Consider the following 288358-nt stretch of genomic DNA (forward strand, 5'->3'; position numbering starts at 1 on the left):
ATGGACTAGAGCTATGTGACATAGGTATGTTGATAATACAATGGACAGTGCTATTTTCCTCAGTTATAGCAAATACACATTTGTGAAAGCACAGACTGACTCCAGATTGTTTTGTGATTCAAGGGTGTTTATTTAAGTGCAAATTAGTGGAGGGTGTTGGAAAATGGTCAGGGGTGATGGTGCAGGAATGTCCATGGCAGAGTCCAGTTATTTGTCTCACAGGTGCATTGTCCAAAGGGGCATAGGAAGTGGAGCTAGGGCAGTTTAAGGATGGACAGAGTGACAAAGTGGGACAGAAGGATGACATTCAGGGTGGTCTCATTTCTTGGCGGGGGTCTTGGCATTGTTCTCTGCCTTTGTCCTGGATCTTAGGGACCGTTTGCGGGGTGGTTTTCCATCTGCAGGGGGTGGGGTGCTGGTGTCGTGGTCCTGTGGCGGTGCCTCCTGTCCACTAGCGCTGGCAGAGGTGGTGGGCTGTTCATCATCGAGGCTAGTGTCAGGGGCCCCTTGTTGTGCCACAGTGTCCCTCCTGGTGTTCACAGGATCCTTCAGCACACCTACAATGGTGGCCAGGGTGGTGTTGAGGGATTTGAGTTCCTCCCTGATCCCCAAATACTGTTCCTCCTGCAGCCGCTGGGTCTCCTGAAACTTGTCCAGCACCGTTGCCATCGTCTCCTGGGAATGATGGTACGCTCCCATGATGTTGGAGAGGGCCTCGTGGAGAGGGGGTTCCCTGGGCCTGTCCTTCCCCTGTCGTGCAGCAATCCTCCCAGTTCCCCTGTTTTCCTGTTCCTCTGTCCCCTAAACTGTGTGCCCACTGCCACTGTCCCCAGGTCCCTGATGTTCTTGGATTTGTGGGGTTGCCTGGGTTCCCTGTAGTGGTGGACCACTGCTGCTTGACGTGTCCTGGGGGCAGAGGGATGGGCCCACTGGGTGGGTGCTGTGCTGGTGTTTGCTGAGGGGGGAGGTTCTGTGGTGGCATGTGCCAGTGTGTGAGGAACCGACTGTCCTGATCCAGTTGGGCAGAGCTGCTGTCATCACTGTGGGCCTCTTCTGTGTGTGGAGTGGACATGTCTGGAACCTCCTGTCCGGTGACGTTGGGTAGGGATCCTGCAGGGGTGTAAAGACATGATTATTGCATCTGTGTGTGCCATCGTGTGCAATGGGTGGGCGACCCTGTACCCCAGTGCTTACATTCTTGTCTAGGACCTTGTGTGATATTTTGTTTGGGGTCTGTGTGGGTATCTGTAGTGGACATGCTTTGGTGATGATTGTCCATGCTTTAGTGTTGCATGCAGGGCTTGGTGTTGGGATGTGTGGGTTGGGATAGTGGGGCATATGTGAGGTGTTGGAGTGATGGGGGAGAGGGTGAGGGTGGGGTATGTGATAGCATGCAGGTAGGGTGGGGGATGTAATAGTTAAAATTTGACTTACCAGAGTCCATTCCTCCTGCTACTCCTGCGAGGCCCTCTGGATACATTATAGCCAAGACCTGCTCCTCCCATGTTGTTAGTTGTGGGGGAGGAGGTGGGGGTCCGCCGCCAGTCCTCTGCACTGCAATCTGGTGTCTTGAAACCACGGAACTCACCTTCCCCCGTAGGTCGTTCCACCTCTTCCTGATGTCATCCCTAGTTCTTGGATGCTGTTCCACTGCTTTGACCCTGTCTACGATTCTGCGCCATAGCTCCATCTTCCTAGTAATGGAGGTGTGCTGCACCTGTGATCCCAATAGCTGTGGCTCTACTCGGACGATTTCCTCCACCATGAGCCTGAGCTCCTCCTCAGAGAACCTGGGGTGTCTTTGCGGTGCCATGGTGTGGTGTGGGTGATGTGTGAGGTGGTGTGTGTTGTGATGTGTGAGGGGATGTGTTTGTGTGTGTTGTGTTGGGTGCGTGGATGTTGTGTGAGTGATGGTGTTGTGTGCCTGTGGATGTTAGTTTGTTGATGGTGGTGTCTCTCTCTGTGGTTCGTTGTCAATTTTTGTCGTAGGGGTTTGTGGGTGATGTGGGTGTGTGTTTTATATTGTATTGAGTGTGTGGGTGTGGTGTGTGTATGTGTATCAGGTGTGTCTATTTCGATTTGTCCAATGTGTTTGTGTTTTCTATATGTGTGTGTATTTTGAGCGCGGCGGTGTACCGCCAATGGAATACCGCGATTGAAAGACCGCCACCTGGATTCGTGAGTCGTGATAGTGTGGGCATATTCCTGTTGGCGTGACGGTGTCGGTTTTGTTATCGCCAGTTTATCATTGACCTTTGGTGTGGCGGACTTGTGTGGGTGTCTAGATTTTGGCGGATTCCAGCCTGTGGGTCGTAATAGCTGTAGCGGATATCCGCGGCCGCAGCGGTGTGTTGGCGGTCTTCTGCACGGCGGTAAGCGGCATTTACCACCAATGTTGTAATGAGGGCCATAGTAATGTGTTTTATATGTCCTGACAGTGAAATATTGCTAAATTCGTTTTTCACTGTTGCAAGGCCTGTCCCTCTCATTGGTTGACATGGGGGCTGCCTTTAAATATGATTAAAGTGTAAATTTCCTTTGGGAGCGGATGGGCATGTGGAGTTTGGGTCTCTGAGCTCACAATTTAAAAATACATCTTTTATTAAAGTTAATTTTGAGATTGTGTGTTTGAAAATGCCACTTTTAGGAAGTGAGCATTTTCTTGCATATACCATTTCTGTGACTCTGCCTGTTTGTGGATTTCCTGTCTGGGTCAGTTTGACAGTTGGACTGGTTGCACCTCACACTAGACAGTGATACAAAGGGAGCTGGGGTGTAGTCTGCATTTCCTGATGAGCCATCTATGCTAGGAGGGAGGGGAGGAGTGGTCACTCGCACCTGAAAAGGCTGTGCCTTCCCTCACACAATGAAGTCTCCAACCCCCTGGTGAGTGTCTGGGGCTTGGCCTGGGCAAATCAGGATTTCAGATTCAAGAGAGAGACTTTGCTTTGAAGTAGGCCTACTTCAAAGGAGAAATTGGGTATAAGAAGGGCACCCAAAACCACAGACTTTAGGAGACTTCGGGAAACTTAGAGGAACCTCTACCTAGAGAAGAGCTGAGGAAGAAGGGCTGCCCTGCCTGTGACTGTGCTTTGTGGAGCTATCCGGCAGTTGCTGCTTTTGCCACAGTAAGAGGGCAAAGACTGGACTTTGTGTGCCTTCCATCTTGTGAAGGTCTCCAAGGGCTTGATTTAGAGCTTGCTTCCTGTTGTTTGAAGTCTCAGGGACAACAAAGACTTCTCTCTGCCAGCACCTGGAGTCTCTGGAGAGACTCCTCCCAGTGGTGCCCATTCAGTTCCTGGGACCCTGGAAGGAGAAGCTGGCAGCCTAATAGGAAGAAATCCACGCACAGAACATCGCGCGGGGAAAAGATCAACGTGAATCTGATCTGCGGCTGGGAAATCGACACGCCGGCGGCTTTGCGGCTGAAAATCGTCACTCGCCTGTAACGCGACCGAAGAATCGCTGCACGGAGCTGTAGAAACAACGCGCAGCATCGCTGACGGAGACTAGGGAGATCGCAACCGCACTGCGTGCTTTTCGGATCATCGCGCGGTTGGATTTCCGACGCAGGTACCGCCGGGCGTGTAAAAACAACGCAAGGCCTGCCCGGACCCGACATTGCTGACCGGATCGACGCATTGCTCTCCTTCAGAGAGAAGAAACGATGTGCCCGACCCGATGAAAGGAGAAATGATGCAAGGTCTTGCTCGTGAGTGAAATTGGTGCATCGCAAGCCCTTTTTGATGCACACTCGCCCGTGCGGGGTTATTTTTGATGCACCCAAGGTACATTTTCACGCTAACAGTGTGTGTTTAAAACTACATGAAGACTCTTTTTGCTTTTTAATTGATAACTTGACTTGTGTATTGTGGATTTTTGTTGTTTTGTTTAGATAAATATTTTCTATTTTTCTAAACCTGTGTTGTGTCATTTTGTAGTGTTTTCATTAAGTTACTGTGTGTGTTGGTACAATTACTTTACACCTAGCACTCTGAAGTTAAGCATACTGCTCGTGCCAAGCTACCAAGGGGGTAAGCAGGGGTTAGCTGAGGGTGATTCTCTTTTACCCTGACTAGAGTGAGGGTCCTTGCTTGGACAGGGGGTAACCTGACTGCCAACCAACGACCCCATTTTTAACACCTCCCCCACCCTGTCTGTCCCCCTCCAAGGACCCACAAACGCTCGAACTCAGACCCCTAACAGCCATCCACCTCACACACATACACTGTCCATGCACCTCCACCCAAGTCCAGCATACCTCCTCCTCCTACAACCACTCCCTTTACCTCTACTCCCATCCATCCTCCCACATCCCCTCCTATTGGCCCTAAGACGCTTTTCCTTTCCCGCCTTGACCTCTTCCCTCCCTCATCCCCCCGTCCTGCCCATAAGAGAAGAGTCCCACCCCCCCAGCCCAGTACCTCCACCACCCAGTTCCACCCCAAAAGACTTCAGCTGCCACTAAGGGGCTCAAGAGTGCCTTCCTATTTCCAACATGATGCCCCTGCACAGTGGAGTCCTGATGTTGTCAGGAGTCACATTGGGGCTTGGCCTTTGCCCTCTGGGCATTACAGAGTTTGAACTGGCCAGTGGGCCTGCATGTAAATATGCAATTCTGTATTTTATGGATGTGGGCTATACATCTAACTGGATTACAGTGGTTGGAACAGCGGTATGTGTCTTGACTTTCTTTGCTCCTGGGTCCTGTTACTGTTGATTTACTCTGCAGCTGTTCTGGGTGTGTGGTGTGTGTGTATGGTGTGTGGTGTGTGTGTGTGTGTGTGTGTGTGGGTCACTGTCCCCTCCCTCCCTCCTTACCTCCCTTGTGTGCTAGGTGGCTGTACTCACCGTCATCGTCTTCGTGGGCGTTGGTGCGCCAGGTCGGCCATGGCGTGGTACAGCATCGGGAAGACTTGCAGCTTAGGTTCCATGGCGGCTACTGACTCCTCTGTGTCCCTGGAGGTGAGTGTCTCCTTTTATATGATGTGTTTCCGCCAGGCTTTAGGTGGCGTTGGTACCGCCCCGGAAATCCTGGTGGTGTGCCATGTCATAATATAGTGGGTGGATCCTTGTCTTCCGCCTGCCTGGAGATTGCTACCACTGTGTTCTGTGTTCGTACCGCACTGGCGATTGGTGTGGTACATTGGCTGTCTATGGGAGAGGTCACCGCAATGGTCATTATTTGGCAGTCATTACTGCCGGCCTGGCGACGGTACTACCTCCATCGTCAGTGTGGCAGTCACTCTGAAGATTTAGGGCTATGTGCAAGTGAAATGTATATTTCTACTTAAAGAACTGTGTTTTTAAAAAATTGGGGGGGAGAAGTGTGGGATGACATAGTAAGGGTTCGCAGCTGGAACACCTCACACTGGAGATTCTATCTTAAGGAGAAGAATGTTGGGAAGTTCTAAGAGGAGTCTGTTGAGATTTGGAGATTGATGGCTGAGGTGCATTAATGAGCTTTCCTACATTGACCTTGGTGTGAGTCCTTCTTGTCATCCATAAAACACTGCAGAAAGGATAGGATTTCATGGAAGAAATTTTGAAATTCAATAAGAAAGGGTGAGTTAGACCTGCCAGATATTCAGTTCTGCTTTTGAGTTTTCCAAATGATGCACCTTAGAGCTCTAGCCACACAACCAAATGAGTCATTGGGTGTCAGCTGTCAACTGTCATGCAGAATTATTTCCCAAAGAAAGCTTTCTATATAAATCCCCTGCTCCTAAATATTTTTCAAAAGTTAGCTCAAAGGTATAGAGGAATGCCTCATAATTTGGTAGGAGTTTAGTAATAGCATGGATATCCATCTTATGGCAAAAGACAACCTATATCAGATTCTCCAGTCAAGGAATAGCTACACGGCAATTTACCTCACTAGCTCCACATTCTGGGCAAACATTTCTGGGACGATCTCATCAAAAATGGTCAACCCGGGTTATGAGAGCATTAACTAAAAACACAGCTGGCAAAATATCAAGATATAAATATCTTCAACTGATTTACAGGTCCTTTTCTGAACAAGTGGATCTGAACTTTCAAACCCCAAGAAGATGTATCTGGATGTTGTGAATCTTTTTGCATGACCGCCAAAGCAAGGATGATCATAGTGGAACAAGAATAGGCTGAATACTTACAGTAAGAAATTAAGGGCCAGATGTAGCAAAAGAAAATTTAGCGAGTTGCAAATTGCGAGTCAGACCGATTCGCAATTTGCAACTCGCAAAATTGTATGCAGAAAGGTGACACCTTCTGCGACTCGCTATGGGGTCGCAAAGACCCACCTCATGAATATTAATGAGGTGGGTCGCATTTTGCGACCCCATAGCGAGTCCATGCATTCACAGAGATGGTGGCCTGCTGAAGGCAGCAGACCTCCATGTCTGTGACTGCTTTTTTTAATAAAGCAGTTTTTTTTTTTTTTGCAGCCCGTTTTCCTTAAAGGAAAACGAGTTGCAATACAAAAAAATAATGAAACCATTTGGTTTCATTTTTTCAGAGTAGGCAGTGGTGCCTGCTCTGAAAAATTATTTTTAGCGACATTCACAAAGGGGAAGGGGTCCCATGGGGGCCCCTTCCCGTTTGCGAATGAGTTACCACCCACTTCAAGTGGGTGTTAACTGTGAATTGCTTTCGCGGTCACAAAGCAATTCTGCATTGCGGTGCGAGTCGCAAATAGGAAGGGAACACCCCTTCCTATTTGCGAGTCGGATTCACATTTTGCGAGTCGGTACCGACTCGCAAAATGTGAATCAGCATCGCAATGGCATGCAAACCGGTTCCTACATCTGGCCCTAAGTTGTTGGTTGAGGGGGTTGGTACCCTTCTCATTCACAATCTTTGTCAGAGTGATTCACAAAAGTCATTAAATTAACCTGTGGATAACCCTCTGGTAACTTGGCACAGACGCAGTCAGGTTTAATTTCAAGGTAATGTTTAAAGAACTTACACACCACACCAATAGTAATAAAGTGAAAACACAGACGGGCAACTTCTGGCAGATCCTAAGCTTTTGCCTATACTTGTCAGGTGTGAGATATATTTCCTGGTAAGAGTATCCTTCATAGTGGGATAACTAATCCTGTCCCCTTTACATAGGGCAAACAGTGCGTCTCTCCCTTCCCTTATATTTATCACCCGCCACAACACAATTAGACACCAGATCCATGGTAATGTGGACCCTCTTCTCTCCAGTGGCTCCTGCTTCTTGGAGATTCTGATACTGAAGTCTCCCCTTCCTGCTCAATTCCATAAGCTCAGCCACAGTGCAGCTCTCCAGATTATTGAGCTCAAACTCAATGCCTGCAGGCAGGGTTACAGGTGCACAAAGTCAGGTGGAATAGAAGTAAATTTGTAAAAGGCACAAGAGGCCAATCAAGGAGACTTAAAATAAATGAATTGAAATTAAGTTATTTATAATGGGATTGTTGTATTACACAACTGTCTGTAAGGCACTACACAAACACAGGTACTGACTCCCACCACTGACAATAAATATAGAAATTGGTTGAGGGGTGTGTGAGACCTTCTCAAGCAAAAAAGACAATCCTTGTCAGTGTGAACCACAAAAGTCACTAAATTAACCTGCGCTTAACCCTCTGGTTGCTTGCCTATAAGTTAAGCCTGACTGCTTAACTTAGATGCAATCCATAAAGTATTTATGCTGCAGTAATAAAGTAAAAACACTATACAAGAAAAATCTCACACAAAATAATAAAAATAGAGTAAAATGTAATAAATTATTGGAAACCAAAACAGCAAAAATCCAATCTGTAGAAACAAGTGAAATGCAATTTCAAAGATCTAAGGTAAATATAGCGTCCTTGCAGTTTTCTGGTTCTATGAGACTGTTTGAAAGTCACAAGTTCTGGTTGCCTGCAATGGAGCGCAGGTCAGATAGGGGGACCATCTTAGTCCAACTGAAAAAGTTACTTTGTAAAATCCAGCACAAAGAGTTCTGTTTCCAGTGGACAAGGCCGCGACGAGAAGGGAGAGCATTGTGGGTGGTTGCCACTGTAGCGCAAATGGTTGTAGCTGGAGATTTGCTTTAGCGGTCACTGAGGGCTGTCGATGCTGTAGTGCGAAATGCAGATCTCATGTTGACTGTCATCACTTGTGGTTGTTGTAGAGTGAAGAGTTGGGTTCACTGGAGCTGCAAGTTGACATCAGTGTAGGCGGCAACATCTTTTGCACAAACTAGCCGGTTTCCAGTCACAGCCCAAAACGTCAGGATGTCAGGATGTTTCTTTTTGTTCAAGTAGGAAATCAACTGATGCCACACCAAGGATCCAGGACATGGGAGGCTCCTCTTGGCGATCAGGAACTCTCTCCAGCAGCAGCCAGCTGGGCTCAGGCAGGTTCAGTGCAGCGCTTCAGCTGGGCAGTTGCATGGAGGCCTCTGGACTTTGTTGTGTCCCTGTAGCTAGAACAGGAGGTCAGCCAGTTGACCCTTGGAGTCATTAAAGCCTGTGATAAAGGGTCAAGGTCCAGTCTTCCTTCTCAGTCAGTAGGCCAGGCCTCAGGCAGGTCCAGTTGCAGGTCCAGACAGGTCCACTGCAGCAGGTCAGCTGGGCAGTCCTTCTGTAGTATCCACAGGCCGAAAGGTGTACTGGTACTGAAGCATGTGTCTGAGGATCCCCTTTTTCTGCTTCGTGCCCACTTTGAAGTTGAAGAAACTTCTGGAGTTTTACCCCTACTGATGGGTCTGGAATGTCCTGCCTCCCTGGCTTGGTCCGAGTCTGTCTGTGGACAAAATAGGCTAGTGTGAAGTCCTTTGTGTGTGAGCTGGGCCAGAGCCTTTGAAGTTCCTACGAAGTGCAAAAGTGGTAGGTGAGATGTCTGCCCCTTATCAAGCCAAAATGGCCCATAATGCCAAAAGCCCATACCCTCTAGTGCATTTCTTTGTGGTATGAATACACAAAAGCTGTTAAAACTGTCAGCTGTAGGGTAGTCTTCCCCCAAACTTTTTGTCTGCTTGCCTCCCAATTTTGCTGAAATTGTTTTTGTTGGCCTTAAGACTCAGTACACTTTACCACTGCTAACCAGTGCTAAAGTGCTTGTGCTCACTCCTCTAAACATGGTTTGATTGGTATATACCTAACTGGCATTTTTAATTTACTTACGTATCTAGTAAAAAGCACTACATGTGCCCAGGGCCCATACATTAAATGCTACTAGTAGCCTGCAGCATTGTTTGTGCCACCCACTTAAGTAGCATTTTAAAATTTCCCAAGTCTGCCATTGCAACCCGGATGCAGTGTCACACTGACATGTTGACTCGGCATTTACAACTCCTAGCCATGCCTTAAACTCCCTTTTTCTCACATATATCACTCCTGAGGTAAGCCCTAGGTAGCCCATAGAGAAGGGTGCTATGTAATTAAAATGTAGGACATGTGCCTATTGGTTTTACATGTCCTGGTAGTGAAAAACTCCCTAATTTGTTTTTCACTACTATGAGTCTTCATCTCTCATAGGATAACATTGATAAATCCTTACAACATTTAATAAGCTGCAATTTGTGATTGAGAGGAGCTAGATCTGTCATGTTTAATACCTATGGAATTGTAATGAAAAATCATCTTTAAAGGTAAAGTCGATTTCATTGTTACAGTTTTGAAAATGCCACTTTCAGAAAATTTACATTTTCCTCCTCTTAGCTTTGTGTGCCTGCAGCCTGTCTCTGATCACTTGCCTAGGGTGGGTGACAGCTGGACTTTGAGTATTCCCTCTAGACAGCCACACACAATGGGAGCATAGGTGTGACCTGAAGGTCCATGATAGACCATCTTGGCAGGATGGGAGGGAGGAGCCTGCCAAAGTCTCACACACCTGAGTAGACTGTGTCTTGTCCCCACACAAAGGGCTGCATACCCCCCGTTTGAGCCAGGGAAGAAAGGGAGAACCTCTCCCCGCTTCAAAGGCACCGCTAGGTATAAAAACTGGAACTCAGACCATACCTCTTCAGTGCACTTCTCGACTTGTGGATTTCCTGCCAGGAAGAAGGACTACTGTGCTGCTACAAGGACTGCCACTCTGCTGGACTTCTGTTCTGGAAGAACTGTTACCTGGCTATGCGGACCTGCTGCCCTCCTCACCTGCGTCGGAAGGAGTGGACCTGCATTTCTCCTACCCAGAACCCAGAGAGACTCCAAGGGCCAGACGACTGTTCTCCTGTTTTCAAATCTCAGGGGCATAAAAGACTTACAACCAACCCAGCTGGATGCTGCCAGCTGTGAGCCTGACCTGGAAAATGGTGCCACCCCAGTCCTGTACCGTTGGAGGTAAATCTTTAGGTGCTGCTCAAGTAAAATCACTGCATCTCCGCCGTTGCGTGGACAGACCTGGCTCATCTTTATCATTGTGGTGATAAAACTGGAACATCGCTTTCAGGACCCGTGCTGCTGCATTTCCTTTGGCGCAAGTCTCCTGCTTCCCTGTCGCCGCCGCCAAACTCTGCATTGCTGCCATTCTGCTCATTGATTTCAGTGCATTGCCTCGACGTCAACGCAGCCAGCACCTGCACCCAAACTCCACCACTCCTCGGCTCTGAAGCATCACCACTGCTGCGTGGGTCACATTGACGCATCTCCTCAACTGTGTAGGAAAATTTGGAATCGCTACAACACTCCAGCACCAGGAATTTAAGATACTTTAGTTCAGCGGACCCAGCTGTATCCCTATATCCTGCACACGCTCCATCGCAGTCGGCCTGAACCTTTGACTGTCCCAGTCCAGTGCGTCCAGATAGCCCTGGTTGGCACTCTTTCCTTCTAAGCGCTGTTTTACAGTTTATTCTTTAAAAATTCATAACTCAAGCTCTACTTATTGGATTTTTGGCATTGTGCTCGTGTGTTATTTATTACATTACGTTTTGTTTTTCTAACCAGGAGTGGTATCTTTTTGTGCAGTGTTTTCACTGTGTTACTGTTTGACGTGTTGCACCCATACTTTTAACATAGCCTCTTAAGTTAGGCCTGCCTGCTCTGTGCCAAGTGTAATGACATTAAGTATGTTTGACCACTGACTTTGTGTTTCACCACTGTGGATATTAGTTGTTCAATGTTCACCAGTAGTACATTACATTCTGTATTCGGTTTAGCTGCCTATTGGCTTTAACGTGGCGTTAGACATTACATTCTGTATTCAGTTTAGCTGCCTATTGGCTTTAACGTGGCATTAGACATTTTGTATTCAGTTTAGCTGCCTATTGGGTTTATTGTGGCGTCAGACATTGCAGTTAAGACATTGCAGATGAGCTGTGTTTTTCCGAGACTTCAGTCAGGAGCGGACGTCAGCTGCCTGACCTGTCCCGTAAGGGTGGGAAATCTCTTTCTCGCAGTTGAACAGGAGTCATCAACTTGCAGGCATGAGAAAGATGATGAGCAGTGATAGGCCCTACGGTAATGAATTTGGACTTTTATTCTTTGCTTTGACAGTTATGCTACAATATAATCACATATATTTGCTCTGTACATTGCAATTGAGAATCACTTTGATATATTTTCTTTCATTGCTGTGACTATTCTTAAACGTGTGCCTCCAACCTACTAATCTCCTCTCTCAAGAACCTCGTGGTGAAGTAGTAATAAATGTCTTCTTTAAACTAAGAAGTGCATTCCACAGATTGTTTTCAGCTCGTCATTAGTGAAAGCAAAACAAAAAGTTACCAGAGGGTGAGCACAGGATAATTTAGAGTGTGTTTATGACTTGCTCTGACTAGGATTGTGCCTTCTGCTTGTTCAGGGTGCATACCTCTGGAAACCAGAAACTCAATTTCTAACAAAGACCTACTGCCAACTACACCTTGTCATGTGACCCAGAAACAGGCTGTAGACACCAAATGATTAGGATAAGAAAATGCCAGTTTACTAAAAGTGGCATTTTCAGAATTGTGACTTAAAACCCCACTTTACCATTAAAAAGGGTTTTAAATTACAATTACTCAGACTCCAAACATGGTAATCCCACCTGCTCACATACAAACGTTATCATTATTTAACTTAGTAAGGTAACCTAATGTTATCCTGTAAGAGGGCTAGGCCTTGCAACACTGGCATGTAATTAAACTTAAAAGCACATAATCAAATTTTACAATATGACGCACCCTGCCCTATGGGCTGTTTAGGGCCTACCCTAGTGGTGACTTATTTGTATTAAAAAGGAAGGTTTAGGCCTGGCCAAAGCTGTATTTTGCTAGGTCAAAATGGCAATTCAGTACTGCACATACAGGATGCAAGACAGGCATGACACATGTTCTAAAGAGCTACTTAAGTGGGTGGTACAATAAGTGCTGCAGGCCCACTAGTAGCATTTAATTTACAAGCCTTGGGTTTCTGTAGTACCACTTTACAAGGAACTTATAATTAGATAAAATGTGCCAGCTGGGGTAAGCCAGTTTTACCATGTTTAAAGTAGAGAGCACAAGCCCTTTAGCACTGGTTAGCAGTGGTAAAGTATGCAGAGTCCTAAAGCCAACAAAAATGGAATCAGCAAAACATGAATTAAGGCAAAACGTCTGGGGGTAAACCATTCTAAAGATGTCACCTCTAACACTTACCAATGCTGAATCCACAAAATAACTAGGAACAAATTTGCTTCATGAAGTTGTTACACAGTCCACACTCAGGAAGAATTACTTTTTTACCCTCCACAGGGTATTCTGGATACCCGAGAAGCTCTCCAAATTGCAACATGCCAGCAGGCTTACCAGTATCCCCTCACTTGAATCTGTCTTGAGGACAGCTGAATGCCATTTTCAAAGTTACTATCCAACTCCGAAACATGATTGCCAGTAATACAGAACTCAAACAGCCATTGACAAAATGAGTAGGTTAGACTTTTCTATAATTCATCATTCTTGGCACACAGGTCTGCAAGCACCCAGGTAAATATACAGCTAGACATTTGGTCAACCATTCACACAGCCCAACGGAAGTAATGTCATGTTAGTTTTATAATGCAGAATGCTACTCTATTTATGCCTCAAAGTGCCAATAAAATTGAATTGAAAAGAAGGAAACGAGAGAGATGGGGCATTGTGAATGCAATGATCTTCCAATATGAATTGGGTTAAGTAGCAAACCTTATGAGTCCAGTCAACAGAAAGAAAATAATCTAGAGACGGCAGTAGGGATCGGATATAAAAGGGGCAAATGAAGATTCAGGACTTTACATATATTTTCGAAGCCTTACAGACAGTTGAATAGCTGCCATAGAACTCTAGGGAGAGGCAGGAGTCCATGTACACAGGCCAGCACACAGTGGTCGACACAGGCACACCTAGGGGGATAAACAGAGAAAGATGGCTCGATGAACCTATGGATTGATGGACGGATGGGTGGATAGACTATTTTTTGAAGGCTTCATATCCAGTTAATCTTTAGTTCTTTTTCTTAAAGACTCAAATTTGTGGTGGAGAAATGAGTAGTACCAGCACATACATAGCTCTCTCCTTTTAGGAATCAATTTTACTGGGTGCCAATCACAAGTCTTGTCCATTTCTTCTCTTTGGACTGTTCCTCAGTTTGTAACTGGCATTGCTCTCTGCCTGCTAAGTCCACTGTTGCTGACATTTATTCCCTGTAATGCATCCCAGGAGAGCCATGCCTAAAACTGGATTGAACCGACATGTAACTTACTTGCAATCGAAGCAGTCAGTCTGCGCTTAGAACCCTCAAGACAGACCCTAAGCTATTCTATGCATGTACTGTTGCCAAACTTTTGAGGTGGATCTTGATTATTATATAAGGCGGCAGGCCAAACACTGTGAAATAATCGCTATTTGTTTTAACGATCATTGTCTCACTTTTAGTAAGTAATAAACTGTTGTAAATTGATTTATGATTAGAATCAAGGCGGCAGGAGTAATATTGTGAACTAATTGCTGCTGTTTGTTGTAATGATCATGGCCTCACTTTTTAGCTATTAAGATTTTTTGTAAGGTTGACATGATCGGCATCTGTACATGCTTTATTACTTAGGTTTTTAATTACTGTTCTTCTATTTCTGGGTATTATCTTGCTGCTAGGTATACATGTGTGATCATGCAGAACTTTGTTTTATTTTTTTGTTGTTGTATGTCTTTTGTATACCGCGAGGTTTTATGATGTATAATGATATGGTTAATTGATGTATATCTTTGCTTTATGTGCTTTTGGGCCAGATGTATCAAACAAATTTGCATTCGCAAACGACCCGATTCGCAGAAATCGGCCGTTTGCGAATGCAAAAACTTGGTTTGCGATACATGAAGGCATTCGCAGGCCAAAAAGAAGGAATCACAAAAATTGCGATTTTTTGTGAAGCGACATGGTTTTGCGTGTCGCATTTTGCATATCGCATTTTGCAACATGAAATACCGAATCGCTATTTGCATATCGCATATTGCGAGTCCGAATAGCAACTTTCAAATACAGATTCGGTATTTCGTGTCACAAATTGCGAAACGCACATTGCAACACGCAAAACCATGTCACAATTCGATGCATCAAAAATTAGCAAATTGAGAATTTTCGCAGAATGACCTTTTGCACATGCAAATTACCAAGGATTGAAACCAGGTGGTAAGCAGATGCAACCTATATAGAGAGGCCCAGAATGCCTCAACCTCTTTTCCACAATGGCTGCACTCTAAGTCATGGCGAGAAGAATGAGGATCTTGGCAGGTTTGAGGAGAGGGAGGAGGAGACAGGAGCGCATTTTCAGAGTGCCCATTACCCTTTTTGACCAGACTGAGGAGGAAATATTTGAGAAGTACAGGTTGAGCTCAGCCATGATACTTTACCTGATAGCTGAGCTACAACTCATACTGCAGCGCACAACACACAGGACTAATAGCATACCCACCCATGTGCAGGTATTATGCTGCCTGCACCTACTTGCTTCAGGGAGCTATCAAGGGGTCATAGCAGCAGCTGGAGGGGTATCACAGAGTGCCCTCTCTAGATTTTTCAGTGCATTTCTAAACGCCATGCTGAGCAGGATACACCAGTACATCAGATTCCCCCACACCCCACAGGAATTACAGCAGACAAAAATAGATTTCTACCAGATAGCACAGTTTCCCCACATCCTAGGTGCCATAGATGGGACACATGTTGCAATCTGTCCACCATCGTCCACAGAGTATGTGTACTGCAACCGTAAATACCAACATTCAATGAACATACAGGTGATATGCAATGCCTCCTATATCATAACTGATCTTGTGGCCAGGTACCCAGGGAGCACACATGATTCGTACATCTTTCACCACAGCGGGATTCACACAAGACTGCTAGCTGGGAAATTAGGTGAAGAATATCTACTAGGTATTTTCCCTCTGTACAATGGTGCATTGATGGCAGTGTGATGTCAGATGGCTCAGCTACTCATAATACCCTCTGTTCCTTCCAGGAGACAGTGCCTACGCAGTGCGCACCTATATGATGATGCCCTACCTAAATCATGCAACACCAGCAGAGCGGAGATACAATTCAGCACACAAGGCAACCCGCAATGTTGTGGAGCGCACCTTTGGCCTGCTGAAGAGTCGCTTCAGATGCATCCACAAAAGTGGAGGGGCACTACAGTACAGCCCGGACACGACCTGTAGAATAGTGGCGACATGTGCGATCTTGCACAATATAGCTACCACCAGGGGCATACCTGTGGAAATATCGGAGCCAGACTCAGATGAGGATGATGATCCCATACCACCCCTACAGCCAGCAGACGGAACCAGTGCAGCAGAGGGCAGGCAAAGGCGTGCTGACATCACGCACAACCATTTTAGATGTAAGTTATGACAACACAACCTCACTGACATGTATTCGGGTAGTTAGCACCTTTATTACCTTGACTTCAGGTAACATACGTGTCACTAGGACAAAGCAATACACATGAGTCAGACATGAGCCATTAACAGTGTCGCACTATTGTCATCATAGTTTACTGTAATTCAACATGTGGAGGTAGTCCCCTGTGGCCATCAATGTCACTTTTTACGACCACGCATTCCACTTGAATGCGCAGTGGCCTCGCCGACACCTCTTGTATCAGGCTCACATCACGGGCTCTGCAAGACTGCTGAGGCTAGATGACCCCTCAGTATCCCCGACTCCAAGTTTGCTGGGTGTAGCACTGCGTGTTGTCAGCATAGCATCCAGAACATTGGTAATTTGTACCAATCCCTGGGCAACATCCCGACTGCTATGTGCTGCCTCCACCTGTGCGGCCGCAACACACCGTGATATCAGGGCAGTAGATGTAGCTAGACGATTTACAGATCTGCAAAAGCCACTGAACATTCCCATTAATTGCCTTTTCGCGCCTGCGGTGGCTAACTCGATCATGCCTGATCTCAGTACAGAGTTTCTTTATGGTATTTGTCAGTTCCTTGGTGTTCTCTGCAGCTGTTTGCTGTCCCTCATGCAGCTTGCAGATGTTTGTATTCAGACACTCCAACTGCTTGTGCAGCCCCCCCAGATTGGCATTGTGTGACTGCAACTGCCTGTGCATTGCCCTCATATTTTTGTTTTGCAGGCGCTGCACTTTGAGCATGGATGCTTCCAGGCCACCAAAGAATGATGGGCCCTCACCTACATCTGTGTGCTGTGTGCCTGCATCGTGAGGCCTCCTGCGGGTAGTTGAGTGACGCTGGGGCAGGGACTGCTGCCTTCCGGTGGATCTGGCTTCTGGGGATGGAGTGTGGCCTTCATCCCGCATGTCATCGGAGTCCAGGTTCAAATTGTGGAGAGGTAACACCCTTGCCGTGCGTCTGATTGGTGCTATACACAATGGCTTGCTGGTGTTGGAGTCGGACAGAGGCTGTGTTTCTGCATCCCCCACAATGGCACATTCTGCTGCTGCTGGGCCTGAGCCATCTGCAACGACATTGTGCAGCATGTCATTTATGTATGTATCACCAAATGTGGCACAATGGTAATAAATGTACACTTACATTGTGTCACTATGTAGTGGGTGTTTTGTTCTTCTGGGTGTCGCTCTTCTTAATTGCATTCTATGTGCTAATTTCAGCTCTGGGTTGTGGACTACCACTCCCATAAGGCATTGTTGTGCCGCATGTAAGATGTGGAATGGAGTACTTATCACAATGGTTTGCACTACTTGCTATTTCCTAAGGGGCATTTGTACATGCACATATGGGGTTACATATCATTATTGGACTTACCTTTACTGGTACTGGGTGTGCCGGACGTGTCAATGTCAGTGACCCCACTGACAGCTTCTGGAAGCAGTGTGGACTCCACCAGGTCTTCCATGGGGGTGGAGGGTGTCTGGGTGGATGGTCCACCTCCTGTGCTCCTTGACTCCTTTAGCCTGCTGGCCACCCTCTCCTTGGCACGGGAACGCAGGTCGTACCGCCTCTTGCGTATCTCCTCCACTGAGCGCTGCGCAACCCGAACTGCGCAGATTTTGGTCTGGATGTCAGCCCAGAGTTTTCACTTCTCACTCTCTGGTACCTGGAGTGAGCTCTTCCCAAATAGCCGGTCATGGCTCCTCACCACCTCCTCAGTGAGCACCTCCAATTCTTGTTCACTGAATGTAAGCTTCCTCTTCCTCTCTCCCTTCTCCTTTCCATTAGCAGCATTGGCCATGTTGATGTCAGGTCCTGGCTTGCTCACAAACTTGCTCACTGGGGCTGGTCTGTGACTGTCTGCTGCTCCTGTGGGTGTGGTACCTGGAAACAGCATGGGCTGACTCACTTCCTGCTTGTGATGTCATCAGGCTGAGCCAGGTGACCGTTTTTGCAATTTGCGATTTTCAAATACCGAATCACAAATATTTCTGCGATTTGGTATTTGGACCTCGCAATTTGCATTAGCGATTTTTAAGAAATTTGTTACATAGCATTTTGCGACTCAGAAATAGCGATTTCTTAAAAATCGCTAGTTCCGATTCGCTAAGGTTTTTTTTCATACATCTGGCCCTTTATGACTTAATTTGAGGAATAAAGCAATTGACTGACTGACATCCCAGGAGAGCCATGCTTGATAAGAGGATTTTACTAGAGAATCTAGATAGGGATCACACTGCTACCACAAAAAAAATAGAATTTAACTGAATTAGAATTTGAAAAGGCTAAATTCCGTCCCAAAGACTAGACAGGACCAGACTAGCCAATTTGGGGTCTTGCATGTTATTATTATTGTTATTATGGATTAATTCGAAATGAACGAAACCTAAATATGCAACATCACCAAGATGCCAGTTTTGGCAGTAGAGCACTTTACCAATAAGCTAATTATTCATTTGTTAGTTTTTCTTTACATAGATGAAAAATAGCCAGGTGGGTTGGCTATTGCAAAGGATATGATTGAGAAATGTCCTCACAGAACTCGCCAGAAGCTGACTTAACGCAAAGGTTTACAGGTCACCACCACCTCACTAGTACTCATTGTAGGAAAGTACCCCCACTTTTTGCCTGCTGTCAGTGTGTTTTGACTGTGTTCACTTTGATCCTGCTAACCAGGACCCCAGGGACTGTGTGCTCTCCCTCTAAATTTGGATGAGTCTGACTTAGTGCACCTCACAATTGGCATACTGTTGCCTCCAAGTAAGTCCCTAGTATATGGTACCAAGGTAGCCAGGGCATTGGGGCACCAGGGGTCCCCTATGGGCTGCATGCAAAATTGGTCTGCAGGCCTGCCATTGCAGCCTGCATGAAAAGGTGCATGCATACTTTCACTACAGGTCACTGCACCAGGTCACTGTAAGTCAAGCCTGCGGCAGGCCTTCCAGGCCCAGAGGGCAGGGTGAAAGTGCCAGTGTGAGGGAACACCTGCATGAAAAGAGGTGCCCCTACGAACTCTAGCTCCATTTTCCTGGCCTTTGTGAGCACGGGGAAGCCATTTTACCAGTGTACTGGACACAGGTCACACTACCTGTGTCCAGCTACCTAATGGTAACTCCGAACCTGGGCATGTTTGGTATCAAACATGCAGGAATCATACTGCAATACTGTTGCCAGTATTGGTTGTATGATTCGATGCACTCTGGGGGCCCCTTAGAGGTCCCCCAGCATTGCTCCTACCAGTTTTCTGGGGTTTTCTAGGCAGCCCGCACTGCTGGCACTCCTCAAACAGGTTTCTGCCCTCCTGCTGCTTAGGCTGCTCAAGCAGAGGAAGGCCGAACAAAGGATTTCCTTTGGGAGAGGGTGGCAACAGCATCTCCCTTTGGAAATAGGTGTTACATGGCTTGGAAAGGATAGCCTTCCTAAACCACTGGTATGCTGTAAAGGGCACATTTGGTGCCCTCCTTGCATAAACCGGTTTGCACCAGTCCAGGGACCTCCGGTCCCTGCTCTAGTGCGACACTGGACAATGGAAATGGAAGTATCCACTCCCCTGTCCATCACTACCCCAGGGGTGGTGCCAGAGCTCCTCCAGGTGGCCGCTTGATTCTGCTATCTTGGATTCAAGGTGGGCAGAGGCCCCTGGGAGCATCTGAGTGTCCAGGTCAGACAGGTGATGTTACAGCCCGCTCCTGATAGGTGGTCACCCTGCTAGGTGACCAATCCCCCTTCCTGGGCTATTTAGAGTCTCCAGGGTGGGTCTTCAGATTCGATGTGCAAGATTCCAACAGGGCTCCTCTGCATTGTTTACTTCATCTTCTGACCACTGGGACTGCAATTGGACCCTCCAGGAACCGACAATCTACAACTCCAGTGACGACTCTGCTTTGCAACATTATTTCTCTGGCTCCTTCCAGCAACTGCAACATTTCCCTGGGTGTGCATCCTCTGAGGATGACAAGTCTTCAGCCTGCAGAAGAAGCAAGAAGGAATCTCCCTTGGAGTAAAGGAGACACCCCTCTGCATCGGCAGGCACCAACTGCAATGACGTCCGGCTGCGTGGATCTTCTCTCCTGAAAAACTGTGTGGATACTGCAACACAGGTGGTGGTCTGGAGGGGTCCCCTCAGCCATCTCTACTAGCTGTCCAACTTGAGAGATGGTGAGGTCTTGCCTTTCCCTTGAGGACAGTACCCCTGTGCACCGCGACTCTTGCAGCTACCAAGGCTTGTTGGCTATTTTTCCATGGGATCCTCAGACTCCGTGTAGCCCTTGCCTCCAGCAAACTTTCCTGCAAAGCACAGTCTCCTGCCTGCTGCTCCAGCGACGTGGAACTCCTCTTCACGGATGCTGAGTGGGCCTCTCTTTGACTCCTGTGCCTGCTGCCTGTGAGTTGCCTGTGGGGGTCTGCACCCTCGTCTTCTGACTTTCCTCCATGCTGAGGGTCACCCGGGACTCCCCTCCTTGGATTGAGTCCCCCAGGACCTTCCTGGTCCTCGGCAGTTCTGCATTACCTTTATCTGCGACTCTTGCCTTTGCCAAGGCTTGTTGGTGGCTTTGTCGCACCACTTATTGACTTGAACTCTCCTTCTGACGTGGGACATTTTCTGCATTACTTCTGGAACTCTTCTTCTGCTCCTATGCTACACAGCTGGCTCCCTGTCTTCACCGTCGACCTGGTCCTGCATCTCCAGAAGTGTGGGTAGTGGCTCCTGCTCCAACCAGACACTGAAATTCCAACTGGACTTGGTCCCCTTCATTTGCAGGCCCTCTTCTGTCACGATCCACGTTTGGTTTCTTCCAGTCTTGCTTGGGTCTGAACAGTCCTTTTCCAAAGTTTACCTGTAGGTTTGGGGGAAAAACAGCTACTTACCTCTTCTCTCCTGGTCGCTAGGGGGCACCCTGGTACTTTCCTTTTGGGGTTCCTAGTTCCTCCAGCTCCCCTCTACGGATAACACTTCCTTGGGTGGGGGACTGAATTTCGTATTTCACTTACTTAGTATATGGTTTGGTCTCCCCCAGGGGTCTGCATTTTATTCTGCTATTTCACTGTTTTCTAAGCTAATTCCTGGCTTCTAATGTGTTTTTAATAGTGTGTTTACTCACCAGCTAGTGAGGAATTGCCCATACAGTATTTTAGTAATTGTGTTACTATAATAAAGTACCTTTATTTTTTTTAACACTGTGTGGTTCTTTAATGTGTGTAAGTGCCATTTGACTACAGTGATATTGCATAAGCTTTGCATGTCTCCTAAAGTCTTGGCTGCTCATCCATAGCTACCTCCAGAGTGCCCTGTTTCGTAGACATTGTCTACACTTCACTAATACCGGAAACCTGGACCTGGTAAAAGGTGACACCACTGTAGGAGATCACCACACACCAGGTCAGATTCCTACACTCATTAAATGAATAACCATAAAGTCGTGTTTTTAAATGAGCACCACATGACTAACCTAACGCTTACTTGCCTGTGTCCCCGCCACAGACGCAAGGTTGAGAGTTCCCAGTCACCTGAGAAAGGAAACCCAAGCATTTCACGCCTTTGCCCCGCAAAGCCTGATCTGCTACCTCCTGCTGCTGGGTAGACGTGCAATGAACGGAAATACTTCGAACAAAAAGTCCCATTAACCGAGAATAGTGAGATGTGGGCGAAGGGGGCTAAAAGCAGCTTTCAAAATTTCTACACGAGCTTGTGACGACCAGAAGGTCCATTTGCAATCTAGGTCTTTGGTACTGTACCAAGAGGCAAAGAGATGCTGCGGAATCTAACCAAGCTGGCCATCTTCCTCCTCATCGCCGGATATGTGTGTGTTCAAGGAGACTCGTGTAAGTACACCCTCTAATTATCGGCACCTGAAGGGGACCAGTAATCCAATATTTACATTTTTAATGCACCCCACACAATTGAGGATTACACGTGTACTCATTAATGCAGTTCTTTGGAACAAGTGTTTGTTTTTTATAGTTGTGAAACGGTGTGTCGTGTTAGCCTGTAAACATTCAACCCACTGAGCTATTTGAATGTCTTTCCTGTGCACGACGGCATACTATTTGGAAGTAAGTTAAGAGCCGCGTTTCTCACTATCAGTGATTACATATACATCAGACAGCAATATATTCTTCATAAAAGAATGACATCTTATATTACAGTGTAATTCTGCCATGAGTATTTGTTAATTTGAGTTAGTTTACAGAGTGTCATATGTTTTGTAAGCAGTTTCAAGTCACTATACTTTTTGTGTGTTTGTGTGCCCTACATTTTACCATTTAAATATTCTAACTATCCAATTCGAATTCTTCCTGGTAGCTGTGGGATTCCTAGCTAGATCCACTGATAACATCTTCTTATGCAGCGTGGCTGGGATTTATTACATAGAGGAAATTGTCAGTAAGACCACAAATGCTTATAGCCAAACACAGTGACAGTACCACAGTACCAACCATCCAGATTTTCAACATATTTTTACCCCTAATTTCTATTATAGGTATATACTACCCATTGGTCGTCGTCACTGGATAGTTAGAGTTAGGACTACCTTTTCATGGGAAAAAATCTTTTTTTGGTTTGCTTATAACTTTCCAGCAGTTTGACGAATCTTTACAAAACTTTACCAAAAAAGTCTCATCCACCTCAGCTCCTTCCTGGAAAGCTTTATGGTGATCCGTCAAGTAAGGGTTCAGAAAAAAGGGGGACTTGGGATGTCCCAAAACTTGTATCCCTATTCATTTTTTAATATAAAAATCAGACACATCTACAGCCAAAATGGCTGAACAAAATTACACCTAATTTTCAGAAAGCTAGATCTTGGTTCAGAACGCATGCTTTTTGTGATTTGGTGTAACTCCGTTCAGTAGCTTTTGAGAAATTAAGATTAAAAAACGTTTTACATTTCATATCTTTGAGGATCTGTGGGCCAACATATCTCAAGGTGAGATCTGATTGATTGCCACCTCATCCACAATGATGTGGCAGCAGCCATTTTAGGACTTGAGACTGAGTCCCCTGTCCTAAAACAAAGTACAAAAATAATATAAGGGGACAGGGCATGGATACCATGCCCCTCAGGCCTATTGGGGGTTCCCAGGCGGACCCCCTGGTTCCAAAAACAAATTGTGTATAAAAAATGTACCACAAATTGCGACGGACCCACAAATCTGCGATAAAATGAAAAAAAAAAAAAAAACACAGGCTTCACTGCTTTCGTAAACAAACAACCTCAGGATGGGCCAGAGGGGGTGGTGCAATATATTTTACAGGGTAGGGGCTTGCAGACCCCTCCCAGAGCCTCCTTGAGGCCTCCGAGGCAGCAAGTCCACATCCAATGTATAATTAAAAGTGGGGCGATGGTCGTTCCTCCTCCATGTCCTCCTACAATCTCCAGGGACTCCATCTCCTGGGGCTGATGCATATTTAAAGGGAGGGGGATGCACAACCCCTCTCCCCCAGCCTCATTCAGGCCCAAGGACAACATCCCCAGTGTCATTGCAGTCAAAGTGTCCCAGTGTCACACAAATGTTTCTCCCTGCCTGTGCTTTAATTGCCAGTGAAGCTTGGAATTGCTCCTTCCTGGCGGGAGCAAAAGAAAAACTGCTCCTGGCGGGTGCAGGCAATGCTGCCTCCTGCTATACCCAGGATGAGTGCAGACAGGAGAGGTGGGGAGGCTGCCGGGGACTTTGGGCTCCTCCCACAGTGCCAACGTGACCAGTGCTGTAGGGTGCCCCAGGTATACACCAGATACCACACTATTTTTTTTAAAACAGGAGAAACGTTGCCTGGTTCTGCACAGTCCATGGGGAACTTGCAGGGAGCCAGCAGGGTCACAAGGGCCCGAAGGCTTCCCATGTGGCCTTCAACAAAACTAGAGATGTGGGGTGCCCCAGCTGAGCACCGGGCACTGCAATTTAACATATAACAATGTACGTGACCAGTCAAAGAAGAGGCACATCATGTATAACTTAATTTATTGCACCACACCACAGACCGTATAATCAAAACACAATTTTTGATTGTAGAAGGCCACCGAAATCGTTCACTGGGCGCTATACTACATTAAGAACTATCAGCCTGATGTTTTTACTTGATCTGAAGGTTCTTTCGGGTTTATTTTTCTCAAATTCATCGTTTTAAAGATAGTGGGTCCCTGTTAAACAATGCTGCGAGGGCCAGACGCAAGACGTTACATTTACTATGCTATCTATCCGACAGCCACTTTAGTTTCATCAGTGCGAGAGTGCTTTGGTGTGGCAAACCGTATGTCGCTGGACGGACCTTTTATTCCATTGGTCATTTTCTGGATGGCCTTGAGCCCCTAAAAGCCCAGGGCTACTCTTCTTGCTTCTGCTAATTTCCCCAGCACCCCCAGGTTAACTGCAGCAGGAGCAGGGAGGATTCATGAGAGAGAGAGAGAAATGTAAGGGTGGAAAAAAAAGGATTGGGGGAGGAAATTAAAGGAGGCTAGCTAGTTTGTGCACTTTCGTCAGTCAGGGCTGCTTTTGGGTACCATGAGCTCTAAAGTAAACGAGGAAAATGTGGCACTCTTTCCCCATATGGATGGTAAAAACGGTCATATTTGGGATGCAGTGAGTAACTCACAACCCTGGGCCTCTACTTCACTGGACCTGTAGTAGCTGTGATAGCTAGACCCGTTCTGAAGTGATGCTTCAGGGCAATAATGGACTTGACCATGTTGTTTTAGACTTTTTCTTTAAATAGTTTTACATTTCAAGACACTACTAACTTGTAACATGTTTACACAGTGTATTGATTTTCCAGTAGTTCATACACTTCGTTTAAATTTCATAATACCATCGCAGGGCCACAGTACATAAACCTTACACGTTTCCTAAACTGGGAAGAATTTGCAGAGCTTTTTTTGTAAGTGTGTCTTAGTCTTCTAAATGTATGAGCAATTAACAATTAAATAATGTGTAAGACACAATTTATGGAAAGTATTGTGGGCCAACTTTTTTCTTTTTACTAGCCACTTTCAACAGTCCCAGATAATTGGTTCCTAAATTAAGCAAAAGCCACTCTGTGTCTGTGTGTGTGCGTGTGCATGCGTGTTTGTGTGTGTCCGGGCTTGTGGCTGCAATGATCCATATTTCCATGCAATCACACGTTTGTGTGTGTATGATAGGCATTGCAAGGGAATGTAGGTAAACTAGCAGGCCAGTAACTAACTCTTAAGTGCAGCCCTGTGTTTTTCTGAACCCTTGTTAATAATTTCAGGTGCCTTCAAGATCTATTATCAGTGGGCTACAATACTCCATTCTTCACATTTATTGACAGTCCTCTTCGAGCACAACACAGAGAAAACATTTCATTTTTTGGCTAGAGGATCCAATTGGCTGTTCATAACTGGTTTACTGATACATAGGGTCTGTCTGAAAGTCAATTCACGTAGTTATTTTTGCTTATGTTTTGTATTTCTTTATTGTATAAGTATGTATTGTTTAGAACACAAGACACAGGGCCTTCTACTCTGGAAAAACCTTTAACACTGAGGGATCTCTGTATTTGTAAAGAAGATGACAATGAGGAGCTTATCATTGACAACATTTCCAAAACGCTTTTTTTTACTGTCACACTGGCCATCATGTCGCATCTCTGACGCTCACACTCAGGCCCATATTTATACTTTTTTAGCGCTCATTTGCGCCGCTTTTTAACGCAAAAATGGCACAAACATACAAAATACAATTGTATTTTGCAAGTTTGCACCGCTTTTGCACAAAAAAATGATGCACATGCGGCGCTAAAATAGTATAATATGGGCCTGTATTTTGTAACTTTGCACTGCTTTTGCGTCAAAAAATGACACAAATGTGGCGCTAAAAAAGTATAAATATGGGCCACAATTGTATTTTGTAACTTTGCACCGCTTTTGTGTAAAAAAATGACACAAATGTGGCGCTAAAAAAGTATACATTTGGGCCCCAGTCCACTCCTGCAGCCATGCTGTGGAGCACAGGGCGAATAATGTGAACTTTGGGGCACTCAAAGTTCAGTGCATGCCTGTGAATTGGTGTGAGAAGAAAATAACTGTGCAGGTGGCAGCAAAACGGCTTGGATCAGGGCCTGATACATGCTCCAGAAGCCATAAAAAGAACAATGTCAAGGGGAGATGGGATTGCAAACCCGCACTACACTGACAGCAAAAAATGTATGCAAAACGAATGGACTAACAAAATCCATGTGGCACCAATGCCACACAGCATCACTTACGTTTAACATGATCTGCAGCACTTTCCAACTATTCAATAAACTTGAAACACTGACAACGCCAGCACCGAGGTGGACCTTGTGGATCAGAAGATCACATAACGTTTTTGGAGCCTCTTGTGAGACAGCCACTTTAGTGAAAAGATATCTATTACTCTGCTACGCAAGAGAAGAAAGATTCAAGCTGTTTCAAAATCTTCTAGACACCTTTCATTACAAAAAAGCAATTGAAGTGCTTGAACCCCTCCTTTTAATGCACAAGTCTACCCAGACTACAAATGATTCATACCTCAAGAACGTAGGACACTGGGAAGTTTCCACACAGAACTTATAGAGTTGCCCATTACTTGCACATAAGGCCACCAAAATAATAATAAAAATGGTCAGGCACAAATAAAATAGTAGTGCAAGTTGTCTGTTTTAAGATGGTCTGCTTTGGGTGTAGAACACATGATCCTAGTAGTCAGACTGATGCAACAGGGTGATCATATACACCCTTAACTGCAGACAGATAACAATGTCCTATAATAAAATACTCCAAGACTGTCCACAGAAGTACCCAGTTTGTCTGACTGAATCATCAACAGTATATTTAGCTAGAGGTAGCTTATTGTGCTAGAGCAGCTATACCAAAGCTTTAAGGTGGGAATATCTATATTGGAGCCAATCCTGGTACAAAGAACAAACGATAAGGAAAAACAATTGGTTAAGAATAAGAAGTTATTACAAGATTGGCTTGAGAGTGATCAAGTCCCTAATGGACACCATTTCAAAGCACTTAAGTCTGGAGAGTCCTGCAGAGGAATGGGCGGGCATAAAATAAGGATCACACAGCGGGGCATACCCACCATGTGTAAAAACGTTCTTTGTGCAGATGAATGGGACATTTTGCATACATGTACGGTGACTAATGGCGACAGAAGTTCATGTAAAGGTGCAGCCTCGCCCTGGAAACTCAGAGTGGGCATGGATACCAGTGTGGCCTGGGTGCAAACGACAGATAATCATACAGGCACAGAGTATGCAGACACAGATTTAGAATAGACTTTTGAGATACTACTTGTGAACTGCAGCTAGATCACAGTTCACACACTTGAGGCCACAGCCACAACTCTCAGAAATCAAGACAAGAATGTACGTCTATGAAGGCACTCATTCTCTCTTACTCACTGGAACTTTTATGAGTAAAGTAAAACACTGTGAAGAAAGAATAATGATGAAAATCCTGTAACCAAAGGCGGCACTGGCACCCTTATTACGCCTTCATGTCACTGAAGAGCACCATCTGACACAGCTCACAATAAATGGGAGGGTCTCAGAGAAAGGTAACATGCTCAAAGACGAATAACACTTTTTCTAATAACTGGGGAAATTGTGCATGAAACTAATCAGCCTGTACATCAATCAGTCAAACCCTTGGTATTAAGATACAGAAGAATCCCACACCACATTCAACAACCAGTAAAATATTAGCTTAGAACACTAGAGCCAGATTGGCTCAATTAAAGAGTCGAAGGCCCGTGTTTTTAACTTCCTCAATGGCAATAACAAACTTTAGGACATGGGAGTTTCTAGTTAAAGGGGGTTAAACCCTACTCGAACATCAACCACAATTTTTGTCAGGGTGAAACACAAGAACATTCCAAATTAACCTGGGCTTAACCTTCTGGTAGCTTGACAAAAAAGCTGTCAGGTTTAACTTAGAGGCAATGTTTAAAATATTTCTGAAGCACACAAACAGTAAGTGAAAACACAGCACAAGAAAAATCCCACACCAAGTTAGAAACATTTAATAAAATGTAATAAATTATATGAGCCCCAAAAGACAAAAATCCTGATAGCAGAAATGGAGATTTGCAATTTTTAGTTGAAAAGTGTGATTAGAGGCACAAAGCGCCAACGGTGGTTTCCTGGTTGCACTGTACCGGGACAAAGTCACAAGGTCAGAATGACCATCATGGAGCACGATATGGTTACAGGGACCAAGTTAAGCCTGCTGACCAAAATACCTTAAATCCTGGTAGCGGAGTTTTGCACGATCCAGCGGTTCAGAGAGGCTGCGTGCGGCGATGCGAGGTCCTACGTCGGACATGCCTCACACAGCTGCGGCTCTGATGAGGCCAATGATGAGGTTTGTGATGCGAGATGATGCGATGTCACCAAGGATGCCTTCCGAAAAAGGCTTGTGATGTGAAGTTCTGTGTCAGGGATGTGTTGTACAGCGGATGTTTCGAGAAGCTGCAACACAAGGCCCTGTGCCATGGATGTGTTGTGCTTTGCTGGTTCCGACACAGATCTGTGGGATGATGCTTGCATCACTTCTGGCCAAGAGACCACAACTGGGCTGGCAGAGCACCTTCAGTCCCATTCCAGGGGTCCAGGCACAACTTGGGGAGGGGGAGCAGGGTGACAGTAGCAATGTGCTGGGTCAGGATGGTTGGAGCCTTTTTCTGTCCTTAAGGCTCTGATCAAGAGGCCAGCCAACTAACCCTTAAGTTACTCTGGTGGATTTGGGTTCAAGCTGCATGTCCAGTCCTCACTCAGGAAGAAGGAGAGCAGAGTAGCCGTGTTTCTTGCAGTACATCACAGCAGTTCTTCTGCATCTTCCACAGGTCCACAGATGTACTGAAGAGTTAGGTCTCAGGGTCCAATATTTAAACTTGGTCCTAACTTTCTAGTAGGAGAAGGTTCTGGAGGTTTTCAACCCCACAGGCGTTTGGAAATCCTTGACTCCCTGCCATGGCACCAGCTTGTCTGGGGGCACACAAGACTATTGTCAATCCTTTGTGAGTGTGATCAGGCAGAGGCTTTCTGATGTATAAGTGTGATAGGCGATACTTCACCCCTTCCCTGTCAAGTCAGGAATGGCCCATCCTGCCAACACCTATTCCCCCATTGTCTCACTGACTTTAAGCAAACCATAAAGAACAACTGCCAGCTATACCTAGTGGTGTGACCCTGGATACAGGATGCAGCCACCGAATGGTTGGAACAAGAAAATGCCAACTTTGTAAAAGTGACATTTTCAGAATTGTAACTTAAAATTCACTTTTACCATCAATCAGGATTTTAAATTACAATTATTTAGACACCAAACGTACTTTTCCGGCCTGCTCCTAATTGAAAGTTATCACTTACTAAATGTAATAAGTAAACCCAATGGTATCCTATCAGAGATGCGGGCCTTTCAGTAGTAAAAAACTAATTTAAGAGTTTTTCACTATCAGGACATGAAAAAGTTAAACGTACAGGTCCAATTTTTAAGAACACCACATCCTAGGGTGATTTATATGTATTTAAAGGAAGGGTTTTGCCTGTCAAAAAGATTTATTTTTCTAGATCAAATGATAGTTCAAAACTGCATACAGACTGCTATGACAGGCCTGAGTCATGTTTATAAGGGTACTTAAGTGGGTGGCCTAATCTTACCCACTTCAATCCACACCAGTCCACCCCACCTCACCGACACCAATTCACCCCACTCAATCCAATCCACCCCTGAACAATCTGATCCACACCATTCCAATCCGATCCACTCACCCCAGTCCCTCACACTCCAATCCTCCCAACCCACCCACCTCAAATCTGCCCCTCTCCAATCCAAAACAATCGGCCCCACACCAATCCAAAACAAGCTGCCCCATTCCAATGTAAAACAATCTGCCACACTTCAATCTTCCTCACTTCAATTTAAAACAATCTGCCCCACTCTAATCTAAAACAATTTGTCCCACTCCAATCTGACCCACACCAACCCAAAACAATCTGTCCCACTTCAATTTAAAACAATCAGCCCACTCCAATCCACCCCACTCCAATACAGCACAATCTGCCCCATTCCAATCCAAAGTAGCTTCTCATACCCAATCCAAAGCATTCTGCCTCATTCCAATCCTAAACAACCTGCCCAATCTAATCCACAACATTCTGCCCAACTCCAATCCAAAACAACCAGACCCACTTCAATTCAAAACAATCTGCCAAACTCCAATAAAAAAGAATCTGTACCACTCCAAACCAAAACAATCTACCCCACTCTAATATAAAACATCCTGCTCCACTCAAATCTAAAACAATCTACCCCACTCCAGTCTGGCACACTCCAGTGTAAAACAGTCTGTCTCACTCCAATCAAAAACAATCTGCCCAATTCCGATCCGCCCCATGTTAATCCAAAACAATCTGCCCTACTCCAATCTGAAACAATCTGCCCCACTCCAGTCCATAACTATCTACTCCACTTCAATCTGCCCCACTCCAATCCAAAACAATCTGCCCCAGTCCAATCTGCCACACCCCAGTCCAATACAATCTGCCCCACTTCATTCCAAAAGTATATGCTGCGCTCCAATCTGCCCCATGTCAATCTAAAACAATCTCCCCACTCTAATCTAAAAGAATCTTCCCCAATCCAATCTAAAACAATGAGCACACTCCATTCTGTCCCACTCCAATCCAAAACAATCTGCCCAGCTCCAGTCCAAACCAATCTGCTCCACTCTAATACAAGACAATCTTCTCAAATAAAAACAATATTCACCACTCCAATCTAAAACATCCTGCCCAGTCCAATCCAAAACAATCTGCCAAATGGCCACACTCTAATCTGCCTCACAACAATCTAAAACAATCTGTCTCACTCCAATCCAAAACAATCTGTCCCACTCCAATCTGCCCCATTCCAGTCCAAAACAATCTGACACACTCTGGTCAAAAACAATCTGTCCCACTCTAGTCAGCCCCAGTTCAATCTGCCCCACTCCAGTCAAAAACAATCTGCCCCACTCCAATCTGCCCTGGTCCAATAACAGCAACCTGCCCACCCCAACCCAAAACAATCTGGCCCACTCTAACCCAAAACAATCGGTCCCACTCCAATCTGCCTCAGGTCAAACCATAACATTCTGCCCCACTCCAAACCAAAGCAATCTGCCCTACGCCTCTCCAAAACAGGCTGTCCTACTCAAATGTTCCGCACTGCAATCCAAAACAATCTGCCTCTTTCCAATCTGCCCCACTCCAATCCAAAACAATCTCCCTCACCCCAATCCAAAACAATCTGCATCATTCCAATCTTCCCAACTCTAATCTGACCTACTCCAATCCAAAACAGTCTGCCCCAATGCAGTCTGCCCCATTCCAATCCAAAACAATCTGCCTCACTCCAATCGGCCCTGCTCTGGTCTTCCCCAGTCCAATCCAAAACAATTGGCCCAGTGGCATTAAAACAATCTGCACCACTCCAATCCAAAACAATCTGCCCTCTGCAATTCCAAACAATCTTCCCCACTCCAGTTTGCTGCATTCCAATCCAAAACAATCCGCTACACTCCAATCCATAGCAATCTGCCCCACTCCAATCTGCCCTACTCCATTCCAAAATAATCTGCCCCACTGTAACCCAAAGCAATCTGCCCTAGTACAACTGCCCCACTCCAATCCAAAACAATCTGCCACGTCGCCACATTCCAATATGCCCCACAACAATCTAAAACAATCTGTCCCACTCCAATCCACAGCAATCTTCCCCACTCTAATCTGCTCCACTCTAATCCAAAATAATCTGACCCACTCCAGTTTGTCCCACTCCTATCCAAAACAATTTGCCCCACTCCAATCAAATACAATCTGTCCCACTCTAGTCGGCCCCACTCCAGTCTGCCCACTCCAATCAAAAACAATCTACCCCACTCCAACACAAAGGAATCTGTCCCTCTCCAATCTGCCCACTCCAATCCACAACATTCTGCCCAACTCCAATCTAAAACAACCTGACCCACTCCAATCAAAAACAATCTGTCAAACTCCAATAGAAAAAATCTGTACCACTCCAAAACAAAACAATCTACCCCACTCTAATCTAAAACATTCTGCCCTACTCAAATCTAAGAGAATCTACCCCACTCCAGTCTGCCACACTCCAGTGCAAAACTGTCTACCACACTCCAATCAAAAACAATCGTCCCCATTCCAATCTGCCCCATGTTAATCCAAACAATCTGCCCTACTCCAATCTGAACAATCTGCCTCACTCCAGTCCATAACTATCTACTCCACTTCAATCTGCCCCACTCCAATCCAAAACAATCTGCCCCAGTCCAATCTGCCACACCCACTCCAATACAATCTGCCCCACTTCATTCCAAAAGAATAAGATGCGCTCCAATCTGACCCATGCCAATCCAAAACAACCTCCCCCACTCTAATCTAAAAGAATCTTCCCTACTCCAATCTAAAACAATCTACCCCAGTCCAATCTGCCCCACTCCAAACCCAAACAATCTTTCCGGCTCCAGTCCAAAACAATCTTCTCCACTCAAATCCAAGACAATCATCCCTTCTCAAATAAAAACAATATGCACCATTACAATCTAAAACATCCTGCCCAGAACAATCCAAAATAATCTGCCCCATTGCCACACTCCAATCTGCCCAACAACAATCTAAAACAATCTGTCCCACTCCAGTCCACAACAATCTTCCCCACTCTAATCTGCCCCAATCCACTACAAAACAATCTGCCCCACTCCAGTTTATACCACTCCTGTCCAAAACAAAAAGCCCCGCTCCAATCCAAAACAATCTGCCCCACTCCAATCTGCCCGCTCCAATACAAACAACCTGCCCACTCCAGTCGAAACCAATCTGCCCACTCCAACCCAAAACAATCTGTCCCACTCCAACCTGCGCAAGGTCAATCCCAAATAATTTGTCCCACTCCAAACCAAAACAATCTGCCCTAGATGACTCCAAAACAGTCTGTCCCACTATAGTCTGCCACACTCCAGTCCAAAACAGTCCGCCTTACTCCAATATACCCAACTCCAATTCACAACAATTTGTCCACCCCAGTTCAAAACAATCTGCATCATTCCTATCTGCCCAACTCTAATCTGTCCAATCTAAAACAATCTGCTCCCATCCAGTCTGGCCCATTCCAATCCCAAACAATCTCCCTCACTCCAATCGGCCCTTCTACAATCTGCCCCACTACTCTCCAAAACAATCGGCCCAACTGCAATGAAGACAATCTGCACCACTTCAATCCAAAACAATCTGCCCGTTGCAGTTCCAAACAATCTTCCCCACTCAAGTTTGCTGCATTCCAATCCATAACAATCTGCCTCACTCCAATCTTCCCTACTCCATTCCAAAATATTCTGCCCCATTCTAACCCAAAGCAATCTGCCCTACTCATGTCTGCCCACTCTGATCTGTCCCACTCCAATCCAAAAGAATCTGCCCCACTGCAATATACCCCACTCCTATGCAAAAGAATCTGCCCCACTCCAGCCTGCCCCACTCCAATCCAAAACAATCTGTCCCACTGCAATCTAAAACATTCTGGACCACTATAATCTGCTCCACTCCATTCCAAAATACTTTACCCAACTCCAATCCAAAATAATCTGCCCCACTCCAATGCAAAGCAATCTGCCCAACTCCAATCTGCTGTACGCCAATCTGCCACACTCCAATGTAAAACAATCTACCCAACTACAATCCACTCCTCTCCAATCTGACCCAACGGAATCCAAATAATCTCCCCTACTCCAATCTGCCTCATTCCAGTCTTCCCCATTCCAATATTCCCCACTCCAATCCTACCCACTCCAATCTGCCCACTTCAATCCACCCACTCCAATTCACCCCACTCTAATCCACCAACTCCAATTCACCCCACTCTAATCCACCATGCCCCAATCCACCTCAGTTCTGGACCACTCCACTCCAATCCACCACAATTTATGCCACCCCAATCCAAAACAATATGTCCGACTCCAGTCCAAACAAATTGCCCAACTCCAATCCAAAACAGTCTGCCTCACTCCAATTCAAAGTAAGCTGCCCCCTCCAAAACAATCTGCTCCAGTCCGATCCAAAAAATCTGCAGCATTCAAAAATGTTAGACCTGACAGCCTTAGGGTGGTCACGCCTAACTTTTTGCCTGCCTGCCTCTCTCCACTTTTTGGACACTGTTTTTGCTGGTTTTTAGACTCTGCACACTTTACTACTGCTAACCAGTGTTAAAGTGCATATGCTCTCTCCCTTTAAACATGGTAACGTTGGATCATACTCAAATGGACTATTTAATTGACTTAATAAGTCCCTAGTAGTGTGCACTATATGTGCCCAGGGTCTGTAGATTAAATGCTACTAGTGGGCCTGCAGCACTGGTTGTGCCACCCACTTAAGTAGCCCATTAACCTTGTCTCAGGCCTGCCATTGCAAGGCCTGTGTGTGCAGTTTCACTGCCAATTCGACTTGGCATTTAAAAGTACTTGACAAGCCTAAAACTCCCCTTTTTCTACATATGACACCCCTAAGGTATGCCCTAGGTAACCCATAGAGCAGGGTGCTGTGTAGGCTAAAGGCAGAACCTATGTAGTTTACATCTCCTGGTGGTGTAAAACTCCCAAATTCATTTTTACACTGCTGTGAGGCTGCTCCCTTCATAGGCTAACATTGGGGCTGCCCTCATACATTGTTTGAATGGTAGCTGCTGATCTGAAAGGAGTAGGAAGGTCATATTTATTATGGCAAGAATGGTGATATAAATCCTTCTGACTGATGAAGGTGGATTTAATATTACTATTTTAGAAATGCCACTTTTAGAGAGTGAGCATTTCTCTGCACTTAAATCTTTCTGGGCCTTACAATCCACATCTGGCTGGGTTTAGTTGGCAGGTCCTTGTGCATTCACTCAGACACACCCCAAACACAGGATACTCAGCCTCACTTGCATACATGTGCATTTTGAATGGGCATTCCTGGGCTGGGAGGGTGGAGGGCCTGCTCTCACACAAAAGACTGCCACACCCCCTACTGGGACCCAGACAGACAGGATTGAACTGAAAGGGGACCTGGTGCACTTCTAAGCCACTCTTTGAAGTCTCCCCCACTTAAAAGCACATTTCGATATATAAACAGGGCCTCTGCCCCTTCCAACTCAGACACTTCCTGGAGAAGATAACTGGAACCAGAACCTGCATTCTGCCAAGACGAACTGCCTGGCTGCCCAAAGGACTCACCTGACTGCTTTCTGTTAAGGACTGCTGCCTTGCTGTTGGTATGCTGCCTTGCTGCTCTTTGGCTGTGGTGAAGAAGTGCTCTCCAAGGGCTTGGATAGAGCTTGCCTCCTGTTCGCTGAAGTCTCAGGACCAAAAAGACTTCTCTCTTGCAAATGGACTCCTTGTGCGGTGAAAATTCCACACACAGCTTGCTAAAACCGATGCACAGCCTGCCCAATAGTGAGCAATTCACTGCACGCCGAACCGGAACGATGCAGCGCGACTTTGCAAGGAGAAGATCGACGCATCGCCTGTGTTGGGACCGGAACTTCGACGCATCGCCCACTGGATCGATGCACAGCCGACCTTGGACGACGCAGCCCGACTTCCAGAGGGGAAGTCAACGCAGCGCCTGCCATGCAGAAGAAACTTCCATGCAACGCCCACTTGAACGGCGCAGTGCTTGTGACTTCGCTCCGCAAGCCCACAATTCCATGCACAGACCACAGGGCCTCTGAAAACCCCGCAATCCAAAGAGGATCCAAGACCGAGCGCCAGAAATCTAAACAACACATCGCTGTGTGCGGCTCAAGAAATCGATGCACACCCCTTTGTTTCCACGCTTCCCCTCCTCTGCAGCCCCTTTGCGGAGATTTTTCATTCAAACCAGGTACTTTGTGCTTGAAAGAGACTTTGTTTGCCCTAAAAAGACTTAAGACCCTTTATATCACTTTTAAGTGATATCACTACATTTACTTATTGCATCTTTGATTGTTTTTGACCTGCAAATATCCAGATCAATATTATATATTTTTCTAAACACTGTGTGGTGTATTTTTGTGGTGCTATATTGTGTTATTGTGTGATTTATTGCACAAATACTTTACACATTGCCTTCTAAGTTAAGCCTGACTGCTCAGTGCCAAGCTACCAGAGGGTGGGCACAGGATAATTTGGTTTGTGTGTGACTTACCCTGACTAGAGTGAGGGTCCTTGCTTGGACAGAGGGTAACCTGACTGCCAACCAAAGACCCCATTTCTAACACAAACCAAAACAATCTGCCCCACTCCAATCCAGAGCAATTTGCCCCACTCCTATCTTCCCCACTCCAGTCGAAAACAATATGTGCCCACTCTAATCTGCCCCACTCCAAACCAAAACAGTCTGCACCACTCCAGTTTGCCCACTCCAATCTGGCCTACTTCAATCCAAAACAATCTGTCCCACTCCAATCTGCCCCACTCCAATCCAAAACAATCTACCCCACTCCAGTTTGTCACATTCCATTCCAAAACACTCTGTCCCACTCCAGTCCAAAGCAATCAGCCCCACTCCAATCTGCCACACACCAATCCAAAGCAATCAGCCCTACTCCAATCCGACCCAATTGAATCCAAATCAATCTGCCCCACTCCAGTATGCCCCACTCCAATCTGCCCACTCCATTCACCCCACTCCAATCGGCCCATTCCAATCCACCCCACTCCAATCATCCTAATTTAATCTACCTCACACCAATTCACCCCACTCTAATCCAATCCACCTCATCCCAAACCAATGTGCCCCACTCCACTTCAGTCCACTTCACTCTAAACCACCACAATTTACTCCACCTGAATCCAAAACAATATGTCCCACTCCAATCTGAAACAATCTGCTCCACTCCAATCCACAACAATCTGTTCTACTCCCATCAAAAACAATCTGCCCCTCTCCAGTTTGCTCCACGCTAATCCAAAACAATCTGTCCCACTCCAATCCAGAACAATCTTCCCCACTTCAGTCTTCCCCACTCCAATCCAAAACAATCTGTCCCATTCCAAACTTCACATTCCAATCCACAACAATCTCCCCCACTCAAATCCGACCAACCCCAATCCAAAAATAATTTGCTGCGTTCCAGTCTGCCTAATGCCAATCCAAAACAATCTGCTCCACTCTAATCTAAAACAATCCGCCCCACTCCAATCTAAAACAATGTACCCCACTTCAGTCCAAAGCAGTCTGCTCCACTCCACTCCACGACAGTCTACACCACTCCAATTAAAATAATCTGCACCACTCCAATCCAAAACGTCCTGTCTCAATACAATCCTAAACAATCTAACCCATTGCCACACTCCAATCTGCCCCACAACAAACTAAAACAATCTGTCCCTCTCTAATCCAAAACAATCTGCCCCAATCTAATTTTCCCCCTTCCAGTCCAACACAGTCCCCACTCCAGTCTGTCCCACTCCAGTACAAAACAAACTCCCCACTCCAATCTTCCCCATTCCAATAAAAAACTATCTGCCCCACTCTAGTCAATGCCAATCCAATCCAAAACAATCAGCCCTACTTCAATAAGAACAACTTGCTCACTCCAATGCAAAACAATCTGCTGCACTCCAACCCGAAACAATCTGTCCCACTTCAATCTGCCCCTAGTCAATCCAAAACAATCTGCCCAATTCCAAACTGAAACAATCTGCCCTACTTCAATAAGAACAACTTGCTCACTCCAATGCAAAACAATCTGCTGCACTCCAACCCGAGACAATCTGTCCCACTTCAATCTGCCCCTAGTCAATCCAAAACAATCTGCCCAATTCCAAACTGAAACAATCTGCCCTACTCCATTCCAAAACAATCTGCCCCACTCTAATCTGCTCCACTCCGATCCAAAATAATCTGCCCAACTCCAATCTGCCCACTCCAACCCACCCCACTCAAATCTTTCCATTCTAATCCACCCCACTCCAATCAGCCCCACTCCAATCCTCCCCACACCAATTCACCCCACTCCAATCCAGTCCACCTCACCTCAAACCAATGTGCCCCATTTCACTTGTCAACTCCACACCAAACCACCACAATTTACCCCACCCCAATCCATTACAATCTGCCCCACCCAAATCCAAAACAATCTATCCCACTCCAATTTAAAAAAATCTGCCCCATTCCAATCTGCCACACTACAGTCTACAATAATCTCCCCTACTCCAATCTGCCCCATTCCAATCAAAAACAATCTGCCCCACTCCAATCCAAAAGAATCTATTGCGCTCCAATCTGCCCAATGCCAATCCAAAACAATCTGCTCCACTCTAATCTAAAACAACCTGCCCTACTGGAATGTGAAATAAAGTAATCCACTCCAATCAGCCCCATGCCAATCCAAAGCAATCTGCCACACTCCAATCCAAAACATTTATCTCCACTCCAATCCAAGACAGTTTGCCCCACTCCAATAAAAACAATCTGCACTAATCCAAAACATCCTGCCCCACAACAATCTAAAACAATCTGTCCCACTCCAATCCAAAACAATCTGCCTATCTCTAATTTGCCCTACTACAATCCAACACAATTCTCCCTCACTCCAGTCTGTCCCAATCCATTACAAAACCATCTGCCCACTCCAATCTGCCCCACTCCAATCAAAAACAATCTGGCCTTCTCTAGTCGGCCCCACTCCAATCTAAAACAATCTACCCCAATCCAATAAAAACAACCTGCCTACTCTAATCTAAAACAATCTGCCCACTCCAAACCAAAACAATCTGCCCTACACCACTCCCCAAAACAGTCTGTCTCACTCTAATGTGGCCCACTCCAGTTCAAAATAGGCTGCTTCTCTCCAAAATGCCCCACTCCAATCCAAAGCAATCTGCCCCAATGCAATTTCAAACAATCTTCCCCTCTCCAATTTGCCCCATGCCAATCCAAAACAATCTGCCACACTCCAATCCAAAACAATTTGCCACACTTCAACCTGGCCGACTCCAATCCCAAATAATCTGCCCCACTCTTACCCAAAGCAATCTGCCCTACTTCATCCTGCCCACTCCAATCTCTCACACTCCAATCCCAAATTATCTGCCCCACTGCAATATGTCCCACTCCAATCCAAAACAAACTGTCCCAGTGCAATCCAAAACATTCTGGCCCACTGTAATCTGCCCAACCCCATTCCAAAATATTCTTCCCCACTCCAATCCACACCAATCTACCCCACTCACATCTGCCCTAATCCAATCCAAAACAATCTTCCCCACTCCAGTGCCAAACAATCTGCCCAACTCCAATATGCTCCACTCCAAACTGGCCCACTGGAATCCAAAATAATCTGATCCACTCCAATCTGCCCCATTCCAGTCTTCCCCATTCCAATCTGCCCAACTCCAATCCGCCCCACTCTAATCCGCCCCACTCCAATCTGCCCCACTCCAATCTACTGCACTCCTATTCAACCCGCTCTAATCCAATCCACCACACCCCAATCCACTCTGCCACAATCCACTTTAGTTCCGGACCACTCCACTCCAATCCAGTCCACCACAATCTACCCCACCGTAATCCAAAACAATATGTCCCACTCCAGTCCAAACAATCTGCCCCACTCCAATACAAAACAATCTGCCTCACTCCAATTCGAAATAATCTGCCCCACTCCAAGCTGCTCTAGTCCGATCCAAAACAATCTGCCCCACTCAAATCCAGAGCATTTTGCCCCACTCCAATCTGCCCCATTCCAGCTCAAAACATTCTGCCCCACTCCAGTCTGACCTCTCCAATCCAAAACAATCTGCCCCACTCCAATCCAAAACAGTCTGCCCCACTCCAATCCGCCTCATTCCATTCCAAAACTCTCTGCTCCACTCCAGTCCACTACAATCTGCCATACTCCAATCCAAAACAATCTGCCCAACTCCAATCAGTTCCACTCCAATCTGATCCAATCAAATCAAAAACAATCTGCCCCTCTCTAGTTGGCCCCACTCCAATCTCCCCCACTCCAGTCAAAAATAGGCTGCCTCACTCCAATCTGCCCCACTCCAATCCAAAGCAATCTGCCCCACTGCAATTTCAAACAATGTTCCCCTCTCCAATTTGCCCCATGCCAATCCAAAACAATCTGCCACACTTCAATCCAAAACAATCTGCCACACTTCAACCTGGCCGACTCCAATCCCAAATAATCTGCCCCACTTCAGCCTGCCTACTCCAATCTATCACACTCCAATCCAAAAGTATCTGCCCCACTGCAGTATGTCCCACTCCAGTCCGAAACAATCTGTCCCACTGCAATACAAAACATTCTGGCCCACTATAATCTGCCCCACTCCACTCCAAAATACTCTTCCCCACTCCAATCCACACCAATCTACCCCACTCAAATCCGCCACAATCCAATCCAAAACAATCTTCCCCACTTCAGTGCCAAACAATCTGCCCAACTCCAATACGCTCCACTCCAATCTGACCCACTGGAATCCAAAAGAATCGAATCCCCTCCCTTCTGCCCCATTTCAGTCTTACCCATTCCAGTCTGCCCCAGCTCCAATCTACCCCACTCCAATCAGTCCCACTCCAATCTACCCCACTCCTATTCACCCCACTCTAATCCAATCCACCACACCCCAATCCACTCTGCCACAATCCACCTCCGATCCGGACCACTCCACTCCAATCCAGTCCACCACAATTTACCCCACCATAATCCAAAACAATATGTCCTACTCCAGTCCAAACAATCTGCCCCACTCCAATACAAAACAATCTGCTTCACTCCAATTCAAAATAATTTGCCCCACTCCAAAACAATCTGCTCTAGTCCGATTCAAAACAATCTGCCCCACTCAAAACTAGAGCACTTTACCCCATTCCAATCTGCCCCACTCCAACCCAAAACGTTATGCCCCACTCTAGTCTGCCCACTCCAATCCAAAATAATCTGCACCACTCCAATCCAAAACAATCTGCCCCATTCCATTCCAAAACACTCTGCTCCACTCCAGTCCACTACAATCTGCCATACTCCAATCCAAAACAATCTGCCCAACTCCAATTAGCTCCACTCCAATCAAATCAAAAACAATCAGCCCCTCTCCAGTATGCCCCACTCCATTCCCACCCACTCCAATCGGCCCATTCCAATCCACCCCACTCCAATCACCCCATTTAATCCATCCCAATCTAATTCACCCCATTCTAATCCAATCTACCTCATCCCAAACCAATGTGCCCCACTCCACTTCAGTCCACTCCACTCCAAACCACCAGAATTTACCCCACCCCAATCCAAAACAACATGTCCCACTCCAATGTAAAACAATCTGCCCGACCCCAATCCACAACAATGTGCCCTACTTGAATCAAAAACAATCAGCCCCACGCTAATCCAAACCATCTGCCCCACTCAAATCTGAAACAATCCACCCCACTCCAATCTGCCCCACTCCAATCCAAAACAATCTGTCCCATTCCAATCTGCCACATTCCAATCCACAACAATTGCCCCCACTCCAGTCTGCCCCACCCCAGGTCCAAAGCAGTTCGCCCCACTCCAATCCAAAAGAATCTGCTGCGCTCCAGTCTGCCCCATGCCAATACAAAACAATCTGCCCCACTCTAATCTAAAGCAATCTGCCCCACTCCAATCTAACACAATCTAACAAACTCCAATCTAACACACTCCAATCCAAAACAATCTGCCCCACTTCAATCCGAAACAGTCTGCTCCACTCCAATCCAAGGCAGTTTGCACTACTCCAATAAAAATAATGTGCACCACTCCAATCCAAGACAATTGCCCCACTCCAATACAACAATCTGTACCAATCCAAAACATCCTGCCCCACTCCAAATCATAACAATCTGCCCTACTCCAGTCCAAACAACCTGCCTCACTCCAATCTGCCCCATTCCAATCCAAAACCAATCTTCCCAACTCTAATCTGTCCCATTTGAACCAAAACAATCTACCCCATTCCAATCCAAAACCATCTGCACAGCTGCAATCCAAAACATTCTGCCTCCCTCCAATCTGCAACAATCGGCCCCACTACAGTCTACCCTACTCCAATCCAAAACAATCTGCCCAACTCTAATCCGCCCCACTCCAACGCAAAACAATCTGCCCCACTCACCGGCCTACTCCCATCTGTCCCTCTCCAATCCAAAACAATCTGCTTCAATCCAAAATATTCTGCCCCAATCCACTCTGCTCCACTCCAATCGAAAACAAACTGCCACACTCCATTCCAATAGTTTAGTTTAGTTTAGTTTAAGAATTTATAAAGCGCGTAGTGACCCGAAGGCATCCCAGCGCTAACCTAACCTGACCGGTGCTGTCACTAGGAGAGTTGAGAGCGCTACCTACAGAAAAGAATGGTCTTGAGTTTTTTCCTAAAAAGTAGTTCTGAATGTTCCTGACGTAGATCGGAAGGAAGATCATTCCAAAGACGGGCGGCCTTGGTAAGGAAGGAGTTTGCCCCCCAAGCTCTCTTGGACCTCAAGATGGTCACAAGACGAGAGGAGGAGGACCTCAGACTTCGAGAAGGAACATAAAGACATAGCCGCTTTCTAAAGAACATTGGGCCCTTATGTTGAAGAGCTCTATGAACAATGCATAGGGCCTTAAAATAGGTACGTTGCTTGAAAGGGAGCCAATGAAGCGAGGAAAGAGCAGGTTTAGCGGATACATGTCTGGGAAGATTGACAAGAAGCCGGGCGGCTGCGTTCTGGACTGTTTGTAGCCTTTTTATAACATAAGCCGGGGCGCTGAGAAAAAGTGAGTTCCCATAATCCAACCGGGAGAGGATAAGAGTTTGAACGAGGATTCTTCTGGCCATAGGGGGAAGAAGAATCGAGATTTTCCTAAGAACTCTTAAGATGCCAAAGCATATAGAGGAGACTCTTTTTGCTTGATAATCCATGGTCAGACGAGAATCCACCCAGAAACCAAGGCTTTTTACCTGGTCCTTAGGGGGAGGAAGATTATTGAAAGCCTCAGAGTACAGCGGAAGCGAAAGAGCTGGGGGGGAATTGCCTAGTACGATGACTTCTGACTTTCTGTCATTGAATTTGAGCTTAGACTGGACCATCCAAGCTCCAATGTCTTTCATACAGCACGAGAGGTTAGCTGCCGACGAGTCCCCGGAGCTGGATAGGGACACCACAAGTTGAGTATCGTCGGCGTAGGTGACCAAAGACAAATTGTAGGGAGCGATCACCTTAGCCAGCGGGGATAAATAGACATTAAAAAGAGTTGGGCTCAAAGAAGAGCCCCGAGGAACTCCACAAGTCAAAGGAAAAATGTCAGAGAAGTAGGCTCGATCCAGGACTTGAAAAGATCTGCCTTTGACAAAAGGCCCCACTCCAATCTGTCCCAATCCAAAACAATCTGCCCCACTCCAATATAAAACAATCTGCCAAACTCCAATCCACTCCACTCTAATCTGACCAACTGGAATCAAAAACAATCTGCCCCACTCCAAACAGCACCACTTCCAAACCACCCCACTCCATTTCACCCCACTCGAATCCATTCCACCACACCCCAATCAAATCTGCCCAATCCACCTCAGTTCCGGACCACTCCACTCCAATCCAATCCATCACAATCTACCCCACTCCAATCCAAAACAATATGCCCCACTCCAATCTAAACCATCTGCCCCACTCCAATCCAAACCAATCTGCCCACTCCAATTCTAAATAATCTGCCCCACTCCCAGTCCAATCCCAAAAATGTGCAACATTCCAATCCAAAACAATCTGCCCCACTCCAATCCAGAGCAATTTGTCCCACTCCAATTTGCCCCACTCCAATCCAAAAGAACATGCGCCCACTTCAATCTGCCCCACTCCAACCTGCCCACTCCAATTTATCCTACGCCAATCCAGAACAATCTGGCCGACTCCAATCCAAAACAATCTGCCCCACTCCAATCTGCCCATTCTATTCCAAAACACTCTGCCCCACTCCAATCCTAAACAATCAGCCTCACTCCAATCTGCCACACTCAAATCCAAAACAATCTGCCCAATTTTAATCCGCTCCTCTCCAAACTGATCCAATCGGATCCAAGGCAATCTGCCCCACTCCATTCTGCCCCACTCCAGTCTGCCACACTCCAATCATCCCCGCTCCAATCCACCTCACACCATTTCACCCCACTCTAATCCAATCCAACTCACCCCAACCCAATCTGCCACTCCACTTTAGTCCTCTCCAATTTAAAACAATCTGCCCCACTCCAAACCAAAACATTCTGCCGCACTCCAAACCAAAACATTCTGCCCCACTCCAAAACACTCCATCCCACTCCAAAGCAATCTGTCCCACTCCAATCCAAAATCCCTACCCACCCCAATCCAAAATGTATGCTCTGGTCCAATCCAATACAATCAGTCCTACTCCAAAACAATCTGGTCCACTCCAAAATAATCTGCTCCACTACAATCCCAAAAAAATATGCCCCACTCCATTCCAAAACAGTCTGCTCTACTCCACTACTAAACAATCTGCCCCACTCCAATAAAAAACAACCCAATTTGCCACACTCCAATCTGTCCCACTCTAATCCAACACAATCAGCCCCACTCCAAAACAATATTTCCCACTCCAATCCATGCCGGTCCACCCCACCTCTCCCTCACAACCCACCCCACTCAATCCAATCAACCCCACTCATTTTAATCCATACCAGACTAGTCCAATCCACCCATCTCATCCAAACAACTCTCCCCAATCTATCCCACTTCAATCTGCCCCACTCCAGTCCAAAACAGTCTGCCCTACTCCAATCTGTCCACCCCAATCCAAGACAATCTGCCACACTCCTGTCTGCCCCGCGCCAGTCCAAAACAATCTGCCCCACTACAATCTACCCCCCTCAGTCCAATTCACCCCACTACAATCCACCACAATGCACCCCACTCCAGGCTGATCTACCCCACACTAATACAACTCTCCCCACTCCAGTCCACTCTACTCTAGTCCATTCCACCCCACTCCAGTCCAATCCAACCCACCCACTCAAATCCATTCCACCCCATTCCAATTTAATCTACCTACTCTAAGCCAGTCCACCGCAACCCAGTTCACCCACTCCAATCCACCCACCCCACTCCAATCCAATTCACCTTCATCCACCCCACTCCAGTCCAATCGAGCTCCCTTTAATCCACCCCAATCCAATCCACCCCATGCCAAATTACCTTAATCCACCAACACAATCCACCCCACACCAATCCAATTCAACCCACTCCAGTCGATCCCTCTCCAATCCAATCCACCCCACACCAATCAAATTAACCCCACTCCAATCCATCCCACTGTAGTCCAATCCACTACAGTCCACCCCACTCAAATTCAGTCCACCCACCCCACCCCACTCCAGTCCAATCCACCCCACTTCAATTGACCCACTCCAATCCACTCCACCCCACTCCAATCCAATATACCTCATCTAATCCACCCCACTCAATCCAATTCACCCCACTCCAATTAAATCAGCACCGCCCCACTCAAATTCAATCCACATCACTCCAATCAATCCCACCCCAATCAAGTCTACCCCAATCCACCGCAATCCATCCCACTACAATACAACCCACCCCAATCCAATCCACTCACACCCTCTTTTTCCACCCTACTCCAATCCAATCGCCCCCTCATTTCAGTCCACCACACTCCAATCCACCCAATCCAGTCCACACCCACTCCAATCCAATCCGCCCCCTCATTTCAGTCCACCACACTCCAATACACCCAATCCAGTCCACACCCACTCCAATCCAATCTACTCCAGTTCACCTCACTCTACCCCAATCCAATGCACCCCAGTTTAGTCCACCTCACCCCAGTTCAGTCCACCCCACTCCAATCCAATCCACCCCACCCCACTGCTGTCCAGTCCAACCCACTCCAGTCCATCCAGTTCACCCCACTTTAGTCCAATTCATCCTACCCCAATCCAATAAATCAATCCACCTCACTCAATCCAATAAATCCAATCCACCCTACTCTGGTTCAATCTATTCCACCCCACTCCACCTCATTCCAAATCACCCCACCCCACCCCAAACCACCCCACTCCAATCCAATCCACCCCACCCCAGTCCAGCCCCGCCACATGCCTATCACTCCACTTCAATCAACCCACCCTAATGTAATCCAGTGCATCCCATTCCAGTCCAACCCATTTCAACACATCTCACTCCATTTCATTCCACCCACTCCAATTCACCCCAGTCTAGCCCAATCCAATCCACCCCACTCTACTCCCAATCCATACCAGTATACTATCTCAATCCACTCCAATCCACTCCACCCTATTCCATATCACTCCACTTCACTCTACACCACTCACTCTACTACACTTCACTCTACAACACTCTCTGCCACTAAACCACTGAACTCTACTCAACTCTACAACACTCCACTCCCCCACTCCACTCTACAACACTGTACTCCAACAAATCCACTCTACGACACTACTCCCCCACCCCACTCTATGACACTCGATGCCACTCACTGTCATCCATGATGAGCACCAGCCACACTGATGTACAACATGGCAAAAATACATTGTCAGGTCAAAAACGCTTGAGATGTGTTGTTTTCCCAATGCATGTTTTAGCAGTTGTCGGATAGTTATATGGCCAGATGGGACGGTTTTTATCATTGATTTCTGTGTTATTGTGACCTTTTTTAGCTTTCTACTTCGTCAATGGGAGTTACTTTTACTTTACTGCCCAGCCTATTTTTTCTTCTAGTCTGACCCATGAAAGTGTATACAATTCTAGCTTTCTGATACCCCATCACACACCATGAAAACAGCTCTCATTCTAATTTTCCTATTTCTTCTAAACCCTCCACTAAAATTGATTTGTGTTTTAGCAATAGGAACCTGCATTGTTCATTCCTATTACGAAGTAAGGCAGCGTGCCTCAAGTCTACGTCAGTTTCTGCAGGGCATGTGGGCTAATGGCCAAAATTGCTACTTTTGGAACTGGAGAAGAAGGTTCAAGTTTCGGCGTCAGCTCAACATTCTCTGAGTCTGGTTAAGTCACTTAGGCCCTCATTATGACATTGGTGGTGACTGTTAAAGTGGTGGTAACACCGCAAACAGGCTGGCGGTAATTACCGCCAAATTATGACCATGGCAGTGATAACTCCCATAGACAGCCAATGTACCACACCATCCGCCAGGGCGTGAACACCACTCACCACGGCGGTACCCATCAACAGCCAGGCGGAATACAAGGTACCGCCCACCATATTATGACACTGCAAACCGCCACGATTTCCGGGGAGGTACCAACGCCATCAGAAGCCTTGCGGAAACTCATCACAGAAGACCAAAGACTCACCAACAGACACACAGAGAAGACCAATGCCACCATGGAACCCAAACTGCAAGTCTTCCTGATGCTCTTCTACGCCATGCTCCACCTGGAACACCAACGCCGATGAAGACGACGTCATTGAGTACAGCCGCCCAGGACACAAGGGAGTGAGGGAGGAAAAGGAGAGTGACACACACATGCACAACACACACCAGACACACACACACCATACACACAGCCAGCTACAGACGTAAACCAATGGCACACAACACATAGCATAATAATACAAGGACTACAGGTTGGCAGTATTGAAATTGTAATAGCAAGGCAACACCCACCATATGAACCAATTTTAGAACAAAGATAAATGAACAATTGTCCAGAAAAGGCCAATGCCTAGACCATAGTATATAAGGCCCACATGGCCACAGGGTACAGTCCAAGCCCCAACTGGATCCTGACTAACTCCGCACAACACTGTGTAGGGGCAACATCTTGGAAGTGGATAGGCACCTCAGGGGGAAGGTGGGTGGGGGGCACCTCAGCTGAAGTTGGTAACTTGCCCACTGCTCCTGGAGGGGGCTCCATGCCCATTACACAATGGTGGGGAGTGCAAGGTCACAGTCCCTGAGGTGGGGAATTTGCCCTCTGCTTCTGAAGGGGGCTCCAGGCCCATTTCCCAATGCTGGGGAGTGCAAGGTCACATTCTCTGAGTTGGAAAACGTGCCCACTGCTTCTGGCGGGGCTCCATGCCTATTTCCTAATGCTGGGGAGGGCAATGACACAATCTCTGAGGTGGGGAACTTGCCCACTGCTTCAGGAGGGGGTCCCATGCCCATTCCCAATGTTGGGGAGTGCAAGGTCACAGTCTCTGAGGTGGGGAATTTACCCACTGCTTCTGGAGGGGGCTCCATGCCCATTTCCCAATGCTGGAGAGTGCAAGGTCACAGTCTCTGAGGTGGGGAACTTGCCCACTGCTTCTGTAGGGGGTTCCTTGTACAACAGTCCCTGGAGGATGGCCTACATGCCCACTGCTGGAGGTGAGGGCTACATTGTCTCTGCCGGGGGAGGTGTCTCCTGGGCAGCTTCTGCTGGAGGTGAGGGCTGCTGTGTCTCTGCTGGGGGAGGTGTATCCTTGGCAGCCTCTGATGGAGGTGAGGGCTGCTGTGTCCCAGCTGGAGGTGAGGGCTTCTTGCCTGTCATTGGTGTTGGAGTGGCAACCTTTTCTGACATTGATGGTTGAGTGGGAACCTCTTCAGTCATGGGTGGTTGAGTGGGAACCTCTTCTGTCATGGGTGGTTGAGTGGGAACCTCTTCTGTCATTGGTGATTCTGTGGGAACCTTTTCTGACATTGGTGGTTGAGTGGGAACCTCTTCTGTCATTGGTGGTTGAGTGGGAACCTTTTCTGACATTGGTGGTGGAGTGGGATCCTTCCTTTTCCTGGCTGGTGGAGTGGGATCCTTCCCTTTCTTGGCTGGCAGAGTGGGAACCTTCCCTTTCCTGGCTGGTGGAATGGGATCCTTCCTTTCCTGGCTGGTGGAGTGGGATCGTTCCCTTTCCTGGCTGGTGGAGCCTCCACGAATTTGAGGTTCCTCCACTGTCCCCCGTGGACTGTTTGGCTGAGGTGCTGGGCTGGGTCTTTGGGACCCTGCTCTTACGGGCAGGACGGGGAGGAGGGAAGAGGTCAAGTTTGGGCAAGGAAAAGCTTCTTAGGGACGGTGGGGCGGGACGAGGGAGGAGGGATGGGAGTGGAGGTTGAGGGAGTGGTTGTTGGAAGAGTATGTCTGCTGGACTTGGGTGCAGGTGCATGGGCAGTGTGCTGATGTAAGGTGGATGGCTGTTGGGTGTCTGAGTGCCTGCATTTGTGTCCTTTAGGAAGGGGGGGACAGACAGGGTGGGAGAGGACACAGGGGACGCATGGATGGATGTTGTGGAGGTGTCTGCTAGTGAGGTATGTGTGCTGCTTGGTGTGGTGATACTGGTGGTGGATGTTGAAGCACTGCATGCAGGTGTGAGTGTGGACGTGACTGTGAGGGAGGTGGAGGAGGAGAAGGAGGGGGAGACAGTGGAGGCAGTAGATGTGGATGTGTGTGCAACTGTTGTTTGTGTGAGTGCTTGTGGACTGAAGTGTGGTGCCTGTGTTTGTGCCACTCTAGTGTGATGTCTTGTGTGCATGCTCATCTGTATGTGTGCATGGGATGGGTTGAGGTTGAGGAGACTGGGACTGCAAAGTGGTAGTTGGAGGGGGGACGGTAGGAAGGGGACAATGACTGCTATCAGAGAGGAGGCCAGAGCCTGAATCGATCTCTGTTGGGCCGCAATTCCACTGTGGATGCCATCCAGGAAGGCATTGCATTGCTGCATCTGGGATGCCAGCCCCTGGATGAAATTCACAATGGCTGACTGCCCTACAGAGATGGATCCCAGGAGGTAAATCGCCTCCTCACCAAGGGCAACAGGACTCACTGGGACAGGGCCTAAGGTGCCTGGGGCGAGGCGAGATGCCCACCCTCCCGGGTGAGTGGGCACTGGCAACTCGCTGAAGGGCGGCTGGGAGGGCGGTACTGGTACGGGGGTGGTGGCTGTACTTGCAGTTGGGGTGGTCACAGTGGTGTCCACCACCACCAGGGAGCTTCCATCAGAGGAGGTATCTGAGTCAGTGTTGTCATTTCCTGTCTCTGCTGTGGTCCTCCCCTCGTCCTCCATCCCACTGGTTCCCTTGGCGTCTGTGGACTCTGCCTCCTGGTTCCTGTGGGATGCAGCTCCCTCTGTCGCCGGTGCCCCTGCTCCTCTGCCCGATTATGCTAATGCACACAAGGACAGGATGACAGAAGGAGAAAGAGGGGAGGGAGAGAAAGGGAGCACTAGGTCAATTACAGCACCACACCACAGTTGGCATACATAGCACCGTCACACACAGGGATCAGGATTGAGCATTATGCATTGCACTGGCATTGAATTGGCTAGATCCCACAGCAAGATGAGGGCCAAACACCACCAACTAGACACCTCTTGGGACCAACAAAGCAAACAAGCTAGGTTACTTGCTTTTGCCGCACACCCATTACCCTTGAGCTGGATCACGCTGCAATGTCTGTTCTGGCATTAAGGGGCACCCACTAACTCACAACCACCACCCGGATCCCATGCCACCTACCAATGATTGTAGTAATGCCCACTGTACTCACCCCATTGTGGCTGCTGTGATGCCCTCAAGCGCCCATCCAGCTCTGGGTAGGCCACCACCAGTATGCGGGCCATAAGGGTGGTCAGGTTCTGATGGGCACCCCTTCCTCATTGGAAGGCCATTCCCAGCTGGGCCTCTGTGGTCTTCCGTGTCCAGAGTCTCATGTCTTCCCACTGTTTCCTGCAGTAGGTGCTCTGCCTGCTGTAGACCCACAGGGTCCACACGTCCTTTGCAATGGCACGCCACACTCCCTTCTTTTGATGGGCGCTGACCTGCAGAGGTAATACAGAAAGGAGGACAGTATTACACAAAGAATCCAGCCTATTACAAATATGGCCCCAAATCCCAATTCCTAATCCATTGGCACACACATCACCCGGTGAACACCATGTACCACCCCACATATGACACGATACCTGCACACATATCTACATGCAACCCTCCCCCATGCATCGTGCCCAAGGTGTACCCACCTGTTGGTCTGGAGGCCCATACAGCTGTCCATACTGGGGCAGGACCCCATCCACCAAGCGCTCCAACACCATCGAAGTGAAGGCAGGGGCCCTTTCCCCGGTCACACGGGCCATGGTAGGTTCCAGACATATGTCACAGCAGCACATGCAGTGTAGGTGTTGCCCTGTGGAAAGTCAGGAATCAATTGAGGTTATAGACAGAAAATGGTCACGTCCGCAGCGGTGTACACCTTCACCACCGACGCTGATCCCCATTGGCCACTGTACAAGACCGCCTTCCGCCACGATGCTCAACATTGGCGGAGTTACCTCACTTCCACCTGTCCCTAGATACAGGACAGGCGGTCGCCATTTCAAGGTGGTGGGCTACATACAGATCTTCCAAAACTACGTCATTTATGAAACTTGCACATACTTTGCCATTCCCACTGTCCCATCACATTAATGCTGAATGCACACTGAGGTGGTCGTTCCATTGTCCAAATTGTGACAGCCTACTCACTCTTGTGTCCCTTAGATACCTGCCACTTCGGATGAATAGGAGGAGGAGACAAACCCCTGTGTACAGACTCCTTGTGGACTTGGCTACACTGGAGGACAGGCACAGTATACTCACCCATAGACTGGACAGGGCCACAATCACAGAGCTGTGTGCCCAATTGAAGCTTGACTTGATATCAGCTGTCCGTCATCCCACTGGGATCCCTCGCTTGTGCAGGTTCTATCAGTGCTCCATTTCCTGACAACTGGTTCTTTCCAAGTGAAAATGGGCTTGGCAGCAGGAAGGTCACAGCCAATGTTCTCAATCGTATTGGCATAGGTATTGTCTGCCTTGGTGAAACACATGTGCAGCTACATTGCTTTCCCCCAGGTGGAAGACTTGGCTACTGTGAAAGCGGGATTCTATGCAATGAGATATATTTCCAATATTTTTGGGGCGATTGATGGTACACATATTGCGTTTGTCCCCCCCGCCAGAATGAACAGATGTTCAGGAATCAGAAGAGTTTCCACTCACTCAATGTGTAAATGGTGTGCCTGGCGCACCAGTACATCTCCCACATAACTGCCAACTATCCTGGGTTGGTGCATGACGCCTTCATTCTGAGGAATAGCAGCATCACAAATGTGATGGCCCAACTACAGAGGCACAGGGTTTGGCTAATAGGTGAGCCAGAGTCCCCATCCACTGTATGTCAGTGTAAGCCTTCAAGTGTTATCCCCATAGCATAGTGTGAGGCTAAATTCTGTCCTTCAATACTTGCAGGTGACTCTGGCTACCCAAACCTATCATGGCTCCTGACTCCTGCGAGGAATGCCAGGACAGGGGCTGAGAACCGTTATAATAATGCATATTTGCGAACCAGGAGAATAATCGAGAGGACCTTCAGCCTCCTGAAGGCCAGGTTTGGATGCCTACATCTGACAGGTGGATCCCAGTGCTACTCACCCGAGAAGGTCTGCCAGATAATAGTGGTATGCTGCATGTTGCACAACCTGGCCCTCAGACAACATGTGTCTTTTCTGCAGGATGAGGGGACTGGAGATGACCCTTTGGCAGCAGTGGAACCTGAGGACAGTGAGGATGAGGAGCCAGAGGATGAGGACAACAGAACATCAGTTATACGTCAATACTTCCCATGACACACAGGTGAGACAGTGGAACTGACCATTACTCTGACTATTGATTTATCTGTGTGGCTGTAGCATGAAGGCATCCACTTCCTTTGCATCTCAACTTACTGTCACCTATAGCTTGACCTTTTACAGATGTTGGTGATATGGCAACAGTGTCCTGATGTGTTTACTACAGACAGCTACAGGTCATTATTTGTATGCTATCACAGTGTTCAGATCATTTATACTAGATGTGACTGTTCCCATAAATGTACATTTTCAACACATAAAACAGTGTCACTCAAGTTGTGTTCAAGGGTGTTTATTGTAGTGCAAATAATTGACTGAAAAGTGCAATGGAATGGGGTGATGGTAGAGGAAAGTCCAGGGTATTGTTCCAGTCTGTTTGTAGCACAGGTCCAGTATCCAAGGGGCCATAGGAAGGGGAGCAAAGGCAGTTCAAAGTGGACAAGGTGACAGGGTAGGACACAAGGGGGACAATCAAGAGAGACTCATTTCCTGGCAGTGGTCTTGGTCTTGGCAAATGTCTCTGGCTTCTGTCTGGGTCGCAGGGAACGTTTGTGGGGTGGTTCACCTTCTGCTGGGGGAGGGGTGCTGGTGGCCTATGGGTCCTGTGGCGGGTCCTACTTCCCACTAGCTGCAGTGGAAGTGGAGAGCTGGTCAATAGACTGTCTAGTGGTAGGGGCCCGCTGGTGTGCTGTCAATTCCCTCATGATGTTGGCCATGTCTGCCAGCACCCCTGCTATGGATACCATGGTGATGTTGAGTGCCTGAAAGTCCTCCCTGATCTCCTGATGGTGTTCCTCCTGCAGCCCCTTGTTCTCCTGCATGTTGTTAAGGATCTGGCCCATTGTATCCTGGGATTGTTGGTAGGCCCACGGGATCTTGGTGAGTGCCTCCTGGAGAGTCGATTCCCTGGCCCTGTCCTCCCCATGGCGCACAGTAGTCCTCCTAGTGTCCCTGTTCCCCTGTGCCTCTGTCCCCTGAAGGATGTGCCTACTGTCACTGACCCCAGGTCCCTAATTGTTTTGGAGGTGAGGTGTGGACTGGGGTCCCTGTATAGGCGGGCACACTGCTGATTGACGTGTCCTGGGGACAGAGGTGTGGGGACCCTGGGTGGGTGCCGTGGTGTTGGATACTGAAGGGGGAGGCTTTGTGGTTGACTGGGAGTGGCCTGGGGTGACCGACTGACCAGTGGTCCCTGATGGGCCAGGTAGTTCATCCAGATCCAGAAGTCCAGAGTTACTGTCATCACTGGGGGCATCTTCTGTTTGACTGGTTTGTTGTGGCACCTCCTCTCCGCTGATATTGGCTGGGGCACCTGTGGGGATGTAAGTGATGTATTATGCTTCATGTCTATGACATATTGTACATCCTTATCTTCCCCTCTATCGTTGCTGTTGCCCTACCACCTTTGTTTGTGTATGATGATATATTGTGTGATTGTTAGTTCTCCATGCTGTGCATGCTTTTGTGATGGGCGTCTATGCAGGGCTGGGAGGGCTGACCATGCATTGGTATAGCATGCAGGAGTTAGCATTGGGGTTAGTCATATGTGTAGGTGCAATGGGATGGAGTGGAGTGATGGGAGTGAGGGTGAGGGGGTGAGATGGCATGCAGGTGTGGGGGTTGATAAGTAGTAAATGTTGCCCCTCAGGATTCTCTAATTCCAAGACTTGCTCCTCCCATCCTGTGAGCTCTCGGAGAAGAGGTGGGTGTCCACCGCCAGTCCTCTGTATGGCGAGCTGGTGCTTTTCTGCCACAGAACGTACCTTCCCCCGTAGGTCGTTCCACCTCTTCCTGATCTCGTCCCTTGTTCTTGGATGCTGTCCCACTGCGTTCACCCTGTCCTCAATTCTCCGCCATAGCTCCATCTTCCTGGCAATGGATATTTGCTGTACCTGTGCTCCAAACACCTGTGGCTCTACCCTGACTATTTCCTCCACCATGACCCGCAACTCCACATCAGTGAAATGGGGGTGCCTTTCTGGGGACATGGGTGTTGTGTGGTGTCTGTAAGTATGTGGGTGTTGGGTTCTCTGGGTGTGCGAAGTGCGGTGTGTGAGAGATATATGGGTGTATGTGGTGTCTGTGTCTAGTTCTCCCGATCCCTCCTTTTTGTTGATACTTCTGCACAGTTTTTTACTGTGGGATTAGCCATTAATACTCACCCAGTGTCTCCGACACAATGGACACTTTCCAGGGTTTGAGTTTTGACGATGAAATGGTTGCAGCAATCTTGCAAACACCGTCAATTTTAAACAATGATGGGTCAGCTTCTATGGGCAGTCTTAAAGAAGATTGGGACAAATTGTCTACCTTGAAGCGCGACCTTATTAAAACTGTTATGCACGGGACTATAATGACCGAATACCTGAGAGCTAATATCGCCCCCAATGGCCTTTTAGTGTCCAATATACCCAGGATCTTCCTGCAAGATCTTGCATTTAGGAAAGACTGGGCTCAGATAGCGTGGAAATGCACCAGAGACTGGTTAGTACTTATCATCAATACTTCCAGACGGTTGGCAGACTCCATTACCATCCAGATTAATTCTTTAGAAGGCACATTAAGAACCACCGTGACTCTGGCGGCATTTAAGACTCGGCTAGCCGAGATCAATACAGAACTAAATGAGACAAAAGTCTTTTTGACGAACCAAAAGATTACAAAACTTCAAAAAGACATCACCAGGTTTAGTCGAGAAAAAATCTATCCCTACACTCTTGAGGATTTTGAGACAGACGGACAGTCGCACTCATCAGATGACTCTCAATCTTCTTTCAAAAAACCACGCAAAATCAGTAATAGTTCATCCTCCGATGGATGGAGCACGGATGAGAATTTACCCATTCCACCGTTCTATAACTACTCTCCTTACCCTGTAAATCAACATGTACCATGGCAGCCACCCTATCCCTTCTACCAACCTCGCCCTTTTATGCCATACATGCCTTTTTTAGGCAGAGGCCGGGGCAGAGGCAGAGGCAGAAGAAGAGGCAGAGGCAGACGTGTTCAATGGGCCATGGAAGAACCCCAGATGATCACCAGAAGCCAGGGGAAGAACCAACCCCCGAGAACCTAGTAGTGAATCTTTCCACCAGACAACTCTCTGTGATAGAAACCAGGGTTCTTAATCGAGGTCTGGGCTTTGTGCCCACACCGACTGAAGATCTTTTCAGGTTAAATTGCGAACTTTCACAATTTTTCCGCAAAATTAGATTACAATTCTACTTTTCGGATACACCATCTGACAGTGTCCAGACCGACTCGGGCCTAAATCTACGTTTACTCCGCCACCTCCAACTATTCCATGCGAGGTGTTAGCCTTCGAGAAAGCGGTCTTAACCGACGTAGCGACAATACATCCTAAACGCCCTTTTGTCAATATTTCCACTACTGAAAGGCAGGCCCTTAAGACACTGAATGAAGATACTACTATCGTCATTAAACAGGGTGATAAAGGAGGAGCGATAGTGATAATGAACTCCGGAGATTACCGGGATGAGTGCCTACGGTTACTCAGTGATGATACTTACTATGCTAAAATCAACAGGGATCCTACCCCTAGATTACAATCCAAGATTAAGTCAATGATACTTGAAGCAACTAATAACACTTGGATTTCTCCAAAAGAAGCTGCCTTCTTAGACACACTTCACCCTAAAATTCCATACTTTTACTGCCTTCCCAAGATTCACAAAGGCATTTCACCACCACCGGGACGGCCTATTGTGTCAGGTATTGGTTCCCTCTTGGAACCTTTGTCCATATTTTGCGACCATTTTTTACAACCACTGGTCAAAAAATCGTCCACCTATTTACAAGACACCAAGGATGTACTAAATTTGATCGATCTAATTAATGAGACGGTCGATGTACACGGTCTAATCACTTTGGATGTTGAAGCGCTGTATACAAACATCCCACAGGATGCAACCCTACCGGTAGTTGAAACAACTCTTTTAGAAAATAGTGAGGATCTCACGTCACCGGTTTCCTTCATCATGCAATGTGCGCACCTAGCAATGACTGAAAACTTTTTTCAGTTTGAGGATGATTTCTATCACCAGATAAGGGGGACATGTATGGGCAGCACTTTTGCTCCCAGCCTGGCATGCTTGTACATGTATAATTTTGAGAAACAATTCATTCTACCACCCACAAATCCATATTTTGCCAACATCAAATTATGGCGTCGTTACATCGACGACATTTTGATAGTGTGGCATGGTCCTTTGGATATTGCTTCTACCTTTACCGAATGGATCAATACACTCAACCCCTTTTTGAGATTTAAATCAACAATGACTACCAATGAGATTAGTTTTTTGGATCTAATGATTACCATTCAGAATGGTAAATTAATCACCAGCACATATCACAAACCAACAGACCGCAATAGCCTTCTCACATACGACAGCCATCATCCCAAATCCTTACGCGATAACTTACCGTTTGGCCAATTTTTGAGACTAAGACGCAACTGCAGCTCAACATATACTTACAATACCCAGGCTGATGACCTCCAAACCAAGTTGTTAGCACGCAACTATCCCAGGGAGATTGTCAATCGAGCCCGTAAAAGAGCGAGGAATAATAATCGCGAAGCATTACTCGCACCGAACACTAGGAATAACAGCAAGTCATTGACATGTGTTACCACCTTTACCCCTCTGTCTAATAAGATCAAGAGATTCATCCTGAAAAGATGGTCAATACTTAGCAGCAGCGGCTGTACTATTCCTAGACCTCTATTTGCTTTTAAACGGTCACAGAACATCAAGGACTTGATAATTCATACCCGTCCCAGAAATACTATCCAGACCCAGTCGACACTTTGGAATCTCCCTCCAGTGTCAGGACATTATCCATGTGGACAATGTAACGTTTGTTTTTTGACACAACAGACTAAAACACTCGATTTGGCACCCATCGGCCGATGGAACTTGACCAAACATACCAATTGTAACACAAAGAATTGTGTTTACATGATAACATGTCCATGCGGTCTACGATACATCGGAATGACCTCTAGACCTGTCAAGACACGGATTAATGAACACAGGAGCAACATCAGATGTGGCCGCATAACCACCAAACTATGTGCTCACTTCCTTGAAAAACCCCATAATCCAGATGACTTACGCTGGGTTGTTTTGGAAGCTCCCAAGTTTATTAATGACTCATCTCAATCACTGTTCAGGCTTGAACAACGCTGGGTATTTAAATTACACACTAACACCATTGGGCTGAACGACGATATCCCTTGGGTGGCCTTGTCTCGCTAATAGCCTTATGAGACCAATGACCTATTCACATTAAAGTTAGGACTATCGTCTTACAACCGTCCTAATGCCCTAAACGATGGACTTAGCTGCGAACTTTCTGGTTCTTGGACCTGATATCTATCTCTCTCCATTACGACTCGTAGCCTCATTTGACCACGAGATACTATCTGCAATCATAAGCTTTGATCCTGACAGTGGATCACTTCGTTATGTTTTAATCACGACCTAGTACAATGAAATATATCTAGTGTTTAAGTGTTCCCTCTTTACCTCCTTAAGTTATTTGAGTTGAGCCTTTTTACCCTCTTAAGATGGCCGCCATACTAAGCAGAGAACTACTCGATGTCACTTATTACTTGGAGTCACCCGATTTAGGTTTGAGTTTTTCTCATTTATTACGTGTTATCACTATCCATAATGCTGACATTATATCTCCTTTTCAATACCCATGACGTAGAAGTCTAATTTTTGAGCATTTTTGGCCGCCATTCTAGATGAGTGAAAGCCGATGCGAGCTCACCATCTGGAGTCTCGCGAGTCCGTTTTCCCTTTCAATGAAATCAGTCTCCAGGCAACGCAGAAGCAATTAGCTCCCGCACTGGGCTTTAAATACCCTGACCCAACCACGGCACAGTGTCTCCGGGGAGAGCACGCCGAGGGTAGGTTTCCCGAATCGAGGACGCCTATTTAAAAGTAAGTCTGTTGGGCACATCGCTTTGAGGATTTTTACTGTATTGATCATTTCTCACTGCTACTAATATGTTCATATCGGGTTTGTTTTTCCTCCGACTTTTACTCCAGCTTGATCACGACTGAATGTTTGTACTGAACCAGTAATTAGATCATTCTGGTGATTCAGCTGATTTAACAGATACTTACTGTAGATAAGCAGGAAACTACACGTGGTTACCACTTCCTTTATCTAGTAATTATGTCAATATATTGTAAGTTAACACTGCATTGTATGTTGATGATTGTCAACACTAATACCATCCGTGAGAGGGAATTTTCCACTGCATATAATAACTACATAGATATATTTTTCATTGTGCTGACAACGTTTAACCTCTGCTATAAGTAATAGGCTGGACCGTGCTACTTCCCAAGGGGCCCCCCACACGAAGAGGGCGGGTAAGCATAGTTTTCTTTTGTTTGACATCACTTTGTGCACAGATCCACATTGGGTGTGATTGGTCATTTAACCGTGCTTTCAGTTTTGTTTGTATTTCTATTTTTTATTTTCTCTAGGGCGACCCGTTTTTTGTTTGAGACTTTTGACGGGACAGTTTACTCAAAATGTAAGTGACTGATACCTAATTTTTCTCACATACATAATAGGTTAGTGAGTTCATCTATATATAGCCAGGAGAAGTCTAATTTGATATAGGTCCTGATGAAGCGTTAGAGGATCTTTAATGACCACATTTACGCGAAACATGTTGACCAGACCCTAGGGGTCAGGTGACAATTTCCCAGTACTCCAGGCTTTTTTAAGTGGTTGAGCATTATTCTCATTCTCCACTTAACTATGTTTTTAATCTTGATCGTGACCCCTTTATATTGCCAGTAAACAGACCAGTTGAGGGGTCCCTAATCAATCTTAATATTCTCTCTACTCTCCTGCCATATTGAGTGCCTGACCTTCTTGATTCAACGGCAGCCACCATACATAAAAAGATCTCCGGCAAAGAGCCCCCGAAAGGGGAGCCCGTCAGACATTGCACCTGCCGGTCTGACGAGGAGCTTCCCGATGATGAAGCATGACACCCTTTGGGTGTGTGAGGGCTCTAGCTTCTAAACTTTAATTGTTCACCCTAGAGTTAGGAACAGTGTACTTTTTGTATTGATTTAGTTGTCGCAGTAGTCTTGGTGTCAGTCTGGTGGCAATAATTTGTATTCGTAAAGGGTTGTGGGTTATGTGGGTGTGTGTTTTATAGTGCGGTGGGTGGGTGGGTTTGATGTGTCTATGAGTGTCAGGTGTGTGTTTTTGTTATTGGCCAGGGTTGTGTTGTTTAGTACATGGGTGCCCATTCTGAGCACGCCGGTGTGTACCGCCAGTGGTTTACCGCCATTTAATGTCCGCTGTGGTGATTCATAAGTCATAATGTGGTAGGCGTTGTTTTGTTGGTTTAACGGTATGAGTGTTGGTACCGCCACTTTAGCACTGACCTTTGGGCTGGCAGATTTGTGTATATGGCAGTATTCTGTCAGATTGGTGTGTGTTTGTGTGTCATAATTTGGCAAACAGATGTTCACCTCCGTGGCAGTTTGTGTTGCGACCTTCACTGTGGCGGTAAGTGGAATTTACCGCCAATGGCATAATGAGGGCCTTAATCGCCCCATGCCAAAAACACACACAAGAAAAACAGAATAAGTCCTTGTGTATTTTAACTGGTAGTTTGTGTAAAGGTTGCAATTCCTTTCTGTCAACTTCCTACTATATATAAAGCGGCAAAAATAATTAAATAGAAAAGTGACTCATGGTATGCTGTCCATTCTTTAATTGTGTATGTCTGCACTGATGCCTGTGCAGACCTTCTAGCCTAGGAAGAGAGACTATTCATTACCGATTTCCTCATTTGTAAAATATGATCAAGTGATACACTGTCCTAATTCGCATGCAGACTGACCCATTTTTTATTGCATAGGGCACATTTTTCATTATTATTTGCCCTTGTGGAAGCCTGTTAACATACATTTTTCTTTCTGCTTTTTCAGCATTATATTTTCTTCGGAAACAAACCATCAACTGAAATAAATCAAGGCACCAGCTCTTCTCTAAATTCTACAACTTTTATGGTCTTCAACATTCATGTTTACTCATACCCCTTGTAGAATGGTTTGTCTCTTTGTGAGTCTTTAATGGTTTGGTTCACTTAGCTTGTTCACACCTATAAGTTCACACTTATTATTTTAGTAAAATAAAGCTAGGTAAAAAGAAATAGACTGACACTACTACATTGTAGTATATCTTCTGTAATATCTTCTTTGATGAAACCAGTTTAAAATATTTTCAGTCATTTTAATGGGTCCGTTTAAAACAATGGTACAATATGGTAATGTTACAGTCAACTCTGCAGCCATATTTTGTAGATTTGGGGATAATGTACACACTTTTAGAGTTTCCACATACATTTTGAACCACTGGGACCAATATAAGAAGAAAAAAGATCATGTAGGCAACCATTTGAAGTCACAGCCTAACAGGCAGCTTAGCTGTCTTGTTGCTAAGGACATCTTGGGAACTTTAAAAAAGTTGACCCTGGAATGCATTCGGTTTGTTTATTACCGTTGGCTTTGCGGTTTGTAGCTCCCAGTTTAGGGCTATCCATTGATGGCTTTATTTAGTTTAGGCTCTCCAGGTTCAGTTTGTCCCTCCCTTTGCCCAAAACCTGTTTTCTGTAACTTTCCACAAACTCACTTTCTGTTAACAGCTCTTTAAGTCTTGTTCTTATCTCATGACATTTGCTATGCATTCAAAGTCCGATGTCAAATGTCAGGCGCTGTCTTCCAAGGACACTTGTTGAGAGAATTTATGTGACACTCTTGCTAGATACCGGGGATAGGAAAATGTTTTTTGTAGCACATGACAACATTTAAATGAACTGTGTAGGTATTTCAGAATATATCTGAATTATGAACACACAAATGAAGCTCATTTAAGCCCAGTGTTGCCAGATTTTACAAGCCTTCTATAGCTCAAAGCTGTTGAACAACCAGCCCAAAGTAAGCCCAAATGAACCGGTCCCAGCCCAAAAAGTAGCCCAAACTTTTAACACTGAACTAATGCAATCGTAGGCTGAAGCAAACATTTTAAAGCATAAATCTAATTTCTATTGTAAGCAAATATGTGACTATGTTTCAGGCAGACAATTGACTCTTTGGATTTTTCATGTTTTGAAATGGGGAATGAGCCAAAGGATGGCAACTCCCTCGTATTCAAGGTTAAGTAAGAGGTATGCTCTAGCTTTCAAACTGGTTTTACAATAAAGCAACAATTCACCGATAACAGCAAAAAGTTATACATCTCAATGGACTACCCCTCATACTTACTCAACTTTTCATGCCGAACTCAAGTTTGTGGAAAGCAGACCCAATGCTGTTTTCCCTTTGCATTTTACAGTTCAAGTCCTGTTAATCCCAATATGTCAGCCCCAACATGCAAAGATAACATTTGCTACATTAGCTCAGTCATTAACCTATGATAATCAACACCCCCCAAATAGATTCAAAGCACAACCTTTGTTCTTTTCACTGCCTTTCAGATGCACACGGTAGATAAAGGTGAAATGCAAGTAGCCATCTAGCATTCCCAGTGTGTATCTGCAGTCTGCTCTACTACTGTTCTACTTTCTGGACTTTTCATTAAATGGGCAGCAGACCAACATTTCACTCATTTCCTGCCTCCTTCGGACGTACTCAGGCACTACCCCTACACTTGTTTTAGCGGGCTACCTCTACCCTGGACAGTGGAGGTACTCAGGCACTACCCCTACACTTGTTTTAGCGGGCTACCTCTACCCTGGACAGTGGAGGTCAACAGGGCCCTGCAGAAACATACATCCTTGTGTGAGGTGAAAAAGGCTGTTTGTGTGAGGCGATAAACACCCTTCTGCAAATTGCTACCAGAGGCCAGAACACAGTGACCCAAACTCCGTGAACTTGAACTTACATTAATGGTAAAGGCTAGTGTTTTGGGTCAAATGCAAGCAATGGCTACGCTGAGCAGAGCATGACTACAAGTGATGTCAATAATTTAGGCACTAAGATCACGAACAGAACCATGCAGTGAGGCTGTGCACTGACCATGTACCCTCATTTCGCTTAGCTCAGCCAATGAGACCACATTTGTGCTTGCACTGCCTGCAACTGGAGAAAAATAAATGAATAAATCAGCTGAGCATACAGCTCAAAGTGCATTAAAAAAAGTATGGGAACAGTGATGCTGCATGCAATGGGGCAGGGTTAAACGTGTGGCTAAAAAAAAATATATACATATATATATATATATTCTGTTTCAGGCAGCCACATACATAACTCATGCCTTAAAATAAAAAAAGTTAAGTTAATCACTGTATATTATGAAACCTTTATTAGTTAATGCACTGAAAGGTCTGTGTGTAACCAAAAAGCCACAGAATGAAATCTTCACTGCTGCAATGGAGAATTGTGTATTGTGCAAATGTAAGTCATTAGGTTAAACTTGCATTACTGGCAGTATAAGACAGACTGCTACCAAATATGCAAAAACATTTCAGATAAAATGGTTTAAGTAATACCCAAACTGAATGATTTATTTTTATTTAAATGCCCTGCAAAGCACACACTGCACAACTCAGCTGGTAACCCCTTTGCATTACCAGACGAACACAATAACTCTTTGTCATCACCAACCTTCATGTGATTCCACCCAGTGCTTAATTTGTGCTTGTTGTTTCCGGTGCAGAGTACTGGCACTTATTTTTGAGGGACAGCACTCTTTTTTCCTGCCTCAAGCATTTACTGCAAGCAAAAGACACATGTGGGAAAGACGGAGGAATGCAAAAATGAAAAAGAGCCCCAGAAAGGGAGAGAGCAGAAAGCTGCAGGAGTGAGGTGAAAAGGCTTAAAATGGACTAAAGAGGCCCAACATGGCTTTAGGATTACGCTGCCCTAGTATTCCGTGTTTGCAAATTTAATTGCAGCAGCTGCGTGTTTAAGAGGAGAGCTGTGGACACTGGCACGTTTTTATTTACAAATTAAGCACTGGCTGTGCCTCTCATTCTTATTCAATCCTGCCATGCTTTAGATCCTATGCACTGTCAATCCACAATTAGTCCCTGAATATTAAAAATAAGGAATACATCTACTCACAATAAGTCACAAAGGTACAAATTGAAGGACACTTACCTTGTCTTACGCAGCTGCGCACCAACCGGCCGCACATCAGTGTAGGTAGGGGACGTAGGTAGCACCTACACAACAGGAAGGGGCCAGGGGGGGTTTCTCCCCTCTACCGGGCCCCAATCACGCACTCTGGGGCTGGGCGCTGGCTTTAATTTGGGGTCCAAGGCTGAAGCGCACAACAAAAGAGACTTTTCCAGGGGGGGTGTGGGGGGGGGCACCACACCTGTGCAGGCTGAGGGCTGAGGCTCACGGCAGGGCCAAAAAAGAAAAGAGCCACACACCAGAGTACACCACCACGTGAGTCAACAGTGAGCCACACACTGGCTCGCTCCTGGCTCACCACTGTTGGCGCCCACCCACGCAGGCATTTTAAATAATGCCGCGGGGGCAGGCCAATACTTCTTCTCAGGGCCATCAATTGGTAGCGCTTTCGCGCGCTACTAGATTGATGGCCCTCTGCCCCCATCATCAGCTAATGTGGGGCGCACCTCGCCCTGCTGCCGGCTGCTACTGTGTGCGGTGCCGGGCGGCGTGTGCGCCGCCGTGCAGTGTCGCACCAGGGGGCTGTCAATTGGTAGCACTTTCGCGCGCTACTAGATTGACGGCCCTCTGCCCCACTGAAAGCTCCGTCGAGCTCTCAGTGGGGCAGAAGGCCGTCAATCTAGTAGCGCGCGAAAGCGCTACCAATTGACAGCCCCCTGAGACACTGCGCGGCGCACACGCTGCTTCCTGCTGCTGTGTGCGCCGCCCGCGAGTCCGAACTCGCTATCTCACGGGGCGGGGCCTGGCCGGGGCAGTATCTCCGGCGGCGCCGCCCCGCCGCGATTTTAACGCACACAGGGCTAAAAATAGCCCAACAATCAGGGTCCCCGCAATTGGCGTTTTTTCCCGCACAAATGGGAAAACTATCGGCCTTTTGTGCGGGAAACCGCCCAATCTGGCAACACTGTTTAAGCCACCTGTTCTGACCTTACGATCATCACTGACGGATCGGCAGAGACATCGCACATGATTCGCTGGTAGGCACGTTCTTGGACCTCCCCCTCGCTATGTAAGGTGCCTTCCGGACGCAACCCGGTAGTACGGAGCTGCAAGGAAAGACACAAGGATAGTGGCGTTCTGCTTTGCCTCTTCTCCACTGCGGCTTACATTGGAGGCAATTGTTTCAGAGGAAGGTCTGAAGAGGAATATGTAGCAAAACATATCTCTGCTTTAGTTTCTGGTTAGTCAAGGGAGCTGCCAGGTTTCTCCTAGCGTTGATTCAATGCTTTGCTATGCTCACCTAGCATGGATTTGCTAGCAGTAGAGGGTCACTGGGATAGCTGGCTCCCTAGTGGTGTGAAGAGTGCTTCAAATGTAAGTTGAGCTAACTGGGAGAAGAGCAAGACGGTGTCTTTGTTGGTTAGGGTGTAGATTTTTCTGCTGAAAGACGACTGCTCAGTGCTTAATTTGTAAATATAAACGTGCCGGTGCCCAAAGCCCTCCTCCTAAACACGCGGCTGCTGCAATTAAATGTGGGAACACGGAATACTGAGGCGTGTAATCCTGAAGCCATCTCGGGCCTCTTTAATCCATTTAAAGCCAGCCCTGCCCCTTCAGCTCACTCTTGCAGCTTTCTACTTTCTCCCTTTGTGAAGCTTTTTCGTATTTCCCTTCCTCGGTCTTTCCCATATGAGGCTTTTGCGCTCAGCAAAAACTTGGGGCACAAGAATAAGCCCCGGCCCTCAAAAATAAGTGCCGGTGCTCAGCACCGGAAACAGCAAGCACTAATTAAGCACTGCGACTGCTGTGGCAAAGGCTCCAACTTCGGGAATGCTGACTCACTCCCATAGATACACAATGGTAAAAGGTTGTTCACGCGTTCTCCAGCAGTGCGTAAAGAAAAAATATCTTGTTAACATCCAGGTAGCGACAATGGCTAACAGAACTATCTATGGAAGTAGAGGCCTGATGAAGCAGAAAATGAAGGTTTTGATTTATTAACGCATAAACGTAGTGTGAAATAATCATGTGTGACTTTAACCGAACTAATAAAGATTGTACGGGGACAAAATGTGCCCTTAGAGTAGTTTGCCAACATTTATAAGCGCGCTTTATATAACGTGGTGTATTAGAATTTCACTAATCCGACATAATCATAAACGTGTGCTACGATTTGCTTGTTTGAAATGCGTTAGCTTAGCATTACTTTAGCGGAGGCTTTGGCCTAGTTGCCTGGTCTCACGGTTTAGATGCTCGTGTTTTTCCACTGTGCTAATAAACGTGTATTTTTGCTTGAAGCTGTACTTTTCCACAGAAACTGTTCACATGCTTATCTTAAGGTTTCGTGCCAGCCTGGCATATTTTCTCTTTACTCCAAGGTCGATTTGCAGGTGCGGACAATGGAGGCTCTGAAAGTGAACTAATTGGTATACAATGTTGCAACGTGCGTACCCATCTCCAAGGATAATGTATGCTTAAGTAAAAGCTTGAGAACTGTCGTTTTTGTTTGGACAATTTGAAGCTAACCTATGAACCCTCCAATGGAAGACCCTACTGGATTCAACTGTTGTCTATAAAAACCAGGTGCACGAGAAGAAATTAGATCATTACAGCCATTACCAGCTATTGCCCGACATTGCGTCATTTCGTAGCTATTATGGCCCATCTTGCTGCGACGCCATTTTGAGAGATACTTTGATGCTTTCTCTAATCGAGAGACAGAGACTTTAAATGATTCTTGCCCTAGAGACTTTAACTTTGAAATGCTCTTTGCATGAAGTAGTAGTTTTATTGCCGCCGTGAGGCAATTGCCCCGTCCACCCCTGCCCCTTTTGCCCCGTCCCATGCTGATCGAGAAACGGTACCTGTGAGACGAAGACTTCCTTGTATGCTGATCGTAATTGGTAAATATGAAAGGAAAATTGTAAAATTGCATTGTGTTTCTTTTAGGTAACCAACTGATGATTTTGATAAGAGCCCTAGCTAGGAGTTTTCTAAATTTATGTTGCTAAATTGTTTTTTGCATGAAGTCCCACATGCCGATGCTAATTTGAGGTTAGACGAGGATTCCATATGTCGCACGATGCAATTTGAGATCTTGTTATGCTGACTAAATGTACGCAATTAGCTCATTACAGATTATCGTATTAGTGATTTGCATTGCCATTATCGAATGCCTTGTGATTCAAATGCTACATAGATTACACTTGTTTCGCCGTTATGGACAGCTATTAATGTTCATTTATGTTTATCATTTGGTGTTGAGACACATATATATTGTGCTAGCTTTGTTAATATAGGGAAATAAATTCACTAACTTTGCAATAAACTGGTGTGGTTATTCCTGACTGAAAGGTCAGGGTTCGCCGAAATGTATTCTGGATTAATTGTTAAGTGTTATGTTGATCAAGGTATTGCTTATGTTCGTTATTGATTATTGATTTGATGCGACTGATCGATATAAGAGTACGGAGAGTTCCCACTTAGTCAAAAGATTCATCGGCCTAAAGAGCGTCCGAACACAGGTAAATTATTACTACGGTTCGCTCTATCAGTTGATGGTAGCAGAGGACGGTTACGTCTTTTGGGACCCTGTACTCTTAAAGTACATGGTGTTGAATTAACGGTTACGCCCTTTGAGACCCCACTCGAGAAGCTGAATTAGATTTTTCTTGGATAAAATAGATTGACAGAATGATGATGGGCTAGGTCCACCGCGACTTTCCCGGGATCTCGGAGCTTGCGAATGGAGAGAATGGAGGTGTGGATTCGGCGTTGGCGGTACTAGTGATGGTATGAGTGAAGTTAGGGTTTTGCGCTTGCACAGCTTATTGCCGCAGGGTGTATGAAAAGGTTGCGAGGAATTATTTTTTTTTTTTTTTTAGAGGATAGCGGAGGTGCGACTCCGAGTGTAGAAGTAGTGAAGTCGTCGAACTTCATAGAAATCGCGGAGGTGCGACTCCGAGTGTGAGAGTAGGGAAGTCGTCGAACTTCATGTGCATGTGGCGCTTTGTGCATAAAAAGGTCCACGTGGTTGTTGTTGTTGAGACGGGCCCTGCGAGGTCAAGAGACTCCGGAGTATGTTGATCCATGTTGTGGTCTGGGCGGTTTAGTAGGTTGATCGGGCGTGGTCAACAAGTCGGTACGGGTATTAGGGAGTGAAAGGAACTTCGACTTCGGGCTTTGACAAGATTCTAAGTGCACTAGAACAGATCATTGACAAGTTGAGAGTAGGTCTGCGGGTCAGATTTGCTTGCGAACGTGGGGACCGAGAAAGACGGAATAGCGGCCGAGGCTAGTGAAAGGTCCCTAAGGTCCTGAAGCGACTGTGTTACCCTTCCTGTAGTAAACCGACAGATCTGTTTTATTTTTTGGTAGCTCGCAATATATGCAAGAAGTTGTTACGAAAAGAGGTGAGTGAAGGAAGACTAGCCGCGAGGCTTTGTTAGCCGCAGTGTGTGTGAGTGTGACGTCACTAGGAGCCGCGCTGGGATAGGTTGGTTGGAGAGAAGGGTCGCGCACGGATTGGACGCAGTCCGTGGGGCTCGATTGGAAGGGGAAAGGCAAGCGAAGAGTATTCCGGGAATCAAAGTCACCTATTGATTACAAACTTTGTGAAATAAAAGACGAGAAAATGAAATTCTTTAAAGCATTTAGGAGCGCGATGAAGGGGGAGTCTTACATTAAAGCGAGCGTAGGAGAGGAGACGCCGCCCGAAGGTACACCAGCTTACATTGTAATGGAAGAGAAGGGGGTAGCTCCGTGTCTTTGGCTAAAGCAATGGCACAAACTGACAGAGAAACATGGGAGCGTAGCGTTCCCGATACATGGGACATTCAATATAAGGATCCTAGAGAATTTGAGATTCACGATGTACGACATGAAGGTACCTCCAAGGCCAGCACAGTTTGAGGCTCTAGCGATTTGGGAACTAATGGCCAGACAGCAACAGCAGAAGAAGTTTGAGACCAGGATGAGAAAGGTAGAAAAGACACTAGCGGATGCTAGGTGGGATAATGCACAGAAGGTGTGGAGGTCAGATGTACTGCAGGGAATAAAACTGTTTCCCGCAATTACTAAGGAAGAAGAAGAGACAGGCAAGAAAGCTACCTGTAAGACAGACAGGAAGTGTTCCAAGGATAGAGAGGACGAGGAAAAGTTGAGAAGAGAAGAGGAGTTAGAGGATGAGGAGTTAATAATGCAATTGCTGAACGACCGTCCACCACCTTATGCGGAGAATGGACAAGGTCCAAGTACCAGTTCTGCCCCTCCGGCATCGGTACGGAACAGTGAAACCCAGAGTTCAGGAGCATCATCGGGATCTAAGGACCCGAGTTTATTGTTCACTCCGCAGATACCGCAGGTTAGGAGAATATATCCAGATGTGCCCATGTTGAAACCAGCAGAAAATTATCAGCCGCAGATGCCAGGGTACTACAGCAGTGACAATAGTGGAGGAATGGTTCTAGAACAAACCGTAAGGGGAGTACAGAATGGTCACCACCAGACATTGACACAAGCTGAATCAACTCAGTTTTTGATGCCCCAAAAGCAGATGCAGGGAGGAAACGCACATGCTCAAATGACGGGGAGTCAGATGGGCATGCCGGCAATGATGACCCATGGTGTGGGAATGAACATGCCTCAGAACATGGGAAATAGACAAAACCCTGATGCGATATCACTACCCATTACTGTAGGTCCACCGGTACCTTTGTATAGTCAGCCTAACTTAGGTATGAGCAGTCAGGGATCAATGCTGCAGAATGGGACAGAGAGGAGGTGCATAGAAAACACTCCAGGGATAACTCCGATAGCGGCTCAGCCAAATGGATCTGGGTCCTTGATGGAGTTTAGTCCCATGTGTGCTCAGTCAACACTGGTGAGGTCGAGCCCCCCACTGATAATACCTCTAACATCGAGCACTGAAAAGTTGCCGCAACCATCAATGGCAGTCGATGTGAATGCTACACTGATGGGGGTAAATGCGCAACAGCTGACACAGTGGTTCAACAGTTTGAATTCCACACAAAGTTCAGACAGTGGGAAAGGGGAAGATTATCTGAATAGGATGAGGCTGAACATGGAAGCACAAGAATTGGTGGAAGGGACTATGGGTGTGAATAGGTTGGAGTCCTACTCGGAAGAGGAGCTGAGATACCTATGTCCAAAGATTACGAAAGAAGTGAACAAGGTACATAAAAGCTTGCAGGAAGTAGCGGACAGAAACGGGATTGACATAGACAAGATGAAACACTTGAGCAGAAGCTATAGGTTGGATTTTGGGGCCACAGATTTTGAACACATGAGGTCAGCAGGCATGAAGGCGCACCTTAGAGAATTGCTGCAGAGTGCACAAGTGTGGAGGTGCCTAGACAAGTGGGAAAGCAGATGGGTAAAGAGGAAGGAAAAGAGGAGGGACAGTGCTACAGAGCATAATGAGAAAAGACCACAGAGTAGCGAAACAGTAACCATGTTACCAATGAGGGAGACAGCAGGGGGAAAATTAATACATGTACCATGGCACAGAAGCGATATTCAGTCTTTTACGGACGATTTTCCCAAACTGAGAGAGAAGCCGATTGAATGGTATCAACAGACTGATAGGTTTGTGAAGCTTGCAAAATGTCTCTGGGAAGACCTGAACACTCTCTTTGAGATCGTGGTTCCGGCAGATTTGTGGGAGGATTGCAAAAGAGCTGTAGGTTGGCCGACAAGTGAACCAGAAAGAGACAGGGAGACGGGTGCACCATCACCTATGGTGATGAGCTTGTACTACAAAGTGATTGAGCATTTGAAGACGAAAGTGGCCGCGAAAAATGTGGATTGGCAGAAGATTGATCGAACTGCCCAAGAGGCTAAAGAATCGATTCATAGTTACTATGAGAGGTTGTTGAAGGCGTTTAAGAACTACAGTGGCACAGAAACAATAGAGGCGAAGGATATGCTTCATTTTGTGTTCAGATTTGTGGAAGGGCTGAGACCAGAAATAAGTCAAATGATAAAGTCGCATTTGATTTGTTGGCAGTCTAAACCGATTGACGAGGTCTTGACTTATGCGAAATACTGTAGTGACGAAATTGAAGTGAAACAGAAAAGGTTGAAAGAGAAGGTGATGATGATGCAACTTAAAGCAGCTCAGACAGGTCTGCAAGGTTTGCAAGGGATGCAAGGGTTCCAACAGCAGGTACCGCAACCGCAGCCGCAGTTGCAGGGAAACATGTCGTTTCAGCCACAGGCCAGAGGCAGAGGCAGAGGAGGTTTTGTGAATAATGGTCCGGATTTGAACACTGTTGTAACGGGTGTGCAGGCAATGAAGAAGGTGATGCCGTGTCACGTGTGCGGAATTGTCGGTCATTGGAAACGCGAGTACCCGATGGTGGTGCAGGAAGGTGCAGGTGCAGGTGTTGGTCAGCAAAACAATGATGTCAATGCATTTCAGACAATGAGGGGACCGAAAATGAGAGGTCCAAACCCAAATTTTCAGACCGTAAATCAATTGCAGGGATTGCAACCTATGCAGCCGCAGCAGATGCAGATGCCCCGTATGCAGATGACGCAAATGCAGCCAATGCAACAGCAGTTACCCATGGTACCTAATCAGCAAATGCAAATACCTTTGGCACCAATGAGTCAGCAGCAAGTGATGGTTCCTCCACAGGTCTCGGGTCAGGTAATGAGTACAAATGGCACCGTACAACAGTTCCCATTACACAGTGAGAGTGGAATAAACAATGTATGGGAGAGTGAGAGCTCAGAAGAAGAAGGAGATTGTGTGCTTGCAGCATCCTTGGAAGTTGATCAAAAGGGTCCGTACGTAGAGGGAAGAGTAATGGGTCATCGTGTCTCGTTCTTGGTTGACACAGGAGCCACACGTTCAACTGTTAAGAGTAGTGAAGTACCGAATTTGCCACTCTCAGGGAGGACAGTTCAAGTGGTGGGAGTAGCAAACAGGCACCTGACGAACCCAATAACAGATCCGGTACCAGTCAGCATCGGTAACTATCAAGGGGTACATCAGTTTGTGGTATGTGACTCAAGCCCAATAGCACTGTTAGGGAGAGACCTATTGTGCAAATTGGGTTGTTCGAGCATGTGTTCGAACGAAGGAATAACAATCCAGACGAGCAGTGATGGGGAAGAAGAGGACAGTGTAGAGGGGGATGAGATGGAAACGGTAGATGAAGAGTATCCTCTGATTTGTCTTTTCCCGATGATAACTGAAGAAGATATTCCAGCTGAATTACGGGAAACAGTCGGGAAGGAAGTGTGGGACATGACAGGGAAAGAGGTGGGATTGATGAAAGGAGTGGAACCAGTGAAAGTGACTGTAAAGCCCAATGCAATCTTTCCCCAGACCCCACAATACCACATGGCACAAGATACCCTCATGAAAGTTGCCCAACTTATTGATGAATTTGTAAAGCAGGGAGTACTGAAAGAAGTGTTAAGCAGTCCATGTAATTCACCAATAATGGGACTAATAAAGCCAAGTGGAAAGGTCCGACTTGTGCAGGACTTGAGGAAAATAAATGACATCATAGTAAAGTGTTGCCCAGTAGTACCGAATCCAGCTGTGATAATGTTTCAGGTCCCTTGCGATGCCGAATGGTTCTCAGTCATCGATTTGTCACAAGCATTCTTTTCTGTGCCTCTTCATGAGGACAGCCAATTCCTCTTTTGTTTCAAATTCCTAGACAGAGTGTACAGTTGGTGTCGAATTCCTCAAGGGTTTTCTGAGTCGCCGTCAATCTTCAATCAGATTCTAAAGAAAGACTTGGAAGAGTTAGAATTGCCATTCGAGTCAACCCTAGTACAATACATTGACGACTTACTGGTTGCATCAAAGACAGAAAGTGGCTGCACAGCCGATACCATTGCTCTGTTGAACCATTTGGGAAGGAATGGACACAAGGTGTCTCCTGCCAAATTGCAGTTCTGTCAGGAGAAAGTGAAATACTTGGGTCACCAGATAGAGAAGGGGTCACGGAGAATAATGAAGGAAAGAATAACAAGTGTACTTCAAATGAGTCCGCCCAAGACGAGAAAGGAGGTGAGGAAGTTTTTGGGAATGGTGGGCTACTGTCGCCAGTGGATTCCCAACTTCTCGACTCTAGCAAAGCCTTTACTGAAGCTGACCCAGAAGGATGCCTTGGATCAAATTGAGCTGAAAGGAGATGAGATGGATGCTTTTGTTGAACTGAAAGAATGCATGTGCAGGGCTCCAGCTTTAGGTATGCCTGATTACACAAAGCCTTTCACATTGTTTTGCCATGAACGTGATGCATGTTCTTTGTCTGTCTTGACTCAAGCCCATGGTGGCGTAAACAGACCAGTAGCGTATTTTTCAGCTACTTTGGATCCGGTCGCAGCAGCACTCCCAGGGTGTTTGCGTGCCGTAGCAGCAGTTGGTATCAGCCTCACTCAGAGTGAAGGAATAGTGATGGGACACCCAGTAACAGTCATGGTCCCTCACTCAGTTGAGATACTTTTGACCCACTCCCGAACGCAACACATGACTGGAGCAAGACTCACAAGGTATGAAACGATTATTCTGGGCTCACCGAATGTGCAGCTGAAAAGGTGCACTACGTTGAATCCAGCAACCTTGCTTCCTGGAGAAAATGCTGAAATTGAGAACGCTGAAGACGTCGAGCATGACTGCCTTCAGGTTTGCACAAAACCCCGACCGGACATTAAGGATACTAAGCTTGATGAAAATGACCAAATTCTTTTTGTTGATGGTTCATGTCTAAGAGACGGGATGGGGATTTTGAAAGCAGGATACGCTGTATGTACTGTAACAGGTGTCTTGGAAGCGGGATGGCTCCAAGGAGTCTATTCTGCACAAGTAGCAGAACTTGTAGCCCTTACCAGAGCATGTCAACTGTCTGCATTGATGAAAGTCACCATTTACACTGATAGTCAATATGGGTTTGGGATTGTGCATGACTTTGGACAACTATGGTCACAGAGAGGTTTCCTGACTTCTTCAGGATCCCCAGTGAAGAATGGGGAAAGGATAAGGGAATTGTTACACGCCATTCAAGTGCCAGCTGAAGTTGCAGTGGTAAAGTGCAGTGCTCACACGAAAGGACAGGACTATGTTTCTCTGGGAAATGCATATGCGGATCAAGTCGCAAGATTTTGTGCCTTGAACTGTATATTACTCAGAGATGAATGGAATTCAATAAGTGAGCCAGAACTAGAACCAGCTGAAGCATTTGCCTTGAAGGTCGTAGATACGATAGATGAATTAAAAGCATTACAAAATAATGTCAGGGAGGATGAAAGAGATTCCTGGATTAAATCACAATGCATAAAGAGACCAGACGAGTTATGGGTTTCAAATGAGGGAAAATTTGTTTTGCCAAATAGTCTCTTATCACAGCTTGCGCGGTTCTATCATGGGCAAGCTCACCTAGGGAGAGATGCCATGATAAGATTGTTCAAAACTGATTGGTTTAACCCCAGATTTCGTCAAGCTGCAGAAGCAGTTTGCCATCGATGTGTCACTTGCCAGCAGATGAACCCAGGAAAGGGAACAGTTGTGAACGCGAGCCACATTGGTAGGGCAAGCGGGCCTTTTAGTCGTATGCAGATGGACTTCATTGAGATGCCTGTGCATGGAGGTCTAAAGTATGTGTTGGTGATTGTGTGCATTTTTAGTCACTGGATCGAGGCATACCCCACACGTAGAAGTGACAGCCTTACAGTTGCAAAGCTATTGTTGAGAGAATTAATACCACGTTTCGGATTCCCAATCTCTTTAGAATCAGATAGGGGAAGTCACTTCAATAACGAGGTGATAAAGTTACTCTGCGAAGCGCTGAACATTGAGCAAAAACTGCATTGTAGCTATGGCCCTGAAGCATCAGGACTGGTGGAGCAGATGAATGGTACACTGAAATCAAGAATGGCGAAAATATGTGCATCGACAAATTTGAAATGGCCTGACGCATTGCCCTTAGTGCTAATGTCAATGAGAAATACCCCTGATAGAAAGACTGGATTGTCTCCGCACGAAATTCTCATGGGCAGGGCTATGAGACTTCCTGCAGTTCCCGCAAACGCGCTTTTGAATATTACAGATGATATGGTGTTAGACTACTGCAAGGGTCTAGCTGACGTGGTTCGCTCTTTCTCTCACCAGGTGGAAGCAACCACCTTGCCACCGATCCAAGGTCCAGGACACGCACTGAAAGCAGGTGACTGGGTCGTGGTAAAGAAGCACGTGAGAAAGTCGTGTCTGGAACCCCGTTGGAAAGGCCCTTTCCAAGTGATCCTGACGACAACTACCGCTGTGAAGTGTGCGGGGGTTCCCAACTGGATTCACGCCAGTCACACAAAGAAAGTGTTGTGTCCCACAGATGAGGAAGTTGAAGCGCTAAAACTACCAGTGCCTGATAAAACAGTGCTGAGTGCTGAGACAGAACAAAACCGAACTGAAAGCGAACAGGCAGGAGCAGGAGAGAGAGAGATATTATTGGAGGGCGAAGAGTCCGACTCACTTGGGGAAGACCAAGGAGAAAGTTCAGACAGCGACGAAGAAGCTGAAGGTGACAAAGAACCTGAAGCAGCTGAGGGTAGCAAAAAGCCTGAAGCAGCTGAAGGTGACAAAGAACCTGAAGCAGCTGAAAGTGATACAGAGCCTGACGAAAGTAACGGTGACGAAGGGCTCGAAGAAGGTGAAAAAGCAGGAGAGCCTGATCAGAGGAGGGCTTTCCCAGAAGCAGACGATACAGAAAAAGAAAAAGAGAACGTGATTGATCCCTCAGAAGGAGGGGACAAGGCAGAACAGAACGAAAAGGTTCAAGATTCCTCACAAAAGGTCGCAGGTCCATCAAATGGACACGGTGCAAAGAGGAGACTAAGTATATCACCAGTAAAACAAAGGACTGGAGAAGGTTTGAACGACGGAGAAAGGCCAAAAGTAAAAGAGAAAAGAAAAGAAGTGTCTGTCGTGGTACCAACCTCAAGTGAAGAAAAAGACTTGACAAAAGAGGAAAGTACCAGCGAGGCAGAATCGAAAAGAGAAGCAAAATTGAAAAGGAAAAGGATACCGAACAGAAGGTATTCCGGTCCTGAATGGGCATATGCAGTCAATGACGATTGGACTGACGAGTTTGTATCTCTAAGCATCGAGAACGAAGAAGAGGAAGAGATACCAATAGAAAAGAAAAGTTTTATGGACAGTGTTGATTGAAAGGGTGATAAATGATACTGCTTGCTACAATCTAAAGTGAAACAAACAACCAGCTGAGACTTTGCTAAACCGATAAAGACTGAGTTATTGCCGAATTGAGACAAATGCTGCTAACCGATAAGTGACTGGCCTCCTGAAGAAAACTGTGTGAACATTGCGCTCGTTCAGCTTCGTAACTGAATTGCTAAATAGTTTCATTTATAGGTGCTTCTAGCTCTCTGATTCTATACAGATCATGACGCAAAACAATAGAAAGAAATATTGAAAATATGTGTGTATAGGCTTGATAATTGCATGTGTATTAATAATAATGGCAATAGTGCTTGCAATGCATGGAAAGGGTGAGAATGAGAGAATTGATGCTTCTACTTTTGCTCCTGTTACTGTCACTGAACTAACCGCATTGAAGAGGCTAGCATTGGATGAGAGACTCTTGCACGATAAGAAAGAGCTTTCGTATAATGTTTTCTATCGCTTGCTAACAGAATATGTTGAGACAATGGATGCGAAAGATTGTTATGTGTGTACCCTACTCTATCAGGCCCAGGTGGCATTTGATGCTGAGCTTCCGGTGAATGCAGTACTGGCTGCAAAAGGCAATCGGAGGGAAGAGATGAAGGACCGGGGGCAGGCAGCAACTAACTCTCCTTATTGCCCAATCTTCCTGTATTACCTGCAGCTGCTGATATGGGCGCAGAGAGCATGGAAAGGGCAGGAGGAGGCTCCCAGCCTCAGACACAGGCACTAAAATCTCGAATTAAGAGCATGCCTGAAGCATCTGCAGGAGAGACTATCCATTGTTCTTAAAAAACACTAGGAACTCGAGGATTGCCTCTGAGCTACTTGCAGCAGTTGGAGATAGAGTCCAGAAAGTAGGATACAGTGAGATTCAAGCCCCATAATAGAGCCCACAACGGAGCTGGTATCGGAAAATACACTAGAGGAATAAATAAATCAGGAGAAGAGCCCTACAAGACAAATAAACAAGCAATCGCTAGAGGACCAACTATTGGAAGTACGCGCAAACAAAGCTAACTGCGAAGGGAGAAGGGCGGTGATCAGACCTCTTCTTGGGCTAGGCCTAGTCTGGAGGGCTTAAAAATTATGCGGGCACTTCGGATTCCCTCTCGAAAGCAGTTAAATTTTAAGTATCCTTGCACCATAATTGTAAACTTTGCAGACTTCAAAACAAAGGAACAGATCCATACAAAAGCAGTTCAAAAGAAATAGTTTTGTTTGGCAGAGAAAGAGCAGGTGCATGTGTTCTCCTATATGTCTGTGGCATCAGCTCATAGAAGATGAGAACTGATTGGATTGATAGGTCAATTCAAGGCAGTGGGGGCCAAAGCCCCTATAACTCAGTAATCTAAACAAAACGTATTATTTAAAGTTTAATTCTATCTTTGTGCATCCCTTAAAGATGCCATAATCTCTTGAAGAAGGTACAGACTGGTTGAAGATTAGGAGGGTACTATGTCGTGGTGTTCTATGCTATATGGAAAAAGGTCTCTGTGTGCTGTATTATTGAAGTTGACTATCTTCAGTTTCTCTCTTTTAAAAACAAAACAAAAAAAAGGGCACGGTGATAAACACAATTACGTTTCAGGTCTAGAGTGAGGTGTGGGGGATAGTCTGTCCCTCATGAGCATGCAAAGGTGGTATTCCAGGGCACAAAACTAGTAAGGGATGGTTGGGGGTAGTGTGGGCTATTCCCCTCTCCAAGCTGCGTAAGGCACATAGGGTAGTTGGAGTTTTGGTGAGGATGCACTGGGGTTGGACGGTGAGGATGCAAAATCAAAATGAGCAGATCCGCCATTAAGAAACCATATGTAGTTATAATGGTTTTTGGAGAGCATTATTAGAAAATTGGAAGAAAAAAAGGGTCCAGCTTCAGCCACTATTATGTAGGGAGGCAGTAAGATCAGTAAGATGAAGTCAGGGTAAAGGAGATGCGTAAGATTGGGGTTCTCTCTTTGTAATGTCAATGGCTTCTTAAATAGGCAAAATATAGGGCAGTAATGAACTGCTTAGTTCTGAATTAATATACTTAGAGGAGACCCATCTTAAAGAGAATTAACCAAATATTTTTATCCCTAGGACATATTCATTTGCCTTTTTTGCCTTAGGTGGGTTGGCAGTACGAGGTGTGGCATATCTGCTTTCTAGATCATTGGATTGTGTAATGAGGGAAGTTATTAGGGATAAGTAGGGTAGATGGATCTGGTTAAAAGTTTACGTTCAATGAGTTTCCATGGCATCTAGATCACTATGGACAGGCACAATTTTTTCGAGTCAGTACAACACAGCTTCACAACACTTTTTTTGACTTTCAAAATCTGTGAAGTGGGTAGGTGTTACAATAGAGGTTGAAGGTGCCACATCTCAGGGTCACGATGGCAGCTTGACAGAACACTCTCGGTGAATCAGGAATGGGTGGATACCATACATAATTTTATCCAGGAGTTTTTCAAGATTAATCAAGGTACTGCCTCCTTGTTTTCTATATGGGAATCATTGAAAGCCGCATTTAGAGCCCAAGTGATTGTTTATAAGACCGCTCAGAGAGGAATTCAGAAAGCATAGGTCAATAAACTACAAGGCGTTATTGATTATGCTAAAAATGCTTTAATCAGGGGGAAGGCAGATTTTTAGAACAGAATTAAAAGCAAAACTTGACCAAGCTAAGCAGACGTTGAGATATTTTTATGTTCTTGAAGAGATCAATAGGTCTAAAACTTTTCAGCAGAAGCAGTATGAAGAGAGTTGGTGGATAAACTTTTGGCCTGGTCAGGCATGTCTTAAGCAAAAACCTTGCACATTGGGGAAATTAAGGATCCCAACTCTAATATAAGACAGAAAAGCAGGAGTAAAGTCCTGCAAGTTTCCTTAGGACACACTACACATCGTTTTTGGGATTTTGCATCAGCCAACCAAGTCTGCAAAGAATAACTGCTGTATTATTGGACCTGAAGACCTGCAAAGGAAGGGGGCCAAGTCAGAAGCCAAAAAGAAGTTCCAGGAAGGACAGGAGCCCGTGCCAACCCAGAAGAAACCGTTGCAGTTGCTGACATGGAGCTGAGGTTGACACTTTGTTGCAGTTACATCGTTTCTTGGAGCAGGCTGCGGTTGATCCGAGTTCAGAAGAGTCTGAAGTTGTTGTAGAGGATTCCTGAAGGAAACTTGCAAGCAGAATCTGAAGAGAACCCACAGGAGATACCCTAAATAGCCATGAGAGGGGAATTGGCTACCTTATCAGCTAAGGACCTATCAGGAGGGGTCTCTGATGTCACCTGCTGGCACTGGCTACTCAGAGGCCTCCAGAGTGCCCCCACACCTTGCAAAGCAAGATGACTGAAGTCTGGGACACAATGGAGGGGCTCTGGGCACCACCCCTAGGGTGGTGATGGACAGGGGAGTGGTCACTCCATTTTCCTTTGTCCAGCTTCCCGCCAGGGCAGGGGAGAAGGGGTTCCTGAACCGGTGTAGACTGGTTTATGCAAGGAGGGCACCATCTGTGCCCTTCAAAGCATTCCCAGAGGCTGGGAGAGGCTACCCCTCCCAAGCCTGTAACACCTATTTCCAAAGGGAGAGGGAGTAACACCCTACTGTCAAAGGAAATGCTTTGTTCTGCCTTACTGGGACTGGGCTGCCCAGACCCCAGAAGGGCAGAACTCAGTCTGTGAGATGGCAGCAGCTGTAGCTGCAGTGCAAGCCTCAGAAAGCTGGTTTGGCAGTACTAGGGGTCCATGCTGGAGCCTCCAGGATGCATGGGATTGCCCCCCCAATACCAGATTTGGAATGGAGGGACAATTCCATGATCTTATATACCTTAGATGGCCATATACAAAGTTACCACTGTGAAGCTACGTATAGGTATTGACGCTTGTAATGATATCACCGCACTCATGAAGTCCGGGGACTTGGCCCTGGACAGTGTGGGGGCACCTTTGCTAGTGCAAGGTTGCCCTTACACTTAGTAACTTTGCACTTAGCCTTCAGTAAATGAAGGTTAGACATATAGGTGACTTTTAAGTTACTTAAGTGCAGTAAAAATGGCTGTCAAATAGTATGTGCTCTATCTCACGCAGGCTGCAGTGGCAGTCCTGAAGAAGGGGTTGTCTGAGCTCCTTATGGGTGGCAAAAGAATTGCTGCAGCCCATAAGGATCTCCTGGAACCCTAATGCCCTGGGTACCTAGGTATCATATACTAGGGACTTATAAGGTGGGTCCAGTGTGCCAATCAGAATTGGAATCTGGAGTCACTAAAGTGTAGTGACAAATTTGGTAAGTAGAGAGAGCATAAGCACTGGAGTTCTGGTTAGCAGAACATCAGTGACACAGTTAAGTACTACTAACAACACACACATTAGGTCACAAACTACGAGCACTGGGGTCCTGGCTAGCAGGACCCCAGTGAGACAGGCAAAACACACTGAGAAATAGGGTTTTAACTATAAGCTCTGGGGTCCTGGCTAGCAGGATCCCTGTGAGACAGTAAATACACACAGACCCACACTCAGAAACAGGCCAAAAGTGGGGGTAACCATGCTAGAAAGAGGCTACTTTCTCACAGTGGTCACCTGACCAGGTGACCAAATCCCCCTTTCATGGGTATTTAGGGTCTTCCTCTAGGGTGGGTCTCCAGATTTGGTGTGCAAGATTCCAGCAGGACTCCTCTGCAACCTCTACTTTGACATCTGGACACTGGAACTGCGACTGGACCCTCCAGGAACCAACAATCTGCATCCATGATGAAGACTCTGCTTGCAGCATTGTTTCCACGGGTCCGTCCTGCTTCTGCAACATTTCCCCGGCTGTGCATCCTCTGAGGGCGACAAGTCTTCAGTCTGCACGAGAAGGAAGAAGGAATCTCCCTTGGAGTGAAGAAGTCACTCCCCTGCATCCTCAGGCACCAACAGCAACCACGACCGGCTGCGTGGATCTTCTCTCATCCTGATCCATGTGGATCTTGCATCACAGGTCATGATCTGGAGTCGTCCTCTTCGCTCTCTCTGCCAGCTTTCCGACTATGGTGGAGGTAAGCCCTTGCCTTCCCACGCAGGACAGTACCCTCTTGCACTACGTGTCTTGCAGCTACCAAGGCTTATTGGCAGCTTCTCCAAGGGATCTTCAGACTCAGTGTAGCCCCAGGCCTCCAGCACTCCTTCCTGCAATGCACAGCTCTCTGTGTGCTTCTCCTGCAGTGTGGGACCCTTCTCCAGTTGTGCTGCGTGGGCTCCCCTATGACTCCTGGTCCCTCTTCCAGTGGGTCTCCAGTGGGGGCTGCCTTTTCTTCTGTGGTCTCTCTGCCTTGCTGAGGGTCGCCCCAGGGCTCCCCCATTGAGATGAGTCCTCCTGTACCTTGCTGGTCCCCGGCTGTTTCACTTTTGCTTCACTGCGACTTCTGCCTTTGGCAAGGACTGTTGGCAAATCTTCCATCCGGCGTGGCACGTTGACTGAATCTTCCAGGAACTCTTCTCCAGCTCCAGGGCTACATCTCTGCCCATCTTTGTCCTACCATTGACCAACTACTGCAACCACAGACAGGTGGGTAGTGGCTCCTGCCACCAGCAGACACTCCTGCAACTTCTGGTCTTGGTCCCCTTCTTCCACAGGTCTTCCTCTTCAGGAATCCACTACTGGCATCTTACAGTCTTGTCTGGGTGTTGCATTTTCTTCCTTTTAGTCCTTTTGGGTGGTTTGGGATAAACTACTGCTTTTTATGCCTATTTCTGATTACTAGTATACATATCTAGGGCCAGATGTAGCAAAGACTTTGCGGCTCGCAAACGGCGAAAATCGCCGTTTGCGAGTCGCAAATGTGTCTTTGCTATGTAGAAATGCATTTTGCGAGTCGCCACCGACTCGCAAAATGCATTTCCGAGTCGCAAGTAGGAAGGGGTGTTCCCTTCCCATTTGCGAGTCGCAATGGTATGCAATTCCATTTGCGACCGCGAAAGCGGTCGCAAATGGACTCGCAGTTACCATCCACTTGAAGTGGATGGTAACCCAGTCGCAAACGGGAAGGGGTCCCCATGGAACCCCTTCCCCTTTGTGACTGGACCTAAAAATAATTTTTCAGAGCAGTCAGTGGTCCAATGGACCACTACCTGCCCTGAAAAATACCGAAACAAAAGGTTTCGGTTTATTTTTCAAAGTGCAGCACGTTTTCCTTTAAGGAAAACGGGTTGCACTTTGAAAAAAAAAAACTGCTTTATTTAAAAGCAGTCACGGACATGGAGGTCTGCTGTTCCCAGCAGGCCTCCATCCCCGTGAGTGCCCTGAGTCGCTATGGGGTCGCAAATTGCGACCCACCTCATTAACATTAATGAGGTGGGTCTTTGCGACCCCATAGCGACTTGCAGAAGGTGTCTGAGACACCTTTCTGCATCCCAAATTGCGACTTGCAATTTGCGAGTCGCAGGGACTCGCAAATTGCAAGTCGCAATTTGGGACTTTCCTACATCTGGCCCCTAGTGTGTTACTTACATCCTATTGGAGGGATGTCTCTCTAGTACAGTTTGGTAATTGTGTCACTAAAATAAAGTACCTTTATTTTTGTAACACTGAGTGCTTTCTTTCATGTTTATAAGTGCTGTGTGAATACAGAGGTAGTGCATGAGCTCTGCTTGTCTCCTAGGTAAGCCTTAGCTGCTCATCCACAGCTACCTCTAGAGAGCCTGGATCTAGACACTGCCTACACTACATAGGGGATTCCTGGACCTGGTATAAGGTGTAAGTACCTCAGGTACCCATCACACGCCAGGCCAGCTTCCTACATTGGTGTTGCAGCTGTGGGATTGCAATTGCCTTACCACTCTGTCACTCTGTACTTTCCACAGGAAAGACAACCTACTGACTAGGGTTACACACTATACTTAATGTCAGGGAGTTAGTCTCTTAATTGTGGGTAAGCTAGGGGTCTAGGCATAGCCCTTGCTCCAAACGTCTTTGGAGAGACTAGGAGTTAGGGTGGTTAGGAACACCTACACTACTCTAACAACACATCATGTCTTTAGTGGGGAACACATCCCAGGCCATGGACTCACCATATGTGGGTCTTACCTTCCAGGAGCTGAGGGAGTTATGCTCTGAAAGGAACCTAGAGACAGGTACAAACCCTAACACGAGCCTGCTTCTGGGTCTGCTCTTCCAGGATGACCAGGTCCATACTGGTAGCCAGGAGGAGGGGGAGGACGATGCAGACTCTAGCCCCCCAGTGTTACAAAGACAGGGTCTGGACACTGAAGAGGGTCAGCAGGGTCCCTCAGAGGATCACAGAGTCCCTGCTAAACCCCCTAACCTTGCTGAGAGCACTTCAGGTAGTGGGAAGGGAAGCCATACCAATAGGCCCCCCTTTGTGCCCAGAGGGTTAGTTGAGAGTGTACCCAAGAATAGGGACAGATCATCCTCTGCTCACTCTCATGTCACCACAGTCTCTGAGGGGACACACTGTTCAACGTCATGAGAAGATTCCCTAGATAGGGAACTCAGACAGCTGAGACTGGAGGAGTCCAAGCTAAGGCTGCAGTAGCAGCAGCTTGCTCTAGATAAAGAGGCCTTGGCAGTGGAGAGAAAGAGACAGGATTTGGGGTTAGCATCCCATGGTGGCAGCAGCTTTAGTTTCAGGGAACCTAGAGTCAGGGAGGACTTTTTTTATTTCAGGAATCTAAACAAGGTTGTTCCCCCTTACAAGGTAGGGGATGACATTTACAAATGGTTCACTGCTCTGGCCTGTAAGTTACAGAGGGCCCCTCAGAGACAGTGGGCTGCTATCTTGTAGCTCTCCTTCTCTGACAAGGGCAGGGACAGTCTCCTGACTGTCAGAGAAGAGAATGCTGAGAATGCTGACAACTACACAGTCTTAAAATCAGCACTTCTGGATGGATTTGGTCTCACCACTGAACAGTACAGAATCAAATTAGGGAGAACAGGAAAGAGTCCACCCAAGATTGGGTAGACTTTCTGGACTGTTCTGTTAAGGGTATAGAAGGCTGGTTACATGGAAATATGTTGGTGTCTGAGCACCGTTTGAAATGATGTCCCAGCATTCTTTAAGATGTTAATAAGATGGTCTCAGAGGGTTTTCCTGTAGATTACATGGTCAAGAAAAATTATGGTTTTGGTAGCACAAAGGGACGATATAGCATGATGAAGATGTTTCAGCATGGCAGCACTTTGGAAAATGTATAATGGATAATAAAGATTGTTGCGTTCCAATGTATAAACTCCATAAAGCACAAAAGCACCTTTTGAGAATTTTCATAATGTGCAATATAATTTGTGGTGCTTTGCTGTATAAATCCTTTACAGCATTACAGCACTTTAGTTATAAAGGTCTCAATGAATTCTTCATTTAAATTATCATTTTTGTAGTGTAAATGGGTTCATGAGTATGATTAAGATGATTTAGTACAGCAGTGTTATTTGACTAATCTGTAATGTGTATTATAACTTGTTGCATTAGATGCATACATTTTATAAAATACTGTGGCACTTTTTGGAAAAAGCATATTGTACATTAACACCTGCTGTGCCTTTATGTACAAAGTTTAGAAAGCACTGTAATTTTTTAGTTATGAAGGCATGGCAAAAGGAGTTTGTGTGGCCCCTTGCTATACACCCCGATGTGCTGCGCTGTGCATTGATAAGTGAAAAGAAGGAACTCTCTTTCTCTTGTATTTTTTCAGGACATCTTTGTATCTGTTTTTTAATATGGCAGAATGTCGGTTTGTACCTTTGATACAAGTGAATGAGTGTTTACTTAGGTCACATAAAAATGTATATGATGGTTTGTCAACATTCACTCTTTGATCTGTAAGACTTCTGATCTGGTGAATAATTTCATCTACAATTTATTTCCTACTTTGGCAAATCTGTTCAATTAAAACATGTTTTCTTTTTTTTCTGAAGTGTGTTGGCAACAAACACTTTAATATGATCAAAACAAATCATTAAACTAAGTGATGCAATTGCCACACATTTTCTTCTGTGTACTCTATAGTTTTATTAGTGAAGCTCTATGCCAATACACTCTTTACTAGTCTACTCTGCACCATTGCACTCTTTGCCACTGCACTCTACACCACTCCAGTCTAGGCCACACCAATCTACTCTACACATCTTCACTCTTCGCTACTGTACTCTACGTCACTCTGGAACATTGTACTCTATGCCAATGCTCTCTACCCCAATGCAATTTACTTTGTAACTCTATGCCCCTGCACTCTATACCAATCCACTGTATGCCACTCTAATCTACTCTGCACCACAGCATTCTATGCCACTGCACTCTACACCACTTTAAACTACACCATTACCACTGGTGTAATGAAACTTGAGGGGGCCCCCTCTGCAAAGTACATGGAGGGCCCCCCCTCTGGACTCACTCAGGAGCTCTCAGGTCATGGTACTGTGCTAAGATGGCCTCTTGTAGCTAGGAGGGCCTCTCACACTGCAGGGGCTGCTGGAGCCCTTATTGTGCCACTGGCCATTACACTCTATGCCACTCTGCGCAACTGCACTCTACCCTGCACTTCTTCACTCTACGCAACTTCACTCTACTCTGAAACAATCTTCTCTACGCCACTGCACTCTACTCCACTCTGCGTCCCTCCACTCAGTGCCACTATACTGGATGCCACTCTACTCTTAACCACTGCACTCTATGCACTCTACACAACTGTACTCTATGCCACTGCACTCTACTCTGCATCACTGTATTCTACACCACTGTCCTCTGCGTCACTCTACACTACTCTACACCACTGCAATATGACACTCTACTCTGCAAGATTGTACTCTCCATCACTGAACTTTATGCCACTTTTCTCTGACCTTCTCCACTCTACACCACTGCACTCTATGCCATTGTGGTATATGGCATCATACTCTAATCTGCACACTCTATGCTACTGTACTCTGCTCCACTCTAAGCCACTGCACCCATTGCCACTCAACTCTACTCAACACTCTACACCACTTCCCTGTGCATCACTTAACTCTATGCTACTCTACTCTGCACCACTGTACACCACTCCACTCTACTCCATTGCACTCTATGCTACTGCAGTCTACAACACGGCACTCTATGCCACTCTCTTCTGCGCCACTACACTCTGCGCCACTCCACTTTACACCACTGCACTCTATACCACTGTGCTCTGCACTACTGCACTCTACTATGCTCCCCTCTAATCTAGGCCACAGCATTCTACGATGCTCCATCGTACGCCATTGAATTCAATGCCACTGCACTCAATGCCACTGCACTCAACACTGTTATACTCTGCAACACTCTATGCAATTAATTCTACAACAGTCCACTCTACTCAGTGCCACTCCAGTGTAAGCCATGCTATGCAACTCCACCCTATAACACTCATATACACAACACTCTCTGCCACTCCACTCTACAGCACTCTACTCCACTCTTAGTCATTCAACTTTAAGACACTTCAAGCCACTCTACTTTATGTCACTAACTTTTAGCCATGCTGAACAGCAGCGACGCTGATAAATAACAAGGCTAAGACACATTGGAAAAGCTAATAGCTCTTGCATATACAAGACCTATTGGCTTTGCCAATGCTTGTTAATTTACCTATCTACCCTGGGAGACGGTCATGCGTCTTGACCTTGAAAACAAAAGAATATGAAGAAAGGTAATTAAATCATTGGCAGGCAGTGGTAGACAAGTGAGATAGAACACATTCTTCCCGGCATAACCAAGTGGTTGACCCAAAGACAGCTCTAAGTGTAGGTAATGTATTGGTCACAATAGGTCTTAGCCTGTCTATATCCATGACCTAAAGATGTTAATGAAAACAGAAGGGAAATACTTCCCATTCCTATATGAATAACAAAGTACTGTGGGCCTGATTTATACTTTTTAACGCCGCATTTGCGTCATTTTTTTTACGCAAAAGCGACGCAAGCTTACATAATATAATTGAATTTTGTAAGTTTGCGCCGCTTTTGCGTCAAAAAATGACGCAAATGCAGCGCTAAAAAAGTATAAATCAGGCCCTGTATGTTCAAATGTGTGTTGTGCTCACATTCTGAAGTTCAAAAGTCTGTGAACTAATTTCTCGCTGAGTACATAAGAGGCACAGCTAGGAGAAGGATTCAAAGCCCTGTCTCTCCTCTTCTAGATTTTCGGCCGAGCAAAGTAGAAACTCACTGCTGCAAATCTGTCTCCGGAAATCGTTTCCCGTACCCTATTATGCGTGTGAAACAACAGGCTGCCCTTCATCCCTGTGTAAAGGCTGTTATGTGAGTATTCAGCAAATTATAACATTTATTATATTTGCAATGAAAAGAAAACTATGCGTTTTTTTAATAGTTCATTTTCATAAAGTGCTTCAATTGTTCTTAGCTCCAACCAGTACAAAACACATCTGAGGGCTTCCATCATGACATAATAGTTTAGTCAATGAAGAATCGCCCTAGTCTTTTACAAACTACTTTAGAGGTGTTTTTGATTGAATGATCAACTCTAGCGGAAAGTAAGGCTGGTCCAAGCAAACAGACATTTAAGTAAGGTAAGAGCTCTTCTATGGTAATAAGTATGACAGGAAGTAAGACGCTTCCCCCAATTACTATATTCCAAAAATAGAAAGGCAACCATTGGCCTGTTTTAGAGTTTCATGGATCAACATTCAGTACTAATGTTTTTTGTCCTTTGTTCCAGTGTTGTGTGGGTCACGATGTTGGAAAATCTTTATGATGGTCGCACCAGGAAGACTGTGAAATATTTGCTCAAATTAGAACATGTACTCTTAAGCCCATGATTACCATACATTACTATACCTTGGATAAAATGGCCCCTAAACTAATGTTGTGTTTCTTTGCTGCTTAACGAAATCAACACTATCCGTGAAAGAATGGTTACACCAGAAGGTGCCACAAGGAAAGATGAAAGAGCTTTTTTCCTTGATATCTGCCATATTGCTTTGCCATGTCCATTCAACATTTATATCCAGCCATTACAGTGGGCCTTGTCTTTTGAACTCCAACCTAGGAAAACGAAAACTACAGCAGATCCATTTTTTACTTTTCCAGAAAAACATAAAAGGTGCCCTTTAATTTACCCTAGCACTCTGGTCATGATGTCTGCTGGTTCTTGTATTTAAATGTATTTCAAGTTTGGTAAAGTGGCCTGCTGTGAGCTCTGTGGTTTATACATTGAAATGATGAACAGGAAACCCAATTTAGGAAAATGTGATGTCTGAATTAGTCTTCAATAAAGTGTGCAATTGAATATGATATGTAAAAAGTATTGACATGGCCAACATTTCAGCTGTAAGGAAATTACTTTGTTGCATGATCACCCCCAAAGGTTTGGCTGATGCTGCTGTTTTTTTGACTCAGATTATACTGAGGCCTGCTAACCAGACCTCACTGTGTGCCACTGTTCTGACCCTTATAAGTATGTGTTGGGTTGGCTTATGCTCAATTGGCATTAGTTGACTTACTTATAAGTCCCTAATAAATGGTAACAGGTAAAGTACCCAGGGCCTGTGAGTTAAAGTATCCCTCCAAAGCTGTAGCACTTATAGTGCCACCATGAGTGTGACAAATTAAACATCTCTCCCTGCTTGCCACTGCAGGCTGGTAGAACAGTTTTAAACTGCTAATTCAACTTTGACATTTAAAGTAATGACAAAGTCCAGGCTTCCCTTTTTAATATATATGTCACTGCTTCAGCAGGCCAATCAAGCCCTAGGGCTGTGGTGCTATAGTTCAAAAAGTAGGATATATATTTTCTCGTGTTGTAAAAGTAAAAACCCAAAATTGCGGAAAAATGGGTAGCCCCATTTGCAAGTACAGAGTCACAAGCTGACAACTCATCAGCGCTAATCCCAGAATGGGACTACTAAAACTGGTACTTCTAGGTATCAAAATAATCATTACATCAACCCTCACTTGATACTCAAATCGAATTTAATGTAACTAATTTAACTAAAACCAATTTTTAGAAAGTTGCCACTCTGTTGCCCAGGTTTTCCAATGGCCATTCACAGATGCTGGCCTTAAGACCCCCCATGTACCCTCCAGGAGAGAAGTGTGAATGGTTCCAAGGAAAGGAAATAACAGAGGCTTGCCATTGAAAGAAGTGTCACCTCTCTCTGGCAGGAAGATACACAGGGTGTGAGCCCAAAAGGCAAGCTTGAAAGTGGAAGCCGTCTTTGATTGGCAAATGGTGGACACAAAAAAGAGGGACTGCTCTCTTGTTCAGGTAGATAGGTTGGTGTTGGGGACAGAGAGGGGTAAACAGATGGCAAATAATTTTTTCTGTGGGTGTTTAGCCCTCAGGTAGCCTATGGTGGTCTACCATGCTCCACACACCAAGAGAAAGATGTGCCATCTTGGGAGTGGGCAGAATGTTGCATCCTAGGATAGCTAATTGGCACACTTTTCAGGAAGTCATCATCAGGCGGGAAGGGGCATAGTAGCCCATTGGCTAATAGCTGCCACATCCTCATGAGGGCACTTTCTCAACATAAATATGGCACCCCTAGTACTCAGACCTCAGATCACAACAGGACAAAAGAAAGGACTGAAGAAGGACTGCACCACTATCCCCTGAACCAGGCAAGAGAGGCTGCATTAACTGCTAGACTGCACCTTCTGTACTTTAGTCTAGCAAAGAGAGGACTAGGGCTGTCTTGCCTGGCTCATGGAAAAGTTGCTCTCGAGCCCCAGACAGAAGAAGTGAACTCTAATAGTGAGTAGGCTGACTTCCTCTAACAACTCCAGGGCCACAAAAGCTGAAGAAGTCTGGCAAGTAAGTAGTCAAAATTGCTTGCCGACCACTGACCTTCAACAACGAAGTCTGGATGCTCAAAAGTTGCACAGTCTGCTGAACATGTTGTCGGAGTGCAGTTTGGTCACGCTAGAAGAACATCAGCCTTCACAAAAATTAAACTCTGGTTTTGTTGTGATCAGTAGTTCAGTGACAATTGGACATTTGCAGGATCCAATAGTACTTTGAAGGACATCAGTCCGTGTGGCCAGTAGCCCACAAAGACAGTGGATTGAGTAGTAGTCCCAGGAAGCACCCCCTCCCTCGCAATTGCACAGCATTCTGCAGCATTTTCAGCATTCTGCATTCTGTATCCCTTGCATCAGGACCACTCTATTGAAGTCTATAATGGTTCGCCCATAGGGTCTGGAACTGGACTTGAAACTGCTTTGGTGACAAGGTTACTGTCCTAAAAATTCTTACTTGCCCCCTTGGCCTGCCTCCTGCTGGAATTCGCTGGTATCATGTGTCTATTACACAACCACACCAAATAATAGTTTGCATAAGGTCACAAGTTTACATATGTGTGTGTGTGTGTGTGTGTGTGTGCGTGTATGTATATGTATCTGTGTGTGTGTATGTGTGTGTGTGTGTCTCTGTAAAGGGTTAGCTAATAACTTTGGCACAGTTTAACAAATCTTGACAAAACTTTCCCAAACAAAAGTTCATTCACCTCACCTCTTACCTGGAAAGTTTTGGGGTGATCTAACATGCAAAATTCTAATTCCTCATGCAGTTTCCATACGGAATGTTAGAGCACCAGTCAAAACAACTGAATTCCACCAAATTTGGCAAAAGGCTATATTTTTCCCCACAAAGCGTGCTTTTTCTGATTTGCTGTAAATCCGTTCAGTAGTTTATGGGAAATTAAGGTTCAGAATGTACAGATATCTGCATTATTGGGCTGAAATTAAAATGTTCAAGCCTTCTCATCGGTTGATGTGGTGGCCATTACAGGATGCAGGGACTTGGTCCCCTGTCCTGAAAAGGATTTAAAAAAGGACATAAGGGGTCAGAGTAGGGATACCGTGACACCCTAGCCCTTATAGGGTGGGGGTCTGTGGAGTATTGGCTTTCCATTTCTGGTGGGGATGTTTGCAGGGCCTAGCCTCAGGCCATACCAAACTTTCCCCAACAAATGTTCATCCACCTCATCTCCTTCCTGGAAGGTTTGGGGCGATCCACCAAGCGGGGTCCAAGAAAAAGGGGGAACCCAAAATTCAATTTCCCCACGCAATCTCCATATGGAATGTTATACAGAGCAACAGTCAAAACAGCTGAATTACACCAAATTTGGCAAAAAGCTAGATCGTTTTCCAGAAAGTGTGCTTTTTGTTTAGTGTAAATCTGTTTAGTAGTATTTTGCACCGTTGGACTGAAATTAAAATGTTCAAGCCTTCTGATCGGTTGATGTGGTGGCCATTACAGGATGCAGGGACTTGATCCCCTGTCCTGAAAAGGATTTGAAAATGGACATAAAGGATCAGAGTTGGGATAGCGTGACACCCTACCCCTTGTGGAATGGGGGTCTGTGGGGCATTGGCTAGCCATTTCAGGCTCGTGATGTTTGCAGGGCCTAGCTTCAGACCATGCGTCCAACACCGTTCACGACCAGCGGCTGTGTGCAGCATGGCTTTCATCACACTATGGGTTTGGTTATGGAAATAAGATCGTACTTAACATTAAAGAACATACAGAAAGTCAATGAAAAATACAATGGTTAAAGTGACCATGTAGTTAGGTATGGTAATACTATCTTACTTCACATTTAGAAAAAATCTGAAATTCACTGAAAAGTCCAGAGGTTAAAGTCACATTATAGTTAGGTGAAATGTCAACTAAAATATAACATTTTAAACTCAATAATACTGAAATTCACCAGCTATATTTTACTGAACAAACTGAAACTTGTGCCCCCTCCATGCTCTGCTTATGAACTCCCAGACTGCATCACTCATGACATATTCAATGACATCATTGTTGTAATCACTAATAACCTCTCAAAAGATATCATCAATGACAACAGTGGGATTGGTGGGGGCACAAAGTGCTAATTAGCGCTGTAAACTATAATTAGTGAATTTCAGTGTTTTTTTAGTTTAACCCCTACAGTGCCTTGGACGAGGTGATCTCGTCCAAGGCACCGGTTCCCGGGTACCTTGGACGAGATCACCTCGTCCTGCACCCGGGAACTGGAGGGAGCGCTAGTCCTCCCCCCATGTGCTGCCCACCCACCCCGACAAGGCAGGGATGGAAGGGGAAGCCCTTCCCCTTCCACCCCCGACCCCCCCAACCCCCCCAACCCCCTGTGACGTCAGCGTGCATAGCGCGCTGACAATCACAGAGGGCCTCCTCCCATCGCGCTGGAAGCTCAGCATTTCTCTTTTTATCACATGGGGGAGGCCAAGAGAGGCTTCAAAGGGAAGGAAATGAATTTCCTTCCCTTTGAAGTCTCTCTGAGCGTTTCAAAAGCCAGATTGCAAAGCAATCCGGCTTTTGAAACGCCCACTAGACACCAGGGATTTTTTTTTTTTTTTAAACTGGCATGAGGGAGCGACCCCTTGGGCAAGGGTCGCTCCCAGGGGGGTCATTTTTTTGGAAGGCCTTTTCTGGAGCAGATCAGCCTATTATTAGGCCGATCTTCCCCCAGGGGGGGCAGAAACCTCTAGGCACCAGGGATCTTTTTTTTTGTGCTTGTTTTGTTTTTTTCGAGGTGGGGAGCGACCCCTTAGGCAAGGGTTGCTCCCCTAAGGTGCAAATTATATTTAGGCCATTTCTGCCCCCCTTGGGGGCAGATTGGCCTATTTTTATGAGGCCAATCTGCCCCAAGGGGGACATAAACCACTAGACACCAGGAAGTTTTTTTTATTTACGTGAATTTCACGCAAGGGGAGCGACCCCTTAGGCAAGGGTCGCTCCACTGGTGGGAAAATTTATTGTAGGCCATTTCTGCCCCCCTGGGGGGCAGATACCACTAGGCACCAGGGATTTTTTTGTTTTACAGATGGGGAGCGACCCCTTGGACAAGGGTTCCTCACCTGGAGGGGAAAATTGTATTTATTCCATTTCTGCCCCCTTCGGGGCAGAAACCACTAAGCACCGGTGATTTTTATTTTGTGCCAATGTCACGCAGGGGGAGCGACCCAGTAGGCAAGGGTCGCTCCCGGGGGGGGGGGGGTTGGGTGATTGGTGGGAGGTAAAATTTATTTTAGGCCATTTCTGCCCCCCCTGGGGCTGGCTGAGCTAGAGGCCAAAATCCACAGGTAGGCACTTTGCAAAAAACACCTCTGTTTTCTGTCAAAAATTGTGATGTGTCCACGTTGTGTTTTGGGGGATTTCCTATCACGGGCGCTAGGCCTACCCACACAAGTGAGGTATCATTTTTATCGGGAGACTTGGGGCACATAGAATAGCAAAACAAGTGTTATTGCCCCTTGTCTTTCTCTACATTTTTTCCTTCCAAATATCAGAGAGTGTGTAAAAAAGACGTCTATTTGAGAAATGCCCTGTAATTCACATGCTAGTATGGTCATCCCGGAATTCGGAGATGTGCAAATAACCACTGCTCCTTAACACCTTATCTTGTGCCCATTTTGGAAATACAAAGGTTTTCTTGATAGCTATTTTTCACTCTTTATATTTCAGCAAATGAATTGCTGTATACACGATATAGAATGAAAACCCACTGCAGGGTGCAGCTCATTTATTGGCTCTGAGTACCTAGGGTTCTTGATGAACCTAAAAGCCCTATATATCCCCGCAACCAGAAGAGTCCAGCAGATGTAACAGTATATTGCTTTAAAAAATCTGACATTGCAGGAAAAAGTTACAGAGTAAAACGTAGAAAAAAATGGATGTTTTTTTCACCTCAATTTCAATATTTTTCTTTTTCAGTTGTTATTTTCTGTAGGAAACCCTTGTAGTATCTACACAAATTACCCCTTGCTGAATTCAGAATTTTGTCTACTTTTCAGAAATGTTTAGGTTTCTGGGATCCAGCATTGGGTTCACGCCCATTTCTGTCACTGACTGGAAGGAGGCTGAAAGAATCGTAAAAATGGGGTATGTCCCAGTAAAATGCCAAGTTTGTGTTGAAAAATTGGGGTTTCTGATTCAAGTCTGCCTGTTCCTGAAAGCTGGGAAGCTGGTGATTTTAGCAACGCAAACCCATTGTTGATGCCATTTTCAGGGAAAAACCACAAGCCTTCTTCTGCAGCCACTTTTTCCCATTTTTTAGCAAAAAAACGAAATTTCCACTGTATTTTGGCTAATTTCTTGGCCTCCTTCTTGGGAACCCACAAAGTCTGGGTACCTCTAGAATCCCTAGGATGCTGGGAAAAAAGGATGCAAATTTGGCTTGGCTAGCTGATGTGGACAAAAAGTTATGAGGGCCTAAGCGCGAACTGGCCCAAATAGCCAAAAAACAGGCCTGGCACAGGAGGGGGAAAAGGCCTGGCAGCGAAGGGCTTAAAATGTTTTTTATAACTGCCAGTTTCATTAAACTATAACGTAATTTTCACATTTGTTTTTTTCAGGATATTTGATAGATAGATAGATAGATAGATAGATAGATAGATAGATAGATAGATAGATAGATAGATAGATAAAGAAGTAGTTTGCAATTTCTCAATCTTTACTTTAGTTAGGCTACCTCGATTACATGCACTATTATGTAGCATGCCTCAAAGAGGCATTTTCCTTAGTATTTTCTGACACAGTGCGTATAAGTTAGACTAGCATGATTAATACAGCTGTAGTAGAGGTTCTCACACTTTTGAAAACTATTTGACAAGATCTGCATGAGTCAGTTCATCATTAGTGAATACCTTTTAGCATCTACTTGTCAAATAATCACACTGCAAACACTTTTCTTCAACAGTTTGGTCTTTGTAATGTCTCAGGTCTCTAGTTGAGCAGGGCTATCCCTCCTGCATACACTAATATACCCTACGGTTTCTTAAATTCTTGGCTGTAAAGATTTGTTATTTCCCTTCATGTTGTCTCACAATGTCTGCAGAAGTTATGATAGCATGTTTAACACACCTACATTACAGCATGGCTCTGTTCTCCATTTCAGAAGCCATTAAACCAAATATTCATGAGTTAAAACATCATTATTTAAATTCTTGTATATTCGTTCTTCCTACCTTAATCTTTCTTTTTTTAAGAATACATCGTATATAACCGACTGTAATATAAGAAAATAAATCCCTTGTACAAAATCAAAAAGTTGTAATCGATTTGCAAATTCTCTTACACTTAGTAGAAACTATTGGAAGAATTCCCCAAAATATTCCAATTTAAATCTTGATAAGGACAGTTTAACCACACATATTTCCTCGTCCAGTTTGTACATTCACCTCATCTTTATTATGAAATGCTGCCCTCATTTGAATATCCAGAGTTAGGCTGTGATATATATAATTAGAGATACAAGTTTTGTTTTAATTATTTGTTGCATATAAAGACATTGGTAGAACTTCACACAAACTAAATATCCTTACCCAATAATAAAAAGTCCCTTTCTTCTAAACACTGGTTTTCAAGGTTTCGATATGAGGTTTCTATGTCCCAGTTTCTAGTCATATCAAAAGTTCACCGTGCCTATTCCGTTCTTCAGGAGAAAACACATTTAAAATCATTGACAGTCATCGGTATTACCTTAATAGTTTAAACCATTTACTGCAAATCCCATGTTTTGCACTGCATATCATTGATTTGAAAGGAAAAGAAGGGGAAACTGTTTTTTACAAGGGAGAGACACATTGCATTGGTCATCTCTCATTATATCTTTAATTATAACCTCGCATTTCGTTCTCTCTCACAGACAGCAGCTAGACACCTTGTAATTCATTACTTCTATTCAAATCACACATTTTTGGAAAATACTTCTCATTTTGCAGCTCCTTCTCTGAGGTTCACATGGATTCCAGCAGCATGGTTAGTCTGTGGATAGTTAGCTACTCTCTTGTCCAATGAGTTCATATGTAACCTGGATCTAGCAGTGTTGGCAAGGACATGGATTTTCCTTAATGTGCACATTCCGTGGATCGGCATCCGTAAAATGAAATGACATCATTTGTGGAAAGTATTTCGACTTTTGGGCACCGACGTAATGATTGTACATTGCAAAGTGTATAATTATTTTACAGTTAACAGTGTTCCTCTATCATGTGAAAGGAAAAAAACTTTTGAAATGATTTCTTTCCCCACAGAACCCTTGTATGTTCCAATAACAGTCAAAGGCTGTGAGAAATTGGGTTGTTGTCTCACTGGAGCGTGACCCCTGGTCAAGCAGAAACCAAAATCCCTGTCAGAGTAAGGCATAAGCAAAACCCAAAGTTAAACTGTGCTCAACCTTCTGGTAGCTTTGCACAGAGCAGTCTGGCTTAACTTAAAGGCAATGTGTAAATTGTTCGTACAACACTTCAAACTGTGAAAATACAGTAATACAGTGAAGTAATACAGTAAAAATACCACACAAAAAGGATCCTACACATGGTTATAAAACTGAACTGAAATTAAATAAATCATGTCTAAATTCAGAAAAAATCCAATTAATGGAACTGGAGTTATGACTTTTTAAAGAATAAAGTGAAAAATAGCACTTAAAAACAAAAAGGTCCAAGCCTGGCTATTTGGTCACACTGGACGAGGTCAAAGTCAAAAGTTCAGGCCAACCTTGATGGGGTGCATGTCAGATACGGTCCCATATTAGTCCTGCTGAAGTTTTACCTTTTCAAGTTTTGTGCCAAGTGTCTCCTTCATGTTGCAGAGTGCCGCGAAGATCAAGGAAAGTGTAACAGGATGTGGTTGGTGCAGAGCGAAGAACAGGCCGGGGGTTGTGGATGGGCTAGTGCATTGCGTCAGCATCTCCCATGCGCAGTCGATGCTTCTGTGCAAAGGGACGGGCTGGCAGCAGGTTGCGCTGATTTTCAGTTTGAGCAGCGTGGTCTTGGTGAAGACGGGCTGGTTTGTGGTTGAGAAGAGCCCAAAAGCTTGATTTTAGCACCTGTGAGCCACACCAAGGGTCCAGGAACTGAAAGGCACTACTTGAGGATCAGGAGCTTGCTTCAGCTAGGTCCAGGGTCTGTTTGGGGGAGCCTTTTATGTCCCTGATGCTTAGATCAGGAAGCCAGCAGGCTAGCCCTTTGAGTCACTCCGTGGTCCTGGGTTGAAGATGAAGTTGGAAGTCTAGTTCTTCTTTCCCAAGCAAGAGGGCAGCCGGTCAGCACAGCAGGACAGCAGGTCCTTTAGAGCAGCAGTCCAACAGAGTGGCAGGCATTGTAGCAGCATAGCAGTCCCTCTTTGTGGCAAAGTATCCACAGTTCCAGAAGTGTTCTGAAGATTTGGCATCTGAGGTTCAGTATTTATACACAGTTGTGCCATTAAAGTACTGGAGAAGCTTCTAGAGGTTTCCCTTTGAAGTCCTCTGGCATCCTGCCTCCCATGTCCTGGCTCCAGACTAACTACAGGGGATATGAAGCAGGAGGCAGGACACAGCCTATTCAAGTATAAGTAGGATAGGGTGGGGCTGTGCCCAGCTCCTCTCTCCCATTCTGCCAGTGATGCCCTATCCAGGCAAACCTAAGTTGTGTATTGCGTGTGGCTGTCTACACGAAGGAGGAACATACAAATCTCAAGTGTCGGCTGCACCCAGTCATGTGACCAGAGACAGGCTAAAGGCACTAAATGGCTAAGAAGGGAAAATTACAACTTTCAAAAGTGACTTGGGGTGAATGTTTGCAATGTTCAGCATTCCGTCCACCAATGGTTCTTTTTGCAATTGTCGCCCCGAGTGGGAAGGGTATGCCCAGACATGGGTCCTGTGCTCACTGCGCTACCATTCCGCAGTAGGCTAAGTTAAGTCCATGAAGCTTGCCCTGGTCGAGCTTGCTGGTTCTGTGGAAGAAAATTGTTTTACTGCATTGTGGGGTCACACTAGAAGTTGTTGAGGATCCATGAATCCTGTGAAAAAATACATAGGTTTTCAAATTTAACTACAAGCAGTCCCCGTGGGATCCCACCACATGGGCCTTAAGGACAGGGGTGTGTACCCGTCCCATTAATGTGGCCTTTCTTTGGGTTGCAGAGACTGAGGGGCATATTTATACTCTGTTTGCGCCGGAATTGCGTCGTTTTTTTTTTACGCAAATCCGATGCAAAACTAACTCCATATTTATACTTTGGTGTTAGACCCGCCTAGCACCAAAGATCTTAAAGGTTTGCGTCATTTTTTAGCGTGGACACCTACCTTGCGTTAATGATATGCAAGGTAGGCGTTCCCGTCTAAAAAATGACTCCGAGGCATGTGCGCCGTATTTACACTCCCAGGCAAAAATGACGCCCGGGAGTGGGCGGGTCAAAAAAAATGACGTCCAGCCATTTTAGCGTCATTTTTTAACGCCTGGTCAGGGCAGGCGTTAAGGGACCTGTGGGCTTGGAAGGAGCCCAGAGGTGCCCTCCCATGCCCCCAGGGACACCCCCTGCCACCCTTGCTCACCCCAGAAGGACACCCAAGGATGGAGGGACCCATCCCAGGGAACTTAAGGTAAGTTCAGGTAAGTTTTTTTTTTCTTTTTTTTTGTGGCATAGGGGGGCCTGATTTGTGCCCCCCTACATGCCACTATGCCCAATGACCATGCCCAGGGGACAGAAGTCCCCTGGGCATGGCCATTGGGCAAGGGGGCATGACTCCTGTCTTTGCTAAGACAGGAGTCATTTAAATGGGGGTTGGGAGTCAAAAGAAATGGCGCAAATCGGGTTGAGGCGAAAATTTTGCCTCAGCCTCACTTGCCCCATTTTTTGACGCCCAAGCTCCATTTTCCCCTACGCCGGCGCTGCCTGGTGTAAGTCATTTTTTTTTACGCACACCAGGCAGCTCCGCCGGCTAACGTCATTCCATAAATAAGGCGCCCGCATGGCGCTTTGGAATGGCGTTAGCCGGCGTTAAATTTTTTGACGCACAACTGCGTTGGCGCAGTTGTGCGCCAAAAAGTATAAATACGGCCCTGAGTCCTCCCATCCTGTATAGGCAGTCACAGTTTTTTTTGGGCTATAGATAGCCAATTTGATCGTTCCAATACTGTGGATCTGTCTTGAGATCTGTGGCAGTGAAATAGGCAATAAGAGAAAAAACTCCCTTAGCTAATCAGATCAATTTTTTAAATTTTGATCCAACAAGGTCCGCAGTACCAGTATCACAGATTCTCTGTGAATTAACGGTTCAGATGTCTCTAAAATGTAACCTCCTCTTGCTAGCCCAAGCACTTCTTTAAAAACCAAAGGATATATGTACAAAACTAAGGCCTTGCAATTTCCAAATAGCTAATTCATTGAAATCGCTGTTAGGGAATCGCAAAATAAGATGTATCTAACAATGGATTCCACTAATAGCGATTTCTACAGATTTGGAATCACAATTAGAAAATTGCAATTTTGGAAAATGCAAACTTGCGATTTCATAATAGGAATTCGCAAATTAGAAAAAAGTCATTTTACTTTAGGTTTTGGTTGCAAATGCAGCCATGCCTTCACCCCTGTCACCCATCCAACACCCTCACATAGCACAGATGAGCATGGAATGTTCCCTTTTGCCAGCACACTGCCTCTGCTTTTCTTTCATCCTCACTGCCTTACCTCCACCTCAGTTTACCACCATGTGGTGATCAAAGTGGTTTTGTCCTCAAAAAAGAGACACTGCATCTGGATTTGAACCTGGTAATGCTGGGCCCATGTTATTTCCCAGAATGGAAATATTTTAAATAGACTGATTTCTGTTCAAGGATACTGGCTAGGAAATGTTATTGCCAGTGACATAGTATCCCTGCACATATATCCACCCACCTTATACCTGAGACCTAAGTGGCACAGCATTTTGTCTAACACAGCACATTTTCTACTCAGCTGTAAAAAGCCCTGCTTGTACTGTTTATCAGCTTACAATAGGTAGTGAGATTAAGGTTTACTCCATAGCCCAGGTTTGACTACTGTTATAGCGCACCGCATTATGAAAACAAGTGGCTAAGCATGTGTGATGTTGAAAATAGGTGACGGTATTTGACAGCTTAGGTTTTTTGATGTGCTAAATCATTGTGCCCCTGTAATATGGGTAAAGCATTTTTGGGACTATGCAAGACATTTCTTGACAGACATGCAGTGGCTGACGTTCTGTGTCACTATAATGTGGAGAACCTGGGCAAAGCATGTGGCATGCATTGTCTTAACAAGCATTATTATAGGGTTCACATTAGAGCCGTTGTCAGCCACCCCAATTCCAAGCTGTATTTGTTGTAAGTTATGCACTGTGGCACCACCTGCTCCACTTTCTTTCATTGGTTTATCCCTGTTATTATTTGAAATCCATCCAGAGTATGCATACAATATCTTATTTCTGAATATCTTGCTCTTGACCAAGCCACAAAGCATTATTAGTCCAAGGGCCTGATTTAATTGTTAGTGAACCTCCATTGGCCTGGTGGAGGACTTACTGTCTACTAGGTCGAGACTGTCCCACCCACCAAATTTAGAAATGACCACCAAGCCGGCAGTTATTTCTAAAACAATGTCAGGAACCACCATCACAGGAGTTCCTCCCAGTGCTGTTTACAGTTCGGTGCATGGCTTCTTCAACATTACGGAGCCCTTGTTTTTATTACTGCAAAGTGAAAATGCAGAATCGGGATTTTCTGTTTGAAAAAGACAAAATAAAATGCTCCAATTACCATGGGAGTCCTCTCTCATGGAGAGGGTAGAATTTAGCAGTGTTTACAGTCCCTTACCACCAAGGTTTTCCTGGTGGGGTGGGGCAGTGAGAACTGACCTCTAACTCTGCCTATCCAAATTAGGTGGTCTCAGGTATGTAAACTAGTGTTCCAGCAGTTCTGGGGAGGCAGAGGAGCCTGTACTTCAGTATACTAAAGGTCTGTTTGATGATGGACCGTGTTGTCTTATGTGCCCTGTTGAATAGCCTTTCACTTCTGGTTCTTAGAGTTAAATATGGTGTCAGTATCCAAGGACACAAGGCATATACACTTTCTCCTTAAGGAGCATGAGAAGGATAAACCATTAGGTCACAATACACAAAGTAATTCTAGCCACTGTATGCATTTAGTCAGCAATTCTCTTACCAAGTAATAAACCATTGTCAAATTCACCCTGACACAGTCAGTTATGTAGTCCACTGGGGCTGAACATGAAGGAGTCCTGTGTGCTACCTGGGAATCTGCATACCAGGTCAGTTATGATGCAAGAGTAATCCCACACTTTCTGTACAATATCCATATTAGTCCTTTTCATATTTCTATATATGACTTCACTTGCACAGGGGCATATGGCAACATGTGTGCCACCAACACAGCCAATTACATTAGGAAACTATGCTACCCTGTAAAACATTACTTTGGGCTGTTGCAAATATGGGGGCATATTTGGTAAACATTTGTATGTGTTTACTTTGCCAACCATGATGTCTAGAAACTTGTAACATAACCTGGAACTTTTTGACACTTTTCTGCCACCAGTATGACTCCCTGGTGATTTCCTGAAGCCAAAAGGTGTAAACAACACTATACTTGTACATGTGATGGGATTGCATTGCTTCCGAATGTTGGAGTCTTTAGCTGCGGTTGTGACTCAGCTAATAATTCCAAACGTACCTCACTAATGAGTCTGTACTTCTCATATATTTCCTCCTCAGTCTGGTAAAAAAGGGTGGCCCTCACCCTAAATATCCTCTCCTGTCTCCGCCTCCTTCTCTGCCTACAAATCCTCATCCTCCTAGCCACGACATACAGCGCTGCCATTCTGAATGAGCCAGATGCATTTTGAGTGATTGCTTTTAGTTTCCACCAGGTCGCCACCAATTCCACATTGATGGTAATTGCATTTCCTAAATGGCCATTTTGCAATTTTTCACAATCAGGAAATCCTTTGTACACAGTGTTAGCGATTCGCTATTTGGAAATCCCTATTTGGGATTTCCTATTTAGCAATTTCCAGAATGTGAGTTCTACTAAATAGAAATCGCATTTTGCACCACCACAAATGCCTTTTGTACATACCAAAATGGCATTTTGCATTTCCTGATAGCCCAACATCGCGATTCGCACCATCAGGAAATGCAAAATGCCCTTGTACTTATGGTTCCAAGTTCTCCAGAACTACTGAATGGACTTAAAACAAGCTAACCACTGTAAACTCCTTGTTCTACTTTTGTTCCAAACTTGGTGTAATTCCATTTAGCTATTCTTTTCTGTATCTAGGAGCAAAGAACCCTAAATCAATTGGGAAATGGAAATTTTGGAACCCCCATGTTTGACAGATCTGCGTGAAACTATCAATGAAAGACCCAAAGTGAATGTACTTTTTTTGGAAAATTTTGTGCAGACTTATTGAATGGTGCAAAAGTTATTAAGAAATCAAAAGTGCCTTTTCTTCGGAATCTCTAACTGCTCTGGTGCTACTGATGCCAGTCTCTCTCACACACACGTAAACAAACACACTTTTATTACACTAAATGCTGTGAATCCAAATCCAAATTTCAAAGTGAACCATAAAATACAGAAAATACTTATTTCATCATCATAATGACAGCTTTCAAACCACTCTGCCGAGCTTCAACACTGCCTTCACTACAAGGATTACGCTCCATGGAGGGTCAAATTATGTGGCAAGGTTTTCTTAATTATGTGGCAAAAAAGAACAAATTATGTGCTCTATGTGCAACATTCTGTAACACCCTCAGTACATGCCCTGTGTCTGTGAGCAGCAGGTGTTGGGCACAGGTTCTGGTTACCCAAATCATTGCTGCTACTTAAGCCCTGAAGCACACTGCCTTTGCCCATGCACTGCAGGAGTGTTGGTGCAAAGCCCAGACTGTGGCCAGACCCTGCTTCGAATCCACCTCCTCTAGCCAAACTCCGCAGCATAATCATTTGGTTGTTTACTGCGGGCTTGTGCCTCGCCTGAAGCAATTGATGGTGCCCATCCTACTGCTGACAGCTCACCACCACAGCATACAGTCTTTGGCCATGCACAGCACGGGCCAGTTTTAATTATTTTCCTTTTCAAATTTCAGGGGTTCCACAGACCCTTAGGATCTATGGATCCAGGCCATAGGCCTCTTATCCTTAATCAGCTGATCATGGCCACTACTTTAGGTGTCTTTTGTGGACCGGGGGTCCATGAATCCATTTTGGGGTCATTGAATCCTGGGATTTTTTGTTTTTTTTAAAACATTTTTTAAAGCATTCCAAGAAAGCCTTTGAGATCCCCCAGTGTGCCCTGTGAGTATCCCGACCCCTTATGTTTTTTTATTGCAGGGCACCTGGGCTGTGCCACTTATGCTGAAATAGCTTCCACAAATACATGTTTGTCTTGTGATAGTCAATCAGATGGCTTGGATCTGTGGATCAATCTCTGGATCCACTGATCGGAAAGGGACGATAAAAGCAAAAGACTCCTCTGTCAAATGAGAATGCTTGATTTTTTTACATTCCCAGATTTGCAAATAATTTCTGAATCTGAAAAAGTCAGCAATATAGAAAAGTGCTCATTCTTGAGTGCCACTCTGTAACTTTCTTATACATTGATTACTCAAAAGCTAATCAATATATTTACACCAAACTAAAAATAGCACTGTTTATGAGCAAAGTTCTACTTTCAAGGCGTAGGATCAGGTCTTTTGAATATCTTGTTGGTTGAAAGTCCATTGGTTGATTTGGCTGTAACTTTGGCACTGCTTAATGTCTACCATGTATGAAACCTGGTAGACATTTAGGGCCATATTTATGGCCTGGGTGGCATTGCTCTTGCACCACGCAACGTGGTGCAAGAGCGACGCAAACCTTAAGTGAGATTTAAGAAGTCATGCATGGCCACCTGCATTGCTTCATAAATCTCGACTAATGTAATGCAGCACAAATCACTACGTTACATTACTCTGTGACAGGGAGCCTTTTCCATGGGTATTGCATGGGTGTTCCCATGCAACATCCATGAATTGTGACACATTCCCAATTTACTAAACCCTGTTAACCTGATAATGTGCAAAAACAACACATCTCCCCAGGAGAGGCGTAACTAGGAGAAATATGTTTATTTCTCCTCGTTTTTTCCTCTCTCTATATGTGCTACATTCTTATGGACACATAGAAAGAGGAAAAAGACTTTCAGGATTGCTTTTGTGCAGGAAGGTGTCGCTTCCTGCACAAAAACATTCCTGCATGCAACGCAGGCACTCTGCACCATGGGGCAAGGGTGTCTGCATTGGCGCTAGGCTGCCCAAAGAGTTTAGGGGGGAAGGAATGCACCTTATTGGATAAATAGTGTGCATTCCAGACCTTTCCCTGTGAAGCAGGGCAGCACAGCATGGTGACTTGCTGCACTGCCCTGCGCCACATAGCCCATAAATATAAACCTCAGTATGTTGCGATTACTCATAGTACTTTTAAGTTCATGCCAATCCATCAATCAGGTTCCGAGGTAAAACGTGGGGACAAATAAGTGTTCAAGTGCTAATAAGGCTGCCACTGCGTGATGAATCTGCACAAAATTTGGCAGAAGCTACAAAGAAATTGTTTTCTACTGGTATGTCAATGTCAATCCATCAATGCCAATGGCAGTTCCTGTTCTTCAAAGGGAGAGTGGTTTAAGGAGGGTCAACAAAAATATTAATTTGTTTATAACTTTGGCATTTTTTGATGAACCTGCATCAAACTGGCAGGGTCTTTGCAAATTATACTGAGTGCAGGTATTTCAGGTCTCATGATGATCCAATGGGATGGATATAGTCATAAGGGGGGACTCAAAATGTTTTTGATTTTCTAACAACTTTGGAACCATTTGATAGACGTGCACGAATTTGACAGAGACATAACATGTTCAGCCTTCTCTTGACATTTTTAACATTGTCCACTCCATCAAGCGGGCCCAGTTGAATCAGGTGGGGGAGGGAATAATGTGCCATTGGTAATACAATTGACACTGTGTGACAAATCCTCACAAAATTCGGCAAAAAGTTGAAGGGTTTTCTGTTTATTGGTGTATCAACCTTTGTGCAAATCCATCAAGGGTGGCATAGTTAAAGCAGGAACAATGCAATTGTAATTTCTTTTAACTTTAGTGCGGTTTGATGAAACGGAATCAAATATGGCAAGCAGTAAGCAAGTTACCCCTAGTGCAAGTATGTCAGCCTTTGTGCAGGTCCATTGGGGGAATGGAGCAAATCCAAGGGGTTCAATATTTTCTGATTTACTAATATCTTTGGTACGGTTTTATGGATCAAAAGAAATTTGGCTAAGACTTAGCATATTTAAAATACTCTTGGGTTTCTCAATTTGAAGCAGGTCCATCAAGATGTGGCAGATTTCAAAAGATGGGGGTCAAAGATATATTCATTTGCTAAAAACTTGGAAAAACCTGATGAATGCACACAAAAGTTGGCAGCTGTTTAGAAGGTTTAGCTTTCTGTTGATTATATCAAATTATGAGCACATCCATCAGGTGTGAAGTGATAAATGGGGAGCAATACAATGTTCAATTACTGTTACCTTTGGCTCCGTTTGATTAATCAGCATAACATTTGGCAGATAGCAAATTTGGCCACACAAAAGGCCAGACAGGCCCTGCAATCATTCCTAGATGCATACAGCCAAATCAGATTGGAGGCAGGACCTGGCCAAATGCCATGCACATCCTAGAAATGGGTACGTGGCTTGTGAAAGTGATGCGTCATTAAAAACTCAATCATTTACAGGTTATTGTGTGTCTCACAATCCACACCAGAACTCACACCTCCGACATGTTCAGTGCACTCCTTAGCTGATGGCATGTAAAAAAGACTGTTTACAAATAGCAAAAAGCAAAACACGGGGGCCTGGGTTAAGGTGTGCATTTTGTTTTGTACATCATAACTAATATAATTTCAGGAATTTTTCAGTTTTGTGAATATTATAAATTTAGGGTGGATTCAACCACAGGACCAAAGTTATGTGCAAATGAAAAATGCCTTGCACACGGAAAGTTCGACTCAACCATAACTACAGTATATCCATTCAAAAAACCCAGTGAGAATCTAAATTATGGTTCCGATTAATATGTGCTGAAATTCTCAAGTTATGGTGTGAATTGCATAACTTGCGTTGTCTGTCAAGTTTAACTCTTGCTTGAATACCTTTTCTGAGTGCCATTTCCAAATAGGTGTGCTGTGTGTGGCGGGTGACACATTATGGTGTGTGTGTAGGATACATTTTGATGCCTTAACTGGCGAATTTCAGAGGTTTTATTCACTTTAGGCAAAACTATAACTCCATTTTTAACTGTAATTTTTGTTCGGTAAATGTATATATATATTTTTAAATAATACATGGTTGCAAACCACTGATGTGCACAACTTTCACTACATACAGCCTTTGCCTCTACCGCTTTCTGTCATTTTTACTCAGCCTTTGTCTTTCTGCCTTCTACACCCTGTCTTTATTAGGGGCCAGCGCAAAGCTCTCCGTCCCTCTTGTAATCTCTCTTTAGGGGGATTTTAACCACGCCCATGTAACGTCAGTCCTTTCATTGGCTTGTGAAAGGCATGCATACTCATGCCTTTTCAGTTGTTAAGCTTTCCTCAAGAGCACCGGTAAACTAGTGGAAACATACGAGGCTCCATGTTTTCTGTATGATTTCTGGACTACTTTTTCTATTTATTTCACAGCTCGATTGCACTGTGTTTTACACTGCACGATCGTTTTTTTTTTTTTTTCATTTAATGTGGCAAAAAAATTCCAGTTAGGAGTTTACAGCACCAATAGCTCTAACTGGATGTAATTCAAAACCAGTTTCATTGCAAATGCTTGTGTTTTTTAACCCTATGAGAAAGTTGTGAATTATACCTGATTTGTGTGTTTCTCACAAAACTGCAGACACATTCTCTTAAAATGGTGACTCACAATAATCGCAATCAAGTTTTGAGTGCCATTTCCAAATAGGTGTGCTGTGTGTGGCGGGTGACATGTTATGGTGTGTGTAGGATGGATTTGATGCCTTAACTGGTGAATTTCAGAGATTTTGTGCACTTTAGGCTAAACTATAACTCAATTTTTAACTATGATTTTTGTTCTGTAAATGTATATATTTTTAAAACATAATACAGTCTAATTCAAACCACTGATGTGCACAACCTTCACTACGTACAGTCTTTGCCCCTACCTCTTTCTGTAATTTTTTCTCTCTGTCTTTCTGCCTCATACATCCTGTCTTTATTTTTTTAACCCTATGAGAAAGTTGTGAATGATACCTGATTTGTGTTTTTCCTCACAAAATGGCAGATGCATTCTCTGCTTAAAATTTGACTCACGCAATCAAGTTTTGACTCATGAATAACACACTATTTGCTGTATGTTTTTCTTGTGTGATTACGTGAGTCTTCCATGCCTCTGGATTCCACTCAGGACTTCTCTGGTATCGGCCACCTCTCGTGGCCATGTCTGTGGATATTTTTCTTTCAAAGCACAAATATTCAAGGTGGCCGAAAAATCTACAGAGCCCTTTCCCAACCAATCACATTTGTAAAATAATTCGAATCTGATTGCCAGGAGATGTGATTAACTGAATCATGTTCTACTACTGAGATGTACAACTGTTTCAATGTTTTGAAGCCAACCCAGTAATTTAAAAAAATGCTTATATCTCAAAACTACTGAATTGGCTTACTCTACACCAATGCAAGCATTATTTCTCAGTAAAGCTCTACTCTGAATCCACATTTGTTGTACACCTCTACAAAAAGTGGCATTTTGGACCTTAGTTGACTATGCTAATCAATCACCAGATATGATGCTGATTGTTACTGGCGTCAAAAGTTGTAGGCAAGTTAAAAAAAAGCCTTTTCAATGGAAAGTACGCCTGAACCCTAACTACACAGTGATGACTACCACTGTGAAATGTACATGTTTATACATCTTCCTCAGTGTACAATAATGTGAAGTCAACTACAGTACATGTTTAAATAAGTACATATATTTACCTTCATGATATTGTGATAAATGAGATTATGCCACAATAATATTAAAACCTTGATATTAGATTGAAAACATATGAATTTTGCAAATCTAAATTTTGAGGCTAAAAATCCATTGGTGAGTCCATCAAATAATAAGTGCCATAAATCAATTTACACCTGATCATTTAGATTAAATCTTGTTTTGTAGCACTTTTATACTGGTTTTATGTTTATGGTCACTATGGGCCTCATTATGATCTTGGCGGTCTTTGGGCAAAACTGCTGCTGTGGCAGTCGCTAAAAGACCGCCATGTTGGTGGCCATCCTACCGCCGTATTATGACCCCCACTTTGAAGACCGCCCAAAAACAGCCACATTTCCAAAACCACCAGGACACTGGCAGGTGGGAAAGAGGCGGTCCCATCACCGGCCCCACCAGCCGGACACAAATCCGCCCACCAGATTACGACTCACAAATCAGCACAGCGGTTCTTGGTGGTAAAACATTGGTGGTACGAGCCGCCGCGGTCAGAAATGACCACTGACAGTAGACAGCACCACATTGGACAGTTTGAATACCCTATACCTGACACACATCCACGCACCCGACACACCTACACACCTTTACATAACACCCCCCACACAACCCAGAATCCTTTGCAATTAAAACACCATACAGAGACACTGAGAGCAGGTACAGACCCAGAGAGCGCACCCTAACACTGTAGGCACACACACATCACTCGCATCACACATCAAATAAACACAACACACACATAACGAGCACACAAATTCCACTACAACTGCCCATCCCTCACAATGCACCACCTACACCCCATCATTCACGCAACACTGCACCCTTTCATACACAACATCCCCACACCGTAAACACAGTCTCAAACATGTCCCCACAAAAGCACCCACAATTCATCGACGATGAGTTGAGGGTCATGGTGGATGAAATTATCAGGGTAGAGCTATAACTGTTTGGAGCACAGGTCCAGCTAACATCTATTGCCAGGAAAATTGAGTTATGGCAAAGAATAGTCGACAGGATAACCTCAGTGGGCAGCCTTCCAAGCACAATGGACAACATCAGGAAGAGCGGAACGTGCATTACATATCAAGACACCAAATAGCCATGCAGAAGACTGGCGGTGGGGCCCTCACCTCCTTCCCCACAGTTCACATCTTGGGAGGAGAAGGTCTTGGAGATACTGCTCCCAGAGGGCCTGACTGGAATACCTGGGGGACTGGAGTCTGGTAAGAACCCACTACATCTATGTTGCACCATTTTTGTGTCCTGCATGCTTCCCCACCATCCAAATACCCCATAAATTACTGAATGTCACACTTCACCTACCTGCCAATCGCCCAATGTCCCTCTCCTGCATGCCAGCACCCCACACAGCTCTACTGCCCACACAGCCCTTGGCTGGGACACAGCTACCACAGCCTAATCCTATCACTACAATGCAACAACACATTAATGCGAAACCCTGCAATGTGCACATAACGTCACATTTCATGCATGTATGACTATTGTACTACCTACGCCAACTAGAATGTACGACTGAGGACCAGTACATAGCAATGATAGCAATGCAGTGGCACACCACAATGGCAAGCAAGGCAAAACACAGCTACAGCCCTGAAACTAATTCAAATGGACACTGAACCATATCCCCAAGCCTAAAATGCACTGTCCATGGGTAGGAAAGTAAGATGTCAGACGCCATGCACATTAAGAAGATCCAGAGACAGGAGTATTAGCCTTGCATACCCACATACTCTGTTCCCTATGGGAATCATGGTGCAATGTTCATCTATATTGTGTGACAACTACCAAGCCTGACTACTTACCAGGTATCAGAGTCTATTTCTCATGTATTGGATAGTAACAGAAACCCATCAGCAGTGCCATATGTACAAATCATTGATGACAGCACACAACATGGAGTATGGCACTCCTATCACAGACTTCAATATACAACCAATCTATGCTGTCATTGTCATTGCTAGGAATCATGCTAAGCCATTGTGTGTATCATGCAAAGAGGGTACCAAACACACTTTCTAAACTGTAATCTGTGTCTCACTCTGTCCATAGGTAACCTTGCCATTGCCACCATGGAGAGGATACCAGACACTTCACTGGAAGTACTGATTGATGAGCTCACTCCTACAGTCAGCTGCTCCTTCTTCCTCTGGCTCTTCATCGCTTTCCACATCACAACTTGCAGGCACATGTACCTCTGTCTCATCCTCATCGGCTAGCAATAGTATCCGATGCCTCAAGGCTAGATTATAGAGCAGGCAACAATGATTTGCCAAATCTTGTGGGGCGAGTAGAGGAGGGCACCTCCAGATAGGTCAAGGCACCAGAATCTTGCCTTCAGGAGGCCAAAAGTATGCTGTATTACACGCTTTGTCAAAACAACAAGTGATGGACGGAATGCTGAACATTGTCAAACATTCAACCCCAGTACAGTGATCTGGGCCTAAATCCATTGTTTTATTGCTGCCCATGCCATTCCAGTTTGGACCCAGCCATATGCAAATCAGTCTTGACCCTGTTCCCCATGGGAACAGTCCAGCCCGAACTGCTAGGCCAGGTCTTCCCTGGACTGGAAACAAGCATCCTGGGACCGGTTTCGGGGTTTCACCCCTCATCAGCCAGGCTAGCTTGAATCCAGTGGCATGGGAAGCACGGGACCCACGTCTGGGCATACCCTTCCCATTTAGGGCGACAAAGCAAAAACAACAAGTGATGGACGGAATGCTGAACATTGTCAAACATTCACCCCCAGTACAGTGAGCTGGGCCTAAATCCATCGTTTTTTTGCTGCCCATGCCATTCCAGTTTGGACCCAGCCATATGCAAATCAGTCTTGACCCTGTTCCCCATGGGAACAGTCCAGCCCGAACTGCTAGGCCAGGTCTTCCCTGGACTGGAAACAAGCATCCTGGGACCGGTTTCGGGGTTTCACCCCTCATCAGCCAGGCTAGCTTGATTTGTTGTTTTTGCTTTGTCGCCCTAAGTGGGAAGGGTATGCCCAGACGTGGGTCCCGTGCTTCCCATGCCACTGGATTCAAGCTAGCCTGGCTGATGAGGGGTGAAACCCCGAAACCGGTCCCAGGATGCTTGTTTCCGGTCCAGTGAGGACCTGGCTTGGCAGTTCGGGCTGGACTGTTCCCATGAGGAACAGGGTCAAGACTGATTTGCAGATGGCTGGGTCCAAACTGGGGTGGCATGGTGAGCAAAAAAACGATGGATTAAACCCAGATCTGTGACTGGGGGTGAGTGTTTGACAATGTTCAGCATTCCGTCCATCATTTGTTGTTTTTGCTTTGTCGCCCTAAGTGGGAAGGGTATGCCCAGACGTGGGTCCCGTGCTTCCCATGCCACTGGATTCAAGCTAGCCTGGCTGATGAGGGGTGAAACCCCGAAACCGGTCCCAGGATGCTTGTTTCCGGTCCAGTGAGGACCTGGCTTGGCAGTTCGGGCTGGACTGTTCCCATGAGGAACAGGGTCAAGACTGATTTGCAGATGTCTGGGTCCAAACTGGGGAGCAAAAAAACGATGGATTAAACCCAGATCTGTGACTGGGGGTGAGTGTTTGACAATGTTCAGCATTCCGTCCATCATTTGTTGTTTTTACACGCTTTGTCCTCCTGTGGGACTCATTGAAACATAGATTCCCTGGCATGGCTGGGTACCTCACAGGTGTCAACAGCCAAGGAAGATTTGGATAGCCAGAGTCAAGTTCAAATCAAATAAGCTTTATTCAACAGAAGTTGTCATAAAAGCATATGTACATAAAACAAAAGCAATTCATTAACCACAAACCAAACATTAAGAAAAAAGCATTAAGGTAGAATCCATGGTGTTAGGACAAATAAAACTGTGAGATACAGGGTTTTGTAGTTTAATGCTATTCTAAAAATGTTAAAAAAGATACATTCTGTTAAGAACAAAATCATAAAAACACAAAAATAAAACAGTAATAAAAGGATTAAAATCACCCAATAGGTCGCGTACACCTATAGATATAGAGTTTACTTCGCAATCACTAGTGAAATGTATTGATTTCCTGTGTCTAAGAATAGTCCATAAACATTTAGACATGATGTTGTAAATGTATATGATCCATCATTCCACATCCTGCAGGTGAGAGGGCCCCTGCCATCACACAGGAAGAGTTGGAGAAGCTGGTGGAGTCGGTCCTACCCCTGTATGAACAGCTATTTGGGGCACCAGGGGAACAGGTGAGTCCAATGCCCCAGCATGTGTGATTGGTGTTGTGTGTGACGCTGAGTTCGCCATGTGAACTGTTGTTGGTGCAGATGCATTCATGTGGCATATCGTACAAGTGTGTGGGCAGGGAGGATATGTTCTCACTTGCTTTTACAGTTGTGTTGTGGCAACTACTGTTGGTATGGTGCATGTGTACATGACTTTCTCCTTTTATCTGTGTCATCCACGCAGGTGAAAAGCCATCAGAAGAAAGAGATCTGGTGTGCCATCGGCAAGCAAGTGCAGACCCTGGGGGTCCACAGCCGGCAGAGCAACCATTGTCGGAAGCGGTGGGAAGACCTAAGACGGTGGGCCCGGAAGACCGCAGAGGCCGAGCTGGGGATGTCTTCCGTAAGAGGGAGGGTGCCAGTCGGCCACAAGGGGGCTCAAGTGACCTGAACCACCTGAACCATCAGTTCAGGTGCCTATGTTGGCCTGCATCTTGGTGGTGGCCTACCCTGAGGTAGATGGGCGTTTGAGGGCACCACAGCAGCCACAAGGGGATAAGCAGTGACTGTTACCTGGTACTTGGCTCTTGGCTCTTGTTGTATGCTGTTTGTTGTCTCACTGTGCATTCATTCTGTGACGATGTAGTAGCTGACAAATGTTTCTAGACTAGTGGTAACCAGTTGGTACCACCTTGCCAATGTCTGCGATGTGGATCTGCCATCATGGTTTGCTATGTGTAAGTTTTAGAATCATGTATCAAGACATCATTCTGACTGCATGTAGAAATGCCCTAATGTAAATGGCACATGTGTTACACATCCTGCCATTCCTACGCATGTGAGATGGTGTTTCACCATACCTTTTTACCCTATTCCGGTCCATCCCTCTGCATATGTGAGTCAGTGGCTCTAAGGTTGTAGCAACAGGTTGAGTCACTTATTTGGTACAGGGTCCAAACATAACTTTTACTTGTACAGGTCTGGACTCTATATGAGGGTGCCATCTCATGTACAACACAGATATGGCCTGTCTAGGCAAGTACATATCTGTGTTTGTCCCTGTAAGCCCATTGTCTGTTCATCTCCATTCAATGGTGTATGTAAAGAAAGAACTCTACCGCCAACTGCTACCAGGCCAGCCCCAAACGTACTCATAGACCCTTCGCCTGTCAAGCCTGCAAGTACACCTTCCACCGAGCCTGCAATCCCTCCACCAGCCCGCAAAACAACAACCACCTCAAGTGCATCCTCCTCAACACACGATACATCCACAGGCACGCCATCGAGCTATGGGACCTCCTGGACACCACGACTCCTGACGTTGCCTTCGTCACAGAAACCTGGATGAACGCCTCCTCAGCTCCCGACATCGCCATTGCCATTCCCGGAGGCTACAAGATCGCCCGGAAAGACCGCGCCAACCAAATCGGGGGAGGAATCGCCGTCATCTACAAAAACTCCATCAACATCACGACCTCCACCAAAGACACCTCCCTCGCCGCCGAACACATGCACTTCCAGATCCACACCGACCCCAGGACCACCCTCAGAGGTACCCTCGTCTACAGGCCCCCTGGCCCACGCGCCCTTTTCAGCGAATCTATCACCGACTTCATCACCCCACACGCCCTAGCCTCACCAGACTACATCCTCCTCGGGGACCTAAACTTCCACCTGGAGAAGAACAACGACACCAACACCGCCACCCTGCTCGACAACCTCGCCAACATCGGACTCAAGCAACTGGTGAGCACCCCCACCCGCTCCGCTGGCAACACGCTCAACCCCATCTTCTCTGCCAGCAACCACATATCCTTCAGCCACTCCTCTGAACTACTCTGGACCGACCACAGATGCGTCCACTTCACCTTCAAACGTGAGACCCACCACCTCCGCACTCAACAAATCCCCTGCAGACCCTGGAACAAAATCTCCACAGAACAGCTACTCGCAACTCTTAACCACAACCAACCAGCCATCACCACCGACGCCAACACCGCAGCCCTCAGCCTCACTCAGTGGATCACCAACTGTGCTGACGACCTCGCCCCTCCCAGGAACCACCCAAGAGAAACCAACATCAGGAACCCCGCGTGGTTCACTGAAGCCCTCAAGGAATCCTGCCACTCCCTCGAAAAAACCTGGCGCAAAGAACATACTGCAGAAAACATGTCAGCCCTCAAGGCCGCCACCCGCGCACACCACCAGCTGATCCGCTACACCAAAAGGTCATCTTTCAAAGAGAGACTTGACAACAACACCCACAACAGCAAGGAACTCTTCAACATTGTCAGAGAGCTCTCCAACCCCAACGCCAGCTCAAACACCATCAAGCCCTCACAGGAACTCTGCAACTGCCTCGCCACTTTCTTCCATCGAAAGATCACCGACCTACACAACAGCTTCGGACCCAAATCCGCGTCACCCACCACTGAACCAACAGTTCCAGCCACTACCCTCAATGCCTGGACCCCCGTCAGCATCGAAGAGACCAAAATCACCATGAACACTATCCACTCCGGCTCCCCATTGGACCCATGCCCCCATCACATCTTCAACAAAGCTCATGCCGTCATCGCCCCCTATCTCGAAAGCATCATCAACTGCTCGTTTGCTTCTGCCACCTTCCCCGAGAACTGGAAACACGCGGAAGTCAACACTCTCCTGAAAAAACCCACGGCTGACCCCAACGACCTGAAGAACTTCTGCCCCATCTCTCTTCTCCCCTTCCCAGCCAAGGTCATCGAGAAGGCCGTCAACAAGCAACTGACCAACTTCCTTGAAGATAACAACCTGCTCTACCCCTCCCAATCGGGCTTTCGCACCAACCACAGCACGGAAACCGCCCTCATTGCAGCCACCGACGACATCAGAACCCTGATGGACAACAGAGAAACTACTGCCCTCATCCTACTGGACCTCTCGGCTGCATTTGACACTGTATGCCATCGCACCCTAATAACCCGCCTCCGCTCCACTGGAATCCAAGGTCAGGCCCTGAACTGGATCATCTCGTTCCTTTCTGACCATACCCAAAGAGTCTACCTCCCGCCCTTCCGCTCAGAACCCACCAAGATCATCTGCAGCGTTCCACAAGGCTCTTCGCTCAGCCCTACTCTCTTCAATATATACATGAGCCCCCTGGCGAACATCGCTCGCAAACACAACATCAACATCATCTCCTACGCCGACGACACACAGCTGATACTCTCCCTCGCCAAAGACCCAGCTACCGCTAAAGCCAACCTCCATGATGGAATGAAAGACGTCGCAGAATGGATGAAGCTCAGCCGCCTGAAGCTGAACTCTGACAAGACGGAGGTCCTCATCCTCGGACACTCCCCGTCCTCCTGGAACGACTCTTGGTGGCCTACGGCTCTGGGCACTGCACCAACCCCCTCTGACCACGCTCGCAACCTCGGATTCATCCTGGACCCCCTCCTCACCAGGACCAAGCAAGTCAACGTCGTCTTGTCCGCCTGCTTCTACACCCTCCGCATGCTCCGAAAGATCTTCCGCTGGATACCCACCGATTCTAGGAAAACCGTTACCCACGCCCTCGTCACAAGCCAACTGGATTACGGAAAAACCCTATACGCAGGAACCACCACCAAGCTACAGAATCATCTCCAGCGAATACAAAACGCCTCCGCACGCCTCATCCTTGACATACCGCGCCACAGCCACATATCCGCCCACCTGAAGCACCTGCACTGGCTACCCTTCAACAAGAGGATCACCTTCAGGCTCCTCACCCACGCACACAAAGCCCTCCACAATAAGGGCCCCGAATACCTCAACAGACGCCTCTCGTTCTACACGCCCACCCGCCAGCTCCGCTCCACCAGCCTCGCTCTCGCCACCGTCCCTCGCTGTGAGAAAGTAGCCTCTTTCTAGCCTTGTTACCCCCACTTTTGGCCTGTTTGTGAGTGTATGTCAGGGTGTTTTCACTGTCTCACTGGGATCCTGCTAGCCAGGGCCCAGTGCTCATAGTGAAAACCCTATGTTTTCAGTATGTTTGTTATGTGTCACTGGGACCCTGCTAGTCAGGACCCCAGTGCTCATAAGTTTGTGGCCTATATGTATGTGGTCCCTGTGTGATGCCTAACTGTCTCACTGAGGCTCTGCTAACCAGAACCTCAGTGGTTATGCTCTCTCATTTCTTTCAAATTGTCACTAACAGGCTAGTGACCAATTTTACCAATTTATATTGGCTTACTGGAACACCCTTATAATTCCCTAGTATATGGTACTGAGGTACCCAGGGTATTGGGGTTCCAGGAGATCCCTATGGGCTGCAGCATTTCTTTTGCCACCCATAGGGAGCTCTGACAATTCTTACACAGGACTGCCACTGCAGCCTGAGTGAAATAACGTCCACGTTATTTCACAGCCATTTTTCACTGCACTTAAGTAACTTATAAGTCACCTATATGTCTAACCTTTACCTGGTAAAGGTTAGGTGCAAAGTTACTTAGTGTGAGGGCACCCTGGCACTAGCCAAGGTGCCCCCACATTGTTCAGGGTCAATTCCCCGGACTTTGTGAGTGCGGGGACACCATTGCATGCGTGCACTACATATAGGTCACTACCTATATGTAGCTTCACAATGGTAACTCCGAATATGGCCATGTAACATGTCTATGATCATGGAATTGCCCCCTCTATACCATCCTGGCATAGTTGGCACAATCCCATGATCCCAGTGGTCTGTAGCACAGACCCTGGTACTGCCAAACTGCCCTTCCTGGGGTTTCACTGCAGCTGCTGCTGCTGCCAACCCCTCAGACAGGCATCTGCCCTCCTGGGGTCCAGCCAGGCCTGGCCCAGGATGGCAGAACAAAGGACTTCCTCTGAGAGAGGGTGTTACACCCTCTCCCTTTGGAAAATGGTGTGAAGGCAGGGGAGGAGTAGCCTCCCCCAGCCTCTGGAAATGCTTTCTTGGGCACAGATGTGCCCAATTCTGCATAAGCCAGTCTACACCGGTTCAGGGGACCCCTTAGCCCTGCTCTGGCGCGAAACTGGACAAAGGAAAGGGGAGTGCCCACTCCCCTGACCTGCACCTCCCCTGGGAGGTGTTAAGAGCTCCTCCAGTGTGCTCCAGACCTCTGCCATCTTGGAAACAGAGGTGCTGCTGGCACACTGGACTGCTCTGAGTGGCCAGTGCCACCAGGTGACGTCAGAGACTCCTTGTGATAGGCTCCTTCAGGTGTTGCTAGCCTATCCTCTCTCCTAGGTAGCCAAACCCTCTTTTCTGGCTATTTAGGGTCTCTGTCTCTGGGGAAACTTTAGATAACGAATGCAAGAGCTCATCGAGTTCCTCTGCATCTCTCTCTTCACCTTCTGCCAAGGAATCGACTGCTGACCGCGCTGGAAGCCTGCAAACCTGCAACATAGTAGCAAAGACGACTACTGCAACTCTGTAACGCTGATCCTGCCGCCTTCTCGACTGTTTTCCTGGTGGTGCATGCTGTGGGGGTAGTCTGCCTCCTCTCTGCACTAGAAGCTCCGAAGAAATCTCCCGTGGGTCGACGGAATCTTCCCCCTGCAACCGCAGGCACCAAAAAGCTGCAGTACCGGTCCCTTGGGTCTCCTCTCAGCATGACGAGCGAGGTCCCTCGAATCCAGCAACTCTGTCCAAGTGACTCCCACAGTCCAGTGACTCTTCAGTCCAAGTTTGGTGGAGGTAAGTCCTTGCCTCACCTCGTTAGACTGCATTGCTGGGAACCGCGACTTTTGCTGCTACTCCGGCCCCTGTGCACTTCCGGCGGAAATCCTTTGTGCACAGCCAAGCCGGGGTCCACGGCACTCTAACTTGCATTGCACGACTTTCTAAGTTGGTCTCCTTTGTGTAACTTCGGGTGAGCACCGTTTCACGCATCCTCGTAGTGCCTGTTTCTGGCACTTCTCCGGGTGCTACCTGCTGCTAAGAGGGCTCTTTGTCTTGCTCGACATCCCCTCTACCTCCTGGTCCAATTTGCGACCTCCTGGTCCCTCCTGGGCCACAGCAGCGTCCAAAAACGCTAACCGCACGATTTGAAGCTAGCAAGGCTTGTTGGCATTCTTTCGGCGGAAAAACACTTCTGCACGACTCTCCACGGCGAGAGGGATCCGTCCACCAAAGGGGAAGTCTCTAGCCCTTTTCGTTCCTGCAGAAACCTCTGCTTCTTCTGTCCAGTAGAAGCTTCTTTGCATCCACAGCTGGCATTTCCTGGGCACATGCCCATCTCCGACTTGCTTGTGACTTTTGGACTTGGTCCCCTTGTTCCACAGGTACCCTAGATTGGAAATCCATCGTTGTTGCATTGTTGGTTTGTGTCTTTCCTGCATTATTCCTCTAACATGACTTCTTTGTCCTTAGGGGAACTTTAGTGCACTTTGCACTCACTTTTCAGGGTCTTGGGGAGGGTTATTTTTCTAACTCTCACTATTTTCTAATAGTCCCAGCGACCCTCTACAAGGTCACATAGGTTTGGGGTCCATTCGTGGTTCGCATTCCACTTTTGGAGTATATGGTTTTTGTTGCCCCTATCCCTATGTGTCCCCATTGCATCCTATTGTAACTATACATTGTTTGCACTGTTTTCTAAGACTATACTGCATATTTTTGCTATTGTGTATATATATCTTGTGTATATTTCATATCCTCTCACTGAGGGTACACTCTAAGATACTTTGGCATATTGTCATAAAAATAAAGTACCTTTATTTTTAGTATAACTGTGTATTGTGTTTTCTTATGATATTGTGCATATGACACTAAGTGGTACTGTGGTAGCTTCACACGTCTCCTAGTTCAGCCTAAGCTGCTCTGCTAAGCTACCATTATCTATCAGCCTAAGCTGCTAGACACCCTCTACACTAATAAGGGATAACTGGGCCTGGTGCAAGGTGCAAGTACCCCTAGGTACTCACCACAAGCCAGTCCAGCCTCCTACACTCGCATCCGCAGAACCTCCGCTGTAGGCAAATCCTTCTCCTATATGGCAGCAAAGACTTGGAACTCCCTCCTCGTTCACCTGAGAACCACCCAGGACCACCTCGCATTCAGGAAACGCCTAAAGACCTGGCTCTTTGAGCTGCAGTAAAATTCCCCCCCCAGTGCCTTGAGACCCCCACGGGTGAGTAGCACGCTCTATAAATGGATTGATTGATTGATTGACATGAAGGGGTGGATAGTAATAACATGATGTGACATGATATAGGATATGTGTAATGCCAATGAAGATAGCCTAGCCTGGACATATTCACCTGCAGTTGTGTATGTTTACATGTGTCTTTGCAAGGAATGTGATAACCCTTTCTCTCGCTCTCTCTGTCTCTCCCTCCCTCTTTCTCTATTTGTGTGCATCAGCATTGGCAGGCAAAAGAGACAGGGCACAGGTGAGTGGGGATGGTGCTGGCCTCGGGACCTGGAGTGCTGTGACCAGCAGCGACAGCGAGGGACCCAGTGGCCCGAAGGGCAAGGGGAGTGCCACGGGGGAGACTGGTTCTTCGGCATCATACACTTCAGGATCCTCCTCCGTGGACATTTCCTGGTGGTGGCGGACCGATCTGGCAACACCCCAGCACCATCTTTGTCCATGACCTCCCTTACTACTACTACCCTGCCGGTAGCTCCCCACCCAGGTGTCCGTGCCCGCTCACCCAGGAGGGTGGGCGTCTTCTTCGCTGCAGGCACTGCCCCTGCCCCAGTCAGGCCTGCTGCCCTCAGTGAGCAGGCTATTGACCTCCTGAGGTCCATCTTTGTGGGTCAGTCAACCATCGTGAATGGCATCCAGGGACTTGCAACTCAAGTCCAACAGAGCAATACGTTCCTGAAGGGCATTCACAGTGCACTGACTGGCCTACAGAGATCCTTTCAGGCTTTGGTCTCCACACTGACGGCAACCAGTCGTCCTTTGTCTTCTGTCCCCGCCAGCTTCCTCTACCCAATCTCACGCTCCTCTACCCCGTCCCAGCGAGAGCAGACAGACAAGCATGCATCCACCTCAACAGACATGGATACTGCAGTCAAACACACGCACAACAAGACCCACCACCGGTAGGCACACAGACAACACCCAACTGCAGACACACTGTTAGAAATGAGGCCTTTGATTGGCAGTCAGGTTACCCCCTGTCCAAGCAAGGACCCTCACTCAAGTCAGGGTAAAGGAGAATCACCCTCAGTTAACCCCCGCTCACCCCCTTGGTAGCTTGGCATGAGCAGGTAGGCTTAACTTCAGAAGCAAGATGTAAATTATTTGTACCAACACACGCTATAACCCAGTGAACCCACCACAAAATGACACAACACAGGTCCAGAAAAATAGGAAATATTTATCTAAACAGAACAGAACAAAAAAAATCCACATGCACAAGTCAAGTTATGAATTTTAAAAAGAATGAGAGTCTTTATCCTTAGAAAACAGTGAGAATGCTGTTATTGCACAAAAGTACCTGGGTAGTATCAAAATAAAGCCGCATAGGCGAGTGTGCATCTGAAAAGGCCAGCGATGCATTGATTTCTCACTCGCAAGTGAGACTGTGTTTTGTTCCTCCTCCGGTCAGGTCGGCGTGCATTGTTTCTTCTCTCCCGCAAGAGAGCCATGTGTCGATTCCAGACGGGCACCTCGAGTCCAGGCAGGCTTTGTGGTGATTTTCCGCACCCAGCGATGTTATGTTGAAATCCGGTTGCACGGTGTCAAGAAACCGCGCTACATGGGGGCTCGCGACGTTAACAGCAGCCGCTGCAGTCGCAGGCCCGAAACCATGTTTACAGGGCTACTCATGTGGGTGGCACAACCAGTGCTGCTGGCCCACTAGTAGCATTTGATTTACAGGCCCTAGGCATCTCCAGTGCACTTTACTAGGGACTTACTAGTAAATCAAATAGTCCAATTACGGTTAAACCAATTAACAGTACAGTTTACACAGAGAGCATTTGCACTTCAGCACTGTTTAGCAGTGGTAAAGTGCCCAGAGTCCTAAAGCCAACAAAAACAGGTCAGAAAAAATAGGAGAAAGGGGGCAAAAAGATTGATGATGACCCTGCAAAAAGGGCCAAGTCCAACACGACCCCCCACCAGCCAAAAGCCAGGGGAGACCAATCAATACCTTGATGGACTTCCATGATTGGGGCGATAGAACAGGGACCCAGGCCCACAACAGCAGGGGCATGTTCCAGTTCTACGCCTTCCTGACTCGGGCTGGATCCCTCTGTCCATACTCTAAGGGCCCACTAAGCTAACCCATGGATAACCCCTCTCCTCACCTGCAGATACCATCTGTGCAGCATCTAACTTTACTTTGCTCCCACATGTATCGTAGGGGGGCAGACAGTACCACCATGGCCAACACAGTGGTGTGGCTCACTCCACCCCTGGGATGTGACTCCTGCCCCTCCCCAGGGACAACTCGGTCCACCTGGACAGCAAGCCACAGTGGCCACTGACAGCTGTCAGGGATGAGAGCAAGGCTCCAGGCTTTTCAAGGCTCTCCAACCTCTGTGACTGTGGACAGTGGGGGCAGTAGCACCAGGTGCCTGGCTCCCTTTGACCACTCTCCCTTCAACCAGGTCAGGGATGACAGCCTGACCCTCTCCTCTGGAGCTCTGCACCCCCCCCCAGGAGTGTCACCCCCAGAGTCCAGAACTGACAGGCTGCTTGTGGAAGCAGCCCTGTACAATTCTCACACCAGTGCAGGGATGTTAACCTGCAACTGGTCTTCCATCCTGGGGTCTGTACCTTCAGGTTGGACTAGGGTCTCCCCCTGCCCTTCCTTTTGGGGTCCTGCACCCCCCACTAGGAGTGCCCCCACCAGAATACAATACATTAGGGGCACTGTTAGCAGTAGCCCCTCCCTCCAGGTCAGAGGGGACACCCTGAACCTGGCACTTCAACCCAGGGTCTGTACCGATAGATTGAACTGGGGTCAGGGGTGAGTCTCTCTCTCTCTCCCCTGCCTCTACCCCCAGGGTTATACACCCCCGCACCATGGAGAGTATCCCTAGACGTCACACTGGGGGGGGGGGGTCGATTTTGCCAACCGCCCCCCTGTCAGGTCAGAGTTTACGCTCTGCATCTGATCCCCAGTCTAGGGTCTGTACCCTCAGACTGGACCACTGCCTGGCAAGCCAGAACTTCCTGGAGAGCACTCCTACGCCCTCCAAAGGTAAACACCTCCCCTAAGGGCCAAATGAGAGTCTGGCTGGTCCCCTGACCTCTGCCCAACTGGCAGAGCCTGGTTCCCTCCCAGCCCAGCAATTGTATCACCAAGGTCATTCATGGGGAGCTCTGACCTCAGAGCTAACCCCTGACCCTCCAGGTTCTCCACTGGGGCCCGCAATCCCCTCTCAACCCTCTTTCTGTACTTTGTCACCCCTCACTAGTAGTAGTACTGCCAGACACCAGAACCGGTAGGACGCTGGCTACAGCCACTCCCCCAAGTTCTCCTAACACTATGGGGTCTCCCTCAGCAGATGGCCCTATGGTACAGGCAAGGCTTCCCTCCTGGTGTTCACTCATAGAACCCTTCAGGACCTGGGACTGAATCTCAGGCACCCTGGGAATCAGCCCACCCCCATTCCCACTCCTCTGAGACAGGCCATTGGATCCCTCATCCATCCTACTACACTGGAACCTACCTGGGACACTGCAAGCCTGTCCCACCTCAGCTGGTTGGGAAATACCTAGACCACTCCCCTCAGTAGCACCCTTAAATGCCTCTTCAGACTCTCTGGTACTCACTAAAAGGTCTGCCTCCCGTGCAAGTTCCCTGGGGTCAGATAACTCACACTCTACCTGGTGTTAGCATAGCTCTGGAAAACAAGGACTGGATATTTGCTGTCCAGAAATCACCTCACACAGCCCCTCACATGAGTTAACCAAACTACCCTTCACTGAACCATCCAGTGACTCAGCTTTGAAAAAGTACCAAACATCACCCTGCTGAGACTGGTGAGACCTCATTTGACTGTCTCTTATACTCAACCCACACTCTACTGAGATGTCTCCACACTCCATAACCAGGACCTCTACCTGGGGGTGGGAACTCCTCTCCCTGTCACTCTCACCTAGAGCCAGTCGAGTATCCCTCCCACCACTAGGAATGTGACTCCCCATGCCAGTTTCCCAATCCACCTCAGGGACTCTGCGCACCACTGGGGCTACTTCATACCTCTGAACCTACTGGTGGATGTAAACCCCCTCTTTCAAGTTGGGCATCAAGTCTCTGGGCATGTGCAGTTTTTTGGTTGCCACCATTTAAGCTGGAGTCAGCCTTCATGACTTCAAGCTTCCTCAATCTTAGCTCATAAGCCAAGCTAACCCTTTTCTATTCTAAGGCCATTCTCAGCTTCTCTAACTCCAACTGGTGAGCCCTCTCTTCCTGCCTCTCCTACAACTCCTCAGGAGTCAGACCTCTGGATGACACACTGCTACATATCCTGGAGACCCTCCCCCTAGGTGTAATAGGTACATCCACTACACCATTATGAACTCTCTGCACCTCCTCACTCTCATCCTCCTCCTCTGTGTTCCCCCCCAGCCTCCTTGGCTACCATCCAGGCCCTCAATGCCTTTTGCTGCTCCTCCTTCCGGGTGGAGCTCCTGTTGGGGCAGGCAAGATCCTTACAAAATAGTTTCAGTTGAGCAACTGTGTAACTCTCCAGCTTCTCTAAGTTAAAGGCAGTTCCAACTGATGCATCTCCAGATTGAGACATGATGAAGAGTCAAAAGTGCAAAGTTTTTAAGGCAGAAAAACGAGTTCCCAAATGAAGTTCAAAAGTCAATAAAGGATTACCACAAAATGGAAGTAGGGAAAAATCCAAAAAAGAGAAAAAAGCAAAACTCACAAAAACAAGTAATATGTGGTCACATAATAGTCTGCACTAAAAACAGTAGTGTACACATAGGACCAGATGTACAAACCGTTTTGCATGGCGCAAACTACAATTTACGCAGTTTGCGCCATGCAAAACGGCCATCACGATGCACACTCCCATTTTGTGAGTCGATAACGACTCGCAAAATGGAAATGTGACTAGCAAATAGGAAGGCGTGTTCCCTTCCTATTTGCGACTCGCACCACGATGCAGAATTGCTTTGTGACCGCGAAAGCGGTCGCAAAGCAATCCGCAGTTAGCACCCACGTGAAGTGGGTGCTAACTCATTCGCAAAAGGGAAGGGGTTCCCATGGGACCCCTTCCCCTTTCTGAATGCCACACAAAGGGGGTCATTCCAACCTCGGCGGGTAAAAGGCGCTTACCGCCAGACAGAAGACCGCCATAACACCGCCGCGGTCGCGGTAAACCGCCACGGTCATTCTGACCCACAACAGGCAAACTGCCAAAATACAGACATCCACAAAAGTCCGCCACACCAAAGGGCAGCGAGAAACTGGCGATGACCAAACCTCCACCGTCACGCCAACAGAAATACGCCCATTCCATTCCGACCCACAAATCCATGCGGCGGTCTTTTAACCGCGGTATTCCATTGGCGGTACACACCGCCGCGGTCAAAATACACACACAGCTCCAAAACACTGCCACATTGGTCATTTTGAAACACACACACCTGATACACATACAAACACCACTCCCACACACCCAACACAATATAAAATACACACCCACATCACCCACAAACCCCTACGACCACCATTTATTGACTAAGGCCAGAGAGAGACACCAGCAGCTAGTACAGAGCATTCACAGGCACATAACACCATCACTCACACAACATCCACGCACAAAACACCACACACCACCACACTCACCACACTCATCACCACAAACACCACCCCACACCTCATCCACACCACCCCATGGCACCCCAAAGACACCCCAGGTTTTCAGACGCTGAACTCAGGGTCATGGTGGAGGAAATAGTTCGGGTAGAGCCCCAGCTCTTCGGGGCACAGGTGCAGCACACCACCATTGCCAGGAAGATGGAGCTATGGCAAAGAATAGTGGACAGGGTCAACGCTGTGGGACAGCATCCATGAAATCGGGACGACATCAGGAAGCGGTGGAACGACCTACGGGGGAAGGTGCGTTCCATGGTATCTAGACACAACATCGCGGTGAAGAAGACTGGCGGCGGACCCCCACCTCAACCCCCAGAATTCACAACATGGGAGGAACAGGTCTTGGCGATCCTGCATCCTGAGGGCCTCGCAGGAGTAGGCAGAGGAATGGACTCTGGTAAGTCTAATCTCAACTACTTCATCCCACCCCACCCACTGGCATGCCAAATCATACCCCCACCCTCCCCCCCACCCCATCACACATCGTCCTTGCTAATGTCTCACCATCACAACCCACCCATCCCAACACCAAGCCCTGCATGCGACCACAAACCATGGACACCCCTCACCTAAGCATGCCCACTGCACATACCCATCCCCCCCCAAACCACCGTAACAACAGCCCCCACAAAGGAATGCCAGCACTGGGGTACACGGGCACCCACCTATTGCACGCTATGGCACACACAGAAGCAATAACCATACTCTTATACCCCTGCAGGACCCGAACGCCACGACACCGCCCAGGAGGGTCCAGAAATGTCCATTCCACCCCCAGAAGAGGCCCACAGTGATGACAGCAGCTCTGTCTCCCTGGACCCAGATGACCAGCACGGCCCATCGGGGACCTCGGGACAGTCGGTTCCCCTCAGACAGCCACAGGCCACAGCAGACCTACCCCCCTCTGGGAACACCAGCACAGCACCCACCCAGCGGGCCCATGCCTCTGTCTCCAGGACACGTCAATCAGCGGTGTGTCCACCACTACAGGGCACCCAAGTTAACCCACCACCCCAACAACAACAGGGACCTGGGGGCAGTGGTAGTGGGCACACGGTCCAGGGGACAGAGGCCTAGGGAAACATGGGAACTGAGAGGGCTACTGTGCGACAGGGGGAGGACAGGCCAAGGGAACCCACTCTCCACGAGGCCCTATCCTCCATCATGGGAGCATACCACCACTCCCAGGAGACGATGGCGACGGTCCTGGCCAGGTTCCAGGAGATCCAGGTACTGCAGGAGGAACAGTTTATGGGGTTCAGGGAAGAACTCAGAAATATCAGTTCCGCAATGGGCACCATTGTTGTGGCTCTCAATCAGATTGTCAGCACATTGCGGGACCATGTGGCACCACAAAGGGCCCCTGTCACTAGCATGGACCAAGAACAGGCTACCACCTCCGCCGGCGCTAGTGGACAGGAGGCCCCAACACAAGAACAACAGGCCACCAGAACCCCACCCCCTGCAGAAGGAGAACCACCCCGCAAGCGGGGCCTGAGATCTAGGAAGAAGACAGAGTAGGATGCCAAGACCCCCGCCAGGAAAGGATACCCCCTGATTGTCATCCCACTGTCCCACATTGTCACCCTGTCCAACCTTAAACTGCCCCTGCTCCACCTTCCACAGGCATATGGACAATGCACCTGTGAGACTGAAAATCTGGACTCTGCCATGGACATTCCTCCACCATCACCCATCACCGAATTGCAACCATTACCCAAAATTGAGCACTTTAATAAACACACTTATTGCACAAAAATAATCTGGAGTCTGCCTGTATTTTTGAACAAATGTATTACACAGAACCGTGCCAAAATGTCCAGTTACATTGTGATGACAACATACCACTGTCACACAGCTGTAGTCCATGGGGAAACAAAGCAGAGGTCACGGAGTGGGGCCCACATCTCTGAAATTGGAAGGGAAAGTCACAACTCAGTTAACATACACTGGGGGGAAACTCAGACAGTAGAGAGGCAGGAGACTTTAAGTAAATGTAAAATGCCGGTGTTGATTCTTACCTGTATGTCATTGAAAATACTGCTGTATTACTGTGTCCCTGTTGTCTGTGTCGTCCTCTTCGTCTTCCTCCTCTTCACTCTCCGCAGGCTCCACAGCTGCCACAACACCACCATCTGGACAATCCTCCTGCAGGAAAGGCACCTGGCGTCGCAAAGCCAGGTTGTGAAGCATACAGCAGGCCACGATGATATGGCACACCTTCTTTGGTGAGTACATTAGGGATCCACCTGTCATATGGAGGCACCTAAACCTGGCCTTCAGGAGGCCGAAGGTCTGCTCGATCACCCTCCTAGTACGCCCATGGGCCTCATTGTACCGTTCCTCTGCCCTTGTCCTGGGATTCCTCACTGGGGTCAGTAGCCAGGACAGGTTGGGGTAACCAGAGTCACCAATTAGCCACACACGGTGTCTCTGAAGTAGTCCCATCACGTAAGGAATGCTGCTATTTCGCATGATGTACGCGTCATGCACTGACCCAGAGAACTTGGCATTTACATGGGAGATGTACTGGTCAGCCAAACAGACCACCTGGACATTCATGGAATGATAACTTTTCCTGTTCCTGTACACCTGTTCACTTTCTCTGGGGGGTACCAAAGCCACATAGGTCCCATCAATGGCACCTATGATGTTGGGGATATGTCTAAGGGCATAGAAGTCACCCTTCACTGTAGGCAAATCCCCCACTATAGGGAAAACGATGTAGCTCCGCATGTGTTTGAGCAGGGCAGACAACACTCTGGACAACACCTTGGAAAACATAGGCTGAGACATCCCTGATGAAATGGCCACTGTTGTTTGAAATGACCCACTTGCCAAAAAATGGAGTACTGACAGCACCTGCACTAGAGGGGGGATCCCTGTGGGTTGGCGGATGGGTGACATCAGGTCTGGCTCCAGCTGGGCACACAGTTCCTGTATAGTGGCTCTGTCAAGCCTGTATGTCAGTATGACATGTCTTTCATCCATTGTCGACAGGTCCACCAGCGTACACAGCAAGATTCCTCCATCTCCTCGCAAGTCCCAGCGGACGGTGCCTAGGAAGGACAACATGGAGCACAGAGTCAATCAACCCACAGGTACGTTCCCACAGCTTGCACAGTACACGATTCTCAATGCATTGAATGGCTTGTATGAGTGTTGATGCAAGGCCTAGGTATGTGTGACGCAGTAGAAATTAAGATATGGGGGCCCTTGAAATGGCGGCTGCCTGACCTGTGAAGTGCGACAGTGGGATGTGAGGTCAATGCGCTGGCGTGGCACACCGTAGCGGTAGGCGGTCGAAGACTGCGGCGCAAAGCCGCATTGGTTAACATTGAACCCTATGGGTTTCATGAGACAATGAGGATGTGCGCCGGCGGTCGCGGTACGCACCGCCGCGGTACGCACCGCCGCGGACGTGACCGCCATTTTCTATCTGCTTAATCACTCGATACCTGATAATCCACAGGAGAGGACCTATACTGCAAGTGCTGCTGTGACCTCGGTCTGGAAGAGAAAATGGCTGCTGCAACTGGGGAAAGGGCCCCTGCCTTCACTTCTGAAGAATTGGAGAAACTCGTGGATGGGGTCCTCCCCCAGTATGCGCTACTCTACGGTCCTCCAGACCAACAGGTAAGTACACTGGGACCATGCTTTGTGGCCAATGCCTGGGTTGAGTGGGGTGAATGAAAGATGGTGGGGAGGGGAGCGAATGAGGCATGCATCAAACGAAAGATGAGAGCATGTGCCACATGGTAAGGGTGGGGATGGGGGGCCACTCACATCGAGCATGAAGAGGGTGATGTTTGTTTCATTTTCTCCCCCTGCACATGTCACATAGGTCAGCACCCATCAGAAAATCGACATTTGGCGTGCCATCGCCAAGGACGTCCGGACCCTGGGGGTCCACAACAGACGGTGCACCCACTGCCGGAAGAGGTGGGAGGACATCCGCCACGGGAGCAGGAAGACCGCGGGGGCTCTGCTGGGGATGGCCTCCCAACGTAGAAGGGGTGCCAGTCGTGCTTTGACCCCCCTGATGTCCCGGATCCTGGTGGTGGCCTACCCCGATTTGGATGGGCGCGTGAGAACATCACAGCAGACACAAGGGGGTGAGTACAAGCACATTCTGCTGATTTTGCGCACATTGGAGGTGTCTGGGTGGGGGAGGAGGGCTGTGGGTATCCCTAGGCCAGGGCGTTTTTTGTAGGCTAGGCCCCTCCGTTAGGCATGGCCCTCTACCCCCGCCCCCCACCTCTGTAGGTTGCCTAGTACAGCTAATCATGGCCCTGTGTCACCTATGTGTGGAGTAGTTGTCCATAGGCTTTTAGGCCATGTCCCACGGATTGAGTAGTGTACCCCAAGTGCGCGGCGTAGTGCAGGGGGCTTCTGTGTCTGTCCTCTCCGCCAACGGTAGCGGTAATCCATGCACTCAACATGTCTTTCTTTCTCCCCCTCCCCTTTTTTGTGGTCTTCCTTTTCATGTGTGCATTAGCATCATCAGGCGGAGGAGAAGTGGCATCGGAGCACGAGGGAGCTGCATCTCACATGGCCATGGAGGGCCATGCAACTGACTCTGATTTCACCAGTGAGACGGAGGGCGAGGGGAGCTCCACAGCGGGGACACATGGTGACACCAGCGACACAGACACGTCCTCGGAAGGGAGCTCCCTTGTGGTGGCGGCAACATCCGTGCCCACCGCAACAACAGGTACAGCCGCCACCCAGCGCGCCAGCTCCGCCCTCCCAGCAGCCCCTCAGCCTTCGCCCCGTGCCTGCTCACCCAGGAAGGTGGGCATCTCCTTCGCCCCAGGCACCTCAGGCCCTGCCCCAGTTACCCCTGCTGCCCTCAGTGAGGAGGTCATTGACCTCCTGAGGACGCTCATTGTTGGGCAGTCTACCCTTTTGAATGCCACCCAGGGTGTAGAAAGGGAGGTGCACTGGAGTAATGCATACCTGGAGGGCATTCATTCGGGTCAGGCTGCCCATCAGCGATCGTTCAACGCTCTGGCCTCAGCACTGACAGCAGCCATTGTCCCTGTCTCCTGCCTCCCTCCTCCAACTTCCTCAACCCAGTCCCACTCCCCTGTTCCTCTGCCTATCCCAGACACACCATCAGACCAGCCTGCACACACCTCAACACCCAAGAGAAGCTCATCCAGACATAAGCACCACACATCACACAAGCATTCACACAAGCAACATCCACATGCAGACATGCCAACAGCCACTGCCTCCTCTGTGTCCCCCTCCTCCTTGTCTCCCTCCTCCCTCCCTGTGACGTCTCCACTCACACTTGCATGCACAACATCTTCAGCCACTACGTCCATCACCAGCACACCCACCAGAACACTCCGCACACGTGCAGTCACCACCCCCACTACCATTTACACGTCCCCTGTGTCCTCCCCCAGTGTGTCTGTCACCCCCTCTTCCAAACCACACAAACGCAGGAAGCCAACCACCCAACAGCCATCCACCTCACGACAGCCTCCAGCACAAGCACCTGCACCCAAAGACACCAGACTTCACTCTCCTACAACCACATCCTCTTCCTCCACTCCCATACCCACTACAACTACCCGTCCCTGTCTTACTAAATTGCTTTTCCTTTCCAACCTTGACCTCTTTCCATCAACTGACCCCCCCCTCCATCTCATAAAGCTCCAATCAGCACCTCAGCCACCACAAAACCTGGACCTACTAAGAAAATAGTCCAAGGATTTTGGAGTCCACCACCTTCAAGCCCAGCAACTTCGGCTGGGAGTAAAGAGACGGCCAGCCCACCCCCTGCAAAAAAAAAGCAAAGAAAGCCAGTGGCCGGCGTGAGAGGCCAAAGACAGCAGGTTCCACAAGCACTACCCTGGCACCGTCAGGGAGTGGGGTGCCACCTGGCACACCGGCAAAGGGAGGAAAGGGCCACAGACGAGCAGGGAAGGGTGGCAAGGGCAGCACGCCTGACAAGTCCGGCAGCAGGCGAGCCCAACTCAAGCACCGCTCCGCTGGGCCATTCAACTCAAGCACTGCTACGCTGGGCCCTTCAACTCCAGCACCGCTCTGCTGGGCACCGCCGTCTCAAGCACCGCTGAACTGGGCCCTTCATCTCAAGCACCGCTCCGCTGGGCCATTCAACTCAAGCACCGCTCCGCTGGGCCCTTCAACTCAAGCACCGCTCCGCTGGGCCCTTCAACTCAAGCACCGCTCCGCTGGGCCCTTCAACTCAAGCACCGCTCTGCTGGGCCCTTCAACTCAAGCACCGCTCCGCTGGGCACCGCCATCTCAAGCACCGCCCCGCTGGGCCCTTCAAATCAAGCACCGCTCCGCTAGGCCCTTCAAATCAAGCACCCACCCACTGTAGAGACTTGTGAGACTGTGGCTTTGCACTCCCCAGGATTGAACAGTGGGCAACCCACCCACTGTAGAGACTTGTGAGACTGTGGCTTTGCACTCCCCAGGATGGCACAGTGGGCAACCCACCCACTGTAGAGACTTGTGAGACTGTGGCTTTGCACTCCCCAGGATTGAACAGTGGGCAACCCACCCACTGTAGAGACTTGTGAGACTGTGGCTTTGCACTCCCCAGGATTGAACAGTGGGCAACCCACCCACTGTAGAGACTTGTGAGACTGTGGCTTTGCACTCCCCAGGATGGCACAGTGGGCAACCCACCCACTGTAGAGACTTGTGAGACTGTGGCTTTGCACTCCCCAGGATTGAACAGTGGCCATGGAGGCCCCTCGTGGATCTGGCGTCGTGGACTCATCTGGCTGAGGTGCCCCCCCTTCCCTTCCCCCTGAGGTGCCTGTAGTTTTGCTATCTGATGCCCCTGCAGTGTTCTCTCCATTGGAGCCGGGTATCATGTGTGGGCTTTGCCCATGTGTTTCGGCCCATTCGCCCACGGACAAAGGCTGATACCCAATTTGGACTGGACAATTTACATATGTATATATAGTTATAGATGTTTGATATATTTTTTTACTTAGCCGTACAATATACTTCAAATTTCAGGATCATTTTATTTTGTCTTTGCATTCTTCCGGGGGGTTTGGGGGTGTCACTCTGAGTTGTTGCTCTGCATTGATGTGTATGTAGTTGTGGGTGAGGGTGAGGGAGGGTGTGTCGCGTATGTGTGTCCCCGTAATTTTTTGCCTCCCCTGTGTCGTAGGTGCAGTACTCACCGTTGTCTTCTGCGCCGGCGTTCGTGCTCCTGGTAGAGGAGCAGGAAGACAATAGCTGGTAGGATGTGAAGTTCGGGTTCCATGCTGTCCAGATTCCTCATGGAGTGTGTAGAGGTGAGCGTTTTCCCTTCGAAATGTCTGTTTCCGCCGTGTTTTTATCGGTGGGGCTACAGCCCCGGAAAAGGTGGCGGATTGGTGGGTTGTGATAGGGTGGGCGGTACATTGTCTCCCGCCTGTCTGTTGGCGGTCACAGCCGCGCTGTTTGTTTGTCCCGCCGTGGCGGTCAGAGTGTTAAAGTGGCGGTCTCTGTTGGCGGTTACCGCCAGGGTCAGAATTCCATATTGTTTACCGCCTGCCTGTTGGCGGGTTGGCCGCCGCTTTAACACCGACCGCCAGGGTTGGAATGACCCCCAAAATGTTTTTTCAGAGCAGGCAGTGGTCGAATGGACCATTGCCTACTCTGAAAAAATGAAACCAAATGGTTTCATTTTTTATTTTGTATTGCAACTTGTTTTCCTTTAAGGAAAACGGGCTGCAATACAAAAAAAACTGCTTTATTGAAAAAGCAGTCACAGACATGGAGGTCTGCTGTCTCCAGCAGGCCACCATCCCTGGGAGTGCAGGGACTCACAAGGGGGTCGCAAATTGCGACCTACCGCATTAATATTAATGAGGTGGGTCTTTGCGACCCCCTGGCGATTCGCAGAAGGTGTCTGAGACACCATTCTGCATACGATTTTGCGATTCGTAAATTGCGAGTCGCACCGACTCGCAATTTCCGATTCGCAAATTCGTATCTTGCTACATCTGGCCCTTAATCACTGTCAAGTACAAATACAAGTCCAATCTCAACTGCTGATCACAAATGTTAGAAATGGGGTCTTTGGTTGGCAGTCAGGTTAACCCCTGTCCAAGCAAGGACCCTCACTGTAGTCAGGGTAAAGGAGAATCACCCTCACTTAACCCCTGCTCAGCCCCTTGGTAGCTTGGCACGAGCAGGTAGGATTAACTTCAAAAGCAAGTTGTAAAGAATTTTTACCAACACACACAGTAACCCAGTGAACCCACCACAAAATGACACAACACAGGTCTAGAAAATAGAAAATATTTATCCAAACAAAACAAGACCAAAATGATAAAAATCCAACATACCCAAGTCAAGCTATGAATTTTAAAGAGAATAACAGTCTTAGGCCTCATTACAACCCAGGTGGTCGGTGATAAAGCGGCGGTAATACTGCCAACAAGCCGGCGGTAACAAAAATGGAATTATGACCACGGGGGAAACCGCTCACACAAACAGCCACCTTAACACATTGACTGCCACCGCGGTAGCAACAAGCACCGCGGAGGTAACCGCCAACAGCCAGGGGATAGACAATGTACCGCCCACAGTATTACAACAGGCCTATCCGCTACCTTTTCCGGGACGGTACCAACGACATCAAAAGCACGGTGGAAACAGTACACAGAAGGCAAAGGACTTACCCCTGGAGACACAAGGGAGAAGCACGCCGCCATAGAGCCTGAGTTTCTGGTGTTCCCCATGCTTGTCTATCTCCTTCTTCACTATGAACACCAAGGCCGGCGAAGAAGAAGTGGTGAGTACTGCCACTTAGCACACAGAGGAGAGGGGGGAGGAAAAAAGAGTGACACACACACGCAACACACAACACGCAACACCCCCACCCCCAACACCATACACATAAACTGATGCAGCAATAAAAAATATTTACCCAGTACGCCTCAGGAATAATGCAAGGACTACAGGAATTGATTAAAGTGAGTGTAATAATATAAAATTGTAGAAAATCGTGCTTCCAAATCAAAACAGTATATACATACATACAAATGGAGGTACACAGCCCAGTCCACAATGTCCATGGGCCACAGGGCCACATCACATAGGCCAAGGCCCCACTTGACTCCTGCAACAATACGGAGAGAACACCGCAGGGGCATCAGGTCGAAAATACACAGGCACCTCACGGGGACTGGGAACGGGGGCACCTCAGCCGGAAGATGGTACAATTCAACTGGTCCTGGAAGGGGCCACATGCCCTGTGCGATGTCCTGGGGAGTGCAAGGCCACAGTCTCTCAAGTGGGTGGTCTGCCCACTGCTTGGTCCTGGGGAGTGCAAAGCCACAGTCTGTCTAGTGGGTGGTCTGATCACTGCTTGGTCCTGGAGAGTGCAACGCCACAGTCTCTCAAGTGGGTGGCTTTTCCACTGGTTCTGGAGGGGGCCTTGTGCCCAGTGTGCTTCATCCTGGCAAGGAGGGGGTGAGTGGATAGCTTCTTCCATTGGTTCTGGAAGGGGGCTTGTGCCCAGTGTGCTTCATCCTGGCAAGGATGGGGTGAGTGGATGGCTTCTTCCACTGGTTCTGGAGGGGGCCTTGTGCCCAGTGCGTTTCATCCTGGCAAGGAGAGGGTGAGTGGATGGCTTCTTCCACTGGTTCTGGATGGGGCTTTGTGCCCTGTGATGCAGCATTTGGGGAGGGCAAGGTCACAATCTCTCACCTGGGTGTCACATCCACAGGATTTGCAGGGTCCAGGACGCACTACAGTCCATGGAGGCAGGACTACACACCGCCCGCCGGCGGTGAAGGCTGCTCAGTGGTGGCACTGGTGGTGCTGGTGTTGGTGCTGGCAGTGGTGGGGGGAGGCTCCAACCCACCCCCTGCAGCCTCGGACTGCTGCCCACTGGGGATGCTGCTGCTGGCATTGCTGCAGGCGGTGGTGCTGGTGGCGGTACTGGCAGTGGTGGAAGGAGGCTCCAGCCCATCCTCTGCAGCCTCGGACGGCTGCCCACTGGTGCTGCTGGCAGTGCTGGCAGTGGTGGGGGGAGGCTCCAGCCCATCCCCTGCAGCCTTGGACAGCTGCCCACTGGGGCTGCTACTGGCAGTGCTGCAGGCAGTGGAGCTGGTGGCGGTGCTGGCAGTGGTGGGGGGAGGCTCCAGCCCATCCCAATCAGCCTCTGACAGCTGCCCACTGGGTCTGCTTGTGGTGCTGGCAGTGGTGGGGGGAGGCTCCAGACTTTCCCCTGCAGCCTCGGACGGCTGAACCGCTAAGGTTGGTGTTGGGGGCTCAGAATCAGTCCCAGCACTAGGCCTCCTGTCCTTCCTGCCTGCAGGGGTAGGCCCCTTGACCTTTCCATTCCCAGATGGTGGTGCCTCCTTGCCTTTCCCCTTGGCAGCTGATGGTGCCTCCTTGCCCTTCCCCTTGGCAGCTGGTGGTGCCTCCTGCCGTTTCCCTTGGCAGCTGGTGATGCCTCCTTGCCTTTTACCTTGGCAGCTGGTGCAGGCACACTGTCAGTGCTGATGTCTGGTTCCCTGGAGCCTCTCCCACCTGCAGTAGATGCCGACACTACTGTGGCCGTGGGCTGGGTGGCTGAGGTGCTCGCTGAGTTCTGACCACCCTGGCCCGACGTGAAGGTCAGGGGGGAGGGGTAGGGAAAAGGTCAACGGCTGAGAGGAAAAGCTTCTTAGGGACACTGGGGTGGGAAAAGGGTGAAGGTTTGGGAGTGGAGGAAGAGGGAGTGGTTGTAAGAGGTGTCTGCTGTGTTTGTGTGCAGGTGCTGTTGTGAGGTGGTTGGCTGTTGGGTGTCTGAGCGCTTGCGTTTGTGTACTTTGGGAGGAGGGGGCACAGACACAGTGGGAGAGGACACAGGGGATGTGTGCATGGATGTAGGGGTGGTGACTGCCGGTGAGGGGTGTGTAGTGATAGGCGTGATGGTGATTGGTGTAGTGGATGAGGATGTAGTGCATGCAGGTGTGAGTGGAGACGCTACTGGGAGGGTGGTGGATGAGGAGGAGGGGGACACAGTGGAGGCAGTCGATGTTGGTGTGTGGACATCTGGATGGTTTTTGTGTGAGTGCCTGTGGGATGATGTGTGGTGCTTGTTTGCCTGAGCCACTGCTGTGTGTTGTCTTGGGTGCATGCTGCTCTGAATATGTGTTTGGGATAGGTTGGGGCTGAGGGGATTGGGACTGGGTAGAGGAAGTTGGAGGGGGAGGCTAGAGACAGGGACAATAGCTGCCATCAGGGAGGAGGCCAGAGCCTGGATTGATCTCTGTTGGGCCGCCATGCCAGAGTGAATGCCCTCCAGGAATGCACTTGTTTGTTGCAAATGGCCTGCCAGCCCCTAGACGGCATTCACTATGGTTGACTGCCCAACAGAGATGGATCGCAGGAGATCAACAGCCTCCTCACTCAGAGCAGCAGGGCTCATTGGGGCAGGGCCTGAGGTGCCTGGGGCGAAGGAGATGCCCACCCTCCTGGATGAGCGGGCACAAGAAAACTCACTGAGGGGCTGCTGGGAGGGCGGTGCTGGTACGGGGATGGCGGCTGTACCTGTAATTGGGGTGGCCACAGAGGTGTCCGCCACCACCAGGGAGCTTCCATCAGAGGAGGTATCACTGTTCAAACTGTCCACTCTTGTCTCCGCCGTGGTGCTCCCCTCGCCCCCGTCCCACTGGTGCCCTCACCGTAGGTGGATTCGGCCTCATTGGCCATGTGGGATACAGCTCCCTCTGTCGCCGGTGCCTCTGCTCCTCCGCCAGATGATGGTGATGCACATAAAGACAAGGTGACAAAACAAAAAGTGGGAGGGGGAGACAAAGGATATACCTGGTCAATGGCTGTCCCAACACCACCGTTGGCATACACAGCACCCTCACACAGGGAACATGCCTACGCACAATGCAATGCACTACCAGTCACATTGCTAGTCACCAGCCCAAGGACAGGAATACCTAACGCCAATAGCAGCATACCTGACACCCACAGACCCCTGCCCAGTAGTGGATGCCTATTAGATTTGTAGGAGGTGGTGTTCATCAGCCCCTGCTCAACATGGGACCTACCCTGCAATGTCTGGCCTGGCCTAGGGGCACCCACAGTCCCATATCCCCCACCCGTAGACCACCCCAACACGCTCAAGTAGTAGATTTGAAAACTCTACTCACCCCCTTGTGGCTCCTGTGATGAGCTCAAGCACCCATCCAGCTCCAGATAGGCCACCGCCCTTATGCGTAACATCAGGGGGGTCAGGGTTCGACGGGCATCCCTTCCTCGTTGGGAGACCAGCTCCAGCTGGGCCTCCGCCGTCCTCCATGCCCAGCGTCTCAGGGCAGGCGATGGCATGCCATATACCCTTTTAGTGATGGGCGCTGATCTGCAGACAAATAAACATAGAAACAGGTATCAGCCATACCGTCCGGCCTGTTACACTCATGTCCCACCATAGCCCTCTCATCCCCTTACGCACAGACATTGCCCACCATACATGCAACACGCTGCCCAGGACCCTTCCACCAACCCCCCCTTACACGAGGCCCTCAGACACAGCACTACATTCATTCATGCCCCATGCATCGTAGTCACAGTGTACTCACCTGTTGGTCTGGAGGCCCATACAGCATTCGGTAGTGGGGTAGGACACCATCCACCAGTCTCTCCAACTCCGGTGCAGTGAAGGCAGGGGCCCTTTCCCCAGTGACTCGAGCCATGGTCGGTTCCAGACACAGGTCACAGCAGCACTTGCAGTGTAGGTCCTCTCTTGTTGAATGTCAGGTAGCAAGTGAGAGAACTGATAGAAAATGGCGGTCACGTCCGCAGCGGTGCGTACCGTCACCGCCGGCGTACTTCACCATTGGCCACTGTAACCTATAGAGCCCAATGACAACCATTGAGGAGTTGCACAGCGGTACTCGACCGCCTCCCGCAACGAAGCACAACGTCTGCGACATTACCTCATTTCCACATGTCTATCCACACAGGACAGGTGGGCGCCATTTCAGGGGGAGCACAGGTCATGGCACCTAACTGCGTCACAGTACACATAGGCAACATTTTGGCCTATCCAAAAACATACTGTTTCTGTCACAACATGCAATGCAGTGTACAGTTTGGAAATGTGGAATACTGACCAGCGGCTCACTCTTTTGCCCATTAGGTTACAACTGCTACACGTGAATAGGAGATGGAGATATCCCCGTGTACAGACCCCTGGTGGACTTGGCAACAATGGAGGACAGGCACCTTATGCTCACCTACAGACTTGACATGGCCACAATCACAGAGCTGTGTACCCAATTGGAGCCAGATCTGATATCTGCTATCTGTCACCCCACTGGGATCCCCCCTCTTGTGCAAGTCCTATCTGTGCTCCATTTCTCGGCAACTGGTTCTTTCCAAGTGACAGTGGGCTTGGCAGCAGGAATGTCTCAGCCAATGTTCTCAATAGTGCTGACCAGAGTGTTGTCTGCCCTGATTAAACACATGCACAGCTACATTGTTTTCCCCCAGGTTGAGGATTTGGCCACGTTGAAAGACTGACTTTTATGCAATGGGACATATCCCCAACATTATTGGGGCTATTGATGGTACACATATTGCATTTGTCCCCCCTGGAGAAATGAACAGGTGTTCAGAAATCAAAAGAGCTTTCACTCAATGAATGTGCAGGTAGTGTGCCTGGCGGACCAGTACACCTCCCATGTCAATGTAAACTATCCTGGCTCTGTGCATGATGCCTTTATCCTGAGGAATAGCAGCATCCCATATGTGATGGCTCAACTCCAGAGGCACCGGGTGGGGCTAATAGGTGAGCCCATGGTTCCAACCTAGTATATGTTGGTGTATGGGTATGTATGTTGGTGTATGGGTATGGTGTTGGCCATAAGGGTTAGCGTTTGGCTAACAGGTATCCATCAATATTTGCAGGTGACTCTGGTTACCCCAACCTCTCATAGCTACTGACCTCAGAGAGAAATCCCAGGACAAGGGCAGAGGAACGTTACAATGAGGCACATGGACGAACAAGAACAATAATCGAGAGGACATTCTGCCTCCTGAAGGCCAGGTTTTGTTGCCTCCATTTAACAGGTGGACCCCTGAGCTACTCACCCAAGAAGGTCTGCCAGGTCATCGTGGCATGCTGTATGTTGTATAACCATGACTTGAGACGCCAGGTGCCTTTTCTGCAGGAGGATGAGGCTGGAGATGGGTGTGTGGCAGCAGTGGGCCCTGTGGATAGTGACAAAGAGGAGGCAGAGGATGAGGATGAGGACAACAGAACAGCAATCATACAACAGTACTTCCAGTGACACACAGGTATGACACTGTAACTTCACCTTCCATTGACAGTTTTGTGTTGGACATTGTACATGGCAGGCTGATTTTCCCACTACTATGGCCACTTACTGTACCCTTTGGCATCTCTATTTTCAGATATCTATGCCCCACTCTGGCTCCTGGTGTGTTGACTGCTGCCGACTACAGGTCATACCTATGTATACAGTACTGTACAGTTGAATTCCAATGTTTACAGCTTTTAAACAAATACATATTTGAATCAATTGACAGACGCCATACTGATATTTGTTCCAAGGGTGTTTATTTAGGTGCTAATAAGTAGAGGGGGTATTGCAATGGGCTAGTTTGCTGATGGAGGAAAGTCTAGGGTAGAGTCCAGTCTTTTGGTATTACAGGTGCATTGTCCAAGGGGGCATAGGAAGTTGAGCAAATGCAGTTCAAGGTGGACAGGGTGACAGAGTGGGACACAAGGGTGACATTCAGGAGAGTCTTATTTCCTGGCGGGGGTCTTGGCAATGTTCTCTGGCTTCTGCCTGGATTGCAGGGACCGTTTGCAGGGTGGTTCTCCTTCTGCAGGGAGAGGGGCGCTAGTGGCCTTTTGTTCCTGTGGCGGGGGCTCCTGTCCACTACCGGCAGCGGAGGTGGAAGGCTGTTCAATGTTTTGGCTAGTGTCAGGGGCCCGTAAGTGTGCTACTGTCTCCCTCATGGTGTTGGCCATGTCTGCCAGCACCCCTGCAATGGTGACCAGGGTGTTGTGGATTTCCCTCAGGTCCTCCCTGATCCCCAGGTACTGTCCCTCCTGCAGCCGCTGGGTCTCCTGAAACTTGTCCAGTATCTGGCCCATCGTCTCCTGGGAGAGGTGGTATGCTCCCAGGTTGTTGGTTAGTGCCTCCTGGAGAGTCGGTTCCCTGGGCCTGTCCTCCTCCTGTCGCACAGCAGTCCTTCCAGCTTCCCTGTTGTTCTGTGCCTCTGTCCCCTGAACTGTGTGTCCACTGCCACTGTGGGACTTGCCGCCAATGTCATAATGAGGGCCTTAATCCTTAGGAAACTGTAAGAATGTTGTTATTGCACGAAAGTCCCTGGGTAGTGTAAAAGTAAAGCCGTACGGGCGAGTGTGCATCGGAAAAGGCCAGCGATGCTTCGATTTCTCACTCGCAAGTTAGACCGTTCGTCGTTCGTCGTTCGTCTTTCGTCGTTCCTCCTCCTGTCGGGTTGGCGTGTGTCGTTTCTTCTCTCCTGCAAGAGAGCGAAGCGTCGATTCCAGACGGGCACCTCGGATTTTCCGTTCCCATCAATGTTGTGTTGAAATTCATTGCATGGTGTCAAGAACCTGTGCTGCGTGGGAGGCTGCGTTGTTAACAGCAGCTGCTGCGGGTGTTGGGTTTTGTTTCTCCAGTTGCGTTGTGTCAATCTCCCAGCTGTGATGCAGGCAGAGTATTGATTTTACCAGCCAGGCCGGCGGAACCTCATTTAGCAGCCACGAAGCGGGTGGTGCGTTGAAAGATTCCCCACACGGCAATCTTTGAGTGGATTTCTGTCCGTAGACACCAAAATTAGACAAGTAAATAGTCATAGAACAATGCAAACAATAGGAAATGCTATAGAATGTAATGGGAGACAATAGGTCTAGGGCCAACACAAACCATATACTGAGAAAGTGGAATGCGAATCACGAATTCCCCCTAGACAAGTATAGTGTGTGCAGAATCACTGGGAGAGTAACAATACAGTAACGGTAAGTAAATTACCCCACCCCAGAGCCCAGAAAAGCAGGGGTAAAGTACTGCATGTTTCCTTTGGACCTTGTGATTGGGATTATGCAGTAACCAACCAAGTCTGCAAACAACAACTGCTGGATTCCTGGACCTGAAGATCTTCAAAAGAAGGGGACAAGTCCAGAAGTCGAAAGAAGTTCCAGGAAGGACAGGAGCCCCTGCCAACCCAGAAGAGGGTGCAAAAGAAGAGTCCACGGTTAGTCGAAGACTGCAGAAATACACCCTAGGAAGATGGCAGCGGGTTCTTACATAATGCAAAGGATGTCCCACGATGATGAGATGGATGCAGACGTGATTTCGTGTTGGAAGTCGCCAACAAGCCTTGGTTATGACAAAAGATGCTTTTTGCATCAAAATGGCACTGGCTGGACCCAGGAGGGACCTGAGGGCCTCAACTCTGTGTGAGGAGGAAGAGGGGGCTCTCAGCACTTTAGAGAGCCCACAGGAGTCCCAGGACATTGGGACAAAGAAGCTGCAAAACATGGTTGGTGCAGCAAAACAAAGGAAGGTCCCACACCACTGGAGAACAACTCAGCGAGTTGAGCGTTGCAGGATGGAGTGCTTGGGGCCTGGGCCAGGTTGTGCATTAAGGAATTTTGCAAATAGTGCACAGAGGCCTCAGGAGGTGAAGAAGACGCAGCACACAGGGGTACCATCGCTCTCAGGGAAGGAAAGGTCTTATCTCCTCCAAATTGCGTCAGCAGGACCTCAGGACAGTCTATGTCAAAGGGGTCCAACCTCTGTGTCCTTAGGAGCACACTTGTCGCTGTGAGAGGAGTCCAAGGGTACCGGTTGTTGTCTTAGAAGGTGCCTACTGGAGCAGGGGAGTGACTCCGTCACCCCACAGGAGATTTCTTCGGTCCTTCTGGTGCAGGATGAAGACAGGGAGTCCTCAGAGCATGCACACCATGGGAACTGTTGCAGTTGCTGGCTGGAGCTGACGTTGCAGAGGAAAAGTATCCCTTGTGGATACTTTGTTGCTGTTAAAGTGGTTCCTGGAGAAGGCTGCGGTTGATCCGAGGTCAGAGGATGATGAAGTAGTTGCAGAGAATTCCTGAAGGAAACTTGCAAGCTGAATCTGAAGAGATCCCACAGGAGAGAACTAAATAGCCCTGAAAGGGGGATTGGCTACCTTATCAGGTATGGACATATCAGCTGGGGTCTCTGACGTCATCTGCTGGCACTGGCCACTCAGAGCCCTCCATAGTGCCCCCACACCTAGCAAAGCAAGATGGCCGAAGTCTGGGACACAGTGGAGGAGCTCTGGGCACCACCCCTAGAGTGGTGATGGACAGGGGAGTGGTCACTCCCCTTTCATTTGTCCAGTTTCACACCAGAGCAGGGTACAAACAGTCCCTGAACTGGTGTAGGCTGGCTTATGCAAAAAGGTCACCATCTGTGCCCTTCAAAGCATTTCCAGAGGCAGGGGGACGCTACCCCTCCCCAGCCTGTAACACCTATTTCCAAAGGGAGAGGGTGTAACACCCTGCTGTCAGAGGAAATGTTTTGTTCTGCCTTCCTGGGACTGAGCTGCCCAGACCCCAGGAGGGCAGAACCCTGTCTGTGAGGTAGGTGGCAGCAGTTGTAGCTGCAGTGCAATTCTCAGAGAGCTGGTTTAGCAGTCCTGGGGGGTCCATGGTAGAACCCCCAGGATCCATGGAATTGGCTCCCCAATACCAGATTTGGAATGGGGGAGCAATTCCATGATCTTAGACATGTTACATGGCCATATTAGAAGTTACCATTGTGAAGCTACATATAGGTATTGACCTATATGTAGTGCACGCGTGTAATGGCGTGCCCGCACTCACAAAGTCCTGGGAAATGGCCCTGAACTATGTGGGGGCACCTTCACTAGTGCAAGGGTGCCCTCACACTTATTAAGTTTGCACCTAACCTTCAGCAAGTGAAGGTTAGACGTATAGGTGACTTATAAGTTACTTAAGTGTAGTGAAAATGGCTGTGAAATAACGTGTGTTTTTTCATGCAGGCTGCAATGGCAGACATGTGCAAGGGTTTGTCTGAGCTCCCTATGGGTGGTAAAAGAAATGCTGCAGCCCATATGGATCTCCTGGAACCCCAATGCCCTGGATACCTAGGTACCATATACTAGGGAGTTATAAGCGGGGTCTAGTGTGCCAATTGAAATTGGCAACTGAAGTCACTCGCCTACAGTGACAAATTTAAAAGCAGAGAGAGCATAAGCACTGAGGTTTTGTTTAGCAGAGCCTCAGTGACACAGTCAAGCACTATACAATCACACACATTACTATGAGCACTGGGGTCCTGACCAGCAGGATCCCAGTGAGACAGGCAAAAACATACTGACATAGAGGTAAAATTGGGGGTATCATGCCAAGGAAGATGGTACTTTCCTACACAATCCCCCCCCAAACGAGGGACAATAAGGCTAACCTTGCCCAGATGAGTCTTCATTGTCTAACTGGGAATATCTGGAGAGTCCATCTGCATTGGAGTGGGTACTCCCAGGTCTATGTTCCACTGTATAGTCCACCCCCTGTAGGGAAAAGGACCACCTCAACAATTTAGGGTTTTCACCTTTCATTTGTTTAAGCAATAATAGAGGTTTGTGGTCTGTCTGAACAATGAAGTGAGTCCCAAACAAGTAGGGTCTCAGCTTCTTCAGTGCCCAGACCACAGCAAAGGCCTCCCTCTCTATGGCAGACTAACGTTTTTCTCTAGGGCTCAACCTCCTGCTAATGAAAGCAACAGGTTGATCCTGGACCTCTGAGTTCAGTTGTGATAGTACAGCCCCTACCCCTAATTCAGAAGCGTGTGTTTGAACAATGAATTTTTTGGAGTAGTTTGGGCTCTTTAAGACAGGCGCAGATCACATTGCCTGCTTAAGCTCCTCAAAAGCTTTCTGACAGCTAGATGTCCGCAATACCTTTTTAGGCATTTTCTTACTGGTGAGGTCATTAAAAGGTGCTGTAATGGAGCCATAGTTCTTAATGAACCTCCTGTAATACCCAGTGAGACCTAAGAAGGCTCTGACCTGGGTCTGAGTTGTAGGGGGAGCCCACTCCATAATGGTCTGGATCTTCCCCTGAAGTTGTGCTGTCTGTTCCCCACCTACCAGGTGGCCCAGATAAACCACTTTCCCCTACCCTATCTGGCACTTTGAAGCCTTGATAGTTAAGCCTGCCATTTGCAGGGCCTCCAAAGCTTTCCTGAGGTGGACTAGGTGATCATCCCAGGTGGAGCTAAAGACAGCAATGTCTTCCAAATATGCTGCACTAAAAGCTTCCAAACCTTGGATTACTGTATTCATAGCCTCTGAAAAGTGGCAGGTGCATTTTTCAAACCAAAGGGCATCACTGTGAAGTGATAATGCCCTCCTATGGTAGAAAATGCAGTTTTTTCTTTAGCATCTTCTGACATCTTGATCTGCCAATACCCTGCAGTCAATCAAAAGTGCTTAGATACTTGGCAGATGCCAGAGTATCTATTAGCCCATCTGCCAAGGGTATAGGGTGAGCATCTGTTTTAGTTACTGTATTGAGACCCCTATAGTCCACACAAAAACGCATTTCTCTCTTTCCTTCTTTGATATGTGTTTGGGGATAAGCACCACTGGGCTGGCCCAGGGGCTATCAGAAGGCTCAATAACTCCAGGTTTAACATTTTCCTGAACCTCAGCTTTTATGCAATCTCTAACATGGTCAGATTTTCTGTAAATTTTAATTTTGCCAGGTAAACTGTTTCCAGTGTCAATTGTATGTTCACACCAAGTAGTTGTATTAGGTGTGAGGGAGAAGAGTTCAGAAAACTGATCAAGGAGATTTTTACAGTCTTCCTTCTGCTCAGCAGTAAGGAAGTCTGCCAGACCTACTCCCTCCACCAAACCATCAGTTTCAGTGGGGGAGAAGAGATCATGGAGAGGGTCACTCTCTTCTTCCTGTCCATCATCTGTAGCTATGAGCAGGGTTAAGTCAGCCCTGTCATAGTAAGGCTGTAGGCAATTGACATGAAGCACCCTAAGGGGGCTTCTGGCAGTGCCCAGGCCCACCAAGTAGGTGGCCTCATCTTTCTTCTCTACAATTAGATGGGGCCCACTCCATTTGTCCTGGAGTGCTCTTGGGGCGACAGGCTCCAATACCCACACCTGCTGTCCTGAGTGGTACTCTGTCAGGACAGCCTTCTGGTCAAACCATTGCTTTTGGAGCTCTTGGCTGGCCTGAATGTTTTTGCTGGCCTTTTTCATGAACTCAGTCATTCTACTTCTCAGGCGAAGTACATCGTCCACTATGTCTTGTTTTTGAGCTTTTAAAGGTTGTTCCCAACCCTCCTTAACAAGAGCAAGGGGACCCCTAATAGGGTGACCAAATAGGAGCCCACTCCTTTTTGGGGTACCTCCCTGTAGGCGAAAAGGAGGCATGGTAATAGGACATCCCATCTCCTCTTGATTTTTTCAGAGATCCCCATAATCATACCTTTGAGAGTTTTACTAAACCTCTCAACCAGTCCATTAGTTTGTGCATAATAAGGGGTGGTGAACTTGTAGGTAACACCACACTCCTTCCACATTGCTTTGAGCTATGCAGACATGAAGTTACTACCGCTGTCTGACACCACTTCCATAGGGAAGCCCACCCTGGAAAAGATTCCCAGGAGGGCCTTTGTCACTGCAGGAGCTGTAGTGGTCCTTAAGGGGATAGCTTCCGGGTACCTTGTGGCATGGTCAACCACCACAAGGATAAATCTATTGCCAGAAGCTGTTGGAAGGTCAAGGTGGCGAACAATATCAACCTCTACCCTTTCAAGTGCACCCCAACCACTGGTAGGGGTATTAAAGGGGGCTTTGGGGTGCCACCAGTCTTGCCACTAGCTTGGCAGGTGACACAGGAGCGACAAAACTCCTTTGTGTCTTCTGACATTTGGGGCCAGTGAAAATGTGGAACAACTCTGTTCCATGTTTCACTCTGGCCTAAATGCCCAGCTAAAGGGATGTCATGAGCCAGAGTTAGGAGGAATTCCCTGTACTGAAGGGGAATGACCAGTCTCCTGGTGGCACCAGTTTTAGGGCCCCTTGCTTCAGTATAAAGGAGATTATTCTCCCAATAAACTCTGTGTGTGTCAGTGACATTACCATGTTGCTGCTTGACAGCTTGCTGTCTAAGGCCCTCCAATGTGGGACAGGGTTGCTGTGCCACACTCAGCTCTTCCCTGGCAGGCCCCCATGCACCCAAAAGCTCAGCTGTATCAGCTTACAGCTCCTCTGGTGTAGGTTCTGCACAGGGAGAGAATTCGTCATCCTCAAAAGGGGAATCATCTGTGAAGGGAGGGGTAGTGAACAAGGGTTAGCCCTTCTTACCCCTAGTTTTTGGGAGCACTTGGTCCATTGTTCCAGGATCCAAGTTTCCCTGTCCTTTTTGCTTCTTGGCCTGAACCCTGGTAAGAGCAAAGATGTTCCCTGGAATGCCCAGCATTGCTTCATGGGCCTCCAACTCCACTTCAGCCCAAGCTGAAGTCTCCAAATCATTGCCTAGAAGACATTCTACATGTAAATCAGTGGCTACCACAACTTTCTTTGGACGAGTACCCCCCCCCCCCAGTTGAGATTCACAACAGCCATGGGGTGGCTTACAGTGTGTTGCTATGGCATCTGTCACTTGGTACTGGTGACCATGTAGGTGCTGTTCAGGGGCAACCAGTTTTTCCATCACCATGGTGACATTGGCACTTGTGTCCCTGTAGGCCTCAACCTGAACACCATTAATCAGGGGTAGCTGCTTGCACTTATCCATACTAAGGGGACAAGCAACTAAAGTGGCTAGGTCAATGCCACATTCAGAGACTAAAACAAACTCAGTGATCTCCCAAACTAGGCCAACTCCAACTACATTACCAATGGTGAGCCCAACTACACACTTTGACCAGCTATTAGTAGTGCTTTTCCCACCATCACTGCTATTACTAGGGGCACTAGTGGTCGCAATTGGGGTTGTGGTGGTGGGAGGTTGGGTGTTTTCCTTTGGACAATGACTGTCAGTTGCTCAATGGCATTTGGCTTTATAAATATAACACCAAGGTTTCTTTCTTTGTGAGAAGAGGATTTGGACCCACCAACCCCGGAGGATTTTTGTGAGCCTGATGAAGACTTTGATGGTTTTATATCTTTGTCCCCACCCTTCTCATGTGACGTACCATCCTTCTTCTTGCCATCCTTGTCACCCCCTTTGTGAGCTTTTTTGCTCACCCTTGTTCTGACCCATTTGTCTGCCTTCTTTCCCAGTTCTTGGGGAGAGGTCAGATCTGAGTCCACAAGATATTGATGCAACAAGTCAGACACACAATTATTCAAGATATGCTCTCTAAGAATCAAGTTATACAGGCTTTCATAGTCAGTCGCCTTACTGCCATTTAACCAACCTTCTAGGGCCTTCGCAGAACAGTCTACAAAGTCTGTCCAGTCCTGTGATGACTCCTTTCTGGTCTCTCTGAACTTAAGTCTGTACTGTTCAGTGGTTCAGCCCAGACCATCCAAGAGTGCACCTTTACGAATTTGGTAATTATCTGCATCATCCACTCTGACAATAAGAAGTCTGTCTCTTCCCTTGCCAGAGAAGGATAACCAAAGGATAGCAGCCCACTGTACATGAGGGACCCTCTGAACTTTACAGGCCCTCTTAAGTGCAGCAAACTACTTGTAGATGTCATCACCATCCTTGTAAGGAGGGACAACTTTGTGCAGATTTCTAGAATCAAATGAAGGTTCCCTAGCATTTGTATTTCTAAAACTGCTGCTGCCACCATGGGGAACTAACCCCAAACCCTGCATCTCTTTCTCCACAGCCAGGGATTCCCTATCTAAGGCCAACTGTTGCTGCATTAGGCTCTCTCTGACCACCTCTAACCTCAGCTTTCTGAGTTCCCTATCTAGGGACTGGTCCTCAGGGTTAGAATTATGTGAAGCCTCTGAAACAGAGGTAACATGAGAATGCACAGAGGCAGACCTATCTCTAACAGGGGCTACTCTAGTGACCTGGACTCTAGGGGTGGAGGGAGCCCTACTTGTGTGTGAACCCTTCCCACTACCAGTTATACTAGGGGGCATATTGACAGATAGGTCTGTGGAAGCACTCTCCCAAGGGTTGTCATTCTGCTCCTCTGAGCCTTCCTGGTTGGAGTCATCCTCTACCTCTTCCCCTGTCTGATCTGGACCAGTGCTGAGTCTCTGGTCATCTTGGAGGAGAAGATTTAAGAGGAACTCCTTATTGGGGTTCTTCCCAATCCCTAAACTTCTTTCAATGCAGAGACCCCTCAAACTTTTAAAGTTTAGATTCTCATAGGTAGTCCTAACAACTCTAGGGGTAGCTTCTACAGAAGACATATTAAAAGTGAAAAAAGTTTAGGAAAGTGAGTAAAAAGTTAGTAGAATAACAGAGCTAACTTTTTAGAGAAAAGAAGAAAACTTTTCAAGACTTTGTTAAAACTTTTGCAAAGTTTAAAGAACTTTTTAGAAAGTTCAAAAATTGTTTCTTAGTATACATTATATATGCTTTAAGTATTGGAACAAGCTTTTCTTGTGAAAAGCAGAGGTAAAAAAGTGGTAAAGCAATTGCAATTACTCATCCCACTGCTGCACCACCAATGTAGGAGGCTGACCTGGTTTGTAGTGGGTATCTTGGGTGCTTACACCTTATACCAAGTCCACTTATCCCTTTTTAGTGAAATGTAGTAGTGTTCTAGCAGCTTAGGCTGATAGAGGTAGCTATAGCAGAGCAGCTTAGACTGAACTAGGAGACATGCAAATCTCATGCAATACCACTTATAGTTACACAGTACTTATACACAAGAAAAGACAATACTCAGGGGGTCATTCCGACCCCGGTGGGCGGCGGGCGCCGCCCGCCGGGCGGAGACCGCCAGAAGACCGCACTGCGGTCAAATGACCGCGGCGGTCATTCTGACTTTCCCGCTGGGCGGGCGGGCGACTGCCAAAAGGCCGCCCTCCCGCCCAGCGGGAAAGCCCCTGCAACGATGAAGCCGGCTCCGAATGCAGCCGGCGGAATTGTTGGTGTGCGACGGGTGCAATGGCACCCGTCGCGATTTTCAGTGTCTGCTAGGCAGACACTGAAAATCATTATGGGGCCCTGTTAGGGGGCCCCTGCACTGCCCATGCCTGTGGCATGCCTGTGGCATGGGCAGTGCAGGGGCCCCCAGGGCCCCCACGACACCCGTTCCCGCCATCCTGTTCCCGGCGGTTTTTACCGCCAGGACCAGGATGGCGGGAAGGGAGTCGGAATCCCCATGGTGGTGCTGTGAGCAGCGCCGCCATGGAGGATTCTTTGGGGCAGGGGTAAACCGGCGGGAAACCGCCGGTTGCCCTTTTCTGACCGCGGCTTTACCGCCACGGTCAGAATTGCCCATGAAGCACCGCCAGCCTGTTGGCGGTGCTTCCGCGGCACTCTGCCCTGGCGGTTTTCAACCGCCAGGGTCAGAATGACCGCCTCAGTGTTACCAAAAATAAAGGTATTTATTTGGGTGACACAGTACCAAAAATATTTTAGAGACAATACTCCTGGAGGTAAATATTATACACAATATATACACTAGACACCAAAATTAGACACGTAAATAGTCATAGAACAATGCAAACAATAGGAAATGCTATAGAAGGCAATGGGAGAAAATAGGTCTAGGGGCAACACAAACCATATACAAAGAAAGTGGAATGCGAATCACAAATCCCCTTCAAGTGTAATGTGTGCAGAATTGCTGGGAGAGTAAGAATAGAGAGTAAGAATACCGTAAAGGTAAGTAAATTGCCCCACCCAGGAGCCCAGAAAAGCAGGAGTAAAGTACTGCAAGTTTCCTTAGGACACACTACACCTCGTGATTGGGATTATGCAGTAACCAACCAGTCTGCAAACAACAACTGCTGGATTCCTGGACCTGAAGATCTTCAAAAGAATGGGACAACCAGGAAGGAGAGGAGCCCCTGCCAACCCAGAAGAGGGTACAAAAGAAGAGTCCACGGTTAGTGGAAGACTGCAGAAATGCACCCTAGGAGGATGCCAGCGGGTTTCTACATAATGCAAAGGATGTCCCACGACGTGAGGATGGATGCAGATGTGATTTCGTGTTGGAAGTCGCAAACAAGTCTTGGTTACAACAAAAGTGCATTTTGCATCAAAATGGTGCTGGCTGGACCCAGGAGGGAACTGGGGGCCTTAACCCTGTGTGAGGAGGAAGAGGGGGCCCTCAGCACTTTAGAGAGTCCTCAGGATGCCAAGCAGCACCCACCGGAGTCCCAGGACATGGAGAAAAAGAAGGTGCAAAATGTGGTTGGTGCAGCACAACAAAGGAAGGTCCCACGCCGCCGGAGAACAACTTAGCGAGTTTAGCATCGCAGGATGGAGTGCTGGGGACCTGGGCCAGGCTGTGCACAAAGGAATTTTGCAAATAGTGCACAGAAGCCTCAAAGAGTGAAGAAGACATAGTACACAGGGGTACAGTCACTCTCAGGAAAGGCAAGGTCTAACCTCCTCCAAATTGCATCAGCAGGACCTTAGGACAGTCTATGTCAAAGGGGTCCAACCTCTGTGTTCTTAGGAGTACACTTGTCGCTGTGAGAGGAGTCCAAGGGTACTTGTCATCGTCCTAGAAGGTGCCTGCTGGGGCAGGGGAGTGACTCTGTCACCCCACGGAAGATTTCTTTGGTCCTTCTGGGAGTCCTCAGAGCGTGCACACTGTGGAAAGTGTTGCAGTTGCTGGCTGGAGCTGAAGTGACAGAGGAAAAGTATTCCTTGTGGATACTTTGTTGCTGTTACAGCGGTTCCTGGAGCAGGCTGCGGTTGATCCGAGGTTAGAGGATGATGAAGTAGTTGCAGAGGATTCCCGAAGGCAATTTACAAGCAGAATCTGAAGAGAACCCACGGGAGAGACCCTAAATAGCCCTAAGAGGGGGGTTGGCTACCTTATCAGGTATGGACCTATCAGGAGGGGTAGCTGATGTCATCTGCTGGCTCTGGCCACTCAGAGCACTCCAGAGTGCCCCCACACCTTGTGTAGCAAGATGGCTGAAGTCTGGGACACACTGAAGGAGCTCTGGGAACCAGCCCTAGGGTGGTGATGGACAGGGGAGTGGTCACTCCCCTTTCCTTTGTCCAGTTTCAGGCCAGAGCAGGGGACAAGGGGTCCCTGAACCAGTGTAGACTGGCTTATGCAAGGAGGACACCATCTGTGCCCTTAGAGCATTTCCAGAGGCTGGAGATGGTACCCCTCCCCAGCCTGTAACACCTATTTCCAAAGAGAGAGGGTGTAACACCCTGCTGGCAGAGGAAACGTTTTGTTCTGCCTTCCTGGGACTGGGCTGCCCAGACCCCAAGAGGGCATAACCATGTCTGTGAGGTGGCAGTAGCTGTAGCTGCAGTGCAAGCCTCAGAGAGCTGGTTTGGCAGTACTTGGGGTCCATGGTGGAGCCCCCAGGATGCATGGAATTGGCTCCTCAATACCGGATTTGGAGTGGGGGGACAATTCCACGATCTTAGACATGTTACATGGCCATATTCGGAGTTACCATTGTGAAGCTAAATATAGGTATTGACCTATATGTAGTGCGCGCATGTAATAGCGTCCCCGCACTCACAAAGTCCTGGGAAATGGCCTTGAACTATGTGGGGGCACCTTTGCTAGTGCAAGGGTGCCCTCACACTTAGTAACTTTGCACCTAACCTTCAGCAAGTGAAGGTTAGACATATAGGTGACTTATAAGTTACTTAAGTGTAGTGAAAATGGCTGTGAAATAACATGTGCGTCATTTCATGCAGGCTGCAATGGCAGGCCTGTGCCAGGGTTTGTATGAGCTCCCTATGGGTGGCAAAAGAAATGCTGCAGCCCATATGGATCTCCTGGAACCCCAATGCCCTGGGTACCTAGGTGCCATATACTAGGGACTTATAAGGGGGTTCCAGTGTGCCAATTGTAATTGGGAAATTAAGTCACTAGCCTACAGTGACAAATTTAAAAGCAGAGAGAGCATAAGCACTGAGGTTCTGGTTAGCAGAGCCTCAGTGACACAGTCAAGCACTATACAGACACACACATTAGGCCATAAACTATGAGCACTGGGGTACTGACCACCAGGATCCCAGTGAGACAGGCAAAAACATACTGACATAGAGGTAAAATTGGGGGTAACATGCCAAGGAAGATGGTACTTTCCTACGGTGACACAAGCCCAAAAATATCTTAGAGCCAATACTCCTTCTGGAGGTAAGTATTATACACAAAATATACACTAGTAACCAAAATCAGGTAAGTAAACAGTCATGGAATAGTGCAAACAGTGAAAAACACAATAGATTGCAATAGGCCTAGGGGCAACACAAACCTTATACTAAAATAGTGGAATGTGAAAGTCGGATTCATCTCTAGGCAAGTGTAGTGTGTAGAGGGGCGCTGGGAGTGTAAGAAAACACCAAAGGTAAGTAAAATACCCCACCCTAGAGCCCAGGAAAACAGGAGTAAAGTACAGTAAGTTTCCTCAGAACACACTACAAGTCGTGGTGAAAGATTATGCAAGAACCAAGCAAGACTGCAAGCAAGAGAGGAGACCATGTCCAGAAGTCAAAGAAGAGTCCAGGAAGAACAGGAGCCACTGCAAACCTGAAAGAAGGTGCAAAACTGGATTCTCTGGTTGGAAGAAAAGTACAGAAATGCACCAAAGAAGATAGTTGCGGGTTCCTTCTTGGTGTAAAAGATGTCCCACGTCGAGTCGTTGGATGCAGGCTGTTTGCGTCGCTGGATTCCGCCAACAAGCCTTGGTTCACGTAAGAACGCGTTTTGCGTCAAAGAGGAGCTGCCCGGACCCAGAAGGGACCTGGGGGTCTCAAATCAGACTGAGGAGGCAGAGGGGGCTCTCAGAACTTCAGAGAGCCCTCAGAAGACCAGGCAGCACCCACGGGAGTCCCAGGACATGGGGACAAAGGAGTTGCTAAGTGCGGTTGTTGCAGCACTACACAGAAGAATCCCACGTCACCGGAGAAGAACTCAGGGAGCTTTGCGTCACGGGTTGAGTGCTGGGGACCTGGGCTACGCTATATACAAAGAACATTTGGAAGAAGTGCACAGAAGCTCAAGTAGCTGAACAGGACGCAATGCACAGGGGTACTGTCTGGCACGGGGAGGCAAGCCCTTACCTCCACCAAATTTGGACAGCTGGACCTTTGGGCAGACAGGATCACTTCGGTCCACCCCCTGTGTTCCAGGGATCACGTTCGTCGACAGGACAGCAGTCCCAGAGTACCGGTCTTCATTGCAGAGAGGTGCCTGCTGAAGCAGGGAAGTGAGTCTGTCACTCCATAGGAGATACCTTCAGTTCTTCTGGTGCAGGGTGAAGACAGGTAGTCCTCAGAGCATGCACAACCTGGAAACTGTTGCTGTTGCTGGCTGGAGCTGAAGTTGCAGGTCACAGTAGCCTTCCTGGATACTTTGTTGCAGTTACAGCGGTTCCTGGAGCAGTCTGCTGTTGATCTGACGGTCAGAATCTGAAGCAGAGGATGCAGAGGATTCCTGGTGGAGTCTTGTAAACTGAATCTGAGGAAACACCCAAAGGAGAGACCTTAAATATCCCTAATAGGGGGATTGGCTACCTACCCAGGTATGCACCTATCAGGAGGGGTCTCTGACGTCACCTACGGGCACTGGCCACTCAGATGCTCCCAGAAAGTCCCCACACCTTGGAATCCAAGATGGCTAATGGCAGGGACACTCTGGAGGAGTGCTGGGCACCACCCCTGGGGCGGGGATGGACAGGGGAGTTGTCACTCCCCTTTCCTTTGTCCAATTTTGTGCCAGAGCAGGGACTGGGGGTCCATGAAGCAGTATGGACTGAATTACTGTAGGAGGCTGGCCTGGCTTATAGTGGGTACCTTGTGGTACTTACACCTTGTGCCAGGTCCAGTTATCCCTTATTAGCAGATTAGTAGTAATCTAGCAGTTTAGGCTGATAGAGGTAGCTATAGCAGAGCAGCTTAGGCTGAACTAGGAGACATGCAAAGCTCCTGCCATACCACTTATATCACTTAGCACTATATCATAAGAAACACAATACTCAGAGTTATGAAAAATAAAGGTACTTTATTTTAGTGACAATATGCCAAAAGTATCTTAGAGGATATACTCCCTTAGGAGGTAAGTAAAATACACAAAATATACAAACAGACCAAAATCAGGTAAGTAAACAGTTAGAAAAGTAGTGCAAAAACTGTAGAATACAATAGAATTCAATAGGAGACAATAGGCCTAGGGGCAACACAAACCATATACTCCAAAAGTGGAATGCGAACCACGAATGGACCCCAGGCCTAGTGTAGTGTGTAGAGGGTCGCTGGGAGTGTAAGAAAACACTAAGAGTATCCAAGATACCCCACCCTAAGACCCTGAAAAGTAGGAGTAAAGTTACCCTACTACCCCAGAAAGACAGTAAAGTCGAGATAGGGGATTCTGCAAAGACAACAACTGACTGCAAAGCACTGAAGATGGATTCCTGGACCTGAGGACCTGTAAAGGAAGGGGAACAAGTCCACGAGTCACGCAAGTGTCCGGGGGGGGGGGGGGGGGGGCAGGAGCCCACTAAACCCCGGATGAAGGTGCAAAAGGGCTGCCTCTGGGTGGAAGAAGCTGAAGTTTCTGCAACAACGGAAGGTGCCAGGAACTTCTCCTTTGGTCAGAAGATGTCCCACGACGTGCTGGAGGATGCAGAGTTATTTCCACGCAGAAAGACCACAAACAAGCCTTGCTAGCTGCAAGAATCGTGGTTTAGGATTTTGGGTGCTGCCAGGGCCCAGGAAGGACCAGGAGGTCGCCCCTTGGAGGAGGAGACAAAGGGGGCGCTCTGCAACACAGAGATCCCACGCAGAAGCAGGCAGCACCCACAAAAGTACCTGAACAGGAGTTCAGAAGATCTGAGCACAGCGGTCATCTCAGCACAACAAAAGGGAGTCCCACGAAGTCGAAGTCCAACTCATCGAGTTGGGCAATGCAGGATGGAGTGCTGGGGACCTGGGCTAGGCTGTGCACAAAGGAAGTCTTGCAAAAGTGCACAGAAGCCCTAGCAGCTGCAGTTCATGCAGTACACAGGATTACTGTCTGGCATAGAGAGACAAGGAATTACCTCCACCAAATTTGGACAGAAGAGCCACTGGACTGTCGGGGATACTTGGATCCAGCTCCTGTGTTCCAGGGACCACGCTTGTTAGGATGAGAGGGGACCCAGACGACTGTTGATGCAGAGGTTTGGTGCCTGCGTTGGCAGGGGGAAGATTCCGTCAACCCACGGGAGATTTCTTTTTGGCTTCTAGTGCAGGGTGAAGGCAGACGGCCCTCAGAGCATGCACCACCAGGAAACAGTCAAGAAAACTGGCAGGATGAGGTGCTACAATGTTGCTGGTAGTCTTCTTGCTACTTTGTTGTGGTTTTGCAGGCATCCTGGAGCAGTCAGCGGTCGATCCTTGGCAGAAGTCGAAGAGAGAAGTGCAGAGGAACTCTGGTGAGCTCTTGCATTCGTCATCTGGCGAGAAACCCACAGGAGAGACCCTAAATAGCCCTCAGAGGAGGTTTGGATACAGAGAAAGGTAAGCACATATCAGGAGGGGTCTCTGACGTCACCTGCTGGCACTGGCCACTCAGAGGTGCCCATTGTGCCCTCACAACACTGCATCCAAGATGGCAGAGATCTGGGACAAACTGGAGGAGCTCTGGGCACCTCCCCTTGGGAGGTGCTGGTCAGGGGAGTGGTCACTCCCCTTTCCTTTGTCCAGTTTCACAGCAGAGCAGGGCTGGGGGGATCCCTGAACCGGTGTAGACTGGCTTATGCAAGGAGGGCACCATCTGTGCCCTTCAAAGCATTTCCAGAGTCCAAGAGAGGCTACTCCTCTCAGGTCCTTAACACCTATTTCCAAAGGGAGAGGGTGTAACACCCTCTCTCAGTGGAAATCCTTTGTTCTGCCTTCCTGGGACTGGGCTGCCCAGGCACCAGGGTGTCAGAAACCTGTCTGAGGGTTGGCAGCAGCAGTAGCTGCAGAGAAAACCCCAGAGAGTTAGTTTGGCAGTACCCGGGCTCTATGTTGGTGCCCCGGGGATGCATGGAATTGTCACCCCAATACCAGAATGGTATTTGGGTGACAATTCCATGATCCTAGACATGTTACATGGCTATGTTTGGAGTTACCATGGTGACGCTACATATAGGTATTGACCTATATGTAGTGACACGTGTAATGGTGTCCCCGATTTGCCATGAACAATGTGGGGGCACCTTGGCTAGTGCCAGGGTGCCCTCACACTAAGTAACTTTGCACCTAACCTTCACTAAGTGACGGGTTAGACATATAGGTGACTTATAAGTTACTTAAGTGCAGTGTAAAATTGCTGTGAAATAACGTGGACGTTTTTTCACTCAGGCTGCAGTGGCAGTCCTGTGTAAGAATTGTCTGAGCTCCCCATGGGTGGCAAAAGAAATGCCGAGGCCCATAGGGATCTCCTGGAAACCCAATACCCTGGGTACCTAGGTACCATTTGCTAGGGAATTATAATGGTGTTCCAGTGTGCCAAGATTAGTCACTAGCCTGCAGAGACAATTTTAAAAGCAGATAGAGCATAAACACTGAGGTTCTGGTTAGCAGAGCCTCAGTGATACAGTTAGGCACCACATAGGGAACACATATAGGCCACAAACTTATGAGCACTGGGGTCCTGGCTAGCAGGATCCCAGTGACACATATCAAACATACTGACAACATAGGGTTTTCACTATGTGCCCTGGGCCCTGGCTAGCAGGATCCCAGTGAGACAGTAAAAACACCCTGACATATACTCACAAACAGGCCAAAAGTGGGGGTAACAAGGGTAGAAAGAGGCTACCTTCCTACAATTATGCAAGGAGGGCACCATTTGTGCCCTTCAAAGCATTTCCAGAGGCTCTGGGAGGATACCCCTCCCATGCCTGTCACACCTATTTCCAATAGGAGAGGATGTTACACCCCTCTCCTAAAGGTAATGCATTGTTCTGCCTTCCTGGGATTGAGCTGCTCAATCCCCAGGAGGGAAGAAACCTGTCTGTGAGGTGGCAGTAGCTGGGGCTGCAGTGGAAACATCAGAGAGCTGGTTTGTCTGTACTGGGGGTCCATGGTGGAGCCCCCAGGGTGCATGGAATTGGCCCCCCAATACCAGATTTGGATTGGGGGTTCAATTTCACAATCTTAGACACCTCACATGGACATATTTGGAGTTACAATTGTGAAGCTACATATATGTATTGACATATGTAGTGCACACTTATAATCGTGTCCCCGCACTCACAAAATCCAGGGAATTGGCCCTACACAATGTGGGGCACCTTTGCCAGTGCAAAAGTGCCCTCACACACAGTAACTTTTCACCTAGCCTTCAATAACTGAAGGTTAGACATATAGGTGGATTATAAATTACCTGGTGCAGTGAAAATGGCTGTGAAATATTGTGTGCACTATTTCACTCAGGCTGCAGTGGAAGTCCTGAAGAAGTGTTTATATGAGCTCCTTCTGGGTGGCAAAAGAAATGCTGCAGCCCATAAGGATCTCCTGGAACCCCAGTTACTGGGTATCTAGGCACCATATACTAGGGACTTATAAGGGGGGACCATTGTGCCAATTAGAATTGGTATATGGAGTCACTAAACTATAGTGACAAATTTGGTAAACAGAGAGAGCATAAGCACTGTGGTTGTGGTTAGCAGAACTCCAGTGACACAGTCAAGCACACTGACAAAACATATAGGCCACAAACTATGAGCACTGGGGTCCTGACTAGCAGGATCCCAATGAGACAGTAAAAACACACTGACAAACAAGCCAGAAATGGGGGTATTCATGCTAGAAAGAGGCTACTTTCTCACACAACCTTTAACATACACTACACCCTCCCCATGGGGCTATTTAGGGCCTACCATAGGGGTGCCTTACATGTATAAAATTGTAAAGTTTATGCCTGACAAGTGGGTTCACTTGCCAAGTCGAATTGGCAGTTTAAAACTGCACACACAGACACTGCAGTGGCAGGTCTTAGCCGTGTATACAGGGCTACTTATGTGGGTTGCACAACCAGTGCTGCAGGCCCAGTAGTAGCATTGAATTTACAGGTCCTAGGCACCTCCAGTGCACTTTACTAGGGACTTACTAGTAAATCAAATAGGCCAATCATGGTTAAGCCAATTAACAATACCATTTACACAGAGAGCGTATGCACTTCAGCACTGTTCAGCAGTGGTAAAGTGCCCAGAGTCCTAAAGCCAACAAAACAGGTCAGATAAAATAGGAGGAAGGAGGCAAAAAGATTGAGGATGACTCTACAAAAAGGGCCAAGTCCAACACACACCCACTACCTACAAACACTACCCCACTACCCAATCTTCACATCCACTACAACTGACTCACCAGCAGACACCACACCAACATTCACAGATCCAGCCACAATTCCAATCCTACCCACAGTCATCACAATAGCAGACCCTCAGACATCAACCCCAGTCACCACATCCACAGCCACCACAACCACAGGCAAATCCACATGCAGCACATCCACCATACCTGCAGTCACTACCCCAACAGATGCTCACCCATCCATCAGGGCATCTCCCAGCTCCCCCAGACCCCCTCCTCCCAAGACACATATAAGCCCACACTCACCCACCCAGCACACACAAGCATTCCTCGCACACACCTGCACCCAAAACATCCACCAAGACACCTCCTACTATCACTTCCTCTTCCTCCACTCCCAAACCCTTTTGCCATGTCTCCGTGTATCTAAAATGTTTTTCTTCTTGGAGTTGAACCTTTTCCCTACTCCACTCCCACCCCAAGTGACCCCCAAAAGATCTGTTTCCATCCACAAGTCCAAACCTATCACCTCCAAGTCCTCCCTGCCTCCCTGCAAGTTCTTATGCCACTCCCCTGCCAAGAAGTCGATCCATTTAAAATGTTCCCAGCCCTCCCCTAAGCCATGTCCGAAGCCTCCACCTCCCAAGCCCAAGCCAAAAAGACCCCCCTCCCAAACCTAGGCCCAAACCCCCACCTTTCCCCCAATCCCTGAGGTGCCTGCCTGCCCCCTTCATGCCCCTACCAGTGGAGGTAATTTAGCAGTCAGGACTCAAGTTGGGGCAGTCTGACATGCCAGCTGTGCATGTTTCACTTTCGGTTTTGAGACTGGCCTAAGGCCTTTTATGATTGTAAATACTGAGATCTACTCTGTTCTTTTCATTATTTATTGACATACATCTGGCCAAGCAGTATTTGGTTCCAACATTATCATCTTTGTCCTGCCTTTCATTCCTCATGGGTGTTATGGTCTTGCATTCATCATACTGCGTGTGAGTATGTTATGTGTATGTGGTGGTTGTGCTACCTGTTGTGTCTGAGGTGTTTTTGTGGGTATATGCTTTGCATTTCTCCTGCAATGATGGCTGAGTATGGTGTGTTGGACATGTATGGGTATGGGACATACATTTAGGTTGATATTGTGTGCATTTGAATGTGTTGGCTATTGTTATTTGGAGTGCGGGGTGCCCTTGTGTGGATGTAGTGTGTGTGTGCATGTGTGGTGACTGGTATGTCCGAAACACCGTGTGATGTGTTTGCATGGTGTGATGTATGCCTCGTTTTATAGCTGTGTGATTGTGTGTCCTGGTAAAATGGTGTTGTTACGTTGTGTTGTATATGTGTATTGTCAGGTGGGGGGTGTGTGTTGTGGAATATTGACGGTGCGTTTGAGGTTTTGCGGTTGTTATGTAGTTGTGTAGTTTGCTGGTGTTGTGTTTGTCCATGTTGGTGCTGTATGTCGTTGTCACTGGTTCCGGAGTCGTTGGGGGAACAGGAGCAGCGGGAAAGCCTGTAGTTCAGGTTCCAAGGCAGGTCCAGATGGGTGAGGCTTCCTGAAGGTGGGTGTCTCATTTTAGACTGTTGGTTTCGGCCAGGGTTTCTGTGGTGGTGCAACCGCAGTGGAAATCTTGGCGGTGTGCAACTTTGTAATCTGTCCGGTGGTAACATGGTCTCCACTGGCTTGTAGGTGCCTCCTGCCATCCATGGCGGTCTGACCGCACTGGCGGTGACAGCAGTGGATTGGCTGTATTCTGTTGTGAATACCGCCATGGTCATAATTTGGTGGTCTTCTCTGCCAGCCTGTTGCCGGTACGACCGCCACCACCATAGCGGTAATGGAGCCGCCAACATCGTAATGACCCCCTATATATCAATTCACTGAAAATTAGCTCACAATTGAATAGTATCAAAAAGGGAATTATTCAACTATGTGGCTCAATCATTTGGTACACAGTTGCAGAGCCATACTCCTGCATTATAGGCAAACAGCAGAGGTAATCTTTATTTGATTGGAAGTTTGCTCGACATCAATTGCTGGAGTCATGGTCTCAATCTGTTTCCTAGTGGACAGGTGTGAAAAGTCTGACCTGTATAGTGTGTAACTGCACATGCTAATCCACTGCAGTACTTTATTACAGGACGTGTTTATTGATAATGTTATGGGTGACCCTGTTTTCACTGGAGAATCAAGTGTGCTATGCAGCAGAGAGTGAACAAAATCCCCAGCTTCCTCTCTTTTTAATTTATTTTTAAAGTATTGTGACATGCTGGTCTTAGTGAATGCAGAAAATGTTTATTTAACCATAATGGAAAATATGCCAGATGAAAATCCAAAGGTTTGCAAAATTGTTAAAAAAGAACATCAACTCACAAGATCAAAGGCTTTCTAAGCATCCACCATGATTATTGAGGCCCATTGTTCCCTCATGGAGACATAATATATGGCTTTGAGCAAATAACTGTTGTTCAAATCCATGAACTGGCCAAGTAGAAAACAATTTTGAACTTTGTGGATCAATAAATTCACCTAAGGTGTAATCTTATGTGCTAATATCTTTGGGACTTATTTACAGATCTAAATCTACACAAGGAACTTTATTCTTACACCTTGTAGTAAATGTACTGCTTTTGGCAATTCTCCATTTCTGCATGTAACTTTATTAAGTGTAGACTTATGTGTCTCCACGCCCTGAAACAGGAGGTGCAGCAATATTTACTAGCGTGAAGTGACTACAGACAAAAAGCACCCTGGAGTAAGTCCAGCACCATACATAGCCAACAAATGGTACTGCTACATCCTGCGATAGAAAATAACGGAGGCAGGGACTTTAAATAGAACCCACTGGCAAATAATGTTAACAGATATTAATTGATTTTGACTTTGAAAAATAAACATACATCTAATTTAACATTTAACAAATAAAATATAAATGAAAAATATTACTTTATGATAAAACATATTAACTTTTTAAAATGTAAAAATAAAAAATATAAATTATTTTTTCAAAAGATTTATTTAAAAAGTATGTGAACTAAATTAAAAATTTTACATTTACTTTCTATGTATTAAAAATTGCAAACGTGTATATTAAATTATTTAATGTATACATCCGATCCACCTCAACATTGCACTGTATTACCTTGCACTTATGTCGTACCAAATGGGGCTAGAAGCATGCAATTACTTTTCCTCTGTAATGGAAAATCATTTCTATCTTTAATTTTTCTATTCATGTATTCATTTACGTTTTGTCAAACAGTTCTATTTTAGTACCTACACACAATATGTGATTTCCACGGATAGATTTAATTGTTTGTGCATTTTGCACCTTTTCAGCACTTATTTTTATATCATTTTTTTATGTATTTTTAGAAATTTATTGAGATGAAATATGATCATGTAATGTGTTGTATAATGTGCTATACTGCAAATTGAAAATTGTCAATGTTGTTTTTATGGTCCTTGACTGAAATAAAGGGCTTAAAGGCAATTAATTTCATTATTTTGTTTAAATAAATAAAACACATTTATTTTGAAATCAAATGAAAGTTATCAAAATAATTTATTATACATATATTTTTTACAATACCATATTTTAGCTGCCGTTATATGTTTTAATATTATATATATATATATATATATATATATATATATATATATACACACACACACACACACATATATATATTCAGGTATACAACAATATATATATATATTACTTTATTGTAGCATTATTTTCTTCTGGGTTCTATTTTTTGTATATTGAAGCGTTTGTAATACCAGTGGTTGGTCATTTGTGGTGTGGAGAATATTCCAGGTCTGAGCTGGAGTACCACTCTTTTGGAACCTTTCTAGTTATAGTAACTTTAGAAGTGCAGTTTTGTGAATAACAATCGGCTTACTCTTTTGTGAATAGCAATTGGCTTACTCTTTTGTAGACAGGAGTTTGTATTCCCTAAAACCCCTTCTTAGCCCATCCTAAACCCCTTCTTTTGCCTTCTAGACACCCTCCCATTTAGTAGTAAGTATTCCCTTTTTCTACCTTCTCCTCCTGATCCTTCCCACATTTACTCATAAGTAGTAAACGTGCTTTAGTGAGGATTTCCTAAAGATAGATAGTAGAGGAAGAGGTGGAGATTTACACTTGTAGATTTGTGATTTGCATTTTGTTTTAAGTATGTAGTATTAGTGTAGGTAGTACTACTTTACATACTTCAAAATTAGGCCTGGGCTGCTCTATGCATAATTCCGCAAGTGGCAGATCGTGCTAGGTCACGCTGTTATGGCTAAGTTTTAGCGCCACCTGTTTGTCAGCATGAATGGCACCACGCGCTGTGCAAGAGGGCTCTGCTTCTTTTCTGCTGCTCAAGTATAATTTCTACTCGAGCTGCAACTTCCTCAACGCAAACAGAAATTTCTGAATGTGGGCGGTAGCGATCATCCGCAACTGCCAGCGTTGAGAAATCCCCCTGGGAGGTGGTGTTTTTCCTCGTTCGCCAACTTAACGTTGGAGAGTGTGAACGAGGAAAAAACATCACTCCGTCCAGCTACGCAGAGTTTTTCTGAACTCCGTGCTCTAAGTGGAGCGCAGAGTGGGAAACACTCTGCAAACTCTGAAAGTGGAGCAGAGTTCACTGCCCACTTCTATGGTGGAGAATGTATAACGTGGCAAGTTTAGGTCAAGCCTCCACATGGCACCATTTGAGAGAGAGAATCTACCTGAAGGGTAAAGGGTGGGCAGGCCCTTAAGAATAGGTAAACTTGAGAAGAAAAGAGGCGGTGGGAGGCAGAGGGGATGGGAAGTGCATACGGGAGAAATTTAGGAAACAAAAAAAAAGATTTGTTGGTTGGAAAAAGATTCACAGTTTGGAATATGATTTTACGATTGCTGAAATCCGTCCTTTTATTGAAATGACCACGGATTTTGCTAAATCTAAAAAGCAGAATAAGCTATCTATGTCAATTAGCATATTATTTTTCTCCTCAGTGAAAGCAACCCATAGAGGGATAGACATTCTCTTCTCTTTAGGAAAAACAAGGCTATATCTATATTAAAGTACAACACTTGCACAGATGAGTAGTGGCTCTGGTTAGTTACCTCTTAGATTCAATAGCATTTTAAGATAGTGAACTATAAGAGTCCCACTAAATATCAGGAGGTGTTGCCTGCCAAAATGTATCGGTGGGGAGGTATGTAGTTGTTTCACTCCTAACAAATACAGGGTGTGTTTAAAATCACATGACTTCCTGTGCATGCATCAACAGGATTTACCATATATATCTGAATTAAGGGCCTGATTTGCTGCTTGGTAGTTGAAACATTAATCCTACGGGTTAGCAGAGATCTTTCATCTGACACCCTGACTGGTCTATTGCCTGCCATATTTCAAGATCATCGGTGGCCCTGCAGAGATTTCTTTGCCTTCACCGGAGCCGCTGTCTTGGTCACTCACTAAATGTGGTTGTTTTTCAAAAACAAACTTCCAAAGCGGGTGTTTAATTTGTTTTTTTTTAAATAAAATATTAACAAACCTAAGACCTTAGACATTTTCTTCCAGGGTATGGGGGTCATGTATATTTCTTTCAATTCAGGACCACCAGGGTTTGTTTAGTGGTCACTAACTCAAAAAAAGCATCAGTCTGGACCACCACTGTTGAAAAATTGACGGTCTGACTGACCCTAAAAAGAGCAGATGGACCATCAGTTTAGATGACAAGGTCCCCCTGCGTCCCATATGTGGCAAAGTACTGTGTTCACCAAACTTTAAATCAGGCCCACAGGTTTTTTGGAGAGTGAATCCTGGGTTACATGTGTGAATATCCAGAGTGTCTCCTCCCCAAGGCTGTTTTGGATTATACTATGCAACACCTGTATTCAAGATAGGGTCCTCTACATTGGGAAAAATAGAAGATGTGCCACAAAAACCTGAGTAGAAGATAAACAATTTCAAAATAACGCCCGGTATCCAGAATCTCCACATGGATGGGTTTTAATTGTTGCTTGGCTTGTTATAAAAGTGACAGTCGTTTGTGGGATTAGTTTAATTAATGGGACTGCTTGATGCTTATTTAGGCATGTAACAAATTGTCCTACCAGACTGAAAAAAGAAAAGAAGAGAGTGGTGGATGATACACAAGGTGTACTCACACATCCCTAAGGATGTCATGCTTCATCTTTGGGCGTTCTCGTAGGACCAACGCTGCAATGCCCAACTAGCCTCACTAAGGGTTGCTTTAGAAGAGATTTTTTGAAGTCTTGCTCTATGGTGATAGATGTAAGAGTGAGGGCATGTAGGATGTGCAGGATGGGGTAAGGTTACAGTGTGTGTGAGAATTGAGGAAGATAAAACTGTGAAAGTGATGCTGGGTCAAAGTTTAATGTGATGACTCACTTGACAGGATTAAAAAAACAATAAACGGTTAAGGCCCACTGTGAGGGCATAATATCCCTTTGTGGGGCCCATAGGGAGTTGCAGAGTCTCGCTACAAGGAGAACACCAGATGATGAAGCATGACATCCTTAGGGATGTGTGAGGGCACCAAGAGATATCCTTTAGGATTCCCACCTTGTGTTTCGTCCACCTCTCTTTTCTTTTTTTTATCTGATAGGAACAGTGCCTCTACAGTTTGTTACATTAACAATTTCAGAGCGTGGGTACTGGACCTTGACTGGCTTACAGTCCCCCACTCCTTTTTTTGTTTCAGCTTATTTAAGCATACCATATTTTAAATCATGTAACATGTAACTGCATAGTTTGTTTGAAAGTATTTACTAACATTATAAATGTTTCATGTGTTGTGGTGGCAGTGCTTACATAGTCCTTGCCATCTTCAAGACATCTTATGTATTTCATTATTCATTTGTTCTAAGGCACCACCTGACACTTGAAGACCAGGAGTAAAATGGATAGACTAACTCGCAATAGGGGTAGCATTTATTAGAATAAAAAATCTGGTTATTCTGGCAATTCAACAGTTTTTGGCAGTAACTCTACATTTGTTGTTCATTGTGCTAAGAAAGCATGGTGAAGGGCTGGTCTTCAGTGAACTCTAGCATCTGTTATTGCATTGCTGCTAAATGTAGGAATCCAGGTACTGAGGTACTTTCACTGCATTACATCTATTGCAGTTCCTACTGAGAAAGCTGAGAAGGTTTGATAGAAGTGCCAAACTTTCCTTGTTTTATAACCTTTGATGACCAATTACTTTTCATATGTAATGTTTGTGTTTAAGGGTGCTGGGTTGATCTTTTTGTCTTCCGCAGATCAACCTTCATGAGTTGGTTTGTAAATGTGATTGCTCATGGAATGGTGTGCAAAATAATGATGGGCTGGGATTCTGTCCAAGTAATCACCAGTGGATGAGATTAATTCAAGCACTCCATCCATCTATTTTTGTATACATCAGTGTTATGCGCTAGGTGGGACAAGTATGCTTAGACATGGGTCTTGTACACACTGTCATTTGAAACAAGGTATACCTGATTGGTGAGCTCTAAAAAGGGTGAATCGGTCTTGGGTTATACCTGACGTGGGTCCCATGCACACTGTATCACTGGAACCAAGCTATACCCGAATGAAGGTCTTAATGAGGAAGAAACTGGTCATGGGTTACTTGTGTTCTGGTTCAGGAAGGATGAGGCCTGCGAGTTCAGGCTGGACTGTTCCTATCGGAGCAGGGTCAAGGCTGATTTGTATTTGACTGGGTCCAAACTGATGTAGCATGGTGTGCAAAATAACAATGGGGTGGGATGCAGCCCTGAGGAATTACCAGTTATTAAGATTATTTCAAGGAATCCATACATTTTCTGCATACATCAGTGGTAAGATGCTTGCAAGAAATGTCAATATACTTTGTGGGTCATGTAGTGCATGTTAAAGGTATTCTGTCTCACTAGTAACCTAACCAGGATTGCGACATGGGTCTTATATGGCAAGATTCTTCAATATTCAGTCGTGCCTAGTGACCCAGTCCCTGCTTAAGTGAAGCTCATTTATAATGATCTTCGAGAGGCCTATGTATCTGCTGTTGTAATAGTCAAGGTCTGATAACATCAAAATTCAGACTATTTCTGATTTGTGATGGAATTTGAGGATGGGATTGACGTTGCTGAGCATATGTAATTAGAAGTGTGTGCTCCTTGTCAGAGCATTCACTTGTGGAAAGATCAATAGTGCTGTATCAAAGATGATTCACAAAATTCTGACATTTCTTGTAGCAACAAGGCTGCCTAGTAGTGGCCATTGAAATATTAGTAGGTGAGGATGGCCCTCCCAAAAAAGGCACGTTTCCATTTTTGACCCGTTAACTCATTGTTATACTGTGTGCATTAATACACATAATTTAGAACATATTATATATCAGTCGGCTTCACAGTACCTTTACTAAGTATAACATAATCTGTGAGTTTTACTGGTACGACAGAAACAGGTTCTAGCATTGTTCAACTTGATTAGTCCATTAAGACTCTTTATGTGGCAATGGGGACGAGAATAACCTTTCTCTATTTTTGTATGAACAGGCACACCTTTATTTGCTGATACCATTCCTCTAGAAATGAAGCATTGAAAGCAAAGGCTATCCTCACAGTATCCATGTGGTGTAATATTAATTTAAGTAGGATGACACTGTCTTCAGTAATATAAGATGCACAGACTTATGCAGCTTTACGTTTGCTACTTGATCTTCCCATCTATTTATGGTATAGGTTTCTTGTGATAGTTTTGTTCCCCTCGACGGCCTGATTCACAAATGACTACTGGGTAGAAGGGTCATTTACACACTCAGTCCTGAAATTGATTGGTTTCCATCTATGTATTCAGATTTGATTAGGAAGTTTGAGATAAATTGGTACTTCAACTTTTTACATCTCCATTGATTATTTTCAGAAAGTTTCAATAAAAAGTGTGATCATTTTGTAGTATAATATGTATTTTTGTTATTTTGCAAAAGGTTGTGCACCCTCTTAATATTGCTGTATCATTAGATTTCAGTTTCAGTGTTGTTTATTCGCACCTCCATTAGAGAATAGTTGAACTAGATTCACTGCCAAAACTTGTATATAAACCAATCCATGAGAAGGCGGTGTCGGTGTCCTTTTTTAGATAGAGAATGGCAGACAATCTACCCAGAAACTGACATTTATGAACACTTGAATCTGAACATTCTTTTTATAAACTCTATATATGTATCCAGCTAATCCTTCCCTTCCCCCCTTCTATTTATGCTGTTTTCTCCTTCCCCTCCCCTGAAAGACTATGAAAATTCCACCAGCACGTGTAAGCCTCAGTGTGATGTAGCTATGCAAACAGCTCACTGGAGAGCTGTACTATCCTGTCCCGTACCTTGTTGCATTGAGACGCTGTTGTTTTTTATTTAAATTGGCACTGAGGAAGAGGGGGTTGCCAAAGTGCACCCGTTGATTGAAAGAATAGTGAATGCCCATTCCCCCAGGCTAAAAGAGATTGATAACTGCATAATTAGGCTTTTTTACCTGTTCCTTTCTGGGGGGATTGCCCACTGGTTTCATTTGTGTAAAGGTCCACCCACTCATTCTCACCTAGTTAGGGGTCTTTACTTCGATATATGTGGGACATGTGTGTATATGTGTATGTAAGGATGAGGTTTTGACTATGTATAACTGCACGTATGGCGAAGTCCCCTGGCCTTCACCTGTGTATACACTTCAAAATGGAGACTGACTTGGTGCCATGACTGCCCATGGTCATGCTGGCACTGAGAACATACCCCAGGACAGAGGTTCCAGTTGGTTAGGGTGATTGCCCCTTTCGAGTGACCTTTATCTCTTATGCATGAAGACTGCTGTGTGGAATAAATAAACATACCTCATTGACTAGGCCCAAATGGCCCTTTTCCAGTGTGCTTTAACCCAGCATGCACCGATCAGTCAGTGCTTATGCCTTTCCAAGATTGGGGGATCACTAAATGCAGAAGGTGCAAATGACTGTCTTGATTAGGGATGAACATAACTACTGAAAACCTAGACCAGTACTTGTTCCACTATATCTGAATATGAAGAAGCAAACTGCACACCAGTGTAGCTGAGGACTGTGAGACAGGCAGAGAAACGTGTTGGTTAATACCTCCCTTCCAGGCCAGGATCAAGTCTGACCCATGATTCTGAGAGAGGTGTTGCTGTGACTGACCTTTGAGGAGTGAGCCCTGCCTATCTGTGTAGAAGACAGTGCATTGCACTTTTCAGGACAAGTGCCACCGATCAGCGATGTTAAGAACCTTGAAGACTGAGAAGGCATGTGGGAGCCATTGTGGAACTAGGCCTGTTCCAGGACAGGTCACTCAAGCCACCTTTTAAGGAACTCACCTTTCATCATCTGGTTTAACTCTGACACCCCAACCCGTGCAGTGGAAAGTGTATGCACACACTATAGTTACATAGAGAGGATATTGAGGATTACCTTGTCTTCACCCCGTGGCCCACTGGAATCAGAGAAAAGTTTACTCTCAGCCTGGATCCATTGACTAAATCTTTCTATTCAGAGCTGTTCTGGAGATACTTACTTTTGAAATGCAGGTCACCACCATATATGGTATATAGGGCCAGGTGTATGAAAGCCTTTTGCCATTTTCAAATAGCCCATCGGGCCATTTGCGACTAGGAAAATGCTTTTCCCCATGTAACAATCTTACTCTGGGAGTCGGTAACCTGTTACCGACTCGCAAAATAGGTTTGCAAGTCGTTATTAGGAAGTGGCATGCCAAGGGTGTCCCTTCCTCATAGCGAGTCGCAGGGGGATGTAAGGAGGATGTAAGATTGTTTTGCGGCTGTGAATGCAGTCACAAAACAATCACAATTACCACTGACTTCAAGTTGATGGTAACCCATTCTCAAACGAGAAGGGGTACCCACAGGACCACTTACCCTTTGTGAATGGAAGCAAAAATATTTTTCAGAGCAGGTAGTGGTCCCATGCACAACTGCCTACTCTGAAAAAAAGAACAAAAAATGCTTTATTTAAAAGGCAGTCACAGACATGGTGGTCTGCTGTCCCTAGCAGGCCACCATGCCTGTGACTGTGGCGATTCCCAATGGGGTTGCAAATTGCGACCTAGCTCATGAACATTGTAAAATACACTGTTATACATCCCATTTTGCATTTTCCTAATAGCGAATCACTAAGATTCGCTATTAGGAAATCAGAAACCCAAACCTAAATGCATCTGGCACACGGTCTTTAGGTTTACCCTTGCTGATTCTCTGGTGGCTGCCGATGCACTGCACATGTGGGCATTCCTGCTACTTAAATTTTAAATAAACAGTTGTGTTTGCTTTGGACAAGTTGATACTCTACTTTTTGGGTTTAGAACCTTCTAGTTTTCTCTCCCGTCCTTTATTTAATATACAGTTTATTACGCTTATGTCGTAGTAAAACACTTTTCTTTCATAAACAACAGTGGCTGGACATTATGGTTTTAATGCCATTTAAAAGTATTTTTGCCTTATGAATGTGAATAGCTTCTTGGGTAAGTCTTAGTATGTTTTGGCTTGCTACTCTGAGACGGTGAGTGTTGACAGGGAGCAATTGTTATCCAGTTCGGGGTCCACTAGAAGTCTGGCCCAGGATACCAATGTTAAATGTCTCACTTGAAAACACTCACTGCTCTGGACCCCTTGGTTTCACACTATGCAAATATTATTCAAGCCCCTCTGCAATATGACTATACAATTGTGAACTCATCTTTGTGTTTCATTCCTTTGGTCTAGATTTTATACAAATGTGACAGGACCCATATGCTCTGATCCTAAAGTCCGTTGGGTTAAGCAGAAATTGAAAGAACTAAAGTAAGTGATTCTATTATTTTTCATTTTGTTGAACCTGTTTATAGAACCCCAAGGGCCTCATTAACAAGGTTATTGCACCACAGGAACATGCCTTTTTCTGATGTTCCGGTGGCGCAATGCCCTGCCCCATATTTACAAAGCAGTTTTAAGCCATTTCTTGTGGCATAACGCCACCTTGTAAATACGGTCCTTTTACACGCATCACTTTGCGTGGGAGAGGTGTGCAATTGGTGTTGCTGTGCACTAGACAGCTAATGTTAGTGCCAGCGGGAGGAAAAACACAGGGGTGCAAGTTGTGGTAGTAAATATGACGCATCCCTGCATTACTGAAACGACGCAGCATGGTGCTGCCAAATTTGGTGTAACGCTGCACCAGTTCTTTATAAATGAGGCCTAAAGTGTCTTGCTAGTAGCCACAGGATGCAATACGGCTTGTAATCTGTGCCCTGCAGATGGATCTATAAGGGCTCTGCTTTACCTAACTGTTAGAAATGGGGTCTTTGGTTGACAGTCAGGTTACCCCCTGTTCAAGCAAGGACCCTCACTCTAGTCAGAGTCAAAGAGAATCGCCCTCAGCTAACCCCTGCTTACCCCTTGGTAGCTTGGCAGAGCAGTAGGCTTAACTTCAGAGTGCTAGGTGTAAAGTATTTGTACCAACACACACAGTAACTTAATGAATACACTACAAAATGGCACAACACAAGTTTAGAAAAATAGGAAATATTTATCTAAACAAAACAAGACCAAAACAACAAAAATCCACAATACACCAATCAAGTTATCAATTGAAAATCAGAGTCTTTAAGTAGTTTTAAACACAGCTAGCATGAAAATGTACCTGGTGCGCGGCAAAAAGAACCCCGCACGAGCAGTGTGTGAGTCAAAAAGGGCCTGCAATGCATCAATATCACTCATGAGCGAGACCTTGCGTCATTTTCCTCTTCTGTCGAGTCGGCGTGCATTTGTTCCTCTCTCCGCAGAAGAGCGATGCGTCAATTCGGTCCGCACACCGGTCCAGGCAGGTCTTGCGTTGTTTTTGCATGCACAACGATGGTTCACGTTAGAAATCCAGCCGCGCGATGATCGGAAAACCACGCAGCGCGTGTTGGGATCTCCCAGCCTCCGTTAGCGATGCTGCGCGTTGTTTCTCCTGCCCCGTGCGTCGATTCTTCAGTCGCATTTCCGGCGAGTGTTGATTTTCAGCTGTGGAGCCGGCGGCGCATTGTTTCTTCAGCCGCAGATCGGAGTTGCATCGATCTTTTCCCCGCACAGCGCTCTGTGCATGGATTTCTACCTCTTAGGCTGCCAGCTTCTCCTTTCAGGGTCCCAGGAACTGGATCGGCACCACAGGGTAGAGTAGGAGTCTCTCCAGAGACTCCAGGTGCTGGCAGAGAGAAGTCTTTGCTGTCCCTGAGACTTCAAACAACAGGAGGCAAGCTCTAAATCAAGCCCCTGGAGATTTCTTCCCAAGATAGAAGGCACACTAAGTCCAGTCTTTGCCCTCTTACTTTGGCAGCAACTGCAGGATAGCTCCACAAAGCACAGTCTCATTCAGGGCAGCTCTTCTTCATCAGCTCTTCTCCAGGCAGAGGTTCCTGTTGTTTCCAGACGTGTTTCTCAGGTCTGTGGTTTTGGGTGCACTTCTTATACCCAATTTATCCTTTGAAGTAGGCCTACTTCAAAGTAAAGTCTCTTCTGAATGTGAAATCCTGCCTTGCCAAGGCCAGGCCCCAGAAACTCACCAGGGGGTTGGAGACTGCATTGTGTGAGGACAGGCACAGCCCTTTCAGGTGTAAGTGACCACTCCCCCCCTCCCTCCTAGCACAGATGGCTCATCAGGAAATGCAGACTTCACCCCAGCTCCCTTTGTGTCACTATCAACCGGGGAGCAACCTTTGACCCTGCTTCTGTAGGCAGGTCGCTCCCCGCTCCGCCTTCCGCGCCACCTCCATCCCGTTTCCTTTGACTGCTTCTTTTTCCCGCCGATGCGTCCCCGGCGGCCCCTCCCGCCTCCCCCCCTCCTTCTCACCGTTTCCTTGCCTGTCTCTTTTTTTCCCGCCGCTGCGTCCCCTCCCGCCTCCCCCCTCCTTCTCACCGTTCCTTACCTGCCTCTTTTTTCCCGCCGCTGCGTCCCCTGCGGCCCCACCCGCCTCCCCCCTCCTTCTCACCGTTTCCTTGCCTGCCTCTTTTTTCCCGCTGCTGCTTCCCCTGCGGCCCCTCCTGCCTCCCCCCTCCTTCTCACCGTTTCCTTGCCTGCCTCTTTTTTCCCGCCGCTAGGTCCCCTGCGGCCCCACCCCCCAGCCCTCTCATTCGCCAGGCCCTCCCGCCTCCCACTCCCACCCTCCCCTCCCCTCCTCTTATGGCAGTAGCGGTGCAGCCGCAGGCGCACCAAAAGCAAACCCATCTGCGCCCGTCCGCGCCTGGACCGTGCCCAGCGCCAGAACCCTTGGCCCCGGCAACAGCCACCCCGTCAGCATTCGCTATAACGCAGACACCCTGCGCACTCAACACAAGCCGAGACACCACCTGCTTCCAGGCCTCTCCAAAGAGCACGCACGGGCCCTTCTCCTGCCACAACTGCAGCTTCACCTGCAACAGAGCCCACAAACCTCCTAGGATCAAGACCAACCACCTCCGTTGCATACTCCTCAACACCCGCTCAGCACGTAAGCACGCCATCGAAGTCTGGGACCTGCTCGACTCCCCGGACGTGCCCTTTCTAACCAAAACTTGGTGCAACGACTCCTCAGCACCCGACATCGCCATAGCCATCCCGAACGGATACAAAGTCGCGCACCAAGACCGCACCAACAGAACCGGAGGAGGCATAGCCATCGTCCACAAAGCCACACTCAAAGTCAAAACCACCCTGGACGACTCCTTCAGCGCCGCCAAACTCCTTCAGTTCCAAGTCCGCACCGACCCCAACACCACGCTCAGAGGAACACTCATCTATAGACCCCCAGGACCCAGGGCACCTTTCAGCAACGCCATCGCCGACCTGGCCAGCACCCACGCACTCACCTCCACGGACTACATCCTCCTCGGGGACCTGAACTTTCACCTCGAAAACAACAATGACACCAACTCCACCACCCTGATCGAAAACCTCGCCAACCTCGGCTTCACACAGCTCGTCAACACACCCACCCACACAGCCGGTCACACCCTTGACCCCATCTTCTCCACAAGCAACCACGTCACCTTCAACCATACCACCGATCTCCACTGGACCGACCACCACTGCATCCACTTCACCTTCAAGAAACAGACAGAACACCACCTCAACGAACAACCACCACACCGACGATGGGGCAAAGTCACCAAATTTCAACTAACCAACGCCCTAGCACAGAAACCACCTGACAACCCCACTGACCCTGACATTGCGGCACACAACCTCAAGCTATGGATCAACGACTGCGCCGACCGCCTTGCTCCACTCAGAAAACCCTCCAACAACCATATCAACAAAAAAGCCACCTGGTTCACCGACGACCTCCAAGCCTCCAAACGCCACTGCCGAAAACTCAAGCAAATATGGCTACTCGAACGCACTCCAGACAACCATACGGCACTCAAGGATGCCACACACAAACACCACCAACTCATCAGGCAAGCAAAAAGATCCTCCTTCAAAACCCACCTAGAAAGCAATGCCCACGACTGCAAAGAACTTTTCAGCACCGTAAAATAACTCTCCAACCCAAACGCCACCGTCAACGACATCACCCCCTCCCAAGAACTATGCGACACCCTAGCAACCGCCTTCCACCAAAAAATCACGGACATCCACAACAGCTTCAACTCCCCTCACACTCCGGACGCTCCTACCCCACCCACCATGAACTCCACCTGCTCCAGCCCACTGACCTTCTGGACCAACATCAGCGACGATGAAAACCGCAAGACCATGAACTTCATCCACTCCGGATCACCATCAGACCCCTGCCCACACCACATCTTCAACAAAGCAGACACAGCCATCGCACCACACGTACGGAAAGCCATCAACATCTCCTTCGAAACTGCAAGATTCCCGGAAAGCTGGAAACACGCCGAAATCAAAGCCCTTCTCAAGAAACCAAAGGCGGACCCCAAGGACCTGAAAAACTTCTGGCCCATCTCTCTGCTCCCTTTCCCGGCGAAGGTCATCGAGAAAATCGTCAACACTCAGCTCACTCGGTACCTCGAAGACTCCTCCCAGTCCGGTTTCAGATGCAACCACAGCACTGAAACCGCCCTCCTCGCCACCACAGAGGACATCAGAAGCCACCCCGACAATGGAGAAACATCAGCCCTCATCCTCCTAGACCTATCAGCCGCCTTTGACACCGTCTGTCACCACACCCTAAAATCCCGCCTCCACGCAGCAGGAATCCAGGACCAGGCCCTCGAATGGACCGCATCCTTCCTCGCCGGCAGAACCCAAAGAGTCCGCCTCCCCCGTACCAATCCAAAGCCTTCAACATCATCTAAGGCATACCCCAGGGCTCATCCCTCAGCCCGACGCTGTTCAACATCTACATGCCCCACCTCCCACAAGTGGCCCATCAGCACAACCTCAACATCATCTCCTACGCCGATGACACCCAACTCATCCTCTCCCTCACAAAGGACCCGCACACCGCCAAAACGAACCTCCACGAGGGCTAAAAGCCATCGCCGACTGGATGAGAGACAGCCAGCTAAAACTGAACTCGGACAAAACAGAGGTCCTCATCCTTGGGCGCACCCCCTCCGCCTGGGACAACTCATGGTGGCCATCCACGCTGGGTCCCCCACCGACTCCCACCGACAGCGCACAAAACCTCGGCTTCACCCCCGACTCCTCACTCTCCATGTCAAAGCAGGTCAGCGCCATCTCCTCCTGCCGCTACAACACCCTCTGCATGCTTCGCAGAGTTTACAAATGGATCCCAAAAGAAACAAGAAAAACAGTAACCCAGGCCCTCGTCAGCAGCAGACTCGACTATGGCAATGCCCTCTACACCGGTATCTCATCCAAACTCCTCCAACGCATCCAAAACGCCTCCGCCCAACTCATCCTCAACATCCCTCGCCACTGCCACATCACCCCCCACCTAAGAGACCTTCACTGGCTCCCCGTCAACAAGATGATCACCTTCAAGCTCCTCACCCACGCACACAAGGCACTCCACAACACCGGACCATCATACCTGAACAACAGACTCAGCTTCTACACCCCCACCCGGCATCTCCGCTCCGCTAACCTTTCCCTCGCCTCCATCCCCCGCATCCGACACAAATCTTCCGGCGGCAGATCATTTTCGTACCTCGCTGCCAAGACCTGGAACACCCTCCCACCGGATCTACGACAGACCCAGGACCTTCTTTCCTTCAGAAAACTTCTCAAGACTTGCCTCTTCGAGAAGTAGCAGCACCCACCCCCCCCCCAACAGCACCTTGAAACCCTCACGGGTATGTAGCGCGCTTTACAAATTGATTGACTGATTGATATCTAGTGTGAGGTGCAACCAGCACAACTGTCAAATTGACCCAGACAGGGAATCCACAAACAGGCAGAGTCACAGAAATGGTATACGCCAGAAAATGCTCGCTTTCTAAAAGTGGCACTTTCAAATACACAATCTTAAAATCAATTTTACTAAAAGATGGATTTTTAAATTGTGAGCTCAGAGACCCCAAACTCCATATGTCCATCCACTCCCCAAGGGAATCTACACTTTAATTAGATTTAAAGGTAGCCCCGTTATTAACCTATCAGAGGGAAAGGCCTTGCAACAGTGAAAAATTAATTTAGCAATATTTCACTGTCAGGACATATTAAACACATTACTATATGTCGTATCTTAACCATACACTGCACCCTGCCCTTGGGGCTACCTAGGGCATACCTTAGGGGTGCCTTACATGTAAGAAAAGGGAAGGTTTAGGCCTGGCAAGTGGGTACACTTGCCAAGTCAAATTTACTGTTAAAACTGCACACACAGACACTGCAATTGCAGGTCTGAGACATGATTACAGAGCTACCTATGTGGGTGGCACAACCAGTGCTGCAGACCCACTAGTAGCATTTGATTTACAGGTCCTGGCACCTCTAGTGCACTTTACTAGGGACTTGCTAGTAAATCAAATATGCCAATCATGGATAAACCAATTACATACACATTTTGTAAAGAAACACTTGCACTTTAGCACTGGTTAGCAGTGGTAAAGTGCCCAGAGTAATAAAAACAGCAAAATCAGAGTCCACACATCAACAACCGGGGGAACAGAGGCAAAACGTTAAGGGAGACCACGCCAAGGATGACAAGTCTAACATTAACCTTAGAGATACATTGGCCCTGAGTATTTCATACACAAGAAGAGTTATTTAGTTGTCATTCCTCATCAATACAGTTTTCTAGTTTGACTTATCAGTAGACTGCTTCCTATTCTACTCACATACACGAAGAGGGACTGAAATCCAAAATTGCTTGTGTGTGACTGTGCCTGGCAGAGATCTGTAAATATGGACATCGGTCTTCTTCGATAGTAGCTCATTAAATCCCTCTGCTTCACAGGAAGGTAATCAAGCCGGCCACTCATCTCCAAATAAGGGCATTCGGGTGATTTCTGGTTGAAAAGGGCAATTGCCTTGCAAGTTTGGCAATTGTACCGCGTGGCCACTGCAACCTATGCTTTCACTCGTGTTGCCCCTTTCCTCAGTTTTTTTGTGTCCGTGGCTAAGCACCGGACACCATACTAATTGTATTGCTATTCCCATGTTACTTTATGACCAAATTAAATCTGTAGTATATAAAACACCTTTGTAGGGTTTAGTTTGATTCGATTTGATTTTACATTCAATAAACTGCACTACCACCAGTGTGTCTCTTGGTGCTAAAAAAGCTCGAGCAATGGAGAACAGTGAATATGGATTAGGACACAATGGCTTTTAAGTTGGCCAGAAGTGGATCCAAATATATGGTGGCAGAATAGAAAACGTCTGACTAACGTGGCAAGTTCTTTAAAATCTGGGGATATGGAATGGATCTTTGCTCACAAAGTGAAGAGATCTTACAGTAAAATATTCCATTAGCTCGTCATTTAGAAGCTTTGGTGTAGAGCCATGGATGGGTTTATATATTACGTCCAGCACTTTACATGATGGCAGGCCGATTAGGAGGCCAGTGAAGGTTTTCAGAAGGGGATTGGCGCAGTGCTTAATTTGTGCGTGTTGTTTCTGGTGCAGAGCACTGGCCCTTATTTTTCTGCCTCAAGCATTTATTGTGAGCAAAATATACATATGGAAAAGACGGAGGCAGAGAAAAATGAAAAAGCATCACAAAGAAAAAAATCAGAAAGCTGCAAGCTGCAAGAGTGAGCTGAAGGGGTAGGGAGTGGCTGTAAATGGATTGAATAGGCCCGATATGGCTTCAGGATTACGCTGCCTCAATATTCCGTGCTCGTACATTTAATTGCAGCCGCCGTGTGTTTAATAGGAGGGTTTTGGGCACTGATACGTTTTTATATACAAATTAAGCACTGGAGTGAAGTGGCTGAAACAGGGGACTTTGAGAACAAGGTGGGGTACGTGATTTTGACCACTTGTAACCGGGGTATTAGGAAGGTCTTATTACATAAAAGAAGGCTGTTGCAGTAGTTCGTGGATGACCCAGTGAGGGCTGATATGGCCATTTTCCTACTTTCCACAGTATGAAATAAGAGAATAGTCAGATATTCCTCATAGAGAAAATAAAAGAAAATATGACAGGTGACACTTGAGATTCCATTTGAACCTGAGAATCAAATTCGACTGCATCTACGTGGAATCCACTGAGATCTGCTTGACAGAAATGATATAAGCCTGTGAAGCACTATGCCTGTACTCCCAGTCTCTTAAGGTTGCTTAATGAGAATTGTGTAGTTCAGCCTATTGAATTTAGCTGATAAATGAAGTAATATCAGCGTATTGACTTTTATCAGATTCACCCTTCAGGAGCAGATCATCTACAATTGCAAATGTAACTGTTTCGATTATGGGAAAGGTCTAATTGAGTAAAATCTAAGATGACATTTGATTCTAGGAAGTCGCAAAGCAGGTAGAGCAACAAATTATTTCACAATCTTGCCCTTGCCTGGAAGCAGAGTAATAGGTCGACTGGTGATAGGATTATGAGGATCACGTTCTGTTTTTTTTTTACGGTGGTACCATTAGGTCCAACTTAGAAGCCTCCAAAACACTTACTTTCGGCAAAGAAAAATTTAGAAGGTTGAGAAGGATTAAAAAAAATAGAAAAAAGGAAGGCTTTAAAACTGTGAATCAACGAGGCTGAAAGCAGATTGTGGGGGAGCCAAACCTGCACTGAAATAAAAGGTTCCTGAGTGACATTGAGGTGAACGTCTGTAAGGCAAACCAAGTACATGCAGGTTTGTGCTGTGGATGGTTAGTTGCCGTTTTAGTAGGGTTAGCTAAGGCAATACTACATGTTATTGTTTCTGTGTTTGAAATAAAGAAGGAAGCTAGTTCATCAGAGAACAGCTGTGAACAATAAAGAATGACAGCTATTCTATTATCAACTGACCCAACTGTTGCCCACATCAGTTGGGATCTGTCTTCAATACTTTCCTCTTTCCTTCACATTGAGGTGCTTCAAATCCCCTGTCCTTCTGCTTATAGGGAAGATTCCACCCTCATGTTTAATCACAGAAATCATAGATCTCATCCTAATTGCCCAGCACTGATCAGAGGCCTGAACCCCTTGCTTGTGAGGAAATCAAACGCTCGAGGCTCATTGCTTAGCTGACACTGGGGCACTGAACCTAATTTCATAGAGGACATCAAACTGTGTTGCAAACCTAGCAAAAATAAGGAATGGACCATCCTATGTCTAAGTCTAAAATGAATCCCTTCGAAATATATATAATCGATTTTCCTGACAGGCATATGGATGATCCTTTAACAATGTCTAGTTTTCTCCAGGTTTTGAAACTCAGTTTACCAGCTGATTTTCAAGACATATGTTTGATATAATTAGCACAAATTGTAAATCTGGGCAATGGTGAAACATGTAGATTGAGAGGTAGGTAATTAGAAGTATGATTATAAGTTGCACGTTGCAGAGGTGCTGAAGTTATAATGTGAGGAGTCAACTGCTCCCATGCGCCATGCGATAATTATTCGCCTATAATGGGCAAACTTGACCATGGCTTTCCCTGGTCAAAAAACACATGCAGATTGCCATTCCAGACATGACAGACCCTTTCCTGCTACAATCTACCACCTGCTTTGACCGGGTGTTAAATGGGAGCAAGGGATTTCTGCAGGTCTAGCCCTAAGGTGAACATCCTGGACAGCAAGGCTGGTAGGATGCACAGGGGAGACTTTCATTCTCCCCCTGTGCTAAAGGAGGGGGATATGGTGAGGGTCGGGCTGCCCTGTTTTCCTCAATACAGACCAGCACTTGATGTTACCGTACAGCATTTCCACTCTGTAAATTGTGCCGTGGTGTTCCACACATGATAATCTCTGGTGCAGGAGAAGGAACACTCCTCCTACCTGTAACTGGTGCCAGTATGTTAATGTTAAGAAACACTTTCAGATACTGTAGTTGTGTAGTAACAGTGACCACGTAAAACAAGGTTACATTACTGACCACCATTTGCAAGATTACCAGTAGTCATAACCTCAATGCATGAGGCAGGGTTGCCAGCAGTAATGTAAAAAGGCTTATTTTAATGCCTCTACATGGGTAATAGCCATAGCTACAATGCCCCTTGCACCAAGGTATTAATATTAGCAATATTGCATGCCTTATAACTTAAACATCAGCTTTAAATATATTTTGGAAGTCAATGACTGTCACTCAAAAATAACACCGCTATTCTTTATCTCAGAAAGTTGGGAACAAACTGTCCTAACAAGCGTATATCCAGATTTGTTGTGTCTTCTATTCAGTTATTTTGCTCTCCTTACTGCGGTTACTGAGATGGATTGGGTCTGCAGAGATTCATCACTGCCATTTCTCGCTAATTGTTTTAGGGCCCTGACTTTTCTGCTGCTTTTTAGGGAACCAGTTAAAAAGTACAGACATTTATTGATTTTCACGTATGAGCATTTTATTCCTATTCCCATTGGCAGATTTAACGCAATTTATTTGAGAGCTCTTGTTTGGCACCTTATGGATCTAAGTATTTGTATAATTAATTAATTCGTACCATCTAGATTTTCTACTGACCAATATAATAGTCATCTGCTAAATCACAGATCTTTGCAGATTAGCAGAAATTCCAGGCATTACTCACTACATTAATTGACCTTTTTTTTAATTTTATTGAGAGTGGAGCTGTCTCCAAGGCATATCTTTACCAATTCTTTAAAACATACAGAGAGGGCTTTGACTCAACCAGAGGAGCATTTTACTCTCACCTCATGCTATTGGGCATTTGGTATATCAATCTACCTTCCAGGAAGTGCTTTCATAAAAAAAGTACAAAAACAACATTTTGTGAAGTTCAGATCTTTATCTCCTATGTACATTATGTGCATTAAGTAATATTTGTTGCTTTCTTTGCTGCATCATCAAACCATTTGTTAATGCAACATATGTAAACAGTGTCAGTGAATGTCTGTGTCTGCATATGTTTACTCATTAAAGCCAGACCCATGAGCTTTACTAATACTTTTTTAATTTTCGCTGTTATCAGGAATTTGAATGGAGCCTTGGCATCTTGAGCATCTTTTCGAATGTAGAAGTTGTACATTATTTGTAATACATACACCTAGTATATCACCATTGTTGGGCAATTTCAACTACATTTGGCAGAGAAATATCTTGACTTTACCCTTAGTTAGTACTTCCCAATAGCCATGGGCAACACTATTGTTTTAACTATTGGCAACAGAAGATACGGTATGTAGACAAATATCAGTTCTTGGCCTCAGTTTTAAAGAGCACAGAGTCAGCCTTATTCACAATTTCCTTATGTTGGCTACATTTATTCTTACAAGCCCTTATTAACTACAATAAAACACTTTGTAGTTCTGCAAATGCCTTTCAAGTAACTCAATATAAGCAAGATATATTTCTCCTGGGAGCAAGTACTAGCATCATTACATTTCCCCTCACCTTTAACCACAAAATTACTAGCATGACGATGCTACAGGGGCAGCTCCTCCATAAGGGCAGAAGAGCGTCACCCCCGCACTCCCTCCAGCAGCAGCAGCAGCTGAAAAACCTTCACAAGAAAACAATAATAAACGGTGTTTATTATTGTTTTCTTGTAAAGGGGTGGGGCATTGGGGGTGACGAGCACTGAGAGGACAGAGCACTCCCCTCAGTGCGCATGTATGTTTGGCCAGCCGTCTCGGGCTGGCCAAACACACATGCGCAGTAGGCTCTTTCCAGCCCAGCAACACAGTTGCCGGGCTGGAGGGAGCCTGCTCAGGCTCCCAGTCTGCCTGGGAGTACCCTGGCTGGGCACTCCGAGCCAATCCTAACGCTGCTTTGAGCAGCGTCAGGATTGGCTGCAGGGCAGGCTGGGAGCCTGTGTCTGCAGCCTGGAGTGACAGAAGCATCAAAAAGGTCTCTCAGAGTTCTCTGTCTCACCCCCAAATTTGAGGGCTTATATGGGAAATCAATGAAAACTGCAGATTCATCATGCTATGAGCAAAATAATACAATGTCAGCATATCAAAGCATGGAATTAATAGGCATCACACTGCCTTACCACCTAAGCACCATCCCAATACATGAATATTGATTCAGCTTCCTCTATGCAATGTCATTTGGAGATGGCTAAACAAGCCATCCACAAAACAACAGTGAAGTGTTGTGAATAGATACAATACAGCAAGCAGATGGAAGAAACCTTGAAGGCTGAAACATTACTGAGCACATGTAGGGGAGATTTCTGCAAAAATGTAATTCATACATAAAAAATATGGCTTTACTTGACTGTATGCAACACAAATAATAAACAAATAAAATACAGGGTAAGACATCCATTTTAAACTATAAGGCGTAGAGGCTTATAAGAGACCTAATTAACATAAGCCAAATACAGGCCCTTTGACAGGTTTTATCTAAATCGTTTCAAAGGCAATACCATTGATTAGAGTACACATGTGAATTGAAGTTTAGACCCATATTTGCACGTTGTTACTAATACACATTTTATACTAATGCACAAAAAACTGCTACAATGAACATCAACAATGTGTTCTATTTCAGTGTTGGGACAGTCTTCAAATGTTGATAGTTAATTCTTTTTTTATGTACTTTTTAGAATTTGGGTCTCTAGTTGGCAGAGGTATGAACCCTGCCCAAGTAGGGACCACAATTCTAGACAGGGTAAGTCACAACACAACCTAAATTATCCTGTGCTCATCTTCCGGTAGCTTGCACAGATCAGGCAGGCTTATCTTAAAAGGCAATGTGTAAGGTATTTGTTCAATAACTCATACAGTAACACAATGAAAACACCACAAATAGTACTCCACACTAGTTTAGGAAAATAGATAATATTTATCTGAATAAAATAAGATCAAAATGACACAAATACGATGTGCGCAAGTCAAGTTATCACTTTTTAAAGGTTTAGATGGGTCTTAATCCATAAGAATCAGCAGTTGTATCTTCTTAACATACAGTACCTGGGATGCATCACAAATAACAACACAGAGGGCCGTAGAGGAGGTGATACATTGGAAAAAAAGCAATGCTTTGATTTTTCTGGCACGGCAGAGGTGATGTGGTGATTCTTTCCTCGCGGGCAAGGTGATGCACCGATTTCCGGGCGTGCAGCCTTTGGCTCCTTATTGCGCTACGGGATATTTTGATGCCTATGGACGATGTGTGGACAATCCAAAGTGCACTGGAAGGATGAAGCAGGTGCTGCGACGATCCGGTAAGCAATGCAGCAATTTTTTAGCTGTGAGGCAGGCGCTGCATGAATTGTATAGGCATTGCATAGATTTTTTTGATGCAGTGGATTTGGTACAGTCTTTGTTGGCCCTGAGACTTCTCAACAGGAGGCAAGCTCAGTCCAAGCCCTTGGAGATCACTTGTGGGGGAAGGCAGAGTCCTTCCAGCAGAGTCAAGGAGCTGCAGGCAGCAGGGCAACAAGCAGGATAGCATTCCAGAAAAGCAGTCCAGATGAGTCCCTTGGGCAGCACAGCAGTCCTTCTGATGGAGACCAGTTGTAGGTCCAGAAGTGTCTGATTTTAGGGGGGGTCACAGACCCAAAATGTGTCTTTAAAGTGGAGGAAACTTCAAAGAGTGGTTTTGAACTGCACCAGCTCCCCTTTCAACCTATTCCAGTGAGAGGTTATCAGTCCTTAGTGAGGTCAGGCCACTAGCGTTTGGAGTGTAAGTGAGAGTCTCTCCACCCTTCCTGCCCAGGAAGACCCATCAATAAGTAGATGAATGCAGATGCGGCTGAGTGTCCTGTGTTTATGGCTGTCTGGGTGGAATGCATAAGGTGCGCTGTCAACCAGTACAGACCAGAAATGGATTGGAGACAGGCTGTAAGGCACAGAGAGCAGTAAGTGCAGAGAAATACCTACTTTCTAACAGTGGCATTTCTAAAATAGTAATGTTAAATCCAACTTCACCATTAAACATGATTTCTCACTACCATTCCAAGCATACCAACATGACAATGCAACTCCTTTCAGATCAGAAATTACTATTTAAAGGTATATAATGGAATTCCCAATGTTTGCCTATGAGAAGAGCAGGCTTTGGGTGTTTGTCACTACCAGGCCATGAAACTTACAAGTACATGTCCTGCCTATTACTTATATAGCACCCTGCCCTATGGGCTACCTAGGGCCTACCTTAGGGATGACATATGTAATAAAAGGGGAGTTTAAAAGATTGGCAAGTCATTTTAAATGCCAAGTCTAAGTGGCAGTGAAACTGCATACACAGGCCTTGCAATGGCAGACCTGAGACATGGTTAAGGGGCTACTTATGTAGGTGGCATAATCAGTGCTGCGGGCCCACTAGTAGCATTTCATTCACAGGCCCTGGGCACCTCTAGTGCACTTTGCTAGGGACTTATAGGTAAATTAATTATGCCAATTAGGTAGGAGCCAATGTTACTATATTTAGGTGAGAGAGCACAAGCACTTTAGCACTGCTCAGCAGTGGTAAAGTGTGCAGAGTCCTAAAACCATCCAAAACAATATCAGAAAGACTGCGATAGGGAGGCAGCTGAGCGAGGTGGCTGAATGGTTGCTGTGGATCTCACTTGCCTTCTACTAACTCATGTGGGTCTCCACAGCCCTGAATGATGAGAGAGAATGAGTGGCTCACAGCCTGCACCCTCTGCTACATTTCCCAGACAGTGCAGTTATTTGAAGACCTGCTCTAAGGTGAAACAAGCAGGCTAACCAGTGACCCTCTCAGTGTGGCATTGGCACTCTACTCGTGTGAGAGTTGAGAATGCAACTTTGAAAGAGAAGGTACAGCTCATGGAGGAGGATTCCGACAGTAGGCCAGATTTTTTGTGTGGGATAAGAAAGACAAGTACAAGAAGTGTAAATGTAGAGGGAGGTGGGCATGTGTGGTAAGAGGCAAATTTATTTTTTTAATTTAAGCAGAGGAGGGTAAATATAGAGGCTGTCAATGGTGGGTGATGGAAGGATATGTATTTATTTTAGCTTTAGTGTGGCTTAGGGAAGCTGTATTATGTATGACTATCACTAATCATCTGCCGTAGCTAGATGTCGAAAGTAGGGGCAAATGATATTCAAGGCCATACGTAACATAAAATTTGAACCTCAGGATTCTGAGTGACATCACAGAAAACTTGAGCTTTTCTCTTCTGTTTGTTGCCTGTTTGTTGCCTCTTACAGCATCTCTGTGACTCACATGCCCATTATCCACTGTTACCAAACTATAATTCTGTAAGTCTTGGCTCACAGAACCAAAAGCACATTGTAGCTAAGAATCATCTATAGTGGTCACAGGGGGGAAAGGAAACTTTCTCATAGTGAATTGATTGCTCAGAAAATAATCATCACTGAAATAGGGAACAATTTCTATTAGCAGCACAACTCCTTTACTTCTGCCACTACATTTACAGTATTCACATTCAAATTATAAGGTCTTGGTCATTGTGATCTTTTAGGATCAACTTTGTACAATGAGTTGGAGAGCATTTCTTGGTTCACTGGTAAACCGAGTTTATTCTCAAAAGAGCTTTGCCTTGCTGTTCATGGGCTTGCAGCTGTACCAACCTTAATGCGTCAATTTGTGTACTTACTGTGTAATTTACAAAATATGTTTTGCTAGTGGAATGGGAACAAGATCATCTCCTCTCTGCTGTCTCCAATCACATAACATAATGACAACGCTTTTGATGCAAAGTTTGCACGTGCAGCCATCATACCGGTCGGTTTTTCAATAAGCTACCTAGAACCGTATGTGAATCACCATGCCAGCATTGTGTTTCTGTATGGTTCAGCTCGTTGTGTGTGAACAAGGGAGTACCCAGAAAATTAAAATAGCCCTAGGAAGTGAGCGGAAACCTCTCTAGAACAGCTTCCTTGTCTCTTCCATACGTGCATCTATCCAGTCTTTTTCATCTTTTCATCCACCTGCTGATATTTACTATTTCACCTTTATATTATGCCATCCATTAATTCATTGATCCATACAACTCCATACCCACCCATCCATCTACCCAACCTTCTGTCTATCCATCCATCTACCCGCATCCCCCACCCACCCATCCATCCATTTACTCATCTGTCCACTCTGCCATCCATCCACTCTGCCACTCATCCAACTATCCGCTTACCCATCATCTATCATGCCATCCATCTATCCATCCATCCATCCATCTATCTATCTATCCATCCATCCACTCTCAACCGATCCATCCATACATCCACTTTGGGAGCCATTCATCTAGACAGTCTGCCATACACTGATCCATCCGCTCTGCTAACCATGAATCCACTCTTCCACCCATCTATCTATCCATTCACCCATCCATCCACTCATCCACTCTGCCATTCATTCACTCTAACATCCATCCACTCTGCTATTCAGCCATAGGTGCATTTACTCTGTCATCCATCGATCCACTTTGCCTTCCATAAATCCATTTTTTATTAACTCTGAAATCCATTCATCCACCCTTCCATTCATCCTCCCTGCCATCCATCTACCCTGAAATCAATCTATCATGCCATGCATGCACACAACCTGCCTGCCTGCCATCCATCCAATCAGTCATCCATTCGCCGGTGGCAGCTGGCTTGCATTTATAGTAGTAGGGAGGGCAAAATATGGACGATAATATAATAACATTTTTAAAAAATGGCACTTACCTTAATGGGATGCCACACTGCGTCTTCCTCGTCTCTCTTCGAAGCTCCAATGCGGGACCCAGGAAACTGCACTAACCAGTCCTGTCGCTGTCTCGTGCTGTTAAGCAGCATGAGAGAAGTGTCAGGATCGGAGGGAGTCGCCTTTTTCTATGACCTCAAAACCGCTGGAGGCCTGTGTTTTCTCTAACCCAGCTTGTTTAAGACAGCTCAGTTAGAGAAGTTTAAAATGCACGTCTGGCTTGCTGTCGCAAGACGGCTGGCCAAAAGGACATGAGCACTTTAAACTAAAGTGCACATCTCCCTGCTGCCACATGGCAGCAATTGCCCCACCCCATCCTGACACTCATTCAGGGTGGGGTGCTGACAGATAAAATGGCAATAAATACACTTTATCACCATTTCATTTTTCAGCTCTGGGGATTTTTTTTTAGTGGGGCCACCCTCCGCTCTCACGGAGGAGCTGCTCCTACCATTCGCTCACCTTTTAACCCACTCATCCATCCCTATACTCCGCATTCTTTTCACTTGTCCATTCACCTATCTATCCATCCTTTTACTCTGCCACCCTTTCTCCTGTCCCTCCACCTCTCTATTTGCTCCCAATCACCCATTCATTCATCCATCCAGCCATACCTTTACTCTTCCATCCGTTCACATGTCCATCCACTATCCTTCAATCCCTTCAATCTGCCATTCACCTGTCCATCTACCTATCCATCGCTAACTTATCCATCCACTGATTCCTTTACTTTGCCATCCTTTCACTTAGCCATCCACCTATCATTCACTCACCCTTTCACCCATTCATTCATCCACACATGTATTCATCCACCCATTCATTCATCAATACTTCCTTCTTTTTACCCTTCTTTCCAGTATTCCTTCTTTCTTTCTCTGTTCTATGTACCCAGCTCTCGTTTCTCCTTGATACTGCTGCTTTTCTATTGACGCTGTACTCCTGAGTTACAGACAGAAGAGGCCCATAAAGAACCCCATTCCACTGTAGCTGCTAAAGCAGCGGTTTCTCTATGCGCCTGTGTGTGACCTTGTGTTGGCCAACAACGATCTCGCTCCTCCTACAAAAGCACCGAGGCTCTAGAAAAAATGAGCTTGTGATAGAAATGTTTAAAGCTACTTTTACCAGTAGGCTACATTTTAGCATGTCTTCAGCAAGGCCCCACCAAAGTAGTCCGGGGTGAAATTTTTGTTATGCCATTTTAATTTCTCACAATTTTACCACTATGCCTGGTTTCATAATTATAGATTAGCACGCAAAAATCATAGTGTAAGAGCGCAGAAACACCAGAAACGACCCGAGCATGAAAGACTGTTGTTTACCGCACTTGTGTTTTTGCTTTAATTTTGTAACATGAATTGCCTCAGACCCATTTCGCACTAGAATATAGAGGTACATGGCAGATTATCATTTCACGTAATGTTGCATAATCTTTCAGAATTTTTTCTTAATTACAGCAAAGGAAATCACTCAAATTTCCCACACATCTACTCCAGACCTGGCTTCATCTTAACTTTGAGCGACTAGGGTCCATGGTCCATGCATGGACTTGTTTTAACATCTTGCACCTAGCACCACCGGAGCATCTCTTTTTGTGACGCGCCGGTGGCACTGTGCAGTGCGCCACATTTACAAGGCAGAGCTACACCACATTTTGTGGCTTAATGCCACCTTGTAATTCTGAGCCCCTCCAACGCAGTTTTCTGCGTTAGAGGGGCGTGCAATGAGTGTTGCTGTGGGCGTTCTACCGCAACACTCATTGCTTTTGATGCTGCCCCAGATTTACAAGAAGACATAAATCTGTGGCAGCACCAAAAACTAATTCCACCCCAGGGGTGGTGTTAGCATGGCACAACGAGGAGGAATACTTTTATCCTGCTCGTTTTTGCTTTTTCCATGTGCCCTGCATTCTACAGCACACATAGAAAGAGCAAAAGGCCATGAAAGAATGTTTATGTGCAGGAAGGCGTTCCTTCCTGCACATAAACAATCATTCAAAACTGATGATTTGCTACTTCTATGTGTGTTGCAGAATGCAGCACCCATTGAAGTGCCAAATCACCATTGCAGATTGTTTATGTGCAGGAAGGGACACATTCCTGCACATAAAAAATCAATCCCCTCAATGCAGACACCCTAGCACTATAGAGTAAGGGTGCTTGCATTTGCAGCTAACTTTAGCACTGGCTCAGGGGAAAACAGGCGTGTGCCAGATTTTAATAAATACGGTGTATCCCTGGGTTTCTAAAGTGATGCAGTGCGGCGCTGCAAATTTTGGTGCAGCACCGCGCTGCTTTACTTTTTAGCAAATCTGGACCTTAGTATCAGGTCCTATCCCTAAGAGCTCTTACAGTGGTTTCCCCTAATTTTACCCCTGGACAATTGTTATTTATTTTTCTTTAAGATTTGTTCACAGTTAATATGTTTGTAAAATGTTGAAAGGCCCATTACTTGAAATCATTCTTCCCATATTACTCATCTTTTGAACTGCTTTGTCTTGTAATTTGTTTATTCCCCATCTCTGGCAGATGTAATCTTAATTAAACTGAGAGAAAAAATGATAGCAATATTATTTAAGGTTTCTTGACTCCCCTCGGTTTGTAAGTAGCTGAGTTGTGTTACAGATGCTTGGGAATATAAGCTTAAAGAAGACTTTACATCCTTATGCACTAACACCAGGCCAGTGACTTCCTCACAGCCTCAAGTAACTACTACACTGGAAAGTTGTCAGTCTTTCCATAACTTCTATACCACTGGAATAACTGAAAAAGTAACTCTTCTGCAAAACTAATCATATACAAGAAAAGAACAAGTATTCCATAAGATTCTCCAGTTTAGGGGCATCTTCCTAGGCTACTGACTGAATTACAACACATTAACAATTTGAAAGACTTTCGCAAGAGTTTGAATTATTTGGATTTGTTTAATAGAACTGGTGATTTTTTTCGCATTGTCAAAAGGTTCTTCACTACCCACTGGTAACACCTGTTTATAAAAATTCAGGTAACAAAGTTAAAAATATAAATGCCCATTTTATTTTCTGATTAGTTAGTATGCAACCTATTTACTCTGTCTGATGTGTAAGGAAGGGGAATAATACAGTACCATAATGTGTCTGTGTATGGGCTGAGTGAGTGTGCTGTAGAATATTGAGTGTGGTTGCTGTGAGAAAATGAAGATGAATGAAATGTTGACAACTGTGTCCTTGGTGAAACCTGGGATTGTGGGCACGGGCAGTCTTAAAACAGCTAAAATGTACCTCAACAATATGCTCACAATCCAATGAATTGGAAAAACTGTTCAACCTCAGTTTCTTGATGCAATGTGTCCCAAGCCAAAGAACCTCCCAGCACACTAGTATAGTCAAAATACAGTTAATTAAGTAAAAGGACAAAGTTCATACCTGACTTCTAGATCAGCGGAATAGTTTAAAGGATTTATTATATGAATTAATAAGAAACGTGGTAAAGAGTCAACATCATGAAGACTCCTCAACAGAGCATTACTGACAGTTGCAAAATCAAAGTTCTCAGACACATTCCCAAAATCGAGGGCTTTTAATAATTTTTTTGCATATGAAATCACTAAAACTGCAGTTTTATTGTGGTATGATCAAATGTGTAATGATTCCCAACAAATCAGAGCACAGTTTAATTAAGCACCATATTGCCCGAGCACCTAAGAGCTATACCACTACATAAACATTCATTTTGCCCACTCTGTGCTACTGTCTTTTAGAATTGGTAGAATAAAGTAGATACATAAACAAAAGCAATCTATTACGAATGAATAGTGTACAGAAAGCTAGGGTAACGACCTTGAAGCAAAGGTACATTTTTGTCACTGAGCAAGGAAAGATTCATAGAGAACATTATGAACAAAGGTCCTGCGTTCCTTCTCTTATTTTATGACCGAGCTTACAAAACCTCTCTGGAATGCACTTCTTAGTTTAAAGAAGACATTTATTGTTATTATTACTTCACCACGAGGTTCCTGAGAGACGAAATTAGTAGGTTGGAAGCACACGTTCAAAAGTAGTCACAGCAATGAAAGCAAAATATATCAAAGTACTTCTCAGTTGCAATGTACATAGCAAATACATGGGATTATATTATAGCATAACTTCAATGCAAAGCATAAAAGTCAAAATTGCATCACCGTAGGGCTGTAGGGCCTATCTCTCTGCTTCATCTTTCTGAAACCTGCAAGTTGATGACTCCGGTTCAACTGCGAGAAAGAGATTTTCTACCCCAACGGGGACAGGCAACTGACATCCGTTCCTGTCTGTAGTCAAGATATTTCTCCTCCCCTGTTGTCCTGAGCCATCGTTAAAAGCAAACTCAGTGTGAGAACCGCATAAACTTGGAGAGTGACCAATTCTCCAAACTTCACTCGTTCTCAGACTGGATTGAGAGGTAAACACAAAATCTGCGCGCTCTTATCGCTAGACTTTGGTGTGAAAAACACAGCTTGGTCTATCATGTGGAAAAACAGCTTGGAAAAACACAGCTCATCTGCAATGTCTCAACTGCAATGCCTAACTCCACATTAAAGCCAATAGGCAGCTAACCTAAATAACAAGTGTAATGTCTAATGCTATGTCAAAGCCAATAGGCAGCTAACCCAAATACCAAATGTAATGGCTAATGCCATGTTAAAGCCAATAGGCAGAACACAACATGTAATGTGCTACTGGTGAACATTGAGCAACTAATATGCGCAGTGGTGAAACACAAAGTCATTGGTCAAACACAATTAATAGCATCACACTCCACCCTATGACCAATGAATTTTTGTTTACATACCTCTTATTAACTAATATCAACAAAAAAAACATTATAAGCAAATCAGATTTGAATGATAAACTTATATACTCTTATTGGGATAATAAGTGATTGAACAGTATCTTTAAAACAGGGAGTGGATGTAGCTTGAGTTTTACTCATGTAAAGGTACACAATCCACCTGAAATGTTTGCTGGAATGTAAGCGAAAGTCAGAGTTCCACACGAAAAACACAGATTGATCCCAGGTAGAACTTGAACTGAAGGCGCCAGTTGCGCAAAATGGATCCATAGGGTTTATACTTTAATCAATCAGGTTCAGGTTGGGGGTTCGGTCCCTCCCCTGACCTCATACGCACACACCCGAAGGGAGACCACACAGCACACTAATGGTCAGTGACGAGTCGTGGTAGGATCTACAAAAGAAAAAAGTATGACTTTTCTTGCAAATAACATTTATCATCTAAAATGTGCCCTTCTTCTTCCTTTCCTTGTTTTATAATCTTGGGGCCCTTTGTTATTATTTCTGCAGGTTCTGGAGGCTCATTTGGGGATTCAACCCACACCTTAGCACTGAGGTTTTTATCTGCTACACCACAACTTCCTTTTTCTTGCACTGTCAGAAGGGCTGGGGCAGACTCCTTCTTTACCAAACCTCCATTCACTGCACTTTTGACAAGTTGGGCAATTCTGTCTCCAATCTGTATGAATGAATCAGATTATTTTCTAGTTATCAGCATAATTGTGATTTCTCCTTGGTAATCTGCAGCACCCCCCCCCCCTTAAAACCTGATCAATTTGCCATATCTGCCCTGGTAACTTTCCTCTCCCCAACTGATCTTTGACTGTTTGTGGGACAGATTGCTGTTGAGCATGCTGACGAATAGGACAGTGCAAAATCACAGTTTTTATCAAATCTACGGGAATGTGCATCTCTCTAATCTCTGCCCACCTGTAAGTGGCTTTTTCTCCCAGCTGTCCACATTTCTGGTGCACCCACTTAGCCATCCCCACTAAGTCAGAATTCTGGGTGGACACTTCAGACTCTGAATTTTTCTCTTTAACATCTGCAAGGGAATTGAACCAGTTATGTACAAGCCATGTGAAAAACCAAACGGCTAAACCATTGGCAGTGAACCAAGAATCAGTGTAAAAATGACACATCTCAAGCAGCTCTTGCTTTAAAGTCTGACGCACATTCTACAACTCTGTTCCTTCTCCTGTGGTAGAATCATTAGTCAAACCAACATGCTTTTTATCCTCAGGGGACACAAATTCAAATGGTGCACTCAATTTCACTGGTGACTCTTTTACCTGTGGTACACCCTGCGCTCTCTCCTCATCCTGAAAAGAGGCTTTTGACACCTGTTCACGTAGGGCTCCAGTGACTCTAGCCCTGTCTTGCATGTACCAGATCCAGTGTATGATTCTAGCCTCCTGTGCCTATCCTAAACTGTGAGATTTAGGTGAACTAATCACCCACTGCATGCTTGATATTTCAGGTTTCAGAATTACATTATCATTTAATGTCATTTGCTCAGTATTCACTAGAGCCCATTAACAAGTCAAAAGCTTACTCCAAAGTTCCAGGGGCACTCTTGTCCACCCCTGTTCCTGATTTACATGTAAATCAGTGTTTCCCTCTTGCACTGCGCAGAAACCTAAAGTCTGAATTATTTCATTTGCCAAATCAAAAGCGCGCAGCTGCTCATGTTGTTTCCTAGTTAATTTGTACCAAAGTGTTAAGATTTCACTCAGATGAGGGCTATACTGTTTCCAAAAATCAAACAAGCTCATGAAACTCGGTGTCTCTTGCTTAGAGCAAATAGTAAGAAACTCTCAAATCTTTTGTTTTACTTGTGACAACATCTGTCTATTTTCTGGGTTCCACTGAATTCCCAGTAACTGCACATTTTGCGACAGTACTTCTGCCTTGTCTGAATTAATTTTAAACATCCTACTTTGCAAAAGTGGTCTGTAAATCACATTCTGAGCTCTGTTCTCAGTGTTATCTGTTAAGGAATGAACTTCAACTGCCAAATACTGTGGGCTGTTCTGCGCTACGCTCTGCTCACACTGAGGCTCAGACTGGCCCACAGCTGTTTTAACCTCCTCATTACTGGAATGGGAAAAGCCAGATTCTTCTAAAACAGCAGTTTCATAGATTTCAGCATTATCTTGCAATAATTTGTTCTGGCCAATTTGCTCACGTAAATTCTTATTTTCATGTTCTAACTGCCTACATCTCTCCTGCATTTTTCTGTAAGCAGAAAAAAATATCCAACCCCTTCTGTCAAGAACAAAAGGAACATCTTTTCTTTCAAAAGGCACATTTTCTAAATCTGCTTTATCACAGCACTCATCTCAAGACTCACACAGTCATGATAAACAAGAAAACGTGTTTCTCACAGCACCATAAGGCAGTTTAACTTCACAAGCATTTTCAAGCATGGTCTGCCTTGCTTCTTTAATTCTCTAAACAAAAAAACACAATTACACTTTTAAATAGTGCACTTCCAATCTCCAACTCCGACTCCCAAGACTGCCGACTAACGACAAAATGTCCTGCTTTCCTTCTCTTATCTTATGACCGAGCTTACAAAACCTCTCTGGAATGCACTTCTTAGTTTAAAGAAGACATTTATTGTTATTATTACTTCACCACGAGGTTCCTGAGAGACTAAATTAGTAGGTTGGAAGCACACATTCAAAAGTAGTCGCAGCAATGAAAGCAAAACATATCAAAGTACTTCTCAGTTGCAATGTACACAGCAAATACATGTGATTATATTATAGCATAACTTCAATGCAAAGCATAAAAGTCAAAATTGCATCACCGTAGGGCTGTAGGGCCCATCCCCCTGCTTCATCATTCTAAGACCTGCAAGGTTATGACTCCGGTTCAACTACGAGAAAGAGATTTTCTACCCCAACGGGGACAGGCAACTGACGTCTGTTCCTGTCTGAAGTCAAGATATTTCTCCTCCCCTGTTGTCCAGAGCCATCGTTAAAAGCAAACTCAGTGTGAGAACCGAATAAACTTGGAGAGTGGCCAATTCTCCAAACTTCACTCATTCTCAGACTGGATTGAGAGGTAAACACAAAATCTACGCGCTCTTATCAGCTAGACTTTGGTGTGAAAAACATACCTTGGTCTATCATGTGGAAAAACACAGCTTGGAAAAACACAGCTCATCTGCAATGTCTCAACTGCAATGCCTAACTCCACATTAAAGCCAATATGCAGCTAACCTAAATACCAAATGTAATGTCTAATGCCATGTCAAAGCCAAAAGGCAGCTAAACTGAATACAGAATGTAATGGCTAATGCAATGTTAAAGCTAATAGGCAGCTAACACAAATACCAAATGTAATGTCTAATGCCATGTTAAAGCCAATAGGCAGAACACAACATGCAATGTGCTACTGGTGAACATTGTGCAACTAATATGTAGAGTGGTGAAACACAAAGTCATTGGTCAAACACAATTAATAGCATCACAACAATGACATTGGGGAAACAAACAAACATGACTCTGCTTGACTGTTGTCCAGACAGGAGAGGAATTAATTTTGTAAAGCATGGCTGTGAGGCTCAATTTGAGGCTTAGCTGACAAGGTCCAGGAAAACCCTCCTCTAAATGTCATAGGAAACTTGCTTTCAAGACAACAAAATAATATCAATGTGTACATGTGTAATCAAATGTAAAATCAATTCTGCATATTGTTAATAAAGCTTAGAAACATGAATGCAAAAAATCTCTAACAGAAGCCAATAACACCTGGAGGGCCAATGGAGTCATAAAAGGACCTAGAAAACTGTTGCTCTATTCTAAGACCTAACATGAAATAAAGAACTTACATCTTACCTTAATGGCTCCAGACTCTTGTATGAAGACCCAACCCATTAACCACAACACAACCACTCAGAATACCCAGATGGTTTATATCAGCATCTTAATTACTTTGCTTGTATTAATCTTTACTAACCCCTTTTTCATAATGTGTTTTTTTCTTCAGAAAGAAACCTAAAAACAGCAAAAACACCAATGCAAAAAAGAGACGCAAGACACGTAAAGCTACAGGCATATAAGTGGGGCCCTAATGAACAACGCCTCAGCAGAACATTCTATTTCATTCTTCTTGTCTTGTGTATACAAATTCCCAAAAGAGATATTAATCCTGTGTCTAATGGTTTGGTGCACGCGTAGAAAGTGCTTTACCTCCAAGACGAATTTTTCTTGGCTTTGTGTGATAAATGTCTTTGTGTATGAATAAGAATGATGCTAAAAGACCAATGAGAATTTAATGGTAGACTACAACATGTGTTTTCTGGACAGGTGCCAACATTACAGAAGCCATCACTTAACATGAATTTGATCGCTGATCCTGAATGATCTGATTCATTGTAGTAATAATAAGAGGTGTCTTTTTCATTCTGTTGTTACATACTCTTTTTTGATGTGTTTGCAATATTTAACAAGTAGGTAATGCCTGAAAAATGGGGTGCTATCTTGTTTTTCTCCTTACATTAAACTATTTCATCTATTTCTTTTGTGTGTTGATTTTTCTGAAATAAAAAAAAAAAAAGAAGCCAAGAACACAATTGCCTACCTTATTTGCAGTGTTTGATTGAGACTAGCCATTAAGAGGTTACTTTGCCAAAGCATTGCTAGAAACTTCCACCTATATACTGAATACATGAAGAGCATAATTTTCCCTCCTCTACCATTTTATTTTCAGAATACAAATGGAGATTGTTGGGATATTAGATGGAGAGCTTGGTTGATGTACCAAGTTTTATTGTAACATAAAGTCGACCTGCAGTAGATCCAGCACAGGGAACAAGGAGACAAAGAACATTCTACATAGTATAAATCCATAGTAACATTCAAACTCTTTATGATAAAACAATCCAGATGACCTAACAATCTAATAACACAGAAAACCATTCACAACACAAATCTATAAATAAAGAGTAATGATTCAAAGTGAAGGATATTGTTGGACGGTTCCTACTAAAATATTAGGACTATGTATTCGGATGAAGGAACTTCAGAATCTGGGTACTGAGTCTGTTCACACCATTGGGAGCTGTCTGCTTAATTCTTGGCTAGCTCACAGTGCCTCACCCAAACCCCTAACCTTACCGAGGTGGAAGGTGATTATGGCAACCCAAACATGACACTCAGATCCCCCAGGGAATCGTGGAAACAGATGTTATCCTTTCTCAGCCAATCTAATCATAGGTTGTGGGGGAAGGGTTGTGTGGTGGTGCTGCAGTAGCCCCAAAGTGACTGTTGGAGCGAGGGTATCAGTTAAATATTAGTTTGCAAGGTAAGACTTACCAAGTCATTAGGGAAATATCCCCCCATTGTGGCCGTATGGATCTTTGACGTTAGATGATATTGACCAAGAGTGTGAATCAATTAAATAAACAATCATTTATGTTTTCTTTTCAGTCAATAATGATGATTGGTATGAGGTTAAAAGCTTTATTAATCAATCTTTTAGTAGCCCATCTTTATTGAGTAGGCACATGATGTTATCAGTATCAATCATTAGTTGATAATCAAAGTAAGCAATCAATAAATCAGTGCAATAAGCATGTTCCATGAAGGAAAGAGTGCCTATTCTAAGATTAAGGATGGTTTGGGGGGAGAACAGGAAAAAGATGTCAGTTAGAACCTATAAAGAGCTCCCTTTAGAGAGGTCAAAGCATAAAGCTTTAGCTTTGAATATAAAAACCAGTAAAGCAGAACTTACCATTAAGAGAGATTCAAGAAACTCAATAGAGTGGCACCACATACAGGGAATGTAAGAAACAATCACACGATGAGCCAAGTAAGAGAAATAGATTGTTATTGTTAAAAATATTTTTAATCTTGTTCCTTCCCAAATTTACAAGCACAACCAATGTGTTTCGCCCTGTTACGGACTTCCTCAGAGCAGAGCTAAGAGATGAAGATAAATATAACCAAGCAAATCATCAATATAGGTAAATCAAGACCAACAACCAAGACACTTAATTCATAAACTGTCCTCAATCCTGAAGCAGAAGAATAGTGACCTTGATGTCGGTATCCAATTACCAGAATAAAAAACAATCTTGTAATCCCAGCCACGTACGGCAAAGTGACCGCCACTTTGCCATACATGGCTTGGATGACAAGACTTTTTTTATTCTACTAATTGGATACCGACCTAATGATCGTATTTTTCTGCTTAAGGATTAAGGATAGTTTATGAATTAAGTGTAAATATTAAGAACCTTCTTTCCTTACTTTCCTCATTGTGTGACTGTTTCTTACATTCTTTGTATATGGTGCCTCTCTATTGCTTTGTTTGTTTCTAATGTTGGGCGATTTGGCAGTTGGTCCTTAGAGGTGGGCCATAAGTGTTCTATATTTTGTACTACAGGTGGAGAAACAACAGGTTTCCTAGCTGCCAGTATTTGTTCAAACTCAGAGTCTCAGCATTAGAAGCACAGTTGCAGGAAGGGGAAAGTGGCAAGCGAATTAGTCTGACCTACTCTAGGACCATGTATTATTATAGACAGCAAATTCTAAGCTTTTGCAACATGTCTCTTTGTGTTTCTCCAGTCAGTCAATCAATATTTGATGCCTTTATGGGAACAAGAGGACTCCAACTTTCACAAGGAATTGTCCACAGACAGCAATGTTTAATTGAATCATGTTTATCCACTACATTGTATGGACCTACAAGGGTTCATTTGTTTGCCTTAAAAAAACTACAGTTTCACAATTATGCTACTCCATTGCCTCACTAAAATATAAGCTACTTATTCATCAGTTCTACAGGGTCTTTGTATGATTAGAAACATTTTGCAGAGTTAAACCAAAAAAATAAATGCAATTTTTATACCTATACGAAGGATATACATATGGAAATGTCAGAATCTAAAGGTTTTACATTAGGTCATTATTTTGCAAGCATGTCAGCTTGCAGAAATTAAACATTTTGCATTCTTAACCTAGGTCAGCTTTGCAAGAAAGGCTGCTTCAGCTGTTCTAGCCTAACATGTGAGAATGTGTCAGCCTACTGCATCTCTATGAATTTTTTAAAACATTATTTCTCATCTGTAGTCTACATGTTCTTTCTGCATGTTATGACATTCATTTTCAGTATTTTAAAACGCTGTAGAAAAACCATCCTGAAGTTATTATTGTGAATGAGCAATATAAATACCTTTTAACTTTATTTTTTTCTTGTCGCAATGCTATGTGTTCAAACTCAGAGGCCAATTGTCAGCTTATGTCTTGTGTCAAATTGCAATTCATTATTTTGACATAAAGGTTTGTGTTTCTTTCTCTGAGTGCAAAGTTAGAGTAATTTCTATCAATCAATCAATCAGTGCGTGGCTACTCACCCATTAGGGTCTCAAGGCGCGGGGGAGAGGGGGAAGTGTAGCATATACCGGTGAGGTGGTTCAAAAAGCAATATCTTCAGTTCCTTCATGAAGCTGGTGAGGGAGGTGGTTTGTCTGATGTCGATGAGTAGGGCGTTCCAGGAGGTGGCTGCAAAGTAGGAGAAGGAGTGTCCTCCTGTTCTGGTTTTCCTGATGCGGGGTACTTCTGCGAGAGAGAGCTGGGCTGAGCGTAGAGCCCTGTGAGGTACGTGGAAGTTTAGTTGCTGGTTCAGCTAGGCTGGTCCGGTGTTGTGGAGGACTTTGCAAATTAAGTATGTGGCAATCTTGTAGCTGTGAAAGAAAAGACTGCAGGTTGTTGGTTTAACACACAACAACATGTCATTACTTATACATGAACTGTACAAATATTTCAAAATCAATCAGCAGTTAAGAAAGCACAAATGTATATTTTTTTGTAATTCTGAATTGTGATGGAAATAAAGATGTTATCAGGATCACAACCAGTCTATCAGTCAATAAGCTTTATACAATTATTACAAAACAATCTTAATTATTCAAATACAGTGTATCGAGTGAACAGGGTTACAACAAATCAAGACACTTTGCTTGGTGATGAGCAGTTGTCAAATATTCACTGTAGCCCCTCACATTTTTGTTTCTGAGCAATATAGTTTTATCAGTAAACCTATTTGTCTGCACAACTTTACTTGCCTTGTCAACAGAAATTGTGCTGTCTGTAAATTACAGTAGCTACCACACTATGCTTTAGTAATGTATTTGGAACAGTGTGCTCCACAATGCATAACCAACTAAATACTACACCTTTACCACCCTCATTTGCTACACTTGTTCTTTGTATGACGCTTGGATTTTTCACAAACCCTATGAGTTCAGTAATGTAACAATGATGGCAGCACCACCACTCTGGTAATTGTTCGAGCACCACTGCATCTAAACAACCCATTCTGACAGCAATCATTTCTCTTTCCCTTAATATTTCTCTTTTGGAAATGGCCCTTTCTGCAGGGTCATCCCCAGATATTTTGCCTTCCTCCTCCTTTTCTGATCTTGTTTTTGCTGGATTAAGGACTCTGCACTTTATCACTGCTACCCAGTGCTAAAGTGTTTGTGCTCTCTCCATAAAGAATATTGGCTCATGCCCCATTGCCATATTTAATTTACTTATAAGTCCCTAGTAAAGTGCACTACATGTGCCCAGGGCCGGTAAATTAAATGTTACTACTGAGTCTGCAGCAGTGATTATGGCACCCACGTAAGTAACCCCTTAACCATGTCTCAGGCCTGCCACTGCAGGGCCTGTGTGTGCAGTTTACTGCCACTTCGACTTGGCATTTACAACTACTTGCCAAGCAGTAAACTCCCCTCTTATTACATATAAGTCACCCCTAAGGCAGACTCAATGTGACCCACACAACAGGTTGCAGTGTATTTAAAAAGTAAGACATGTACTTTTAGGTTTTACATGTCCTGGTAGTGACAAACAACCTATTTAATTTTTCACTACTATGAGGGCTGCTCTTCTCATAGGTTAGCATTGGGGATGCCCTTAAATACTTTAAAGTGGTAATTTCTCATCTGAAAGGAGTGGCGTTGCCATGTTTGGTATGTTGGGAACAGTAGTGAGAAATTCAGCTCAGTGGTAAAGTTGGATTTAAGATTATTATTTTATAAATGCCACTTTTATAAAGTCACTCTCTCTGAGATCCTCAGGAACAGTACCCTACCAGTGGCCCACCTTAAAGCAGCTCAAACTCTGACAAACAAGAACAGAGGATCAGTGTGGCTGGATGGGGGAAGGGAATTAGGGAAGGTACACCAGGGAGGGAGACTTGTAAGACAATAAGAAAAAGCAGGCACACAGATTATGTGTGGGAGCAAGCTTGTAGTACACAAGACAGCACCATTAGATTATGTATGAACTGTAAATGCCTGTAAAGCAGCATGTGGCTATACCCATGTTATTAAAGCATAGAATAGTTGGGCACTCATTGCTTTCTTATACAGTGCCACATTATAACATTATTAGCGTACCTGGAAATCAAAGTATGTTTGCCCACTAACAAGAAATAGTTTTGTACTCTCATGTTTGCCCATCAGCAAGAAATAGTTTTGTACTCTCTGTACCCTTATAGGTAGCCACAGTTCAAAGGAAGAACCATCAGCCTAAACCTTATGGCAGTTACACCCTCATTCTTCTTATAGTACACCATTGTTTCTGCAGCTTCATACATATGAAAAGGAATTTCAAAGTGGATCTCAAATCCCAGGCAATATACTTAGCAAACTTGAATTTGAACTCCCCCACCTAAGCTGCGTTCAAAGAAAATGAACTCACAATAATAGATGATTTCACCATACTCTCAAGTAAGTGCTGACTTGCAAGTGTCCAGTGTAAAAACAAGGCGGTCTAAATAGAGAGTCCAATATAGGTACAGTTCATCACCAGTACTGGATAACTTTGTGGCATAGGTGCTGCACCCGACATGCTCCAAGCAAATAATAAAACTGTCCGAAAGAACATGTGCACCCAACAACCACCTTTATACACATCCGGACTCCAAACCCTTACTCCTTTGAAATGGGATCCCTGCCACGAAAACAAACACAACGATCGGCCCCCAGCCACATGGAAAAGCACGTCCTCAGCATGCGAATAATACCGATGACCACACACGATTCTGGAAGGGGGTTTTGGGGGGGGAGAGCCGGAATCGGCTATCTCCCCCCCGGGAATTTTGCGAGAGTAGTATAGCCCACGCGCGCCAATTTTGGGCGCTTTTTGGGCTATACTTAGTTTTGAAGGGGCAGCACAGGGCTACAGTATAAAAAGGGGGCGACATTTTAGGTCGCCACCATTTTGTAGTGACAGGGCTCAGCCAGTGGTCGAACTTTTTCGCTGCGGTGCGGTTTTGTGGCGTTGGTGTTAGCGTAGTTGGAAGCAGGAGGTGTCAGGAGCTACAGATTCGAAGGGATAGTGCTCAGTAAAATTTTACGCGGCTCAAGCATTTAGAGTAGGTCGGAAGGAGGGTTACTCACGGTATAGAGAGGTGGTGTTCCGAAGTCGTCATGGATCGACGGGTGAGACAAGCCCTGGCACTGCTTAAGGAGGCGGGGCGCCTCGATCTCCTGGCGGCCCCCGTTGCACCAAGGGAGCGGCCGGTCCGAAAAGCAGCAAGCGGCGTGGCGGCCGCGGTGGTGGCGTGCTCGCCGCCGCGCGAGCGCACGCAGGTGAACAGGGCGTATAGGGGGCGGAGCGGGAGGTTGGCCCTTGCTTCAAGAGGGCGGTTTAAGGCGGCCCGAAGGGGCGTCCTCGCCCCTTGGGGGCGCGGCGGTCTCCGGGGAGAGACGGAGGAGCGGCCGGAGGAGGGGCAGGGATTTCCCCAATGGTGAAGTGTCGGAGGCAGCGGGGGGCCCTTCGGGTTTGTCGGGGGCGCGGGAGGAGGGGGGGAGGGAGGAAAGGCCCCGATCGGAGACCAGAGGGGAAGTTTGTGGGCCAGATGAGCACCGGGGGAACAGGAGTGAAAAAAGTAAAGTGTCGGAAGGGCTGTCGACTAAAATTCCGAGGACGAGGGGATCCTTGGGTGTGGGGGCGACAGGAGGGGAGGAGGGGCACACTTTAATACAGGAGTTGGTCTCTAATAGCAGTGAGGAAGGATCTGGGAGCAACCTGGGGGAATGGGAAGGGGCCACGGGTCAGACAGGGGTAGAAGTAAGTCACATCCTGGAGTGGAGTGACGATTCGGAGCAAGGGGGGGGGGCCTCCATGGACGAAGAGGGTTTAGAGTTTAAGGTGCGCCCTCCCATTAGGACATATGGTGTTGTAGGTAGAAGCGAGGCGGGGAGGGAGGATCTTGGCAGGTATGAGGAAGGGGAGGGTAGGCAGGCAAAATTAGGGGCAGGAGCAAGCAGCATAAATGACCGTGATATGGGTTTTTTGCAGGGAACAAAGACTAAGAGAGCGGATGGGGACCCAGGCGAGCTTCTGGCGGGCTTGGAACCCTGGGAAGAGGAAGAAGTGCTGGCGGGGCCCAGTACGGCTAGCTGGACAGGATACCGTCGTGGCGGTAAGGCGGTGCGAGCCAAGGAGTTAGTTCAGCAGCGCGCCACTGGACTGGGTTCTGCGCCCCCCAGTGGCAGGGTGAGTGAGGGAAAGCGGCCTGGCTACGCATCACAGGGGAAGGGGCAGGTAACGCCCCTGCGGCGACCGCGTGTTCCAGCGGCGCAGCTGATGGATCTATTAAAGGAGGCGCGTTTTGGACAGCAAGCAGGGGGTATGGATACAGAGGAGGACGGCGGGGATGGGTTGGATTTTGACGAGGACAGTTTTGAGGAAGGAGAGATCAGGGATGAGGAGGCTTGGTGGTCGCTGTGGGGGGGATCTAATGTTGTGCATAAGTCGTTGCAGGTGACGGAGGGTGCGGAAAAAGGGAAGAGTGCAGCAAAGCGGACGGTTACGGAGCGGCCCCCGTTGCTGGAAAAAGGTGAGAAACGGAAAGCGGTGACACAGGTTGGGGTGGCGGTAGGGACGGATGATTTGGAAGGGTTTGAAGGGGGGAGGCTCTGTAAAGGGGTGTATGTAGTCGATGCGGGTGTGGGTCCTGACGAGGTAAAAGGGGAGGTGGCTCAAGAAGAAAAAGGGAAAGGTACGGTTAAGGGGTCAGAGAAAAGCGGCGAGGAATTTGGAGTGGGGGAAAATTGGAGGTAAGCACAAGCGTCTGCCATATATGGGAACCGCTAAACCTCTGGGCGCGCATCTTATGCCGGCGACGAAGGAGAAGATATGCAAAGGGGAGTATGTGGACATGCTAAAATTGTTGCACAGGGAGGTACGGGCCAAAGAAGGGTCTAAGGAGGAGGAATATGAGCTGGCAAAGCGGCCCAGAGTTCCAGTGACGATAGAGAACTGGACGGCGGCATTCTTGATCTACGCCTCGGTATATTGCGAGCGGCACCCAGATAGGTCGGTGGCGCTGTTCAAATATCTGGACATAATTAGGAAGGCATATCTGAATTTTGGTGGGTATGCGTGGGCGCAGTACGACGAGGAATTCAGGGCGCGTATGGCGGCGGATGAGGATGCGCAGTGGGGCGAAATTGATTCTGACTTGTGGCAGCACACAATGGGCCCAGCCAAGTTTGGAAAAACACTATTTACGGCTAGTGGGCTGCCAATTATTTATCGGCCCTTTCGGGATCGCCCCACCCAGAGTGGGGCAAACGTTACCAATTCAGGTGACAAAGGGGCAGCGGGTTCCGCAAGCTACGGGGGTCGGAAATCAGGCGCGTGCTGGGACTTTAACAAGGGCTTATGCACGAGGGAGTACTGCAGATTTAAACACGAGTGCTCCAAATGCGGGGGAAAACACGCTCTCACCAATTGTTTCGGGGGAGCCGGCGGCGGGCACCAGTTCGCGGCGTCGGGAGGGAATGTCGGGGGAAATGCAAGTCAGCCCAAGCCCAAGGGGCAGGGGTCTCTGGGAAAAAGCTTCTACGCCGGTTAATTTGGTGCGCTTACGGTTCTGGGCGAGTCGGTACCCGGTGAGGGAGCACGCGCAATTGCTCATGCAGGGTTTCTCTGAAGGTTTTGAACTGGGCTACACGGGGCCGCGAAAACGTCGGTGGGCGGAGAATTTGCGTTCGGTTTGGGGGAAGGAGGAGCTTGTGCGGCTCAAATTGGACAAAGAGGTTGCGGAAGGAAGGATGGAAGGCCCTTTTACGGATTGGCCTCTGGATAATTTGATGGTGTCCCCGATTGGTGTGGTGCCCAAGAAGGAGCCGGGGCAATATCGGTTAATACATCATTTGTCGTGGCCGGAAGGGGCGTCGGTTAACGATTTCATTCCGGAGGAATCCACGAAGGTGTCATATGCCTCGGTAGACGTGGCAATGGCATTAGTGGAGGAATTGGGTCGGGGCACACTGATGGCAAAAACAGACATAAAATCTGCTTTTCGTTTCCTGCCGGTGCATCCAAAAGATTATGAATTGCTAGGCATTCAATTCCAGGGCAGCTGGTATGTGGACAAAGCACTGCCCATGGGTTGTTCGAGCTCGTGTTTTTTATTTGAATGCTTCAGCACCTTTTTGCAATGGATTTTTGTGACAGAGACGGGTCACAAGTCGGTCAGGCATTATTTAGGCGATTTTTTCATTGCAGGGCCTAAAAATTCGGAATCCTGCGAAGTGGCGCTGCAGAGATTCCAAGCAATTATGGGGGACCTGGGTGTGCCCCTGGCCCCTGAAAAGACGGTGGGGCCCAGTACGGCCTTATCATTTTTGGGAATAGAACTGGATACCCAGGTCATGATGGCGCGTTTGCCTAATGAGAAGCGGGTTCACATGCTGGAAACGGTGCGTCTGGTGTTATGGCGGAAGAAGGTGACTGTAAAGGATATACAGGTGCTGTTGGGTCACTTGAATTTCGCGTGCAGGGTGGTGCGTGCGGGTAGGACTTTCTGCAGGCGGCTCGGGATGGCGCTGTCGGGGGGCATGGCGCCGCATCATCACGTGCGGCTCAGCGCTGGGGTGAAGGAGGATTTGAGGATGTGGTGCACATTTTTGGAATCGTTTAATGGCATTCCAATCCAGGCATGGCCACTCTGTGAGTGGGATGTACAAATTTTTTCGGACGCGGCGGGGGCGTCGGGGTTCGGCGTGTATTGGCAGGGGAATTTCTGTGCGGAACCGTGGCCGGAGAGTTGGCGTGCGGGGGGGTCGGAGTATCGCGTTTCTGGAATTGTTTCCGCTGGTGGTGGCAGTGCATTTATGGGGGCATTGTTTAGAGCACAAGCGAGGGCTATTTCGAGTGGACAATTTGGCGGTAGTACAGGTGGTAAACAGGCAGTCAGCGAGGGAGGCACAGGTATGGCAGTTGCTTCGGGTTTTTGTATTGGAGTGCTTGCGGCGCGACATTTATTTTCGGGCGAGACACGTAGCGGGAGTGGATAATGACATTGCGGATGCATTATCTCGTTCGCAGTGGCAGAGGTTCCGTGGGTTGGTCGCGGACGCACAGGTGCACAGGATGCAGATGCCAGCAGCCTTGTGGAGAGTAGGAGAGAAAGGATTCTCCGGTTGGTCGTGAATTCGTTGGCCCCTTCGACCCAGTGCAAGTATGTTAAGGCTTGGCAGGAATTTCTGCAGTCGGGAGCGCGTAGACGGCGGCGGACACAGGATCGGGCGGAGGATGTGATTACTTTTGTGATGAATATGATTGACAAGCGTTTATCCAAGGTGTCCATTGCAGGGAAATTAGCAGGGGTAGCATTTATGGGTAAGCTGTTGTGGGGTTATGCTCCGTCGGTGGGGGAGTTTGGGCAAAGGCTTTTGGAAGGTTGGGCGAGGGAGCGGGGTAGGGGAACGTGGCAGCGACGGCCGATTTCGTTGGATATGTTGAGGGCGATGTTGATATCGGCGGCGAACGTTTGTCGTAGTCGGGAGGAAGCGTTGTTGTTTAGGACATTGATGTCCTGGATGTTTTTTGGGGCGTTCCGCGTATCAGAATTATTGGGATCTAAGTTTTGGGAAGGGGTTCAGTGGGGCGATGTATCTATCTCGAAGAGAGGAGTCGGCGTATTTTGGAGACGTTCCAAGACGGATCAGAAGGGGAGCGGGAGGCAGGTTTTTACGCGGACTTACCCGGTGCAGGAAATGTGCCCTAGGCATTTGGCTCGCCGTTTAAAGGGGGGGAGGTGCGTTTTGGCAGGGTTGGTTTTTTGTCATGCGAACGGGGAAGCAGTGTCAGCCTATCAGTTGTTGGCGGTTATGAGATCTTGTTTGACAGATGCAGGTGTCGATGCGTTGCGGTTTGGGACACATTCATTTCGGATTGGCATGGCGACTGAGGCGGGGCAGCGGGGATGGCAGAGGGAGGCGTTTCAAGATTTGGGTAGGTGGAAGTCAGACGCGTATAAGAAATACGTGAGGTAAACATGGTTATGTAGCGGGTGACTAATGCTTATTTCTTTGCTGCAGGTTCGGTGCCAGGACCATCGATGCAGAAGTTGTACATTTGGGTCGTGGGACATTCCTTCATTAAGTGGACGGCGAGATAAGCTCAGTCAACAAGATTAGGGCCTAATTTGGGTTTGGATGCAAATCGTTATTGTGTTCGTTGGGAGGGGCGGGGGGGCATGTGTTGGCAGGAATTAGTAGGGACGTTGCAGAGGCTCAAAGGGAGGAGACATTGTCCGGACGTATTGCTGATACACCTGGGAGAGAATGACATGGTAAAAAGGACAGGTCTGGATATACTGAGAGATATGAAGAAGGATTTGGCTTTAGTTAGACAGCAGTGGTACGGGTGTCATCTGATGTGGACGGCTTTCGTGCCTCGCCTCATTTGGAGGGGTGCTCGTAGACCAGGTGCCATTGAAAAGGCCAGGAAGAAAATTAATAAGGAAATGAAGAATTTTTGTGACGAGCAGGGTTTCACATACGTGGAACATGTAGATATCCGGTTCGAAGATAAATAATTCTTTAGGGGCGACGGTGTACACCTATCATTTTTGGGCATGGAGCTGTACCTGCTCCAATTGAAAGAAGTGCTGTAGCGGGTCTTTAAAGAAGGATAAGCTAAAGGATTGTCAGGGAATCGGATCGGGATGGGGGGGGCAGAAAAGGAGAGGACGGCTAGAGGGCCGTTTTCCTCGTCCTTTTCTGGTGGCGGAGACAGAGAACGGGCACATGACAGACGTGAACGGACGGGAAGAAAACAAGACAAGACAAGACAAATGCTGATTGGATAAGGGTAGACAGTAGCAGGGAGACATAGTTAATATCGAAGGTGAAGGGCTGGAGACTTGCACGCTCAAGACGCTAGCAAACGAATATTAAGGTACTTGGCAGAGTAGATAGGACCACGAAGTAAGGAGGACTGGACTATGGAGCAGCAAGTGCAAAAGGGGAGGGAGGGGGGAGGGGGGATAGGGGAGGGGGGGGTACTTGATAGGAGAATTTATGTATAGTGAGGTTTTAGTTTTGTAAGGAACAAGGCCAAGGGATCGAATATTGTGAGTGCACCTGTTTCCAATAAAGCGGCCTTTTACACACAAAAAACGGTGTGATGGAGCAATACTTATCTCTCGCAAGGGGGTTTTGGGGGGGAGAGCCGGAATCGGCTATCTCCCCCCCGGGAATTTTGCGAGAGTAGTATAGCCCACGCGCGCCAATTTTGGGCGCTTTTTGGGCTATACTTAGTTTTGAAGGTGCAGCACAGGGCTACAGTATAAAAAGGGGGCGACATTTTAGGTCGCCACCATTTTGTAGTGACAGGGCTCTGCCAGTGGTCGAACTTTTTCCCCTCCCTCCCGCCCATTAGGTGATGGGTTTAAGGGTTTTTCTTTTACTATAATTTGGCTCAGTGTTTATGGAGGGTCCATTGGGAACAGGTGTGCAAAGGGGGTTATATATTGTATTGTCGCTTGGAGCAGGTGCAGGCGGAGACAGAGAACGGGCACATGACAGACGGGAACGGACGGGAAGAAAACAAGACAAGACAAGACAAATGCTGATTGGATAAGGGTGGACAGTAGCAGGGAGACATAGTTAATATCGAAGGTGAAGGGCTGGAGACTTGCACGCTCAAGACGCTAGCAAACGAATATTAAGGTACTTGGCAGAGTAGATAGGACCACGAAGTAAGGAGGACTGGACTATGGAGCGGCAAGTGCAAAAGGGGAGGGAGGCGGGAGGGGGGATAGGGGAGGGGGGGTACTTGATAGGAGAATTTATGTATAGTGAGGTTTTAGTTTTGTAAGGCACAAGGCCAAGGGATCGAATATTGTGAGTGCACCTGTTTCCAATAAAGCGGCCTTTTACACACAAAAAACAGTGTGATGGAGCAATACTTATCTCTCGCAAATACTCACAATAGTAGATGCTCGCCAACATCTCAGCAACATTTTTATACCAACACCTGACAACGTTAATAGGAACATCCCAGAAGAACTTGTATAAACACGGCGGCCATGTTGAAACATTGCACGCTGTATTTCCATTTCAGTAAAGCCCGTATTTCCACCATTCATGGCCCATTGCTATATGGGATTCTGCATCTTTTTGCTCTGTTCTGCTCCAAGAAAAGTGTGATCTGGTCACAACTACTGCAGGTTCTGACACTGAGTTTAAATTGTGACAATGTGAGCCTTTTCCACTGGTGTCTTTACCTGCTGTTGAACCATAATACTGAGCAACAATTACATTTTGTTAGCACTTGACCCTCAAAGTATCAGTCAAGTGGTCAAAGGCTGATTCCGGTTGGTGGTGAGAGTAGAAACTTATAACTGAGTGAGGCTTTGAATAATGGTCAATAAGACATGATCCAGTCAATGCTTTTACTCCCAAAGAAAAAATACTTCACTTGACACACAACACAAGACCATACATAAATTATCAGACAGCATTTCAAATGGTGCACAGTTTCAAGGTAATAATTACTGTGAGGGGGAGACCGCATTGGCTGGTCATCGAGGACAGGTATTGTAGGGCTGCACAAGAGCAAGTTAGAAATGTGCCCTCCTATGGAACACCTCTGTCCTTGTCTACCCTATTCTCCAAGAGATTGTGTTTAGGTAGAGTATGTGCAGTACCCAAATTGTGGTTATCTCTGGATGCTTCTCCCTTCTACAGTACAGTACGTTTCCTTCCTGGATGTCTTAGCATACTTAACCTGTGGGTGCAGGCAGGAAGCAAGAGTATAAGCGCACCTTGTGAATTGTTTGATTGCACTCACTCTTCTCTGGCCCAACCAACACTGCTGAGGTCTGCATCTGGAATGCTTGCATGCACCCTGCTTGAAGAAAGTGGGCATCTCCATCTCACTGCTCGGTGGATCTTTACGTCAAGCACAAAATAAACTCTGCACCTAAACAAAGAGCACAGCCTGTGTCACAGCAGTGATTGGGAGGTATAGATTGCAGACCCTGCTGACTGTGGACAGCGATCCTGACCTGATATAACACTTCTCTCCTGGTGTTTCAGTGCATCAGGTACAATCATTGAAAGTAGTCATGACTTCTCAGTGCAGAGTAGTCACAGGTGTCACATTTTTTATTGGTGTGACACCAGAAAGATATGATCGCAGTCATGGGTTCCTCTGTTTCTGGGTGCACTGCAAGCACAAAGGCACAGGGGGATCTCAAAGCTCACTCTAGTTCCCAGAGCTGGAAGCCTCCCCAAGAGATTCATCAGCATATGTTTCCAGTCCTTCTCCCCCAGCACCTTATAGTACCCCTCTTCTAAGCAGTGCCCATGGCAACTGCGCTTCACAGACTACAGAAATTTCAAGGTTCCTACTTCTGAGCCTGGGAAGCTAGGAACACAACAAAATGATCAGTCTCTACTGCTGTGGGATTCTAAATTTGGGTAGAGAAATTTTGGGGCACTAGCTGAGAGTTTGTACCCCATACTTATACCAAATTTGCAAACAGATTTTGTGTAATCCAAAAGTAAACCTTTGAGGCCAGTTCCAGGCAGTTCCTGCCTTTTGCACACTCCTTTCAGATTGGCCCAGTCATAGTCTTTGACTTGCAGTGGCAGTGCAAAGGTGGGATATAGCTGGGAGTTTCCTGTCAAGGGAGACACGAAACACAGTCATAAAAGAGAGAGAAGCTCCAGCTGTTTAGTTGTTGTGAATACCACTTCTGGGAACTAATGAAGCAGGAAAGTTGCAAGTGTTTACCCTACACTACAAAGGGCCTCTCTCTCTTTTATCCTCCACATTGTAGAGTCTAGCCCATAACATAGGACATTAGAAATGCTAGGAAGAACCTCTAAAATTCACACTGCTGTCTGGGTCTCATTCCAATTCTACCTGGCTGGTGAAAGGTAAATGGACCTGTCCCATCCTCTATAATCTGATATTGGCACTGCTGGCAGTCCTTTACGGCATGGGGAACTGATGGTAGTCACGCTCAGAAAAGGAGTGTGTTCACGATGCTGTCCTCCAGACCACAGATCCCTACTCTGGGTCACATTCAATGTCACAAGGAGCCTTTCAGTACGCATGCATGACTGTCATGTGTAGTGAGGTGCTAAAGTGAAGAAACGCTTCAAAAGCTGGTATGGGCAACTCAGGCAGGGGCATGCGCTCTCCAGGGACATGGAAGGGACCTTTTCCGTCCAAAATGTTGCCATAAACAAATCAGAACTGTTGGACTTTTTTGCTTATGCAGGGTCATCCCAAATCTTTTTGCATCCTACCTCCTATTTTATCTGACCTGTTGCTGTTGGGTTTTGAACTCTGAGCACTTTACCATTGCTAACCAGTGCTAAAGTGCATATGCTCTCTGTGTAAAATTGTATGTAATTGGCTTATCCATGATTGGCATATTTAATTTACTAGTAAGTCCTTAGTAAAGTGCACTAGGGGTGCCAGGGCCTGTAAATCAAATGCTACTAGTGGGCCTGCAGCACTGGTTGTGCCACCCACATAAGTAGCTCTGTAATCATGTCTCAGACCTGCCACTGCAGTGTCTGTGTGTGCAGTTTTCACTGTAAATTTGACTTGGCAAGTGTACCCACTTGCCAGACCTATACCTTCCCTTTTCTTACATGTCAGACACCCCTAAGGTAGGCCCTAGGTAGCCCCACGGGCAGGGTGCAGTGTATGGTTAAGGTAGGACATATAGTAATGTGTTTTATGTGTCCTAACAGTGAAATATTGCTAAATTCGTTTTTCACTGTTGCAAGGCCTGTCCCTCTCATAGGTTAACATGGGGGCTATCTTTAATATTATTAAAGTGCGATTCCCTTTGGGAGCAGGTGGACATGTAGAGTTTGGGGTCTCTGAGCTCACAATTTAAAAATGCATCTTTTAGTAAAGTTGATTTTAAGATTGTGTGTTTGAAAATGCCACTTTTAGAAAGTGAGCATTTTCTTGCTTATACCATTTCTGTGACTCTGCCTGTTTGTGGATTCCCTGTCCGGGTCAGTTTGACAGTTGGGCTAGTTGCACCCCACACTAGGCAGCTGGGGTGTAGTCTTCATTTCCTGATGAGCCATCTGTGCTAGGAGGGAGGGGAGGAGTGATCACTTACACCTGAAAGGGCTGTGCCTGTCCTCACACAATGCAGTCTCCGACCACCTGGTGAGTGTCTGGGGCCTGGCCTGGGCAAGGCAAGATTTCACATTCAAAAGAGACAATACTTTGAAGTAGGTCTACTTCAAAGGAGAAATTGGGTATAAGAAGGGCACCCAAAACCACAGACTTCAGAAACACTTCTGGAAACAAGAGGAACCTCTGCCTGGAAAAGAGCTGAAGAGCTGAGGAAGAAGAGCTCCCCTGCCTGTGACTGTGCTTTGTGGAGCTATCCTGCAGTTGCTGCTATTGCCAGAGTAAGAGGGCAAAGACTGGACTTTGTGTGCCTTCCATCTTGAGAAGAAATCTCCAAGGGCTTGATCTAGAGCTTGCCTCCTGTTGTTTGAAGTCTCAGGGACAGCAAGGACTTCAATCTGCCACCACCTGGAGTCTCTGGAGATCCTGAAAGGAGAAGCTGGCAACCTAAGGACAAGGAAATCCACACACAGAGCGCCGTGCGGGGAAAAGTTTGATGCGACTCCGTTCTGCGGCTGAAGAAACGACACGCCGCCGGCTCCACAGCTGAGAATTGACACTCACAGGAAACGCAACCGAATAATCAATGCACGGAACAGGAGAAACGGCGCGAAACATAGCTGACGGAGGCTGGGAGATCACAACCCGCGCTGCGGGGTTTTCGGATCATCGTGCGGCTGTATTTCTGAACCAAGTACTGCTGGGCGTGGAAAAATAACGAAAGGCCTGCCCAGATCTGAGAGTGCTGACCAGATCGACGCTTCGCTCTCCTGCGGAAAGACGAAACAACACACCCCGACCCGGCGAAAGGAAAAACTACGCAAGGTCCCGCTTGTGAGTGGAATCAACGCATCGCAAGCCCTTCTTGAGGCGCACTCGCCCGTGCAGGGTTATTTGTGACGCACCCAAGGTACTTTTTCAGGCTGACAGCGTTAGTGTGTGTTTGAAACTACTTAAAGACTTTTTTTGATTTTTAATTGATAACTTGACTTGTGTATTGTGGATTTTTGTCTTTTTGGTCTTGTTTTGTTTAGATAAATATTTCCTATTTTTCTAAACTGGCGTTGTGTCATTTTGTAGTGTTTTTATTAAGTTACTGTGTGTGTTGTTACAAATACTTTACAACTAGCCCTCTGAAGTTAAGCCTACTGCTCTGCCAAGCTACCAAGGGGATAAGCAGGGGTTAGCTGAGGGTGATTCTCATTTACCCTGACTAGAGTGAGGGTCCTTGCTTGAACAGTGGGTAACCTGACTGTCAACCAAAGACCCCATTTCTAACAATAACACACCATTTCCACTTCAAACTGAGCTTAGTTTCTATTTTCCACTTATTGTATTAAAAAATAGCCAATCCAAGCTACTCCTTAATGAACTTTGCATGTGAGAATCACTTAGGTCCATAATGATGGGCTTTGTGGTGCAGGACAGGGCAGAAAGTCACCTTGCTACGCTGCCTAGCATCACAGGGAAGGAATGCAGCATATTTATCCAGTTCAGTGCATTCCTGTCCTTCCCCCCAGTGCTGGTGCCCTTTTGGCAGCCTAGCCCCAACACAGGCACCCTTGCACCATGGTGCAAGGGTGCCTGTGTTGCATGTAGGAGGTTTTTGTGCAGGAAGGGATACCTTCCTGCAGAAAAAACAATTCCGGGAGGCTTTTTCCTCTCTATGCGTGCTGCAGAGTGCAACACACATAGGAAGAGGAAAAAATGAGGAGAAATAAGCATATTTTGCATCTCCATGGGAGGCGTATCCATTTGGCGCATTCTCAGGTTTACAAGTACTTGCAGATCTGGGAGTGCATCAAAATCCATCGATGTTGCATCAGAACACCCACTAAACACCCATGGAAACACCTCCCTGGTGAAAAGTTATGTGATGTAGCAATTTGTGCTGCATTACATTACTCATGAATTATGACCTTGTGTGGCTTCATGAATCTAAATTATGGTTTTGGTCTCTCTTCCATGACGCTGAGTGGTGCAAGAGCTACGCAAGCCAGGCCATAAATATAGCCTTTAATGTCTCTCTTATATTTGCCATGGTCTTACCTAGTCCAAAATTGCTGCATGCAAACATCTATGCCCAATACTTTTCCACACCCTACACATATCATTATTCACTGAAAAACAACAAAGGTTACAGGGATTTTATGCTTATGTTCTTAAGTTACTCGTACAAAACCATAGAAATTCAGCAGTTATAGTTAGAGTTCTCTTAAGTAACTATAACTCACGCCCTAAGGTAACTATAACTTATGCCCTTGCCATGCACAGTTGTCCCATCAATAATTGTATTCCAAATGTTGCAGTGATAATATCAAAGATGTCATTTAAGCTCTTATTAATGATAAAATATGTGGAGTAATTAGCTGTGCATTGCGCGGGCGCGAGTGATAGTTACCTTAGGGCGGGAGTTTCACGAATTATTCGCAGCCAGAGATATACAAATCTATTTTCCCATTAATTGCTCAAAAAATACTGAACAGATTAACACCGAATAAGTGAAACCGGAATCTCTGTACCGACATCTAGCTTTCTGCCACATATAGTGCAATTCCGTCCAGTGGTTTGCCTATAGTCGTGTCTAAAGAATCCTGTGGGAATTAACATGGGAGATGCAATGTTGTTTTAGCTCCCTTTTTCTTGGCCCCTGCTTGACAGATCACCCCGAAACTTTCCCTGTGCAAAAAGAATCACTGCTTCACTTTTTTGGAAAATTTCTTGAAGATTTGTCAAACGCTGCCAAAGATATAGGCAAGTCAAAAAATGCTTTTTATTTGGAATCATGGTATTAACTGTAACTACCTAGTGGCGACCACCACTAGTTAATATAACATCATAATAAACACTTCCCACATGCTTTGAGTACAAAACTCAAGAAGCTTTTATTGAAAATACACACCCCGTCTTCTTCACGTCTGGCAGGATTCACACTAACGGTTACACACTAACAGCACTCTACTAAAAGCAGATATTCATATGCTACCTCGCAGAGCACAAAGCCTTTTAAAATGGTTACACTATACTACCTGTTGAGCAGCCCTGACCTTTAGCTTTCTCCACTGATGTGCAGTTCACCCTGTTTTCTTTGCATAGAGTCTAACCAATATGAATGTTCTTTTAAATCTGTAAAGTAACTATTAATTGTTTTGTTATAAACTGCACAGTAAAAAAATTACATGTACTCTAATAAAATACATTAAATGTATTCTTTGGTGCGATTTTGTACCTTAAGGTTGCGAATGTAGAACACTATGTCACAAATTTGTAACAGCACTCAGAACGTTTTATTTTGTAATCACAACCCGCAGGACAGGTTTCCAAGATTCTGGCAGGTGTATTTTTACTTGCCTAGAATTGGGACAGAAAAGTTGAAAAATGTAAGTAGATGTGAAGACCCTAAGCAGGGGCGTAACTTGGTAAGATTAGACGGGCATGAACTTCAGGTTTCCAAAAATGACAACAGCATATAGGGGGTCATTCTGACCGCGGCGGACGGCGGTCGCCGCCCGCCAAGCGGTTCCCGCCGAAAGACCGCTCCGCGGTCAAAAGACCGCGGCGGTCATTCTGGCTTTCCCACTGGGCCGGCGGGCGACTGCCGAAAGTCCGCCCGCCAGCCCAGCGGGAAACACCCTTCCCACGAGGACGCCGGCTCAGAATGGAGCCGGCGGAGTGGGAAGGTGCGACGGGTGCAGTTGCACCCGTCGCGAATTTCAGTGCCTGCAAAGCAGACACTGAAATTCTTCGTGGGGCCCTCTTACGGGGGCCCCTGCAGTGCCCATGCCATTGGCATGGGCACTGCAGGGGCCCCCAGGGGCCCCGCGGCACCCCCTACCGCCATCCTGTTCCTGGCGGGAGAACCGCCAGGAACCGGATGGCGGTAGGGGGTGTCAGAATCCCCACGCTCCGCCGCCATGGAGGATTCTCAAGGGCAGCGGGAAGTCGGCGGTACACCGCCGACTTTCCGTTTCTGGCCGCGGCTGAACCGCCGCAGTCAGAATGCCCAGCGGTGCACCGCCAGCCTGTTGGCGGTGCTACCGCCGACCTCCGCCATGGCGGTAATTACCGCCAGGGTCAGAATGACCCCCTAAATGTTGTTTCGGGTTCCCAAGACCAATTTTAAATAAAGGAAGAGACACAGGGGGTCATTCTGACCGCGGCGGACGGCGGTCGCCGCCCGCCAAGCGGTTCCCGCCGAAAGACCGCGGCGGTCATTCTGGCTTTCCCACTGGGCCGGCGGGCGACCGCCGAAAGTCCGCCCGCCAGCCCAGCGGGAAAACACCCTTCCCACGAGGACGCCGGCTCAGAATGGAGCCGGCGGAGTGGGAAGGTGCGACGGGTGCAGTTGCACCCGTCGCGAATTTCAGTGCCTGCAAAGCAGACACTGAAATTCTTCGTGGGGCCCTCTTACGGGGGCCCGCGGCACCCCCTACCGCCATCCTGTTCCTGGCGGGAGAACCGCCAGGAACCGGATGGCGGTAGGGGGTGTCAGAATCCCCATGGCGGCGGAGCACGCTCCGCCGCCATGGAGGATTCTCAAGGGCAGCGGGAAGTCGGCGGTACACCGCCGACTTTCCGTTTCTGGCCGCGGCTGAACCGCCGCGGTCAGAATGCCCAGCGGTGCACCGCCAGCCTGTTGGCGGTGCTACCGCCGACCTCCGCCATGGCGGTAATTACCGCCATGGTCAGAATGACCCCCATAATGTTAAAATAAACTACAGGGAAAGCAGGGTGCATGAAAGGGTCCTACGGGGCCGAGGAAAGGGAGAGGAATGTGCATTGATAGAAGAACTGTGTGAGAGAAAACACAATATTTTGTATAATAACCAACATTTTCGAGGACATTCAAAACAGAGCGGGAGAAAGAGAGTATGTGTTTGTCTGTGTGTATGTACAAATTCCTGGTGAAATCTGAAAGACACCTCGCCATACCCTACTGAAAGCACCCATTCCCAACTATTCATCAGAAAATACATTTGTTAGCGGGTCTAACACCCCAAACCACCCCCTTGTAGTTATGCCCTTGACCATAAGCTGAGCGTTCCTGGTTACGCGCAAAGCTAATCACAGAGATATTTTTAGGCAAGTGGTCCTCATTAAGTCAAGGTGATCTATAGTCTAGGTAAAGTCTGTGAATGAGTAGGCAATATTGAGATACCTTATCATAGACAAAATATCAAAGACAGTTTAAGTTTAAAATATAAGAGGTAGAATGATTATAATAAGTTTGCTTTTCATCTAAATCTATGTTCTCTTTAGCATCTATTTGTCTGTCTTTACCATAATGATGTGCCTGCCATGTAGTCGTTAGATCTCTTGGTGGCATTGTCACTTGACCTTTGGTCAGGTAACCTGTAGTGCCAACTAGGGGCCTGATTTAGATCTCTGTGGATGAAATACTCCATCACAAACATGACAGATATCACGTCCACCATATTACCATCTCAATAGGATATAATGTGATTGTAATACGGTGGATGCGATATCCGTCACATTTGTGATGGAGTATTCCCCTTCACCAAGATCTAAATCAGGCCCTAAGTTACTATGGTGAATATGTGTGGAGTTGGTAACTCACAGATTGCTCATGAGTATTCAATCAGAGTGGTCAGTGCTTATTTGTAGAGGTGGCATGCACCAACTCCCATTTTAATCGTCATGTTTTTCATCATCAAACTCTGACCTAGAGTAAGAGAGAGAAAGGAGAAAAAGAAGGATGACAAGAACAATAGGAAAACCATGACAAACGGAGAAAGATAGGTTGAAAAATAACTTGCACGGGTGAGATAAAGAGACAAGAAGAAGATTAAAGAAGAAGGTGAACAAGACTAAGGGCCTGATTTAGAACTAGGTGGATGGGTTACTCCATCACAATGGTGACAAATATCCCATCCACCGAACGTTAACCCCTTTATATTCAATGGGATTCAGATTTCGGCAAACAGGATATCCGTCACTGTTTTGACGGAGCAACCCATCCACTGAGTTCTAAATCAGGCTTTAAGCCTCTTTGGTATTTGACTATCCCAGCATTCAGCAGCACCAGCATAGGGCTCCTAAGTAAAGTTCTGAGCCCCTGCACCCAGCATTTCATTTACAAATTAATCTTTCAATAAGTTACTTTAACTACTGTCGAGATGCCCTGACTCTCTAGAAAACTGTCCTGTTTTTCATGATATGAAATGTGCTTCAAACCACTTGGTTGGAATTGTATGATCAATGCAGTCCCTTAAATCAAAATTACAAATTAACGGCACTCAATGAGAGAAGAAGCCATAATGCGCTCAGTGCTCCCAACAGAATCTAAAGATAGCTTGTTAAGAGAGTGAGCAATAAAAAGACAGAGGAGCAGTAACAGCCCAAAATGTCATTCAGGACTACCTGCAGTACTAGGTAACCCATAGTGTAATAATTTCAATGTTGAGGGAGATTTTTTCACCCTATATTCTATAGCTAGGGAGATAACTGGAATACCTGTCAAACCTTTCCTGCATTCCACATTTTTTTTGCGATGTGTTAAATATTTACTAGCAAAGAGCTTTTTTATGAGGGAAGAGCTGGGAATGGCACTGTGTGTAAGGGACGCTAGAAAGATTATAATAACTCCTCCTATCCTCCCTGTGCTTTTATAAACATGGGTGAATCACTGGGTGTGTTTAGGGAGTCTGCTGCTAAGGAGGATCACAGGAAAAGTGTGTTTCACAACAAATCTTTGTTTTATAGGGCAGTTAGTTTTCATACACCCCAACTTTGAAAATCTCTTGGATGGAACCTATATATCTAAGTCTGAACATCTCTTGGATTGAATCCATGGCTCCAACTCTGGACATCTCGTGGATGGAACCAATGGCTCCATTCTGAACATCTCTTCAATACAACCAATACATCCACCTGAATATTTATTGGGTAAGAGCTAGAGATCCAACTCTGAACACTTGTTTTTACATGTCTCACAAAAGAGATGTGAGGGATCTAAAGTTTTGCTTAGTAGTAGGAAGCTATGGATGCCTGGTCCTATATGAAGGAGATGAGAGTTCTCAGGGAAGTGGTACATCCAGAGACAGAACCAAGCTCAATGTCTGATAGGTAAATCCAAGTGACAATGCACAGGTATTTTTTGTTTAAGAAGCTGTGAGTAATGGGTGCATGAATTTACTGCATATAAAGTTTACAAATCCACACAAGTATCTATTTAAACAACTAGCGCAGCACCAAATTTAAAGGGAAAGCTGCGCCACTATGGCTTGGCCCTCAAAAGTAAAACACAAGCACAACCATTAAAAAACACATAAGGGCATATTTACAATCACCTAGCGCCACAGGAGCATCACTTTTTTTTACTCTCCAGTAGCCCAGTGTGCTGGCCCATATTTACAAGGCCCCCTTTCAAGGCTTTTCATGACCTTGCAAATTTGGCCCCCTTTCACACATTACTTTTTTGAAAGGGGCATCCAAAGGTGTTGCTGTGGGTGTTCTCACGCAACAACCATGAAATCCGACGCATTCCACGATTCGCAAGGTTTTGTAAACCTGGGAATGTGTGAGTTTCCTACACCACCCCGTGGGTGGCATAAAAGTGGGGCAACGAGGAGACATCCCTTTATTTCTCATCATTTATTCCTCTTTCTATGTGTATTGCATTTTGCAGCACACATAGAAGGAAGAAAACGCCTTTAATTATTGTTTATGTGCAGAAGGTGTCCCTACCTGCACATAAACAATCATCCCTGCAACACAGGCAGCCTTTCACCATGGTGCAGGGGTGCCTGCATTGGCGCTAGGCTGCCAATTGTGCGCCAGCACTGAGGAAAGTACAGTGATGTGTTGTATTGCTGTAAATAAGACGCATCCCTGCACTTTCCTAATGGCACAGGTTGGCGCTGCAAGATGGCTTGCGGCACCGGACTGAGTCATTTCTTTGTAAATATGCCCCATAGTGTCTGCTAGACATATTTTCAATTTGTTGTTCTCCATTTATTTGAAACTTTAATCTCTGTGTAAGCAGAAAAAAATCTACATTTTGTGTATTGCTACTGCTTATGCTGTGTCACCGCAGTTCAACATTATTTTGCGTCTGTTTTTTTTTCCTTTTACCAAACTTTGTAATGGAAGGGAAGGAAGGGCAATTATCTGGCTTGTCTGTGACTTGTCCTTCAATGAGGGCCCAGAGTCGAGCCAAAGCCACAAATCCGGGCCGAGCTAGGCTCCTGCAACCCTTGACTGGCCCATCTGTATTGATTATGCTACATCTCAAGAACCAAGATAGCTTAAGAAGAGATTATTAAAGGTAAGTTTTTTCCATTTATTTCCATTCATCTCTTTTGCAGGCTATTGCTATGTGAGGACTACGAGGGTAAATCTCCAGGCCATGCTTCAAGTATATAAGCATTGTTCATTTAACCTACCAAAATACTGGTGATTCAAGGGAGATGAGCAGTGCTGGAATAGAACATGACAAGAATGATTCCATTCCCAGCAGCTATTCTTTAACCAAAACCCAGTTCTTTGCCGACTGCAATGCATCACCCCAACACTGTCGCCCCCCTTGGAGGTTGGTGAAGTTTATGAGTAGTGCGGCTGGGTTTGAGGGGCGGGAGGGGGCTATTGTTTTGTACAAAGTGAAGCCAGAAAACCAAGGTACATTGCGGCTTCACCTCTTACTTTGCATTTCTGGCTTTACGACTCTGTGCCCTTTTTCACTGCTGACCGGTGCTAAAGCACATGTGCCCTGTGTCTAAAACATGGTAACATTGGCTTCTCCCTGATTGGCATATTTGATTTAACAGTATGTCCTTGTAAGGTGCACAGGGCCTGTAAATCAATTGCTACAAGTGGACTTGCAGCACTGATTGTGCCAACCACTACTGTAGCCTTTCAAACATGTCTCAGGCCTGCCACTGCAGAGCCTGTGTGCACAGTTCAAACTGGCGGTCCCAGTTAGTCCCAAGGGCAAGGTGCAGTGTATTTAAAAATTTGAACATGTACTTTTAAGTTTACCATATCTAGATAGTGAAAAACTCTTACATTTGTTTTTGTCTCTCCCATAGGCTAGCATTGAGGTTGCCTCAAACATCTTCTTAGTGTAATTTTCAATTGGGGAAAAATAGAAATTTGGAGTTTGGTGTCTCTGGACTCACAATTAAAAAACAATCTTTTGGTGAATTAGGTTTTTAAATTGTGGGACTGAAAATGCCACTTTTAGAAAGTTGGCATTTTCTTACCTTAACCATTCTGATTTCCTCCTACTGGTAGTCTGGAGCTGAGACTGGGTTGAATGGGGAACCTTGTGCACTCAGATAATTCTTTTGAAGATACCCCTACATCAAAGGGCTTTTTGGGTATAAGTACTGGGCTACTGACACCGTATACTGAGAACACTTTAGGACTGAGGATATTCTTTCAAGAAGAAGAACTGATGTGCTGCCAAAGAGAGACTGCTGCTTTGCTGTGTTGTGTTAGCCTGCTGCCTGCTGGTTTTTGCCTGGGAGTGAGAGGACTGGACCTTACTCTCTAAATCCTGCTATTTAAAGTTTTTACAATAACCTTACTGAGGTTAGCTCCTGTTTCTGAAGTCTCAGGGATATCAAAGACTTCACCTGCATCTTGTTACCAGCACCTTGTCCCCTCTGCCAAGTGGTGCCAAATCCAGTCCTGGGCCATTGGAGGTAAGTGTGGTGCTGCAACTCAAGAAGTTGATGCATCGTCACTGGAACATCAATAGGAACCAATGCACACCCCTGCAGAAACAACACCTTGCCATTGCCTGACCTGAAGCCGCGGACACCACTCACCGACTGTGCCATGTAATGACCTAACTCTCAATGCAGCCTCGACTTGGCCAACACAGCACCGACTCCTCAGACCCGGCACCCATTACTTCTGGACATCGACATATCGATGACGTGCCCGATCAGGAAAGACGCATCGCCTGCAGGTGCGACACATCCCCTCCCAGGATCAATGCACGGTCACCGAGCACCGACGCAACCAAGGTACTGTCAGCACGTTTGTATGACCCCAGTACCCATGAGTATAACGTAGTTTACTCTCCATTAACATAGCAAACATAGGAATGGAAATCTTAAATTCAAATATACAACATACAATATATTTCAATTTAGATATTTATTATAGCTAATTAAACATTCAGTTCGCACATAATATAATCAACATAGAATCAACCAAAAAAATATAATACAACCCCCTAACCTAAATGAAACATACATATATGAAAACATAAATAACATACCAGTAAATACGCAAAAATAAACAAATAACACAGAACCAACAAAATCACAAAATAGTATACATACAAATTTACAATCGCCTCATACATGAGAGGATATTTAAACAGCACAATAAAGTTACTGCTTTGATGCTACAATTATGCGTTGTAGTTTGGATTGTATAAAATTCAACATAATAACAGCCGATTCTCGGTTATAATTTCCTGATTCAAATTCTCGTTTTACAGGCCTGATGGTAGCCAATCCTGGTCAGGGCTTCAAATTTGCCAATTTCAAACACTTCATGCCAATGTTCAAGACATGCCAATTTACAAGCCGACGCGCGTTTCGGTGAGTGAAGAAAAATATAAATACACCTTCATCAGGACTTTATGATTCAGTATAATTGGCATACGTACATCTTGTAATCTGCCTATCAAAGAAACATCAAAATTATTCATTACAATTCTTTGCATAGGGGGAAGGGTCGAATCATGTCAGATTTGCAACCAGACCAACTCAAGTGACTTAATTAAGAAAAAAACACTGATAAAGTGCCCAAGATCAAAATCTATAAAACCAATGCTTAATAAAGGTAAATAAATCTAAAGATCCAAGGAAAGCACCATTAGTGTCCAGCAAAATACTAGATAAAGTGCAGAAATAGAATCACCTATAGCATAAAAGTGTTGGATTACCACCGAGAGAATCTAGTCAAGAATAGTAAAAGACTAGTTTGTTTATATTAAAATAAGATAAAATACCTTAGATATGAAAGAACTTAGATATCCCTTACAGGCTGGATTAAACACTCTCCAACTTCAAATTTGTAGTCCAAAATGACTTCTAAGCACTGTAACTCAGATAAAAAATAGCTAGTTTTCTAAACTGTTGTGGAGACCTTGTGTGGTGTTTTCACTGTGTTTCTCTGTGTTAGCCCAAATACTTTACATATTGCCTCTTTAGTTTATCCTAACCACTCTGTACCAAGCTACCAGAGGGCGAGGACAGATAAACCTTTAGTGTGTATCTTACTTGCCCTGACGAGTATTTCCCTGACTAGGGTTGTGGTCCCTACTTGGACAAAGGGCAAACCGTGCCAACTAGAGACCCAATTTTTTTCGAACAACTGGTTCCTGAAGTGTCACTTTAGGAGCAGCTCAATGTTGTCCGTCCTGTGCAATAAAGAGCCAAGACGTGCACAAAAGCACAGCTGCTGCATGCTGAAATCCCCCATGTAGGAAAGTACCATCTTGCCTGGCATGTTACCCCCATATTTCACTGTATGTATGTTGTTTTAGTCCTTGTGTCACTGGGACCCTGCCAGGCAGGGCCCCAGTGCTCATAGTATGTGCACTGTATGTGTTCCCTGTGTGGTGCCTAACTGTATCACTGAGGCTCTGCTAACCAGAACCTCAGTGTTTATGATCTCTCTGCTTTCTAAATTTGTCACTGCAGGCTAGTGACTACATTTACCAATTCTCATTGGCACACTGGTACACCCATATAATCCCCTTGTGTATGGTACTGAGGTACCCAGTGTATTGGGGTTCCAGGAGATCACTATGGGCTGCAGCATTTCTTTTGCCACCCGTAGGGAGCTCAGACAATTCTTACACAGGCCTGCAACTGCAGCCTGCGTGAAATAACATACACGTTATTTCACAGCCATTTTCCACTGCACATAAGTAACTTATAAGTCACCTATATGTCTAACCTTCACCTGGTAAAGGTTGGGTGCCAAGTTACTTAGTGTGTGGGCACCCTGGCACTAGCCAAGGTGCCCCCACATCGTTCAAGGCAAATTCCCCGAACTTTGTGAGTGAAGGGACACCATTACACATGTGCACTATACATAGGCCACTACCTATGTATAGCGTCACAATGGTAACTCCGAACATGGCCATGTAACATATCTAAGATCATGGAAATGTCACCCCAATACCATTCTGGTATTGGGGGGGACAATTCCAATTCCATGATCCCCCGGGTCTCTACCACAGAACCCGGGTACTGCCAAACTGCCTTTCCGGGGTTTCCACTGCAGCTGCTTCTGCCAACCCCTCAGACAGGTTTCTGCCCTCCTGGGGTCCAGGCAGCCCTGGCCCAGGGAGGCAGAACAAAGGATTTCCTCCCTTTGGAAATAGGTGTTAAGGGCTGGGGAGGAGTAGCCTGTGTCAGCAGGTGACGTCAGAGACTCCTTCTGATAGGCTCTTACCTTTCTTGGTAGCCAATCCTCCTTTCTTGGTAGCCAAACCTCCTTTTCTGGCTATTTAGGGTCTCTGCTTTGGGGAATTCTTCAGATAACGAATGCAAGAGCTCACCAGAGTTCCTCTGCATCTCCCTCTTCAGCTTCTACCAAGGATCGACCGCTGACTGCTCCAGGATGCCTGCAAAACTGCAACAAAGTAGCAAGACGACTACCAGCAACATTGTTGCGCCTCATCCTGACGGCTTTCTCGACTGTTTCCAGGTGGTGCATGCTCTGGGGGTAGCGTGCCTTCACCCTGCACCAGAAGCACAGAAGAAATCTCCTGTGGGTTGAACAAATCTTCCCTCTGCTAACGCAGGCACCAAAAGACTGCATCACCGGTCTTCTGGGTCCCCTCTCATCCTGACGAGCGTGGTCCCTGGAATGCAGAAACTCTACCCAACTGACTCCCACAGTCTAGTGGCCCTTCAGTCCAAGTTTGGTGGAGGTAAGTCCTTGCCTCCCCACGCTAGACTGCAAACCTGTGTACTGCGTGATTTGCAGCTGCTCCAGCTTCTGTGCACTCTTCCATGATTTCCTTCATGCACAGCCTAGCCTGGGTCCCCAGCACTCCGTCCTGCAGTGCCCAACCTGCTGAGTTGGCCTCCAACTTCGTGGGACCCTCTTTTGTAACTCTGCGTGGACTCTGGTTCACAAATCTTCCAAGTGCTTGTTCAGGTACTTCTGCGGGTGCTGCCTGCTTCTGTGAGGGATCTCTGAGTTGCTGAGTGCCCCTTCTGTCTCCTCCTCCAAGTGGCGACATCCTGGTCCTTCCTGGTCCTCAGCAGCACCCAAAAACCTCCATCGTGACCCTTGCAGCTAGCAAGGCTTGTTTATGGTATTTCTGTGTGAAAACACCTCTGCAAGCTTCATCGCGATGTGGGATATCTTCCTTCCAAAGGAGAAGTTCCTAGTCCTCTTCTTTCTTGCAGAACTCCAAGCTTCTTCCATCCGGAGGCAGCTTCCTTGCACCTTCATCCGGGGTTTTCTGGGCTCCTGCCCCCCCGGACACTATTGCGACTATTGGACTTGGTCCCCTTGCTTTGCAGGTCCACAGGTCCAGGAATCCATTTTCAGTGCACCGTTGGTGTGTGTTGTTCTTGCAGAATCCCCCCATCACGACTATTGTGCTCTCTTGGGGTAGTAGGTGTACTTTACTCCTACTTTTCAGGGTCTTGGGTTGGGGTATCTTGGACACCCTGACTGTTTTCTTATAGTCCCAGTGACCCTCTACAAGCTCCCATAGGTCTGGGGTCCATTTGTGATTCGCATTCCACTTTTGGAGTATATGGTTTGTGTTGCCCCTATACCTATGCTTGCCTATTGCAACCTATTGTAATTCTACACTGTTTGCATTACTTTTCTGACTCTTACTTACCTATTTGTGGTTTGTGTACATATAACTTGTGTATATTACTTACCTTCTTACTGAGGGTACTCACTGAGATACTTGTGGCATATTGTCATAAAAATAAAGTACCTTTATTTTCAGTAACTCTGTATGTTGTGTTTTCTTATGATATTGTGCATATGATATAAAAGGTGTAGTAGGAGCTTTGCATGTCTCCTAGTTCAGCCTAAGCTGCTTTGCTATAGCTACCTTCCATCAGCCTAAGCTGCCAGAAACACCTCTATTCTACTAATAAGGGATAACTGGACCTGGCACAAGGTGTAAGTACCTTTGGTACCCACTACAAGCCAGGCCAGCCTCCTACACCCCAAAGTAGGAGCTGCCACACTCATCCATAGCCCACTCCCCCAGCTTGCATTATCCAAATAGGTAGCCTAATAATGTGAAGGCAAAAGGAGTGCTGCACTTGTTGCCACCCACTGCACTGTGTTGATATCGGCCAGCCGTGCCCCAATTCTTTTGTCTGATTGGCACTCTGCTGCCCCACCCTGGGCCACAGCATAAGCGCCTTATTTGAAATCTGTCTTTGTGCTGTCACTCCCATCAGGCTGGTGTCACTCTCCTTGCTTGTGCCCCGAGGGCGAGGAATAGTCCTTGCCTGCCAGCACATAGGCAGGAGGAATCTGATCTTACGCCTTCCTCCCAAAAACAGAATATTTCAGTCAGTTTCACGGGGGAGTACCCAGCAGTGAGCACTTAGGGGCATATTTATACTCCGTTTGCGCCGAATTTGTGTCGTTTTTTTCGACGCAAATTCGGCGCAAAACTAACGCCATATTTATACTTTGGCGTTAGACGCGTCTAGTGCCAAAGTATGAGGAATGAGCGTCATTTTTTTGCGTGAACGCCTTCCTTGCGTTAATGAGATGCAAGGTAGGCGTTCCCGCAGTTTAGCGTCAAAAAATTTAGCTCCGTCTAACGCCATTCCGAAGCGCCATGCGGGCGCCGTATTTATGGAATGGCGTTAGCCGGCGCAAGCAGACCGGTGCTGCCTGGTGTGCGTGGAAAAAAACCACGTAGACCAGGCAGCGCCGGCGTAGGGAGAAAATGGCGCTAGGGCGTCTTAAAATGGCGCAAGTCGGGTTGACGCTAAAAAATCGTCTTAACCCGATTTGCGCCATTTTTTCGACGCCCAGACGCCATTTAAATGACTCCTGTCTTAGTAAAGACAGGAGTCATGCCCCCTTGCCCAATGGCCATGCCCAGGGGACTTATGTCCCCTGGGCATGGTCATTGGGCATAGTGGCATGTAGGGGGGCACAAATAAGGCCCCCCTATGCCACCCAAAAAAAATTGAAAAATAACAAAAATTATACTTACGTGAACTTACCTGAATGTCCCTGGGGTGGGTCCCTCCATCCTTGGGTGTCCTCCTGGGGTGGGCAGGGGTGGCAGGGGGGGTCCCTGGGGGCAGGGGAGGGCACCTGTGGGCTCATTTTGAGCCCACAGGCCCCTTAACGCCTATCCTGACCCAGGCGTTAAAATGTGGCGCAAATGCGGGGTTTTTTGACCCGCCACCTCCCGGGCGTGATTTTTGCCCGGGAGTATAAATACGACGCATTTGCGTCGCCGTCATTTTTTTAGACGGGAACGCCTTCCTTGCATGTCATTAACGCAAGGAAGGCGTTCACGCAAAAAAATGACGCTATTTGCCCATACTTTGGCGCTAGATGCGTCTAACGGCAAAGTATAAATATGGCGTTAGTTTTGCGCCGAATTTGCGTCGAAAAAAACGACGCTAATTCGGCGCAAACGGAGTATAAATACGGGCCTTAATGTCACCACTAAGTCTGGGGGCCTGAATCTAAAGTTAAAGACGCAACAGCCATTCTGAAGAACATAAAAAGCTCAGATTTTGATGTTGTTGCCGCACAAAAAAATGCCATGTGAACCAACTTGCCTTTCAAAGCCCTATTAAGATGACCTTTTAAAGAGGTGTTTAAAATCCTTTAAGCTCAAATTTCTTCCTAACTGCACACACTGTAGGTAAGGGTTCCTGTATCTCCACAGGCTCTGTATTTATGCATTCTTTGGTGAAGTTTGTGGACTGTTCTATATGCTTTTAAATTATTTATGTGCATTAAGGCCCGTTTGAAAACAGAACGCAGCCCTTATGAATTGTAATGAAAAATAAAGTATGTAAAGCTTGTAAAGGGAACCAGCATTTGTAAAACAATAAAATCACATGTGCACATTACTGCCCAATGGTCCCTAAAGAAACAAAAGACACTTAAAGTAAGTTCAACTGGGTAAAACACAGTAGGCCAGATTCATGAAAGACTTGCATTGGCGGTGCATTACGAAAGATGTCCCAAGGCAACACCTTTCCTGTGGTAATATTTATAAAGCCATGAAAGGGGCTATTTGTGCCACCTTTTGTACCTTTGTAAAGAAATCTAACACAAATCACTGTCTAGTGCTTCGTTGTGTTACATTCCATAGTGGTCATCATTCCATGGGTGGAGAATGGGTGCTCCTCTGCATCCATCCATGGAATGTGATGCTTTCCCAAATTTTGTGAAATCAGTCAACCTGGGATTGTGACAAAATTTTACACCACCCAGACAGAGACAAAACAGGGAGAAATATATTTATTTATTTTTGTTACTTCCTCTTTCTCTACGTGATGCATTCTGCATCATGATTAAAAAGTGGAATATGCTTCTACGGATTGTGTCTGTTCCTGCCGAAAAACAATCCAGTCCATAACACCTATTGCACCATGGTGCAAGGGTGCTTGCATTGGTGCTGGGCAGCCTCAAGTGCGCCAGCACAAGGAGAGACCTGAGGAGCCCCTTATCTTAGAAGATATGGCTCTCTTCAAATCTCTCCTGTTCATGCAGCACAGCACAGAAACTTTGCTTGTTGTCCTACATTGCATGAACTTTTAATAATTGTACTCCCACTTCTTTACCACGCTTCCTCCGTTGAGTGATCCCCACACCAGTAAGTGCTGCGGCCTGAATACATTCCCTATACCAAGGACCACATGAATGATGCGGCAGGGGAGAACCAAATTATGAGGCAGAGTTGAATAATTATGCTGCAACAAAGGACAAATTATGTACACAATGAGCCACATTTTACAGCAGTACTACATAAGTATTTTGTTTTTTTGTAGATATGTTAACATTGTTAGGGCAGAGGTTCAGTGGTACCTTATTAGTATCATTTTAAAATTAAATGCAGCAATCACCAACTGAAAGGTGACATGACGTTGAGCAACAAAGGGCCCACCATTGCACAGCAACACATTGCCAGCGTTTTTGTAGGTTTAATCCTTTCAAGTTAGAGCCAACATTTTTTGGTTTGGATCTGCAATTTATGCAAAAGATGATGGATTATGTGGCAAGTATGGCAAATTTATAACAACACCACGGTGGCATAATGACATAATTACAGGGACAAAAGCCTATACCCCTGCCATGACTGCACTATTTTCCTGGGGTGGAAATGCAGCACCAAAATAAGGCATTACCAGGCCTGGCTTTGGAGCCAAACATCGAGGTCGCTCTCCTGCAAAGGTCTGCCGCATCACGCCTACCATTTTTCTTCAGCTGTCCCCTCCCCTGGGACATTTCAGCCAGGGTTGAGCCACTTGGGTAGTGTCCCTGTGGTGCCAATTCTGGCCCCCCTTCAGCACTCCTGAGATGCTCCGGTTGTGGCAATTCGGTCAGGAGGGAGCATTGGCCTTCCTCTTTGCTGCAGAGGGCTTTCGAAGCTGTGATGCAGACGGGACTATGGCTGTGCCTGGTGGCATACCAGAGCTATGGCAGTGACACATTCTCAGGCCCTTCGGGCAGCTTTGGTTGCAAGGGCCCAAATGATATCGGACCAGAGCCACCAGGCAGTCTGTCTTTACCTATGCCTATGACCTAGGCCCAGGCCTAGTCTGGAGAGTGCATAGGTGCAGCTGCATGCCTGAGGGGCTTATTGTGATTCTGGGTGGCCCTCAGGCTTTCATTTTCACCAAGAATCTGGCTGAAGGAGACGGCAGCCCCGCGACTTGACATCAACCTGCATCCTGGTCCGCGATCAGCATATGTGTATGGCTCGAGGGCTGCCTTTCACCCCACATATATTTTTGAGCCTGCAGCTGGGATTGGTATCCCTACGAGGCCCCCTATTACTCAGCTCCATATTTGTGGCGGGACCCTGAAGCTGTGGAGGGGACACTGTGCTGGGCAGGAGTGGCAGCCATGATGACCTTTGAAGGTTGTCCTTGGCAGGGGTGAGTAAGCAGGCTTGGGAGCCTTTGAGTCCCTCCAACCTTTATCAGCTGCACTTTTGGGTGGCATGGCAGCCCAGTGGCTGACAGGAAGGCCCTGCCCAGCTGCATCTTTGTTGGCTCTTGGTGTATGGCCTAGGACTGATTTTTCCTGCTGCACATGGCCCCCACTCTGCCATCCACAGCACGGCAAACTGCATGGGGGTACACCCAAAGCATGGAGAGGCCCTTTGATGGAGATATGATATCCATGGGGCTGCTTGCGGTCAAACCACAGTCAGTGGCACATTTGGGCCACATGGTGCTCTGCCTTCGCTGGGGGTCCTATTTGATGTGAGTCTTATGGGTCTACTCCCTGCAGGTTTGTCACTGAGAGACGTTTGCTGACACTTCTGCAAGAGGGTTGTGGAATCCCAGTGCCTATGTCTCAGGTTGCTTTGCTTTGGCGGACTGTAAGCACTTTGTGCTACCCTGTGATCGCCCTGCCTTGGACTGGGCAAAGGTGGTCATCTGACTGAGTGTGATCCGATGCTGACAAGAGGGGGTCACCTTGTATTGTCTCTGTGTGGCCATTGTATTGACTGTGTGAGGTGCACCCATCCGCCCAACCCCACTCCTAATTCTCTGCTGGCACCTCCCCTCCTCTGAGGCCCCCACCAGACTAAACACGGCAAGAGACAAACCTATGGCTCCGCATTACAACAGATGATCGATAAATTCACTAACTAGACGGCCACAGGTGATGATGCTGGTGCGGCACTGGGTGCCCTTTTGCTTGCGTAGGACCTCCAGAACATCTCCATCCTACAAGTGATTCTAAATCTCCAAAGCAAAATTCAGGGCAAGGTGGGAGAATTAAAAGTTGACTTGGCCCTCTTCAGACATAACCTACAAAACACAGCACATAGGCTCATGGAGGTGGAGAGTAGGGTTTCTGAGACTGAGGACACCGTCAAATTGCATGAAATCCACCTCATGGCCCTACAACACTTGGTGGGTCACTTGGAGGCTCACGTGGATGATCCCAAAGGCAGATTGAGGCACAACAATCCAAGCATCATAAGTATACCTGAGTGGGCAGAGGAGATTGCACCTACATCCTTCATTTTTGATTGGTTAAATAGCTGGATGCCGATGATGGAGGTCTCAACTTGCTTTATAGTCAAGCAGGCACACCAAGCTTTGACTGAGAAGCACACTGTGGGTTCTCCGCCTTGCATGATCATTGCCTGAGTGCTCAATTATGCATATAGAGATGCTATTCTTAGTGCAACATGCAAATAAGGTTCATTGGACATTGTAATCCTCCCTTGTGATGGTTTTCCAGGACTACACCATTAAAGTCCAACTACAATGTCATGCTTTCCAAGAGGCAAAACAAAAAGTGAGAGCTATAGACATCAAGTATATGCTCCTGTTCCTGGCTCGTCTGAAAGTCATATTTCAGGACAAGAGTTTCTTCTTTAATTCACCAGAACAAACATGGATTTAGATAGAGGAGCAACCTATTCTGTGCCCAGAAGGGTCTTCTCCACAGGGGGATGGAAAGGGCAGAGAGAGGTGGGAGCTGGAGGACCTTCAGGTGAGTGGCATACTGCTTTGCAGCAGAGACTGTGCCACAAGAAGCACAAAGCCCACTCCCTCGGGCCAGAAAGATCTACAGTCAAGATGATGCTGTGACTGAGGTGGGGGGGTGCCCTCAGAGACTGTGGCTACTGAGCTTCTGATAGCTTTACCTGACCCTGTGTAATGACTCAGATTTCTCATGTATAGGTGTCTGTGCTGCTGCTAAGCGAGAATGATGTGGTTCTGCACCACTAGCCAGACTTAGCCTCCCACCACCCTTTCCCATTTTTCGGCGGTGTGTTTACTTTAATTACAGAACAAGGGTATCCTTTGGGGTAGTTGCGGATGGGGTTAGCCCAGCAGGGGGAGACTCAAATCTTATGGTAGCCAGTTGGCTGCTGTCCCTAGTCACACTGCAACAGGTACTTCCAGTTTGCAGAGTAAGGGAGGGTGTTGAGGTGGGAGTTGTTGGGAGGGTTTGTTTTGGTTTATCCCACTGATGGCACATCCAACATTCGCTCAGCAGGATCATGACACATCCAAACTAAGATCACATGCCACGTTTCCCCAGAATGTCAATGGCATGCTTGATAACATCAAACATGGAGCAGTTCTTAAGGTTGCCCATAGGTTGCCCATAGGTCCAACCATGATGTTCTTTTGTTACACGAAAAGCATCCAATGGGCAACAATTGCTCTTTTCTGGCCTATAAAGGATACTATTCTCAGAAAGTATGCAGTTCCTTCTATAGTCAATCCAAGACAAAGGGAAGGAAGACCCCACCAAAAAAGCAGAGGCACGTTCGCTAGAGAGGTGAGCTCTGGGATCCAGGGGGATCTCATTGCTCAGGAGCAAGATCCGTGACACACCCAACTAGGTCTCATGCTTCATCCTCTGGCTAGCTCCTCATTGGGCTGGCAATACAATGCCCAATGGGCCCCTCAAGAAGGGGACACTTTGACAGAGATCTTTTGAATGCTGTGGATAAAGATGATGGACGAGGTGCTCAGAAGGTAGATTGGTGACTGAGTGATAAAGAACAACTAAGCAAAGTCATGAAAAATTGTTAATGAAGGGGCTCCCTTGTCATGAAAAAAACAGAAAAACAGGGCCACTAATGTATGCAATGGTCAAATATTTGGCTCAAAGTTATGGGTAAATAATGGTCAACATGTTTCTTGCCCTTACTGTCTACAAGGATCTTGGCCATTCCCAGGACCTACAAACCTAATCTACAGAGTAGTGTCGTGAAAATCTGCATGTCACAATAAGGATCAAAACTGTGAATACCAATAGCAGTCTTCCAGTCACTTTAAAATCGACCTCAATTTAGTCAGTTGAGTGCCACCTGAGTCATCATGGACTAGCGCTACCAAGCTGCAAAGCAAGAGGTTTTGAGTTGGCCTCACTGCGGCAACCTACCCCTCTCCGCCATGTCCATAAAGGATACTCACAAGTGTATCACTCAGGTTTCCACTATTGCTTGTTGGCCGTTGCCATCTAGATCTGTCAAAGTGTTCCCTTGGTTGTGTCCAAAGTAAGGCATGATGCTTTCACCTGCTACGTGGTGTTTCTTCCCACACTCCATGGCTCCCCACTATCCTCGTTCTGCGTTTATGTCCATCCACCCTTTACTGCTGAATTCATAAGGAAGCTTGGCAACCTCTTTCGGGAGCTGCCTGATGCCCCATGGATTCTGGCAGGGGCGACCTAAATGGGATGAGTCTTATGGGTCTTCTCCCTGTGGATTTGCCATTGAGAGACTTTTTCTGACACTTCTGCGAGAGGGCTGTGGAAGCCCAGTGCACAGACTTGGACTGCTCCCTCGCTTCCGCTACTGCCAGTTGTGGGTCAATACCACTCCCTAATTTCATCCTAAATATGTCTTTGGTCGATGTCTGACGTGCACATCACTGGACTGATCGTGGTACAATTTCTACTCCGGAGCCCATAGTTCCTTTTCCCACCTGGACCTCTTTCTTATGCCCCAACGGTATGGCCTCTGTGTTCTTAATGTCCGCATCCTGGCAAGGGGTTTCTCAGATCACTTAGCTGTGGCAGTGGACGTAGCTTAGGGACCAGCGTGCCCCAGGATGGAATGGCGGCTGAGTAATTGGTGCCTCCAAGACAAAGACTTTGGCAGACATGCCAAAGCATGTGCCAGCAATTTCTGTGTGAGGATCAGGAGTTGGTGTCATCCCTGTGAGTACTTTGGGAGGCACTCAAGGTTACCCTTCGAGAGGTGGTACTAGTAGCTTTTGCAAAGGTCAGAAAGCACATGCTCAGCAGCAGGTGGAAGATCTCAAGGTGCAAGTACCGGATCGTGTGCAAAGGTATGTCCCTATGATGGAAGAGGCCCTCCTACATGGCTCACTTCAGACACAAATCCAGATTAGGCAGGATCTCACACAGGAGGCTTGCAAGCCATAGCTGCCCACCCTTAGCCATATGTGCTAATGGGGCACAAGGCCTGCAAAACCGGTGGTGAAGCCATAGCCAGTGAGTTCACAGCCTACTATAAAGACTTTTACATCATAGATCCTGCGGGCCCTCGGAAGGTCCTTTATCAATTTTTTGGCAGATGTGCCATCTTTCTCGGATGGATAACTGTTCAATGGAAGCTTAGATCACCTGCCAGGATCTCAGAGCACCCCTTGCACAACTTCAGGCAGGCAAAGTGCCACGACCCAGTGGTCATCTAGTGGAATTCTGGCACCTGCTTTGGTCCCAGGTGGGCCCCTTATTAATGAAAGCTTTGAAAGAAGACCTAACACGGAGTGAATGAGATCTCAGATTGGCTCAATTGTGGTGATCCTGAAGCCTGGCCTTGACTGCACATGCTGTGAAGAATTCTGACCGATCTACTTACTGAGCTCTGTGGTAACAATGTGGGCTAAGATGATGGCTAACAGGCTTGCAGGAGTGATTACCCCCTGGTACCCCTGAATCAGTTCAGGTTTATTCCTCACCACGCCACAGAATGCATCTCATGTTCATAACGCTGTAGAGTTGAGTAGACATTTGCCTGGTCATCAGGCCCTCCTCATGGTGGATTTTAGGAAGGCATTAGATTCGGTTGATTAAGACTATCTGTTTGCACTTCTAGTTTACTTTGATTTTGGGCCTAAGTTCATTCATTCTATGAGCCTCCTCCATACTAATCTTAAGGCTCGGGTGTTGGGAGGAGGTGCTGCATCAGATGAGTGATAGGATGTCCCAGTATGCCGATGGTGTCTTGTTATTGTTGGATAACCACCAGGAGGTGGGACCTCGGGTGCTTCAGATCCTTCAGGTCTTCGGGTCCTGCTTCAGACTCCTCCTGAATCGGACCAAGTCTTCCATATACCCCATAGCCCCATGCCTTGGGTGTTGAATTACTGGTTCTTCTGCTGGGTTTAAATATCTCTGAGACTTCATCTCCGCCAATAGGCCATGAGCCTCTGAATTCAACTTCCTATCCCAACTCAATGGTCTATTCAAAGATGTCAAATTTAGTTCCACTCTCCTACTGTCCCTCATGGGTGGATTTACCATCCTTAAGATGGTTTCACCGCTGCATCTTCTTTATCAGCTCCAAAACTGCCCTTTCTTGTGTGCAGAGCTTTCTTAGTTAAAGTGAACACCCTTATACGTAATTTCTTATGGAATGGAGGAGTCCCCCAGATAGCCTTCGACAAATTTTGCCATCCCGCCTTCATTGGCAAGATAACTACCTCCAACACAGTCCTTTATTACAGGGCTGCACACCTTATTTTGAATGTTTGGTAGTTTGAGAGATTTGATGACCCTGCCTCCACAATTGAGGGATGGATCAACCTCCCACACTTGCTATATGGTGGAGATAATCCAGCTTCTCTACCATCCGCCACAAGAGTTGTGCTGACAACATGAATGGAAGCGAAATCCATGGGTTGGTTGGGCAGACTCACCATAGAAACTCCACTGTGGAGGAGGAGCAGGCTCCCACAGGTTGTGGCCCTCCAAAGCTTTTCCACTTAGGACAATAGAGGCATCTCCTTGTTGGGTGATGTGACTTCACTGTGGATCCATGAAGTCCTTTCAGGACTTCCAAGTAGAATTTCAAATGCACTGCACTTAGTTCGTCCTGCTGTCTTCAGCTCCAGCGTGCGCGTGTGCCCTACTTGCAAGCTGCTGATGTAATTCCTGAATTTCCCCCCTTGAAAGATAAGATCCTAGTCTTCCATTTATCAGATGTTACTTTGCAATCAGCCTGACTAGTTAGCAAGGGTGAGGGTCCTGTGGGAGAGTGATCTGGGAACACTTGAAGACGAGACTGGATTGAGGCAGTGGCTACCTCAAAGGAGGCAGTGATAGCCTTCCAGTACTGTTTAATTAAACTTAAATTGGTACATCACACATACTTCACCAGGGCCCTCCTGTTCAAAATGGGGTTGATTGCGTAGAGAAACTGCCTGCAGTGTGCTGACCCCAATGGTGACCTCATGCACACATTCTGGCATTGCCCAGTTCTTTGGTCCTTTTGTAATCGATTGCTGGGTACCTTGGAGACATTATTAGATCGGATAATACCTAGGGACCTGAAATTAATTCTCCTACATATTACAGAGGGCACAGAGGGGAATAGGTACCAGAAGGCTTAGTTCTGGCTAGGCCTGATGGTCACCAACAGTGAAAGTCAAAACGCCTGAAGAAATCCAGAAGCCCCATCTATGGGCCAAAGGAATGCATTGTAGCAGAGGTTTGGAGTACCCTGTGAGACAGGTTGCCCCAGAAACACCTCAAGATGTGGAAGGACTGAGCCAACCATGAGGGGCTATTGATAGAACTCTGACAAGTTAGACCTTGGTCCATGGATGGGGATATGCGCTCTTGCAGGGTGGATTAGGATGGATGCTGGGCTGGATGAATCTCTAAGGCTGGGGCACTGTGTGTAATTTGTTTGCATTAGTCATGCCACGAACATTTGACTCTTTTTATGATGAACATTGTCATGCTTATGTCGTGGTCATACATTGTCTGTATATTTGTGGTATGTCGCTGTTTTGCTTCACTAATGACCGAGCTGAAACACTCATGCACTGACAAAAATCTCTGGAATGCACTTCTTAGTCTAAAGAAGACATTTATTATTTCACTTCGCAAGGTTTGTAAAGGAAGGTCAGCATGCTGAGAGCACACATTTAAAAATGGTCACAGCAATGAAATGAAAACATGTACAAACGATTCTCCACTGCAATATACACAGCAAATATATGTATCTATATTATAATACAAAGCAAATAATGAATTACAAAATATGCATCACCATGAGGCAAGGGCACAACTGCTTCATCTCCCTCATTTCAGCATCAGATCCCAGAATCGATCGAGGAGAGAGTGAGAGATCAATTATCCTCACGGGAAGGATGACACACCCCAGCATCCTGGGCATGTCTGAGATCTGAATCACCTCCCTCTCACTGCAGAAGCGTATTATTCAAAAAATGCTGATTACTTTAGACCAGCTTTGAAAAGAAAATGTCAGGACTTGGCCACAATTCCTCAGTGCCCCTGCAAAACAAGACCGTTCCCTGCCATCTTAATACATTCTTATCAGATTATTATTGGTGAGAAAGAACACGAAAAATATAAAACATGAGCTCATTGTACAACGTGGAAAACTACTTGCAGCTTTTAAGGTGGCGGTGGATAATCCTAAAACAAAGTCAATGGGCATAATGAAGCTGGTGGTCACTAATGTGATGGTGTGCTGCTAGGCTAAGTGCAACATGAAGTCAGTGGTCAAAACATAAACATCATTACAACCGCTCATGGCAGTTTTAAAAATATTTCCCAAAAAATTAGGCATTGCCAATCTGTGCGTGTGATGTAACTAGGTCTATTTGTGCAATTACACTAATAATCACCCCTTTAAAACAGTATGTACAATGATTTGTGGAACTTAACTAGTGTCTATTAAATGTACCTAACTCTATGGCACCCATTTTTTCAACTTTAGAAGAAAGAAGGAAAGCTCAAGGATTCAAATGTATGGCTTTCAAATTATATATTGCTTTTTGCAGTGATTGAAAATCCTACTTAGTTATTTTATCAGAACTGGAATTTTTAAATTACATGTTACATACCTATCTCTGTTACAGATTCATTAAACTACATAGCTACCCTGCACTGCTTGTGGATGCTGATCTCACACAATACCCTTCATGAGGAATGTTAATCATTGAAGGTACTTTGTAATAATTCTAACATGTAACTAGAGTTTATACAATGATCTCTGTTGCAAGCACATTACCCACCTAAGCTATCTCCCTAGTGTTATACACTGAGACTTGCTATGCCACCTTGATGTCCCCAGCAGTTGCCTTAGTCCTCTGAGCTACCTTAAAATGCAGTGCTTGACCAATAATTTACGGCAGAAGAGTTTTCCTTGCTGTCAATTTCTTTGAGGATAATCCTTGTAAAGGACTCACTATTTATTGGTGAACTGTTGTTGACTCCGTTTCTCCTTACTACTTCCCTCTCAATTTCACCCTTTTTTAATGTACCCCTTCTTCTTCCCAGTTTGTTAGTTCCTGGGGCAAATATTGCCTATTTTCAGGACTGGCTATAAGTATGGAAGAGCAGAAGGAAGTCATTGGATCATGGGCAACTGGTTCAAGCATGCACACTGAGACCGTGGCATTATACACTGACCGATATTGTTAACATGGTTACATAACCAAAGGGGACACAGTTACACAGATACATCGGGATGGACGAAAGGCGATAAACACTGGGTACAAACACTGTGAAAGGGAGGCTAAAACAATGGCCCTGGAATATGGATGCAAACAAGGGAGAAAATATATTGCGGTAAGGGCATCGGAATATATATATATTGTGGTAAGGACCTGGTGGGAAAGTCTCACAGGCATTGGTACAGATTCACGAATACAGGGGCATGGACACTGAAACACAAACAGTGACACACAGACAGTGGAGCTTGAATACAAGAACAAAGACATAAAGAAAACAGGCAAATGGAGTGGACCATTGGGCACCGAACCATGAGCATTGCCTCTGAATCTTTGTCATCATGACACAGACACCAAGGCACTTAGGGCTTGATTTAGAGTTTGGCGGACAGGTTATTTGTCACAAATGTGATGGTAATCCCGTCTGCCGTATTAAGATTCCCATAGGATATAATGGGATCATAATACAGCGGACAGGATATCTGTCACATTTGTGACAGAGTAACCCCATCCACCAAACTCTCAATCATGCCATAAGACTAGGGCCTAATTCCAAGGGGCCTGATTGTAAGTCAGAAAGAACAAAATTAGCAAATGCTTGCATGCTTCAATTTTGCTACACTTATCATTGGTAAGGTTTTTCCGCAACCTGCAACCTGATTTACCATGGTGCCACGCAGCCTCCTTCCAAAAATAAACGTTTAGGCCACACACCGGGGGATGTGGTCCCTGAGGCTGAAATCGGCCTGGGAAGGGGGCAAGCAGACCTGTGGCCAATCACCACTCTGCATGGCCAAAGGATGTGTGCAGCGTGGGGATAGGTGGTTATAGAGGTTGGCCACAGGGGTTGGCCGCAGGCCAGGCAACGTGGCCAAACCCCACTGCGCATGGCCGAAGGCCATATGCATCATTGGGGTTGGACGGTTGTAGCAGTTGGCTGTAGGGCCTGGCCATGGGCCAGACTCTGTGGCCAACCCCCGGCCGTGCGCCGCACGGGTTTGGTGGTTATAGGGGTTGGTCGCAGGGCCTGGCAAGTAGCCAGGCCCTGCGGCCAACCGCCACCGAGCCTGCCTGAAAGCCATGCACGGATGAAAGGTTGGATTAATGTATAGTATGAAAATTAATTTATTTAAAAAAAAAAAACACTGAAAAAACAAAGGTTACAGAGACATTGTAGTTAGGAAATAGAATTATAAAAACATTGAAATTCAATTAAAAAACAAATATAATAGGGATGTTATAGTTCACATTTTAAACATACAAAACCATAGAAATTCATCTGTTAGAGTTATTTCAAGTAACTATAACTTGTGCCCTAAGGTAAATAGAATTTCCATTTGATAAAATTGCCACTGTACAGTAGCGAAACAGTGATCATAATCTGTCGGAATGTGCAATTACTGTGTGAGACGTGATTTTTCTGGGCATAGTAACACACAAAATCTCCTAATTCACGTGGCTTTACTATATAAGCCTCATGAATTAGTAGAGTCTGTGTGTTTCTATGCCCAGAAAAGTCAGCCTCACACAGTAATTCCCCATTCCATCATGTTTTAATTGCTGTTTTGCTACTGTACAGGGTCAATTTTATCAAATGGAAATGATCAAATTGCATGTTAATCGCCCCAGTACTGTGCAACTTGCAATTAAGGCCTAAAACACCCAAAGGAGGTGCAGTTACTGAGGCTGTTTAAGCTAACACCCCTGCCCTCCTAACCTCTTCGATTTGAATGAATAAACCTCCTGTGGAAATCAGCCAACATTTGGAGATTAGCATTGTTTCCAGCCTGGTGGAGGACTGTATGGATGCTATACACATCTGATCAAATTAAAACTTTTTGTGTGAGTCATAAGTCCCTGAAGCAATAGAAACAGAAATGAAAGGTTGCTCTGCTGCTACATTTTGGAAAATAGATTGCGTTGCCCTCTCACATTCACACCTTCCATTCTATATAGATCATTGTAGTCTTCCACAGGTCTAGACATTGGTTAATTGTTCATTTCAAGTAAACATAGTAATTATTGTTAAATGAGTCATTGAATTGAGTGGTTCATTTCCCAATTCTAGAGTAAGAGGTTAGTCTCTGACCCCCGTCTCAGTGCTCTACCCAGCTGCCTCTACCTTGCTCTTTGTGTCTTCTGCCCAGCTTCAGCAGACAAGGGCAATAGTTCAATCCTAAGGTCCACCTAGACTGACTCACCACCTTGTGTAATTGCTGTTATTGCTGTCATGATAAGTGTTTTTTGTAAAGTGTAATTGTAGTCTTGTTTTTCTGTACCCTCAGTTGACCTGTTCTGTTTTGCCTCCTTCCTGTGCTCTGTTGTTGCCTGTTCTTTGTCAGTTTTTTCCTGCTTTTTTTTCCTGCTGTTTTTTCCCTCCCCCACCAGCCGCCCTCCCACTTCCCTGCCCGCCCCTTGCATGACTAATGATGGAGGCTGCTGTGTGCTGAAGGCACACCAAAGTCGAGCCTGTATGCGCCCATCAGTGCCTGGACCATACCCAGCACCAGGGACCCTGATCCTACTCACCCCCACAGATACACTGCCACAGATCTCCATGATCTTGACCCCGAACGTAACAACAACTGGTGCCTCACATTAACCAATCAAACAGCAGGACCATTCACCTGCACCCACTTCTAATACTCCTTCACCCCAGGACTGACTGCCAGAACCAATGTCTCGCCATCTGTGCCGACTTAGATGGCCTCAGAACAACTCCGGTGCAACCTGTTCAATGCCAGACCGGTCTGCAAACGTGCAACCGAAGGCTGGGATACAATCTCCACCCTCACCCTTGAATTAACTTTCATCACAGAGGCCTGGCTCACCCCCGTCTCTGCCCCAGACATAACCATGGCAACACCCACTGGCTACAAAATGAAACACTGTGACCACATCAACAGGCACAGATGAAACATTGCCATTATACATGAGGAATCAATCACCTGCACCATCATCAATGACAAAACCAAAAACATAATGCAATACATAAACTTCCAGTTCCACAGCGACAACAACACCACCATCACAGGCATCTTCACATTCAGACCACCAGGATCTAAGACTGGCTTCAGCGATGCCATCACTGAAATCATCACCCCGCTCACCATTGAACATGAACACTACATCTTGCTTGGAGACCTCAACTGCCATTTGGACAACCTCACTGACACTAACTCCATCAACCTACTCATAAGACTGGACAACATCGGCTTCAAGCAGCTGGTCATGGGCCCCACACACAACTCAGGACACATGCTGGACCCCCTCTTCACGTTCAGTTACAGAATCAGCTACAGCCATGCCACGGAACTTACCTGGTTGGACCACTATATCGTTCACTTCACCCTCACCGGATCCCACTGCACCGCCCTCATCTGCCACAGCGCCCTCTCCTGCAGCTGGATCAAGGTCACTCAGCAGCAGTGGACCAAAACCCTCAGCACCTACCAGCCCAACATCACCACTAACTTGGATCAGGAAGTACAGAACATTAACAACTGGATCATCAGTGTCGCCGACCTGGTTGCTCTGACCAAACCAGCCAAGCCCTACAGAAGCACCAAAAATAACAGCTGGTACACCCTGGAACTCAGCAAATCAAAACTGGGGAGAAGATGGTGAACCATCAAGAACCACGGCAACAGTGCCACCTTCAAAACTGCCCTCAACTACTACCACCGCCAGATCAAGCCTGCAAACAAAGAGGCTCTGACCTGCCAGATTGAGAACAGTGTCAACCAAACCAAGGAACTCTTCACCATCGTCGGAGACTTTGCCTGCCCGTCAGCAATCGAAAACTCCACCCTCCCCACAAGAATTCTGGAAAACCCTCACTGAACACTTCCACAAGATAAAAACCATTTCCAGGAGCTTTGATCCCCAACCCTCCAACCTCTCCAGCATCCTATCAACCTCCACCGCCAGACTCCCGCTCACCACATGGGGACACCTCAGCACACCAAAAATGATCACAGACAATGAGCTCCATCCACTCGGGTGCACCCACTGACCCCTGGCCCCACAGGATCTTCAACCTTGGGAGAAAAGAGATCAGCCACCATCTCATCACCATCCTCCATGCCTCATTAACCACAGACACATTTTCAGAAGCCTGGAAACACACAGTGACCAGACCCCTCCTCAAGAAGTCCTCTTCAGACCCCAGCAACCTCCAGAATTACCACCAGATGTCTCTGCTCCCGTTCCCCATCGAAGTCCTGGAGAAGGAGATTAACCTCCAACTCACCAAACACCTGGAGAGAAACAACCTACTGGACACGTCTGTATTGCTGCATGCAAGGTGAACAGTGGTGCAGGGTAAGGACAATGAAATATACTATGGACCATTGGCATCTGCTTCCATTTTACATTGGTTCATGACTCAATTTTATCGAGTCTGGTTCTGTGCGCAAAGCACTGTTCTGTGTTTTTCCACAAGCTTCTACAAGCTGCAGGGTGGGGTGTTTTTCTGCTCAACTTCGCTCCATCTGCCTGATACGAAGGGCGCTATTTACATTCCACGAGCTATCAGTTAGAACAACAGGGGGATGCACCTGTACTCAAGGAGGAATGCAAGCTTCATCTTGGAGCCCTCTTCTGGAAACCTGGCCCGTTCCGAGGAGACGTCTCGAAGGTGGAACAAGGTACCGCCGATTGCACAATTTGTAAAGGAGGGGGTCTTTTTATAGAAAAGACTCCTGGGCGTTAGTAAAATACTATAAAGGTCAGGAGCCTTGATGGACTGGTGTAGGAACTCTCTTCTGGGTTGGACGCAATGCCAGGAGGACTGATTGTCCCGAAGGAGACTCACTGTGCCAGTAGATTTGGGTTCCCCGGCTTTGTGTGCGGTGGAGGGATGCAGAATCTCTTTTCGGTGAAGCCTTTCAATTTATAAGCTTTGAAGCATATTGTTTGTGTAATATGCACTTATTCTTGCAGTTATTTTCGTGTTATTTTTCATGATATCACAGAGTGCTTATATTCTCACAGTTATTCTCATGTTATTTTTCATGATATATTAGTGTGGTCAGTTTTGCTATATGAGAGCTTGCCCCATAAATAAACTTGATTATTCTACTTATTAAGGTGTGTAAGAGTGACTGTTTCACATTGTGCTCTAAACTATACAGGAGTGCATAGTTCTATTATCCTGAAGAGTGAAGCAACACACCGTCCCAATCAGGCTTCACAGTCAATCGCAGCACCCAGACAGCTCTGATCGCCGCAACAGCCAGCATCCGTGCCCTGCTCAACAGAAGGGAAGCAGTGGCCCTGATCCTGCTAGATGTCTCCGACGCCCTCTACACTGCCTTCCACCACACACTGATTCACTGACTATGCCAGATTGGGATCTCAGATGATGTGCTCAGATGGATGGTATCCTTCCTTACAGGTCAGGAACACCATCTGTGGCATCCCCCAACACTCTTCAACATCTACATGACACCACTCACAGACTTTGTGAGATCGTACAATATCAACATCACCTCCTATGCTGACAACACACAGCTCATCCTCTCACTCTGAACAGACCCCACCAAGATGAGGACCAACTTCCACACTGTATGAAGAACGTATCCACCTGGATGAAAGACAACTGCCTGATGCTCAACATGGACAAAACAGAGGATCTGAGTTTCAGCAGACACTCAACCTTCTGGAATGACTTGTGTGGCCAGCAGAACCAGGACCCACCCCCAGTCCAAAAGATCATGCCTGCAACCTCGGCATCATTCTCAACAGCGTGCTCTCCATGAAATGCCAGGTCAACGCCGTTACCTCTGCCTGCTTCTACACGCCCAGCATGCTCTGCAAGATCCTTGAGTAATTCCCATTGGCACGAGTAGGATAGTGACACAGGCCCTCATCACCAGACACAAGGTGTTCTACGCAGGGACCACCACCGAAGTCATGCAAAGACTTCAGATGATCCAGAACGCAGCTGCCAGACAGATCCTCAACCTGACCAAGAGAATCCACATCCCCCAGCACCTGAAGGACCTCCATAGGCTTCTGATCCAGAAAAGATGCCACTTCAAGTTCCTGACCCTTTACTACAAAGCCCTCCATAACAAAGGAACCGCCTACCTGAACCACCGCCTTCACTTCCACCAACTGACCAGGAACCTCCACTCAGCACACATCTCCCTCACAAAGATACAGTGCAAACACCTGCAACAAGTGCCTGGATACCCACTCGGGTGACAAGCCGTGCTATACAATTAACATCTGATCAATTGATGATTGATTGACAACAAATATAATGTGGATCAGAATATCACTTTAACTATTAAGGCCTGACAGCCCAGCTGTCCCCAGACCCTATACGATCACCAGAAAAAGAGTTTTAATAAACACTACTAAAAGTGCGGATTTTGACTTGTCCCACAAGTTGCTCTTCTTTCTCTACAATCTTTTGATTGGGCAAAAGTGTGTGCTCCCTCTAAAAAAGTCAAAGTCAGTTATGGTGACAAGCCAATAAGCTGATATGTTTCTTATCAAAAGCCATGACAAAGTACACAGGCCCGACTTCTTTATTGTGGAAGTCATATGTTAAAGCAAAACGTTTTTTTCAGGTGAATTATTATCACTCTTAGTTAAAGTCTGTAGAGGGGTATTTAGTTACATGGATTCTCATAGATTAACATCTAAGGATATATTTTGGTGTTGGTACACTCGCCATTAAACCCATGGGCTTAAAGACTTGTACTATGATAATCTTTGCTTTTACGCACTTTATGAAGTGCATGTATGTTGTTTTGCCAAATGTAATTTTGTATGTGTGTCATTTTATTACTGTATGCCCTTCTCTTCCATGTGGGAAAGGTTATCCTCATTACAATAGGCCTGAGATGGTTATAGTTACAATCAAGTAATAAAGTCTGTGTGACTAAACTGTTCTTGGGGACGAGTTATGTCAGATGCCATAGATCTCATCTGTTTATTATGAGAAGTTATGACAAAGAAGGTAGGGCTGACATAGTTGTTGTTAAATGTGCACGTAGAAACTACTAGGCCTTTAAGGGTTGATTGTTATTACACTGAGTATACACAAGCCAACCACTGCTATGTTTCATGTTTTACCTGTTTTGTATTGTAAACATAAGCCTACCACGTTTAGGCGACAATATGTTTTTACACTGGTATTCTTCTAGTTAAATTGCTGTGCACGTTCTTGTTGCGTTCATATATGTGCTTTTTTGCGGGCGAGTGAGTGGGTGAAAGCAAGAAAGAATCAGTGGATCTATGAATGGATGAATCATTGCAAGAATGCATGACAGAATAGGTGTATAATGAGTTACGTGTCTAAACTCACCAGTGACTAATGTGGCACTCTCACTCGTAAGCAAGACCTCCTGGCATTGCCTATGCCTTTTGTTCCTTAAACCTCACCCAATTCATTCCTTACTTTGACGTGTATTCTGGATATTGTTAACAGACGAACACCTCAACTTCTTTTATCGGCCACTAGAGAGCACTACTATCCCAGAACAAAAAGGAATTTACAGAAAGAGTTCACTAAATAAAACTTTAAGTTAACCCTATTTTACTGAGAAGAGGAGTCAGTCTTGGGGTGGAAAGCAATGGTACATTCCTGATTCCAGTTATGGGAAATATGTGATGCATTTGCTTGTCTTTGATCTGTAATTCCAGGAGATAAAAACTGCAAATAAAAGGCATGAGCCACTTTATAAAACACTAGTCTGTTAATGTCAAAGTGGCAGGTTTTACAGGTCAGTGTGTGTGCTGGTTTTCGGCTGTTTGTGGGCCTATTTTATAGTCTGTGTTTTGCTGCTCATTTCTCTGATATCGACACAAACATTGCCTGCGGCAAACACAAATGCATGCAGTCTTCCATAACTTGAAAATCACCTACACAGCGTCTTTACAAGTTTAAAACCGCCCCGATTTGCGAATGTGGTCCACTTTTTAGCTATCTCATTCGCTAATGGGGGGGCACTATTATTTAGTGTCCGGGTCTATTTTCTGCCCCATGCCAGTCTTGTTAATGAGAAATTACAGCGTGCTTTTAAAGCTGCCACCAAGATGAGTGTTTAAAAGTTATTTAACTGGATGACAGCAAGTGAACTTGGGAGTTGCAATTTTAGGGCATGGTCAGTGCAAAATGTAAGGGCATTAGTAAAGATGTAGAGCAGGGATTTTGGTGTCTTAGCGTCTTTGGCAGTGATAATTGGTTTTGAGCCGAAGGATAAATTTTTCAGCAAATGAATTAGGGGCATATTTATACTCCGTTTGCGCCAAATTTGCGTCATTTTTTTTCGACACAAATTAGACGCAAAACTAACTCCATATTTATACTTTGGCGTTAGACGCGTCTAGCGCCAAAGTTCATGGAGTTAGCGTCATTTTTTTGCGTGAACACCTTCCTTGCGTTAATGAGATGCAAGGTAGGCGTTCCCGTCTTAAAAAATGACTCCCAGGCATGTGCGTGGTATTTATACTCCCGGGCAAAAATCACGCCCGGGAGTGGGCGGGGCAAAAAACCCTGCATTTGCGCCTCTTTTTAACGCCTGGGTCAGGGCAGGCGTTAAGGGACCTGTGGGCTCAGAATGAGCCCAGAGGTGCCCTCCCCTGCCCCCAGGGACACCCCCTGCCACCCTTGCCCACCCCAGGAGGACACCCAAGGATGGAGGGACCCATCCCAGGGAAGAAAAGGTAAGTTGTGGTAAGTATTTTTTATTTTTTTTTGTGGCATAGGGCGGCCTGATTTGTGCCCCCCTACATGCCACTGTGCCCAATGACCATGCCCAGGGGACACAAGTCCCCTGGGCATGGCCATTGGGCAAGGGGGCATGACTCCTGTCTTTGCTAAGACAGGAGTCATGTTAATGGCGTCTGGGCGCTTAAAAAAAATGGCGCAAATCGGGTTAAGACGATTTTTTTGACTCAGCCTGACTTGCCCCATTTTGGGACGCCCAAACGCCATTTTTCCCTACGCCGGCGCTGCCTGGTGTACGTCGTTTTTTTTCACGCACACCTGGCAGCGGCGGTCGGATAACGCCGGCTAACGCCATTCAATAAATACGGCGCCCGCATGGCGCTTCAGAATGGCGTTAGCCGGCGCTAATTTTTTGGGCGCAAAACTGCGTTAGCGCAGTTTTGCGGCAAAAAGTATAAATATGGCCCTTAGAGTTTATTCTTGTCTATAAAGGAAGATACCAGTTAACACAAACATTGAATATGGCACGAACAACAAGATAACTATTCAATAGCACAGCACAATAAGACTGCAAATTAATTATAACACAATATTATAAGGACTTTATGTTTTGCTTTCTCAGCCTCAGTTCATAGTTAGCCCCCTTTGTAAAAATAATAGGGGGATCTCATGATTGGTTTCCATACCCAACGCACACCAGTCCCCAATTTACGCTCTTGAATGTGATCCCAGCCTGAGGGACCACACCCCAACCCGCAGCTGGGTGAGGGGCGAGATCAGCCATAAGTCAAAGATGCAATAAAGTGGAAACATTTTGTGAAGTAGGAGAGGTTTAAATTAGGCAAAATTCCTAAAAAACAGAAAGAGTGACGAGAATAATTGGAAGCATCTAGAAGTCGGTTTGGGCATTAATGTAGATCAGTACGGTGGAGAAGCAGTGGGAGATTGGAGGGTTCCCTCTTTCCATTGACCACATAATAAGAGACCTGACATCAAATTTGAGCCATATCAAGGTAGAAAGAAAAGTGAAAAAATGCAAGCTGGCACCCAAGTCAGGGAACGCAAGAACAGGCATGCAGGACACCCAGAACTATAGCTAAGTGATCATCCCATTGGGTTTAAAGATTCTAGTGGGGATGGTGATCTTTTGGTGGTCCGACCGCCAGGGCCTTACTGTGGCGGTCGAACCTCCACAGCCACGACGGTCCAACCTCCACTGCGAGCCTGGCAGTCTGGCAGTCTTCGGACCTCCAGACTCGTAATAGGGTCCTAAGTGATTGTTCAAAATCAGGGTCAGATAAACTCCATGTAAGAAGATCGGTCACCAGACTTTGGAGGATCATAGGAGACATTGAGGCTCATCAATGGTGAGGAGTCTAAATGGTAGGCTGTCTTTCAGGTGTAATAGCAAAACCATAGTACAACAAGCACTGGCAAAGCCAATAGGTCTGCTTTGGCTTTTGGCTTACTCAATGCATGTTCTCCTTTGTAATGCTTTTTGTAAAACTTTATTATTGTGAAGGCACTGAAGCCTTGACAATATAAACTCAAAACATTGACTAAAGGTGACAATAATTGTTGGCCTCAAAAAACAAACATTGCCATAATAATCCCTGGCACTAAATATAACTACTTTGTTTGTGGATGTTCTCCTTACGAAAAAAGCGGAATGCTGCCCCCGTCCAGTTACTATAGCCAATGGCTTACCCATATGTATTTCAAACAGTGACAGTCACCAATGTATAGTTATTTTGTACTTTGTTTTGCTAATACCTTTGGCGCAGTTTGACAAATCTTCATAAAACTTTCCAAAAAAAAAGGTTTATCAAACTTGCTCCTTCTTGGAAAGTTTAGGGGTACTCCACCAAGCAGATACTGAAAACTAGGGGGGGGGGAGGGGTGCAAAATAAATGTTTCCAATGCAATTTCCCATAAAAACTTTAGACACAGCTATAGCCAAAACAACTGAACAGAATCACAACACATTTGGCATAAAGCTAGATTTTTACCCTGAAAGCATGTGTTGAAAATTGTTGCAAATCCATTCAGTAGTTTTTGGTATATTAAGGTTAAAAATGGATATCTAGAGACACAGGAGTACCGGGAGACCAGCAGATCAAAAGATAGATTGGATTGGCTGCCTGAGAAGTGCGACATTCGGATACCAAAAGAAACACTCAAATTCCAGTAGCGTAGCGTCATGATAAAAGATGAGTTTATTCTCTATATGAGATCGCACATAAGCCCTATGCTAGCCTCCAACTCCGTTCCTCCCTTCAACCGTCCTTATCTCCCCGTACATTCCAAACTCAGCGTTCTGGATCGCATCACCAGAATGTGAACCCAGAACACTTACCACATTACTTAGATACCACACTGCCTCACATAAAAAAAGATGGTTGTGAGGTCATGTTAGTACTCGAGAACTTGTGTTCTGAAAAAAAGAATTTAGGTATTATTTCTCTAAGTAGACAATTCCTTTGTGTTCATCTGAATCGCCATGATCCCATGACATACATGTCACCTATTTCATGTTATGTCTGAAACCTAGGTCGCATTGTAACTAGGTCATGATGCCATTCTAAACTTCTCAATGACACACTGATTGTCTTTCAGGATGAAGGGATCATGTTCGGAGTATTTCTTAGCTGTGATGGCTGTCAACATAGTAAACACGTTTAACTAATTTGTAATGTTTTCTGGAGGCCTAAACTTCTTTCTGTCCTCCCTAGCCCCGTCTTTCTTCCATCTTTTAATTTTGTGTGTGCCATCAAGGTCCAGCAGTGTAAAATTGTCAATGAACTCCCTGTTCCATAGCCCATATTCCACTTGATGGTCTTGCAACTTTCCAAAAGAACAACTGAGACTACTAGTTCCTATCATCAACATCACATGTGGGGCATCCGTTGCAGGCAAATATAATATTCAGGGTTGCTTTCTGGGTGTGTCGGAGGCCACTGGCATGCCATTCAGTGTGCACTGTGTGCTCCCACACCAGCCTGATGTAAACTTCCTTTGCTGGCAAATTCGCTTTACTACTTACTCCCACAGCAAAATATTTACATATTTATATTCTTCTTGTAATTTATTTTAAACACTAGCTATCCAGTAACTTGGTTGCAGGCTTGCCATTTTATCGCAAATCAATTGCTGGTTTCTCCATTTTTAATTGCTGTCCCTACAATCTGTCTATTGACCCCGGTTGCCCACTTGGGATTCTTCAATAGTGTTGACCAACTGCAAAAGAAAAACAAGCATTTGCAATGCAATGGGTCTTGCGTTTGCTTGAATTAGAGCTGTTAGAACTGCTAACCGGACTTTTCTTGCCACATGAACTGAAAATGGAAAGTAAAACAGTTTTACATAAGCGAGCCAATGGCCGCCATGGGTGGAAAGCAGACACACAAAAAGAAACAGAATTTCGCTAGCAGTGAAACATATCGGCAAAAGTGCATTCATCCATGTAACCGGCAAAAGTGCAAATATCGAAAACAGGGTCGATGTCGTGCAAATCACTTGACTACTGCCTAGCGAGATCGCACTGCCTAAGAAATGAAGAGAAAAAGTAGTCCAGAAACCATATGAAAAACATGGAGCCCCCTATGTTTTCAGTAGTTGGCTGGTGCGATCGAGGCAGTCTAAACACCGGAAAGGCATGAGGTATGCATGCCTTTCACTAATTAAATGAAGCAAATTTGAAAAGGCAAGCCCACAAACCAACCAAACACATGGGCGTGACATGGGTGTGGTTAAAAGAGAGATTACACCAGGGAGAGAGCCCTTTTTGCTTGACCCTAATGAATATGACAATAGGTTACTGTAAGTCTTTTCTGAAAATGTCACCTTTTGACCTTCACTGGTGGTCTGCACAAGCCTCCACATACTGGCCATGCTCCTACTTATTTCACAACAAATAGGAACTCTGTCTCCCTCCCAATGACAAACACTGAAAACAGACTATTTACCAAAATAACTTTGACTCAGGTAATGTATTGCTATTTTACGGAGCTATAAGCAGAATAGGCTTTCTTATTCCTAGTTTCCATGGTAATTAAATTGGCGACCTCGGAGGGATGGAAGACTGCTTGGACCTGCAGCAGATCCTACATATTTTAATTTCAAAGGTTAATATGCAGTGGGGGTGTTTGCCTTGGTGGCACTGGGATATGTCTAGTAAATTGTGACTAATTCAGAAATATATATATGTGTATACGTATATATATATATATATATATATATACATATATATATATATGTATATAGAGAGAGAGTACTCTGGGTAGTTCCCAAGTTTAGGTGGAGAGCAGCTCCAGTAAGGATCACCCTGCAACACCTGCGACACTCTAGATATTATATATATATAAAACCATATCATATATATATATATATATATTTAACCACACCCATGTCACGCCTGTCACTTTCATTAGTTCATGGACTTGCCTTTTTAAATTCGCTTGATGCCATTTGTCAAAGGCATGCATACGTCAAGCCTTTTCCGGTGTCTATCTCTCCTCGAGAGCACCAGCCAGCTATTGTTAACATACGCAGCATCCATGATTTAAGCATGATTTCTGGACTATTTTTTTAAAAATGTTTAGCTCTAACTTCTATCTTGTTTAGTACTGTAGAAGTGCAATCCGGAAGACAAGTGGGCCACGGGCATGTATATTTCTTTGTGCCGACATTTTTGAACTGGCATTGGAGAGCAGAATTTTGTGGTCCGAGTGTGACCAGTAAAATAGTGGGTGATTGACGGGTATGGAAGACATATAACTTTGTGTTTTTGAATCTGATCATGAGTTGAGGGCAGGAAAGTGGCGGAGTTTGGGAGCGGCACAATCTCTGTCCAACCAAATTCCTATTGACTTAATTTTCTGTTTCCGGCTTTGATTTTCCCATGGCCGAGTTAATGTTTGAAACGCTGGAGTCGCAGTCCTTTCTCCTTAGTTTGGATTTGCATCCCACGGCTCTTATCTCTCTCTGCTGGTTTACTAGAAACGATTCAACAGAAGAAATGAGCCACTCATTGCACTGACCTTTTCAAGGCCAGGCATCTCTCCCTTGTAATCGCCGCAGAATCCCGTAAAATCTCCGTGAAAGGATCGTTGCTGTTCCGATAAAAGAGTTATTGCAACTTCTCCCACACAGGTTCCCAATACTGAGGCGACTGGCAGAGGTGTTCTACTGCAAACGGAGGCTGGGTGGAGGCACATTAGAATATAGCCAAATGCCCTGTTTGAAATGAGACTCAAAGGAATTCTTTAAAATCTGGTTGTAATGATAATCTATGTAGGTCGGCGTGTGTAATAATAAATTACATTTCTGTGAGTCTACACATTGAACACCCACCTATTTGCATTCAGGAAAATTACAGTTTTGCTGCGCTGGGCTTGCAGCCGTGACAGAGTTACTTACGCTTCGACCGCTTCTTGTAATGTAATTTGTTCATTTCGATTTTTCTTTAAAAAATTATTATTGTGATTGGACAGTTCGATCCGCTTGTTGGAACCAAGGCGACCACCGGGTGCTGATTGGCCCTAATATGTTGCACCGCGTCTCTTGGCAAGAATTCCTTGATTCATAGGCAGTGCAGACGGATCCTTTCTCTACTTTGTGTCTTGAATTTAAATTAAAGTTTTTTTTGAAGGGGGGTTTTCTATTAATGCTTTAGACATAGTGCACATTACAAAGGCCTGTTTCTCCTAAGACAATTTATAAACAAACTATTGCACAAGCTCCATAAATGTGTGCTCCAGGGCAAAGCAAGACTCTTCCACGATTCTTTATACTATCACCATCCTCACCCACTACCCCTGACATAAATAAGTGTGGGCTCTTTCAGCCACTAGCATCGCACATCATAGCCGGTTATATAAATCTGGAGGCGCCCAGACAATGGTGCCCACGCGGTATTTACTGAAAAAGGGATATAACACTATAGGGCCAGATGTATCAAAGGGTTTTACCCATTCTGTATCAATGGGAAAATGCTGTGGTACATATGGTCCTATGTAATGTGCTCCTGTGTCTACCTTTGGATCTGGGGCTCCACCTAGTGGCGCAGAGACTGTACAATCAAGAGAAACGAGAAAACCCCAGATTCACACTTAGGCCCTGGTTACACGGGACGATACATACCGATATGCCTAGGAACAGCATGTTTCCATTTATCGAGTGCTTGCTGGGAGTGAGGGAGATTTACTTTGCCCAGCACCATTGGTATTTATTAGGTGCCATAAATATCTCGGGACACGTATTGGTACTCCATAAATATCTCGGCACACGCATTGGTACTCTTAATAGGCCATAGGAGATGCAACTGAAGCGAAATACAAATATACAGCCTATCAGTAAATAACAACATAAACAAGCAAACAAAAAATGCACGGCTACAAAAATGTAGCTTGGAAAGAAAGTTGAGGACGAATATCCGATCATTGTAAAGCTCTCCAAAAACAGACAACATCTCGCCCATCACTTTCACTTGTTCGAAGGCTTGTAAATGGAAGTGCTTTAGTTATATGCAGGGCCACTGGAATTATATGGTAGAAAAAGATGAAATTATGAGGCAGGGTTGACCAATTTATGTGGCAAGAAAAGTCCAGTTGTGAATTGACAATGCCAATAGCTCTAACGCAAGAAAGTGAGAGACCTATTGCATTTAGGGTGACCACCCGTCCGTAAATTTCACGGACTGTCCGTAATTTCGCCCTGCTGTCCGTTGTCCATGATGAAAGCTTTAACGGACGGTATTTGTCCGTAATTTTAGCCTTACACCTAAAGGGCAACGGAGGCAGGGCGAAATTACAGGCAGAGGAGTTTCCCCAGCTGAGCTGGAAGGCAGGGGGTCTCCTGTGCTCTGAGGGAGGGAGGGGCAGACAGATAAGAAAAGGCCTTCTTGCCAGGGGGTCTCCTTCCCTAAACACATACAAATGTGGCCAACTGGTAAATCTGCAAATACAAAGGGGCTTGAAAACCTGCATTGAATTTACTAAAAGGAGCCACTTGAAGTTTTCTGGTGGCAAAGATATTTCTTTCAGAGAGGTATTGTAATGGTTTTCCAAGGTGAGCTGTGGAGTGTGTGGTATTAATGGAGTGTTATAACATTTTTTTAGCACTAGGTAGAAACTGCATATTATTCAAATCTGTATTTGAGAAGGGCTTTTTTATTTATTTAACCGAAATGTATTTGCGCATTTTGTAGCAGCCTTTATTATGGTGTAATTGTATTTTTTACAGTTCTTTCAGGTACCTCAGTACCTCATTGTACTAACAAACATTGGCAAAGCCAGTAGGTCTCATCTACGAAAGAGTTATTGGCTTTGCAAATGTGTTTTAGCCATTAGCCGTGTTATACACCAGAGTAGCTGCTGTTCAGCATGGCTTAAAGCTAGTGGCATAGTGGTGTGGTGTGGAGTAGAGTAGCATAGGAGCAGTGGCGTAGAGCCCAGTGGTGCAAAGTACAGTGCAGTGGGGTACAGTGCAGTTGTTTAGAGTGCGTTAGCGTAGAGTGCAGTGGTTTAGAGTGCAGTGGCATGGAGTGGTATGGGACAGAGTAGAGTGGCATAAAGTGCAGTGGAGTAGAGTGGCATACAATAGAGTGGCAGAGAGAGCAGTAGTGTAGAGTGGTGCAATGGCATAGATTGCAGAGTAGACTCACGTTGCAGGGAGTGCAGTGGTGTAGTGTAGAGTGGTGCAGAGTAGGGCAAAGTGCTGTAGAGTGGAGTGATGCAGAGTAGAGTGGCATAGAGTGCAGTGGCATAGAATGCAGTAGTACATAGTACATTGGTGTATAGTACGGTGGTGGAGAGTGCAACACTGCAGAGTAGAGTGTCAGTGCAGTGATGTTTTGTGGAGTAGAGTGGCACAGAGCAGTGGCGTAGAGTACAGTGGTAAAGAGTAGAGGGCAGTGGCGTGCAGTTGTTTAGAGTGCATTGGCGCAGAGTGCAGTGGCATAGAGTGGCATGGGGTAGAGTTACATAGAGTGCAGTGGAGTAGAGTGGCATACAATAGAGTAGCAGAGAGTGCAGTAATGCAGAGTGGTGCAGTGTCATAGGGTGCAGAGTAGACTCATGTGGCATAGAGTGTAGTGGTGTAGAGTGGTGCAGAGTGGAGTATTGTAGAGAGGTGTTGAGTAGAGTATAGTGCCTAGAGTGCAGTGGCATAGAGTAGAGTGGTGTAGAGTGCAGAGTAGAGTGTCAGTGCAGTGGTGTAGAGTGGTACAGAGAACAGTGGCATAGAGTACAGTGGTGCAGAGTAAAGGGCAGTGCAGTTGTTTAGAGTACACTGGTGTAGAGTGCAGTTGCATAGAGTGGCATTGGGCAGAGTAGAGTGGCATAGAATGCAGTGGAATAGAGTATATTGGTGCAAAATGCAGTAGTACAGAGCAGAGTGGTGTAGTGTATAGTGGCGGCCAGAGCAGTGTTGCAGAGTGTCAGCTTGCAGTGGTGTAGAGTGCATTGAACTAGAGTGCAGTGATCAGAGTGGTATAGAGTACAGTGGCGTAGAATAGATTGTTTCAGCGTATAGTGCAGTTGCATAGAGTGGAGAGGTGCAGGGTAGAGTGCAGTGGCATAGAATGCAGTGGCATAAAGTAGATTATTTCACAGTAGAGTGAGGTGGCTTAGAGTGGAGAAGTGCAGGTTAGAGTGGAGTTGCATAAAGTGGCATAGAGTGTGATAGCATAGAGTAAAGTAGTGTAGAGTGCCGGGGCATAGAGTGCAGAGGTGCAGAGTAGATTAGAATGATGTACAGTGTATTGATGTAGAGTGCAGGGGCATAGAGTTGAGTGTTACAGAGTAAAGTGCATTAGAATAGAGTGTATTAGCTTAGAGTGCAGTGGCGTACAGTGCAGCGTTGCAGCGTTGCAGCGTTGCAGAGTGGCAGAGTGTGGAGTTGTGCGGATTAGATTGGCATTGCCTAGACTGGAGTGGTATGGCGTGCAGACGAGCAGAGCGCAGTGGTGTAGAGAGGCGTAAAGTGCAGTGGCTTAGAGTAGAGTAGTACAGAGTAGAGTAGAGAGGCATAGTGTGAAGTAGCATAGAGAGCAGTGGCATAATGTGGAGTGGTTCCGAATGGAGAAGAGTGCAGTGGCATGGAGTGGCGTAAAGTGGAGTGATACAGAGTAGGGTTCAGTGGTGTAGAGTGGTGCAGAGCAGAGTGGAGTGGAGCATGCATGGTGTAGTAACACGCTGCCATTACAGACAACACATTTTTGATTGAAATGACCATTACATTTGCACAGATATACAGTTTTTCAGATCAAACTATATTGTGCAGAGACGATGATGTGTGGAAATTGCATCACCTAATGCAATGATTTGTTTTAATCATGTAAAGGTATTTGTTTCCAGCACAGTTCAGAATTAACAAAAATTTGCTTGATTTGTACTTCGAATTCTGATATATTCTGAAGTCTATTTAAATGTTGTCATGTAATAGAAAAAACTCTTTCCTAACCCCAGTATCCAGCAAGATTGTTTCATAAATCCTCTCACTTTGAAGTCAGAGAAAGGAAAGTAAACACTAAGTTCCCACCTAAGACAGAGCCTGACATTTGACTTTGTTCTTTGAATGCACAGCAAATATGATAAGATAAGAACAAGATTTACAGGCCTGTTTACAGAAAGGGAGCACTCAGCAGGATACTGTAAATAAGGTTTTGGCAAGGGAAGGGAGGAATTCAAGCTGCATAGCCTAAAACAAATAAAGCCAGCAAATTGAAAGCAACAAATTGTGAGTTACAAACCACAAGGCCAATGGCAAGCAACGGGCAGAATGCATTCACAAGGAAGCACTATGAATTTACTTAAAGTGACAGCTGTGGGATACTTTGTGGGGAAAGTCCAGTATTTTAGTCCATATCTTGCAGAGGTTTGGTACATGAATCACCCAGGCAGTATAACAAGAAGACCTGGAGTGGTTTCCATGTTGCAGGATAGGTCTGTACACCCATTCCATCAGTTTGCCACCATTTCCTATGGTACAGAGCTTCTGGCACACCTCTTGTAGGGTTAGTGCTAGGTAGCAGACATGAAATAGGGCATTTAATGATTATTTAAGGTGGTTGTAAGTAAGGAGTTGACCGGGGTGAAGATGGTAGACTGCCACAAGGGTTTGGAAATTTAGTAGCTCACTGTTCAGAAACAAAGTCCCCAATTTTAAGACACCTGCAACATGCCACTGATGGAGTTGCTCTGAGCACAGCCATCCTGTGCGAGTGGGAAGGCTTAGCAAAGGTAATGCAGGAGCATAGGGTTTCTTCGTGTCAGTGAGTTTACAGGTTCTGGCAAGGCAAGAGAAAGCCATGCATGATAACCCCGGATGGTGATCCATAGAATGGTCAGTAGGAAACGATGAGCAGTGCATTAAGCCTTCCTTAAAAGTCTTTACTGGTAAACCCCATCTCATGCAGGGAGGTGGGCAGAAAGCCAGTGAGCCACCCATTGGACATCTGCAGCTGAATAAAAGCATTCTAAGTCCAGAAGATCTAATCCACCCGCAGTCACAGTTAGCTTTAGAGTGGAAAGAGCTCCCGATGGTGCAGCAGTGACCAAATCAGATGTGTGGCCTGTCTGAAGAAGGAATGAAGGATGAGCAGGGGAAGGTTTGCAAAATAATACTATCATTGTGGTAGCACACCATCTTCGCCAGTGCCACATGGCCTCTACAGAAAGCAGAAGAGAAGACCAAAAAGCAAACTGGGCTTGGAGGGACCGTTCGCTCTGCTGAGACTTTCATCCTGGAAATCAGTGTAAGAATGGTAGATATTAATCATTAGGTGTTGAAAGGTAACTGGTTCCCAGTTCAATCTGAGATCTAATTATGTATGAAGGTGAAAACAGTGCCATATGTTATAGAAACACTAATTACATTTTAAAATTTGTAAATTTTGTTTGTGCAATTTACATCCCAAATATTTTGAAGATTCTATGTGTACTTGACACTTAGGGATAACCCAGATCTCTAGTTTGGCTTTTGCCCAATTTCAAAACCATATAAAGACATGGACTAAGTGGGCAATTGCCTTGCACAACCTTGCAAGGGGTCTGGCCCCTGCTCACCCTTCACAAGCACTAACAGCGAACCATTGCACCAGAAGAGTTTGCCAAGGTGGATGGGTGTTGATTGTTCAACCACTTGACAGTGCCCCTTCTGTTTTGCTCCTGTGTGCAGACAACTCCCCAGGTACCCAATACCTTCAAATAGTCTTGGTGGACCCATCTTGTCTGATTTTAGGAATTGTCCCACCTTGTTCTTCTCTTCTTTATTTATCCAGTTGTTAGCAACAACCCTTTGAATTACTTGCCGTGGATCTCCCATTTGATCTCGATTTCATCCTACTCTTTTATTATCTTTGATTGGTAGTCTGGGCTCCCATTTCTGAGATAAATGTAGAGTCCCAAACATACACTCTAGTGCAGTGAGACTACAGACTAGTTATGGGTACATCACATCCTGTCATTAGGTGTGAGACTGTCACCCACACCATCTGCCCTGCCTCTTTAAAAATAATTAGGTTGAAAGTCCATGGGCGGTTGGGGTAAGCCAGATGTTTTTGTTCAATTTGTTTAAACTAGCATAAGGTTAATTACCTTAATGTTTCCCAAACTGTTTGCCAGGGGTTTTGAAATGTTCAGAAACATAATCAAAATGTTGCTGTTACTTTTTCTTCAGGAAAGATCGGGTAGATTTGGGTAGGGGTGATTGCCTTGAGTGAAGGGCATTAATTTACTACTGAACAAGGACATAATGTGACACCTGAATGTAGCACACCAGGAGGCAATCACAAAAGGTCCACAGTGAATTAATAGTGCTATGTTAAAAAAGAGTAAATAAATGCACTGACAACATAGTGAGGCATGGCCTCTCTTGCGTGTGTCTGTAAAACTGACGTTTGTTCTTGAATTTTTGTCCAGAATTTTGACCCTTTGTCCTGAATTTTTGTCCTGAATTTTGACCCTTTGTCCTGAATTATTTACAGTCCTGTCCAGAATTTGCCTCAGTGCCAGGTGGTCACCCTAATTGCATTACAAATGTGTGTTTCCTTTTTCTATGCAGCACACATAGAAAGAGAAAAACACCATTAATGATAGTTTATTTGCAGGAAGGTGTCCATTCCTACACCTAAACAATCATCCCTGCAAAGCAGACACCCTTGCACCATGGTTCAAGGGGGCCTGCATTAGCGCTAGGCAGCAGTTTGTGCGCCAGCACAGAAGAAAGTACACTGATGTGTCCTATTTCTGTAAATTTGATGCATCCGTGCACTTTCAAAATGATGCAGTGTGGCGCAGCAAGCTGGCTTGCAGCACTACACTGTGTCATTTTTTTGTAAATGAGCCCCTAAATGTTACAATGGTGAGGCATACGTTTTACATGAGAAGGCAGTTACCTGCTTAATACATTCAAAGTTTTGTTAATGATTTGATAATTTCAGCTGTGTTGTGTGCATATAAATCATTTGAGAATGAAATGATAAGGGACCAGGTAGTTGAGAAGACCAATGACAAAATGGTTCACAGAAAGTTGTTAGCTACGAAAGACCTGATAGTGGAGAAAGCTGTTCGTTGGAAGGTGGTTTATTAGTAGGGATTGGTAGGCACCCACCACTTCTAATAAGGCCATAATCACAATGTAAGGTTCAGTCAAGGTCTCAATAAATTAATCCCTTGTTCAACCCTTGGTAGCACGCAAAGAGCAGGCAGGCTTAACTTAGGAGACGTGTAAACCATTTAAAAACACTAATACATTAAATAAGTAGGAAACAGCACACAATAAAAATCAAATACCAATTTATAAAAATAGGAAATATTTGTATGAGTAAAATGACACCAAAATGACAACAATATATTGTAGGGAACTGGAGATATGAACTTTTAAAGATTGCATGTTTTCTAGTGCCTAAAAGCCAAAAGCGCCACTTTGGGACAAGTGGTGATGCTTGACCAGGACAAAGTTAAAGTTTCAGGCTGACTGTGATGAGGTGCGTGTTGGATACACTTAGCATTAAGGCCCGGTCAAGTTTTAACTTTCTGAATTAGTTATTTTTCTGGAGCTTTTTCACTCGTCGGGCGAGGCTCCTCTTCAGAAAAGCTTTCAATGCAACGTAAGTGGCTTCGCCCAGCGTGAAGTCCCGGTCAACTCCTGGAAGTCTTACTGATGGTGAAAATCTCTGGAACTTCATCAGGATGGCCTGGTCACGGTTTGACATCTAAGGCTTGACTCTCGTTGACGGGTCGTCACCTTATGGAGCTTTTTTCCAATTTTGCTCCAAACTTCTGGATTTTTTCCAGAAGTCCTCCTTTGGATATTCAGTGGTCCACAACAACAACCTAAGGGTCTAGAAGCTCTGAGATGGTCCTTGAGACGTTGGGACTACGTATCCAGAATGCACCTGTTAAATCCTTAAACGTTCATTTGAAGTTGGTCAGCTGGGTTCTTCTTGGTGGAGAGCATAGAGGTGAAGTTCTTTTATACTGTTGCTTTCAGGGAGTCCACTCCTTCACTTCTGGAAGCCAGACAAAGTTCTTGGAGCTGTAGTTCCTCAGTGTGCAGCAGGTGCAGTCATACAGAGTGCAGCCATTTGGGGTGCCGACCAGGGTCCTAGCAGGGCTGTTCTTCTTCTCCTTGTAGTTTCAGATGGGATCTGAGCTGCTGGGCAACTCTGCCATATTTATCCAGTGTTCCTGGATGACAAACAGGGGTGCACCTCTGACCAATGGGATGAATGGTGACAACCAGAGGTATGATACTCTTTCTCCCAGAAAGCACTATTCTTCCAAAATCAAAAATGGAGAAACTTTCTTCTGGAGGTTATGATCTGTCTAAGGGGCCCCACTGGTGTGGCTCAGTTTCCTTAACAACCCCCCTCCAGCCTCTCTGCTAATCTAATTACTGGAGGTCCCACCTGGCTGGGGTCACAGGAATTGGGGGTGATCTTATGTATTGTCTTAACTATCATTCCCTCTTTGACGACTCCTTGCTGCCTTATTTGCTCTGCAGCTTTCCGATCTCTACCCACCATATGTCCCTTTGTCTCAATGCAGGCCGCTTTGTACCTCATTAAAGTGGCAGAGGCTGGCCAATTAGAGAAGAGCTACTGGAAGGCTGGATTTTGTCTCAACAGAAAAGCTAGTTCTATAACTTCTTTTCTGTGATAGTTATAATAAATCTAATACTGTCAAGTTTTTGGATTTATTCTATCATTTTAAGTGTTGGAATTACATTTTGAGCTATTTCCCAGCAACAGTTATTATTTAATTAAGTATTCCCATGATAGCCTATGAAGCTAATGTACTCCACTGGAGAAAACAAAATTGGCAGTTTTTCCCTCACCAGGACATATAAAACATCTTTTATAATGTCCCTGCTTATAATTACAAGGCACCCTACCCCTGGGGCATGCAGGTGGGACCTTAGGGGTGAAGTATATGTAAACACAAGGTAGTTTAACACTTTGAAAGTACCTTTATTTCCAAAGTCGATTTTCCATATAAATTCAATTTAAAGTCAACCTGCAAGGCAAGGATGGCCTTTAAATCGACAGCAGGCCACAAAGATGTGCCCACTTAAGTGCATTAAATCTTTGGGGCCTGTAAACCTATTTGCCCTACCCATACCAGGGACTTACAGGTAGGTTATCATGCCAATTGTGATTATGCTGAATTACCATATACCTTTCAAACAGAGCAATGACCCTGGGTCTGGTTAGCAGAACCCAGGGCACTGTCAGAGCCAGAAACCAGCAGTATGGGTCAAAAATGGGGGTGATCAGGGAAAAAAAGATTACTTTCTCACAATGTTGAAATTGCCACTAAAGCTCAGTCCACTGTGTTGGATGTGAAATAAATGGCCATAGGTACATAACCACATTCTTTACAAACCGTATATATATCTAAGAGAAAGCGGTATTTTTGAGTGTTACCGGTGTAGGAGAAGGATTCATTTAGGAAACCCAGCTAGTTGTCCTGCTGTGGATAAGCTGTGTGCTAAATACAGTAAAAAAGGGAATTTTGCCAAAGTGTTTAAAGCTACTAATCATAAAATCCCACCTAAGAATATACTCATGATTGATGGTGAGCCTAAAGTCACTGAGCGGTGATGTTTACATGAGGATAGTGTTTTTATGATGATTGAAGGGCTGAATGTAATGGATGATGTGTTGCAGGTACGAGTGTATTCTCTTAAGAGACATTATTGTGAAACTGATGTTTCTGGGGTTATCATTTCCATGATGGCTGATTCTGGTTCTTTCCTTACTCTCAATGGGCCCGAAGAATGTAGGAAGTTTCATGACATCCCTTTAAGAGAGGTTAATGTTAGACCCAATGCTCATGGGTACAAACCTGTTAAAGTTTTGGGTGAATTTGATGTCATCCTATGCTTCAAAGGCAATGGGTCAAAGGGACAATTTATGTTGACAGAGATGGGTTGTATTAGAAAAACCTGGGAATAGTCCTAGATCCCAACAGTTCAGAGCAAGTTAGGCTAAGTACAAATGCCTGTCAGTATGGCCTGTTGACAAACCTGCTTGGAAAGTTGCTTTTCTAGACAATTGTAGTGGAACAATTCAGATGATTAAGGGTTTCTCTTGTTGGAAGCTGAGCTGGAAACTTTGTGACAACATGGTATGATTGAGCCTATGAAAAGCTCTGAATGACTCTCACCATGGTTTTAGCAAGAAAGGCCCATGGATCATTGAGGATGTGTGTTGATTTGTGAGATCTGAGTAACGGGATTTCATTAGGCAGATCTCTATTCTCTGCCTAATATTTCAGAGATGTTGAATTTGCTGAAAGATGCTATGATCTTTTCAACAATGGACATGATATCAGCCTACCACCAAATTTTGTTGCATTGTGATTCCCACCATCTAACTTCATTTATTACCCATGGTAGAGCCTAAGATTTAGATGAATGCCTTTTGGAAGCATTGTTCAAAGGTGTACCAAATGTCAGATGTTTCCAAGATGATATTTTGGTGTTTGGATACGACATGGTTTTCTAGGACAAAACACTGGTGTCTGTGTTATCCGTCTTGAGGAATAAGGGTGTCACTGTGAAAGCCAATAAGTACAGACTTGCCATGGATTGTGTGGACAATCTGGGTTATAAATTGTCAGGTCATGGAATAGAACGAAAGAAAAGTTTGGTCATGACAATAGTGGAGTTTCCTGCTCCTCAGAATAAGGATCAGTTGTGTTCTTATTTTTTGGACAGCTGGAGGTTTATGCACATTTTATTCCCAAGTGTAGTAGAAGAACCCATAATCTAAGTCTCTCATAAAATAATGCCAAATTTCTGTGGAATGGAGAGATTCATAAGGAGTTTGATGAAATCAAACATGAGCTGGCTATTGCAGATCCTCTCAAACAATTTGATACTCTGGATCCGCAAACCATTTAATAATCTGGACGTCTTATGTTGTTGTTACTGGCGCTAAGCAGTATGGGTTGGGTCCTGTACTATTACAAGTGCATGCAGGAAAGGATAGAGTGATTGCGTTTGCATCACATGCCCTACAGAGAGCTGAGGGTTCCCTTTTCTATTATTGAGCTGGAGTCTTTAGCTTGTTGGTGGATGGTAAACTACTTTAGGAAGTATCTATGGGGAAAATGAATTTACCATTCAGAAATCTTTGTTCAATTTGTTTACCACAAAGGGAGCATATAAAATAACACCTAGGATTGCTTAAAGGTACTATAGGTTATTTGAGTTTCAGTTCCAGTTGGAATTTACAGCTGGAGTGAAAAACATTTTTGTGACTGTTTTTCAGATTGTCACTTAAAGAAGAGAGTGAAGTTAAAGATGTGGGTAATGATGATTTTTGTATCACAGCTTTCACATCCAAAGGTGACAAATTGTGTATTACCAGGAGGAATGGATGTTAGCTGTGTTGGGTGATGAGGTACTGCAAGAAATAGTGAGCTGTATAAGTAAGGGCTTAAAAAATTTGAGGCAAGTGAGTCTCTTAACTCCTGTAAGCATTGTTTCCAGAGTTGAATGTTAACGGTGGCATTCTGAGAAAAGTGGATTTCTTTGTTGTTGCTCAAGGGATGTGGGGAAAGGTATTAAAGTTGGCACATGAAGGTCAAGTGGGCCTGAGTGCCATGAAAATAACAATCAGGAAACATTTTGGTGGTCAGACATGGATAAGGATGTGGAACAATTTGTGAGGGAGGGTGAAGCCTATGCTGTTAGCGACAAGACCCAGGTATCGGTACCCAGTCCAGTTGAAGCAGTACTTGTGCCAGAAATACCCTGGTTTTGACTGGGTTTAGACATAATTGGCCTGATGCATGTTCTTGAAGAGCAGTGCAGTTATGAGATAGTGTTGGTGGATTATGCCCCTTGGTGCTCTAAAAGGAATTAGTGAAATCAATCAATATGGGTAAAGTCATTGATTTCCTGCAATCCCTGTTTTTAAGGGAAGGTGCATCTAGGGATTTGATAACGACCAATGGGGTGCAGTTTACATCCAAAGGAAATTGAGAAATGGTTGGTTAGTTTGGGTGTTAGGCATGTGACTACATCCTCATATCATCCCTGGAGCAATGGTCTAATGGAAACGTGTAATAGTTTCACCAAGGATAATGTACAGTTGTCTGTGGCAAGTGGGTTGGATTGAAAGAAGGAACTTAACGTGTATTATGGGCTATTCAGGCCTCTACAAATGCTATCAAGGAGCTTTCTCCTTTCTCATTGTGGAAAGCCACTAACTTGGTTTGTCCTTGGCTGGTCTGAGGAGTCTGAGGAGACATGCCTGTGGATGGTGTTTAAGGAGAGACATGTGCAGGTGAAACAGAAAAATGAGAATGCTCAGAGAAAGTATGTGGATGTTCTGGGGAACAAAGGAATATGTCAAGTTGTGTTCAAAGACCGAGATCAGGTCAGGGTCACCTTACCTGACATTGTATCAAGGGGCAGTCAATTTCTTCTGATGTCAAGAGAGTTTTGTGAGTGTAAGAACAAGTGGTGATGCGTGAGGATAGAAAGTGGTGGAACAAGAAGAAACAGTTAAAGTAGAAATAGAATGTGATTTTTCAGGGGTAATGAGTCTGTTGAAAAGGCCTTGTTGGCTGCTCAAAAGTTTAGAAAATGTCTTTTGCATATCATTACTGATGAGTTCCGAGGGTGGTAATGTTTTCCACATGTGGCAATGATTGGGTGGTAACCCATGGAAAACAGACTTTTGTATTTGCTGTTTTATGTCTTATATAGATGGTTAACTTTTGGGTTCATGTTTTATTGTCTTTACCATTTTGCAAACGAGAAGTTGTATTGGGTCTTGTGGTGGTGGTGAAGTAGTAAAGGAGATAGAATATTTGGGAAGAGAAGGGATGGTTAGAGGTTCTGAAAGAGGCAGTTGCAGTTGTGACTGTGACATGCTAGCAGTACTATAGGGCATATTTATACTCCGTCTGCGCCGAATGTGCGTCCAACTTTTTGACGCACATTCGGCGCAAAACTTGCCCCATATTTAAACTTTGACGCCTGAGCCCGCGGATGTCGAAATCCCGCTGTGTGCATCATTTTTTGGATACGGGAAACTGCCTTGCATTAATCATATGCAAGGTAGGCGTTCCCATCCAAAAAATGACTTAAACGGCCGTGCGTCGTATTTATGCTTCCGGGTAAAAATGCTGCACGGCCTGGAGGCGGAGTCGGAAAATGACACACATCCCGATTTGCGTAAAAAATTAACGCCTGGGTCAGGGCAGGCATTAAAATGGGGCAAATACACCTGTATTTAATCAAAACGCACAGAAGCAACAGCAGGGCAGCCAAAGGGAGACATGGAGGTGCTACTCTTCCAGCGTGCACCCAGACGCAGAGCCCAGCAACAACAACAGCAGCTACCACAACACCAGCAGGGACCCCAAAGGCAGCGCAGAAGGCAGGAGAGAATAATTCACACCAGAACAACCCTTCATGGCCTCAGGGAACATGACATCATCCAGAGGTACAGGTTGAACTGGCAGGCCATTCAGCAGCTGATGCGCAACATAGAGCCACAGTTGGCACCCACCTTGCTGACACCCCGCACCATCCCAACAGAAACCAAGCTGCTAGCTGTACTTCACATGTTCGCAAGTGGCTCCTTTCAAAGCACTGGCGCCCTGGTTGCCGGAATATCAAAGCTATCATTTTCTGCCTTCTTGCCCAAAGTACTGGATGCTATCATTGGACTCACACCCACCACATCTGCTTCCCAAACACACTGCAGAAGCAGCAGGAAACAAAACAGGGGTTTTACCTCATTAGTGGCTTCCCACACGTCCTTTGTGCCATCGACTGCACACATGTACGCCTTGTGCCACCTGCTGCAACTGAACACCTCTACCGCAACAGGAAGCACACACATTCCATCAATGTGCAGGCCATTGTCGATCACCAAGTATTGATCACCACCATCGTGGCAAAGTATCCTGGGAGTGTACATGACTCATTCATCTTCCGTCACTCTACCATCAATCAACACTTCCAGGATGGACGATATGGCAATGGACTACTTGTTGGTAAGTACAGAAACCTACTTATATACACACTGCACAGCAACCCTCTAGGACACACAACACATACACCACGACAGCAACATGTGGATAGGAACACACAGAGGTCGTGACATCGCTAGCCATGTTTGATAGGTCTGCAGTGAACCTGTCACACATCTGAAATTAGTGTACAGTCTAATGTTAAGACGTCAATGATCACAACGTATGGAGAGGTTTGGCCAATTGTCACCTTGCAAAATATAAGCATCTCACTGATGTTTAAATTAATCCATTGCATAACTCTAAAGGTATGGGATGTCCAGGGTACAAAATGCTAACGTGTTACCACCACTGTCAAAATGAATCTGTGTATGGAACTATCATCTCACCCCCAGTGAAGACACAGGAACACCTGTATCACAAGTCACAATGCTAGGGAGTGCACACTGTACTGAAAATACCCAAACATACTGCTGACAACCGGTCAGCAGGCAAACACTCAGCCAAGGAAACAACCCAATGCAGATGGTACATCCTAAAAACCTAGGAAGGAACACAATAACACAAAAGAGTCACAGACAACACAAGACAACTACTGCCATGCAAGGTGATATCAATGGGGCAAGCTACATCAACATGATCCCATTCATTTTCTTTTTCAGCTGATCAGGGGTATGGGATCCAGCCATGGATTATGACACCATTTGGCAACCCAAGCACTGCAGCAGAGCATGCCTACAATGACGCACATAGGATGACACGCAGCATAGTCGAGAGGACCTACGGCATCCTCAAGTTGAAATTCAGGTGCCTCAACATCACTGGTGGCAGCCTCCTATATTCCCCAGAAATGGTCTGTAAGATCATTCTAACATGTGCCATCCTGCACAACCTTTGCATACGAAGGAACATTCCCCTCTTAGAACCAGAGCTACGCATGTCTGAAGAGGAGGAAGAGGAGGATGCTGGCCTGCAACATGAGGGGGAACAACAAAACACAGCTGCTGGATTGCGCAGGCGCCAACATATTGTGAACAATTTCTTTTAAAACAACTCACCATCACCACTGTATTAACTAATGTAAATAAACACCGATAATAATCACCATATCATGGTATGGCTAATCATTTGTGCTCAACTTTATATCTAACTATCCGAATAAGAGTGTAGCCTCATGGAGCATTGCTGATATACCGATCAGGCCACAGAAATTTCCTGAGCAATTGTGATGCGTATCATACAACAGTCACAAACACACACACTGTAAATGACATATATCCTGTACATTTCACCTTTGAAGGGCAATAGCAGAGGACCACACCTATTTCACACATACATGTTGGCAACATGGTTCATCGCAGCATATGGCACACAACTAAGACACCATCAGTCAATAAGGGAAAAAAAGCCTCATACATGAGGCAGTGGATGTGCAATTACATTGGTAACAGGAATGTATGACCAGACCCTTGACAGCAGTAAGTCATACAGCAGCTATCTTTGCAAGGACTATCTGTGACTAGAGTTCCCTAGAAGCAGAACATAGACAGCACAAGTGCCATACCTATGACAAGCATTGCACACATGACATTCCATGTACATGTCAGCCCATTTCCTTACTCCTGACACACCCATGCTCCAGGTCTCAACCCACCTGTCTGAAGAGGTCCCTGGAATGGTAATATGTGTACCCCTATATTCCCTCCTCTACACACACAGACTAACAATAGTAATCCAGTGTGCTACAACCTTTCCTATGTTATGCCATTGTCATAGTACAACTGACTGCATGGACGTCAGGTCAATTAATACACTGGCTTGTAGTTTCTAAGCCCTGTTATCACCTGTAGATTGCTTCCCGTGTGAAAGGTACTGTTGGCCATTTGAACTCGAATCTCACCTACAGGACTTGTGAGAAACTGATGCAGCACACACCTGTGATCACCTCCATGCACACTACCCATTTGAACATGCACTGCCCCTGCAGATGATTGGAACAGCATAGAAGTTGCCATTTTGTCAAATACACTGTTATGCATTGCTAGTAATTAAGCTGTGTAACACAGCCCTTGGGTTTATGTGTCACCTTCAAAAACACAGGACAAACACAGTTTTCCATGTCAACTGTCTTTTTCTTCCTCCGACCAGTCTTAGTCAGACCACTGAGTATGTACCTTGTGAAATTGCTGGATCCTGATTGACCCTGCATCCTGTCAGCCTGACTGGTACCTGTTTGTGAGTTACCCTAAAGGTTCCTTGTGGCTACATATGTACCATACTTGCGTTACCAAACCTCAAATTCCTCAGGGGGTATTTTGTCATGTGCTTCCTCAATGCATACCCAAATACATTGTATAGCATCATCTGCTTTTTAATTGTACCATATTAGTAAAATTGTCTTTGAATACCAAAATCATGGCCTATCCCTTGTCTGGGTCTCATGTATGCATGAACGACAAATTGTGACAGTGTACCATGGCAGTAAGCAGGGATTGGGTATGGTGCCTCCTGCAGAACCAGCTACCTCTGATAATGTGCATGAAAAGTCCACACTTGTTAGGACCCTGACAGTTCACACGCTGAATCACATTGCTCACAACATATTGATGGGCTGTGCGTGGTGAATAGCTGCAAGATTAATCAACACAGAGGCTATGATGTTCCCAGATGCAGTGGAAACTTTACAGGCCAACCTGTGTACAAATGTTTTAATGACACCTGCCGGAACATGATTCCTGAGATATGATCTCACTCAGCACACCAAGGTTGCCCTGTTGACAGTCTCATAACACGTCTGCAGTGACAGGGTAGGACCATCCCATGTAGGTTCTCATGTCCTCATCGACTTCACTCACATTGATCTCTGAAGGTTACTCAGTTGATACAGGAATAGCCGCCACTGACTCATGATGAGACCTGGATATAACTGTGACAACATACACCCCTATGAATATACAGGATCAACATTGGACCACACACATGAACCAGACACCTCTGTGCAATTGATCAGTGGAAATATGTGGCCATGTGCTGCCTCGTCTGCTGGTCCACCACTGCCACTGGAGAGTTGTGGTGCAGTCATATGACCACAACTGTGGCGTGATATAACAGTTGGAGGTCACCTTTGGCTGTCTGTGCCAATAACATGGTACCCACTTAGTCTGTACGTGTGCCAGATTAACATTGGGTTCAATAACAAGTGCCTAGGAAGCAGTTACCAAATTTCTAGGACATGGGATGGGCAGCTTTTGGACCATTGACATGAACAAACATCTGCCATTAATCTGGTGCATGCTTTGTTATTTGTGTTGTCTACGTTACCCAAAACCTTGGAAGTGCACACAACAGATGTTGCTCCATGTATGACTAGCACATGTCCTCTCTCATTTCCACACTGACTAGCATCTAAGGTTTGGACACATTGACTTCACATTCATTCAAGCTTATTTTCAATAATGCATCTTGTGATGCACACACACTGGGTCGACAACTACATTAGTAGCCAATGCACACACATTGAGCCATAGGTATTGAGGTATTGTACTTATGTGTGTCACCTTGCTATCCTCTCCTGATGCCAAATATTTGTGCAATACATATATGTAGGCCACACATATGGCCATCTAGTGCGTCAGCCAAGCGTGAGAATCCTGTTAAGGAAGTAGCGGATCATGGTCCGCAGCAGTATGATGTCTCACTTGTGACCATACACAGTCAACACCAAGGTGGGTGCAATCAGCCTATCTCAGTTGTGTCACAAATGTAACATTACATTAAAATGGCAAAATTACCCAAACCCAGTTACTGCCCTGAAATTGTGATGCATATGCGTCAAAATATGACGCACAAGCATCAAAAAATGACGCTCATGCCCGAAAAACGATGCATTATGCCCTTAAAATTGCTTGAGTGTTAAGACTATTTCCAAATATATGGATGCGGCCGTATTTTTACTCCTGTGCGTTCAAAAAAATGACGCACATACTGTATACATCAAAAATTATGACGCATAACAATAAAAGCGGCGGCCATTTTATGCAGGAAGTGATGTAATAGGATATCCTATTTACAGATTATGTACAGTGGGGGTACTTTCACTTTGCAGTCTGTGATTCTTCTAGACTATGTGGCTGTGTTCTGAGTTTTGTCCAGCGAAATTGTGCTTTTGTCTCCTGTTTGCTCCATTACTTGTTAGTTTGTTATCTAAAATTGTTGGTGTACACTGTCTGAGTGTTTATTGTGTACTATTGTCCAGTATTGTATTGTCTTTGTTGTTTGTGGGAGTCTGTTGTGGGTAGTGTTAGTTTGGGGATAGTTGGGCTCTTTTAGTTGTTAAGTTTACTTTTTTGTAATTCTACTTTCCCCCTTTTCTCCTTTGTTCTTCTTTATACCCTATTCCCCTTTTTCGGTGCTAAGATGTTGGGTAGGCCATGTCTTGGCAAGATGGGTGAGGAGGAGCTTGGGGGGGTTTATATGGCTGGTGTCCATTTCCTCCCACTTATGATTGAGGCAGGGGGGGCGGGTGATACAGCGGTATCACACCGAGGCACGTCGAATCCGGTGGGGAAAGGTCCTGCATCACTTTCAGTGCTTATATCGGAGCCAGAGGAATGACCACCAGCTGAAGCACCGCTTGGCTGACCTCATCTCCAGGGAGCAAGATCTGCTGGACCACCTGGGAATAGTGATTGGTGGCCCTGTTGGTGAGTACAAATCATGTAAATGTACACGATTAAAAGCTCTGTAGTGACATCAGATGATTTGTACAATATCTGCCGGCTATGTTGTTGAGTGTGTGGAATGCTTTGGAAACATACAGGGTCATTGATGGACTATGTGAAGGACCACAATTGCTAGCTGTCAGGATGCAAGTGCTCTGCAAACTTACTGAATACTTTTGCTTAATGTAAGTTGGTGCAGCCTTTGTGTCAGACAGCAACACAAATTAGGAGCCAATCATGTCTATATAGGTCACATTTGCCAGTGAGGTATAGATTTTCCAAAATATTACCGACCTTTGTTGACGCAGCAGCTAGACTGACTTTAGAAACACTACATGATGCACAAAATGAGTGCAGGCTTCAAGTCAATTGATGATAGCAATGTGGCCCACACATATGTCTCATGTGTGTCTGGTGAGTGTGTAAGGAAAGCGTTCACGGACGTTCTATGAATGTTGGGGATTATTGTGGTCCTTGATCATTTTGGATACATGTCAGATCTGGATTTGGAAACAAAGGGAAAAAGTGCAAGGTGCCCTCAGCTAACATCTTACACTGGTATTTGGTGTTTGGTGTTCCACCTTTCGTTTAGGGATGGCAGGCCAAAGGTATGCACATGGGTTCATATCTCTATGTTTGGTGCAACTCATCATAGCTGGGCCACATCAAATGAAGAAACTGTAACAACTTGAGGGCTTACAAATGCCCCTGCCCCTCTGTACATTGTACCTATGTGTCATACATTTGTCATGGCCACAATGGCTGTTTGACTGGTAATGCACTCCTCAAGGAAACAGGCTTTGGATGTCTCCCTTGGATGCACATGATGAGACAAACACACTCCATTATTATGTCTGCTCACTAATGAAGGAGCATGTTTGCCACCACATGATAGTTAGGGCCACTGCATGTGTGCAGATATGTGTGTAAATGTCACAGGAGACCCATGCTATGTACATGTTAGCCGTGCTATATCGGATGCAGTATCATCATGTCTGAGTAACTTCACTTACTTATGTAATCTTACACATTTGGAATTGTTGGTCAGTGCACATATTTTGAGCACTTTCCTTTCTTCCATGCCTTACAGGTGGACCCGCACCCTACACTGTGGGCGAGGTGGCTTCATTCGAGGACCCTGACAACTTCAGTAAGTGTTGATATGTCTGTTATGTGTTGTGTTTGCTAGTGATGTGTGATGAACTCCTGTGTGGTGAACAAATAGCAAGGTGTGATGCGATGGCTCATCATTTGTCTTGTTCCATGAGTAGGATTTCATTATCTCAGCATTTTGGAGTTTGCCAATGCTAATCCTATTGTCTTATGTAGGGATTCTAGGTCATTCCTTTAGGCCCCACAATGTGAATTGGGTTGAGTAATGTGGATAACACTTGTATCAACAAGAGTCGCACTGGACCTAATCTCAGATTTAGTCAGCCTGTCAGACCCACATTCTCCCAGAATGGGGCTGCAAAATGCTTACCCCCAGACTTCTGCTTCTCTATTCACTAATGTACTTATGAAACTGTAGGTTGAACTTCCTAGCAGTATGTAGCTCCACATGTAGTGCGCAAGTATGTGGCACTTGAGTGCAATGGCCTAGGTGTGCATGAAAATCATGACCAGGAGTGTTCTTGCAACTCTGTGTTTGTTGTCATGGCTTACTGGAAGTATGTGGTGTGGACAAAGGTCTGCATTGCAAGACATGTGTGGCGCTGGGATTGGTCAAGGGTTTGCTGTCTTCTATTTGTAGATACACCTTACCTGTGGTGTGTGTGTTGAGCCAAACACATGTCCAGCTTTCCTAAGCTTCCTGGGTGTCCATGTTGTTTGAAATTGTTAGTTGTTTCTCCACCCCCCACCCTCAAACACTGGTATGGGTTTGTGATTAGTGTACCTAGGACTGATGATACAAGTACGTTACACAGACATGTAAATCAGTGAATCTTTGGTCGGAACCTAGTATACACACTCAGGTATAGCATATGAGTGCTATACTAGCAAGTCCATTTACAACTTGCAGATCATGTGGCCCTAGATTTCCATCCCGTACACTGACATTTTTTAGCCCTGGCATTGGCGGAGGATGTGCAGCATGATTGTTAGCTGACAACTGGCAGAACTCTGATGCTAAAATCATGCCAGTTGTTACCCATCTTGTAGGGTTTGGATGTGCTATGTGTGATACGACCTTTGTAGGTTGGCCTGCAATGTACTTCCTCAGGGACATTCAATGATCTGTATGATGATAGGAGCTGTTACAAGTACAGTAGATGTACTGTCTGATTTACTAATTGTGCCATTTTACACAATGTAGTTTCTAATGTAATTTTTTTCCTTTGTCTTCACAGCTGCTAATATGACACCCATCCAGGTCCGTGTATTCCAGAGGCGGACAATGCGTTACCAGCATATCCTACTGGTAGAGTCGGGGTACAGAAGGATGGCCCGAAGATACAGGACTGAATGTGCCTCCGGAGCGTGGAGGGCTTTCCCACAGGGTGGCCCTACTTTGCCCACCACAGCCACCACCAGCATGACCATCACTACCACCCAGGTGGCACCACCCACATCTGGGACCGTTGTCCCAACAACATCTGCAAGTGCTCCAGGCCCTAGCAGGGGACCACCTTCAGGGCAGCCCACAGGCCTTGACAATACACGGCCACACAAGTCCTCAGCTGGTACCCAGACCACCCCAGCTGCAACAATTGACCCTGCTGCTTTTGTGGACATGCAGCGCAAAATGGACCATGTCCTCCAGAAAACTAGTCACCTGCGGCGAGATGTTCGCATATCAACAGGCGTGTGCGGTCCATTAAGCGGACCCTCCGGAGGGCCAACCTCTAGACTTTGTTGATGGACATGATTGCCTCCCCTCCCTCCTCTTTCCTTATTCTTATACTTAGTGGGCTTAGTGTTAGGTTAGTATAGGCTGTTAGTTTAGTTAGTGTTAGTGGGTGTGGGGTCCTGATTATTTCATTTTTTTCTTTTTGAGTGTGTGTGTGCTATGTTGGGATTCTTGTGTGTTTAGAAAAAAAAACAAATTAAAAAAATATAAAAAAATAAAAAAAATACAAAAAATATATATTTATTTAGGATAGGATAGTATGTGTTTAGGTTAGTATCTGTTGTCCTCCATGTGTCCCGTCTCATAAGGGGGGTTTGGGGCTGATGTTTAGAATGTTTTGTTACATGTGATAAGTAGGTTTAGGTTAGGTTAGTTAGGGACAGTTGTGAGTAATGAGTAGTTAGGGTAGATTAGGGTAGGTAAGGCTTTTCCCTAAGTTTCCTTTTCTGTTATTACAGTTTAATAAATATGTAGTGAACCCTTTACAGTATGTGTAAAATGCTTGTTAATCAGGGCCTTGGCATAAGTGTACATGAATTCTGTTCTATTACGTTTGTGTCCTATACTACGAACAAATCCCAACTGAGCTGTAAGATTGACAGCTACCCCAGAGCTACCTTGCAAAGATTCCACCATTCATTGCAACCACCCATCACAGTTACTATGGATCCCAACGTGTTTTTTCATTACGTATGTTTTCAAAGTCAAAAACAGTGCTTTCAGATTTGGTATTGGGGACACTGTGTTATGTCTGACTGCAGTGTGATGTTCAAGGAAACCCTTATTAGCTGAGTGGTGGTAAGCACTCTTGTAGTATCGTGTTCATGACTCACAGACATCATTTGTGACACTATTCAGCATGATTACTTATTTGGATGTAAACTCAGACACTTTCATTCATGCAGTTTGTTGACTGTTTGCTTAGATTTGTGGGCACTGTTATATGTGTTAGTATTGCATGGTGGCAACCTTTTGCTGCCACCATATTGATGGCTTAGATATCCCTTGAAGAAGCATTATTCTGTACAACACAGCATTATGGTGTATGTTTTCTCTTTTCATCAGATATTACCCTCAGGAAGGGCAGAGTATGGTGCAATCCAGGCCACTGTACATAGTTATCAGACTACATAATTTCAGGACAGTTGTATTGACAAGCTATGTAATTTGACAGGAGGCAAAATTCAGTGATCTACTGCACGGTTGATGTGTCACATTACACAGAGACAAAGGGGTTGTGTAAGTGCTATTTATTGAAAAGTGCTGTAGTGCTATATGTTTATTGTCCATGATTATGAGTCCATTATAGTGACATCTTCCATTGTGATCCTACACAAGTGCTAAAGGAAAATGCATTTGACATGCTGGGGTGATGTGTCAGACAGTGCAGAGGGACAGGATTTGCCAATGAGTAAGTGAGAGACAAGCACTGGGCAGGCTGACAAGATTACAGTGGTTTGCAGAACAGTCATTGAGTACAGTTGTTGTAAGACTGGCATGTTACAAAGCGCTGGACCTTGGTAATAGTTGGCCATGTGGCAGGGTCTAGTGCTTCCGGGTACTTTTCGGTGTGAAGGTGATCTGTTCCACATCTTCTTCTTCTGATGTGTGTGTTGACTCTTCTGTCCTTGGTGGTGGTGGTAGTGAATGGGCAACACACACCTCAGTGTTGGAAGACGTGGAGTCAGACATCCCGGTCTCTGCTACCTGTGAAGATCTTAAGGGCAGTACTGCTGCAAGGAGGATCTCCTGGTTCTTAAGAATAGCAGCCACATCACGATGGTAGGCAGCCAGGTCGGCCCTGAGGGGGTCATGATTGCATTTGTGCATGCAGTGGAAGGTTTGGGGTGCGAGGTGTTGTGGCACCTCCCTTACTGCAGTGGTGAATTCCTTTACAGTTTGTTGTAGTCCTTGCAGGATGGATGTTAGCGCTTGCATAGCTGCTGCCTGATCTACAGATGACATCATGCACAAACGCACCCCCTCTAGTCTGGCTGCCATAGTTTGCATCCCCACCAGCACCTCCTTGGCCAGCTCCCTCTGTACTCCGACTACAGTTCTCTCAAAGCTGGTGTCTGTGTCGTCTGAGTCCTCAGCTGTATTGGAGCTGGCAGGTCTTACAATTGGTGTTCTGGGTGGCTCCTCTGTGATGGCTGCTTGTTCTGAGCTCCTCCTGGTGACAGAGGTTGGGGTCTGGAGGGTTCCAAGGACATCTTGGAGGGTCTGGTGGCTGATGTTTGTCAGCTCGTCATCCATGTCATCAGGGTGGTCCTGGACAGGCATATCCGCAGGAGATCCATCGTCCTCTGCAATGAAATAGGGTACAATTAGTGTGTCTGTGTTGTGGCATTAGTGATGTGACATGCCTGCCTTGTGATGATTTCACATTGTGATCTTGTTTTCTATTCATTGCTCCAGTCTTTCAGATGGACATTCTCCCAGGCCTGTGGCCCACCTGCATGTCACATGTATTGTGGTAAGTTATTTGACTTGTCGGCATCATCTCCTCTAGTGTTGTTTTAGGCCAAATAGTAAATTGCCACCTTCTTGTCCTACTCAACCCTCTGTCTACATCCATTCTAATGGCGAAGCCTTTCACTGGCTGTGGGCGCTCTGATGGCAGTAGCAGCATACTTAACAATCTGTACCTGCCCCAGTCTCTGATCTTTCACATCCACTTATATGTAGTTGAAATGTAGCTTATCCTATGCATAGCATTGTAATGGCACGATATGGATGTTAGTATTGGTAATGTGTACAGCTGATGTAGGGGAATGTGTGGAGACTGGATTGCCCTGATAGTCGTAGCAGTGTCCTATTTCCTCCTATGACTGTGCAGGTGTATGTCAGTGACCAGTTACATGTGTCCTCCCCCTCAATGCTGTTGTCTGAGCAGTATGACATTTGGGATGTTGCATTGTGACCCAGGCACAGGATGGACCCTGCCATATGCAGCATGGGTGTGACTTTAGTGCTGTGTAGCTCCTAATGTTGATAACATTGGCTGATGTTTGCGGCAACTACGGGAATTCACAATTGACAGGACAGGAACATTTGTCTTGTTTCAGGGGATTGTTAAAGTTGTCATCCTCAACCCACTAATTTAGGTGTGTATGATCCATGGGGATGTTACTGCCATTGGCTACTTGAGCTGCACACAGATCGGAGGTGGTAGTGGCAACTGTTGTCACTGTTACATTCCTGTTGTCGGTATGGCTAGAGGTTGTTAATTGGGCCCTAGTTAATGAAGGGGATATGGTGGCTGACATGTGACTGGATGTCAGTTTGACGTTGTGCCCTTCCCTCCTGGCGTGGCTTTACCTTTGGTACATCATTGGCATGGCAGCATACCCCCATGGGACTGTTGTTGGTGTTGTGTTATTGTGTGCCCCAGTTTCTCTCTGTACAGGCCATGCCCCCATGCCATACCCCTTTACCCATGCCACTCCATGTATATCATGGTTTCCATGCATTTTGTGGTCGGTATCCCCCCGCTTACAGTTGACATTAGTGCATTTTAATTCCCCATGCAACTTACCCTGCATGTGCGTTGTCTCCTGGTAGTCTGCGCTGTCCTGTCCTTGAATCGCTGTGACGATCTCCTCAGGGATGACGGCTGTGACCATCTCCTCCATGTGGTCCAGGGCCTCCTGGTGTGCTGGACTCCCACCTCCAATCTGCAGTGGTGCCTTCCTGTTCTTGGCCATCTTTTCCTTGGTCCTACGCTTGCAGTCATGCCAGCGTTTCTTGCACTCGATGACTGTTCTGCGTACTTTTGCCACACTGTTAATCTTGTCAACAATTTGTTGCCATATTGCCTCTCTCCTACTGATTGACAACTTTGAGGGGACAAACTGTTGGTGCTGGTGTTCCATCACCTCTTTAATCAGAATTTCCTGTTCCTCTGCACTGAAGCGACACTTTCTTTTCTTCTTCTAACTTTTGTGGGTCTTGTGTGGTCCTCCTGGCTGGTTCCTGGTCTGTTGTCATCTTCCTGGGGTCTATACAGGCATCTGGGATCCATTTTGGCTCTCCTCTGCTGAAATGGCTGTGTTTGCGGGGAATTTTGACGCTATTGCATCAAAAAATGCTGCATATCCAGTTTGCGGTGTCGTAAATCAACCCACAGTCATTTCCGCTGCGTTAACGTCATTTTGCTTTATGACTTGACGCTGCGGTGTGCGTAAAAAAAAATGACTTACACCTGTGGTTTGCGCCACCATGCGTCAAAGTATGAATTTGATGCCCGCACGGAGCACCGAAATGACATTAGCCGGCGGTAATATTTTCGCGTTAAAAAGTATAAATATGGGCCCATGTGTCTTGGAAATAAAATAAACCTAGACCATTTCCTGAAGTTTGATGTGTGCTTCTTTGAGTAGGACCTTGCATAATTGCTCTCACTGATGCCAGCCAAGGATCTAGGACCTGGGTTGCACCTCTTGGGGATCAAGACTCTTTCCAGCAGAGGCCAGCAGCAGAACTCAGGGGGTCCTGTGGCAGGTCTAGGCATTCCAAGTTGCAGCAGGTCAGCTGGGAACTTACACAGAGGCCTTTAAAGCTTGTTGCGTCCCTGAGTGTAAACACTATACCACTCTCAGGTCCCAATCTAAAGTTAGCACTTTCTAAATGTAATAAGGTAACTCAGGGTTAGGCAATGGCACAGATAGGTCTTACACCAGTGAAAAAATGACTTTAGGAGTAGTCCCCAGCAAGGACATGTAAAACTTAAACCCCCCCATTTCCTATTAGGTTTAAAGTTGTTTTTTTGAGTTTTGTGGAACCAAAAAGTATGTTACAGTATCCTCAAGTACATCCAGCGGCCGGTGAGGTAAACATGGAAAGGGAAAAAACAAACTGGGACTGTGGGAGATGGGGGAGGGAGACAACAGGGAACTGGATAATAGGGACTGTCCGGGAAGGGGGTGTGAGGAATGTTCGACTATATCCTTCATTGGAACATACGAAGGATTAATGCCAATGGGGTGGCATCACTGTTCAGTTTGAGGCTTCCACAACATAGGCCCTCATTAAGACCATGGCGGTAAAAAACGCCTACCGCCACGGTGACGGCTGCCAAAAGACCGTCACTGCGGCAACCAGCCGTCCGCCATATTATGACCACAGCCGGATTTCCACCACAAGAAGGGTGGAAATCCGGCTGTGGCCATACTGGCGGATTGCAGTAAGGTGGAGCTGCTACCACCAGCATCCGAGGCCAGTAGACCACCGCCAGCCGTATTATGACAAATAACACGGCTTGGCAGTATTCTGCTGGCGGGCTCTGCTGGCAGTAGCAGCACCCCATCCCGTCTCCTGCCGGAAGACCCTCTGGATCCAGGTAAATCAGTTCTGTTACAGGGGAGTGGGGTGGGGGGTGTTGTGTGTGTGTGAGTGTGTGCGTGAATGCGGTTAAGTGTTTAGTGTTGATTGCGTGCGTGCATGTATGGAAATAGCGTGCATGTTTTTAAGTGTGTACGGATGTGTGTGGGAATGAATGAATGCATGCACGTATGTATGTGTAAATGAGTGCGGGTGTTTGTGTGTGTGATTGGGGGGTGGATGTAGAAGGGTTGAGGGGGTGTCTGGAGAGGTAGGGGGGGTGAGGGCTTCCTATCAGTGACAGGGAAAGAATTCCCTGTCACTGATAGGGCCTACCGCCATGGTTTTTGTGGCATTACGGATGCCACGAAAACCATGACGGTAGGCAGGGTCATAATCCCACCGATGGCACAATGGCAGCCGCTGGGCTGGAGATAGTTCTCTCCAGCCCGGCGGCTGCTACCGCCATGGCAGTCAGAGAGGTACATTGACGGGATGTCCTCAGCCAACCCGCCAATGTCATATTGTAGCTGTAAGTACCGCCAGCCTGTTGGCGGTATTACCGCCTCATTAACGCCGACTGCAGGGGTCATAATGACCTCCATAGTCTCTTTTGGATTCAGGCTGGGTGAGGGGAAGTACTCACAGTACCCAGAAGTCCCAGGACAGGAATCCTAGGCAGGGTCCCCAGGTTTTGTCGAATTGTGGTAACCATTGCTGTGAGTTTCTCATTGCCAAAGAGCTCACGGAGCTTATGCTGCCAAGCCAGTTTCATTTGTGTTTTATCCACGTCCCATTTGGACAAGATGACCTGTTTGGCTGTGCAAAGGGCGAGGGTAATAGCTTTTCCCCTGGTGGAGTGTAGGGGATATGTCAGTGCAAAGAGGAAGACCCAATAAGATATAACTGGGAAATCTAGGTAGGTCACTTATATTTCTCATCAATGTCTGCTGGAAAGTCTGTCCAGTAGCACTGTAGTTTAGGGCAGTGCCAGAGACTGTGTGTTAGTGCACATGAGTGTCTTCAGGGCCTCCAGCACCTATCATTTCTGCCTTATTTCCACTTAGTTGTCCTGGCCAGGGTATAAAACCAATGATGGGTAATTTTAAGGAGTGTCTCCTTGCCAGAGGTGGACATGTGTGCCCTATGCAAAATGACAGCCCTCTCCTTATGGGTGAAAGGACTCTCACATTTCAGTTCCTATTGCTGTTGTGCTGGTGACTTAAGATTAGCTGGTGGAGCTTGAAAGGAGGTATAAATATAAGTCAGGAGATGTCAATCCGTGCGTTGAGTGAGGAGCCATTTCTCATAGGGCATCAGGGGCCTACTAGTGTGTGGGCAAACCTGTGGCTAGATAACTTAGGCCCATATTTATACTTTTTTAGCGCTGCATTTGCGCCGCTTTTTGACGCAAAAGCGGTGCAAACTTACAAGATACAATTGTATTTTGTAAGTTTGCGCCGCTTTTGTGTCAAAAAACGACGCAAATGTGGCACTAAAAAAGTATAAATATGGGCCTTAGTGTCACAAGTCAGTGTATTGCCAGTGTGCATTTGTGCTAATGCCATAGTTAGACAGGACCTGTACAAATTCCATAAGGCCATTGTGATCAGATAAGTCCCCCACCCTTTTGCAGTTGGCTGTATGCTATGGCAGGAGCACTGGTTCCTGCAAGACCATCAGAAAATCTGGATTTCCTATTACAGGTGTCTGTGGTGATATGCAAGAAGATAATCTCTTCGTCAGCACCAAGTGAGGGATTCCCAGCCCCCCCACCTCTGTCATAGCAGGATACCCCTGTTTTTTTTGTCATACAGTCCTTTTTGCCATCCCAGATATAATAGGGGGTCATTCTGACCCTGGCGGCCGGTGGCCGCCAGGGCCACCGACCACGGGAGCACCGCCAACAGGCTGGCGGTGCTCCCACGAGCATTCTGACCGCGGCGGTTCAGCCGCGGTCAGAAGCGGCAAGTCGGCGGGCTCCCGCCGACTTACCGCTGCTCGGGGGAATCCTTCATGGCGGCGGATTCTGACAGCCCCTACCCGCCATGAACAGGATGGCGGTAGGGGGTGCCGTGGGGCCCCTGGGGGCCCCTGCCGTGCCCATGCCAATGGCATGGGCACAGCAGGGGCCCCCGTAAGAGGGCCCCGCAAAGTATTTCAGTGTCTGCCTTGCAGACACTGAAATACGCGACGGGTGCAACTGCACCCGTCGCACCCCTGCAACTACGCCGCCTCAATTCTGAGCCGGCGTCCTCGTTGCAGGGGCATTTCCTCTGGGCCGGCGGGCGCTCTTTCGGAGAGCGCCCGCCGGCCCAGAGGAAATGTTTAAATGGCCGCCGCGGTCTTTTGACCGCGGTGCGGTCATTTTACGGCGGTACCTTGGCGGACGGCCTCCGCCGTCCGCCAAGGTTAAAATCACCCCCATAGTCCTTAAGTAAGTGTTGCCATATACCAATGACATGAGGTGGGGGTTGCAGTGGTAGAGTCTGCATGACATAGAGCATTTTCGGTAGAAGGGTAATTTTGACTGCTGCTAATCTACCCAACCAGAAGAAAGGACCTCCCTTCCATGATTGGAGGTCATTGAGGGCAGTGGAGAGCAATGCAGCATAATTCCTTTCCACTATGTGTGCTCTAGTGTGGAGTATATCTGTATTCCCAAGTATGTGACTCCTTGAGTCATCCATGGGAAGAGTTGTTCAAGGTGGAATTGATCACCTTGGGGAATAGTAAGGTTGAGCGCCTGTGATTTGGAAAGGTTTACCTTATAACCAGAGGCCTTGCCGAAAGCTTCAAGACCTGCATGATTGGGGGAGAGAAGTGAAGGGCTGCATAATGGCTAGCATGACATTGTCAGCACACAATGCCAGTTAATGCTCTTGTTGCCCCATAGTGATGTCCGTAATAAGGAGGTTCCTGTGAATCCTTTCTGTGAATGGCTCCATGTAGAGAGCAAAAAGCAACAGGGATTGTGGACACCCCTGTCTGGTACCCTGTGCTATGTTGAAGGGCTGCGATAATACCCAATTGACTCTGACTGAAACCTTAGGATTGGTACAACTATACCATATCCAGCTTTGGAACCTAGCTCCCAGCTCCGCTTTGGCTAGAACCAGTTGGAGATATGGCCAGTGCATCTGGTAAAGTGCCTTGTTGGCTTTGCCTAGCTGCCGTGGTGTAAGCAGGTCAAAATATCCTGAGGCATGCCAAGGGACTCTGTGGGTGCCTGCAGATCTGGCGCAACATGTCTGAGCAGGCGGCTGACATATTCTTCCAGTTTTTAGGAGTTGGCCCGGAGAAGTACACCTTTAATTCAAATGTTGGATCTGCGTGATCTACGGAGGTGGGCGTCAACTTCATCCTCCCTCATGTCGTTGTTTTTTTCCAAAGTGGTCACTCTGTGACTCAGATCCAACAGGTCTCTCTTTATGTTGAGGGCTGCTATGAGTGCTGCTATGTGGTGTCTCAGCGTGCTGAAATGGGTTTCTAAAATGGTGCAGGTGACAGGGGACTCTTCCTCCGGTGGGCTGGCGAAATAGTGGAGTTATCCCATTCCTGGGTGTATTACTTGACGGGGGTTCTGCTGATCATGTCTTTCAGGTTATTGTCTTTTTTGGGCTCGGTGGCTGGACATGATGGTGGAGAGAGGAGGGAGAGCAAACAATGTGTCAGGGCGACAGTACAACATGTTAAATTCAGAGTTACATGGGAGTTGAGGGAACTAGCAGTGGTGCTGTGACTGGGCTCAGCTGTAGCAAAGGGTCCCGCTCTGGCAATCACTGCAATAAGGGCCTCTGTAGCTTTTGCAGTGGCAGCGCTCTGTACCAGGTTTACCCACTTCAGTAGGCCAACTGCACATGCCCCAGAGTGACACCATTTATAGCATTGTTTTGCCAAGCGTCAATGGCAGGGCATGCGTGCTGGGCTTGAAGCACGGCTGCCTGGGGTCTACACCTCTCCCAACAGCCTGTTCACAGTTCACCCGCCCTGTTACCTTGATCCTGGGGGAGTAGAGTGCAAAGGTACCCACCCCCAGTCCACTGCTGAGTTGTGTCGCTTGGCATCCTCACTAGGTTAAGATCTTCGTGTTTAGCAAAGCATGCCAGTTGAGGCATGATAGAGGGCCTCTGCATCGGTATGTGTGCTATTGGCGCCTCTCCCCACTGCCACAATCCAGTGTGTATGTCTACAGGTGCAGGGAGCTCCAGTTTTGGAGGGGCCCCGATCTGGAGTGCCGTCAGAATCTCTTCCAAAGGCTGATGCTACCCCAGCAGCGTTCTCTGTCCTGGTGCCGAGCTACTCAGGTGCCATCATAGACACTTCCAGATCCTACATTTTATACACAACACACCTGCCCCTGTGAGCCTATAGGACCTACATTTGGGGTTGACTTACAACTATTAAAAAGGAAAGTTTAGTCCTGACAAAAGGTTTATTTTAGCCAGGTCGAAATGTTAGTTTTAAACTGTACTACAAACTGCATTGGCAGGCCTGATGACATGTTTTAAAGTGATTCTTTAGTGGGTGGCATACTGGGTGCCGCAGGCCCACTAGTAGCATTTATGTTTTTGAGGCCCAAGGCAGATTTAGTACCATTTACTAGGGACTTACAAGTGAGTTACATTTGCCAACGAGGTGTGGGCCAATTTTACCATGTTTGCAGGAGAGAGCACACGCATTGTGGCACTATTCAGAAGTGGTAAAGTGCACAGAGCAGTGAAGCCAACAAAAATGAATTTAGCAAACAGGAAAAGGAGAAAGCAATACATTTGGAGGGATACCATGCACAGAATGTCAGGTCTATTAGTGTTGTACAAATATTTTCAACATTTCACAACCAACAAGCATTATTTATGAAATGGTTTTTAAAGACAACACCAAATTATTTGTCTGGCAAGGCATTGTCTTTAAATCTATAAATCAATATTATTTATTAAAACTGTTTTGTTGAATTTTTTTAAATTTCTGTATAATCTGTGGTATGCTGGAGCTGATTTACGTAGACATGCTTTACATCTTCCATTCAAGGCGGCACATCTACGTTCGTTTATCTCCGAATCGTGGTAGTCACCCAAAATGTAGCAAGACTTCATTTTACACTCAACAAAATGACCAAATTGCATGGCCAATATTTTCTTTAGGATGTTATTTATGATTGTGAAGGAGTCGTATGTGGCTTGCTGTAGTTGAATTGTCAGTTTGGTGCACTTTTGAGTGTTTTTCAATAGTGTGTGTAGGTTGCATTTTATAATATCAAGTTAATTTTATCTTTTGTCACTCTGTATTTTTTTTTTTTACAGTGAAATTGTGAAGTCATAGTTTCAGGTTTATTTATTTGCTAATGTTTAGGGGCTAGTTAGTTTATCTGGGTATTTACAGGGCGTAGTACTTGTTTTGGGAGAACGCAAATTCTCAAACTCAAATGATTCCACAGGAAAAATAAGACAATTTTTTCATTACTTTGAGAAATCAAATATGAAAATACATATAATTACTTATAGCTTCAGAATTTGTGAAGAAAATGATACTGCTTCATAAAGTTGTAGCATAGCATATTTAAAGAAGTATCCTCTGACATGCAGCAATGAGCTACTTTCCAAGACTTTGCATCAAGAGTGCATTCCGGGAGTGGAACATGGCACTTCCAATACAATAAGCATGGGTTTTGTTTAAAATCACTATTTCCTTACTGGTGTAGACAGAGACTTCCAAACAAAAATGAATGCACCTCGAGGCTGCCATAATGAAAGGTAAATGTTTACATTTGTTCTTGTGTGCGCTGCACTTCATAGCGTACATACAAACTTTGAACATCCCATAGATAGAACTTGTTAGAAATTGTGGCCCTCATTCTGACCTTGGCGGGCGGCGGAGGCCGCCCGCCAAAGTCCCGCCGTCAGATTACCGTTCCGCGGTCGAAAGACCGCGGCGGTAATTCTGACTTTCCCGCTGGGCTGGCGGGCGGTCGCCTTCAGACCGCCCGCCAGCCCAGCGGGAAAGAGGCTTCCACGATGAAGCCGGCTCGGAATCGAGCCGGCGGAGTGGAAGCTGTGCGACGGGTGCAGTTGCACCCGTCGCGTATTTCACTGTCTGCGCAGCAGACAGTGAAATACATGTAGGGGCCCTCTTACGGGGGCCCCTGCAATGCCCATGCCAGTGGCATGGGCACTGCAGGGGCCCCCAGGGGCCCCGCGACCCCCCCTACCGCCATCCGGATCCCAGCGGTCGGACCGCCGGGATCTGGACGGCGGTAGGGGGGGTCGGAATCCCCGCGGCGGTGCAGCAAGCTGCGCCGCCGTGGAGGATTCAATGGGGCGGCGGTACACTGGCGGGAGCCCGCCAGTGGTGCCGGTCCGACCGCGGCTTTACCGCCACGGTCGGAATCCCCATTGGAGCACCGCCGGCCTGTCGGCGGTGCTCCCGCGGTCCTCCGCCCTGGCGGTCAAAGACCGCCAGGGTCAGAATGAGGGCCTGTGTCTTTGGTTGGCAGTCAGGTTTCCCCCTGTCCAAGCAAGAACCCTCACTCTAGTCAGGGTAATTCACACACAATCCAAATGATCCTGTGCCCACCCTCTGGTAGCTTGGCACTGAGCAGTCAGGCTTAACTTAGAAGGCAATGTGTAAAGTATTTGTGCAATAAATCAGACAATAATGCCATATGGCACCACAAAAATACACCACACAGTGTTTAGAAAAATATATAATATTTATCTGGATAAATGCAGGTCAAAACGATTAAAATCAAATAAGCATATGTTGAGATATCACTGTAAAAGTGATATAAAGTGTCTTTTTAAGGCAAACAAAGGGCCTGATTCCAACTTTGGAGGACGGTGTTAAACCGGCCCAAAAGTGGCAGATATACCACCTACCGTATTACGAGTCCATTATATCCTATGGAACTCGTAATACGGTAGGTGGTATATCCGTCACTTTTGGGACGGTTTAACACCGTCCTCCAAAGTTGGAATCAGGCCCAAAGTCTCTTTCAAGCACAAAGTACCTGGTTCGCGTGCAAAATCTCTGCAAAGAACCACAGAGGAGGAGATGCGTGGAAACAAAGGGGTGTGCGTCGATTTCTCAGGCCGCACACGCCGATGCGTCATTTAGTTTTCACGCAGGGACGACTGTGTGCCGATTTCCGGTGCTTGGTCGTGGATCCTATTTGGGTTGCGGGGTTTTCGGACGCCCCGGGACAAAACGTGAATTTCCTGCGCTGGCAGGATGAAGTCACAGGAGCTGCGTCAATTCGGTGGGCGGGAAAGTATCCAGTGAGTTTGTTGGCGCTTCCTATCCTTAATTCAAGATGTGACTAGCTCCTAAGGTGCACTGGTCAAGTTATCAGCAAGCTAGTCAATTTCGGTGGATGTTGCATCGAATTTTCTACCGCGTGGCATGCGCTGCGTCGATTACTCTCTGAAAGTCAGGCTGCGTCGTTCCGGCTTGGCTGTGCGTCGATCCGGTCGCTACGCTCGTGCTACGTCGATCTTCTCGATGCAAAGTCAGGCTGCATCATTCCGGTTCAGCGTGTGGTGAAATTTTCACCGCAGGGCAGGCTGTGCATTGTTTCTGGGAGGCTGTGCATCGAATTTCGCCGTACAAGGAGTCCTTCTTGTAGAGATGAAGTCTTTTTGGTCCTGAGACTTCAGGGAACAAGAGGCAAGCTCTATACAAGCCCTTAGAGAGCACTTCTTCACCACAGCCAGAGAGCAGCAAAGCAGCAGGGTAACAGCAAGGCAGCAGTCCTTCACAGAAAGCAGACAGGTGAGTCAATTGGGCAGCCAGGCAGTTCTTCTTGGCAGGATGCAGGTTCTGGTTCAAGTTTCTTCTCCAGGAAGTGTCTGAGTTGGTAGGGGCAGAGGCCCTGTTTAAATACCCAAATGTGCCTTTGAAACGGGGGAGACTTCAAAGAGTGGCTTAGAAGTGCACAAGGTCCCCTTGCAGTTCAATCCTGTCTTCCAGGATCCCAGTAGGGGGTGTGGCAGTCCTTTGTGCGAGGGCAGGCTAATGCCCTTTGACATGCAAGTGTCAGGCCCTCTACCCTCCCAGCCCAGGAAGACCCATTCAAAATGCAGATGGATGCAAGTGAGGCTGAGTATCCTGTGTTTGGGGTGTGTCTGAGTCAATACACAAAGAGCTGTCAGCTAGACCCAGCCAGATGTGGATTGTAAGGCACAGAAAGATTTAAGTGCAGAGAAATGCTCACTTTCTAAAAGTGGCATTTCTAAAATAGTAATATTAAATCCAACTTCACCAGTCAGGAGGATTTTGTATCACCATTCTGGCCACACTAAATATGACCTTCCTACTCCTTTCAGATCAGCAGCTACCACTAAAACAATGTATGAGGGCAGCCCTAATGTTAGCCTATGAAGGGAGCAGGCCTCACAGCAGTGTAAAAACGAATTTAGGAGTTTTACACTACCAGTACATGTAAACTACACATGTCCTGCCTTTGGCCTACACAGCACCCTGCCCTATGGGTCACCTAGGGCATACCTTAGGGGTGTCTTATATGTAGAAAAAGGGGAGGTTTAGGCTTGGCAAGTACTTATAAAGGCCAAGTCGAATTGGCAGTAAAACTGCACACACAGCCCTTGCAATGGTAGGCCTGGGACAAGGTTAAGGGGCTACTTAAGTGGGTGGCACAATCAGTGTTGCAGGCCCACTAGTAACATTTAATCTACAGGCCCTGGGCACATATAGGCCCTCATTACGACCCTGGCGGTTTGTAACCGCCAGGGCCGCTGGACGCGGAGGCACCGCCGACAGGCCGGCGGTGCCCCGCGGGGCTTTCTGACCGCGGCGGCTTAGCCGCGGTCAGAGAAGGGAAACCGCCGGTCTCCCGCCGGTTTCCCGCTGCCCCCAAGGAATCCTCCAAGCCGGCGCAGCTTGCTGCGCCGGCTTGGGGATTCCGACTCCCCCTCCCGCCATCCAGTTCAGGGCCCCTGTAAGAGGGCCCCAAAATGTATTTCACTGTCTGCCTTGCAGACAGTGAAATACGCGACGGGTGCAACAGCACCCGTCGCACCTTCCCACTCCGCCGGCTCTATTACGAGCCGGCATCCTCGTGGGAAGGGAGTTTTTCCCTGGGCTGGCGGGTGGTCTTTTGGAGACCGCCCGCCAGCCCAGGGAAAAACTCATAATACCCTCCGCAGTCTTCTGACCGCGGAGCGGTATTACGGAGGGCGGAATTCTGGCGGGCGGCCTCCGCCGCCCGCGGGAGTCATAATGAGGGCCATAGTGCACTCTACTAGGGACTTATAAGTAAATTAAATAGTCCAATTGAGTATAATCCAATGTTACTGTGTTTAAAGGGAGAGAGCATATGCACTTTAGCACTGGTTAGCATTGATAAAGTGTGCAGAGTCTTAAAACCAGCTAAAACAG

The 288358-nt window shown here is 46.3% G+C and overlaps 1 protein-coding gene across 1 annotated transcript; it reads left to right on the forward strand.

Moving 5' to 3' along the window:
* The first annotated feature begins 21197 nt into the window (after nucleotides 1-21197).
* LOC138266605 (eotaxin-like) lies at nucleotides 21198-195562 on the forward strand. Its single transcript, XM_069215435.1, has 4 exons — nucleotides 21198-21622; nucleotides 86970-87090; nucleotides 169833-169910; nucleotides 195043-195562. Exons 1-4 carry the CDS (start codon nucleotides 21550-21552, stop codon nucleotides 195113-195115), a joined length of 345 nt encoding a protein of 114 aa, XP_069071536.1. The 5' UTR covers nucleotides 21198-21549; the 3' UTR covers nucleotides 195116-195562.
* The last annotated feature ends 92796 nt before the right edge of the window (nucleotides 195563-288358 follow it).

Source organism: Pleurodeles waltl, chromosome 11 (assembly GCF_031143425.1).
Source record: "Pleurodeles waltl isolate 20211129_DDA chromosome 11, aPleWal1.hap1.20221129, whole genome shotgun sequence".
In the NCBI taxonomy this organism is placed as follows: Eukaryota; Metazoa; Chordata; class Amphibia; order Caudata; family Salamandridae; genus Pleurodeles; species Pleurodeles waltl.

Excerpts from the sequence above, each read along its gene's own strand:
- LOC138266605 (XM_069215435.1), top strand. The coding sequence starts at position 21,550 with ATGCTGCGGAATCTAACCAAGCTGGCCATCTTCCTCCTCATCGCCGGA. Across the intron at positions 21,623-86,969 it reads GTGTGTTCAAGGAGACTCGT|ATTTTCGGCCGAGCAAAGTA; the intron begins GTAAGTACACCC and ends CTCCTCTTCTAG. Across the intron at positions 87,091-169,832 it reads CCCTGTGTAAAGGCTGTTAT|ATTTTATACAAATGTGACAG; the intron begins GTGAGTATTCAG and ends CCTTTGGTCTAG.